Raw genomic sequence first — 288,358 nt, 5'->3', positions numbered from 1 at the left:
TTTATTATTTTCCGTGTGTAATTCTGAAATATAACCCCAAATTTCTTCCAAGCCAAGTTTTTACACAGCTTTTGCAATTAACAGGGTATCTGAGAGATAAAAGTCCTTTCCATTTGACATTATTAGAGTTTGGAGAAGTTTAGCTCAGAAGCTTGAAAGGTGAGAACTAAGACCTGAGATTTGAGACCTAGAGACAAGAGACGGGAGACTTGGGATATGTGGCGAGAGACATGAGACACGAAACCTGAGACATGAGAATTAAGACATGAAATGAAAGACGTGTAACCTGAGACATAAAACCTAAGACGTGAAACCTAAGATGTTTGACGTGAGATGAGATGTGAAACATGAGAAGTGTAATGAGACAAGTCTCATGGCCCACTTTTCGCATCTCCCGTCCCATGTCTCACTTTTCATGTTTTACGTTTAACGTCTCACGCCGAAGTTCATACTTCTTAGGTCTAACTTCTTACGTCTCATTTCTCAGTTCTTACGTCTCCCATCTAAGGTTTAGACTCACTTCTCTTCAACTCACGTCTCATTCTTCACGTTTTACGTTTCACCTACCATTTCTACTTCTCACGTCTCTTTTATCATGACTCATCATGACATCACATTTTTCACGACTCATTCCTCTGGTGTCAGTCCTATGTTTTTTAGGTCTCATGTCTCCGGTCTCAGGTTTAATGTCTCATGTCTGAGTTCTAATGCGGCAGATTTCACGTCTCAGGGCCAGATGTTAGATCTCAGATCTCAGGTGTAATGTTTCATGTCTCAGGTCATGTTTCCTGGTGAGGTTTTATCTACACAATTTTTCAAGATCTATCACAATTTTTTTAACACGCTGCGTATACCCGTTTAAAAGAAAGCTTAGTGTATTTTTTTTCAAATTCCATAGTCATATCTCATATCAGGGCCGTAGGAAGAACGGACTCATTGGGGGGGGGGGGGGGGGTTTGGTGACCTATTTTTTCATAAGACATTTTTGCTCAAACAATGCATGAATAAAAAAAAAATTTAAAAATATTCATTTCTAAGTTTTTTTTACATAAATAGTTTGTCGTGTTAAATAGAAACTTTCAAATGATGATAAAGAATATAGAGAATCCTCGAGGAAAAAATTAGGAAACTTACTTTCATCGATGGATGAAATCTCAAAATTTGCATAAAAATCTGGTGAACTTAGCTTTAGATTGTCAAAAGATCTTCCGCACGTATCCGGGCCGGGCAAATCCGGGTTATTTTATTTAAAACCTGTCGAAACTCGGGCATTCTATTTCCAAATTTTCAAACCAAAACTCGGACAATCTCCGGAAAAATTTGACTAAAATCCACAAACTATTCAACAAAAATGAAGAAGAAAAAATCAATCGAAATATATAATCAGATTTTGAATCGTATTACAGGCTCCCATAAAATCGTTTTTGTTTATTTTAATTAAAAAATTTCATTTTTGGGTGACAAAATCAAAAATTAAAATGATGCAATTTGAATTGATTGATTTTCCAAAAAAAAAGGCCAGGGCCAAACCTTTCCCATTGTATTTTTATTCAACATTCGGGCAAGTACGGGTAAAACCCGGTAACCTGGCCAGCCTAATTTTGCTTATTTGATTTGAACTTACAATATTTCTTAAAAGAAAGGCTTCAATATTAAAAAAAAACTCAAAAAATGAATCCAACTTTTAAAAGTAAAACTCGATCCTAGTTAAAGAATTTAGCTTAAAATTTGCTCCATGAAAAAAACTTAAATATTAATAATGTTGAACAATAAACCAAACCATATGGAATTCCCTGCAATTTTGTAGAGAAGGTTCATCTTTCTTTATCATGAATTACTTTTCATCAAAAATCAATTCCCGCGAATCTGAATCTTAATTTTGAACCTGTATTCAAAATATTAATTTTCAATCTGTTTCGGGATTTCAATACGTTTTCTGAAACGAAAATGAAAACGGTTTCTGAATTTAAACATATGAGCCAAGAACCAAAACCAGTTTCAAAGTCCTCATACATGAATCCATAATTATAATTCGGATATTTCAGATTTCAATGATTATTCTTTATTTAAATTATGTACTTCTAATTCGGCTTGCTAATCTAAATTTTTGAATGATGAACCTATATCGCCATTTTGAAGTTTTGTGTTGTTTAAGTAAAGTTCATGAACTTTGAACCTGAATTTGAAACAAAAACTCAGAAGGTTTCTAAGTTTTTTTTTCATGTTCGGAAAAATATTAACTGAATGTATAAAATGCATATGAGTTCCGAATATCATGAATCAAATTTTAAAGCAAATGTAAAACCAAACTTAAACGACGATTTCAAACACAGCTTTCCATTTAAACTTTTGATGATGATTCGAATTGAAAATCGAGAATCCTTTACTGGATACATAGTCCAAAATATGAAAACACAAATACAATTTCTGAAATGAATCAAATCTTATTTAAAATTGAGTATTCAGAATAGAATAAATACCAATAAGTGAGAAAATTTTTAAAACCTGTAGCTGAATTCTGATCCTGGGATCTGTTTTTAGATTTTGACATCAGTTCTGAGTCAAGATTGTTACTATCGAATAACGTTACCCCATAATCAAAATTATATTAGGAATAACAAATTTTGAGTGTAGAGTAGAATACCTCGCTTGCTCTTGGTGGACTCTCATGAGGGGGGGGGGGGTTTAACACCCAAACCCCCCCCCACCCCCCCCCCCCTTTCCTACGGCCATGTCTCATATCATAGTTTTTACTTTTTAAAATGTGTAAAAAAAATTAAAAAATCTGGGAAATCTATAAAAAGATTGAAAATACGGTTATCTGCGATACAGATTCTGTGACGAAAATATGCTTGAAATTCTGTAAAAAAATATTTTCGACATTGAAATAGAAATTATTGAAAGGGACATTTTTGTATAGCTGTCGTCTTAAAGAAGCGTCATACAATCTGTTACATCAGAGCGTAGTCACTGTTGCGAGAAAATTAAAATACCCATTATGGAAATTTTTTAACTATTGATTTATTTGATCAAAAACTTTAATGTAAATACATTGACAGCGGCTCATCATTCATAATAGCTTGACATCTTCGCGGTATACTTTGCACAATATTTTGCGAGTATTTCTCTGAAGACGACCTCCAAATTTTGTGAATCCGGCGGGCAAGCTGCTGTAAATTTCAAGGATCGATTTTACTCGAGCTTCATTTTCATTTGAGCCCAAACGTTTTCAATTGTATTGGCATCAGGTAACTGAGACGGCCAATCCAAATAATGTCCTTTGAGGTGCGAACATAAAAAAACTGCTTCAAAGTGCGAAGCTCATTTTGGAAAAATGCTGAAAACGTATTGAAAACAGTAGTCAGCAGATTCATTTTCGCGAAGCATCTAGGGCAATGCTGCCCTCTTTGTGAGAAAAAAAAATCACATCATTATACTTCACCGATCGCAAGTTATTGTGTCTACGCCCTTATGTGACAGACTATACGCGCATAATTTGGTTTAAGTCCTTTCCCTTTACAATGAATTCTCGAATCCAATTCTTCCACTTATTTGCGGGAAGCCCTACTGAACCAGCAGACTCCGATAAGCTTCATTTGTATCGATTCCGAAAAAAATGCTCCAAAAAGATCCTCGGGAAACCTATATGAACTGCTCATGGAACTGACCTGGAGATCGTCTGACCACATCTTTTTTCGACCCTCATTTATTATGAAGATACAACAAAGAGTCGATTCTTCGATTTCTGAGATCCATGAAATGCTTTAAACCAACGAATATAATCCTTCTATTCCATCCAATAACATTTATTTCAAACCATCCCAACAGTCAATCGAAGGTCGATCCGACGAGCGACCGTGCGTGTCCAAATCGCACAGCTTCGGAGGCTATGGTGGATCCTCGCAGAACGCATCACTGCTGCGAGGTGACTCGATCACGTCGACCAAAAGCGCCGGCGCCCGGCTTTTCTCCAAGCAGGACTCGAACGCCAGCACCAACACCCCGTGGCGATTATCCCCGTCCAGTAGCGGGTAAGTTCGAACCGTTCCGAATCGGGTCCTCCTACCGGTGGACCATGTCATGACCGCACTCAGTAGATCTTACTTCACCTTCCACAGCTACAAGACACAATCGATCCGATCGGATTCGGTTACCCCGTCGCCGACCGGATACGGCAGCGGTGATCACACGCCGGAACCGTGCATCCAATCGCCCTCGTCTACCTGCGGTGTGGTGTGGGCTGTCACGGATATGGCCAGCGTACCGAAGGGCAGCGTACTCATCGATCCCCAAACTCTGCAGCCGATCGTGAATCAAGATGGGTATGTTGCGTTGTGAGTTTAAATACAAAAAGGAGTTATTGACACTTGGTTTTTTCTTAAACAGATCAATCTATCACTACGATCCATCGAATCTGCCAGCGACGGCCAACCTGCCGGGTACCAATGCCCGGAATCAAAGGAAAAAATTCGAAAAACAAAAGTCCTTCAGCAATCGGAACCCCATGAATAGCAGTAGCTCGCTGGAGAGCTCAATCGATATACCGCTGAACAAGAACGATTGCGGCCAGCAAACCGGCGGCAGCACAACCACCACAATTGCCGAAGAGGTCGGCAGTGAACTCTGCTATGACATGACAACCGGCACCGTTAAGATAAGTACCAAAGATAATCACGAAATGGACGGTGAGTTTAACGTTTGAAGTATCAAGCTAGAATGTGTTCAAGAAAATTTGCCTTCACTTTACAGAAAACTCTAGTCTCTGCGAGGAAATCTCCCAGACAACCAATGAACTCAGTACGTTTAAGCTTCAAAAGCACCAAGCAACTAGTCCCATGCTGCAGGCCAGCGAATTACAGCCTTTAGAGCTAAGTGAGGTAAGTGTTGAACTGTTTCATAGAAAACGCCAGGTATTGTTGACCTGTCTTCTCCTCAACAGATTCAACTCAATGCCAACCACGAGGATCGTGGTTCTCTCGAAGCCATAACGCCCACAGGAATGACCGACTCTGATTCGGTTGCAACGCTAATGGTGGCGGTTCCTAGCTCCTCGGATCTAGGTCTTAAAACCGACTCACATCACCCACCGCAACATCACGTTCAACAAATGCCGCTGGACGAAGGCGGCAACGACGGGGCCAGTGAACATTCCCAGGATACCTTGGACAATGGCGGCAAAAAAGACGATGTTACTATTTCCGGTGGTAAGATCAGCGTGGTGCCAACAGTTCCTATGATGAGCTACTCGAACTCGGTGACGCCCAACAGTGGCTACACGGTAAATTTCGACAATGGCAGCGGTACGCCCGGCGTCTCCGGAACGACGGCAGTCTACACCTCCGGAACACCGGGAATGTCAACTACATATCAGACTGGGGTAAGTTGGAATGATCAATCATCTGTGAAGAACGGTTGTTGTAATAACTTTACTTCTTCCCCAAAATAGCCCGACGGCACAATCTACGCGGTACCTTCACCACTAGTCTACACATATCCTTCGACGATGGACCAGGAAATGTCCGGCTACTTCGTTCCTGTCTACGATCAGCAGCGGGGTGAAACGAGTCTGTGTACTGCGACCGGAGCCCCATTTTACCATCCCTCGGCAGCCGGTGCTACATCGACGACAGTATTACCCATAGCGTACACTCCGGCTACCGCGGCAGCCTACAGTGGTGCACCGATCTACCAGAACCCGACCACGGCGGTCATGTACTCGTCGGACCAGTTCAGCGGTGGCGCACCGGGTGCATCCTCGGCGGCAGCCGCAGCAGCAGCCGCTGCTGCAGCTGGATCACTGCAACAGTACCCCATCGGTTACCCTATCGGCATTGGGTATCCATTCAACAGTAAGTTTCCTCTTTAAAAATTGTTCTTTAACCACGTCCTTTAACTATTTTTATTGTATTAGACACAGCCTACCAAAACTACTGGAACCAGCCAATCACGTATTATGTTCCTCAAACGCCAGTCCCTTCGGCTGGAAGTACACCACTGATAATGCCCCCGCCAGTACCGCAGACTCCTACCAACAGTGGTATGATAGGTGCGGCCCCAAACTCGCTTTCGGGAAAACGGAATTCCACGCCACCCGGCCATGGTTCCCATTCGCAGAACCAAAGTCAAAGTGCATCGGTTACACCGGTCCCAATATCACCCTTTGCGACCAACATACCGGTCCCGATGGCAGACCCTAGCGGTGGAGGTCCTCTCTACGCTATCCCTCAACCTATCTACTCCAATATGCTTCCATTTGCTGCTGCTGGTCCTATGACACCCCATCATCATCCTCACCACCATCCGGCTGGCGGTGGAACAATAATGAACCCAGTACTTCCCACTGCCACTGCAGCTGCCAGCACCGGATACCACACTCATCCGCACTCTGCACAGTCCAATCAGTCGGGCAACCCGGATTCACTGAACTCGAGCAACGGATCGTCCCATAATATCTACTCCAATAGCAACCATACCCACAACAACAACGCCCCAACTCCTCAGTCAACCCCCGGTACGCCACTTTCGTTGCCCCTGTCGCTGCCACCTCATGCCAAAAATCCGCCTCTATTCGCCACTCCCCCGATCCTTTCCAACGGGTACACCCCACAACAGATGGGCGGCGGGCCCTCTTCGAGTGGTAATGCTGGTCATCACCACTATCATTCCAACAATGGTGGCGGAAACAACAATAGCTATGAAGACCGCAAAAGCAGTGGTTCCAGCGGAGGCTACCAAGGCAAACGGTCAAACCAATCCGGTGGCAACTACTTCAACTACAGTAACAACAACAACAGCCGACAGATGACTCCCAACAGCAGCGGCGGAAGTGGCAGCTACCAAGGAACTTCTGGTCCCAAGAACTCCGGCGGCTTCGCCAACACAACCAACAATACAGGGAACAATCACAACGCTAACAACAATGCCGGCGGAACGCTGATGCTAGGAGGTCAACCCCCGAAAACCGGTCAGCCCCGGGCCGAAAGTCAACCGAACATGACCAAACCGCCACTGATACCAACATTACCAAACAGTAACAATAGCACTAATAGCAGTAATACCAACCCTAGCGATAAGTCGTCGTCACGCATCAACCGTTCATCCAAACCACCCAATCTAGACCTAAAGCGGAACTTTAGCAATTTTAACGTCAACAACAACAACAACAGTAGAAACACACCGAGCACAAACTCGACGGAGAGCAACAATTCACCAAACAGTATTACATCGTCATCGGTGCACGAACATTCGCATCATTCGCACCATCCATCGCAGCAGCAGCAGGGGCACCACCATCACCCGGCACATGGCTCCTTTTACGCTGCTCAACAGCAGCAACAAGCAACGGCGGGTGGCCCCCCTCCTTACTACCACCACCAACACCATCACCACCGGGGTGGTAGCGTCGGAAGTAATAGCGGGGCTGCGGCTGCCGCTGTCGCCGGTGGTGCCGCCGCAGCCGGTGCTGGAGCTGCCATTGCTGCCGCTGCCGCCCACACTATGCCCACGTCGAATACCATCCAAACGGCGGTGGCTGCTGCGGCCTGTGCCGCCGCCATCGAACCGTACCATTCGCAGTTGATACCGCTGAATGCTGCCGGCATGTCGTACGTCAAAATAGGCCAGACGTATTTCACCCATGTAAGAGTCGCTAGTACCTTGAATTGCCGTAAATTCTTGATCGATTCATTAATTTTGTTCTGTTCGTCTTCCTTACAGCCATCTCTGGCGCTGCCACCGAGCCGACGGTCACCCCCGAACGATATACGTCCAATTGCTGGGGTCTACCCGACCATGAACATGGTGATGCCTGGTAAGTGGAACTATGAGTTTATGAAGATGCCGTTTGGTTTAGCTTGTGAGCCCGATAGCTTTTAAGGAGTGATTTTTCGTAAAGAACCTGAATAAGATTTATGAAAACTACATAAAGTCAAAGTGAATTTTTTTCCGGGATTTTAAGCCCAATGAGTTTATTCATCCCAAAAAGTGAATTATGATCACCTTATCGAAGTGTAGGAACAGAAGAGGTCTGTTATATTAGCGATACATAACAACGATAGTGAGCTACAACGATGGGCGATGGGCGCGCTCGCAATCCCAGAATACGATTTATCGTGTGTTGAACAGAGAAAGCAATAGTCTTCGCTACAATTTCACTCCGATTAGCTGTCATTCTTATGGAAATCTGTGTGAAGCTTGCTTCAGATAGAATTGGAACGAAAACAATTGCCTTTAAGTCTGTTCAATGAAGTCTGGTCGAAACAAGTAGAAATGGATTGACAGTTTATCACCTGTCTCTTTCCAATTGACTTCGACCGATTTCTACCAGGTCGAAACGAATCCTGCTGCCGAGCTGGATAGGTTTCGACTAATTTCAACGTGCTCCATTGAACAACGACCTGAGTAGTTTCGACCAAAACATTGCTTGGCTTGTTGAACATCTCCCAAAGGTTGCCCTCAGTTTAATCTAGCTAGTTCTGAAGTGCGCGTTTGTCTTCTACAAACACGCTCCAGGTTATGCTGCCAGTTATTCCTTATTTAACTAAATTCGGTGTGGGGTTAATAAAGCTTTTAATTTTCTTTCTTCTATTCTATTCCAGCAACACGTCAGTTCACGCCACGTCCACAGCACAGCAACAGCTACAAGGGTACCAAGGCGCCGAGATAAACTAATGATATCAACAGTCAAAAGATATTCGCTGCTTGTATAGCCCCTTAGGGGCCACGTAAGGAAAATTTCCAAACGCTAGCAAAAAAAAACTAACGCTTCACTGATAAAAACAAGAAACCAAAAAAAAAAACAGACACACTTACTAAAAGCAAGTGTCCAAACGGAAGTGTGATATTGAAACAAGTTGAAAAAAAAAACAATGAAACGCACTATTTAACAACGCTAATCGCTAGGTGATTAGAATCACACCCCGACAAAATGAAAAATTTCTTACATCTAAAACCAACAATGCTGAAAGCAAGCTAAAGAAGAAAAACGATTTAAGCAACTGAAACAACCATATGAAAAGCCATGTGTAGAATATGTTTTAAAAACAACTGAAACTCGTACTTTTAAGCGTACCTACCCATTCTTCATATGTTCAGTCTCTCAGTAGTAGAAAACTGCTTATACCTACCTATATTGTGTAAACAGCAGCTACGCGCGAAAGGTGTAGAATTATACCACGTATATTATCGCATTGAACAAGAGTCCTACATTATAAAAAACAGTAAAGGTCGATACGATCGAATTGATTACCCGTGCATAATTGCCATTCATTTTAAATTGATAAAACTAAAAGAAAAATCATAGCCCAGCAAAACGAAACTACTAAACTTATACCAAATCTACCATGGACCCACGATAAGACAGATTACCATGTTTAAAACAATAGTAAACTGAAGAAAACAATGAACCACTTGTTGAGAATTATCTTTGATTAGCAACCTTTGGTTGCTAAAAGACAAGCAAGTTGTCTAGAAAATAATCGCTCTCCCAGTGATTCAAGCAAAGCTCTATGCTAGCATATTACTTTAAGTAATTAACTAATTTTTAAACGCGGGATATGTTAAAGTTGAAGAGCATGCGTTATCGTATGAGAGCATGGGCCGAAACGAGAAAAAGAAAAGCAAAGCTCGCCGCACAACCTACACTAACAGTGAAACAGTGATCAACAAACAAAAAACAAATCAACGGAAAAGGGAAAAGGGGGAAAGACATTGCGGCTAGTAGACCAAACTAGTTGAAGATGTAATTGTTGATAGGTGGATAAGGAAGGAATAAAATATAGGAAATGAATCCGAACAAACTGCCGCCCACAAAAAAAGGAGAACAAAAACCAAACCATTTAAGAGAAATCCAACCATCAGCAGTAGCGAAAATAGAAACATCCTAGTTTACATCCAATCGAGGAAAAAAATGTCACCTCTCTAGAACTAACTGTTACTCTCGAAAGGGTATATCTAAGCCATATAGGAAGTCGAAGTAAAAAAAATCGGAGCTTACATAGTCAGAGAAACCAAAAAGAAAAAAAAAACAAACAAGTATGATCCACTAGTGAAAATGAATACCAAAATCCTCGATTTATTATACCGGTGTTACCAACATAACAGATTTATATGACAAAGTTTATTTATAAAATCAAGCATTAACAAATCTTAAGGGCAGATAACTAATAAAAAAAACCATACAAAAAAGGTAGAACTATTGATTATTTATTCATGAAACAACTCAAACAACCTATAAAACTATGATGTAAAATCGAAGTTTAAAAAAAGAACACACAAGCAAAACTTAATGATAAAGTACCATTCATATACTTATAGTATATATTACCCCGAAATAAAAACAAAACAAAAACAACTAAAAACCAAGCGGAGGAAAAAGCATAATAAAAAAAACATGGAAAAGTGTTTAAAACCAATTCAAAACTACTGTACTGTGGCCAACTCGAAAGAAACTCGAAAAGAGAAATCCCAAAACAGAAAACTAGAACGTACTTCTTCCCAATTTTCTACTAATAGAGTAGAACCGTACTTACACATCAACCAAATCATAGAAGCTGCTACTGTATTATATTCTTTTTCGGTAACCTATTTAAACTGGATTTTTTACTCTGATTCTCACAATACTAGCTGTCTTGTCATAGTCAAATCGATGCAAAGTGGGAAAATTTGGACCTGAACCCCCCAACTGAAATGTTATTTTCCGTTTATTACCCAGAAAAAATCAATCATAACTTTGTGAAAATGAATTAGTTTTTAGGAAACATCCTAACGTTATGTGAAAGTTTCATGAAAATTTATTAAGTGTTACAGAAGTTACAAAGACAGGAATTGTAAATTCTTCGCCACAAATTGAATGTCTTTTGCATAGATTTTTTGATCGGTCTCAAATTCTGGGCATTGTTGAATGCATTCTTAAAGTTTATTAAAGTTTGGTGTGCATTTTGTTAAAAACGATCAACATCCAAGTGAGATAAAAATAAAATATTTCATAATTTCTGAGAAAATTTCACGTAAGAAAAACATTATTTTGAGGAAGAATGGCCTTAATGGGTAGAATTCCAATAAAAAATTAAAAAAAAAAGCATTATTTCAGGTTCCTCAATATGCGGCTTCGAATTTTTTTGGGTTTTGGGGTCAAATTTTCCCACTGTGCGATGTCGTAGAACTCGAACGCAAAACTTCATATTTTTTATCTGTAAAAGCCATCGCTTGGATACGATTTTTCACATAAACCAAATCCGATCCCACTCATGCATCTATGTCACTCTTGAGAAAAAAATCCTCTTCCTGAACTCAAGATAACGTTTTAATTGAATAAAATTAATCATTTGAGGTGAAAATTGAAAAGTCGAGCGGTAATGAACGAATACTGTCTTCAGATAGTCTAATCCAAATCAAAGTAAGAATCTTACTTGAAGTAAGAATTTTACTTGATTTTTGGGTCAGTACTTTTTATGGAAAATTAATAGAGTAAGTGAAAACACGAGTGGTTTGAACGCAAGATAGGTAGATCAATAGGTATAACATTGCGCTTAACCTCAATCGACAGAACCGTGTAAACGCAGGGTCAAAAATAGTTATGAAATTTCGAACGATATGTATGGGATTTGAAACAAAATTACAATTTATGGATAATTGAGGGGTCTTATTGTTCAAATAAGTAATCAGTCACATTCTTTGAAATAACTTGTGTACCAATTAACAAAATTTATGCTTAAAAGCTTTCAATATTCTGACTGCGAGTTAGTTTTTCTTTGGCGATTCAGAAGTGTTTCAGCAAAATATTCGAATTTCGGAAAGCATTTTTTTCAAATGTAGTAGTAAAAATATGCTAAAAAATGACTTGTTACTACTTGTAAAGAATGCTTCTTTATTTTAGATACTACAAAATTAAAAAAAAAAATCATTTATGAGGAATTAAGCAATAAGCAATTTTTCAACTCAATAAAAAAGCTACGTTAAAAATACGTTTTACATACACTCAAGAGCCTAATGCATTGTAAATACTTTGGTGAACATTTTTATATTTTTTGCAGAATTTTAAAATCAGTAGTTTTTCTAGAAAACTAATATTTTGAAAAAATTTCATACATTTCTGTGGAATTTCTATAACTATTTTTTGGTTGGCCTACTAATACATATTCAAGCAGCGGAGTAGCATACCTAAGGAATCTAGCTATCCTGGTTTGAACGAGATACTTAACAAGAGTGATCTTATTCAAATTCTAAAAGGACTGCTATGATCTATTTTTATTATTTCTCGATCAACCTCTTAATCGAGAATTCTTGAATTCCAAGGAAGGACCTGACTTCCTGTAGTTTCTGTACCGGAATAGCCTTGGTCGAGAGCTTCTGACATTCTATTAGTTGACTCGACTTGGTGTAGTTCGATGGTATTCTTCTTGAGCTGCTACCAATAAGAACGTCAAACTCGGACGTGTTACTTGAAACTGCTTTGTTGACCTCTCCGGATTGGTTTTAAAATCCCAGACAAATAAACAAACAGACCTCTCCGGATAACGGACTACCCGGATTAACGACCCTTGAATCTTGCTTTACCACTTTGTCTGCCCTCCTCATTTCGGACCCTTTTTCAATATTCGAATCTGCCTCGTGGGATTGGAAAACTTCATTGTCGCCTAGCGTGCGAAATTGACATCCTTTAAAAACAACGTTGCAGCACCGTCGACCGTTGATGGCCTTCGAAAATTCCTGCTACTGGCTTAGCTTCCCACGTCCGCGGACGCGACGCTTCACTGTGGGTCTATTCAAGTGTCTCATCTTTCTGTTCTTCTTTTATGTTTAAAGTGCTACACTCACCTAAGACATCTGCTCGGAGTGTTGTGTTTCCCTTAGCCACAACCGAACTTTTCGTTTACGACGATGAATCTATCGTCGTCGTATCTACGACAATAGATTCGTTCACTGGAAGAGCTGCCTGTCCGGTTTCTGTGGACACTCGATAGCGTAATGTCCCTTCTGGTTGCTCCTATAGGCTATAGCACATGATAGCTGATTTTACTTCGATGATTATCATAAAACGCCCCCTCGCAACTTGTCGCATCATCATCCGGCCACTCGACGTCCTGCCAAACCTTTGCTCGTATAGTGTCCGCCGTCATGTTGATTCCTGACGCCTCGAAACCCATCACTATTGGTTCATACTGCTTCGGAAGTCACATCAGAAGAATGTTCGACATCCACCGGCCGATGATTTCGAACCCGATCTCAGCTAGCTTGTGCCTCGTGGTCATCAGCGAATTGGCATATGCCTCGACTGATTCACAATCCACTAGCCGTATCCCGGTCATCTGCCGGAGAAGGCGAGATTCCCGAAGATATTCGGTTTCTTCAAACGCTGCTCTCTGGCCGTTCCACGCTTCTTTAGCTGTCTGCGCGTTCTGTACCAAGATGTAATTGATTGGCTCGATACTGAGACAGATGGTTGCCAGAGCCCGTTCCGACAATTGCTGGGATGGGTCGTAATCGCTGCCCATTTCCCTTCTCGGATGAGCACCATTTTCATCGAAAATGACCAAGAGCTGTAATATTCTTGGCCATGCAATCGCTGCGACAAAGGTAGGCTGCTGCCACCTGCAATCTGCGCCCTTGCAATCGTTCCGCTTCCCGCTTGACTGTTTCCTGAGAAACACTGACATCGGTGTCCTCGAACATGCCCCGCTTCACGCTTGTTTTGTCCAGTCATCCTCTTTCCAAAAGCCGAAAATTTTCACTACGTGTGAATTTTTTTTAAACTTGTTATGCCGTTGCTATGACACTCGCTTCTGGGCTCATAATCTTAGAAAATGAACAGAGTTAGTGAAATCTATTTTTATTATTTCTCGATTACTACGACCAACAACTTTGAATAGAGCTGAACCAAAGATACCGTCACTTCAAGATAAAGAAGTGGGCTTTGCCGCGAACATACATTCTTCTATATGGATATTCGATGTTCGCAACGCCATCTAAAGAGTTGGGGCAACAAAACTCACCCATGTTACTAAGGATACCAAAGTGTGTCTTAGGAAAACAAATCGCATTCAAAGTTATTATGGTTGGCAATCAGTACAATAGCGACATCTACATGGTTTACAAGCTGAAGAATATTTTTGATTATTTTGTTGAGTTAATTGGAAATCTGTTAATCAATTAAATTGAAATAAGATTGTCTGGATTAAAAACTATCATCACAACTTTTTCGAAACTATCGTGGTTTGTAGAAGAAGAAAAGTATTTAATATGCAGAATCAAATAAAACAAACATTTTTTGGTTTTTGTCAAAATTTACAAATTATTTATTCAAATAATGTTAAAACTAATTTACCTAATAAATAAACAATACTTAAACTTGACTTGACTTCTCAGTTATTTTGTTTTTTTCTTTTTTTATCTATTGTAAGTTGATAGTTTAAATATTTATCTACTAATAATGACACACAATCATAACAAAGAATTTCCAAAATAGAATTGGAGATATTTTTCTCTAATGCCATGTGTTCAATTATGTCCTTGAGTTCAGATTTCACACCAAGCGGGCCTATCTGTCGATTTAGTCCTGAAAAATGACATACGTGAGCTATGTCTGAATTGCTTGTTCATGAATTTGATTTTAAACTCAACAAATTTTATTGAGACATGAGTTTAAAATCCAGCCAATACGACGATTCGATTATACAATTGAATTTAATTCAATTGTGAGTTGACTTAAAAATTTTTGAGTTTTTTTCTTTAACCAAAAAGAAGATACAACTTTTTAAATAACTCGAAAAAAATATGATTTTTTTTATTGAATGCGAATGAAAAATGATTTCAAAACGACTTAAAAAAACAAAAAATTAAAAGACAAAAATATGAAGTAGATTGGATTTTGAACCTTGCTACCGACACAAAAATTTACGATATAATCTTGGTTTTGATGAAAGTAAAGAAAATAGATTTTTTGTAACATCCAATTTTAGTTCTTTTTTAAGGAGCAGTCTGCATTGAATTAACAAAAAAGAGTAATAAATTAAAAAAGAAATGTTGTCTCTTAACTCCCTCCTACCCGTTGATTAAAGTTTTTCCTGTTATTCTTGTAGTAATTAGAAAGCCTAAATTTGTTTTTGCGTTGCTTTGAACAGAACATTAATAATTTACCTTAGTGGGCCTTCTGGGGCTCTCAAAATTCAAACTTCAAACTTTTTTAAAAAACATTTATATCAGGGAAAAACATTCAGGTACACACTGTGTATCGTTCTAAGTAAGTGGTTTTCAAGGCAATAAGGATACATTCATAACGTTAAAATTTTCGAAAATATCTTACCATGGTAGCTTTCGACTTCGCGAGGAATATCACTAGCATCCGGTAAAACTGGTGGAAAATCTTTGGTTTCGAATACGTTTTCAAAAATCTTCGGGCATTTAAGTGTTGGTTTCGCATTTTGAATAAGGCTAAAAATCAAAAAATCAAAATGATTGTCCGGTTGTTTCTTCGTACAAAAAAACTACCTACCCTTGGGAATGGTTGGATTTATTAATAAAATCATCCTCTGAGAAATGATTCTCGCAGATTAAGTGGTGAGGCTTCATGTCTGGATTGCCGCTAAACTTTTTCCAGCACTCAAATGATCTGAAATGTTCGAGATCATTCAATTTAACCGAATCTTATCAATTTTGAAAATAGAACACTTACCTGCTTTTACCAGATGCACGGAAGTATGTTTTCTTTGCTATTCCGGATTTGGAAGCAAAACATCCAACAACTGCACAGTTTTTGCGGCCCATTTTGGTTGAATGACTTCTTGAAATTTATGCTACCAAAACGAATTCAAACAACGGCTACTTTGATTTTTTTTTAACCTTTTTTGAAGTTTACGTTATCAAAGACTCGAACTATTAGGTAGTAAATGTGCGGATCGGACCTTAGTCTGCTGCATCCTTACTTACCGCAAAGGATACACGTCTGGTCTGTCCGGCGTCTAGAATGCGAAAGAGGCTGAATCACCTCGGAGCTCATGCTTGTCGGCTGTCATGACATACTTATACTGTAGGGTTGCTGCATGACACGACATCATCTTCCCAGGGGTGTGCTGAGTACACACAGTAAAGAGGGTGTACAAGCTATTTTCGCCGCCTGTTATGATACCCCCACTCAGAAGGGAGCAGCACTGAGCGTATAGAAAGGATTTTCGATAAGTTACATGGGTGTGGCTGAACTGTTGTGTTTGACGTTTTGTTTTACATCCAACCTCATCTCGATTCGCGGTTGGCTACATACATACATCAAGAATGTACCATTAGGATGGTTTCCGGTGAATAATCCATTTTATATCCCCACTCAGATGCGACAAACCACTCCTCGATGACCTTTTTCCGTACTTGTTTAACGCCAAACCCAGCAGATAAACCTTTGTTTTTTTTTAGAAGGTGAAGGTGGTTTTTCAGATAGCTCTGACTACACAGTTTGAGTCCGGGTCCTTTGGAAGGTTGTTCGAGACACTGACATCCAATCTAGCTATTGCCACATCCACATTTGAAAACGGAAAGTATCTTACAACGTATATGTTTTAGCAGCATTTTGGGCAGCGGAAAGGAGAAACTTGGTCTACCTGAGGGTATAACTTGGAATACTTTATTCAACTAACTTATCGTTCCATTTATAAATAAATGATTATAATATTTTAATGGCATTGCTGAATTCTAAGATAGAATTTTTTTTTAGAAATTTGAAATATATAGCTGGATAGCTAGCGTGCTTCGTAGGAGAAGGTAAAGGTGGTGAAGGTGTAAGCTAAGGACAATTTATAAAGAAAGCTCGGAACTGATCGGATAAACTTTTGCTAGACTCACTGACTGACTATGTAGGGGAGGCAAAGCCACCGCAGGTCCTCTTCTAAGTGTTTTCTATTAGTTGATAACCCAGGTGGTAAATCTAGTTTACGGATTGAATTCCAAGGCACGGCTGGCCACCGCGTCCTTCCAGTTTGTTACTCTGGGTCCATGGGTGCAATTGGACGACACTTGATACAATGCTTCAAATAACTTCAAGAATTTGATCCAGGAAGTCCAGAGACACAAAACAAGTTGTCTACGACACTTTCTCTGGTCGCACACGTATATCAGGCGAGGGGACCCCCAAACCACGTGTGAACCAAGATTCCTTCGACACCTCTAGTGTTGACTCAAGTCCCCACTTTGCGGAACTACTCGATTTGCGTACCGGGGGATCAACATCCCGAAGCGCAAATCAAGCTGTCGACCGCACTTAATCTGACCTAACACCTCGAGATCTACACTGTGCATCTTCTGACACCTCTTATGCCTGACATCTCTACAAGTGTTTACTTATAAATAGTCCACACTACTTTGCGCAACTACTCTTTTATTGAGTTGAGTCTCGGAAGTCCCGAAACGCATAACGCTCTCCCTCCGATTGCATCCGCAGTTCAGTGACATATCCCCCTAAACGCGAGTCAAACCCCTCACGTCTGACCCCTGGATGCTGGTACTTGGCACCACTTCTTCCGTGCAGATTTGGCAAGGATCGTTTGACGGCCTCTAGTGGGTTTAGTGGTAGTTTTCTTAACCGTACATCTGCAATCGCCGGAACTTACAGACACGTTTCCATCCTGGACCACGATGGAGTTAAACTACCGACCAGGGCAGTCACCTTTTTTTTCATTAGTTGATCACCAGATGGTAAACCCTTTTTACGGATTGCATTTCGAGGCACGACAAGCCACCGCGTCTCCCCAGTTTGCTACTCTGGGTCCATGGGTGTAATTGGTGACTCATGATACTATGTACCCCTACACCATAAAGTCCACCTGGGGCTTCTGGCCATACTTCCCATCCGGACCTGCAACGAAGGCTTAACCCGTGATAGGCGACCATACTCGCGCAAAGCGTACTACTCCAGCCAAGCTCTCCCCCTCTACTGTCTACGATTCGCGACTCACGGCGGGACAATCGTTCGCCGCTACTCGTGACTCGAAACCCACATTCGGCCTCTTGTCACAATTTGAGACTTTGGTGAGGCGCTCCACACACACCTCACTTAACGTGTCCTCCGTGTCAACTCTTCGAGACTTAATCTGAGGCCCGACTTCTGCTCGTAAGACTTGAGGTCTGGGCACCACATGTTTCCGGCACAAGGTCCTCTTCTCTACCCGCCGTGTGCCAATCATATCCGCTAATCGGGGCCAGGAACTCCCCCAAAAAGCAGACCGATTAACACTAGCTCGACGACCCGTCCACTTGCAACTGAGCACTGGTATCAAGGCACCCAGTCGCATCACGTTTGCGCCACACTCGGTACGCAGGCTGTCATCGAAGCTAGACAGTACCAAATGTAACGTGTAGTTCTCTTGGTCGTACACCTGCAGGTGACAAATCTGCAGACACGTTTCCACTCTGCACCACGGGGAGGTGAAACTACCCCTACGTCTGACACCTGGATACTATTACTTGGTACCCAAATGCACCACTTCTTCCGCGCAAATTTGGCAAGGATCTGTCGACGGCCTCTAGTGGGTTTAGTGGTAGTTTTCTAAGTCGTACATCTGCAATCGCCGGGACTTACAGACACGTTTCCGCCCTGGACCAAGAGGAGGTGAAACTATCGGCTCATGGCAGTCACCCTAGAGTGGCTTAGGTGAATATACACCTAGGCCCTTATGCTGCGCCGCACGTGAGTTGACGATAGTCGAGTCACCTTACCGTCACGGGACTCTAGTCACCATATTACGATAGTCGGTGTAAGTGAAGTGACAGGTTGATTCCCAAAGTTCATCCGAAGTTACGTTCACTACCTAAAGCGACTCCTGGAGTCGAGTGACTCGGCTGACTCGACTATCGTCCCCTCACGCGTGGCGCGGAATGACTAATACTTCTATTTCAAAATTTATATCCCTGGACCTCCAAAACTGGCGTCTTCGAACATTGCGAATTCAAAAAAGGATTCGGGTGTGGAAGTAATAAGCAATCACAGATAAAAGTCGTGACCTTGAGTGGCGGATTTTCCTCTATATGGTTGTCAACCATTCGTACGAAGTTTTCGTTATGATATTACCTATGATCTTCCGTCGTTGAGGAGTTCGGCGAACCGCATTGAACTCACAACAAAAAGTGCCAACCATATTTGGGTGACGGGTCTCTTAGAACGAATACCTCGTCGCCCGTCACCCAAATTGGTATGAAGGAGTGATGAACGGTTAGAATCTTTTGGTTTGGAGAGTTTATCCTAGATTTTTCCATAAACATTACGAAAAACTCATCATGCCGGAGTGAACAAAACACCGGAATCTTTTCAACGTTTGATAGATGTGGGAAGCCAAAGGAGTAAATTGAGGTTGGAAAGAAATCCTAAATTTTGAAGCCTTCGTTCCAACTCTGTTATGAAATGACCTTCTTTTAGTCAAGAAAATTTCCGAATGAGCTAGCGTCTTGTATATTGGGTTACAAAATTCCTACTCTCTGGAGCCACCGCTGAGTTAAAAATACGTAATCATACTCAAATTGAAATCTGAGAGGCTATCCGGAAGGGGCGCTTAGGCCACCCACTTATAAAGTTGTCAGGAAAATTTATTCTTAGAATAAATACAGAAGATTAGCAGCAAGCAAAGTCCTTATATCACATGTTTTGACTATCTGGCAAAAGCGACGTCTTTTCATTTTAAGCAAGAAAAGGGAATTTTCCGTGTTATAGCCTCAAAACACTCAAAAACAAAACATGCAAGGGAAGGGCTAAACAAGGGATCGACATTTCAAAGAAATCGACCATCCGTTGATGGTTCAAAAGTGAATTGTTTACTTCTTCTTCTTCTGTTACTTCTAATTTCAACATGACCAAAACTTGTAAGCATCCTGGAAAATGAATGACTTGCGTCTGTCACTTTTCATTACAACGTTGAATCTGTTACATATTGAATGCATTACAGATAACTCTACGGCCAGACCAACCATGTGATGAAAACCGCAAAAGATACAGCATCAACGTTGAGTTCCCTGCCAAACGTTCATAGGATTTGTTAATATATTTATGAAGAATATAAATAAAAAGAACCAAAACTACTATATATAAAAAGAACCAAAACTACTGGATTGATCTCACCAAAAACTACCGAAGCTTGACGCAGGCAGATACAAATGTTGTTTGATTGATGGCATTTTTTCCAGCTAAGATGTCATTTCTTGTGGACTTCAGCAAACTTCAGAATTTTGTTGACTATAGTTTCTTTAAGGTGATTTAATTTGTCTAGCGAATCCAATCCACAATTTCCTTCACATAATTTCTTTTCCAGGTTTTCTCAATTCCATTTTTTTTTCTTGACTTTCACTGTCTCACGAAATTCTTCAGAAGTTTATTCTGCAATTCCAATTCTCGTAACTTTCACATAAACGGTTTCTTGGGAGAACTCTCAAACAGTTTAATTGAATTTGGTTGTTGAAAATGCGTTCTTTGCCATGAAATTTGTATAAAATTTACGGAGCCGACACAAACGCTTGATGTCAGTTTGGCATACGCCTACTTCTGGTTCAAAAGTGAATTGTTTACACTAAAAATCTCTTAATGACGAATCCATAAACTTAACGATCTCACTTAGAGCAAGTTCACTCGTGTTGGAAAAAAATGGTAGAAATTTTTACACTTGTAGTACATTTTGAAAATTTTACCATGCGAAAAGATTTCAATAATAGCAGCTGTCAAGTATTTTTTTTTTACAAGACTTGTTCTATATTCGCATGCTGTGATGCAAAAAAAAGTTTGATTTCTATCACATATCACAAAAATAGAAACAGTGTTGTAAAAACAAATTTGACGGCCAAAGATCTTGAAAACACTTTTGCATGGTAAAAATTTCAAAATGTGCTACAAGTGTCAAAATTTCTACTACTTTTTCCCAACATGAGTGAACTTGCTTTTAAAAGTTTGTGGAAATTTTAACTTTGGCATACCCGAGGCTCATGAAACTGACGTCCCGTCCAGGTCCTGCCATCTCGGGTTTAAATAATTCATCTCTTTCCAAAAAAGGCTCCGGTCGACGTTCGGGACAAAACTTGGCTGTGATGGCTATGTTTGGGAACTGCAGTGTTTTCTATTTGTCAATTCTCATCGTATTTTGATCTGAAAATATTCAAGAATAATTTTGCAATAATTCATATCTACAAACACTTCCGATCAAAAACAAAACTTCAATAACAGTCAAATACCGAAAAGGGAAAAAAGTAATTGAAAGAAAGTAGAAAGCCGAAAAAATTAAATAGGAAACTTAAAACAAAACTAAATTTAATAAAATATAAAAAAAATCACACCTACGACGGAGGAACAAAATAGAAAGGCATCGATTCGGAGAACGTTTTCTTAAAATTAGAGGCATGCGGCAATGTTTTTGTTTGTTGACTAACTATTTCGAGGGGAAGAGCAAATTAATAGACAAAAAAGGAAAGCTACCGAAAATGATTATCCTTAAATAAGCGACCATACCACAAACTGTTGTATGCAAGTGATGAAGTGCAAACAGACAAAAAAAGCAAACTACATATAAAGAAATACATAAAATAAAACTAAAACGATAGACATGAAAGAAAGAAAACAAAAATATGATTGATACCAAAATAAACAAAATAAAAAACAAGCACTAAGACGAACCAGCAGAAAAAAGAGGAGGGAAACCCAAAAATTAAAGAAAAAGAAAGTTTATTCAATGTGTTAATATATATGAACAAAAAAAAGAATGTATTTATTTTAATTTATATACACTTAAAAAAACGCAAAACGGGGGAGAATATAACCAAAAATAAGAAGCGAGATTAATTGAAGCAGTAATAAAAAAATAACAAAAAAGTAAGGCGAGTTCTTTCTTTCAGAAAAAAAATAAACAAACAACAAATCCGAAGATCCTTTTTTTTTGTTTTTGGTTTTGTTTCTTCTTTCGCTTGCAAACTGTTTTGGTAGCGAGAGTTTATTTAAATTTTTCTGATACATATTATAATTTTTCATCTGTAATCTACTTGTTTTTACTGTGTGTGCCAATATGAGAAAGGGACTTGACCAATTTTCCGGTTTTACATTGTTGTTTTTGCGCTTTTGCTGAAGAGAAATGTGGTTTTTTTTTCTGTCAGATTTTTAAAGTTTCTCTTCTAAATTTAACGTTACAATTTCAATGGTGGATCTTCAGATTGATTTTGTTTTCAAATGAATATATCTTTAAGGGCTTTCAGTTGAAAAAAAAATTTAATCACAATGCGTTGGGAAATAATTTAACTGATTTAAATAGATTGGGCAACACCCTTACTTATCTTTCTAGAAGATTTTTCATGTTGCGCTTAAAAAACGTACTTTTCTTAAAGGATCTTTTAAACTTGTTTTTTTTTTTTAATCTACTCCTTTCAACAGTCCTTCTTTTGTTGGTTTGGTAGTTTTTTTTTTGTTTAGGTGTTTTCGTGATTTCGTCACCATTTCGTGTTGCTTTGTTGTTGTTGTTGTTGTTGTTGTTACTAACACTTTCACACATTCATCTCCGCGTTTAACTACATTTAACTGATTTGTGTTGTTCTGCTGGTTGTTTCTCTTTAATCTATTACTAGTTGTTGATCTTAATACTCTCACAATCTCACATTCTTCGGTTTTCGCTTTTTTCTTTTAGTCTTTAACGATGGAATTTTTGCGTTTCGCTGCGATATATTTGTTTGTTTTTCTTGTTTTCATCTAACAAATGTTATTCGGTGTTGCTCTGGCTGTTTGTCAACATCCACCTATTAATTGATCTCTTGTATTGTTTTTTTTATATTAGTTTAAGGTTTTAGTTCTCTTCTCTCTTCAGTTATAAATGTCTCCTTCGTCAGGGAGTGATTTTTCTTAATTCTTCTCATTCTAAGTGTTGACTGCCTTCACCACTTATTAGCTTAAACGTTTGTTATACAACATTTGTTGGTTTGTATGTAGGTTTTTTTCTTTACTTGACTTAAGTGTTTTTATTCGTTTCGTGGGGTGTTTTGAATATTAGATTTGTTCTTAATGTTGCATATCACAGATGTTCCAATTTGCACAATTTGTTGTTGTTTTTTATTTGTTTGTTGTTCTAGTTGTTGTTACGTTTGTCTTTTGTTGTTTCATTTTTTATTCTGCCACTGTGTTCAGATTTTATAAGACATTTCAATTTTATGACTGGCAAAGTTTTCCTTTTTTGTTGCATTAAGATGATCTTTTTGATTTTCCATTATTAGTTTTTCTCCGTTATTTCAGCACCTTTAGGTTTCGTTTTCCGTTGTTTGCGGGAGCAGATTTTCTCAGATTGTTTTTGGGTGGATACAGATAACATCAAAAAAGACAAACGTGAAAATTTGATAAATTTATCATTTAAGAGATATACTCTCTAGAGCCTATTCTGGCTGCCAAGCTAAAAGTTACCAAGAAATTTATGTGAATTCAAATAAATTTTTAAATTTTGTAACCTTTAGTTCGATTTTATCTCGAAATCTTGGCTTAGCCACAAAAATTTCCAAAATATTGTTGAAACTCAAAGATGGGGCTTCAAAAGTACAAATCTCTGGAGCCACAATTAAACTTAAAGAAAAGGAATTGCATTTCAAATGACAATAAAACTGTCCACCATGGATAAACCGTTTTGAAATTTGTTTGAAGAGCATTTGAAAACCTTTCTCTAAATATGAGTCGATGTAAAGTAAAAGTCCTCAATGGATTTGCCAACTAAATGTTTCTTCATGGAGCCACTATTTATTATTATAGTTTAAAATATTTATACTTCAACAACAACCTATTACACAATGAATGAAATGCCTAACAGGTTCCTAGCTAAATTTTTAAAGTCTGCTTCATTTAATATTGGAACAAATTCTTTTGCTCATTGTGGCGCTCCTAGCGGACGGATTTGGAAACTTTTTTCACCCACGTGTCGGGAAATTCATTACCTTTCACCATGTATTTATGTCATAACACCAAACGATAGCATTTTATAAACAACCGCCATGGAAGCCGAACGGAGAGATCAAATTGTGCACAGTTTTCTTACGAGTACGAGTACGAGAATTTCTTCGAAACAGCAATGAATATTTTTTTTAATTTTTTTTATGAAAGAGTAAAGAAAATGCTACATTTGTATGAAAAACAAATTATGAATTCGTTAATAAATGACTGAACTACACGCAATTGTTTGTGTTCCAATATTAAATGAAGCAGACTTTACATCCGTCGAACTTGGTCAGCACTTGGTCGTACAGCTTTCGAGCACGGATTCTGGCCACATTGTTCTGCTTCAGCGTCCGATTTGGCTGTTTGCTGGCTCGGAATGACCTTATTCCTTCCCGGAGACGAATTCGTCGCACCGTACTGTGCACAGTGGTCCAAAAGGGCCTGAAATGGAACTTTTTTCCTGGTGACTTTGTCTTTCATTTTAGCTATTAGATGTCTTTAGAACATTTACTAGTAAGATTGTTACCCATAACGTGAAAGTATCAAAAATTAGTCACAGCCTACTACGATAAAAATAAAAACACTAACTTTTTTGTTCGAAGAGATAGAGACCAAATTTGTTCTACAAAGTTGTAGATATCATTAAAATATGAAACTTTGCTGAAGTAACAAAAGCTTTATCTCTATTCAATGCAGAGTTATAAAGCTTTTAGTTTAAAACATACTTCAAATTTGTTTTTTGTACTTAACTATTGTAAATTTTGAACTTACATAAATATGATGTTCACAACATTTATTGCGATACTCAATACGCACATTTTGCACTAGATCTTAAGTCTCTACGACTTTGTCTTCCGAAGTTATTGCAATTTCAAGTCTTATTTTTGCTTAATTTCAGGAATTTCTAGGGTAAAATGGGGCAAGTGGTTCCAAAAACTAAATACCACATCTTGAAGTATAATTCAAGTACTACAAACTTAGCTAAAAATTACTTGTCTCCACGCGCCCGTTTTTGAGTACGGTCGGCATAAATTTGTTGAATTCTTAGATTTTAACGAGAAAATAGAGTTTTATTGTCATCGTTGGAATAAAAACATGTTTAAAATGCACATAACTTTATCAGTTTTCAACTGAAATCATCAAATAGCACATCAAAACGCATTGAAATTTTATCACCTTTTCAAATTTAATATTTAAAAAAAAATTAACAAAAAGCATTTACAGTTAAAACCGTAAAAACGCTTTAAAATTTGTTTAAAGGTACAAACGGTATCATCAAAAATTCTCTAAAAATTACCATTCAATAGCTCGTTTGTTGTTGCAACTTTCATTTGAAGACATCAAAACAGATAGTTCATTCCTTGAGAAGATATGACAGAATTATTAACAATCAATCTCTATTTTCTCGTTAAAATCTAAGAATTCAACAAATTTATGCCGACCGTACTCAAAAACGGGCGCGTGGAGACAAGTAATTTTTAGCTAAGTTTGTAGTACTTGAATTATACTTCAAGATGTGGTATTTAGTTTTTGGATCCACTTGCCCCATTTTACCCTAGAAATTCCTGAATTTAAGCAAAAATAAGACTTGAAATTGCGATAACTTCGGAAGATAAGGTCGTAGAGACTTAAGATCTAGTGCAAAATGTGCGTATTGAGTATCGCAATAAATGTTGTGAACATCATATTTGTGTAAGTTCAAAATTTACAATAGTTAAGTACAAAAAACAAATTTTAAGTATGTTTTAAACGAAATGCTTTATAACTCTGCACTGAATAGAGATAAAGCTTTTGTTACTTCAGCAAAGTTTCATATTTTAATGATATCTACAACTTTGTAGAACAAATTTGGTGTCTATCTCTTCAAACAAAAAAGTTAGTGTTTTTATTTTTATCGTAGTAGGCTGTGACTAATTTTTGATACTTTCACGTTATGGGAAACAATCTTACTAGTAAATGTTCTGAAGACATCTAATAGCTTAAATGAAAGACAAAGTTACCAGGAAAAAAGTTCCATTTCAGGCCCTTTTGGACCACTGTGCTGTGAGCGGCCTGGAACTTATTGGCCAAATCGCGGTCTGAAAGATTGGGATTCCTCTTGACGGCCTTGATGACTTTCCCACGCAGTTTCCGGTCGACAGTTCCACTCCGACGCTTCGAATGCGGCTTCCGAGCCGTCGTCAATGTTTCCTTGTACTGCTTGATAACACGCCATACGGTATTTCTGGGCATTTTAAGCTGTTTAGCTAGCTTCGATGCCGACAACAATGGATTTTCAAGAAAACTGTGCACAATTTGATCTCTCCGTTCGGCTTCCATGGCGGTTGTTTACAAATTTTTTTTTTTTTTTGTTTCGATTATAGTCGTTTTACCATCTTTATGGCATTCGCGACTTTATCAACGTTACAGTTGGCGGATCGTTATTGAGAAACTATCCGGTACAACTGTGTTCGATGTTTACTCTTGGGCTCGAACTCGCGGACATCGGCTCAGGAGACAACAGACTTGCCAACTGAGCTATATCACAAGCCCCCCTGTTTACAAAATGCTATCGTTTGGTGTTATGACATAAATAAAGCTTAGTTCTTTTAGAAATGGGACACTTTCTTTTGCTAATAGCTCGTTTACTAGTAATCGTACAATCGAAATTTTGACAGCATTTTGTTGCCTGTAAAAAGTACTAGCCGACCTATTTTTTTCAAAATAAAAAATTTACGCGTTTTTGAGATATTTACGATGCAAGAGAAAAAGGAAAAAATAATTTTGCACAGTTTCATTCAAAATCCATCATTATCAAATTGATGGCCGACAAAACCGTTGATTATTCAAAGAACTACTGTGTGTGAGTGGTGGAAAAGTATGGAAATACTATCAAAAATGTCCACAAAGTTCAAATCAACCATTAGAGTGAAGCATATGATCGGCAACTTCGGCTAAGGGTCATCAGGGAAGTCAAGTCTCATACGAGCATTTTAAATTTTCAGTAAGCGAAAAATTATGGGTAGATCGCTAAAATTTCGAAAAAAATTTAACTCCGATAAGCTGAAAGTGTTGCCTCTTAATGAGTCATTCAAAGCTAACCTAAAAAAAAAAATTTTTGCTAGATCCACAGCTCGTAAGCTGTATATCTGGTTCCGAGGCTATGAGACAGATGATTTCTGATGAACGACAAAACTTATGAAATACCCTATTTTAAACAAATTCCAGCGTTTGAATCCTATACCACGTCTGCTCGTGGCAAGGTCCCGAGTATATTAAAGTATGTATTTGCTGGTTATTTTGTATATAATATAATGATTTGCCAAAATTAGGCTCCTGTGGAAAAAAAACAACTATTTTCAAAACGAAAACTATGATTTTCACTCTTTTCAAAGGCCTAAAAAGAGTAATCTTTTATGTACCCTTCGCAACCTACGATCTATACTAAACGATTATACTTTAATTTTAATCTCCTCATGGTTTTACTTCGTTATTGCCAGATTTTGCCAGCAGAAATTCCATTAAAAACGCTCGAAAAGTGGCTCAAAAATAATCAAATTTGTTAATCTCGAAACAGCTGTATCCGCTCAAGTGGCCTCAGTTTCTTTTAAAAGAAAAGTATTGGTCCGAAAAGTATCAGAAATTGAAGGAGGGGGATGTAGCCACCTAAAATACAGATTAGACGAAGTATTAGTTTGAAAAACTGATCATTATCATGACTGAAAAAAGTGTGCGCTGACCGAAGGGAGGTACCCATAATAAAGTAGAATTTATTCTTACAAAAAATGATAGATAAGTTTTTTCAAATTTTTTCATGAATTATCATAAGATTACCTTCATTTCCTTCATAGAAAGTATTTAAATATAACGAAAGGTTTTTGAGATACACGCATTCGTAACTGTCCCATTTCTAAAAGAACTAAGCTTTACATGGTGAAAGGTAATGAATTTCCCGACACGTGGGTGAAAAAAGTTTCCAAATCCGTCCACTAGGAGCGCCACAATGAGCAAAAGAATTTGTTCCCATGTTAAATGAAGCAGACTTTAAACTTTGAATCGGGATTTTTTTTCCTCTAGTGAAGTCCTGAAAAGTGGCACCAGGAAATCAGTACTGTGTAAAAATCTACCGTCCTCCTGGCATTCTTGTGGATAAACTGCAGCCACAAGTGGAGTTGAAAAAAGCAAAAGGGATTATTAAAATAGCTTCCAGCATTGATTTTTACTACGAATGATGTTGGCGCGCACCGTAGCCGAGCTTTTAATTTCGAAGTGGAGGTCCACCACAATCTGCGGGATCATCATCGATAGTGATCGTGATTGCTGGATATTCCGGATGCGACCGTGCATCAGGATCGGATGTTATTACCGCCATCAGAATGTTTTAGAACGACCAGCTAGATGATGTTGTTGCGGGAAGGCCGATAAAACTTACAGAATGTGTTAGAACAATTTTGGCCAGCAAGTGTTAGTTTTTTTTTTTTCAATACACCGTTGTTATATTTTGAAATTTCCCAAAGTTTTTCGTAAGAAGTTTTGTTTTGAGCAAGTGTCCATCAAGAACATGCTGCAGACCCACAACTTCCCGCTAGGAGCTGGGTAAGGAAAGTATTGTTGGCAAATTCCTCACGGAATTTGGCGCGAAAGCCAACATTTTGCTCTGGACCTTACCATTGAAAAATTTATCTCGAACTCCGGTAACTATAAAACACTCTACTCTCCGGAGCCACTTGATGTGCTGGAAATTATTTTTCTTAGTTTTAAGACGTTTTCGTTCTGTATGTGACACACTACATTTTCTAGTTCAGACGACCACCCGGAGTCACTGTTCGCATCGGCCCACAGAGAACGCTGTGAACCAAATTTAACACCGCTGCCCAATTCCTTTGAGAATCCTTGGGAATCGGTAGCCGTGCAAATTTCCCTTGTAGAAACGTTTCGCACGAGATCTCTGCTTTGCAATTCCGAATCTTGATTCCAGTTGCCAACTTTTTCGACTCAATCTCTCGGACGGCTTGCAAATCTCGATGTTCCAGTTCAAAGGTGCCAAACATGAATGCAATCCTTTTCACGACAGTCAGCTTAAAGGCCTTTCTTCCAAGAGGCTACCGCAGCAATCCGATTTCCGCTCATGACGTAACACCCTTTTGAGTTAAATGTTGCACCGTTGCACCTTTTTAAGCCAGCTTCCCGACTGACACGAAGTTGAAGTTTAAATCCGGAATATTGGGGACATTATTCAAAACGAATGTCTTCGGTGTCACATTTTTGCCATAGCACGAGACCCGGCAACTTCCAATATCTTTAAATTGAGCCTTATTGTTGTATTCTTCGATAATTAAGGGCATCCGCAGCAATCGCGAGCAAAGTGAAAATGCTCACGAGTTTAATCACTTCCATACCGCACCGGGGGTTAGTATGAAGGTGAGCAAAATAGGGCCGATGCCGTCGGGACCGACGAAATCACCAAATTTGCTCACTAGAAAGGGGCGAGAGCAAACATGCACTGAAAAAAATTCTACCGTTTTGAGCAGAATTAAACAAACGATGTCGCAGCGTGTAGATGTTTGTTGATATTTATTTTAAGAAAAAACTGTATCAGATTAAAATTGTGGATGGTTTTTTTTGGAATTACCAGTTAAATTTGCAATTTCGTTACATTTTTTCGGGTTTTTCCAAGAATTGAACGAGAAAGTGTACATGCTGGTTCTGATGGTGAGTTATTTATTTTGTATTTTATACTGTTTTGGAATTTTTTCTATCTATGAATTTTGATAACATTTTTTCCTTTCTCACTCAATTTCAGATAAACAAACTTGAAGCATCGTAATTTGTGACCAAAAATGGTCACTCGGAGTTTCTCGGAGTAATAATAATCGAGACCAGTGCGCTGTGCAGGATTTTTGTATCCAACCGGCCAATATGGGTGGCATTCCAGTACTGTCCCTACCGATTCGGCTTTCGAAACGAGGTCTCTCAATAAGTTTGCAACTAATGGGACCCAGTTTTTCGGAGCAGCAACTATTTCAATCAGCACGTTGGATAGAAAAAGAAGTTGAAGATTTTTTAGAGAAGTATGATTTTAATATAAATATAATAAACAAATAAAGTTGAATTGTTTAGTTTGTTGAATTTTGTTTTTCGGGTGTTAGGGTGTGTTTCGGGGGTGTTAAGAAATAAAAGTGCCCGGCGTTTTGAAAGCAAAATCGAGCTTAATTCGAAAATATATTCTTATCTGAACTTATTCTTATCTGAATTTATTTTATTCAATCAAGTCGTCCTACAATGCAATAAGTTTTTAATCACAATCCAGCAAACGGGTGACACGGAATTGGAAACACCGTAAGGGAAACTCAACGCTTTACCGAAAGGATCAATGTTGAATCGGTCGCCGAAAACAACCACCACCGGTTGAAAGCGGTGTCCTACACACTACCAAAGAAATCTGTAAAATTACATCACATATGATGTAAATAAAAAGAAGCATCATATATGACGGAATTTTCAGTGCAAGTTGGATATTACACGCCTGTAAAATTTGCAGACGTGTAAATTAAAAGTGATGTAATGTTTACACCACTGAATTAAAAGAACGTTCCAATTGGATTTTTTTTTGTTTACTTTCTAGTAATATGATTCAAAGAAGATCTCTCAATAAAAAAAACAATCTTTTTGTACACACCAGATTACATTTATTTTAAACCTATTTTTTTACTATTTTTTCACATCACAACTCAGTACAAATAGTGTTTCTTTCAACAAACTTCTCTTTGGTAAAAGTTTATTGCTGGTCCCAACGTTTTTAACCCTTAGAAATTTGTTTAACCTCCACAATACCTGGCCCGACATTTGAAATTGCCTGCCACTTTTGCCACTTTTTTTTATCTGCCACTTTTGCCAACCATGGCTACGATCGTCACCATTTCCATCTGGCGGAGTCTTTCCCGGAACGGACTTTGCGAATCTGTTAGTATGAAAACAAATTGTTTGAAGCATATTTAGCTTTATCTAACCACTTATTCTAAAAACTTACCATTCCACAATGAACGCACAATCAAACAACACGGCAGCGCAAACATCCGACAGGTCAAAAAACTTACGACTTGCTTTCGTGTTTGTTTTTTTTTTCATTTTCAGTGCTGTCAAGGATTCAATCATTTCTAAATTACAATAGAAAATCGTGTTCCGTGTCATGTAAGATTCAATTCTTCAATCTTCAGAGTTGTTAAGGATTCAGTTTTTGCAATTTTCTGTGACATGTAATTTTCTGTGACATGTAATATTTCGCACTACCAAACAATCTGTAGAATTACATCACATATGATGTAAATAAAAAGAAGCATCATATGTGACGGAAATTACAGTATGAAATCGCGTTCTATGTCATGTAATATTAAGGGTTTTCAATTTCAGTGCTTTTAAGGATTCAGATTTTTTTTCTGTGTATAGATATGATGACGAGGCCAAGCGAAGCAAACATCCTGCTCGGAAGTTCTTGCTGCATCCGTCATCGGACCCGATTACTGGTGTTCAAAGTTGCTTGGCCTTGCTGCTGCTGTACGGCATGTTCAACCAGGATGTAGACTTTGACGTCACGATACGGATAGCAGCTATCCCGTCAAATAACTGCCAACACCCCCAGGCCCTTTTAAGACCAACATTCATTAAAATTTCAGCAAAAAACTGACGACTCCGAAAATTTACTCGGTACGTATTAATTTAAGATTAAGATTTTCTTCAAAAGTTTTCTCAGTGCAATGCCAAATTTAAAAATAATTATGCTACCGCCCGGTGCGCAAAAGAGTGAGTATCCCAAAACCGGTCCGCTGAAATGAGCAAAACCGGGCCGCGTATACTCACTTATTGGTGCGTTTGCTCTAAAACAAGAAAAATAAAGACTGAGATATTTATTACGTCTTGTTTCTTGCGTGGTCAGAATACGAAAAATATAATTTCCATGTTTGTTACTGCATAGCCATGGCAGCAAGTCATGGCTAACTATACTATTTCTTGATATCTCCCTCTTTAAAATAAAACGTATAGTGCATTGTAATCCGATTGGGAAGCCTACGATTTTGTACTGGATGATCAGGAGACTGGAAATGGATAGTGGCAGGAGGCTGGGTGAAACTATCATCATGGCGTTGCTTCGTGCTCACTTCAGTTGGGCTCGGAATCCGCGGATTGGCAAGATCCAGAGTGGTTCGAAGCTGTATTTTAAGGAAAAGTTCAGCAGATGTCTTTCTGGAGCGTTTTGATTCGGTGTTGAACGCTACGTGGACAACAAAATTTGAAGATGCTGGAAAGTTTCTCTGCTTTCCCCCTTGACGAGCTTATTGAGATCACTTTTCAGTGCGTCAACGAACCTATCAGCTTGTCCGTTTGACAGACTCCGTTTGATTCGAAAGAACTGCTTGAACGTTGAGCTCACGAACTGGGAACTGTTGCCTGATACCAGGGTACGTGGATATAAGGATCTCCAGTGTTGCGGTGCTTGTCGCACTGCGGGTACGGAAAACTTCGGGCCACTTGGCATATGCCTCAACAGTAGTGGTAGCCACTCACAGGACCAGAGTAGTCGACATGGATGCGCTCCCAGGGCTTCATTGGAAGCGGCCATGACTCTAGATTAGTTTTCCTCGGGGATTTTGTGGCGCAGAAACTGCAACGTCGAATATTGGATTTCTGCTGCACGAACTGGATCATTGTGTTGAATGGGACCGATCAGAGATTGAACTGATCGATCTTCTCGATGCCGAAGACGTTGAGATCCGGGTTGATTGAAAAGAAAACTCGGCCTTGCTTGGTGGTAGCATGGGCGGTGATGTTTGCAAGGAATCCACCAATGATACCAATCTCGTCTCCTGATGCGCTGACAGCTACAACTTTCGAGTCTTAAATTGCTGGTTGACCAATTGTTTCCCAGACCTCTTCGAAGATGATTGTAATATCCGACACACAGTCTAGTTGTAACTGGACTAGGAAGTTCCAAAGTGCCATTGGATTTGACGGTGTCCTTGGGCTTTGGTTGGTCGGCCGGCTTGAATGGCTCAGCAGAGGAACAATAACCATCTTTGTGTCTCCTCTTCTTGCACTTACTGCAATAACGATGTTGATAAGGGCTATCCTTGGCGTAATGTTGGTCTCCACACAACCAGCAGGGTGTTTTTGGGACCTTCTTGCTAGCAGGCTTCGAATGATGGACATACTTATCGTTTCCCCACGTTTCCCCGCTTCTCGATCATTTTTGTGTCTCGTTTGACGTTGATGATCCGATCGCACTCCTCAACCAGGTTTTCAAGCGTCTGCGGCCAGCGTTCCATAACCGGTGGGTGCAGATTCTTCTGCTTCAAGCTTACCAATCAACCGTGTCCGGATGTCTGCATCGCATGGTGACTGGAATTGATCGTTGGAGAGCTTCGTCAACTGGGACGCTTCACAGTGTTTGTTGATGGAGGCCGCGTAGGTGGAATAATCATCAGGATCGTTCTTCACGTACTGATAACAAGCGTTGAAGAGCGATGTTTGCCTTCCGAAAAGTTTCTTCAATTTCGTGACGGTTTCTTCGAGACGGAAATCTTGGGGGTACTTTGGCGGAATGGAACGTTCGTGGAATTGCGTGTCAATCTTACGAATAAGCAACCTCGCCTTTGGGTTGTCGTCCAACTGCTTGCCGTCTTCCTTGAAAACTTCAGGATCGTACCGAAACTCGTCGATACCAGTTGCAAGGGACTCGATGATTCGCTCACTGCCAGTCAGATTGGTGTTTGTTCGTTGGAGATCTGCAATCTGCCGTTGCTGGTTCGCGATCATAAATCTCGGGTTGTTCAACTGTGATATGAAATTCTTCCGATCAGCACACATGTCCATGTGGGAACTGGCTCCTGAATGCCTGAATCCAGTTTACTTTGGATTCTTCTCACGTACCGAAAACAAGCAGATCTCACTTTCGTTTGATGCCTAGCAACCGACCTCGAACTTGTCTTTGGTTGCCTTAGAAAATTTTCTTCCTTGTCCTCCCGCCATTTTTCACAGTAACGCTTTTTGTGACCAGCATTACCGCAAAAATGTGCTTTGTAACCATGTGAAGTTTACTAGTCAACATTTTTAGGATTCGTCGCGTCAGATTAAATGTCGAAGGATTGCTGTTGGTTTAGTGGAGAGTGAAACGGACCGACCTTTAAACTCCAAAGTAAAGGAAACAACCCGGACGCAGCCAGTCAACATAAGTTAGGATGAATGTTGGCAGAAAACAACAGATGGCAGCACCTGACATGATCCTTGAAGTCAGGGTTGTACACAGCGAATGCCTGAGAAAACTGGGTTGCTGAAGGGAAAGAAGACGAAAGAGATACAGGGGGAGGAAAGGTCAATGGCCGGGTACGAGAATTGAGAAATTGTAAAAAAAACGGCCATTGGATGTTTAGTCGTCAAGCGAGTACTATACGTAGCCACAAAGTCGCCGCGCAATTGGGCTAACATCCGTATTCTTTAATCCTGAGTAGTATTCCGTACGTAGAACCCGTGATATTACGGTGAATTGCGTCTTGTTAGAGGTGCTTGTAGAATAAAGAACAACTGTTCTGTTGAATGGTACAAACTAGAATGATTTATTTTCTTAATTTCTCCCCTTTTTATACCCGCCAACTGACGTGTGTTGTTTATTTAAAAGATTGCTTTGATGTACTCCATCACTCCTCCTCAGCACATGTTGGTTGGAGTCCCATCTTCGCTCGTAGTTGTTCCAAACGGACACGGTTCAACGGTTTCGTCAAGATGTCCGCCAGCATCAGTTCTGTTGGGCAATACTCAAGAGAGATCACCTTTCGTTCCGCCAAGTTCTTTATGAAGTGGTACTTGGTTTCCACGTGCTTGGACCTTTTTCCGCTACTTCCGGTTACCAATTTGATGCAACTCTGATTGTCTTCCTTCATTCGAGTTGGACCTTTTACCGATTCCCCGAAATCTAGAAGCAGCTTCCGCAACCACAGTAGTTCCTGGCAGCCTTGAGCAAGGGATATGTATTCCGCTTCGGTTGAAGAAAGAGCCACGCATGTTTGTTTCTTGGCTCCCCACAGAATGGTACCGCCACCGAGTCGGAACAGGTAACCTGAGTTGGATTTCCGGTCTTGTACCGTGCTTGCCCAGTCTGCGTCGGCATATCCTTCTAATTCACCTGAGCCACCTCCCAGATGAAGCTTGAGTTCCACAGTTTCCTTGAGGTACCGCAGGGCTCGCTTTGCCTCCGTCCAGTCCGCCTTGGTTGGTTTTGACACCTTCCTCCCAAGAATCGATGCGCAAATCCCGAGGTCTGGCCGCGTGTTCACCGCTAGATACAGCAAACTTCCAACGAGGCTCTGATATTGGTCGGAATTGGGAAGATCCTCAGTCTCCTCCTTTTGTTGTATGTAGCCGGGATCCATCGGAATTCTTGACCCTTTCGCATCGCTCATGTTGAACCTTTCCAGCAGCTTCTCGATGTATGCCTTTAGACCCAGATCGAAACCTTTCCTTGATCGGACCACCTGGATACCAAGGAACTGCTTCACATCGTTATCGGGACGTTATCTGGAAATTCATCTCCAAATATCTGAAGACCTGTTGATACTCAGCTTCACTGGATGTTGCGACCAACATATCGTCCACATATACGATGATGTAGGCCAGCTTCCCGTTTTGATTCCGAACATAGAGGCATGGATCCGCTTCCGACGGTTTAAATCCAGCTTTCCGCATAACATCATCCAGCTTGAGATTCCACATTCGTGCCGACTGCTTTAGACCGTAAAGACTTTTAAGCAGATGGCACACTTGTCCCTTTGCAGCAGAGACACCAGGCGGGGGCTTCATGTAGATGGTTTCATCTAAATCACCGTTTAGATAGGCCGTCTTCACGTCCACGTGTTTCACCAGCATTCCACGACGAGCAGCAATTGTCAGTAGTAAGCGTAACGTAGCTTGCTTAACTACCGGAGCAAAAACCTCGTCGTAATCCAAACCTTGGCGTTGATTGAAACCTTGTGCCACCAAACGAGCCTTGTACCGGATCGTCCTTCCGAACTCGTCTTCCTTCCTCTTGAAGATCCATCGACAACCAATGACCTTTTTCCCGGGAGGTAACGCAGCAAGTTCCCAGACGCCGTTCTGATGTAGTGATTTGAGTTCGTCGGATATGGCTGCTTTCCAGAGTTCTCGGTTCGGACCACCCAAGGCTTCCTGATAATTCTTGGGATCAGTCGACGACTCTTGAGCGACCACCACTCGAAACCGCTTCGGTAGGATACCTTTTGTTGAACGTTCGGAACGCCGCTTTCTGCTGTTCACAACCTTTTCAGTGGATTTCGGTTGCTCCTCCTCAAGATCGAGTGGCTCCACCTGAACGTCCAGTTGCTCCTCCTGAATTTGGCCATTCTCGTCTGCAAGCGGACCATCACCATCGCCATTGGTATCACCAAAACCTCGGAAATCGTTGTCTTCATCGATGCGTTGTTCTTCGGTGCCAATCGGATTGAGGACCATCGGTGGCAGCTCTTGGACCTCGGTTTTCTCAGATTCCAGCCTCTTCGAAGAACCAACTTGTGTCGTAAGGAACCGGACATCTCTGCTGAAGACCACCTTTTTAGTTTTCCTGTCGATGAAACGCCACGCTTTGTGTTGCTGAGAATAGCCAACGAATGTCAACTTCTTCGCCTTGGGCTCCAATTTCGATCTGGTTTCTTTCGGGATCAGCACAAGCGCATCTGTACCAAAAACTTGCAGATGCTCCACATCAGGCTTGCTTCCATGCCACAGTTCGTATGGCGTCTCACGGATCGATTTTGTTGGTAACCTGTTCTGGAGATAATTGGCCATGTTGATGGCCTCACCCCAGTAACGGTACTCCATGCCAGCTTCCAGGAGCATACACCTTGCCATCTCGACCAGCGAACGGTTCTTTCGCTCAGCGACACCGTTCTGTTGAGGAGTGTATGCCGTTGTAAACTGCTGCAGGATTCCTTCGCTTCTGAGGAACTTAGCCATCGCATGCCCTCGGTACTCGCCACCTTGATCGGACCTGATCACCTTCGGCGGCCGGCCGAATTGCGTCTTCATCTCACGGACAAAATCTTGGACAGCTTCCAACGTTCCAGACTTCTTACTCAGAAAATACAGCATAGTGTAGCGGCTGTAATCGTCGATAAGAGTAAGGAAGTACCGTCGCCCTGCAGGCGTCGCCGTGTTCATTGGCCCACACAAGTCGCTGTGAACCAGATCCAGAATTTGTTTCGATGACCTCTGCGTCTTCTTGGGAAAAGGTAGCCTCGCCATTTTGCCGCCGAAACAAACCTCGCAAGTAATTTGATTGCCACAATCGTATACTTCCATGCCAGAAACCAGATTTGCCAACCGCTTGATGTCGTCAATGTTTCGATGACCCAACTTGCGATGCCATTCGTGCACGCAATTTTTCTTGCTGCACTGGCCCGAGACTGCATTCACCCGTTCCACCAACTGGATGTGGTACAACCCGTTTCTGTGTTGAGCCGTGGTTGCGATGCGACTATTTCTCGAAATGGAGCAACCATCTTGATTGAACAATACCTCGGCTCCTTTCTGCACAAGCTTGCCAACCGAAACCAGGTTCATATGGAGATCAGGAACGTAGAGGACCTCGCCCAATGTCAAAGTATTTTCGGTACCTTGGCTACCATAGCAAAGGATTTTGCATGAGCCAACTCCTTCGACCACTGCTTGCTTGCCATCAGCAACCGTCACCGTCCTCGGAATGCTTTGGTTCGACTCCATCTCATGGAACAGATTCTTATCGGCACACATGTGTGAGCTTGCACCCGAATCGACGATCCAATTCCGGACACCCCGTACGGAAAACGCAAAATCTTCGTTGCCAATCGAAATATATTTTGCCTTCTCAGTTGCCTTGGAAACCAACTTTGCTCGATTTTTGTGCGTGCCGTCCTTCTTGGTTTTGAGCCACGCCGCACAATCTCGTTTTCGATGACCAGATTCACCGCAGAAGTAGCAAACGATGTCTTGATTGCCACGACTTTTGGTCTGAACCTTCAGGACCGATGGACCAACCGTAACAGCTTCACGACGTTTTTGGACCTCGTTGATAATCCTGTCCTTCACCAAAGCCAGTGTCAACTCTTCAGCTGACCGATTTTCCAACGTCGTTGTCAGGGCATCGAAGGCACTCGGTAGGCTACGGAAAACCAAAATCACCTGCAGGTCGTCAGCCAGAACGGTTCCAGCATTCGCCAGCTTCTCAAAAAGGCCCTCGAACTCGAGTAAGTGCTCCTCGACGTCGTCACCTTCTTCGTATTTCAGGTCGCAAATCTTCTTCAAGATGTGGACCTTGGAACTAAGGGTCTTAGTTTCGTGTTGCCGCTTGAGATTCTCCCATACATCCTTCGCCGTGGTAGTATTCCGGATGTGCCCGTGTTGGCTGCGACTCAGCAGCAACCCAATCGTCGCCCGTGCTCTTTGGTCTCCTTCATCCCAGGCAGCCAGTTCAGCAACGTTTCGATTGTCGGCAGCAGCTTCCGGTTTCACCCCTGGCGAAATGTACCTCCAGAGACCTTCCCTCACCAGCAGGAATTCGACCTCCAACTTCCAGGAGTCGTAGTTCTCGTTAGTGAGCTTCGCTATTCCGTTTCTTTCCATTTCAACTTCTTCCAAAGCGCAGGCCCATAACCTGTTAGAGGTGCTTGTAGAATAAAGAACAACTGTTCTGTTGAATGGTACAAACTAGAATGATTTATTTTCTTAATTTCTCCCCTTTTTATACCCGCCAACTGACGTGTGTTGTTTATTTAAAAGATTGCTTTGATGTACTCCATCAAGTCTCAAACAACCAAGTGTGTGTATAGAAAACTACCAGGTAACAAAACACCCTAAATCAAGGCCGAGTACCCGACTAGATACCATATCGCCATTTTGTTCGCTCTATTGTCACCAGGACCCCGAGATTTGGTTATGAACTGCCGGTGAGAATCCCTGAAGACGGAAGATTCATGTATGTCCGAATTTCCGTATTTTCAATCCCCTGAATACCCGATTCGACCAAAATACCGGAGTAGGCATTCCGCCGATCCGCAGCAGCCACGTGTTTACATCGTGCATCCAGCACAAACGAGGTCAGCAGGTACGCCGAGGACCCGAGTTCAGCATACCGTGCCAACAGCTCAAGGCGAGCTCCGCAGATCCACACATCCACAGGGAAACCGTACCGTACTACGAACCACGCAACCGAACCCACCCACGCAGTGCAAGTACATCTACAATGTACGGTGAGCAGTTGGATGCCGGGGCCGCCAGAGGGCGGATTGTACCAAGGACGAGGGACCCGAAAAGTAGTCGTGTGAGGTAGGAGACATTTTATATTTCAGGGGCAGTTATTTAGTCGACAAGTGCCTAGCCATTTCTGACCCTTTGAGGGGAATGAAGTAAGGCGAGCGTAGCTTGAAATTTAGTCAGCCAGCATTCCTTTGTAGAATTTTCACTCGGAAAGCCGACCCTGAGGCAAGAATTGGGGGAGTCCTAAAAGTGCTGGGCAGTAGCCTTTTCAAAGTTACAGCTTCTGAACTTCGTTGACCAATTTTATCCTTCACGAGTGCCAAAGTAAGTTTCGTCCGATTTTCAAGGGTCGTAGTGAGGGCATCAAATGTACTTGGCAAACTTCGAAAAACTAAAAGTAGCCATTTTCCGACTGAACAACCGTAATTATCGGTTATGGGTATTTGAATGGAGAGGCTTATGAGACGGGAAGGATTGTGGTGCTACGTCAATCCGGGCGTGCCTCCAGCACTTGGTTTCGTAGACTGGATGGACGGGGATTCGAAGGCAAGAGCGACAATTTAGGTGTTGAGCATAACCAGCACAGTCTCATCATGGACAAGACGACTGCAAGATTAACCTGGGAAGAGCTTCGAGCGCATCAACAGAAAGCGACCTTAACAGGAAAAAGGTTGTTTTATTGAAGGAAATTTGCAATTCCAATTGCCACGAGGGCGACAATATGGCGGAATTTTTGTTCGGAATGGAAGAGCTTTATTCTCGGCTAGAGAATTCTGGGGAGAGGCTTTCCGAATACATACAGGTAGCCATGTTTGTCTACGAAGTTTGTCGAAAGCTTTCGATACTACAAAGGCATGGGAAACGTGCTCCGATCAAGATTAGACGATGGAGCTGGTGAGAGCTAAATTAATCGACAAAAGTGAATAGCTTTATGGTGCTGAATGCTAGCAGTGCACCAAAGCAAGTTATCACTTGCTACCGCTGCAACAAGCCCGGCCATAAGAAATAGCAGTGTAAAAAGAATCGGCTGAGCGGCATGGTAGTACATAATCAGAGCAGAGAAAAGAAAACGGAGAGATCCAAGCTGCAGCAGAAAGTGCGGCCCGATAGAGCAGAACACCTCAGAGGGGTGCCGCTATTTCTTGACTTTGATCGATGACCACAGTCGTTATACGGTGGCCTATTTCCTCAAGCCGATGTCAGAATTGGAAAAGTGCATTCGTGAGTACGTGAGATTGGTCGAAAATCAATTTGAGCGCAAGCCGTGCGCTATTTGATCTTGTCAGAGCTGCGATGCGAATACTCGAGCAAATCTCTTCGGCAGTTTTGTGCAAGTGAAGTAATTAGAGCGGAGTACACAGCGGCTTATGTGAAATGGCTCGTTACATGCTATTGGTACCACCTATGCATAAGAAATATTTGGCGGAGGTGATCAACACAGTTTGCTACTTGCAAAATCGCCTGCCGTCAAGTGCTGTAGGATGCCACCAGATTTTCGTCGACTGAAACTGTTTGGGTGCAGCGCGTTCGTTATGGTTCCGGCTGTGAAGAGGAAGAAGCTCGACTCGAAAGCGATCAAAATATCCTTCATCGGCTATTCGGCAGAACACAAAGCGTACCGGATGCTGAAAACTACGACTGGCGAAATCAAAATTAGTCGTGATGTGCGTTTTTTTGGAATTTGATGAGCAGCTTAAGAAGAACCAAACCCACAGCTTCGCTGGTAACAAACATGGTGACGAGCAGGTGCCGGAACTTCAACCGGTGAAAAATACCCGTGAAATCGAATGGGAGATACAAAAAATAGAGACCATCGATTCTGACAACGATGTTGTTGAAGAATTTCTCGGCTGGACTTACGAAGACGAGTTCGAAGGTTGCGACCCTCGGTCAACCGGAAACGAAGAGGTAGCTGAAAAATAAATCCCAGTCAAGCACCGACGCTCGGTGCGAGGTAAAGCCGGTGTGCCACCGGTTAGGTACGAAGAAGCACGTTCGGATCGAGTGAGTTTTGTCGAACCGAAAACGTTCCGAGAAGCCAGTGGACGTCTGCCATGGATGAGGAAATGCGTTCGCACTAGGAAAATGTGAGAACTCACTTCACTAACACTCGGTCGCACTAATCGGGTATTAGTGGGTGTACAAGTGCAAACAGGACGAGAACGGTGAAACAGTGTGATTCAAGGCGCGGCTGGTCGCGCAAGGATTTAGCCAGAAGTACGGCACCAATTATGTTCTCGTGTTCGATCCTGTGGTGAAGCAAATCACCTTCAGGACTTTACTGTCGACCGCAACCGAACGAGGAATGTTGGCGAAGCACGTCGTTATCGAGACCGCCTTCCTGTATGGACAGCTTCAGGAGGAGATCTACATGCGACAGCCCCTACACGCAGCGAAAAGTAGTCCCATTAATATATAAAAGTACATCTTTGATTCAAACACCTTGTGTACATTGAAACAAAATCCTATTTCCTTGATTTAAGTAAATTTTATATTGAACCGAACTATTTTTCCTTAAAACCAATGTTTCAAGTTTTTAAATCAAAGTATTGAATTTGAATTTAAAGAATTTATTTTTTGACGCAGAATCAATGTAAAAATTATTGATTTAGATGAATGTTTTTTTTTTGAATCAAAGTATTTTTTCGTCAAATAGTCGACACATCTTCATTAGCTTCTGTTTGGTTAACGGGTCGGGGAAAAGCTTTTTCGATAACCAGTCAGACTTATTTATATCAGCGGAATCTTCTGCCGTGCAACCCCAGACAGCATCGGATTCAAGAGATCCGGCGTCGGAAAATTCCGACAGCTATGAGAGGGCAAACGATAGTGGACTCCAAGGTAGGTCTTTTAAAATCAATTTAATTTTAAGTAAACTGTCAACATAACAAAATTTTCTAGGGCAACCATTCATCCAACCACTTTGAAGAGGTAACTGTACTGACTGTTCCAATCCTCCGGCTTTAAGCGGTTGCAATCGGTTCCGATCTGGTCCATTTCCAATAGGACGAAAATTAATATGTAGTACTAGATTTTTTAGGAATAAAAAATAAAATTGAAGAACAAATGCTTTAAAATTGAAATCCAAATACCGTTGAATTAAAGGAATATTATATAAAATCTAACGAAAAGGTTTTTGAATCAAAAGCATTTTGTTTTTTGAAACAAAGAAAAAGTTTTGATTCAAAGGAAAGCATTTCTTTGAAATAAAAGAAAATGCATTTGAATCAAAGGAATGTTTATTTGTCCCAAAATCAAAGGAAAAAATCCTTTGTTTTTGCGGCACTTTCATTTTTCTGCGTGTAGGCTAGGAGTGCGATGATCGACAGAAGGTTTGCAGATTGGGACGAAGTTTATACGGGCTTAAGCAACTTTAAAGTGACGGATAAGGAAAATTTGCACTACTTTCTGGAATTGTGGATCGTTTTGTCATGAAGGGTGCAAAAGTCTCCAAGATTCCTATGGATTCCGGTTACTTTCAACAAAAAGAGGAGAGATCATCGAAGTTTGATACTATCGAGCAATACCAAAGTATAGTGGGATCTTTGTTGTATGTCGCCGTCACCACCAGGCTCGATACTGCAATTGCGACTTCCGTACTGGGAAGTCGAGTCAAACAACCGTCTATCGGTGATTTGAACGAAGCCAAGCGAACACTGAGATATCTCAAAGGTACGGCTTGCATGGAACTGCAATTGGGCCATTAGGATTGAAAGGTCGACTGCTTCGTCGACGCAGACCGGGCTGGAGATGTCCGCGATCGAAAATCGCACAACGATTATATCTTCAATTTTGGTCATGGAACGATCGGTTGGGGTATTATGTTGGGCCGAATATATTGCTTTGACAGAGTGCGCCCAGGAAATCCAGTGGCTTCGCAAACTCTTGGCGGATGTTGGCGAGCCGTTGCAGCTACCCATTCTGGTTCAAGAAGATAACCAAAGCTGCATTGCTTTGATCCTAGGTGATCGTACGGAGGAAAGGTCGAAACATATTGACACCAAGTATTGCTACCTGAAAGAGTTGGCATTATCGAGCTGCAGTACTGCCCGACTGAACTCATGGAGGCCGATCTACTAACTAAACCTTTGTCAGCGTCAGAATACAACGTCTTCGGGATGCTATCGGAGTGGGATCATTCAGCGTTGAGGAGGAGTGTTGAAACCCCTGGTCTCGACGAACAATTCTGTTAGCCCATATGGCAACAGTGCTTGAAACTCGATTTACAAGTTTGAAGAATAAATTCAAGCGTTACTAGACGCGTTTTTCCACTTGCGTTTGAGCTATTCCACCTCGAACACTATTTTCAAATCCTACAATATTTTTGTTTAAATATAAGAATGGCCAGAGTTTGAGACTGCGCAGAAATAGGGCAAGTCATGGTATCTACTTTCTGGAGCCACCGTTAAGCGGAATATAGGAATCGAAATATCAAATCTGTAAAAATCTCATTGTCAATTAAAATTTGTCCCAATTTTTTTCGAAACATTTAGTTCTGTCCTGAGAATTCCACTGGAAGAGTTCTATCTGGAAAGCTATTAGTCCATATCCCTTCTGCAGAAAATGTCCCAAAAACCTATAAAAACTTTCGGCCGGTTGCAAGACATCTTTCTATTGGTCCAATCTGACTGAAACTGATGGGAAATTGACTGAAATGTTTTCATGCACATTACAAATGAAAGGAATGCGGTCGGAAGGTTTTTCAAAGTCCACCATGAATTCATTCGACTACATTGCCTCTGACACCTTTCAACGCATGATGGACTCGTCTAGAATAATCTAAAAAAATCTACTCCCGAAAACTTAATCCTTAATCTATCATTTAGTTTCATCTCGTTTTTCCTAGCCAGGTTACACTTGTTGTCGTTCTTTTGTTTTTTCTCTTCTTCCTGTTGCAACACTGATTGACTACCATTTTTCCACACAATTGTTCTAGTTTCTTTTCTTTTTTCGCTTATAACACTTAATTGTCAGCTTTTGTTTCATTGAAAGTTCGGTGCGCTTTTGTTTTTCCTGAAGCACGGAAATGATAACTTCTAACATCGGAATTTTTCTGTTATTTTTTTCTGAGAACGATATGAATGTTTGATCTCCGTTGTTTCTTAAACAAACAAAAATGACGGCACGTTTTTAACCGGGGTGCAAACTGCAAAAGCATGTGTTCAATCGGAGAGGTAAAATATGGTTAGCGATGGCATACATTTTTTTTTGTAGTTCTTCTTTTCGGTTGGTTTTTTTTGTTTTTTAATAATTTCAAACATTAGAAAAGTATCACGCAACATCTAAGGGTTGGGGGGATATATTCATATACTTTTTTTTTGATGATTTTTTCTCGTTTGCTTGTTTCATTTTTGCTGACTTTTTAGCTTTCTAGAAACGTTATTTGCATTAACATCTATTTCAGTAAGAGATTGGATTCCTTTTAGCATTTTATGCCGACAGGAGGGGTGTGAATATTTGTTTTTTTTTCTTCTTTTCGTTTAAATTTAGTTTAGTATTTTGATTACATTCTTGTTTGTAATACATTGACATTGACTACCCACTAGTTTTTATATAATAGCTACTACACGTGTGCATTTAAAAACACTTTTTTTTTAAATTGGATAATCCATAACCAAAAAATTAACAAAATAGAAAAGTTACTTACCTAACAAAATGATTTAGTGGCGATTCGAATTCGGATTCGGTTACTCTCATCCTTTTCTCCCCTTCGATCTAAAATAGAGTAGAAAAGATGAACCGCTTTCTTCCGCACACAATCGTTCTCTTGTGTGGTTTTTTTTGTGTTGTTTTTTTTACGAATTGTCTTACAAATTAATGAGCTGTTAATAATAAACTTTGATTTGAATCTGAACGGAAACGTAACGTTCTTCATACACAGTTCTTTCGGTTCAGGTTTTTTCTTTTCTTTTCGGTATGCGACGGTTTGGATTCCTGGTTTGCTTTCTGATTCTCTTCTCTTAAGACTTTCCGTTCGTTAGTTTTATTCTGAGTGAGTGACTGCGTATCTTCGTCACTTTTCTTCGCTAAAGGGAAACCAAAGGGTCTAGCACTTGCTTGATATTTCCTACGTCTTCTCCTTCTTCTACTGTCCGTTGATTGCGTTCTTCTCGTCGAAGTAGTAGCTGCTTATCTCTTTATTCTTATTCGCGTTCATTCGTTCGTTTCTCTGTGTTTGCCTGTTTGTTTGTATTTTTTTCTTCGTTCTCGTCGGTTAGATACAAGTTATTAGATTTTTTATCTTATCATCTTCATATTTTTTCGTTATTATCACAGATCTGATTTGTTGCGTAAAGGAATTGTTGTTGTTTTGTTTGTTCTTTTTGTTGTTACTGCTGATGTTTGACTGTTGTTTCACATCCTTTTACTAGGTTCTTATTAAAGACATATTGTTGCACTTATTTGTTGATTTTTTTAACAGTTCATCTGCTTGATACTTATCTATGCGATTTGTTTGTTTTGTTTTCCTGTTGGTATGTTTCGAGTTGTTCTCCTCTACGATTTTTTTGATTTTTTTAATTCACTCGAACAACAGTTGGGAGGATTCTTCGGTTATTTCGGTTTTTGTTTCGATTCTCTACAAAAAGTTTACCAGCGACTGTCTGTCTTGAGATGATTGCTCGCACACTTTTAACTGACTATTTGGTTTTCTGGTTTCAGTTTGGTTTTGTTCTTTCTGCGTGGGGGGCTTAGGCACACTGTTTCAAGATCTTTTTTTAAGGTTTTGTTGTTATTCAGTTCTTGTTGTTTTGTTCCCTTCTGCTTGAGTGTTGTTTTTCCTTCTATTTATTTGGTTTTGTTTCACTTAACGGATTCTATCAAAAACGAGTTTTAGCTTTTCTTTAGTTTCGGTTTGTTTGCTTGTGGAAGGGACGGTTTTTGTTTTGCTTTCTGTTCTGCGGAAAAATGGAAAATATTTCTGCACGATTTCATCTTGAGAGTAGTTTAGTTCAGTGTTATCATACCTGCCTTAACAGCCACCGAATGGCTCTGATTTGATTTGCTTTAGGTTTGAAAGTGATTTGCCTCCTTCTTTAAGAAGTATCTACATTATACGAGTTTCTCTATTGATTCGTTTGTTGTTACTGTTTGTTTTGTTGCTGCAGTTGTTACCATTATTATTAAACTTTTTTTTCATTTAAATGTATCACTCTCACAGTTGTTTTGTTTTTGTGTTTCCTTAAACGCTACTAGTTGTTTGAATGTTTTCTCGGCTTTCAAACTCTTTACTTCGATTGTTGTTTGCTGCTACTTAAATGTCATCAATCCGTTTTTTTCGACTAAACCCTTGTTCCTCTATTCCGATTTTTCGTACGTTATTTTTGCTCTCCGTTGACTAGGAATATTAACTGAAAACAGGAGACTATCGTGTCTTTGCTGTTCGATAGCTCGTGGAAAAACAAAATCCATTGTAACGTAATCTGCTCTCTCCCGAGGGATGAGAAAATAAGGCTCGCAGTTTTGCCCGTTTTACTACTTAAAAAGTTTTTTTTTGTCATAAGTTCTACTACAATTTCTATCAGAGTTGATTACGAATTATTAGTATTTTTTTGTCCTTCTGTTTCTTGATTATTTTATTCAAAGGTACATAATAAACACACATAAATGTTTTTTCTTATCTCTTAAACCCTAATGAACATTCAATTTAGCTTTCAACTCTATTAATTTGATGAGATATTCCACTGGCCCTGTGGTTAGTTTTTTTTTTAATCTTGTTTTGGGTTAATGGCTCCGGTTCAGATCGATCTAGCCTAATTTGGAAAGTATATTTCGTTGGATTCGTTTTATTAGTTCTCTCTTTTTTTCCGAGTGAATGGTAAATACTTTTTTTTTGTATTCCTCCCATAGATAGAATTACTTTTTTATAAATTGCATTTGCTCATACGACTTCGACAAATTTCTGATTTTTGACAAATCTATCTTCCGCCTGTCGATTATTACTTGATTTACTCTAGAACAAAATTGGAACATTTTTTAAACAGAACGTGATCAACGAAACAAAAGATAACCGTTTCTTTTTTCTATTAACAAAACATTGTTTAATACGATTTTTGGCCATTCGTTCTACAAACTTTTTTCTGTTCCTTCAATTTTGTTTTTCAATTTCGTAATCTGAGTCTTTCTTTTTTGTTTCAAATTTTAAATAGAATACTGAATTTTGCCCTAATCAATACAATTAATTTCCTATGATTTTTATTGGATTTTAGAATATTCTTTTCATACTTTCAAAAAACCGATTTAAGGTGGCAAAATGATTGGAAATGTTCATGGTGAATTTTGTTTCGTTTGACACACTTTCTCTCTTACCATTTTCGTTTATCTTCCTTGAAAAGTTAGTTAAATTTGGCCGTTTTTATCCCGAATACGACAGGGATGCACAATATATTCAATAAAAGGTTAACAAAAAAAAACGAAAAAAACAAAAACTACAAACCGTCGTATCTTAGTATCATATTCACGCACACACGTTCGATTTTTTCTTCTTCTCCTTTCTCTTATAAATCGTGTCTTGTATAAGCAAAAAACAAACTTAGATAAATTCGGAGATTAACACATATTCGGTAGTAGTACTATATAATGAAATAGAGATAGGGGGGCAATAAATAATTTTATCCACGAAAAATATTTAATAATCACAGATCCGTTGATGTTGTTTTGTCGATTTGTTTTCCTCATTTCGTTTGTTTCTCGCACTCTTCTCAAATCAAATCCGAGCACGCCAGTCTAGGTTTTTGCCAGCTTCCGGTTTTTTTTGCTTGAAGATTCTTACACATCTCGCTTGAGAAATCGTAAATTATTCTAGCATTCTGTAGCATCTAGAATAGAATAGCTTCCTTTCGTGCTCGGCAAAAAATCTCTTTCGCACTTTCGGTATTTTCAGACGTTGGTAATTGCACTGTTGTTTTTTTTTCTTCCTAATCTTAGCTCAGCGATTTCAGAACATGGGAAAGCTTGCTTCTTATAAGGTATTTGTTTGCGTGTTTAAGGGGGAAAATGTTCGCGCACCCATTGCTTTTCTTGGTTTCTTTAGTGATTCTTCATCGTTTGTTCAAATGTTTCTCTAAAATACAATTGATTAAGCAATAAAACTATTTTTTTTTAACTTTTGCTCTGCAACATGCTTCTAGCTGCTACTTGCGGTTTAGATTGAATCTTGATCCTAAATTCGAAAAAAATTATAAGTGGTAGGGATTTGTGGCCGTCTTTCTTTCTTGCATCAGCTTTGAGCTACAGATAAATTATCCTAGCGGTCGGCTTCTCTGTGAGCTGCATCCAGCAGCCGACGCTCGTCGCATCAGGCAAGGATGTTGCCGTTGCGGATGTACTTCAGGATGTACTGATCGCGCACCTCGTCGGAGACGGGATAGAAGCCGAGCGCCGGTGGCAACGTTTTCGGATCTAACGGGGCCCACTTGCGGTCCAACTGGGTGCTGATTTCCTGCAATTAAAAGGAACATGCGTTTCGTTATTCGTATATGAGTTTATAACAATTAACGTGATAAATTTTCTCTGTTTGCTTCTGCCAAGCTAATGTTTTCAGCATTTCTAAACAGCATAATCATATTAAAATTTAAAAAAAAACCTTACCTCAATGAAGGGCGTCATCATGATCGACGGCATCGACAGATCGACCCGCGATACCTCCAGCAGCTTCAGATCCTTGCCGCGCAGCCGTGAAATGCCAACCAGATTGTGCGGATCCAGCACGTACCCATGGATGACGATTTCCTCCAGCTTCTTGCACCGCCAGGCCATCATAACAAGGGGGTCCTGTTCTGTACGCAGCACCAGCTCCATAATGTTCCGGTACTCTTGGATGCGCTAGAATGATGGTCGGGAAAATTTGAGTTTTTTTTCCAGGTTTTTTGGAGACTGTCAACTTACCATGGAATCCACCCATATCATGCTTCTCAAAGTTTCTTTATAATATCGGGAAAGGTACTCCAAAGCATCACAATTAATCTAGAGATTAAGAAACATTAATTTTATTAGCAAAAAGTAAGATTAAACTAGACAGAGACTTAATTACCCTTTCACAGAACAAAACCTTCAGGTGAGTCAATGGCATCGAGGGGCGCAAGATTTGACTGTGCAAAATATCAACCGCTTCATAGGCGCAAACCAGCGTCAGGTGCAGCTCGACGAGTGGATTGGCGGCCTGAAAGCTTGCCCAGGCTGCTTCCGAAACGCCCGGATGATCCCCATCCAGCCCATGCACATGAATGACCAAACGACGCAGGGGCAACAGTTGAAGCGTCTGCAAGAACTCGTCGCACATGATGTCGTAATCTAGCGACAGCCACTGAAGCGAGTTGCATTTCTCAAACAAATTCGGTTCGATGGCCGTCAGCGCGTAGTGACCGGGGTCCTGTTTGACCGAGGCGAATTCTAGTCTGCGCAAGAATTGTGGACGCGAACAGCTCTGAAAGAGTGAGAAAATTTGTAATGAATTTTGCTTAGACCAATCGCAAAAGTTTAGAATAATTATTACATTAAGAAAATCGGCTGCATGCAATGACAAAATTTCCGAGCAGCCCAGGTCCAATCCTCTAAGCGGTGGATTCTGACGAGCCAGCAAAGTTTTTATTGGCTCAACGAACAATCTGAAAAAAAAAATGGAAGTAATATGTACAATTCTCGAAATTTTCCTCGAAGTATGTAATCATACCTGGAAATGTAATTCCATTCTTCTTCGGAGTAGAAACGCCCGGGAGTAACTAAGGTGGCATATTTGGGACACAACGACAAACTTAGAAGACATGTACTTTTACTAAGCCTGAAAAGGAAAAACGGAATGCTATTTTGTTCTTTAAAAAAATAAAATTTCAGCACAAATCCATACTTGTAAAGAATCTCGGTCGCCAATTCCACATCGTAGAGATTGCACGAATCGAATGAGATTTTCGCCTCACTTGCTATGTTTGCCAAACATTGGATTAAGAAAGTATTCTTTCGTTTGTTCTCCCGGCCTACATCGAAGTGGACAGCTTTGAAGAATCTGCAAAAAGAATCTTGTTTAAAATCGGTTCCTGGTAAATATTTAAAAAAAATATCCTTACTTGGCCTGAAAGAGGACCGAACGCCAGTGCCAACAACTGGCTGATGCCTGCAACCGATCGTGAAAGTTCAAATAACGGAAAACATCCGTAATGACCACGGCCGGAAGTTGGCCCCAGTTTGGGCCTGTGCTCATTGCACAATGCTAGAGGCTCCACCCAAAGACCCCCGGAAGGGAAGGGAGCTGACACTCTCTGAATGCACACTATCCCCCACTAACGGAACACTCCACCGGAAGTGGATCGGATCCCGGAAACAGTCACCTTTTCCGATTAGAAAACTTTTACGTCTCTTTGTTGGGAATTAACTTTCTTTTTCCCTAATGGGCTAACGAAAAAAAAACAATCCTAAGTTCAATCAACGTTGACGAATGTATTCCAAACGCGACACACTTTATGTATTTACACACTTCCTATTCGAGGTTGACGATATCGATCGTGGTCAAGGAGAAACGCGAAAACGACACACCGATGAGTTGAATATAATTAGTGAATTTTTGAAAAATATCAATCCAAATTGCGTTTTGCCCGAATCGATGATCTGGTGAAAATTGGATTTGTTTTGTTCCAATTGCTGTCAATTTTTTTTGCGAGCTTGCAGTTTTTTTTATCGCTCGTTCCAGTTTCAGCTCGTTCCAAATAACAATAAATATGCCAGGGGTGAATTCACCAGCTGAAATATATATTTTTCAAAACAAACATTTTAAATTTTTAATATTCAAATATTTTGGATAAAATTTAAATGGTAAACCACATTGAAATGTACATTTTAAAATCACACTTCAAATGATAAACTACAAACTGTTTCAAACTAAAATTTGAAAATCTAAGAAACTGAATAAATCGATCAATTTAATTCAAAACAAAAATGCCAATACCTTAGACAAAAACCAAGAATGTCACCATAAATAAGAAATCCTAAAAACGGTAGAAATAACAAAGAAAACGAGAAAGGCAAAAATACAATAATATGAAAAAAAACATCATAATACCATAAAATGAAAAATATTACAAAATTTCAAAATATTCACACAAGTCATTTTGTCATTTTTTGTCATTTTTGTGATTTTCGTCATTCTTGTCATTTTTGTCATTTTTGTCATTTTTGTCATATTTGTCATTTTTGACGTTTTTGTCATTTTTGTCATTTTTGTCATTTTTGTCATTTTTGTCATTTTTGTCATTTTTGTCATTTTTGTCATTTTTGTCATTTTTGTCATTTTTGTCATTTTTGTCATTTTTGTCATTTTTGTCATTTTTGTCATTTTTGTCATTTTTGTCATTTTTGTCATTTTTGTCATTTTTGTAATTTTTGTATTTTTTGTAATTTTTGTCATTTTTGTAATTTTTGTAATTTTTGTAATTTTTGTAATTTTTGTAATTTTTGTAATTTTTGTAATTTTTGTAATTTTTGTAATTTTTGTAATTTTTGTCATTTTTGTAATTTTTGTAATTTTTGTAATTTTTGTAATTTTTGTAATTTTTGTAATTTTTGAAATTTTTTTTAATTTTTGTAATTTTTGTAATTTTGTAATTTTGTAATTTTTGTCATTTTTGTCATTTTTGTCATTTTTGTCATTTTTGTCATTATTGTCAATTTTTGTCATTTTTGTCATTTTTGTCATTTTTGTCATTTTTGTCATTTTTGTCATTTTTGTCATTTTTGTCATTTTTGTCATTTTTGTCATTTTTGTCATTTTTGTCATTTTTGTCATTTTTGTCATTTTTGTCATTTTTGTCATTTTTGTCATTTTTGTCATTTTTGTCATTTTTGTCATTTTTGTCATTTTTGTCATTTTTGTCATTTTTGTCATTTTTGTCATTTTTGTCATTTTTGTCATTTTTGTCATTTTTGTCATTTTTGTCATTTTTGTCATTTTTGTCATTTTTGTCATTTTTGTCATTTTTGTCATTTTTGTCATTTTTGTCATTTTTGTCATTTTTGTCATTTTTGTCATTTTTGTCATTTTTGTCATTTTTGTCATTTTTGTCATTTTTGTCATTTTTGTCATTTTTGTCATTTTTGTCATTTTTGTCATTTTTGTCATTTTTGTCATTTTTGTCATTATTGTCATTTTTGTCATTTTTGTCATTTTTGTCATTTTTGTCATTTTTGTCATTTTTGTCATTTTTGTCATTTTTGTCATTTTTGTCATTTTTGTCATTTTTGTCATTTTTGTCATTTTTGTCATTTTTGGCATTTTTGTCATTTTTGTCATTTTTGTCATTTTTGTCATTTTTGTCATTTTTGTCATTTTTGTCATTTTTGTCATTTTTGTCATTTTTGTCATTTTTGTTATTTTTGTCATTTTTGTCATTTTTGTCATTTTTGTTATTTTTGTCATTTTTGTCATTTTTGTCATTTTTGTCATTTTTGTCATTTTTGTCATTTTTGTCATTTTTGTCATTTTTGTCATTTTTGTCATTTTTGTCATTTTTGTCATTTTTGTCATTTTTGTCATTTTTGTCATTTTTGTCATTTTTGTCATTTTTGTCATTTTTGTCATTTTTGTCATTTTTGTCATTTTTGTCATTTTTGTCATTTTTGTCATTTTTGTCATTTTTGTCATTTTTGTCATTTTTGTCATTTTTGTCATTTTTGTCATTTTTGTCATTTTTGTCATTTTTGTCATTTTTGTCATTTTTGTCATTTTTGTCATTTTTGTCATTTTTGTCATTTTTGTCATTTTTGTCATTTTTGTCATTTTTGTCATTTTTGTCATTTTTGTCATTTTTGTCATTTTTGTCATTTTTGTCATTTTTGTCATTTTTGTCATTTTTGTCATTTTTGTCATTTTTGTCATTTTTGTCATTTTTGTCATTTTTGTCATTTTTGTCATTTTTGTCATTTTTGTCATTTTTGTCATTTTTGTCATTTTTGTCATTTTTGTCATTTTTGTCATTTTTGTCATTTTTGTCATTTTTGTCATTTTTGTCATTTTTGTCATTTTTGTCATTTTTGTTATTTTTGTAATTTTTGTTATTTTTAATTTTTGTCTTTTTTGCAATTTTTGCAATTTTTGTAATTTTTGTTATTTTTGTAATTTTTGTAATTTTTGTCATTTTTGTCATTTTTGTCATTTTTGTCATTTTTGTCATTTTTGTCATTTTTGTCATTTTTGTCATTTTTGTCATTTTTGTCATTTTTGTCATTTTTGTCATTTTTGTCATTTTTGTCATTTTTGTCATTTTTGTCAATTTTGTCATTTTTGTCATTTTTGTCATTTTTGTCATTTTTGTCATTTTTGTCATTTTTGTCATTTTTGTCATTTTTGTCATTTTTGTCATTTTTGTCATTTTTGTCATTTTTGTCATTTTTGTCATTTTTGTCATTTTTGTCATTTTTGTCATTTTTGTCATTTTTGTCATTTTTGTCATTTTTGTCATTTTTGTCATTTTTGTCATTTTTGTCATTTTTGTCATTTTTGTCATTTTTGTCATTTTTGTCATTTTTGTCATTTTTGTCATTTTTGTCATTTTTGTCATTTTTGTCATTTTTGTTGTTTTTAAATATTCGCATTTTTATCATTTTTGTAGTTGTTCTTGTCATTTTTTGCATTTTTGTCATTTTTTTTAAATAATTGTATCAAGTTTTTTTTGGCAACTCTGGTTCGGAATATCAACATTTGTTATTTTTCATTTAAAATACTTCTCGTTTGCTCATAACGATTAATTTCAGTGTTTCATTACAAAAGAAAATAATCAAACAACATTCGTGCGTTATCAGTAAGTAGTTCCATTTTTCCGTAATTCAAATATTTCGAGTCATTCCTCTTTCTGTCCCTCGTTCGATTGCCTTTCGAAATTGCTGGAACTCGTACAGAGCTAGATCGTGCGTTCGAGCCAAGTGCCAGTAGATAGAACCATGATACAGTTTGTGGTGCTGACGGCTCTGTGCCTGCTGGTGCTGAGCGTCGACCGAGCGGACGCTTCCGGAATGGGCTTTGCCGATACGGTAGCACTAATTCTTGGCCTCGTCATAGGTACGATCGGAATACTGGCCTGTCTGGGACGCTACGCCCGTCGACTGAGGGCCGGGCAATACTAGGTCTACTAGGCCTTGTTCATCGTCGCTTTAGGTTAAGGATTATTCTAAAAACACCAGAATTCTGAACTAAGTCTGATTAATAAACAAAGCAAAAATGAGTTATCTAAAGATGATCGTCAGGCCTCGATTCCTGGAATCAGTCCGTTCGAATGGAATTTTGTTCGCGCAATGTCGAAGGAATTTCTCCTACGAGGCAACCGTCACCGGTATGTGGACAACACTTTCGCAAAGTACCCCAGTGGCCTACGTTCAGCAGGGTTTGGTGGCCATACACGATTATTCCGGGTTGCCCTGGTGGGCCTCGGTGATTGTGTCCACAGTTTTGCTCCGATCAGTGGTGACACTACCACTGACGGTGTATCAGAACAAAATCGTGGCCCGACTGGAGAAAATCACCCTGGAAATGCCAGATATTGTGAAGGAGCTAAAGAAAGAGACTGCAGTGGCAATGCGAAAGTTCCACTGGACCGAGAAAGAAGCCAGAATCATGTACAATACTTCGGTAAGATCACTTGGCTCATCATCATTTGCAAATCCTTACAACCCTGTTCTATTCATTTCAGCTCAAGAAGCAATGGGATAAGTTGGTGGTGCGAGAGAATTGTCATCCAGCAAAAACTATGATCGTCCTCTGGGGGCAGATCCCACTGTGGGTTATTATGTCAGTATCGATTCGTAATCTGGTGCATATGTTGCCGGACCCGAGCTCGATAGAAGCGCAGGTCGCCTTCACCGAACTCACGTTGGGCGGTTTCGGCTGGATTCCCAATCTAACCGAAGTGGACCAATCATTGATCTTGCCCGTTGCAATGGGACTGATCAATTTAGTCATAATTGAAGTGAGTGTGCATAAGTTTATTGAATAGAAACGTTGTCCTAATTGTTTAATATTTGCCTCTAATCCTAGATTCAAAATGCAGCCAGAGCTAAAGAACCATCCAAGCTGCAAAAGATGTTCACCAACGTGTTCAGAGGCGTAAGTGTTTTGATGGTTCCGGTAGCTGCCACAGTCCCTTCGGTAAGTTTTAAATACAATTTCTTATCACAAATGGTTAGAGTTCATGACAAAGTGGTCAGTAGATTGATATTCATTTTTTGTATTTTAACATCGCTTTTGGGTGGTGAGACGCCCAAACAAAATTATATTTGAACTGAACAGTTTTTAAGGACTTTTATTTGAATAAAGCAAGATGATTTATTTCACAGTATGAAAATGTTTAGAAAAAAATCGCTTGTTTCTCATGATTATCATTTGTTAGTCATGAAATTTGGTACACATGCAAGTTTTGGCATGACAAGATAACATTTTATTTCAAATGACCCATTTCTCTTTTAAAACCAGGGGGTTTCGTACAAAGGAAAACATTTTTTAAACAATGTTGGTTAAAGTTTTTACATAAAAATATGGTTTGTCCCAATGAATGAGTCATTTTTTAACTTTTGTAACTGGGGTTCTATTTTTTCCAGGATTTTCATACAAATCTTGTGCGCGTTTATGTGAAAATGGATGCGTTAACATGAAACGAGTGATTAGAATGACGTGAAATTTCGTACCCGATTTGTTTTGGGCCAATGATTGTTTGTATGATAGTTGAAAACGCTTTCAATTTAGCGAAGAGGAGGGGAGGGGGGTTCTTAAGTGATTTTCAGAAAAATTGGTTTACACGCATTTTTTGACACAATGACACAATGATGATTGATTTTATTGCATTACATTTTTTTATAAAATGTGCAAAGAAAAAACGACATAACGAATTTTTCAATTTTGAGAAACAAGAGAGTTAAACGATGATAAAATTGTTTACTGCAGTGAAGAAAAATATTGGAGGTCTCATACAAAATGCTACAATAAAATTCATAATGATTTTTTTTCAATAACAGGTTTAAAAAAAAGTTGAACATTAGATGAAAAATAAAAAGATTAATTTAATAACCACAAAATTTTGGTGTGTGATATAAAATTGCTTTCGTAAAAGCAAAACCAATTCTTTTACTCATATGACCTTTCTGGAGTGTCATTTTCTTTTTAAATGGGCGATCAAAATAACAAACTGACCAAATTGATCTTACAATCACTGAATATTTGGGGTTTTACTTTTATTTTTTCATATTATTTTGTGATGAGTATAAGAAAATTATGTTTTTATCTAAATATTTTTGCATTGGAAGTTGAAAAGCTTGAAACTTTGTATTTGTCAAGAGCTCTTCAAACTGTTTTCTCAAGGTTTTGAAGAGCATAAAAGGTTTCTCTTCGAAGAACTCTTCACAACGAATACTTCCAATATCTTCGAGATGAAATTCGTTCAGAATACATTTCAAATAAGAGGCACTAGCACAAACTGTTAATTTTATTCTGGAAGTTGCATTTTATCCGTCTTGTCCGTTCTGTTGATTTCTAGTGAGGTATTTTGCCTACTAATTTCTAGAATTTACATTATCATTACTGAATTGGATTGGTTATCACATCACTCTCGGTGTTGTGAGATTGAGTCTCGGAAACCTCGTATACGAGGAAGGCTCAAAAAATACTTCAGAAGGTTTATGAAAAATCAATCATCCTGTTAAACACAGTAAACATTTCACCTTCAATCATTCCAGTGCCTCTGCCTGTACTGGGTCACCTCCAGCGCCTGTGGGCTGGCCCAAAATCTGCTCACGATGTCTCCCCGCTTCAAACGACTGGTCGGAGTTCCTCAGGTCCCATCGGAAATTGCCCGACCCTACTCCCATATCCGAACAAACTTTTCCAACCGAATAGACGCGATTCTAGGCAAAGTGGGACTGAGTTCGAAGTAAATCAAAACTGAAGCTAGTTGTAGAGAGTTATTAAAATACTAATAATAAAAAAAATATTTTATTCGCCCTATTACAAAATGGTAACGGCTTGGTTTCGCGCTTTTCACTTTGGTATATCCGATATGTCCCTGTTTGTGTTGATTGGTCCTTTGGTCTCTTCTTTGGTATTATAAAATCTAAACCTACTTTCTATTCGAGTACTTGGGTTCTTGTTCTGTTTTTTAAGGTACAAATGTGATCCGCACGTTTGCGGATCGTTCTACACACCGTACATGTGCAATGATTGTTTCAACTTTTCCTCGATCCAATCGATGTAGTGGGCCACCTTAACGTAGACGCCGGGTTTGTTGGCATGTCCACATTGGGATCCCCAGGAAATGATACCGTACAGTGTGTGTCCACCTGGAAGAGTGATTTTAGATTTGTAATCGGAAATGTTTAGTTGGTATTTTTTAAGTTTTGGCACTTACGGTCAATGCTGCATACCAATGGTCCCCCGGAATCTCCTTCACACGCATCAACACCGCCATCCAAGGTCCCGGCACAGAACATTCCTTCGGTTACATTGTTGCCATAAACTTCAGGTTGGTTACAAACCTCGTCCGAAAGGATAGGAACTTTAGCAGCTCTCAACTCCAAGGAATGAACTGAAATTAAAAAGGAAGAAGGGTTCGTTCAAGATAATCGACTACTGTCAAAATTGTTCTTACTTGAAGATCCCGACTGCGTTGAACCCCAGCCGGAAATGACGCAGTTCATGCCGTCCTGATATCGCTGACTCTTCGGGGGTAAACACACCGGTTGAACGTAGTCGTTGAATCGAATTGGCGTCTTCAGTAGAACCACCGCAATGTCGTTGTTCATGTGATGACCCACCCGGAAGTTTTCGTGGATGTAGTAATCCTCGATGAAAATATCGATTTCAGCCTGCTCCAGTTTTTCCGTATTGTAGTCACCAATGCGGATCATGTAGGCACCCTTCGGGTAGCCGATAAGGCAATGAGCAGCCGTGAGTACGTGATATTTGGAGATCAGAACCGCTCCACACCAGTGGGCCGATTTTTGCTTCTTCACTCTCAGAGCTGCCTGCCATGGATGATGACCATAAACAGTTTCTCCTCCGTGTATAACCCTGGCTCCATAGGTTGGTTTCACAGCCGAGGGGTCCACTTGCAGTTGCCCACAGCTGTCCGGATAAATCTTGCTAGACTTCTCCACAAAGTCGAACTTGAAAGCTTTCCCACCGGCAGCTCTGATCGGGGCCAGGGTTTGCCTAGCAGCCTCCGGAGCTCCACACCGCACTCCAACGTCTTCCCCATGGCCACAGTTGTGTTCGCCCCAGTGCCAATGCATACAATCATCGATAGACGTTTCGTTACCCTGGCACACGACCTGATCCAACCAGATCTGGCCGGTACCCTGCTTGAAGCGGCTCTTCCGTACCTCAGCCGTCCCATTGAAGCCCATCTGACGACAGATCACCCGAGCTTCCCGCACTCCAAAATCGTCGTCGCAAATCGTACCCCAGATACCTCGGTACTTGACTTCGACGCGGCCTTCCCACTGGTTGGCGCCATCCACCAGCCGCATCTCTAGCGGGGCCTACGGAAGGGAAAACCATTTTTTTAAATTCTGCTTATTGCTAATCAACCCATGCTACTCACATTGCAATGCTGAATGCTCTCGTCCGATCCATCGGCACAGTCCATCACATTGTCGCACAAGAACCCTACCGGGACGCACTCCGACGAGGTATCACACAGCCAGTAATCATTGGGGCAGGTCATGACCGGTGTCTTACACACCAATCCCATCACTTCTTCGGCGTTACAGTCGTGCACCCCCCAGCCGGAAAAATCGCAATCCTTCAGCGCACTCTCGTTACCCTGGCACCGAATTTCGTCCATTATGAACACCGGAGTCCCATTATTCATCATCGATGCGTTCGGTGCGTAGAAGGAACTCGGTTTCAGCTCCAGCACGCCACCCTCGTAACCCAGCTCTCGGCACAGAACGTTCCCCGCCTCCTGGCTGAAGTTATCGTCGCAAACGTAGCCCCACTTGTTAAAAGCCTTAACCTCGACACGGCCCTGATGCTTGCCCGATAGCCGAATCTCGTAACCCACGTGGCTACAGTTACGTTCGTCGGCACCGTTCTGACAGTTTTTCTTGCCGTCGCAAACCTTGGTAGGGTCTATACAGGATCCATCACCGCAAAGGAACTTTCCTCGACAAGGATCCTGGGTCGTTGTAGGTGGCTTACTAGTGGTAGCCATCGGTCGCCACTGGGAAGAGCCCTCCCCGAATCGGCTACGTATCGGAGCTGCAGTTGTTGCTCGTGGTCGATACAATGGATATGTCTGTGGAATGCTTGGCTGGAACGGAGCCGGATGAAGACGGTGCGGATTAGGGTTGTGAGGAATCGGTGGCCTTTGCGTTGGCATACCATAGTAGATTGGTTGATATCCACCGAGCTGATTGTTAATGTACTGTGGTGATGCAAGGTAAGCCGAATTGTTCTGAACTGGCGTCTGACGCAAACCTAGTACCGCGAGGTTGGGTTTTGCGGTAGTCGTTGAACTCATCATGGAGTTCACCTTGGTCATATTGAGCTCAACATCGCCTTTATTCATGAAAGGTTTCAGCAGTAGTTTCAATGCGTCGCTAATTGGAAGCTCAGTCGTTGCAGATTGGGCGTCTCGTGGACTTGGAGTTTGACCAGGGCGGTAGTACACCGGGTTGAAGTTGTTAGTAGCCTGACCCATGCGGGGTGTGGTAGTTGACGGCGGAGGAACGTAAACTGGACGTATTTCACTGGATGCCGGCCTAAGGTTTACCGGTTTCGGAACCTGCAGTGGAATACTGGTTCTGGCCCTCGCAGTAGGTTGTGTGCTGTCTTCATAGTCAAATCGAACATCGATATCTAGGCTGACACTTTCAACATCGATATCTTCGGCATCTGGATTGGACGGCTGTGTCGGTCTTGGATGAACGTAGTTGTCGTATCGATTACAATCCACATTGTAGATGTGATCACAGGCCGAAATTCGAGGATTAAACGCCGTTCCTGGTCCGCAGTCCATAATAAAAGTCGCTCCATTATTGCAATTTAGAAACTTTCTACAGTCAGTAGGATGTTCACGTAATCCAGCCACATCGAGTGGACAGAGAGGTTTCCTTGACTCAGCTGCGGTTTCCTGGGTGTAAGCCGAACTTTGATCCCTTGGTTTGCGCTGCCTCACAAGCGTATGGTATTCTTGAATCGTGTTGGACGTCAAACATTCGACCTTGGTAGGATGGTCGCATTCCCTGGTGTCTGGGTTAAACAGAGTCCCTGGAGCGCAGCTTTGAATATAACCTCGACCTTTCCAACAGCTCAAAAATTGCCTACAATCCATGATGTACACGAAAGAGCCGGACTCCAGGGGTGGACATTGCAAACCATTGAATCCCGGCACTTCGGACGCTCCTTTACCTCCACTGGTTTTAGGATTGCTCGAATCCGAAATAGAATTCTCCTGGAGTGAAACGTAGCGCAACTTTTGCAGAGGAGGGTCCGTCCGAACCGGTACAGCCGCCGTCGAGCTCACCGGTACCGTTCTGTGATAAATTGGTTGCGGCAGTTGCGTCTGTTGCGATTGTTGATACGGTGACGCATGGTAGTGCAGATTGTGATCACTGCGGGCGTAGTTCGGCTCATAGGCACGGGCCTTGTGGGTGTGAACTTTGCTGTAGTCTCCGTGAACCTGCGGCATCATCATGTTTGCACTGGGGCCATGGTTCGCCCGTGGATCGTAGATCTGTGGAGAAAAAAAAACTTAAAATAACACTGATAATATTATTTCTTCCAATAGTTTTTGGTAGTCATTCATAGTCCTCCCAAGTAATTAAAAATTTATTGTGAATATGTGTTTTACGCCAATGTATGTAAAAAGGTCAAATTATTGTTCGATATTTGAGAAAGTTTGAAAACTCACGATGGGTGAACCCACGATCGTTCGTTAGCCAAATCACAACGCTACGAAACTGCAACAAATTATCGAAATCCAGGAACTCTTTTTTCTTCTGGTGTTCATTGATCTTGAAAAAGTATCTTGGCTTCACTTAGATGGAGAGTTATCCTTAAGAAACCAGTCCGTCAAATAGAAGCACAGTGCGAGATATTTCCATGCAATGTTTTGTACGGTGGTGTCTAATGCCAGCCCATTTCGTTAGACAAGGATGTTACATTGTAGCATAACGGATGAGATTTTAAATGGATCCATTAACTGTGGACCAAAACGTGGATTGTATTCCACGTAGTTAATAAATCAAGCAGTTAAAAGACCCTGATATAAATGGTGTCCACGATGAAGCCACACACAAAATTTCGCAAAATTCGAGTTTTCACCCGATTGCCATCAAATTTTCAGGGGTTGAGAAATAACTATTAAACTTCATTTTACTTTGTTACTCGTATTTTATTTACAGTCCATACGCAAATTCTCGCACCTTGGCCTTAATTCCGATTCTGCAAAACCTGTGAATCAACCGTTTTTTTTTGCATGTAAACCCATACTTTCTTCAGTTCCTCGACTGTCTTCACTACCTTAGGTCGCTTCATAATCGCCCATTGCCAAAACTAAGGTTGGGCTTCGAACGTTCAAGGTACAAAAGGCCCCTAAACGCGACATGCCGACGAAAGTTGAATGCTGCTTCATGGACGACGAAACATATGTGAAGGCCGACTTCAAACAAATTCCCGGCAACCGCTTTTTCACGGCCAAAGATAAGTTCAGCGTTCCGGAACATGTCCGCACTCAGAAAATGTCCAGATTTACGAAGAAATTCCTGGTTTGGCGGACTTGTTCTGTTTATCGTCGCGATTAGGGGCCTTTTGTACCTTGAACGTTCGAAGCCCAGCCTTAGTTTTGGTCTGGAGCTGGGCGATTATGTAGCAGCACCTTCTTAAACGACCAAAGGTAGTGAAGACAGTGAGGAACTGAAGAAAGTATGGGTTTACATGCAAAAAAAAACGGTTAAATCACAGGTTGTGCAGAATCTTATGATCGGGGTTAAGGCCTAGGTGCGGGCATTTGCGTATGGACTGTAAATAAAATACGAGTAAAAAAGTAAAATGAAGTTTAATATTTCAATCAATTTCAATTCAATTTTATTTTTCAATCCCTGAAAATTGGCAATCGGATGAAAACTCGAATTTTGCGAATCAATTTTGTGTGTGGCAATTTCATCGTGGACACCCTTTAGCTGAAGACTATGACCGTAAATGCTTGACGATCTCACTGAAAGTTCCAAGGCAGAAGGGCTCAAAGACAATATAGATTAAGTCGATGGATATCAACACCAAAAAATCCTTCTTGTGTCACGGCAGCAGGTTGAGGAAGTAGGAGGCTTGCGTCTTTTTTTCAGTCAAATTGTTGCTCTGTATATTTCGTTTTTTTTAGTAGTAACCATTTTTTTCGTTATAATGTTTTTTAAAAAACACAAGTGGAAAACTCTTGAACTAAAATTTGTTAATTTTTTTTAAAAACATATAAATGGATACAATGTGGTTTGGAGCCAGTTGTGATTCGTTTTACAAGTCGATTCCTAAACATCTATATGTATAAAAACGAATTCCTGTCTGGCTGATCCCTTACGACTCGGACACTACTGAACCGATTCACGTGAATTTTAGTAGGAGGGGATTATGGGGATCGTGAAAGGTTTCATTCATGTTTGCATTTGCTCGAGTACTGATTATGCAAATGGGACCAAATTTGGCATGGCATGGGTACAAGGCATGTTTAAATAATAGTTTGGTGTACATCCCTCTTATAATTTTGTGCATAGCTCGAGAATTGATCAAGCAAATGGAACCAAATTTAGCATGGAAGTGTAGGGCTAGGTGGGGTAATTATGAACAAAATTTCTTCATTTGGCACACTTACAGCCACCATATGTTAATTTCTTATCACAAACTTTGAAAATCTACCATCAATGAATGTTTCCGTGCTCGTAATCATTCTGTAGAACAACTTTTGTTTTTTGGTCGCAACCTCTGTCCTTGAGACGTCTGTTCATAATTACCCCGTCTGTTCATATTTACCCCACTCTCTAGGGGGTAATTATGAACACGGATTACGAACTTGGTATAAAATTTTTGAGAAGTAACAGTAGTTATACGTTACATTTATCCATAGTAAGCAGTGTATGGTGATTTTTTACTTAAAAAATTATGTTCATAATTACCCCAAACTCTGTTTATAATTACCCCGAACTATGTTCATATTTACCCCGAGACTTGTCCAATATGAGTTATATGCTGTCAGAAAATCTCAACTCAACACCAAATAATGAAAATAATTAGCAGTAACAAGAGAATGGGTTGTTTTATAAAAACTCAATCCAATTCATGTATAAACCTTGCAAAATAAACAAATGTAATCATAATTAAGATGTAAAACAATAGAAAAATAGCTATTTTGTGTTCTTTTTAATTGATATTTTTCTATCTATTGTTTCGAGAGTTTAATTTCTTTGTTACATCTTTAACGTTTTGGTTGGTTTCTTTTTTCCCGTTTCTTTAAGTCTTTACAGAACATTTTATTTGATAGGACCTCTCCATACGTGTGAAATTTTAGACGAGTTAGGCTACTCGATAGTTTTTACATCCGTTTAAACTGTCTTGCGCAGCAAATCAAATCTTCACCAAAATGTTGTGGGATAGGCTTTTCACGTACGTGCGAGGTATCATGAAATTGAAACCTATACATATACAGGAAATTCGAAATGTTTTATCAGATGGCGGCAACGTTACACGATTTGTCTATTTATCGTGTGACCAACATCTTTTAAATAAGTGGTCGTGAATCTCGTTTTTAAGCTTTTTTTTCCTCAGATTTAAGCTTTTTTTTTGCCTTGAGAGCATAGGGGACGAAAGCTTAAATCTGAGGAAAAAGCTTAAATCTGTCAAAAAAGGGGAAATCTGAGAGATGTGTTCCATACGGTTTGAATAGCGTTGCCGCCGCCTGTGTTTTATAAGGGTTGTTTCACAAAAAACACTCATTAAAATCTTCTTGGATCAGTTAACAGTCATCTTTACAATTCTTGTCAGTTCTATATGATCGACAGTTTTGAAAAATATTTACACTTATAAATTTTTTTATCACCTGTCTGAAAGTTCACATAAGTAGTTCTATTCTTTTAATAAAAAAAAAATTGAAGTACTACCGAAGTTTTCCTCAACAAACTTAAAGAGAAAATCTTCATCCAAAAGATGTTTATTTTGCACCAAATTAAAAAAAAATATTCGAACAAATTAACATTGAAAAAAGTATCTATCAGGTATCAGAATTTTAGACTGGAAATTAGACTGCAAGAAAATATTTTTTTCCGGATTTAACACATAAACAATTATTATTTGCTGTAATTCTAATGTTCTGAATAGCAGCACGTTGTCCAAACATTCAGGAAAATTTATCTTTGCTTTGTGGACTTATTCAACAATTGAATTTATCCAAGTTTTTCATATATTTTACTGTTTCCACAGAGATTTAAGGTTCATAATAATGTTAAATTTCACACAGTTATGAATAAAAGCTCGATCAGCAAACCTTTTGTAAACCAAGGGGAATTAATTTTTAGTTAAATTAAACATTTCTGGATTATAACCTTATTGTTAATCAATTACTAAAAAACCTGGTTTTGGAAGCACGTAAAACCTGTACTCGGTATTAGAGAACTATTCCTGGGATACAGGTTTTCGGTTTTGGTATTACCGGTATAACTTTTGACTGCCTTTTTTATCAACGAAAATCGAGTTTATATCACTATTTATTTAAACAAAATTAAGACTTGTTTAAATTTGGTTACAGATTGGGCTGTTTTCAAAACTTCTGTTTTATTACATTTTTTCCACTTTTGAAATTTTATTTTCAGTTTAAAAAAAATGGGGTTCAAAAGTTTTTTGCAAAGACTGAAAAGAACTGGTAGAGTTTTTTTTTTTTAAATCCGAATCTCAATTTTGGAAAAAAAAATCAATTTCTCAAAAATTCAAAACTTAACACATTGTAGACCTAATTTAATTATGAAATTTATTGAATTTGGTCCAGTGGATTCTGGGGTATAAATGCCGGGTGTTGATGTTTCCCGGCTAAGATTTCTTCACGGTCGTTAATATGTTAAGATGTTATAGAAAGGGGGGGGGGAGTAGTTTTTTAAAAAATTTCTTACAAGGGGAGGAGGGGGAAAAGGGTCTGGAAATGCTTGGGTAATTAGTTAATGGCCCCATAAGTTGAGGAATAAAACTTTTGACCATCAAAAAGCCAAAGAAATGTCATTAAATGTGTGTTCATAATTACCCCATAGGACGGAAGCTATGGGGTAAATATGAACACTCATCTGTGAATCAGTGCGAATAAAATTTTTCAAAATTTCTTCAAAATCTAGACAAAGCATCATAAACTGCATGTAAAACAGTTGATAACAATATTCTAGCAGGATTTCCTATGATCTGATATTCAAAACATTGAACACTGTTCGAAACGATTTCCGTTTCACGAGGTAATGGTTTTTTAAAACATCTAAAATGATATCATCATGATTTGAAAACAGATCGGAAACACCTTACAGCTATCAATCGGATGTTAAACTACCACTTTTGGAACTTTTGGTGTTCATTCATCCCCCACAGCAGCGCGTATGGCACTTGTTCGGAATTACCCCGTGTTCATAATTACCCCACTTGACCCTACTTGGATACGGAAAATGTTTCTATGCTAGTTTGAGATCCTTCTCTGTTACCATTGCGGAGATAGAAAGAGGAGAGGGGTGTTTTAAAACATTTTTTTGCTTAAGGTGCATTTACAGTTCTTTCGAACGTGAAAATGAAAAAACTTATATTCTTCAAAAACTCGACTATGCTGCATTTCATGGCTGAGAAATTAGGTGGAATAGATGCGGAATGGTTGAACGATTATTTTTGAACTGATTTCTTTGTTCAAAGCCCTTTAACATTAATTTTATTTCAATCCCCCCGATTTTCACTGCGGAATATTTTTTCCGCGTTCACTGACATTCCGCTCGAAGTGTAAACGCACTGAGCGAACACGCTAGAAACTATTGAACCATTTAAGATTCACAAATAACCATTTTAGACCTTTTCCCGGGAAATGCTATTTTATGAGTTCTCCATGAGAACTCATAAAATGACTTTTCGGGGAGAAGTTGAAATATGGTTATTTTTTAACCGTATTTTATTTGGCGAAGAAGTTGGAAAATGGTTATTTTTTAATTGAAATTTAAGAAGCATTTTTCCTCTGATGAAAATTGCAGCTATGATAGTCAGAAAAAAAAAATTAGATTTTGAAATGTTTTGTTTATTGTCAAAAGTATGTTTATCAATGGTATTTTTATATTTATCTCGATGTTTCGAATCACCCGTGTTAAGAGCAGGACTTGAGACGAAGAATTCACTTTCCGGCGTAGAAGCCCGGGACGAAAGTTGCCGTCACTCATCGGCGCCAATTTAAACATACAGACTCTTGCCGTGCAGTCCGGCCAGTATTTTCGCGAACTCGTTGAACCCGTGGCAATCTTCCAAATCAAGCAGGGTAATTCGTTTCAACCATGCTGGATTCTTCGGAGCCCTCGGACTAGGCTGTAAACGTGAACATGTCCTTGCCTTGACCGCTCTTATCGAATCCGGAGCTAAAGCCAAGCGGCAAATCTTTGCCCAACGATTTACGACCCGCTCCGATGCCTACGTGCTCCAAGCTAAGTCGGGGGAGATTTTGGCCATCTGGGATCATCCAAGTTTTTGGGGCTGCTAAGCTATTGACATTCGATGGCCATCAGTTCTGGTTCCGGGGAGGATTCCTTCGATTAGGACTGATTTTCATGAATAAAGGATGTGTTCAGTTCGGAGAGCGGATATGTGAACGACATCTATGTGTTGAGGTCTGTCGTTCGATTCCAATCCGGCAGATCGCTGTCTCGCCAATATTCGTGCCGGATTCCAAATCCGACACTTGATTTTCCGGGCAGCCATGGGGTGAAAATTATCGAGGAAATATTCCAGCAGGAGGTTCAAAATTTCTTGCTTTCGCTATTTGGTTGCCATAGCGGTGGAGTTCGTTACAGAGCTGGAACTTCTTCCGTTTATCCACGGGTAAGAAAAATTTGGTATGATTGTCCGGTCCCTGCAAAAATAAAAAAATCACTAATATTAAATAAAATTAATGTTAGAAAATGATAACTTACCGTACGTCAATAATTGCACCAGTTTACGCTTGGAATTAACTGTTAAGAAATTCTACAGCAAATAATTATTCTCTTCAAGAACGATCCCTCGAACGATTACGAAAATGCACCATGTTTTTTTCTCTTTTACGATTGAGGTTAAATTTTCATCCTTTTTTTGATTAATACCCGAAAACTAGGAATATGGTTAAAATTGTGCCTTAAAATATTGATGAAAAATAACCATATTGGCAGTTCTGCAGGAAAACCCAGAAAATGGTTATTTTTCATTCGAAAATGGTTAAATGAAAACGAGCGTGAACGTGAAAACGGAAAACAAACAAGAGTGGTGAATATAAATTCCGCGTTCATTTTCACGTCCGAATGGCAATGTGCATTCTGAAAAAAATTTCACCGATGACGGAAAAATTTTTGCTTCATAAAAAAAAAAATTTTTTAATTTGTAAGCACATTTGAAGGCAATAAAAGGCTTAAAATACTACGAGTTTTAAATGAAACGCATACGATATATTTTTTTTTAACTTTAAAACCCGCTTGGGCATCATTTAATTGCACCTGTTGGAAGAGTTTCTCGCCGAATAAATGTACCTGTTGGAAGAGCCTCTCAACGAATAAATGTAAATGAAGATCATCGAATGGCCAGATTCCATTGAAATAAAAAAAAATAGATTCCGCTTTCTTCAAATGTGTTTTTCAGAAAAGGTATGGAAATAATTATAAAAATTTATGAAATCATTCAAAAATAATGTGTTTTAAGGAGAACTGATGCATTTTAATTAAATAAAAACCTTTTAAATTGTTTCACTAATTAAAAGTAATTTTAAAGTTTTTGTTTGTCAATTTTTAATCAAGAACAAAAAATGGCTATCTTGTAGAAGTTATATTCATAACGTCCTTTCAATAAGTTTTTCAAAAGAAACGAATCGCTAAAGCTCGTTGCTCCTTGATCGATAAATACTTTTTGGAAGAACTTTAAATTCATAAAATTTAATTTAAATTCATTGTATTCAAAGATAAGAACTTTGGGATTATTTGATTAAATCAATCGTTTTCAAAGCTGAATATGTTTTGAAGAAGAGCAATATGTTTTTTTTGAGAAATTTGAATTTAAATTTGAGCATTGGTTCGACAAGTATCGATCAAAACATTGGTTGAATGATCTGTCATTTTCCGATCGAAACCAATTTCTACCCGCAGTTGAACAAACCTCTTACTAATTTTGAAGATTTGACCGATTTGACATTTCACTGCGGAATATTTTTTCACTGTGGTGAGTTCACGTTCACGTTCGAGTTCGAGTTCACAAGAACTGTAAACCGGGCTTTAACTGGAGAACTGATCAAGCAAAGAATCCAAGTTTGGCATGGAAGAGTGTTTGGATACGAGGATTGTTTTTGTAATTGCTTGGTACCATTTCTGCCTTCCCCGTGAAAAAAAAGAAAGGGAGGAAGAGGCCTTTCATAATTTTTTTTTTGCTTTTCTCGAAAAATAATAGAGCAAATGGAATCAAATTTGGCTTGGGAGTGTATTTCTAGCGTAACATTTCAAAAGGGCGAAACTGCCAAATGTAAACAAATCGAGTTAACGGTCATTCCGGATGCACGCGGCTGCACTTTACCTATCAAACGCGGTTTCATCTTAAAATTACTTAAAACTTTCAAAAAATTGATAAAATTCAATTGGGCGAAACTTCCTGTTGATGCATTTTCGTTGGAACGTGAAGTTACGCCTATTCAAAATGGAGTGAATTTTTCTATTCGTGTAGAGCCAAAAGGCGTAACTGAGTTGACCGTGTGTGACAAAACGGCCCAATTAGTTTTTGCGTGTAGGATGAATGGGCGTAACTTCAAAACCAAAACAAAAACGGCCGATCAATTGGGCGAAACTTGCAGGCGTAACTGAAATCGAAAACAATAATAGGACGAAACTCGAAAATCTCTGAAATTACGCGAAAAAAGTTAAAGTTCTTGATAAACATTGAACAATAAGTGGATATAATGCACATTTTTTGATTTTGTTGAACAAAAAGTGGTCGATTTTATAAATAGGATTTGAATAGGTGTTCCGAATTTTCAAACGGGTTTTTTCTCGTTTCGAGCTAACTGCTAGTTTCACCCTTTTTAAATGTTACGCTAGATTTGTGTAGGAGGAATGTTTTTATAATGGTTTGATATCCCCCTTTTTTTCAACATACAATAGTACAGGACATCCATCTAGCGGAACTGAATTAATAGTGCTCAAGGATGGCAAGATAGACTTTTAGTTAACCTTTTTGTTAAGCGTTTTCGGGCTTTAAATTCTTCCGCAAAGTTGTTTGTCTTTCCAAAATACACATCTAAAAAGTCAAAGTTCTTGCATTTTCTCCCTAAGGAGATATGATTAAATTGAAAAATGACCTTTGAAAAAAGAGTATTAGGGATCTGAAACGTTATAGGTAAGTTCATTATGATGAGTTTTGAAATAGCTGAAGCACTGTAGAAAGCAAAAGTAGAATTGCTTTACAATTTTTAACAAATTGTTCATCAAGAAGCGCCAATGGCCAGGCCTACTGGGTTCGATTCCCGGTATCGGCAAGAAAATTTTTGGGTTCGAATCCCATAAATGGCCGACAGGTAAGATGTGTTTCATTCTAAAACTGACTATAGATCATTTTCCCTGCATAGTACTTAAGTAAATCTAACAAAGTCAAATATGCTGTTTTTTTGCCGAGGGAGGAAAATCGGCAAAATTTATCATAACGTCAACCATATAAAAAAATTTGATTTTATTTTGAAGCTAGACCTGCTTTACTTAGCATAAAACGTAATCAAAAATAGCCTTATTTGAAACAAGGTGGTTCGTAGTATAGGGCTAAGTGGGGTCAGCTTTAACAAATATGTCTTCAATATTTTAATTCTGGAAAGTAACCAGAAATTAACGACTGATTTCCTTCTTAATTTCAAGATTTTTTTCACGATTTTGAAATGCCGCTTGTGGGCGTTAAATGCCTGTTCATATTAATCGCCTTGCCTATGGGATTACAGGGTTGCTAGCGAACCGGGAAAACCGGGAAAACCGGGAAAAACTTTGGAATTTCATCGCGTCACCGGGAAACCGGGAAAAAAACCGGGAATTTCGGCACCTCACCGGGAAAATTGTCAAACTTGAATTTGTTTCACGGAATTTCAAAACTATTTTTAAAATAATTTCTAAATTTAAGAGAAGTTCTTGACAGTCTCAATATAGATTTAAATCAGAAACGAAGTTTTAATCGTATTTTTAACTAATTAAGGAGCAATATGTGATTCTCTGCGTGTGCTACACTTACAAGCAAAACTCAAATGTTATGAATTTAATAATGAAACTATTATCAACAAACTAGCTGTAGTCGAAAGTCGATAAATGAGAGTCCAAAGGACTAACCTTTTTTTTCTCGTTTAAAGAGGTTTCTAACTAAACCAGATTCTTTTTTATAGAGGATCAGCAACATATAAAAGCATTAAAATGATCTAGAAATGCAACTATTCAATGTGTATATGATAAAAATCCACTGATTTATAAGAAACCAGTTGATGCATCAGTTCGAAGTTTTCTCGAGTGAGTTTCAATATGAAACTATGGATATTTGCTCTTTGGTAACCCAATATTCTTTTGGTTCCAAAACTTCAATACAATCCTGGTATTTTATCTTATTTCCTTGGTCTAGTCAGGAAAAGGACTCTAGCTTATAATGGTTTTTCACTGTCACTTGATTAGGTTTTGTGCTTTAAAAACGTTGGAAGTTGGTGTTTTCTCTCACTTATAGAGGTTTCTCCTTTATCCAGGTTCGACTGTACCAGTTTAGTTTTAATAAATTTATGCAAAGAGCAAATAATTTGACAGCGTAAGACGTTTTCCAGCAGAGTTACACCGTTTTAACCAGAAAAAAATGATTTTCCAATGTTGTTGTTGTTGTGCATTTCGTTTGAATTAGCCAGAGGAACGAAGCATTTTATCGCAAGTGGTTAGTGTTTAATTCTTCCTACGTTAAACTTTTGCTTAAAGTTTCCTATGTCTTATGTAAAAATTGTATCAAAAAAAGCTCCTGTCGAAATCCAAGTTCATCTTTGATTCAAGGTCTTTAACCTTATACAAAAGGATAGCTTACATTCAAACAATTAAATTTCTGACCTGTCTTATACACGATTTTCTATATTTTCACGAATCTTTAGTTCAAATGACTAGAACACTACTAAAGTTATTCTTTGTTTTGTATTGGAAACAAAAACAATTTTTTCTAAAACATGTCTTAGGATTTGTACAAAAAAACTGCATTCAGAAAATAGCTAAATATTTTCCTGCAATCTGATGATTCTAAGTTCTGTTAGACTAATCCTCATTCAAGTTGACAAGCTGATTTAATAATATGTTTCGATGTATTTTTTTAACATATTTCTATGCAAACTATACATTTTTTTCTATAACTCTATTAAAATTCAAGAAAATTTCACACTTGCTGAAAAGTACATACCTACTACATTATAGTTTCAAGATCAATTTAACCGGACTTATTTTTGCAAAATTGTTGAAATTGTGGAGCAAAACAACGAATAGATGCATTTTCGTTAGATTCGTTTAAAAAAATCATGAACTCTGTCAATTTGATACGAAAAGCCTACGTGTTAAAAGATTTGTATTTGTCATGATTTCTAACCGGTTAACAAGTTTTAGGATATAATTTGTACATTGTATTTTTTTATTCACCGTAATTTTTATATTTAGAACCGAGTATAATAAATGGGCAAATCATCATTTACATGCGGGAAAATACCGGGGGAAAACCGGGAAAAGCTTTGGAATTTCAAAACGAAAAATCGCTAGCAACCCTGGGATTATTATAAACACAATTACGATTCTTGTTATGTAATGACTTTGGCTTTATTCATAGTTTGAATGAAACCACATTTAAACATTGCATTTTAGTAAAATTTGTTTAATTTTAAAATTTACTGTTGAAAAGTTCTGGGTTATTTTCAGTTTTGTATAGGTGGGGTGGAAGGCATCTTCACATATTATCACAGATCCACAATACTAAGAAACTTAGGTAATGTATATAAGCTTATTTTCGAGATTTGATGAGTATCAATTTTCATTCATTCATTCATAAGTTATTCACAAAACAAAGTGTTGCATTTTTTCGAATACTCCTGACTGTAAATCTTAGAGCTCGAATGAGCTGTTCTAATAAGATTATTTATCTAATGTTATTTGCCTTTCCTAAAGCGTTTTCCGAAGTTGGGACGACGAAGAATAATTAAAGAATTATTGAATGTTTCTGTCTTAATTGGATTTTAAATTTTTATTCTTAAGTCTGAATATTGATTCGTAATGCTGGTTCTGAATTATGTGTCTGAGTTTGGAAACTTAATTCGAAGTGTAATGATGTTTCAGAGTTCTAATCCTTTTTAAATCCAACACCCACTCAATTGAACTTGATCTTTTGGAGAGATTTTTGTTTTCTGAACCTTCATGAAAAAATTGACATTCAACTAATCATTTTGATTTTGAATACTGGTTCTCTTATTTCGATCATGGATGCAGGTTCAAATTTTGATATGATTGTGAAATTTTAACTGCAATTCAGACTCTACTTTTTAAGGTTTTAATTTCTCATTCTGAATTTTAAACTCGGAAGAATTCTTATTTCGATTCTTTGTTCCGGCTTATATCCTGATTTTTGAATCCATATTCTACTAATTTTCACTTAACTCTGATTCGGATTCTAAATCTATAGTTTTTAAAGTGGAATTCGGAAATGAGTTCCACCGTTATATTATTCAGAATTTTGATTGTGAGCTCAAAATTAATTGAAATTATTAATTTGATCAAAATTCCAAAGTTTGGTTTCCTGTTCCTTTTATGTTTCAAAACAGTGGTCTCAAGGTCCAAAGATCAAAGAATTTCCTTGAATGTTTCGCCGTCGATGCGTATTTGTTTAGTTAGGTAGTTCCACGAATAACGGACGCGATCGAAACCAACAACAACATTCGTGTAACCCATTATCAGCTTGCTGCTTCCGAGTTCTGCTGACCGCTTGCCACAGTTACAAATTGATACCGCGGGGATAGATGGAATGGAATGGACTGGAACGCACCAATTGATTCTTTCCTCATCATCGACAGCAGCGCCATTAAGCTTCAAGCAAAAACGGACGAACGAAAGAAAGTTTACTAACAACGGCCTCTAGAACGTAACTTCACTGAGGGTTCACTGATAATAAATAAGACACTTCCGATCGCTTCCAACGTTTGGATCCATCTAGTGTACTGAGAGCAAATCATCTTTTAAAATTTTAAGATGTTTTCCCTTTTTAACAGACTCGTCATCCTTAAGGATGTTTACTGGACAATTCTTTCGGAAAACATGTGTGTCAGCAAGAAAAATATTTGAACTTTTCGCTTTGCGTGTTGTATCATTCACTCATCCGAAACGATCCCATTCCTCTTTGTTTGTCTAGCAAAAATGTTGAAACTGATAACGGCCACGGCAGAAATCTGCTAGAAAATGTTTCCACCCAGCGTAGCTCCTGAAATACGTCCTTCGACTTACACTTTTCACTTGACCGACGATCATGGCTACCGTAATCCAGGTGAGCCATCGCTCCTGGGGCCACATGCTTGTTCCGAAAACACTCCCGAAAAGTGACTTCCGATAGTTGATAGTTCAAAATTACAAAAAAAATACTTAAAGAATCGCGCCCGAAAGTTGAAACACGCTGCCCAACGGAAAGAAGCACACGTCCAGTCGAATCGAATTCGCAATCCGAAATGATAAGAAGTCTCACCCTCAGATGGACGTATGGTCGGTTGAATCTTCAATGGATGCAGGCAGAATACAGAAGCTAGAAGACACAAACAAACTCATCTCTCTCGCCCTTCGGATGGCGGCATGCAGAGAGTGAAAGATGCTGAAGTACCCGTTCCTCGCAACGATGACGATATGTTTCTCGCTGGTCAGGGCAGATGAGCTACACAGTTGATGAACTGACTAAATGCTGGGAGATTCCCCGGCGGCAGCAATCGTTCGTTATCAGCATCTGATGTCCCAAGCATCTTCATTCGAGAAAAATTCACAACAGCTGTTAGGGCTGTCGACTTTGGCTTTTCGGGTTACACAATTTGGCGTTCTAAAGAGAAGAGATAAACTGGGGCATTCCTTCAAAATAACCTTCAATTCGAAAAGCAAAGAGAGTTTAGTTTTGAACTACTAAATTATTATTTTTAGATGTTCACTTAGGTAAAAAATTCTTTTTGCGAATTGTTTTTTCAAGGCAGAGCGAGCTCCCCTGGTTTGCTGCTCTGAGGCCAAGGGTTCAATGAGTTAACTCGTGGTGTACCCACACCCAGTCGCGCGTGTCCAGCGGCGAGAGGAGAAACTCGGATGTCGGTACAACGTCCGCAGATTTTAGAATCCAGAGGTGAAAAAGGGCATACGTTGAACAGCTTGAATCCCGAGCCTCGGAACTGCCGACAGACGGACCAGTCAAAGAACAGTGGTGTAGAATTGAGAATGCCTTTATCACGAGCCATGGTACTCTCGGTAAAGCCTTTTTTTAGTTTGTAACCACAGGTGGTAAATCCCGGTTTACGGATTGTATTCCAAGGCATGGCGGCCCCCTCAGTTTGCTACTCTGGGTCCATGGGTACAATGGGCAGACTCATGATATACTCCGTGTATACCCCCTACTCCCTAAATTCCACCTGGGGCCGCAGACCTGGTTCCCACCTCGAACAGTTTAGTACACTATGCTTCAATAGTGGGAGGTCTATTCGCGCTAATGCAATACTCATTAACGAGACCACTTTCAGCAAAACCTCTCATCCTTACGACTCGACGCCTGAACTCTCCTCTAACGACTTGAGAAACGACATCTCCTCGCAATGACTCGAGATTCCCACACAAAACTCTCCTCTTCGCGACTTGAGGCCTGATCTCTCCTCTAACGACTCGAGATCCGACCCCTCCTTGCATCGACTTGAGGCTACCTCTCCTCTGCACGATTCAAGGCCCGATCTCTCCTCTAACGACTTGAAATCCGACCTCTCCTCGTAATGACTCGAGGTGACCAATTGTACCCCTCCTCTTGTTGATAATGGGGCCTGATCCCTCCTCTTACGACTCTAGACCCGACCCCTTATCATAAAGACTCGGGATTGACCACACAAACCTCTCCACCTGAAGGTTTGAGGCCTGACCTCTCCTCTAACGACTCGAGGCCCGACCTCTTTTCTTCAGGGTTCGAGGTTTGCCACCTTGCCCATCGTGTGCCTGATCGAGAGCAGCTTATCCTAGAATCGCGCCTGTCACGGCACACGCGCGGGACTTAACGCAACGACTCGGATGATTCCCGACGAAGACGTCATTCTACTCCGACTCGAATGGCTCACCCGACGTCGAGAGCCACTCTACCCGTGGGTATTCCTCGAAAGTAGAATAACCCTTTCCCAACGATTTCCACTGCGAAGAAGGTCAAGTCTTATCCCCGCAGCTTCTGCCGTTGAGAACCGCCCTACTCGGACTCTCCCCCAAGGCGGAGCATCCTACACACAACCGCGGCGCACCCACGGCATCCGCTACGCAGAAGGTGTTGCCTTATCTTTGTAGCTTCAAACCGTGGAGTCAGACGCACTCTAATCGACAGCTCCCCGTCTCGATGGGGTCAGTCTACTCCGACCGTTGTTCGGTCTTCTTTATCCCCCTTGGCTGGCAACCCTAGGATTTTTGGCCCGCGGATTTTCCTGCCCGTTGTGTGCCAGATCGAGAGAAGCTTGTCCTGGACTCGCGCCTAACACGGCACACGTTCGGGACTTGGAACGCTACGACTCGGATGTTTCTCGACGGTGACGACATCCTCGAGAAGCTCGTCCGGCATCGAGAGCCTCTCTACCCGTGGGTATCCCCCGACAGTGGTTGGGTATCCTTGTACAGGTCCCGAAGAAAGAAGAACTGACCGAGTGTGGTAACTGGCGTGGCATAACTTTGATCTGTACAACTCTAAAAGTACTCTGCAAAGTGATCTTGAACAGAATCCAGTAGAAAATCAACGCTACACTCCGACGGCAACAAGCTGGATTCCGATCCAGACGATCATGTGTGGACCGCATCACAACGCTGCGAATAATATTGGAACAAATTAACGAATTCCAGGTATCCCTTTTGCTGTTGTTCGTTGATTTTGAAAAAGCATTTGACCGACTGAACCACGAAAACATTTGTGCGGCTCTAAACTGACGAAGTGTCCCAGAGAAACTAGTTCATTTCATCGAAGCACAGTACGAGGCATTTCCGTGCAACGTCTTGCACGACGGTGTCTTGTCAGATCCAATACCGGTAACTTCTGGAGTGAGACAAGGATGTATCTTATCACCGCTATTCTTTCTCATCGTAATGGATGAGATCTTGACTGTAGACCGAACCGAGAATTGCCGTGAAATCCTTCGACAATGGAGGAACTGAACGACCTTGACCTGACTGACGATTTTGTTTTGCTTGCCCAAAGACAACAAGACATGCAGAGCAAACTCGACGACCCCACCGAAAGGCCCAAGACAGCAGGTCTCAAAGTCAATGTCGGAAAGGCCAAGTCGATGGAAATCAATACAGAAAATCGTTCCAATGTCGTGGTAGCTGGACAACAGGTTGAGAAAGTGAAGTGCTTCCAGTATCTTGATAGCCAGATTACGGATGGTGGTACCGGTATGTACCAAGAAAAATATTGAAACCCGGGTCGGAAAAGCCCGATCATCCGCACTTGGTGGCCTTGCAACTGGATCTCAAACTGGGATCCAGATGGACATCGAAGCAGAGGCAGGCCCAGAAGCTCGTGGCGGCGTAGTCTAGTCGCTGAAATCCGCACAGTTGACGAGAACCTTGGCTGGCAACAAGTGAAGACACTGTCTGCGGATCGCCAGCAGTGGAGATCTTTTATCTCAACCCTATGCGTCTGTCAATCGGCGTCGGACCCTTATGTAGGTAGGTAGGTACCCACACCCATGAAGTTGGTGCTATAACCGAAACTAGAAAAAACCTCCAGGGCATCCAGTCTTGTACGGACCAACTTGTCGAGTAGATACCCTCGTTAAACTTCTAGAAAAGGATAATATTTAACAGACTATGTTACCTTCACAAGCACTTTACTTAAAGCATTGATGAACTGCAGAATGTGTGACAATTACGGGTATGTACAGCGATCATCAGGCGACACACTATCTATACGGACCGACAGTTTGGTTTTCGAAACAAGAAACAAGAACGCCATCCGAATTGCGACAGAGTACGCAAAACGAGCATTACATGAAAAGAAGTTGACAGGTGTTGCCTGCTGCCAGCTGTGAAGCTATTGCAAAGCGCTTGCGTGTTCCCACTACCCTCTGCAGGATAATAGGAAGCTTCTTCGAAAATTGAGCCTTGACGTATGGAACCGACCATGGGCAACGATTTACTGCCCAACAGCGGGTTTTCCACAGGGTTCCATACTCAGGCCTATGCTTTATAATGCGGTCAATATGATGATCGGCGAAACAATCGAGGAAGTTAGCATTGTACCGAATATACATCTTCGAAGCATCAGCTGAAATACCTCGGAGTAATGCTTGACAACTCCTTAAGTTCTGATGCGCATGTCAAATACTGTTGTGAGAGTACATCGAGAGCCATCGACTCATTGCAATTGGCTTGCATCTTGCCGAACTACCATGGTCCAAAGAGTAGCAAGGAACGTCTTCTTTCAAGACCTGTCGAAACTACAATACGGAGAAGCGGCCATGCAAGATACCTGTGCATACATCACTTTCGTAGGGGATAATGAGAGTTACGAAGCAAGAGCCACTAGATGAGTACGTAAAGCTCAACGAGCAGCGCCAATATTCATGTGACAGGTTAAATGGGACGCATCGGTAAACGCAAGATGCACACTTAGCTTATCCCGCGACTTCTAGACGGGTTAAATCAGAAGTATGGAACGATCAACTTCTAGCTGACGCCGTTGCCGAAAAAATGTCTGTGTTACAACTAAAAAGCAATGGAAATTACCAATCCTTTTCAAAACAAAGTAAGAAATCCAAATTGAATCGGAAGAACATGCTATCTTTGTCTGGTGCCAGTTCATTTCAATGCGTAGACAACTCCCAACTTTGAACGCTGAGAATGTTATAAATAATATGTGTCGCGACGTGCCTTTCAGGTAGCGCACTTGAGTTCTTCTGGAGGCGTTACCTGATCGGTACACGTCTCGGGGTCTTTTGTATCAGACTTAAGTTGACCATATGAAGGTATCATAGGGTGAAACCAAGAGACAAATCAGGCATGAAGCTCAAGGTGGTTTAAGTGGGACAAACCTACAAATGGCATCAGAAACACCCGGCTGTTTTGGTTTGAAGTGAATTGTCCATCTTGAAAATCTACACACACGTACATATACCCGGTACGGCCTTAAGTCTCACAGGGGCCTATGATTTTCCGCTTATACCATTTACAAAATACTCCCTACGTTCTGCTAAACCGGTTCAACTGACAGCCCTAAGGTCGAGAACAACTCCCCGAGCAAATTTTGGTTGCCGCAAAATACCCCTTTACCTACGATCCCTTGACTTTCACTCGCAAGAATACTATTGTTATATTCTTGTTGAACACGCACGTCCCAGAAATTCACTATGTAATTTATTGCAAGGTAACCGTAATCCGGCAAACTCGTCTCTGAACAAATGCTAAATGTTGGCGTCATCGCGCATCCACTGTACTAATTTGTTGGCATGTTCCTTTACGAACCCAATGGCGAAGCCACATGCTCGAATCTGTGGTGATAACGTTAGAAGTACTTAGAAGTTCACTTCACCCTGATTTTCGTCCATCCATTTCCCGACGTAGAGGCTCAGTTGCGTGTTGACCATCGGGGCCTGCTCGGCGTTTGTCCGCAAGATGGACATATCTTGCCGAGGGCACGTGATACGATTTTACTCCGTTGAAGGTTGGATTCAGATTGATTTTTTATTGTTCGATAAGTTCTTGACAAGGTTCCTACTGGAGACGCCTGAAGCACCGTTCTATGTAAAAGCCATGTACACGATCACCAATCCGTGATCGATGTACATGCGAAAGAGACAAAGACAGAAACCTCGAAAAGCTATGACTGCACACATGGTAACAGCGAGGTTCAGTAAATTTGAAATGCGACACTTTCGTTCGTCGCAGTAAATGCTGATGCTGAATTTTGTGCAGGCATTGAACTGAAGGTTCAATGCCGGTTAGTAATAAATTTCTCAGCATGTTCTCACTGGTGTGGTCTGCTGAGGATGTAAGAATTGGAAGGCATGAAAATGACATGTGAAATCCACATGTCACACCATCCCCCTACGGGCCAAAATTGAAAGGTAAATTATTCGGATTTGCTTCAAGTGCCTCTCACAATTTTTAATGATTCTATATAATATGTTGATTTCGGTTCATGATTGCAAAATAGGTATTATTTAATTATAATGTTATATTTCTGTATCACGTTTAATTTTAATTGTATGTTTCTGTATCCTGCACCCCTTCCCCCTTAATGGAAAAGGAGGCGGTTTAGCTGCCTATTTGATTAGTCTTGATATGTGTACTTCCTGCTCTCTATTATCTGCATTTATTATTGTTACGTTTGGCGTATTTATTTTTGTAATCAAGAAAGGTCCGTTGTAAACGGGGTCTAACTTGTGTCTATTTTCTCTTTTTAAATACACTGTATCGCCTATTTTTATATCTGTTATATTAATGTTATTATTGACTGCATTTGTTCTTTTGATTTTTTCTTTGTTGAGAGTTTGCATGACATTGTTGTGAGTAACTTGTAATCTATATTTTAGTTCTTTTTGATACGAGTCGAAGTTATATAAGGGATCAACGTTATTGTTACAAAATTCAAAAGTATTACATGTTTTTCCAAAAATTAATTCGAATGGCGTGAAATCGTGTTGTATGTTAGGCGTTGTATTGTAAACAAAGCAATAAAAGGGAAGCCACTCATCCCAATCATTCGTGCGTTGGTTTGAAAATATCCTTAAGTATTCGTTCAAGCATTTATGGTTGCGTTCTAACGCACCGATTGTTTGAGGGTGGTAAGCTGTTGAGCAAGTGTGGTTTAATTGTAGCAAATTGCATATTTCGTCAAACACTCCTTTGTATTCGGTTCCTTGATCTGTTTTGATACATCTCATGGGACCGTATATAAGGATGCATTTTTCTACAACTGCTTTAGCTATTGTAACAGCTGATTTGTCCGGAATGGGTATTGCAATTACATACTTGGAAAGATCGCATTGCAATGTCACTGCATAGCGGTTTCCTTTTTCAGTGAGAGCAAACGGACCGATGGTGTCAATGGACACTACATCGAAGGTTTTGTTAGGTGTGGTAGTAACGATTGCTGGCGTTTTTGCTGTAATCGCATGTTTATTTATTTTACAAAGTTCACATACCTTGACGTAGTCTGAAACAGTTTGTTTCATATTTGGCCAAGAGTATAGGGACTTTAATTTTTTGTATAATCTATTTATACCTGGATGACCTCCCGTCGGAGAGTCATGGTATTGTTTTAATATGTTTTTAATTTCTTCCGATGTTTTTATTTCAACAGGTTTCTCGTAAATTAATATGGTAGCGTTCCTAAGAACTGCATTACCGAAACTTTTAAATGAATTTAAATCAACATGTGTGAATATAATGTCGTTTGTTTGTATTGCTAGCTTTCTTGGATATGTTGCTTTCGTATTTGAATTATCGGCAGGCCTGCCATCGATTATTTTTAAAACTTTTTCTAATTCTATTCTAAAGTTTTCGGGATTTTCTATTGCTAGAGCTAACGTTGGAGTTAGTCTCTTCCGGAATTTTTTATCGTATATTATCATATTTATCGATGTTTTATCATTATTATATGAAAATGTTAATTTTGGCAAGTCGAATGCTTCTAAACTACTGACAGCTTCGTACACGTGAAGTTGATCAGGCTTCTGTGTCTGGCTGGTAGTTGTTGTAGCAGCATTTTTCTTTGCCATAGATCTAGTTACTAAATACATGTTTTTTAGTGTGTCTGACGTTATTTGAATTCTAGATAACGCATCAGATAACACATTTGAACTACCTTTAATGTATTCTACCTTAAAATCGTATTCCTCCAAATCCCATCTCATACGTGTGAGTTTGGATGAGGGGTTTTTAAGTGAAAATAAATATATTAGTGGTCTATGGTCAGTACGTATAACGAATTTCCGGCCATAGATATATGGTCTAAAATACTCGATGGCCCAATGTATGGCGGTCAGTTCCTGTTCGATTGTTGATTTGTGTGATTCACCTTTTGTAAAAGCCTTGCTGGCAAATGCAATTGGTAATTCAAAATCTCCAAAACGTTGAGCCAGTACTGCTCCGCAAGCTACTTTGGACGCATCTGTAGTGATAATAAAATCTTTTGTGTAATCGGGGAACTGTAAAATATTTGGTGATAATAATTTCATCTTAAGAGTGTCGAATGATTTCTGACACTCCTCGTTCCATTTGAATATTGAATCCTTGCGTAATAATTTGTTTAGAGGGTTGGCTATATCTGAAAAATTTTTGATGAAGCGACGATAGTAATTACAAAAAGCAACAAATCGCCGAACTTCATCTGAATTCTTCGGTACTGGGTAGTTTCGAATAGTATCATATTTACTTTTGTCGGGTTGTATGCCATCTCTCGAAATATGGTGTCCTAAATAAGTCACTTCATTCTTGAAGAAATGGCATTTAAATGGATTTAATTTAAGTTTGAATTTTCTTAAGTGCTGAAACACTTCGCGTAAATTTGCTATATGGTGATTAATTGAGCATCCTACTACGATAATATCATCTATGTAGAGGAATGCACAGTTTGGAGGTAGACCGCTTAACGCGATGGACATCATGCGTTGAAAGGAGTTAGGGCTTATGTTTAGACCGAATGGAAGCCTATTAAATTCAAAATGGCCTTTATCAGAGGAGAAGGCTGTGTATTTTTTGGAATTTTTGTCTAATGGGATTTGATGAAATCCAGACATTAGGTCGAGTGTAGAAAAGTATCTTGCACGACCCAATTGATCCAAAATTTCATCTATCCGCGGGAGTGGAAATTTATCTGGGGTTATTTTTTTGTTCAGTTGACGGTAATCAATTACAAGACGCCATTTTTTACTTCCATTTGAATTTGATTTCTTTGGAACAAGTAAAATAGGCGAGTTGTAAGGTGAGGTTGAATTTTGAATTATCCCTTCATTAAGCATGGTCTGTATTTGTTCATTAATTTCATTTTTTTGAGATTCTGGCAATCTATAGTTTTTAATATATGTCGGTTTTTGGTCATTGAGAGCTATACTTTGTTCGTAAAAATTGTTTTCCGTAAGCAAATCACCTTGAAGCGAAAATATGTCATTAAATTCAATGCAAAGGTTTTCAAGTTTATCTCTGATATGAGGATCACTGTTTTCAAGTTTCAGTTCATTTTTCAGTTTCTGAGCTCGTTCGCTAATATTTTCTTTGTTTGTGTTGTTTGAAATAGCACAAAAGTAAAAATTTGATAGGGGTTCATGTTTGGGATAGAAGTTTGCCGGTAATAAAACTTCCTTAGTTGTAGTATTAATAATTTTAACATTACAATTGCCTTTATTTACCAGAGTATTAGCGCAAAATACTCCTGGGAATATTTCTTCTGAAAAAATTACACTGTCTTCCTGAATGTTAATGTTTTCAAGTTGTTTGATTATCTCACACCTAGCTGGTATAAGATTTGAGTTGACTTGCTTGTTTACTATTGGAATTGTAAATGTTTCAAAATTGTTTGTCAGTTTGAGAAGCCAAGAATCATAATCTATATTGCATTTATGGTTTACTAGAAAATCTCTCCCTAAGATTCCATCAGTAGGAATCGGGAAATCGTTTCTTACTATGTGAAACATCTGAGGTATTTTAATATCATTTAATATGATATTTGTTTGCGTAGTACCCATTGTACTTACGTTTCCATGGCCAATTCCAGCTATGTCACATTTTTGGCTTGGATAATAAATCTGAGTTTTTCTTAATAATCCACATTTGACAACTGATATATCAGATCCGCAATCAACAATAAATGATAATTGCACATCGGACATATCAACCATCAGTTGGACGTAATAGGTGGCAGACACATTTATTGTATATGCTGCCCCAGCTGTACCCCTAAAGGGTGGATATTTCCATTTGTTGACTGTAGAATATGTTGTTGCTGTGGCATTTGAATGTGTGGATGCAACGGCATTTGAATTGCCTGGTGCGCTGGCGGCTGATATTGTGCACCGCCTTGGTGTGCTAAAAACATATTCGGTGGATACCGTCCACGCTGAGTCCAATTGCCTCTTTGATTCGAGAAATTACCTCGATGAGACCAATGACCCCTCTGGTTTGAAAAATTTCCACGATTATGGGGCGAGTTTTGGTACCTAACGTGTCGATCATGTTGGTAAAAGTTTGAATAATTACCACGTCCTCTGTGGTTTGTTCCACGCCCTCTTGGGTGGCTTACTCGACCTGTTAAAATTTGAGCATTTGTAGCAGGTGAATTGTTGTTACTGGTGATTTCATTATTTTCCATCACCTTTTGAATTGCGTCATTAATTTTGTTGAAGGTCCCAGCCTTCAAAATAAGTTTTGTGTCGGTATTCTTGCTACCGCTTATTAGAGCCTCGACTCCTTTTTTGGTTGCCATCGTGTTGGCTCTGTTTGCTGGGATTTCTTCCCTTACATAGCATGATTTAAGTTGTGTTGTTAAAGTTTCAACTTCGTTACAAAAAGTTTGAATTGAATCTTTTTGTCTGGTTGCTTTTAGCTTGGCCAGAACATTGTCCGAAGTAATTTTTGACTCGCAGTGTTGTTTTACTGCGTCTATGATGCCTTGTAAATCATCGGCTCCTGCAATTACTTGCCGGGCTACGCCTGTTAGCCGTGATTTTATGAGCTTCACTACGGTAACTTGAGCTGTTTGTATTTGTGCGGCCGTGGCTGCAGCAAAATCACTTTGTACCGTGTCATTGAATAAATTTACGGAGTCAATGAAAGCATCCAAATGCTGTGGTGCGCCATCATACATTTGAATCAGCGTCGTACCCAATTTTACGTCTACCTTTGGGTTTGCCATGTTTCTTTTATGTAACTGTAAAAATGATAACGACACTTTTGCTAAGGTCTTAAATGAAATCAGATGATTTCGATCAAGCTTTGAATCTATTAAAGTTTTTATTTCGCCGTACAGTAACCTTGCCGACTTTATAAAAAAAATCTGTTTGGTTCCCCCAAAGAGATCTATTAAATCTAATATTTCGTTGTAATAGATTCTACTTTGGTTTAGTTTGTTCAATAACGTTGCTCTCCTGTATCTTCGATTAGGATTTTTTTAAGGTTAACTAAGATTTTCGACGAATCTGCCAGTAGTGAATCTACTTGGTCCATAAATTAATATTATTATTTAATTCTGTTTTCTGCTGTCATTTTTGTTACACTATTATGATTTTTTCTTACTTACAGTTTTCTATAACATTGTCCTACCTCACGTTTGTCGGTTTTGTTGTTGGTTTTGTTGTTAGCCGCTGGCATACTAACTGCGCTTTTGCTCTACTCAGGTTTCCGGTTACTGTGGTGGCTGTCGGTGGGGACGCTCCATGTTGCCGATTATCCCTTTGTTGGGGCCGCTCCGAGTTGCCGGTTGACCCTTCGGTGGGGACGCTCCTAGTTGCCGGTTATCCCTTTGTTGGGGCCGCTCCAAGTTGCCGGTTGACCCTTCGGTGGGGACGCTCCTAGTTGCCGGTTATCCCTTTGGTGGAGCGTTACTAGCTCTGTCACTCGTGTACACTTTACTCTTTTGATATTTCAGCTACTGCCACACTGTTCATTTTAGCACTGTTTTTTTTTTTTTTTTTTTTTTTTTTTTTTGTTTGTCCCTTTTTTTTTCTCTGGACTTTGCCTTTCTTGTTAGACTTTGTCTAGATCTGCCATTGCTTTTACACTTAGGATCGTTTTTTTCTGCACTCTTTTGTGCCAAATTTTGTAAATTACAAACACTAGCTGGATTGTAACTAGCACTAAGATGATGTTCAGTTTGAGCGCATGATCTTCGTGAAAATCGCTATGGGTTTCCTGATTGTTTATAATGGTGAGATCTTTATCTCCCGACACTGATGCACTAGGTTTTGATGCACCTGTTCCCATTATTAGTCGCTGTTCGCACACTGATGCACACTTTACACTAGATCACAAATTTCTAACACCTGGACTTGGTTTTTTTTTTTTTGACACTTGGCTCTTGTCACGGTATTGCCATGATACGATTTTACTCCGTTGAAGGTTGGATTCAGATTGATTTTTTATTGTTCGATAAGTTCTTGACAAGGTTCCTACTGGAGACGCCTGAAGCACCGTTCTATGTAAAAGCCATGTACACGATCACCAATCCGTGATCGATGTACATGCGAAAGAGACAAAGACAGAAACCTCGAAAAGCTATGACTGCACACATGGTAACAGCGAGGTTCAGTAAATTTGAAATGCGACACTTTCGTTCGTCGCAGTAAATGCTGATGCTGAATTTTGTGCAGGCATTGAACTGAAGGTTCAATGCCGGTTAGTAATAAATTTCTCAGCATGTTCTCACTGGTGTGGTCTGCTGAGGATGTAAGAATTGGAAGGCATGAAAATGACATGTGAAATCCACATGTCACACACGCACCAGTGCCTCCTAATCAAGGATGTTTCCCACCATAGCCCTGTAGGTATCTTAATCTTACTAACCAAGCTGCCTCTCAGAGTCTGACGGTTTCTCCCCATGCCTTCCCTTTTTACCGCACGCGGTTAGATCGTGGTTTGGCATTTTCTTGCCCAGATCCTGCAGGTCGCGTTTCATTGGGATGCCAGGCTTAGAGTCGCCTCAGAGTTCTTAGGGGTTATAAAATCACCCTTCACCGTCTGAACGACAGCTTAGGACGATTTTCTTGGGACGAATGGCTTTTGTTTGCTCTATGGGTTGTACAGTACGCCTATAAGGCTAACTATAGCTTGTCCTTAACCTCCTTATGGATGCTCGACTTACTATTCACTAGTACTATCAGTTCTTTAATCTCGACCATGGCTTCAACAAGTCGGAAACACCAGATCTCCTCGATCTTCTCTCGGACTCCGTCGATGACCCCATCAAGTATCTATGTGGTTTATCTATAGGTGGAGACATGACTACCCTTGCACGAGTGTGAGAATCAGTTAGTTTCAATGTTTTGATTGCTACGTCACAAAGCTTTTCGACGCTGAAATCACCATTCATCGACGACATGCAACGTTCCATATTATTTAAAAATCACAATCAAAGCACCCTTTTATTTACGATTTTTCTTCCTGACGCCCAGTACGGAGACGCTATGAATTCTAAATAATAAACAACTTTCTTTGCGTCCCAAACATTTCTACTAATAAGTTTCTAAGGCTACATTTGGACGCCTAGTATTTGACTCCGTGATGGCTTTGCGTTACGTCACAATCGTTCATACTAATACTAAAGTTTTAGGTTGCCCCCACCTATAGATAAACCACATAGATCAAGTATCACTAGTGATTGGGCGAGTTGGTTATTCGGGCATCGCCTCCACCAGACGAAATCAGGAATACTCTTTCTCTCTCTCCTGCCCTCGCATCCCTGCATTCATTCCTGCATATGCTTGTACTAATACAATTCCTTCAGGAAGGAGAATTACTGGTTTTTGTCACCTTTTACAACTTGGATCATAATTTTCAAGATAATGTTTTGAAACTCTCTACCCCACAACAACCTTGATTAGGTAACTCATGGCCGTTAGTTTCTCCACTGTCTTGACAACACTAGAAAGTTTTGGAAGCAGAGCAATTCAGCACCAACATGAGAAAAGGGTATAAAAGACAAAATAAACAAAACCCGTTTTCAGTGGATTCAAATAGCCCAATAGGAGCTCTACTTAACACAAAAACCGTTTTTAGCTTTTCAGTTTTCGTAAGATTTATAATGCAGTTTGAGCAAAGGATCTAAAAAATTTAGAGCCATAAAATGACATTATCCTCACACAGATTGTCTTTTACACCCTTTACTCCACAACAAAGCAAACGGTCTAGATGCAAAACATTAAAAGGGGAAATATGCGGAAAGCTATTCACTCACTCCTGTAGCGAGAACCATAAGCCTTTGTAAAAAAAAGGGGAAATTTTATCTCCATCCCACTCACACATATGAGACATACAGTACAAAGTAAAGGGTGTAAAAAACAATTAGACGAATTTCATACTCCAGCTAGGGTCTATAAACAATTGCGAGCTATTTTTCCATGATAATACCGTCGTATCGATAAAAACATATTTAGAATGATCCTACGCATCGTTTTGACTATATAGACTTGAAAGATTCCTCGTGAATTTTAATTAGCGATTAAAAAAAGATTGAAAAATTTTCAAACGCGTTTTTCTCGAAACGTCATAAATGAACATAGACCCTTTTCTCGTGTTGGTGCTGAATTGTTAATTTGATAGTGAGAGAAAAACATTGCTTTCGGTTATTTTGGCTTGACTGCGAACTAAATTCTACGCCTCTTAAAATGGATGTCCGTGATCTAAAAAAACCCATAGGAATCTGAAATAGGACAAAGAGAGACTAGAAAGAGTTTCTCCCCTATTTACGAGACAATCAAATAGGCTTGATGATACCTTAAAAATGATGTTTGAATGAAAATGTAAAATTCGTTTGAAAATTTCAGTTTGAACTTCTATAGTCTTGACTTTTTTCTACGAATATACAGAAGACGTGCTTTACGTAAACGATGGTAACCCTAGAGATGGCAGTAGAACGCATAATTCACGCTCTTCACTAATCGCGCTGAACCATTGCCCAGCCCATCCTGTAAAAATGTACGTAGCATAGTTATAGATATTGAAATGCTTGGGGAACACCAGAACATAATTGGTCAATTACCTACATTGCATTGACAGGGCTAGTCCCATTTTGGGTTTTTGGTAGGAGATGCTCGGAGATGACATCACAGCAAAGCTGTGACGTCACTTGCTTTAAAGTGAACTGACTGTCCAGTAGTCCGTTCGGTTTTCCATGCGGGCGAGATTAATCTTAATATTCCGTGGAAGACTTCGGGCGAGACTCTCTATAATAATAATTGTCTCCCCCTCAGATTCGTCAGTCAGCCAGTCAGTTGTGATGAGTTTGGTGACGATGGGCGGTTAACGACCCGTTAGAGCTGGAGAGATGCTGATGCTCTGAGGCTGGATAATTCAATTACAATTAATTGGTACAGTTAGATCGTTCGTTTAAGACCGCGTATTTCCGATACACATATTTAAAAGCATGAGCCAATTGAGAGAAAACATCTTTGCGGCACAACAGTTTCATTGTGCCTATTACGGGCAAGAGTTGAGTTGACAGTGGTTTATTGATGGATGGTTTTCTGATTCTGTTACGATTTCGCTGGAAATGTCGGCAGTTTGAGCAGTCTGCAGTTTGAATCATTGTTTTGAGGAAGTTCAAATTTTGTATTCTAAATTCAACTTTTACATCTAGAGGTTACATTTGTTGATTCCTGAAATAATGAAACCATAACCTCTACCAATGAAATACCGAATTTGGAATCGAATGTTCAAAGTTGAAATCCGGAATCAAAATACAAATCGACCATCAAATTTAGAAATCAGTACATGAATAAAGAATCATAACCACAATTCAACATTTTTTATCAATTTGAAATTCAGGTTAGGAATTTAACATGATGAGTCCACAGATTCAGAATTTCAAGATTCAGAATTTCAGATTCAGAAAATAGAATACAATTCTCAAAATTAAGAATTTTGAATTAAAATTCTAACTTTCTAAATTCAGAATCTGGTTAAGTATTTTGAATCAGAATTCTGAATTTAGGGTACTTATTTTAAATTCCAAATTCTGAAGTTCTGTAACTGTATTCTGAATTCTTAATCTGAATTCCAAATCTTAATTCCGAATCTAAATTCTGAATTCTTAGCCTGAATCTGAATTCTTAGAGTCAGAATTATGATTTGTTTTGCTAAGATTCACTGCCAAGAATAAATGAACATTGGCATTTGAAGAAGTTTCTATCTTTAAAACACTAAAAATCAAAATTAAAGGTAATTTTGAAAATCCACAGAATCCAATTACAAGACGTTACATTCAAATCACAAGTCATCTGAAATTGAACATTTGAAAAAAAAACAACCACCATGCTTCCCCATCATATACGCACGGCTTCCATATTCAACACAATGCAAACTTTTGAACTTTCCATCAGTGGTGAAATTTCGAAGAAAAATGCAAGTCGGAGCTTCATGGGGGCAAAACAAAAATATAGGTGTAGTTTACCTGAGCGTTCTCATTTTCTCGCAAAACGGAGAAAAATGTTGTACTACTCTTCTCAATATTGAGAGCTTTGGGTGGGTGGCAGTTGATTATTCTATGAAGTGGTTGAAAAAATACTAGAACGGTCGGTGTATTGAACACCGATGCTAAATAAACATTTCATAATTATGGAATGCTTCTATTAACAGCACCAACTCGTTTTAGAGGTTGTATGGATTAACCCCAAGCAACCAAAAGTTCGAATATCACTTAAGGAACGTACGTCTTTATTCATCTCAATAAATTATCGAAAATCGTACACAGTTAATATAATTCATCTGGACTTCTCGGAGTCTTGTTTGACATTTATTTGAATCCGGAATAAAGAACATGCGCCAGTAGCTAACATGGCTCGGCCAGACCATACAGAATCAATCACTCGTTTATTCATTCCTGAATAACAATGTCGGTAGGTGCATCATTGCTCATTCGACATTAAGCACGTTTCTGCCTTCTAAGTGAGTGAGTCACACGGATAACATTTGCTCAAGAAAGAGAGCCGGGATACCCGTGAGCGATTAAATATGTTAGTCCGTGTCAACGATATTTCCAAAAGCATTTTATTTACTTTATTTTCATAGTATTCCGTCTCACGACATAACTTGACGAATATAATTCCTAAAAGTCACTCGGTCCATGGCAACCGTTCTCCAATTTCTCGGACATCCCACATTCACCAGATCACGCTTCGCTTGGTCTAACTACCTCGCTCGTTGCGCCCCTGTTTGTGTCGTTCCTACCGGATTCGTAGCGAACACCTGTTTTGCAGGACATGTCCTGCCCAGCGTATCCGGCCAGCCTTCATCACCTTCTGGATACTGGGTTCGTCTCCTGCACGCCTCCAAAGATGGTGCCCGTAGAGAACAACCGGTCTAATGAGCGTCATATACAGGTTACACTTCGTGCAAGGGCTAAGTCTTCTCGACCGCAGTTGCTTGTAGAGCCAATAGCAGGCATGATTTCCGCTGATAAGTCGCCGCTGAATATCACGGCTGGTGAGCCGGCATAGACAAAATCTTCTTCAGCTCGGCGCCGTCGAACGTGACCTTGTTATTACTGAACAAGGCGGTCGGTCGTTCTCGGATCCGCAGGCCAGCATTCTTCGTCTTGGACGTATTTATCATCAACCCTCCCACCGCAGGTGATCATGAATATCGTCGGGAAAGCAGATAAGTTAACTGGATCGTCCACCGCTCGTTGAATAACACCTTCTAGTGCCACGTTGAAAATTATGCAGGATAGACCATCGCCTTGTCGAGTTTCCTGCGCGATTTGTGTGAAATTGACAATTCATTCGAAATTCGCATACAGCACTACGTTCTGGTCAGCTTTCCGGAGAAGCCGTTTGTAACAGGTACATGAAGTTGGCATGCATTCAAAGCAAAACTTGCACTCTCTCGCATACTTTCAGGATGTACGAATAAGGTGTCGAATATCGTCAAATTAGTATAAATCTTATCGATTAAGCCAGAAGTTTAAAGTATATATGTATACTTTGGTAGGTAAATGGTGTTTTTTCAAGTTTTGTGCGATGATTCTATAATGTATATGAATATGAAACATATAACAAAGTTTTTAAAGAAATATACCTACAAAAATGTTTGCTGAGGCGTTCATCGAAGTGCTGCTTCCACCTTTTGATTACCTCACGATTGTCCGTCAGGATGCCCCCGTCCTCATCCCGGCACATTTCGGCTTGCGGCACGAAGGCACTACTGCCGCCCGCGCGGCGTTTTCTTCGTCCATCACCCTCCTAAACTTCTCGTCAAACCAGTCGTTCCGTCGAGTTCGTTCCACATGCCCGATGACGTTCTCCGCAACGCTGTTGATGGCTGTCTTGATAGTATCCCAACAGTTCCTCGTCAAGCTCGCCCTCTGCCGGCAGCTATGCTTCGAGTGATTGTACGTAGTCTGCCACGACCTCGGTTTGCTTCAGTTGTAACATTTTGAATATCTAAGTTCAGTTTCGATTATACACCCTATTAGAAACCGATTGATACAATGCGAAACACACTCGAAAACGCACAAGCAAAACACCCGAGCGAAAAACCTTGAGCGTCGACCAAAACTGTAGCAGCATCAACACCAAACTGCACTAGATCGGAATCGATAAAAGGGCAATGATTGCATTCTGTTCTTGGGCCTTCTCCCGTGTGGTCGGTGAGTGCGACCGAAAGTTTTGTGCGCTGCTGTTTGTGGAGTCGCTGGTTCGCTGTCGCCACGACCAATCTTGTTGTGCCATTGCTGTTGTGTTGGACGCTTGGAAGCTGTTCGCTACCGCAGGTGCGATGTTCTGCACGTGGCGTGGGAGGAGAGCGCGGGAGCGATCTGGGTGTCAACCCGTCATCCGTTTATTGACCGCTTTACGCGGAATCGGCAATTTTCATTGCCTAAAATTGGATTATGAAAGAGGTCCAATCTTCGTTCGATCGCTCTCGCCAGGCGGAGCAAGGAAACCCGAAAGGGCCACGTAAGTTGTGAAACAACAAAGAATAATAGTGCAATGCTAAGTTAGCCGTGGCTTTCCTTAGGAAACCAGTGGCCCTTTTTTTGGTGTTATCTTTTACTTTTGCGGAACGAAACGCTGGAATCCGGTTGAGCCGACGGAAGCTGAGGCTGACCGTGAGATCTCACGCGAGTGTTTGTTTTTTTTTTTGGTCAATAAGCAATAATTGTAAAACTTATGTAATATTGTGAAAAATTAAAGGGTGTAAAATTCAAGCGGAACTTGTGTCATTAACAAGCTGCGGATCCACGACTTCCCGCTAGCCGCCGGGCATCCTTTTTTTTTTTTTTTTTTTTTTTAATTTTTTTTATTGGCTTTACCTCTATAACATAACCGGCCAAGTGTTAATTACTCTTCTACTTACATGTCTATTTTACATTCAATTACAAAATTAGCTATCGTTTTATATAATTCAATGTCTTTCTTTTTTAGTATCAAATGAATATCGGGTGGAATTCCTTTTTTCATTAAAATTCGCCAAATAGGTCTACGAAGATTTTCAAATCTGCTGCATGCGAAGATAATGTGATCAGGATCTGCGATGGATTCGCCACAACTGCACGTCGCGTCCAATAGGATACCATTTCTAGTCAGATGAGCAGGGAGCCGTGAATGATTTGATATTAATTTGGAAAGGATTACAATTTGTCTGCGGTTGAGATCCAAGCTACTAAACCATGGTTGGAGCGAAACGTTAGAGATGATGCTGTGACAGAAACGTCCTTTAGTTCCTGCATTCCACTTTGCTTGCCATTTGTGCACTGTTGTACGCCGAATCGGAAACTGGATGTCGAATGATGTTAAAATATAATCTGCTGTACCACCATTGATGCACGCACTTTTCGCCTCTTGATCTGCCAACTCGTTCATTGGAATACCTCTGTGAGACGGAACCCATATCAGATGGATCTCGTGCCCCATTCTTTGTCCTTCAAGAATGGAAGCTTTTATATCGTACCAAGCAACGGGATATTTTTGATTGATGTTGATTTTTTGAAGGCTCGTGAGACAACTCAAACTATCGGTTAGAATAATATACTGAGCAACAGGAAGGCTTACGATCATTTTCGCAGCATGCCTGATTGCTAGAAGCTCTGCCATATAAACTGATGCTTTACTGTCGAGTTTGATCCCTTCTGCAGGCGCTCCAAAACTATTTACCACAGCATAACCTGTGCCGTGTATATCTTTCGACCCGTCAGTTGCCAAGATTTTCGCGTTGGCATACACTTCCAAGAGATAGTTTGAAACCAAATCAGCTGCCGATGAGTTCTGGTGTTCTGAACATAACCGTTTAACAGTGAGATCAATGGATATTATTGTTCTTACAACTTCACGGTTGACCATGTAGCATGGGAGATTATTTAGAGGCTGTTCAAGTGGAATAAATTCGTTAAGCATTCTTATGGCGCGGTGTATTCCCGTAGCCACTAAGCCACCTTCCAAGATCGGTCTGGAGTATTGACCATGCCAAGAAGAAAGTGACGCTCTTTTATTTACAAAACGCATGACAGCAAGTTCTCTTCTTTGTTGCAGCGGAATAATACCAGCCATCACTTCGAGTGAACCTGTGTGGGTGGTTTTTGTGGAGCCCAAACAGATTCGAATTCCTGCCCATTGTAGTCTATCCAAAACGATGGCTTCTTTTTGTGTTAACTCCGTCATAAATATGGAACCGTATTCCAATATTGATCTCACACATGACTTGAAAATAGCTAACATTGCTGCTGGATGTGCTCCCCATGACTGGCCCGATATGCTTCGTAGAAAGTTAAGATACGGAGCCGTACGTTTTTGTACCTCTCTAATATGACACGACCACGACAGATTTCGTGTGAGGTACATGCCGAGTAACCTCAGGGATCTGACGTATTCCAAAGTGCAACCGCCGATATTTATTTCTGGGGGATTATCGCATTGTTGTGTCGAGATCAGAAGGCACTTACATTTCGTGGGCGAAAGTTCTAACCCAAGGTCGAAAATATTTTCCACAACTATATCCACTGCCCTTTGGAGAGATTCGCAACTATGCTCCAGCGAGGTTCCTCTTACAGCAATTGTTGTGTCATCGGCGTAATTTACGGTTATCACATCAGGAGGGACACTGTTGATCAATCCACTGATCACAACATTAAAGCATAACGGACTTAGTGGAGATCCCTGAGGAAGGCCTTTCCACGTTGTCCTAGATATTGAATCTAATCCATTTGAAATGCACAAATTCCTTTCTTCAAAAAGATGGAAGATACTTCTTACTAGGCATTCAGGGACTGTTAATGAGCGTAATTCGCGGACCAGAACATTAATTTCCACGTTGTCGTAGGCGGCTTTGATATCGAGGCTACATATCACCACATGCTCTCTTCTTTTCAAAGCTAAAGAAGCTTCATTAATCAGGGGAAACAACGCATCCATTGTTCCTCGTCCTTTCCTAAAACCGTTGATAGCTGAAGGGAATAAGTTGTTGTTTTCGATGAAATGTTCTAGTCGATCTTTGATTATGAGTTCATACACTTTGCGAAAACATGAAGCTAACGCGATTGGGCGAACAGCAGAAGGAGAAATCGGATCATGACCACTTTTAGGAATCGGTACAATTTTAAAGGTTTTCCAGCTTTCCGGAATTCTTCCTGAAGCAAAAATTTGGCAATAGATTTTTCGCAACTGACTAAGCGCCGCCCATGGGAGATGATTTATGACGGAATATGGAACACCATCCAAACCAGGAGCCGAATCTTTACCGATTTTTAAAACTGCTTGAATATCCGATACTGAGAATGGTAAACCAGTTTGAGGGCAACACGAACATTGTAGAAAAGCCGGGGGTGGATTTTTGGCAGATGAGGGAGCCAACTTGTCCAAAACATCGTTGACCAAATTGTCCGAAATTCTAAGGTTTTTTGATGGCTCTCCGCGCCCTTTGAATCTTCTAGCCATCCTCCATAAGGTTGTGAGGGACGTAGAACTATCACAACTATCACAAAAATGTTGCCAACTTTTCCTCTTCTTCTCGCGTACCAAATTTCTGAACCTTCGTTCTGTATTAGCGTACCCTTCGTAAGCTTCGGTTGACATCTCTCGTTTCCAAGCGCGGAAAGCAACTCTGGTGGCTTTCTTCGCTTCTGTTAGCTCTTCGTCCCAATAGGGTTGCGGTATTCGGCGAGTGTGGTTCGAGTTTACTGATGGACAGGATCTGCGCAGTGCTTGCCAAATCAGCTCAAAGAAGACATCAAAGCTATCCGGTTCTCCATTTTCGACGAATGATTCCTCGAGGCTTCCGGTAAAACGTTCCCAGTCGATTTTCCGAACATTGATTCCAGAGTAGAATTTCATCGCGCATGTAGTACTCGAATGAAAAACTATCGGAAAATGATCGCTTCCATTTGGTGAATCCAAAACCTCCCAGTCGAAGCACAAACTAAGGCTCGAAGAAACCAGCGTGATATCAATTGCGCCCCACGACCGGTTTACATCAAACCTAGTTGGCTGACCATTGTTGAGAATGACGAGATGAGATGTTTCGATGGCTTGATGAAGACGGTCTCCACGTGTGTTTCCATGATCGCTTCCCCATAGGTGATGTTTTGCGTTAAAGTCTCCTCCAATGATGCACGGTTTCGGAACGGTTGATAAAAAATTATCAAACTGAGTCTGCGATATGTTGGCTTGCGGGTGTATGTACACAGATACAATAGTGATCAACCCGGAGATGTATTTGATCTGGCAGGCAACGGCTTGAATATCCGCTGACAGTGCAATAGGAAATGCTACGGGATTCAGTTCTGAACGAATCGCGATGGCTACGCCCATCGAGTTTCGTCTGTGATCTTTACGAAAAATGGTGTGCTGCGGTAGACTAAAGTTTGTGTGATTGTCGAGATGTGTTTCACTCAAAAGCGAAATATTGATATTGTGTGTATTTATGAGCTGGATTAAAGATGAGCGTTTACTATTTATCCCTCTACAATTCCATTGTAGACATTGCAGAGGAACGGTGGCTGTTAAAGTGCTCGGTGTGGTGTTTTTCATAATCTGAGATTAGCAAAATATCCTTTCATTTTATCACTTACAACATCCGAAATTCTCTCCAAAACCATTTGTTGAATTTTTTGTCGAGTTTCAACATCTTCCTCAGGAACTTCCAGAGCCTCTGCAACGATATCGATGACCTCAGTAGATTCAATCGTCGATCGGATCGAATCGCAAACCCCGTCAGAAATGTTAACTTCAAGTTGGGGAAGCTCATCGTCCGAATCGACATTATGACGACGTTTGCTGGAAGGATTAGACCCATTCTTGTCAACATTACTTGTTTGGCAAGCAACTGCCACGGTGGATTTTGTTGTTGGTTGGGAGATGATAGTTAGTGAGTTTGATGATTCATTTGAAGTTGTTCCACAAAACCAATCGACACGTCCTTGTGAAAAAGTGTCGCGCCGCTCTTTATCGGTTTTCTTTTTTTGAATTATTTTCGGACAAAGCTTGTGATCATTGGCCCGATGGGAGCCCAAACAGTTAATGCACTGGGGCTCACTATTTTCACATGCATGATCTTCGCCGCCCACTTGCTCCAAGCATTGGTTACAGCGTTTAGCACTCTTGCATCCTTTTTTATCATGTCCCAAGCGCCAGCAGTTACCACACTGGCGGACAGGATAAATGTACTGCTTAACATAATAAAGCACTCTATTCAACTCGATGTGAGTAGGTAAACTCTGCCCAGCGAAAGTAAAAATCACCGTAAACAGGGCTTCCTCTTTATCATCAGCTAATTTTCTAAGCACACGACGAGCATGAACTATCTCCGGGTTATCAACTTGATTCGACTTGCGTTTATCGTACGCATTAGCAAACTTCAATTCTTCATCACAAATATCCGGCTCAATATAGGCTACCCCAAGGCACTCCACCAGCCGTTGGGGGATAAAAAAACGCACTTCATTTGAGGTACCGATGCCTGCTATTTCATTAGCAGCATCCCTCGATCGCATCAAAATTTTCATTTTGGTTTTAGAAACCGGCATAGCACGTATAAAATCGTCACCAAATTTCTTCACCAGACTTTTAGCAATCTTCGCAGCAGATATATTTCCGACATTTGTTTCAGCCATAACGAGATATGGCCCAGCATAATTTTCGTGATATTTCCGCACTCGAACTTCATTTTTCGATGACCTTGGTGTATCGTTGTGGGTCATTGCACCGCTCGACAATAGCGTGTGGAAGGAGAGAAGAAAAATAAATTAGATTTCGATTCAGCTCACACACACGATGTGCAACGTACCGTAGTTCAAACGAGACTGCGCCGGGCATCCTTAACGAAGTGTTGGCAAATCTTTAAAAGGTTTGGCGCTTAAGCCAATAAGTTTTTAAAGCCTTGTTTAGCCGAATTGAACCTTTTTTTTTGCAACCTTAAAACGTTACACAGTTGTGCCATATTTAACCGAGATGGGCATCGGTTTCGTATGTTGTTCACTACGGAGAGTTTTAGGCGCATCTTCACCATCATCAGATTGTGGTCTGACTCGACGTTGGCGCCTTGACAGGATCTGACGTCGTTGATGTCCGAAAAGTGCCGACTGGTCGATCTGTGATAGCGTTTGCAAGATACATGTACTAGAAACACCTATACTAGAAAAAGGTACTACGTACGGTCGTTCGCGGAACCGGTAAAATCGATTAGTCTAAGGCCGTTTTCGTTGGTCAGCTGGTGCGGTCGGTTTGTCGTTTTGAATTCCTTCTCCTGGTCGATCCGAGTGTTAAAATCTCCGATGACGATCCTTATTATGTTTTGGGTAGCGGTCGTATTAACGTTACAGCTGCGTGTAGTATTGTCATTACCGATATTTCCGAGGGACGACTGTGCACGTTGACGTCCCTTTTCGTCGCGTGGGGGTTGCCGACTTCATCCGAAATTTGTTTTTCATTGTTCGTTGCTTGTTTTTTTTTGTAGTTACGGGCTCGCAAGGCCCGCAGCTATCCCCAATGACTCGCAGAAAAACCGTGTCGTGATGTTGCTGTTCTGGGTCCCGATCACCAACATGACGATGTTGCACTCCGCATGAAGAACAGACGAGTACAGAGCCCCCTAACTCAGTTAGCATGTGACCAATGCATTTACAGGGGTTGGGAACCCGATCTTCGCTAAGGGTCCTCGCACACCAGCTAGCACCACGGGAAAGTTCAGAATTGAAAATGTAGAATAAGAGGTGATATGACCACTACCCGAAGTTTGGGTGTATGGGAGTCTCGAGTTGCATATTATGTATCATTTTGGATAATTCTACTGAATCCCAAGATTCCCTTTTATTCAACCACGGTATATGAAAAGTTCAGATACCGGTTATTCGATAGCAACTTACTATCTTCTTCAGTGAGCGTTTTCGATATCAATCGAAGTAAGTTGCTATCGAAATACCGGTGTCTAAACTTTGACTGGTAAATGGTGGATAATGTGCATCACGAGACCCCATAGTGGTCATATCACCTCTTATTCACAACTCCTATCTCTACCTCCCCGTGATACCGGCTGGGATACGAGTAACCTAAGCGGAGATCGGGTACCCAACCCCGGTGGATGCTTTGGTCGCATGTAGACTGAGAAGGTGGCCGTACGCCTACTGCTCCCGATTCATAAAATTGTTACGGAACCCGAAAAAAATGACCGACCTGGAACTTTGGCGACGACTTTTAGCATGAAAACACGGACACGAATTGGAACTTGGAACGTTTTAACCCTTGCCCAACAAGGCAAGCTGGCTCAACTTGCTAGAGAAACTAGCCGCCTCAAGCTTAAAATTCTGGGACTGAGCGAAGTCCGTTGGCCTAACACTGGAGAACACAAGACACAGTCCGGGCAAGTCCTGCTTTACTCTGGCATACGAGGAGAACATGCTACTCGGGAACGAGGAGTTGGTTTCCTGTTAAGCCCAGTTTAGAACACGGGTTGGAAACCTTACAATGGTCCAGTGTTATGCGCCAACTGACGTTGCCGATTTGCAGGAGAAAGAGCAGTTCTACAGTCAACTGAACAGCGTGGTAGAGAAAATTCCGAAGGGTGACATTCAAATCCATTTGGGCGACTTCAACGCAAAGATTGGCTCCGACAATCCGGACATTGAGCGCATCATGGTGCGCCATGGTCTAGGACAGATGAGCGAAAACGGAGAGCTGTTGGTAGAATTTTGTGGCAACAACAACATGGTTATCGGTGGATCGCTCTTCCCCTCATCGACCAGCACATAAGGTCACTTGGGTATCCCGAGACGGCCGAACAGAAAATCAAATTGACCACATCCGCATCAGCCGAAAATGGAAAAGAAGCCTTCTTGATGTCCGCAACAAACGAAGCGCAGACATTGCATCTGACCATCACCTCGTCCTTGGCGAGATACGACTGAGAGTTGTGCGTGTCAAACGGTGCGAGGAGAAAGTCTGGTGTCGATACGACGTCCGCCGGTTGGAAAATCCAGAGGTGAAAAGGGCATTCCTTGAACAGCTAGAATCCCGAGCCTCGGAGTTGCCGACAGACGGAACAGTCGAAGAACAGTGGTGTGGAATCAAGAATACCTTTATCACGACGAGCCATGGTACCCTTGGTAAAGTTTGTGGAAGAAGAAGTGAATGGATGTCGGATGAAACTTGGAGGATGGTCGATGATCAGAGAAAGGCGAAAGTCGGAATTGAGCAGGTATGGTCAGCCAAAGCAGCCGCCCGCTTACGTCATGCGGAGCTGGAAAAGGCAGTTAAACGAGCTTGTAGACGAGACAATAGAGCCTGGACAAACTCCCTAGCCAAAGAGTGAGAAAGAGACGCCGCCAATGGAGATATCCGATTAAAGGGTGATCGGTCAAAATTTGGTCAAGGGAAAACGCGTGTAAATCCGTGAAATCGTTTATTTAAAAATCAAATTAAATTTCTTTTTCAAGTTTAATTAGTATAAAATTCAGGAAAATTTTCAGTTAGGCTTCCGCTTTTCCAAATCCGAATTGCCGGGCCTTACGCTTAACCCCTGCCATCAGATTTTGTACAGCCACCTTGTCCACCTTCTTCGCTGCAGAAAGCCAGTTTGCCTAGAACTGCTGCTCGTCCTTAGCAGTATTTTTGGTCTTCTTTAGGTTCCGCTTGACAATAGCCCAGTATTTCTTAATTGGGCGGAGCTCTGGCGTGTTGGGAAGGTTCTTGTCCTTGAGTGGTCCTGCACGTTGTTGGCGGCGTACCACTCCATTGCCTTTTTACCGTAATGGCAAGATGCCAAATCCGGCCAAAACAGTACGGAACAACCGTGTTTCTTCAGGAAAGGCAGCAGACGTTTATTCAAACACTCTTTCACGTAAATTTCTTGGTTGACTATGAAGCTATGAAAATGCTGCTTTTCAAGCCACAGGTACAGATGGCTTGCCAAACCAGATATTTCTTCGCGAACTTTGACAGTTTCATGTGCTTGAAAATATCTGCTACCTTTCCCCTTCCTTTTGCCGTATAAAACTCCTGTCCCGGAAGCTGCTTGTAGTCGGCTTTGACGTAGGTTTCGTCGTCCATTACCACGCAGTCAAATTTCGTCAGCATCGTCGTGTACAGCCTCCGGGATCGCGCTTTGGCCGTCGTATTTTGTTCATCATCGCGATTTGCAGTCACTACCTTCTTGTAAGTCGATAGTGCGGCTCGTTTTTTGGCTCGATGCATGGTTGTAGACGATACACCCAGCTTATTTGCGGCATCTCGGAGAGAGAGGTTAGGGTTCACTTGAAACTACCGGCAACTCTCTTTGTCGTCTCAGCGGCTTCCGGTTTTCGATTTCCCCCCGATCCAGACTTCACGGCTGTCGACAAACGTTCCCCAAACACTTTAATTACATTTGAAACGGTTGATTTGGCAACTTTTAGCGATTTTGCCAGCTTTGCGTGCGAGTAGCTCGGATTTTCGCGATGCGCGAGCAAAATTTTGATACGCTGCTCTTCTTCCTTGGACGGCATTTTGACAACTGAAGAGTGAATTCCAAAATCAAAATAGGAGCAACATTCTACACACACACACCTTAAAAATGAGGGGTGTTCAGGTTTTTTAAATGCAAAATTGAAAGAAATACGTCAAGTTGATATTGACCAAATTTTGACCGTATCACCCTTTACCATTTGATAGCCAGAGATTTCAAACCTAGATTCCCATGCATGGTTCCCCAGGAAGGTCCCAGTCGGACGTGAGCCGTAAGTAGAATTTGAATGAAACTACACTCTAACAAAAATGACCGGAATTTGGGAGACCGGGAGATTGGGTGGGTAAAATAAAATGTGGCCAATAGAAAAATTTTAACTAATGTTTCGATCTTTTCATTTTGTGGCGACGACCATAATCAACCTTCCGTTACAACTATCTTGCAGGATGATCGTCGTGATGTTGCTATGTTAGGTCCAAAACTCCATCAGTTGCACATTATGTACCATTCGCCAGCCATTTTTGAGATAATGGTGGAATTACCATGAAAATTATTCTGATTCTGATGAATATTGATAACAACCCCAAGTAAATTTGTCCCATCGAACAAACTATCACATGTCGGTGCCAAAGCCAATTATTAAATATATATTAGACCATATGGTGTGATTGAAGTACTACGTGGCTTAAATTTTCAGTTTTTTACCAATTCTAGACCAGCAATTTTTAACCGTTCTTATCGGTTGTTTTTTCATCATCGCCTACACAGTTGGCTATGAAATGGGACTGATATGCTATCATTCTTGCTAGACACCTACTGCCGTAATCTGGTAAACTGACGTATGCGCCAACATTACCGATTTGTGCTTTTTCCAGTAGAGCGAGAGAAGACACCAAACTCGACGTAATAACATGAAAATATGTTCAGAAATCTTAAAAAATACCAACATAACATTATGAAAACAAAATGACGTATGCGCCATACCTACTCAATGTGACGTAAGTTTAATAAAAAATATGTTTGCAACGTTTTGATTACGTCTCAAAGTAACAGTGAGTGTGAGGACCATAATAAAAGACTGTCTTTGTCTAATTCTTTATTTCTTTTCAGTTTCAGAACGAATAGAAATGAGGGACAAAACCTGTATACCTTTATACATGTAAAATGATTATTAATTTCAAAAGGTGTCAATCAGCCATTGGCTGATATGAATAAAGCTCTAGTAATTGCTTTTGCTATTTTCGAGCAGTTTTGTGAGTCAAATACTTCGAATGGACTGCATAGTTTTAAATCCGGAGCTGATTGAAAGTAAATGTTCAACTCTGTTTTTTCATATCTAGTTGAGCAAATGCTTTCAAATTTTGCCATTCTAAAGTTCGAGCAAAGTAAAAGCTATCGAAGCAATTGTTATTTTCTTATTCATACCACTTTGCCTATTCACGAGGAGGTTGGGAAGTGCTGAAGGAGGTGGGTTTGGGTCTTAATTAAGTCCTTGTGTTTCATATTTTTTGCATAATGGATGACGCGTTTTAGTGCAGACTTTCTATCTAACCAGATGATAAGATAATATGTGAAAATATTGATAAGCTGGTTGGATTTTTAGATTTTTATTTAAATTCATAAGGTATTAATTAATTATAGAGGAAGAATAATATAATCGATTTATTTCTGATTTCTAATTTTTTTTTTCGTGAAAACACTCGCCAAATCCATTGCTTTCCTGCCGCTTATGGTTTTATTCCACAGAACAGTGGGTGGTATGAAAAAAACTTAGTAATTGCTTTTGCTAAACTGAATCGAGCAGTCGAGCAGTCGCTTAAAGCAATTGCTTCGGTTGTTATGAATAAAGTTTTTCTTGACAGCTGTTTTCTCAGTCAGGAGCTTTTACTTTTAGAACAAACTAGTTTGGTATGAATAAAGCTCAAATCTGAAGCAATTGCTCGACAAATCTCATAGCAATTGCTTTATTTTCTAAGCATGCTCGGTAGCAGACTTTTCCAATAAAAAATTCTTTAATAACGTCATGAACTTTTCAAATTAGCAATATTTCACTTCAAAACAATTCAAAAAGGTATTTTCAACATGGATAAAGAAAAGTCGAAGTGATAAACCAACTTTTTTCATATTCCTGTCGTTGTATAAAATCATTCGTCTAAGATGACAATAAACAAATCAATTAGTAAATATTTCAAATAAAAAAAAACGGCTATAGTGGAAGAAGTCCCAATTGGTTCAAAGTAAGAAATAAATTGTAATAATTTAAAACATAATACAGATCTCTCATTTTTATATAATTTTTTATAATCCTAAGATTAAAAAAAAATCTGAATTAAAATGCGCGCTTATTGCCAATTTTTTTATACATCAGATTATACCGATCCGAATACATGTGGGAGAGCTTATGATAAATATTAAAGTTAGGCCATTTTTTGTTTGACAATATTCGAATATGTATTCATTTTTCTTTAAACATCAACATACGAACACGCATTAACAAAAAAATCCGGTCGTTCTTACACGCACCACCCGCTTCGTCGACTTCAAGGCTACTTTAGCCGTACTTTCAATTTTCTGATCGTTTTCTTTCATTTTACTTTAGAAAACTTCAGATTCTGCTGGTTGGATAGCTCTATTTTTCGAAGCAAAAGCTATGTTCTAAGACTTTAGTACACATCCGCTAAGCAAATGTTTATTCATACCAAACTAAGCAAATGCTTTGGACTTTTGCTTCGATTGATTTCGAGCTAAGTAAAAGCTACCGAAGCAATTGCTAAACCTTATTCATACCACTAAGTGTTCTTTCCCCCTCCAAGAGGCGCAAAAGTCTCATTAAAGCAACGATTCGCTTGGAAAATATTACGTCCTTGAAACGTTCCATTCGCGGAAGTTGAATAACCTATAGAAGAATACAAATTAAATGTATAGAAAAATGTTTAAAAAGTTTGAAATATACCGAACTATCTGCAAATCGACGGAAACAGCAACAACTCCTCCCCTTAATACTCCTGACGTGATGCGATAGCGGCGTCGCGGTGTTCTAACCATTCGGCGCACTCTGAACAGCTCTTTTCATCATTTTAGTTCTGCTCACTGTGGAAATGTGATTCGAGCAATTGAATTCACATTTACATGTTGTGAGGATCACATTATGCTTCCGTTTCCTGTTTTCCACAGATTCCAAATGCTTCGTTTCACGCTTCGTTGGTCCATGCATTTGTTCTATTACCGGATTATCCTCAGGCTCACTCTCGCTCATGCTACCGTATAACTGATTCTGAAAGAAAATTATGGTGAAAAAATGGTTCGTCGCATGCTATAATGGATGTACGTCATTTGGTCTTGGAAAAGTGAAAAATAATAGCTGTTTCCACAACAAAATGACGTTGGTAACATAACTTCCATTAATAAACCTTTTTCCACAAATAATGTATTTGGCCATGATTTGTCATCGTTTAAACTCACAGTGTACAGATTTGATTATTGAAATTTGTTCGGAGGCTCAATAAAAAAACGTTTTTGCAAAAAGCTCCGTACTGAAAATTTTACTCGCTGGCGCATACGCCAGATTGCCAGATTACAGCAGCCTAGCTTCCGTGAAAATAATCGGAAGTGCGTCCCAGAGTGTGATTTCCAAAACAAGCAACAATTTTTTGGTATTTTAGCACGAACAATGGTGCCGAAGTATTTGTTTGTCGCAGAAGTTATAAATGCTGTTGATTGTCTCGATTAAAACCGCGTGGAAATACGAAATTTTGCAAAACAAGTTACGAATTGTTTAGCTGCTCTTTCTCAACTTAACTAACCGCAAATGGGAAGTTGAACAAAAGTGGACTCAACATGCACCCCTGTGGTACTACAGTTCTTATTTCGGAGATGCCTTGGATCTTTGAAATGGATTAAAATTTGGAATATCCAATAACCGCTTCGAGAATTTCTTTTTTTTTTGGGGAAACATTAGATTTCTCAACAAAAGTGAAAATATTGAAAATATAAAAATCAACACACCCTCGGATGACTGGTGGCGAGTAGGCCTGTCATATCTACTCAGTAATAATAATCATACACCGTATGGGGTGGTTATAGGGTGGCGTTCCGTTTTATCGTAGAGCGAAATTTTTTTCTTGCTTCTCGAAAGAGAAAAAAATTCAACACAAACTACCTATTTCGTGAGAGCGACCTCCCTTCTCCCCCAAGAGCGCGTTGTGTGTTGTTGAACCACCCATCAACATCATCCACTCGTAGTGTTCCTTCTCCTGAGGTGAGGTTTGACTTTCGGTGCTAGTGTGTTGGTGTTCCGTAGCTGGATGTTGTGAGTCGGTCTAAATTGGCAGCCTGAATTGGAACGTTCGATTTTCCGAGTGGCAAATAGTTGGGTGTCAACACGTGAAAAACTACCGTGAAGCTTGCTGCTTAAGGATCAGGATACGGTTCAATTTGTGCTTATTTCTGATAGAAATTCGGGTTCGCGGTCGTAACGGAGTGATAACATTTTTGAATATCTTTCTAACTAGTTAGTGACTAAGGGGAGAAGAGATTACAAAAATTTTCTCGAAATCTATGTGAGTATCCTGACGGCGATACGGTGTATGGTTGAGAAACATTAATCATATCGGGAGAGAATGTTAAACCCATTTTTTCCGGAAAAGTGTCGTCAAATTCTTGGAAGGTTATCGCAATTTTGGACAAAGGTGATGATATCATGGATCTCTTTTCTGGTCGTTCTCTTCTCCGGTGCTGCGATGGGGTCGTGATTACATCACAGGTTCTGTGAGGTGGTTTTGCAGACGCTGCCGCCGCCGTTTTGGCGCAAGGGAAGAAACAAGTGCATCGAAAATAGATATTGGTCACCGGCGGCCGACCCAAAGAGATACGAAAAAATATGACCCATATAGCATTTTCACATGTTTCTTTTCGTTTAGTTGCGAAGAAACATGTGACCGAAAGACGACGACTTTTCGCTGACTCTTGAGATAGCAGCGTCGCAAAATCATTTTTTGGCAATGGGTTTCCTCGAGATTTTTCCTTCCTTCTAATAACGCGCTGAGAGAGAAATGAAGAAAAAAAAAGCCCAAAACAATCACTCAAATCCTAACGAGTCGTGTTCTTTCGCACGTAGACACGTAGAAAAGGAGTACACCTTTCGGTATCAGCGAAACAGTTTCGAAATTAATTCATCACGTTGAGATGATTAGCGTTGAGATGCCTTGACTGACTGGAACTGGAAATGACTGGAATGAATTCCAGAAAGCCAATCTTCCAAGCATGACGAACCCGCCGCTGCGATTTACTGCAACAGAGGTTTAGCATTTTTATCATTCTGTTTCTGCGGTTGCGGTTCCAGCAGCTGATACTGATTCTCGTATTTTCGGTGTACCTTTTCAAGAACATTTGACCTTTAAGGGAACGGTGTATCATTGGGGATTTTCTTTTAAAAAAAACTATTTCCAATTTAAATATTTCAATTATTAAAAATTGTTCAAAATTAGTATTCAAAAAATAGAAACAATATTATTCAACTGTGATGAAAGTTTATTGATTCCTGCTACCTACTCATTTGAACAGGTGGAAGTCATGGGAAGTTTAACCCCAGAAATCACTTACGTAACACCTTTAAATAACCATATTATAAACTTGAAAACGATGCGTTAAGAAAATTGAAGGCTCATCAGTTCATGGGCATATTGAAGGTACTTAGTTGACTCGCTTGGCAAGAAACAGTCGTGCTTATTCCTTTTATGGCCGGATCCAGTTTCGATTTCGAGGTGCCTGCTCGAAACTTGAATCTTCCTGTAGTGTTCACTGTCTGTTTGTTCGCTTGATTATTTTGTGGACCTAATTAAAGTTTAAGTTTTTAAATTGATTTTGTTCAACATTTTATATTGGAAGCAACTTTAAATTCCATTCTTTCAAATCATGAAACGAAAAATAAATCAAAGTCAGTGGACATGATTCTCTTCCAAACAATAAAATATAATTTTTGACTTTTAGTTTTATGTAACCAAGCTTTGTATAGAAATTTCAAATTTATAGATTTTTATACCCCCATAACTTTTTTGGTTGTTTTTAATCCAAGAAAAAGCTATACAAATTTTGGAAAATTCAAAAACTAAATATATTCTAACATTAACACCCTGTTTGATTTTGGCAACAGGCCCGTATATTTTTTGGTGCCAAAATCGATCGGTTTTTTTTTTGTCATTTTATTTTTTATTTTTATTAAAAATCAGTCAAAATTAATGTTAAACATAATAGATATTTTAAGCTATCATTTTCTTAGATTGGCTAAATTATATAAGTTTTAAGCAGCAATAAAAATAGTAAAAAATAGCAAAAAGCTGCTTTGCATAGCCAATAAATTTGTTTCTTCATAGAATCTTGATAATAATTCTTTCAAAGTATTTCATTTTTCAATGCTTTTCATTGGATGTTTAATTTTGATTTTCAAATGATTATATCTTTTAATCTTTTTATCTTATAACTTATTTTGTGTTAGAAAAAAATGAAGTTCCAGAATGGACAAAAATAATAATTTAAAGAGAAACTTTATTTCAAGATTATTTCATTTTTTTATGAAATAATATGCAAAAATGTCTTCTTCCATACAAAATCGAAATTCGGAATCCAGAAGAAAGCTGATAAGTTGACTGGATCTATCTGTCTGTCTATTCCCTATTGACTCGGAAACTACTGAACAGGTTTGGCGTGTAACCTGCAGGTGGGGGTATTAGAGGCCGGGGAAGGTGCTTATAATAGTTTTGGACCCCTTCCTCTCACAGAAAGTGTGGAGGGGGCCTCCCAAACAAAAGACAAATGTTCGCATAACTCAACAACCGATCAAACAAATGGTAGCAAATTTGGCATGGGAGGGTTATTGAGTACGAGAAATAGTTCAATAAATATTTGATACACATCCCTCCTTCAATTGGGTGATAGAAGAGGGGATGGGGACTCCCTCACAATTTATGGCGTTATTTGAGAACTAGTCGAGCAAATGGAATAAAATTTGGCATGAGAGAATATTTGGTTTCGATGACTGTTTTTATGATTATGTGAAACCACTCCCTCCTTTCAATCGAGCGGTAGGTATTTAAGCAAATGGAATACGAGGAATATTTCTATGAATAGTTGAGACCTATCCCTTCTTCTCGGAAATATAGGAAGGGAAAAGGATAGAATTATCTAACAAATGGAGGGTTTTTAGTACACGAAAAATGGGTATGATTATTAAAAACGCCTACCTTCTTCAAGTAGTGGAGGAAGGGAAGGAGAAAGTATGAAGGGGAGTTCCCATACAGCTTTTTTTAGCATAAATCGAGCATTTATCAATCAAAAGGAACCATCGTTTATAAAAGAAGATGTTTACGGAGGAGAGACCATAGGGAAACGAGGACAACCATTCATATCTCGGATGTGTGTTGAGATGAAAATTTCAATCGAACTGTCATCGCCTTTGCTCTTCGTTAGCATAACGACAGAAGTAGTGTCAATAGTCGTCTTAAAGGGGGGTGGTGGAGTTCTTATAGCGGTGTTAAACAAGCTCAGCGCATCATTGGTTACTTTGACTAATACCAATTGCATAGAGGCTTTGTGGGTGAAAGCTTCTCATGCTCATAGCTCGTTTTTAATTGGTACAGCATATATTCCACCGGAAAAAAGTCAGGATGGATCAATTATCGATCTGCATGTTGATAGCTTATCTGAAGTTAGATTGCAACATCCTTCGTGCAGCGTTATTCTTCTCGGTGACTTCGGCCAACCGCAATTGATGTGGATTCGTGGTGACAGTAACAATATGGTGATAGACTCTACTGGATGGAATGCAACTGAATGGAATGAATCAAAGAAACTCTCTACGCAATTCTCAAAACCGAACGCTGGATTTGGTTTTTACGGACGAATCTATCTAAATTAGCTCGGACACTGAGGCCATCGATGTCGTTGTTCCGATTGGCATGTACCATCCTCCGTTCAATTTTGATATCTCTTTTCCAAACCCTATCGTTTTTGATGAAGCGTTCGATACTTCAGCTCGCAACTTCAATCGAGCAGATTTTGGCACAATGAATCGAGTTTTTTCTGAAATCGATTCGACGGATTTCCTCAATTGTACGGACGTTGATATTGCCGTGAGCGTTTTTTGCTCAATTTTGGACGATGTTTTTAACAACTCGGTACCCTTGGTGCGACCTCCTCTTCGACCTCCCTGGAGTAATGGACGCCTAAAGCGGTTAAAACAGTTACGTTCTATATTACTTAGAAAGTTCACTAGCTCCAGGTGCCCTTTCACTAAAATGAAATTGAACGCTGCTACAAGAAAATATCGCAGTTACAACCGTTTTTGCTATAAACGTTATGTTGCTCGTACGCAAAGAGAGCTTCGCCGGAATCCGAAAAAGTTCTGGAAATTCGTCAACTCACGCGGAAGGAATCCGATCTGCCTGCGGTACTCCAACCAAATGGCAGAATTGCCACGTCTCCTGCCGAAAAATGTAACCTCTTCGCGATGCACTTCTCCAGTGTTTTCTCTGATCTATCGCCAACTGCTGATCAAATTTTCGCAGCCGTCACACGGTTGCCCATAGATGTGCTGGATCTGGATGTTTTTTTCTATAAGCGAGGAAATGGTTCTTGAAGCCATCGGTAAACTGAAGTATACTACATCAGCCGGACAGGATGGAATTCCGGCGTGCGTTCTTAAGAAGTGTCGTACTCTTTTAGTGAAACCACTTACTCACATCTTTATCCGGTCCCTAGAACAGCAAAAATTCCCCGACCTCTGGAAAAGATCGTTTATGAGCCCAGTTTATAAAAAAGGTGATAAGCTAAATATTCTCAACTACCGTGGTGTCACATCACTAGCTGCCTGTTCGAAGGTATTAGAGAGGATCGTAAACGATGTTGTTTTCTCAGCTTGTCGGAACTGGATCTCCGAAAATCAGCACGGATTTTTCCCTAAACGTTCGGTTACCACGAATTTGACAGTTTCTTCATCATATTGCATATCACAAATGGATGGTGGAAAGCAATTGATGCAATTTATACTGATATTTCGGCTGCATTCGATTCAGTGAATCACGATATTCTCCTGAAGAAATTGCAACGTTTGGGATGTTTCGAACGACTATGTGCTTGGATAAAAAGTTATCTTACGAATCGCCGTTTAGCTGTGAGAATAGGTTCTGCAGAATCTCCTGATTTTATTCCAAAGTCTGGGGTTCCACAAGGCAGCAACTTGGGCCCTCTGTTGTTTACAATGTTCTGTAATGACATTAATTTGCTTCTTATTGGCTGTGGAGTTCTCCTGTTTTTTTTGTTCATAAACAGTTTAGCTGATTGTTACGAGTTACAAGGCTTCCTGGACATGGTTGTGAACTGTTGTGCTGATAATTTACTGGTTTTAAGCGTTGCTAAGTGTTGTGTTATTACATTCGGTCGGAGAAAACATCCATATATGAATACAGCATACTGGGTGAGTCGCTGCAACGTGTGGTTTCAGATAAAGGATCTTGGAGTTTTATTTGACCGTCATATAACTTTCAAGCCCCATTACTCTGTGGTACTCGAGAAGGCCAACAGGATGCTGGGATTTATTATACGCCTTAGTACAGAATTCACTGATCCCGTCTGCCTGCGAGCTTTATATTGCTGACTGGTGCGTTCAATATTGAAATCTGCGAATCTGGTGTGGTGGCCGTTTGAGGCTATGTGGATTGCGCGTTTCGAAGGAATTCAACGGCGATTTGTGCGGTATGCTCTCCGTGAACTACCTTGGGAAAACCCGTTAAATCTACCGCCTTATCCACAACGATGTGCTTCCATTGGTCGATCACTGTTCGTGGCAAATATCTTGAGAAATGAAATTGACTGCTGTTGGCTGCTTTCCCGTTGTAACAGAACGAACCCTTCGTAGTCGAAACTGGCTCTCATTGGAACCAAGAAGTATGCGCTATGGCAGTCCCGCAAAAATATGCTTCCTCCGTTATTATACCCTATTCGATTTTAATGTGTCCATTGCAACTTTCAAACAACGGATTGAGCATAACATGAGTGAACGATTAAGAAACTAGCAAACGATTTATGTAAACCTAGATTTCAGTTTTATTCATTCAGACCCCGATAGGAAATACACCCTACTATTCACCATACTTAGTCGGGTCGCGAAGGGTACGTCGGCCGATTTTCGATCATACTAATCGGCCTATTGTTGCAACGTTGCTTATGGGAGTTTTTGCTGGGCATCAGCCGATTAATAAGCCGATTTCGTAGGCCTATCAAATAGGGTGATGAGTAGCATGATTGTGTAGGAACCGACTTAATCGCCTGATTAGTAGGGCGATAAAGTTGATGAGATTTTCGACGTTCAGCTATTTAATAGGGGTATCAAACGAGCTATTTAGTATTAATCACCCGACTCAATCCGGATAAATAGCAGAATTGATTGGCCTCAAAAATCGATTGTTTTTCCTACCACCCTACCCAATCGTACTAAATAGCCGGATTGATTGACAGCAAAAATAGATTTTTCTTTGTACCACCCAACTCAATCCGACTAAATAGCAGAATTGATTGACCACAAAAATCGATTGTTTTTCTACCACCCTACCAATTCGTACTAAATAGCCGGATTGATTGACCGTTAAAATTGATTTTTCTCTCTACCACCCTACGCAATCCGACTAAATAGCTGAATTGATTGACCGCCAGCATCGATTTTTTTCCTACCACCCTACCCAATCGTACTAAATAGCCGGATTGATTGACCTCAAAAATTGATTTTTTTTCCTACCACCCAACTCAATCCGACTAAATAGCCGGATTGATTGACCGCAAAAGTACCATTCGACTAAACAGGGCGATTTATGTAAATGGTTCATTTTAGTATCTCGGAGCATGTCCAGTAGAGGTATTTTTATTTTTCTGTAGTAAAACTGTCTCCAGGTGGTTAGCGAAGTAAATTTTTGGCAGGAAGCCTGATGGTGGAGGCACGAACCTGCAAACTAGCTCATTCAGCAATGAGAATGCCGGAATCTTTGAACCTAGCATCCTACAGTAGTCGGTCGGGAAACGACCTGTCCTGTGGAGAAGCTTGCCATCCAAACACTGCAAAACTCCAACGATCTACCAAGGCTTCCGTAAACTTCTGACTCAACAGCAGCTCGCACCTGAAGGTGGAAATCCGTTTAAGCTCCTCCACCCAACCGGTACAAACGGATTTCGAGAGCTGAATGTTTTTCTATTGAAATAAGAGAAACTAATTTCCAAAATAAATTTTTTATTCCATCAACTCACCTCCGGCACCTCATCCAGAAACTGGCCCACGGAGAGGGCGTCGTCAGCGATGCCTCCATCGGAATCATGAACACCTTCGATTACGGCTTAAGGGATGCCCAGCAAACGTCCGGAAACTTGGTCAGATTGACGTCGTCACGACGGAACCGATAGAAACCCGCTCGCCACTCGAACAAACTGCTGATGAGTATTGACGAAGTCTTCTGTGCTATCGTAGGCCAAGCTTTTCCTTCGATGAACTCCATCACACAACACAACTAATTCAGTTATGACCATTCCATACTAAATAGGCCTAAAGTTTGCCAACTAAATAGAGTCCTACGAAAACCTACTAAATTGACCGATCCCCCCCGATTACGTCGATCAACTTATTGTGCTACCAAATCATGCGTAATTGTGTGAGCCTACTCATCAGCCGATTTAGTATGGCACCTATTTCATATTCAAGCGTAGCCCGATTAATCGGCATGCCAAATAGGGTCATTGATTTAGTAGGGTGATTCGTAGCCAGACTAAATCGGCACCCAACTAAATATGTGAACGGCGAAACTTTTCAACTGTCAAATTTCCTATCGGGACACCCACCTTTGTCAGATGATATCAAGATAATAAACAAATAAATGAAAAGGGTCTATGTTCATTTATGACGTTTCGAGAAAAACGCGTTTAAAAATTTAGCAATCTTTTTTAAACCGCTAATCAAAATCCAATTGAAATTTTTCAATTCTATAGTGCGGTGCGTAGGATCATTCTTTATATTTTTTTTATCAATAAAAGGGTGTTTTCATAAAAAAAAATAGCTCGCAATTGTTTATAAAACCTGTTGGAGTACGAATTTCGTCTAAATCGTTTGTACACTAGACTGCCCCAAATTTGTATAGGAAATTTAAAACCTGTGAAATGTTATGCGCTGCAGGCTAAAATTGATCCTAGGCCTAGTACAAAAACGCATGCCAAATTTGGGCCAGATTCCGATTTCACGGGAAGGGGTCGCTCAACGAGCCTGAAGTTTGTATGGGATTTTGAGACATTTTGTTCGGGAGAAACATGAAAAACCAGTCTTTTATCAATAACTTTGGTTCCCGTCGGCCGATTTCTTTCAAAAACGGGTTTTCTTAAAGCCTGAATTATGAAAAATATTCCATCCGAAGACTGCATTTCGATTAGAGTTAAGATAAAAAAGTTATTAGGCTTCAAAAATCGGCTAACTTTTTTAAAGAAGGTATTTATCACTGTAAATGAGTCGAGGCGGTCGAACATATTGACGTCTCATTAATAGTGATGAAAACCACCGTTAAAAAAGTTAGCCCATTTTTCAAGCCTTATAACTTTTTTATCTTAACTCTTATCGAAATGCAGTCTTCGGATGAAATATTTTTCATAGTTAGGCTTTAAGAAAACCCATTTTTGAAAGAAATCGGCGGACGTGAACCAAAGTTATTGATGAAAAACTGGTTTTTCTCGTTTCTTCCGAATAAAATGTCTCAAAATACCATACAAACTTCAGGCTCGTTGAGCGACCCCTTCCCGTGATCCGATCTCGCCCAAATTTGGCATGAGATTTTGTACTAGGCCTAGGATCAATTTCAGCCTGCAGCGCATAACATTTCACGTGTTTTGAATTTCCCATACAAATTTGGGCAGTCTAATACACACAGTAGACTTTTTTTTAATCGAGCAAATTTTATCCAACATAGATATGCCAGAAGGTGACACAATGTTCGATAATATAAGGTATCGTTGAGCCTAAATCGTTTTCTACTTGTAACCAACCATGAAATATGTTTTTTTTTTCTATGGTTGGATCCACTTGTTTGGTACCATCGATTATCAGTTGCTCCTTTAGTCTTCCCTACTCCTTCCAGGAAAAGTCCGGCCCAGCTAGACTGAACGACGCCACCCAAGTACCACTCCTTTTTTTCTTTTAATTTTAGTCGTCTGCAACCCACATTCTTACTTTACTAGAGGGATTCGAGGTTGATTTATTAGCTGCCATATCGTGTTTCTACCTCCCATGCATTATTGATTGGTTAAAGGTTTTAGTTGAAATATTGACGGCACAGAAATATGTTTAGAAAAAATCTGTTTTAAAACTCCTGATAACAGTTTTGCTTATCGCTTACCTACTATTGATTCATTTTTTCTTTTTCCTTTGCAGTGAATTTATACTCAAATATATTCTCGTCCCTTCTACCGCCATAATGTTCGCTCTGTGGTATTTTTCACTGGCCGTTGACGAAGTCAGGTAAGTGTTTAATTTTTTTTTCTAATGGTGACTGATACTGGATGTTGTTGAAAACTGACTAACAACAGTTCATTTTAAGCGATTCATTATTCTTAAACTGTATCTTAAACATCGCCTTCATGGTTAATGTTTATGGATTATGCACTAACAACATTTTCAATATCCATATTGCTGCATTTCCATCATGACCAGAGAAAAAGTATCATCCATGAGCTTAAAATTATAGCAGCAGCGCTGCAAAGCAGTACCCTAGATGTAGTCTTCACATCATAGAATCGAAAAGCTTTCTTTTTATCGCGCAAAGCGTCCTCCTCAGATTAAACCAATCATGCGCAGTTCAGACAACATACTTAGCTATCTCTTCGAGTGTTAGAATAGTTCACGATTTTAAAATCGGAGAACAATACGTTCACGTGATAATTATGTGAGCATTAATTAAAGTTTTTTTTTCTCAATTGATTGGAATGAAAATGTGCATAAAATATGATTTGAAAAAATCAAAAATCGAAAAATTCCAAATTTGCGAAATTTACATAAAATGGAAGACAAAAATGGCTTAACAACATGAATGCATTTTTTTTTAACATTAACGAAAATTTAAAGTTTTGTAATTACAGAAATGTAAAAAAATGAAAAAATTAGAAAAAAAAAACGACAAAATAACAAGTTTGACAAAAATAACTAATACGAAAAAAAAATAAACATTGAAAAAAATGACGAAATTATGAAAATTTACAAAATTGACAAAATTATACATATTCCAACAGTAACAGCAAACACAAAAATAACACAACATGACAAGAATGACAAAAATGACAAAAACAACAATAAAAGGAAATAATGAAAAAAACTACACAAATTACAAAAAAGCACAAACTAACAAAAATAATAAAAAAACACAAATGAAAAAATGACAAAAATTATAAAAAAAGACATAAAAGACACGAATCACAAACATGACAAGAAAAGCAAAAATAAAAAATAAAAGAAAAAAAATTACACAAGTAAGAAAAAACATCGAAATGACAAAAAAGACACAAATAAAAAAAAAAAAACAAATAGAAAAAATGACACAAAAATGACTAGGATAACAAAAAACAAAATTTTACTAAATTAAGAAAACTGTAAACAAACAAAAAAAGACACAAATAACAAAAAAGAAAAAAAAAATTATAAATTAACAAAAATGAAAAAAATAACACAAAAATGTATATAAATTACAAAAATCATAAAAATTACACAAGTTACAAAATTCACAAAAAAAAACAAATTATTAAAATGGAAAAAATGACAAAATAATAAATGTAACAAAAATTACACAAATGGAAAAATCACAATAATTATAAAAATGAAAATAAAAAACAAGATTGAAGGAACGAATCACAAACATGACAAAAATAGCAAAAATTGAAAATAGAAGGAAAAAATTTACACAATTAAGAAAAACATCAGAATGACAAAAAAACACAAATAAAAAATGACAAAAGTACCCAAAATGACAAAAAAGACGAAAATCACAATAAAATGACAAAAATGACTAGAAAAACAAAAAAGAAAAAAAAATAAATTAACAAAAATGTAAAAAAAAACCAACAAAAAGACACAAATAAAAAAATTACAAAAATGAAAAAAAATTACTAATTTAACAAAAATGAAAAATTAACATAAAAATGTCATAAATGACAAAAATTATAAATATTACAAAAGTTATAAAACTGACAAAATAAATCCAGATATTTTAGTAAAAAATGACAAAATAATAAATGTAACAAAAATTTAAAAAAAGGAAAATTCACAATAATTATAAAAATGAAAAAAAAAACAAGATAAAAAACTCACAAAAATGTGTAAATAACAAGAAAAGAAAAAAAATCACTAAATAATCAAAAAAGTAATAAATGAAAAAAATTACGAAAGTTACAAAACTGACAAAATGACAAAAAAACACAAGTTATGAAAATGAAAAAAATATCACAAAAATGACAAAGATGAAAAATGCCATAATTGATAAAAATGACAAAAATAGCAAAAATGACAAAAATGAAAAAAGTGACAAAAATGACAAAAATGACAAAAATGACAAAAATGACAAAAATGACAAAAATGACAAAAATGACAAAAATGACAAAAATGACAAAAATTACAAAAATGACAAAAATGACAAAAATGACAAAAATGACAAAAATGACAAAAATGACAAAAATGACAAAAATGACAAAAATGACAAAAATGACAAAAATGACAAAAATGACAAAAATGACAAAAATGACAAAAATGACAAAAATGACAAAAATGACAAAAATGACAAAAATGACAAAAATGACAAAAATGAAAAAAGTGACAAAAATGACAAAAATGACAAAAATGACAAAAATGACAAAAATGACAAAAATGACAAAAATGACAAAAATGACAAAAATGACAAAAATGACAAAAATGACAAAAATGACAAAAATGACAAAAATGACAAAAATGACAAAAATGACAAAAATCACAAAAATGACAAAAATGACAAAAATGACAAAAATGACAAAAATGACAAAAATGACAAAAATGACAAAAATGACAAAAATGACAAAAATGACAAAAATGACAAAAATGACAAAAATGACAAAAATGACAAAAATGACAAAAATGACAAAAATGACAAAAATGACAAAAATGACAAAAATGACAAAAATAACAAAAATGACAAAAATGACAAAAATGACAAAAATGACAAAAATGACAAAAATGACAAAAATGACAAAAATGACAAAAATGACAAAATGACAAAAATGACAAAAATGACAAAAATGACAAAAATGACAAAAATGACAAAAATGACAAAATTTACAAAAATGACGAAAATGACAAAAATGACAAAAATGACAAAAATGACGAATATGACAAAAATGACGAAAATAACAAAAATGACAAAAATGACGAAAATAACAAAAATGACAATAATGGCAAAAAGACAAAATTGGCAAAAATGACAAAAACGACAAAGTGACAAAATGGCAAAAATGACAAAAATGACAAAAATGACAAAAATGACAAAAATGACAAAAAAGGCAAAAATGACAAAAATGGCAAAAATGACAAATATGACAAAAATGACAAAAATGACAAAAATGACAAAAATGACAAAAATGACAAAAATGACAAAAATGACAAAAATGACAAAAATGACAAAAATGACAAAAATGACAAAAATGACAAAAATGACAAAAATGACAAAAATGACAAAAATGACAAAAATGACAAAAATGACAAAAATGACAAAAATGACAAAAATGACAAAAATGACAAAAATGACAAAAATGACAAAAATGACAAAAATGACAAAAATGACAAAAATGACAAAAATGACAAAAATGACAAAAATGATAAAAATGACAAAAATGACAAAAATGACAAAAATGACAAAAATGACAAAAATGACAAAAATGACAAAAATGACAAAAATGACAAAAATGACTAAAATGACTAAAATGACTAAAATGACAAAAATGACAAAAATGACAAAAATGACAAAAATGACAAAAATGACAAAAATGACAAAAATGACAAAAATGACAAAAATGACAAAAATGACAAAAATGACAAAAATGACAAAAATGACAAAAATGACAAAAGTGACAAAAATGACAAAACTGACAAAAATGACAAAAATGACAAAAATGACAAAAATGACAAAAATGACAAAAATGACAAAAATGACAAAAATGACAAAAATGACAAAAATGACAAAAATGACAAAAATGACAAAAATGACAAAAATGACAAAACTGACAAAAATGACAAAAATGACAAAAATGACAAAAATGACAAAAATGACAAAAATAAAAAAAAATGACAAAAATGACAAGAATGACAAAAATGACAAAAATGACAAAAATGACAAATATGACAAAAATGACAAAAATGACATAACTTACAAAAATTACAAAAATTACAAAAATTACAAAAATTACAAAAATTACAAAAATTACAAAAATTACAAAAATTACAAAAATTACAAAAATTACAAAAATTACAAAAATTACAAAAATTACAAAAATTACAAAAATTACAAAAATTACAAAAATTACAAAAATTACAAAAATTACAAAAATTACAAAAATTACAAAAATTACAAAAATTACAAAAATTACAAAAATTACAAAAATTACAAAAATGACAACAATGACAAAAATGACAAAAATGACGAAAATAACAAAAATGATAAAAATGACCAAAATGACAAAAATGACCAAGATGACTAGAATGACAAAAATGACAAAAACGAAAAAAAAATGACAAAAACGAAAAAAATGACAAATATGACAAAAATGACAAAAAGGAAAAAATGACAAAAATTACAAAAATGACAAAAAGGAAAAAATGACAAAAATGACCATAATGACGAAAATGACAAAAATGTCCAAAATGTCCAAAATGCCCAAATTGACCAAAATGACCAAAATGACAAAAATGACAGTAATGACAAAAATGACCAAAATGACAAATATGACTTAAAATAAAAATGACAAAAATGACAAATATGACAAAAATGACAAAAACGACAAATATCAAAAAATAATTTAAGTAGAAAAATTGACAACAATGTCCTACATGATAAAAATTACAAAAATTAAAAAAAAATCATAAATGGCAACAATTCACAATAGTTTCAAAACTGATAAAACACAAATGACAAAAATAAAAAATGACTATATAAAAAATATAACAAAAATGACTAAGCTGATATAAATGACAAAAAAAAATGAAAAAAATAACAAAAATGACAAAAAAAAAATAAAAAAATGAAAAAATTGACAAAAATGCCAAAAGTGCCCATAAATATAAAAATGACAAAATAAAAAAAAAATAAAAAAAAAGCAATAATGACAAAAATCACAAAAATAACGAAAAAGGCACCAAGTCACAAAAATGACAAAAATTGAATAAATGACACAAATGACAAAAATCACAAGAAAAGATACAAATCACATACATGAGAAAAATAACAAATATGACAAATATGACCAAAAAAACAAATATGGCAGCAAAAAAAATACCACACAAATGACAAAAATAACAACATTTTAAAATAAAAAAATGGCAGAAATGATGCAAAAAATAAAGAAAGTAATGACACAAATGGCCAAAACGATAAAAATGATAAAAATAACTGAAAATGACACAATTTAAAAAAGAGAGAAAAAAAAGAAAAAAAGAAAAGATAAGAAAAAAAAGGCACAAATGACAAAAATGCTCAAAATAACAATTAAGACAAGAATGACAAAAATACAAAAAATGTTGTTAATACCAAAATATAATTGCAAAATATAAAAATGACAAAAATTACAAAAAAAATCAAAATTTACCAATTTGAAAAAAAATGAAAAAATAACAAAAATTTCCAAAACGACAAAATTTACAAAAATGATAAAAAAAAGAAGTGAGAGAAACTGACAAACTGAAAAAAATAATGATAAAATTTTCAAAATGATAAAGAATGGCAAAAAGAATGCCAAATTGACCGAACAGAATTGTAAAAATGAATTGAATTTAAACAAAAACCGAATGACGAAAATGATGATGACATATGACAATGATTTCGAAAATTACAAAGATGATAAAAGCAACCGAATCGACATAAATTTAATAGAATTAAAATTTGAATAGATCACAAAAAGAACCATTCAAAAATTATATCAACTCAACTATTAATGAAATACCCATGAAAAAAAAATCATTTAAAAAAGCTACAAAAATTAAATATATTCAAATTCAGTGATTTCAAACTGTATTTTAAAATATTTAAAAAAAATCATAGTGCTATAATAATGTACTTCTGATTTCAGAGTTAAAGTTGAAAAAAACAAAAATTTTGAATATTTTGGAAGTACAATTCAGTTTAAAGTGCATGAAAACGACGCCCAAATTGTAGTAACAATCCTCCACAAGATAATTTTGCAAGCTTCAACTGCCGCATTGACTAATCCTAATGAATTACCAAATAATAATCTTGTTTATGCTTGTCAAAATGCTGCCCACAGTCGTAAATCTCGGTACTATTTACTTAACACAGAGAAGAAAAAATCTCAATTTTGTAAACAAAGACGAAAAAAATAGGAATGTGATCATATATCTATCGGTTTTTTTTTTCGGGATAAGAAATGTTTTGGCGAATGTGAAACTCTTTCACGGAAACTCGAATTGTGCGGTTCAATAACTTTGTAAAGATTTTCAAGGAAATGTTTAAAGATCAACATTTTACCCTTTCAAATGCAGAACGCATTTAGTTTTTTTTTTGGTTTCAAGAGACAAAAAAAAATCGGACGCTAAATTGTTCTAGAGAGATTTATTCAAATTTTCGTCCTAAACTACATGGCAATAAAAACAAAAATGAGCAGATGGACACTGAGAAGTAGGAAAAAAAACCTCGCATTACCAAATGGTTGGCTCTAATAATAAAACTTGATAATTTGAACTTTCCCGTTTTGCGCGCACCCCGAGTGAGTGGAGCGAGACGCGCTGAGTTGAGCCGGCCGGGAAAATGGATGACGGAAAATGAAAAATTTAACCATTTCACAGAGGCGTTTTTGTTGTCTGGTGTATGTGTGACCAAAACCAAATGTAAATTCACTAAATAGATAGGTCGTACCACATATGTTTGCTGGGAAGTAGAAATGGATTTGATCATCTTTCACAGCCCCGCAGAAAAAAATGAGAAAAACATCTTTCAGCGCAAAACATTCGAAACGATCGCGGTTATATAACAGAAACTTCCTCAGCGTTCGGTCAATGTTAAGGTCAAAGCGGATGTATTGGTGTGATTCAATATTTTGTGTTGACAGGCAGGATAATGGATTAAGAAAATAAAGCCAAATTGAATTTGAAAGCCATAACGTATTTTTTCTGAATCTCTCATCAGACAACACTAAATTTCCAGCACGCCGATTTTTACCGCCGCACTTCATAGAATTTAACCCCATCAATTCGATGGTATTTTCAGGCATTGACGATCTGGTCAAAAGTTTTCGCCATGTGGCGGTAAAATTTGTACCAATTACTATTCAAAAATAGATTAAGAAAAAAAATATGTCAAAACATTACAGAATAACTTAATATCCAGAAAGCAAGTTCAAATCATAAGCTTCTAAACCAGCTTCCAGATAATCAATACATTGTTTGATAACAGAGATACGAAAGAAATAATATCGCTAATTTAGAAGATTGAGCCCTTACTTTTGACAAAAACATCATACTGAGGAGTGTCCAATTTTTCGGTCGAAAAGTTACTACGCTCATGGGCAATATACTCAAATGTTGGTTGAATCTTGTATGTGTATAAAATTATCCGAGTTTCACACAAAAAACCATAAAAGCATAGTAGAATTTATTGTATCTATAGTTCAATGTCAAGAATCAGTCATACAATTGTAGTTGAACGAATCATATTTACAGTTGAAACAATCAGAAATTTATAGTTGAATCTATCATATTTATAGATCAATGTGAGAGGTTAATCAGAAATGTATAATTGAATCTATTTTATTTATATTCGAATGCCAGAAATAAATCATACGATTGTAGTTGAATCTATCATATTTACAATTGAATCAATTATTCCATTACAACTTACTATAGGACCGTAGGAAGAACTGACCCAGAGAAGGAGAGGGCGTTCGGTGGCCTATTTTTTTTTCTATGACATTTTTGCTCAAACAATGTATGAATTTAGAAAAAAATTGAAAATACTTATTATTTTTAAATACTATTTGATTATTCATTTTTCAGTTCGTTTTTCTCGTTAAACTAGTTTTAAGTGTTAAATAGACGTTTTTGAAAATACATACTAATATCATTCAAATGATGATTAGGATTTCTATGAAAAATCTATCACGTCAGTGACCTTCAGTATTGCCACACTTGCTACGGGGTCAATCACCCTAGAGCTGGGAGTGATATTCGGACGTCTCAGGTCAGAGGAGCCAAGAAAGACACAACCTGTTGCTTGGACTTCAAAAGTATATCTGTCTTTATTTTGACTTCAGCGATAAGCTTAACAACTATTGACTACAAAGGTAGACATGGAATTCTCTCCTCTCAGAATCCTTTAGCACCAAAATAGGAAACATACTTTTATCGATGGTTGAAATCTTAAGTTTGCATCAAAATCTGGTGAACTTAGCTTAAGATTGCCAGAAGTTCTACCGCACTTATCTGTGTCGATTTGGTCAATATTCGGGAAAATTTGACAAAAATCCAGGACTAATTAAAAAATATCAAGGAAAAAAAATTGAATATCACAACCAGATTTTGAATCGTATTTCAGAAATTAATTTCGGTGCTGTTAAGGATTTAATGTAAAATTCTAAATTTGAGAACCGTATAGAAATATGAAAATTCAAGTTTCAAAACACAAATTCCAAAAATAACAAAAATGACACAAATTACAAAAAAAAAAAAAAATGACAAAACTGACAAAAATGACCAAATGACAACAATTACAAAAATTACAAAAACAACGATAATGACAAATTTAAGAAAATTCACCAAAATGACAAAATTATACATATTGCAACAGTAACAGCAAACACAAAAATAACACAACACGACACGAATGACAAAACAGACAAAAACAAAAATAAAAGGAAATAATGAAAAAAATTACACAAATTACAAAAAAACCACAAACGAACAAAAATAATAAAAATTACACAAATGAAAAAATGACAAAAATTTTAAAAATTAAAAAAAAACATTACATAAAAGACACGAATCACAAACTTGACAAAAAAGCAAAAATTAAAAATATAAGAAAAAAAATACACAAATAAAAAAACACATCGAAATGACAAAAAAAGACACACATTTTTTAAAATAATAATAGCAAAAAAAAAACAACTAACAAAAATGACTAGAAAAACAAAAAAGAAAAAAAAATTAACAAAACTGTAAAAAACAAAAAAAAGACACAAATAAAAAAAATAAAAAAAATTACTAAATTAACAAAAATTAAAAATTAACATAAAAATGTCATAAATGACAAAAATTACAAAAGTTATAAAACTGACAAAAAACACAGATTACTAAAATGAAAAAAATGACAAAATAATAAATGTAACAAAAATTACACAAATGGAAAAATCACAATAATTATAAAAAAGAAAAAAAAACAAGATTAGAGGAACGAATCACAAACATGACAAAAAAAGCAAAAATTAAAAATAAAAGGAAAACATTTACACAATTAAGAAAAAACTTCAGAATGATAAAAAAACACAAATAAAAAATGACAAAAGCACCCAAAATGACAAAAGTACCCAAAATGACAAAAAAGACAAAAATCACAAAAATGTCATAAATCACAAAAATTACGAAAGTTACAAACTGACAAAATAACAAAAAATCACAAATTACAAAAATGAAAAAGATGAAAATTGACATAATTTACAAAAATGACAAAAATGACACAAATTCCAAAAATAACAAAAATGACACTAATTACAAAAAAAAAAAAACAAAAATGACAAAAAAGACAAAAATGACCAAATGACAAAAATGACAAAAATTACAAAAATGACAAAAATGACAAAAATGACAAAAATGACAAAAATGACAAAAATGACAAAAATGACAAAAATGAAAAAAATGACAAAAATGACAAAAATGACAAAAATGACAAAAATGACAAAAATGACAAAAATGACAAAAATGACAAAAATGACAAAAATGACAAAAATGACAAAAATAACAAAAATGACAAAAATGACAAAAACGACAAAAATGACCAAAATGACATAAGCGAAAAAAATGACATAAGCGAAAAAAAATACAAAAATGACAAATAAAAACAAAAATTACAAAAATGGCAAAAGAAAAAAATAACAACAATGTCATAAATGACAAAAACTACAAAAATGACAAAAATGGCATAAATGGCAAAAATTACAATAGTTTTTTAACTAAACTAAACTAAACTAAACTAAAAAAAATGCCAAAAAAAAACAAATGTCAGAAATAAAAAATTGACTAAATAAAAAATATAACAAAAATGACAAAGATGAAATAAATGACAAAAACAAAAAAAAAAAAAATTATTACAAAAATGACGTCAATTTTAGGCTCCTGACTAAAACCAACATCTACATCTTTTTCGTTTCTCAAGTGACTTTTACTAAATTTATAGTTTTGAAAACCTCGTAATGTAACTCAAATATGTTTCTCCGACATTATTCACATACAGTAAGGTTTTTTTTACATTGATATATGTACGTACCGCGTAAAAAAACGTGTAAAAAAACCGTGTTAATTCCCGAAAACCGTGTAAAAAACCGTGCTAATTGCGAAAAGAGACCTAAGACATGAGACATTAGACCTGAGAGTAGAGACTTGAGACATAAAACGATAGACCGAAGTTGAAATCGAAGCTAAACTTATTTCTCGCGTCACTAACACTAGTAGCATGTCTCAGCTCTAAAGTCTCATGTCTCAGGTCTCATGTTTCATTGCTTTTGTCTCATGTCTCAGGTCTCATGTCTTATGTCTCATGTCTCAGGTCTCAGTTCTCAAGTCTCATGTCTCAGGTCTAAAGTCTCATGTCTGATGTTTTATGGCTCTTGTCTCATGCCTCAGGTCTCATGTCTTATGTGTCATATCTCATGTCTCACATCTCAAGTCTCATATCTCTTGTCTAAGGTCTCAGGTCTCAGGTATTATTTCTCAGGTCTCAAGTCTAATGTCTCAGTTCTAATGTCTCAGGTCTTATGTGTCAGGTATCAGGTCCTTGGTTTTATGTATCACGTTTTTAGTCTCAGAGCTAAGATTTTCCCAACTTCAATAAGATGCTAAGTGTTTTCCATTGAAAAGGAATATTTTCTCTCAAAAACCGTGTTAATTCGCGAAATCCGTGTAAAAAATTTGTGTTAATTCCCGAAACCCGTGTAAAAAAAACCGCGTAAAAAAAACCGCGTAAAAAATCCTTGGTGTATAACACTTCAGTTTGCCGTTATTCAAAGTCTAAGATAATAAATCCGAAAAAAAACACTTGGGAAAAAGACTGTAGATTTAATTCGATTTCCAAGAAAGCTAAAATTATAAGCTGTACGTTGCACATTAGGTGCGTTTTTTTTTAAATTGTTTAAAATCGTGGCACCAAAAATGTAAAAAAAGTGGTGTAAAAACCGTTCTTTTCAATCAATGAACCATTTAAATCGTTTAAGTCATGCCAGATAAGTTTTGAAAAAAGGATTGAAAATTTGACCTAATTTGACACATTTTTTTGCATTTTTAGATTGTCAAAATACGAAACACAGAATTTTTTGACTGGGCGGCAAAAACGACCAAATCATTAGGTGGTTCGTTCCATTTGAGTATTTTGGCGTTCCACGTTGCCTACACTCCTTTCTATCTGCGTCAGAAACGCTGAACCTACTTAACTTTTTCTAATTTCTACCGACGATATAGAGGAAACAGACAAAAACGCCAGCGTCCGCCAAAAATTTTCTGGATTTAATTTTAATTTTACTTTTATCATATGTGTGTAAAGAAGGGATTAGCGAGCCTTTTTTCCTGGGCTTTCAGGTGCGTCCAAAAAAAAAGTAATGATGCAAAATTCAAAAAATCTAGAATTTATTGATGATCCTCGAAGGAATTGTTTTGTAAGGATGCACCCGAATAGAGTTACAAGCCGCCAAACTTCCAATAGTGTCATATTGACACTAAAGAGCGAATGAGGGTTAAGTTTTGCAATAAAAACTAAAATGAAAAATTAGGTGCTCGCACTTCAAGAAAACTCATATAAAGGGTGATACGGTCTAAATTTGGCCAATATCAACCTGACGTATTTCTTTCAGTTTTGCATTTAAAAAACCTGAACACCCCTCATTTTGAAAGTGTGTGCAGAATGTTGCTCCTATTTTGATTTTGGAATTCACTCTTCAGTTGTCAAAATGCCGTCCAAGGAAGAAAAGCAGCGTATCAAAATTTTGCTCACGCATCGCGAAAATCCGAGCTACTCGCACGCAAAGCTGACAAAATAGCTAAAAGTTGCGAAATCATCCGTTACAAATGTAATTAAAGTGTTTGGGGAACGTTTGTCGACAGCCAGGAAGTCTGGATCGGGGGGAAATCGAAAACCGGAAGCCGCTGAGACGACAAAGAGAGTTGCCGGTTGTTTCAAGCGAAACCCTAACCTCTCTCTCCGAGATGCCGCAAATAAGCTGGGTGTATCGTCTACAACCGTGCATCGAGCCAAAAAACGAGCCGGACTATCGACTCACAAGAAGGTAGTGACTCCAAATCGCGATGATAAACAAAATACGACGGCCAAAACGCGGCTGGACACGACGAGGCTGACAAAATTTGACTGCATGGTAATGGACGACGAAACCTACGTCAAAGCCGACGACAAGCAGCATCCGGGACAGGAGTTTTACACGGCAAAAGGAAGAGGAAAGGTAGCAGATATTTTCAAGCACATGTAACTGTCAAAGTTCGCGAAGAAATATCTGGTTTGGCAAGCCATTTGACCTGTCACACCAAAAATTTTTGAAATTTATACGAGACAGAAACGCTTAAATACCTAAAATTATTTGATCTAAATCGAACAAGCTCTAATTTTCCATCATTTTACATCTATATTTTATGCGTCTAGGGCTAAATTATGTCAAAAGAGCGAAAATTACATCTCGATCCTAAATTTATCACTTTTATGATCTAAAATTATGCGTAATAAAACGCAATTTTCGAGTAGAACGTCTAAGTGTGTTTTTGTTTTGATTTTTTTTTGTTGTTATGTTTTGTTTGTTAAATTATGGATACGTTCGATTCGTATGAAGTGGATTGGAAGACTACGGAATTGGCGGACGAGGTCAAAGATCAGTTAATTACTGCGCCGCGACCGATATACTGAGCAACAATAAAATGTCGCCGGAACCGCAGTTCATTAAAAAGTTGTCTGCGGCTCAACAAGCTTCCCGAAAGAAATACATGGTTTGTATCTTTATCGATTTTTAATATTTTTTTTTTCAGAAACGCCTTCCCCCCAACCTCCGTGAAACACTGCTACCGAACACCGAGCAGGCAAGACATCCAGCAATTTGGCAAGCTTCGCTACAGGATGGTGCAAATGAGCGGCCAAGGATTTAACACGGTGCGTTGCAAGCGGACAGCAGCCGCTTCTGTTGGTGTTCTGACGTGCAGTTGTGATCAGTGGTGCAGTTTTCTGGGCGGACAACAATATTGCGCAGTGAGAAAATCACAGTAAGTTTTTCAAAAGATTATGCTTTTGATTTTCAGAAGATAGTAGTTAGAATTTTAATGTTAAATTTTTGAATATTGAGGTTGTGCTTGAATCATATGTTAAGGCGATTTTCGTTATGAGTTAGTTGTTTAGAATTTTTTCGAATAAATCTAAATAACGAGTGATCTCAATTTTGTTAACTTGTATATGCATTTAACTCGACAAGGCAAAGGAAACAAATCTACTCTTTTTTTTAAAGTTGTAATAGTTGAAAGCCATAAAATACCTACTCTATCAGAACTGGTTTTATTCCTATTTATTAACTGACTCCGCATTTACATTCTCGCTACCATAGAACTGAGAGGTTAGGTTAATTTTAAAATTACAACGACCATATGTTAGCATTCGATTTTTGAATGAATGATAGCATGAATATGATATAGAGTAATCACGAAAATCATATTATAATGTTGTAGCTAGGTGGAGATCAATTATAGATTTTATAATTATGAAATAAACTGAAATAAGTGCAAACATTTAATAAAAAATCTTATTATTTTCTGAAAAATCCCTTAATTGATGTACTTATTGTACACTATTGTATTCTATGTCAAAGAAAATGTAATTTTATGTGAAATGCGATTATTTATTTATGTGCATCCAGTTTGACATAATATTACATTCTTTCGTATGCAATTTTATGTCCTCGAGAATTTATGACTTCAAGCGTTTCTGTCTTCTCTAGTGTAATTTTAAGTCAAAAGTGATGCTTCAGTTTTGTGCATCCAATTTGACATAAATTTACACCAAAAAAATTAATAGTGTGTGTGGCTTGAAAAGCCGCATTTTCATAGCTTCCGGACTGTCAACCAAGAAATTTACGTGAAAGAGTGTTTGAATAAACGTCTGCTGCCTTTCCTGAAGAAACACGGTTGTTCCGTACTGTTTTGGCCGGATTTGGCATCTTTTCATTACGGTAAAAAGGCCATGGAGTGGTACGCCGCCAACAACGTGCAGGTGGTTCCCAAGGACAAGAACCCTCCCAACACGCCAGAGCTTCGCCCAATTGAGAAATACTGAGCTATTGTCAAACGGAACCTAAAGAAGACCAAAAAAACTGCTAAGGACGAGCAGCAGTTCAAGGCAAACTGGCTTTCTGCTGCGAAGAAGGTGGACAAGGTGGCTGTACAAAATCTGATGGCAGGTTAGGCGTAAGGCCCGGCAATTCGGATTTGGAAAAGCGGAAGCCTAACTGAATATTTTTCCTGAATTTTATACTAATTAAACTTGAAAAAGAAATTTAATTTGATTTTTTAAATAAACGATTTCACCGATTTACACCAATTTCCCTTGACCAAATTTATACGGTCAAACCCTTTAGAACCTCATATAGAAACATAAAGGTCCATGCTGAATTTGGAAATGCATTTATGACAAAATTATTACAAATATGACAAAAAAATAAATTTTTCAAAATGCATTCGAGAATAGTTCAAGGTTTCTGAAAAAGCAAAAATCTCCCCTGGGAACAAAAAGGCCGACCAGATGTTGGTCGTTATTGGCAAAGACAGTCATCTCTGTTGGTAGTTTTTTTTTTTCGTTCAATTTTCAGAAATAAAAATCAAAAGATGTCGAGTGTCACCATGTCACATATTCACTGTGTGTAGAGCTTGAGACAACTCGTCACTTTTTCGTTTGGTTTTTTTTCGTTTTTTTTTGTAGCGACAACGACGGCTTGTTCAAAGACGATAATCCAATGTTGTCTTTTCGGAAATACCTGCCTAGCTTAGCTCGGTTTTTGAAACAGAACATTTCCCGAGCAAACTGACCGCAAAAAGGAAACAGCTGACTCGGCCATTAATTGCCCCTCTGGGAGGAAATTTTCTCAAGGCGGCTTAGAACCGTCGTTGTTGTTGGGCACTCCCCAAAACACTCTCTATATGGTAACACACGTCTAGATTTTATAATAGTTTTACTGAATACCAGTTCCAGGTTGCAATTAATATAAAATTTCAAACTTTCAAAGCTTTTTGGTGAGAAAATAAGAAAAAAAAAGTAGTCTAAGTTTAGAACAAAATGGCTTAAAAAGAATTGTCAGATATTTTTTATTCATGCAAATCAGGACTAAGTAATTATAAACAGGCTGTCAAAAATCTTCCCAACAACCATTTTGGAGATTTCATAAACGCACGCTAGCTTCAAAGAAATACGTATTGGAGGTCAGAAAACCTTTATATTAGCTTAATAAAGAAAGAAGGCTTCAAAGGAACTCGTTAGTGTCAATAAAATTCTACCTGGTTGCCCACAAACCTTCTTGTAGTGCTCTTTAAGGTTTTGAAAACACTCGTTTGCATTTAATACAGATTGGCTGTTAAAAAAAACCTTAAAATAATCGTTTTGAAGAAAGCTGGTTCTAAAGACTCTCATTATTTCCAACAAAGTATAACTTGGCTCTCCCAAAAACCATTGTTCTAAAATTGTGATTACATAATGGTTAACTGTTGAGCATTTTATAAGGAATTTCGAGGCGGTTTTAAACCTTGAACTGATTTCTAGCAGAGATTTGTAGCGCACTTCTAAAATTTTATGTCTTAAGTTTATCATATAGAATGCGTTTGCTTAAAACATATCAAAGTATTCATGCTTCGGCGGATGCGCAGTCTAAAGCTAAACAAGCCTTTTTTTTAATTTAGCATTAATTTGGCTCTAAGAGCCTTCTCATTGTTTATGTCGTGCTTCCCTTATTATTTTTTCTGTTCTTGGTCATTTGTTTTTATCTATTTTCATTCTTTTTGCTTTGTAAATAACATATCCTAAGAGTTATGCGTTCGATATTTTGAATATTATTTTTTATTTTGAGTTTTCCTTTTATTTGTTTTACAGAAGACGTTTTGGTTTTGTGAATCGAATTATCTTATTTTTCACTGGCAACGATTGCTCGAACGCTCAACAGCCTGCAATTGAACCCGAGAAGACGAGTGAAATTCCTGCTACAATCAGTAAACCAAGCCCAAGCGCTGATGAAGAATTAAAAACTAGTGATAAAAAGCCCAGTATTAAACCGGATGACGTTAAGCCTCCGGTTCAGTCACCAGCGCAAAAACCAACGAAGTTACCGGAATCGAAAACAGAGGAAGCAAAACCCGCACCAAAGATAGAAAAACTTCAACCCATCAAACCGAACCTTCCTGAACCGGTTCAGTCACTTCCCAAAGCAGAACCGGTACCGGTACCGAAACAACAAACGAAGAAGGTAGAAGATCTTCCGAAAGTAACTCCGGAAACGGTTCTTCCAAAACCCGAACCGGTTACTGTGCCGATTCAACCAAAGAAGCGGGAAGATCTTCCTAAACCATCGCAAATTCCGGTTGCTCCGAAAGCAGCCGAGAATCTAACAGTTAACGGTGGTACCACAGTACCCAAACCACCCCAATCCACCCAAGTCAAACCGGCTCCCGCCGCGCCCAAAGCTGAACAACCAAAATCTTTCGAAGACGATAAACTAACGCAGGCTGCTAGTGCAATTGATCTTCCGACGAGAACCGAAGGCAGCTTTATCATCGTTGATAAGCAAAAGCCAAAGCCCACAGCAGCGGTTGCCAATGTTAAAAACTCAACGCTGGACTTTTTGAAGGCGGAAGGCGGAAGCCAAACCCCCAGACAATCGCCACCAAAACCGGTTCAACCGGCTCAGCAGCGAGGAGAGGCTGCGGCATCGGTTCAAAGGTAGGTTCTATTGTTTTAATTTTTGACACACATACTATGTACGTATCTGCGATTCTTAGTTTTACGAGTACATTTTGTTCTCTTTCAACCTTCCGACCGATGGCTTGATGTAGCATTTTCAAATTAACGTGAACCAATACACTGTCATCAGAAATTAGTCAGTTGTAGCAAATATTTATCCAATTATAAAGTTTACACATTTACACGGCTGTTGCTGCAGTACCCTGTTAAAAAGATGAGTTTGGCTGAATTTCGTAGCTGTATTTTTTTTTTTAAGGAAACGTGATTTTGCACCTGGAAATAAAACCCCCCAAGTTACATTTCTCGATAAGTGATTCCAGTTTATTGCATATTGCTAAGTTCCATTTAGTTCCGTTTCACGTTGAATCTTCGCAGCGGTTTGTTTAGGAAATCGAATGGACTGCTACGCTTCCATCCACCGTAGTACAGACCGGGATAGTACTGGTCATCATTCTGGCTATGGTTGTCGTTGTAGTGGCCATCGTGCCCCGACGGACGACCGGCGTTCGCCGCAGGTTGTGAGTAATAGTGATGGTTACCATGGTGATGGTTGCCGTGGTTATGATTGTGGTGGTTGTTCCAGTGATTACTCGGTCGATGGTGATTTGCCCCATACTCGGGTAAACCGTACGTTTCGTCGCTGGATTGCAGCACCTCATTACCGAGGTACTGGTTCAGGTTGCCCAACGACGAGTAGATACCCTGCAAAGAATCTAGCAACCCGTTGATCGAATTGCTCGTTGTCGTCTCTGTTGTTGTGGTGTCTGTGCTTGTTGCAAAAGAGAGTGTTGTGTCAGACGACGTTGTGGCGGAAGAAGTTGTGTCAGATGCTGTTGTATCTGAAGCGGTAGTGTCGGAGTTCGTTGTATCCGATGATGTTGTATCAGAGCTTGTTGTATCTGATGACGTTGTGTCAGAGCTCGTTGTGTCAGAGATCGATGTATCAGATATTGTTGTATCTGTGCTGGTTGGTTCACTGATCGTTGTAGCAACGGTAGTCGTGGTATCAGTAGTTGTACAAGTATTCGGCCCAACAAATGTTGACCCATCGGTGAGAACCGTAATACAAATTTGCTGAGTACATACTACGGATTGTGGTGTACTTCTCGATACTCGAGAATTATATCGCAATTTGTTGCTGTTATCAATTGAAATCTCCGATCCGTCAACATTTTTAATCGTACAATGCCCCGAGAAACAAACGTGTGCATCACCGGAGCGCGCTAAGACCAGCGCAGACTTTCCGGGAGCCGAGGGCAGTGTGGTTGCGGTTCCGTCGCTATTGATTATGACCAATTCCACCGTTGTTATAACGTTTGTTTGAGTTGTAACTACTCCATTGTTGTTCGTTGTAACTGTTTCAGTGTTGGTGACAGTCTTCGTTACCACGACAGTTCCTCCCTGTACGACGACAGTACACTGTTCCGTAGCACATGTGATAATTTGAGTTTCTGTTGGTGGTACACAGCTAACCGCTGTCGTAGTAGAAACTGGAAATGTTTAAAAAATTACAAAATTTTAAAATGGAAAATTATTTATCTCAATGTCATTAGACATTGTCACAAAGAAACATCTGCTGTTTTTTTTTTCAAATGTTAAAAATATCCCTAGTCTTACATATTGCTATTCATACATATTTAAATTCGGGGAATCAGTTCTTTTGAGGAAATTGAAAACAATGTTTTTTTGTTATGACTTTCAAGTCAATATCGAGTTTTTGGTTAGGAAATTAAGTGTAGTTTTCTCTGGATATTGAAATTTTTATATTAAATCATTCTGCTAATAATTACTTAGGAACATAGCAACATTAAAAGTTATTTAAAAAAATTTAAATTCTCACCTGAGGTAGTCGTATCTGATAGAGTTGTGTCTGAGTTTGTTGTATCTGAAGTAGTTGTATCTGATGACGTTGTATCAGAGATTGTTGTATCAGACGATGTTGTGTCAGAGCTTGTCGTATCTGAGCTCGTTGAATCAGAGCTTGTTGTGTCTGATGAAGTTGTATCCGATGCCGTTGTATCAGAGCTCGTTGTATCAGATGATGTTGTATCTGATGAAGTTGTATCAGAACTCGTTGTGTCAGAGCTTGTTGTATCTGATGAAGTTGTATCAGAACTTGTTGTATCAGAAGATGATGTGTCAGAGCTTGTTGTGTCAGATACTGTTGTATCCGAGCTTGTTGTGTCTGATGATGTTGTATCCGATGAAGTCGAGTCAGAGCTTGTTGTATCCGATGATGTTGTGTCAGAGCTTGTCGTATCTGAGCTCGTTGAATCAGAGCTTGTTGTGTCTGATGAAGTTGTATCTGATGCTGTTGTATCAGAGCTCGTTGTATCAGATGATGTTGTATCTGATGAAGTTGTGTCAGAGCTTGTTGTATCTGATGAAGTTGTATCAGAACTTGTTGTATCAGAAGATGATGTGTCAGAGCTTGTTGTATCAGATACTGTTGTATCCGAGCTTGTTGTGTCTGATGATGTTGTATCCGATGAAGTCGAGTCAGAGCTTGTTGTATCCGATGATGTTGTGTCAGATGATGTAGTATCAGAGCTCGTTGAATCTGATGAAGTTGTGTCCGAAGAAGTTGTATCAGAGCTTGTTGTATCTGATGATGTTGTGTCCGAAGAAGTTGTATCAGAGCTTGTTGTATCTGATGATGTTGTGTCAGATGAAGTAGTATCAGAGCTTGTTGTGTCCGATGATGTTGTATCAGAGCTCGTCGTATCAGATGATGTCGTATCAGAACTCGTAGTGTCAGATGATGTTGTATCCGATGAAGTGGTATCAGAGCTCGTTGTATCTGAAGATGTAGTGTCAGAACTTGTTGTATCCGATGAAGTTGTATCGGAGTTTGTTGTATCCGATGATGTTGTATCCGACGATGTTGTGTCAGAGCTAGTTGTATCTGATGATGTTGTGTCCGAGCTTGTCGTATCCGATGAAGTTGTATCGGAGTTTGTTGTATCAGATGATGTTGTGTCAGAGCTCGTCGTATCGGATGAAGTTGAGTCTGATGATGTTGTATCAGAGCTCGTGGTGTCAGAAGAAGTTGTATCTGATGATGTTGTGTCAGAGCTTGTTGTATCTGATGATGTTGTGTCAGAGTTTGTTGTATCAGAAGAAGTTGTATCAGATGATGTTGTATCAGAGCTTGTTGTGTCAGTAGAAGCTGTGTCAGAGCTTGTTGTATCAGAGTTCGTTGTATCTGATGTAGTTGTATCTGAAGAAGTTGTATCAGAGCTTGTGGTATCTGATGATGTTGTGTCAGATGATGTAGTGTCAGAGCTAGTTGAATCTGTTATTGCACCTGAAACAGTAGTTCCGTAATCCACGCAGCAGCATTCAGTTCTAAATGGCACACCACCACTTGTTCCAGTCGTCACTGTACAGGAAGTTTCACTACAAGGGCTTGGTGAAGACGTACTAGTTACTGTTACTATCCCATTACTGTCGGTTGTACACGTTGTTACAGAGCCAGAAACTGGAACGGCAGTTGAAGAATCTGATGAGGTTGTGTCAGAGCTTGTTGTATCTGAAGATGTTGTGTCCGATGAAGTTGTATCCGATGATGTTGTATCAGAGCTTGTTGTATCAGATGACGTTGTATCAGAGCTCGTAGTATCTGATGAAGTTGTATCTGAAGATGTTGTATCCGATGAAGTCGTGTCTGAGCTCGTTGTATCAGATGATGTTGTGTCAGAGCTTGTTGTATCAGAGCTCGTGGAATCAGAAGAAGTTGTATCGGATGATGTTGTATCAGAGCTTGTTGTATCAGATGATGTTGTATCAGAACTCGTAGTATCTGCTGAAGTTGTATCTGATGATGTTGTATCCGATGAGGTCGTGTCAGAGCTTGTTGTGTCCGATGATGTTGTGTCCGATGATGTTGTGTCCGATGATGTTGTGTCCGATGATGTTGTGTCAGAGCTCGTCGTATCAGATGATGTCGTATCAGAGCTCGTAGTATCAGATGATGTTGTATCCGATGAAGTAGTATCAGAGCTCGTTGTATCTGAAGATGTTGTGTCAGAGCTTGTTGTATCAGATGAAGTTGTATCAGATGATGTTGTGTCAGAGTTTGTTGTATCAGAAGAAGTTGTATCAGATGATGTTGTATCAGAGCTTGTTGTGTCAGTAGAAGCTGTGTCAGAGCTTGTTGTATCAGAGTTCGTTATATCTGATGTAGTTGTATCTGAAGAAGTTGTATCAGAGCTTGTGGTATCTGATGATGTTGTGTCAGATGATGTAGTGTCAGAGCTCGTTGTATCAGATGATGTTGTATCCGACGAAGTCGTATCAGAGCTCGTTGTATCAGAGCTTGTTGAATCTGTTATTGCACCTGAAACAGTAGTTCCGTAATCCACGCAGCAGCATTCAGTTCTAAATGGCACACCACCACTTGTTCCAGTCGTCACTGTACAGGAAGTTTCACTACAAGGGCTTGGTGAAGACGTACTAGTTACTGTTACTATCCCATTACTTTCGGTTGTACACGTTGTTACAGAGCCAGAAACTGGTACGGCAGTTGAAGAATCTGATGAGGTTGTGTCAGAGCTTGTTGTATCTGAAGATGTTGTGTCCGATGAAGTTGTATCCGAAGATGTTGTATCAGAGCTTGTTGTATCAGATGATGTTGTGTCAGAGCTTGTGGTATCAGACGAAGTTGTATCAGATGATGTGTCAGAGCTTGTTGTATCCGAAGAAGTTGTATCAGAGCTTGTGGTATCTGATAATGTTGTGTCAGATGATGTTGTGTCAGATGATGTTGTGTCAGAGCTCGTTGTATCAGATGATGTTGTATCCGATGAAGTGGTATCAGAGCTCGTTGTATCTGAAGATGTTGTATCAGAGCTTGTTGAATCTGTTATTGCACCCGAAACAGTAGTTCCGTAATCCACGCAGCAACACTCAGTTCTAAATGGCACACCATTATTTGTGCCAGTCGTCACTGTACATGAAGTTTGACTACAAGGGCTTGGTGAAGACGTAGTAGTTACTGTTACTATCCCATTACTTTCGGTTGTACATGTTGTTACAGAGCCAGAAACTGGCACGGCAGTTGTAGAATCTGATGAGGTTGTGTCAGAGCTTGTTGTATCTGAAGATGTTGTGTCCGATGAAGTTGTATCTGAAGATGTTGTATCAAAGCTTGTTGTATCTGATGATGTTGTATCAGAACTCGTAGTATCTGATGAAGATGTATCTGATGATGTTGTATCCGATGAAGTCGTGTCTGAGCTTGTTGTATCAGATGATGTTGTGTCCGAGCTCGTGGAATCAGAAGAAGTGGTATCAGATGATGTTGTGTCAGAGCTTGTTGTATCAGATGATGTTGTGTCAGAGCTTGTGGTGTCAGACGAAGTTGTATCAGATGATGTGTCAGAGCTTGTTGTATCAGAAGAAGTCGTATCAGAGCTTGTAGTATCAGAGCTCGTTGTATCTGATGTAGTTGTATCCGAAGAAGTTGTATCAGAGCTTGTGGTATCTGATGATGTTGTATCAGATGATGTGGTGTCAGAGCTCGTTGTATCTGATGATGTTGTATCTGAGCTTGTTGAATCTGTTATTGCACCTGAAACAGTAGTTCCGTAATCCACGCAGCAGCATTCAGTTCTAAATGGCACACCACCACTTATTCCAGTCGTCACTGTACAGGTAGTTTCACTACAAGGGCTTGGTGAAGACGTACTAGTTACTGTTACTATCCCATTACTTTCGGTTGTACACGTTGTTACAGAGCCAGAAACTGGTACGGCAGTTGAAGAATCTGATGAGGTTGTGTCAGAGCTTGTTGTATCAGATGAAGTTGTATCAGAGCTCGTAGTATCTGATGAAGTTGTATCTGATGATGTTGTATCCGATGAAGTTGTGTCAGAGCTTGTTGTGTCTGATGATGTTGTGTCCGATGATGTTGTGTCCGATAATGTTGTGTCAGAGCTCGTCGTATCAGATGATGTCGTATCAGAGCTCGTAGTATCAGATGATGTTGTATCCGATGAAGTAGTATCAGAGCTCGTTGTATCTGAAGATGTTGTGTCAGAGCTTGTTGTATCAGAAGAAGTTGCATCAGATGATGTTGTATCAGAGTTTGTTGTGTCAGTAGAAGTCGTATCAGAGCTTGTAGTATCAGAGCTCGTTGTATCTGATGTAGTTGTATCCGATGAAGTTGTATCAGAGCTTGTGGAATCTGATGATGTTGTGTCAGATGATGTAGTGTCAGAGCTCGTTGTATCAGATGATGTTGTATCCGATGAAGTCGTATCAGAGCTCGTTGTATCTGAGCTAGTTGAATCTGTTATTGCACCTGAAACAGTAGTTCCGTAATCCACGCAGCAGCATTCAGTTCTAAATGGCACACCACCACTTGTTCCAGTCGTCACTGTACAGGAAGTTTCACTACAAGGGCTTGGTGAAGACGTACTAGTTACTGTTACTATCCCATTACTGTCGGTTGTACACGTTGTTACAGAGCCAGAAACTGGTACGGCAGTTGAAGAATCTGATGAGGTTGTGTCAGAGCTTGTTGTATCTGAGCTCGTGGTATCAGAAGAAGTTGTATCTGATGATGTTGTGTCAGAGCTTGTTGTATCTGATGATGTTGTGTCAGAGTTTGTTGTATCCGATGATGTTGTATCAGAGCTCGTCGTATCGGATGAAGTTGAGTCTGATGATGTTGTATCAGAGCTCGTGGTATCAGAAGAAGTTGTGTCAGAGCTTGTTGTATCAGAGCTAGTTGTATCAGATGATGTTGTGTCAGAGCTTGTTGTATCTGATGATGTTGTATCTGATGATGTGGTGTCAGAGCTTGTTGTATCCGATGATGTTGTATCAGAGCTCGTGGTATCAGAAGAAGTTGTATCTGATGATGTTGTGTCAGAGCTTGTTGTATCAGATGATGTTGTATCAGATGATGTTGTATCAGATGATGTTGTATCAGATGATGTTGTATCCGATGAAGTTGTGTCTGATGATGTTGTATCTGATGATGTTGTATCAGAAGATGTCGTATCAGAGCTTGTTGTGTCAGATGCAGTTGTATCAGATGAAGTTGTATCAGAAGATGTAGTGTCTGAGCTTGTTGTATCAGAACTTGTTGTATCAGAGCTCGTCGTATCAGATGATGTTGAGTCTGATGATGTTGTGTCAGAGCTTGTTGTATCAGAAGAAGTTGTATCTGATGATGTTGTGTCAGAGCTTGTTGTATCTGATGATGTTGAATCTGAGCTTGTTGTATCTGATGATGTAGTGTCTGAGCTTGTTGTATCAGAGCTTGTTGTATCTGATGATGTTGTGTCAGAGCTTGTTGTATCAGATGGTGTTGTATCTGTGATGGTTGAGTCAGTGATTATCGAACCTGTTGTAGTCGTGGTATCAGTAGTTGAGCAAGTATTCGGTCCCACAAAGGTTGACCCATCCGTCATAACAGTTACACAAATTTGTGGAGTACACACTATGGATTGTGGTGTACTCCTCGACACCAGGGATGTTTGCCTCGATGGGGTATTGTTATCAATCGTCGTCTCAGATCCATCAACGTGTTTGACCGTACAATGTCCCGAGGAACAAACGTGAGCCTCGGCAGTCTCCGCTAATGCCAGCGCAGATTTTCCTGGCGGTAAGGGGTGTACGGTGGCGGTTCCATCGCTATTGATGATAACCACCTCTGTCGTTGTTATTACATTCGTTTGAGTTGTTATTACTCCATTGTCGTCTGTTGTAATTGTTTCAGTGTTGGTGACAGTCCTCGTTACCACGACAGTTCCTCCTTGAACGATGACAGTACACTGTGTAGTTTCACATGTGATAATTTGAGTTTCAGTAGGAGGTAAGCAATTACCAGATGGTGTAGTTATCACTGAAAATTAAAGAAAAAAACAATTTGTAAAACGGAAGAAATATTTTCTCAGTAGAATTGGTTTAGAATCAATGTCAAACATACACCCGAAATTCAAACTTCACTCCAATCATGAGTTGACAAAAAACACCAGCCAAATACCAAAAAGCCAACACTTTGCGTTTTTTGGTGATTGACTTGTGGCAGAAGGACTATGATAATCATCATGTTTAGGATGTTTAGGATGTCGGATTTGCAAGACGATACAAAAATAGTGTTGTAAATTCGATTCTAACTCTCTGAGGGCTCTTTTTTCTTGTTTCTGGGATGAATTATCCAATAGGATGAAAATCCCAGAATAGAATGTTTTCCTTGTTTCGCTTGAATGTAGTGATCATTAAATCGCTGCAAGATTTGTATGAAAATTTTAAATTTATTAAATTTTGCACCTCCCATGACATTTTTTGGTTGTTTTGACTGCTAATTTTAACGATTATGTCTGTTTATTTTAAAGCTATTTTACTGTAAGATGAAAAATAAAAAAGAACTGCCTAATATAACCAATGAGTTTGTGATTTATATACTACCGTTCTACGCAAGAATGTCCCATGTGACTTTTGGGTCATTTTCACTTTTTTGCTGGAAACGGTCTCTTTTAGTGTTAACTTTCGAATAAAAACACAAACAAGTATACTTTGTTCTGAACTTATACGAAATTTTTATCAAGGTGGTTGTCTCTATGTTGATAGTGCTACGCAAGAATGTCACACTAGAGAAAATTCTATGAAAAATGCAAATTTTATCAAAAAATTGTCTTAAGATGAGTTCAAACTGTTGAATTTAATGTTATTCACTGAAAAGAACACTAAAATAGAGGGCAGAGGAGGAGCGAGAAGCCTTGAGTGTTTTATTCAGAGAAATTTTCACTAAACACTTTTCGGTAGGCACTACTTACAAGATCCATACTCAACTATACATTTTTATAAACAAAGAGGAACGTATTTCTCAAATTACGGTTTAGCATGAGTTTTTGGCAAAAAAATAAACTACGCAAGCTTTTAAAATGATAGAAAAATTGTAGCCGTGTGACAGTTTTTCGTAGAACTAGCATCGGCATGCGTTCTGATTCTACGCAAAAGTGTCACACGGAGCATTTTTGGCTCTAATTTGCTGTTTTTTTTTTGTAGGAAATGTAATTTTTTGGCAGAAAACATTGTATAATGATTAACTTGAACTGTTCACTACGAAAAAACTGTCGGTGAATTTTTAGTTTGAGAGAAAAATTGGAAATATAGCTGATATTTCAATCGCGTTTTTCTCGTTTGCACGTTTTTCCACATGGGACAATCTTGCTTAGAACGGCAGTATAACCATAGCAAAAATATTTCATGATATTATTGAAAGCCCTAGCCAGCAAAGCCTATCATTTTTGAAGACTTTTCAATGGATTCATTTATTATTTTGAAATGGGTATAACTTTTTTCATGAATTACTTCTTCTCATGTTAACAAAAAAATGAAGCTTAGAATAGGCATTACCAATAATTAAATACAAACTTCATTTCAAGCTTCTTTGTTTTTTTTATGGATGAGTTTGTATGCATACATTTTTTGTCCCATACAAATTTCCATACAAAATTGAAACGCGTTGCGCTAATTCAGGAATCAACCAAATCATCTCAAATTTTACACTAACGCTTGGTGATCCAAAAGGCATCGAAAAAACATATGGGAGCAAAAAGTCAATTTTTGCAGCGGTCTAGTGATCATGCATCATTTTGCATGGGACCTCGAGTCTTTATGCTCGAGTGCTTTTCCAACCATATCATCTTTGGTTCAATGCATGTCTCAGCTCATTTTGGCATAGCGTTAGGGCCGAGCGGTATTGAAATTTTGCAACCTCTTTTTTGAGTGGAGCTGTAGAAAATTAAGGATATGTTCATTTATACCGGAGCGTTCATAATAGAATGAAGTGGCCTATAGTCACCCTCGGTAAATAGTTGTTCGTGATTTTTTTTCACACAACTGCGTATGTAAACCAAAAAGATCGGTAGATAAAGCTATTCCCGTAAAGGTAGACTAAAAAATAGATTCGCCATAATGTGTAGTTTTATTTTCATACCCCAAAAAAATCGGACCTCAGGTTGAAATAAATATATCGAAACGGGGATTCTTACCTGTTATTGTTGTGTCTGATGTTGTTGTGTCAGAAATGGTTGTATCAGATGAAGTTGTGTCAGAAGACGTCGTATCAGAGCTTGTTGTATCCGATGATGTTGCATCAGATGATGTTGTATCTGATGATGTTGTGTCCGAGCTCGTTGTATCTGATGATGTTGTATCCGAGCTTGTTGTATCAGATGAAGTTGTGTCAGAACTTGTTGTATCCGATGAAGTTGTATCAGATGATGTTGTGTCCGATGATGTTGTATCTGATGATGTTGTGTCCGAGCTTGTTGTATCAGAGCTTGTAGTATCCGATAAAGTTGTATCAGATGAAGTTGTGTCTGAGCTCGTTGTATCTGATGATGTTGTATCAGATGAAGTTGTATCAGATGATGTTGTGTCAGAGCTTGTTGTATCTGATGAAGTTGTGTCCGAGCTAGTTGTATCAGAGCTTGTAGTATCCGATAAAGTTGTATCAGATGAAGTTGTATCTGATGACGTTGTATCAGATGAAGTTGTGTCCGAGCTAGTTGTATCAGAGCCTGTAGTATCCGATAAAGTTGTATCAGATGAAGTTGTATCTGATGACGTTGTATCAGATGAAGTTGTGTCCGAGCTTGTTGTGTCAGATGATGTTGTATCAGATGAAGTTGTATCAGATGATGTTGTGTCAGAGCTTGTTGTATCAGAGCTTGTTGTGTCCGAGCCCGTTGTGTCAGATGATGTTGTGTCAGAGCTTGTTGTATCCGATGAAGTTGTATCAGATGATGTTGTATCAGAGCTTGTTGTATCCGATGAAGTTGTATCAGACGATGTTGTATCAGAGCTTGTTGTATCCGATGAAGTTGTATCAGATGAAGTTGTGTCTGATGATGTTGTATCTGATGACGTTGTATCCGATGAAGTTGTGTCTGAACTCGTTGTATCTGATGATGTTGTATCTGAGCTTGTTGTGTCAGACGAAGTTGTGTCAGAGCTTGTCGTATCTGAAGATGTTGTATCAGAGCTTGTAGTATCAGATGAAGTTGTATCCGATGAAGTTGTATCAGATGATGTTGTATCAGATGAAGTTGTGTCCGAGCTCGTTGTATCTGATGATGTTGTATCCGATGAAGTTGTATCAGATGATGTTGTATCAGAGCTTGTTGTATCCGATGAAGTTGTATCAGACGATGTTGTATCAGAGCTTGTTGTATCCGATGAAGTTGTATCTGATGATGTTGAATCTGAGCTCGTTGTATCTGATGATGTTGTATCCGATGAAGTTGTATCAGATGAAGTTGTGTCTGATGATGTTGTATCTGATGATGTTGTATCTGAGCTTGTTGTATCTGATGATGTTGTATCAGATGAAGTTGTATCCGATGAAGTTGTGTCAGAGCTTGTTGTATCAGATGATGTTGTGTCAGAGCTTGTTGTATCCGATGAAGTTGTATCAGATGATGTTGTATCAGATGAAGTTGTGTCCGAGCTCGTTGTATCTGATGATGTTGTATCCGATGAAGTTGTATCAGATGATGTTGTATCAGAGCTTATTGTATCCGATGAAGTTGTATCAGATGATGTTGTATCAGATGAAGTTGTGTCCGAGCTCGTTGTATCTGATGATGTTGTATCCGATGAAGTTGTATCAGATGATGTTGTATCAGAGCTTGTTGTATCCGATGAAGTTGTATCAGACGATGTTGTATCTGATGATGTTGAATCTGAGCTCGTTGTATCTGATGATGTTGTATCAGATGAAGTTGTATCCGATGAAGTTGTGTCAGAGCTTGTTGTATCAGATGATGTTGTGTCAGAGCTTGTAGTATCCGATGAAGTTGTATCAGACGATGTTGTATCAGAGCTTGTTGTATCCGATGAAGTTGTATCAGATGATGTTGTATCAGATGAAGTTGTGTCCGAGCTCGTTGTATCTGATGATGTTGTATCCGATGAAGTTGTATCAGATGATGTTGTATCAGAGCTTGTTGTATCCGATGAAGTTGTATCAGACGATGTTGTATCTGATGATGTTGAATCTGAGCTCGTTGTATCTGATGATGTTGTATCAGATGAAGTTGTATCCGATGAAGTTGTGTCAGAGCTTGTTGTATCAGATGATGTTGTGTCAGAGCTTGTAGTATCCGATGAAGTTGTATCAGACGATGTTGTATCAGAGCTTGTTGTATCCGATGAAGTTGTATCAGAGCTCGTTGTATCCGATGAAGTTGTATCAGACGATGTTGTATCAGAGCTTGTTGTATCCGAGCTCGTTGTATCAGATGATGTTGTATCAGATGAAGTTGTGTCCGAGCTCGTTGTATCTGATGATGTTGTATCCGATGAAGTTGTATCAGATGATGTTGTATCAGAGCTTGTTGTATCCGATGAAGTTGTATCAGACGATGTTGTATCTGATGATGTTGAATCTGAGCTCGTTGTATCTGATGATGTTGTATCAGATGAAGTTGTATCAGATGATGTTGTGTCAGAGCTTGTTGTATCCGATGAAGTTGTATCAGTCGATGTTGTATCAGAGCTTGTTGTATCCGATGATGTTGTATCAGACGATGTTGTATCTGATGATGTTGAATCTGAGCTCGTTGTATCTGATGATGTTGTATCAGATGAAGTTGTATCAGAGCTTGTAGTATCCGATGAAGTTGTATCAGATGAAGTTGTGTCTGATGATGTTGTATCTGATGATGTTGTATCTGAGCTTGTTGTGTCAGACGAAGTTGTGTCAGAGCTCGTCGTATCTGAAGATGTTGTATCAGAGCTTGTAGTATCAGATGATGTTGTATCCGATGAAGTTGTGTCTGATGATGTTGTGTCTGATGATGTTGTATCAGAGCTTGTTGTGTCAGATGATGTTGTATCAGAGCTTGTTGTGTCCGAGCCCGTTGTGTCAGATGATGTTGTGTCAGAGTTTGTAGTATCCGATGAAGTTGTATCAGATGAAGTTGTGTCTGATGATGTTGTATCTGATGATGTTGTATCAGAAGATGTCGTATCAGAGCTTGTTGTGTCAGATGTAGTTGTATCAGATGCAGTTGTATCAGATGAAGTTGTATCTGAGCTTGTTGTATCAGAAGTTGTTGTGTCTGAGCTTGTTGTATCTGATGATGTTGAATCTGAGCTGGTTGTATCTGATGATGTAGTGTCTGAGCTTGTTGTATCAGTGCTTGTTGTATCAGATGATGTTGTGTCAGAGCTTGTTGTATCAGATAATGTTGTTTCTGTGGTGGTTGAGTCAGTGATTGTCGAACCTGTTGTAGTCGTGGTATCAGTAGTTGAGCAAGTATTCGGTCCCACAAAGGTTGACCCATCTGTCATCACAGTTACACAAATTTGTGGAGTACACACTATGGATTGTGGTGTGCTCCTCGAAACCAGGGATGTTTGTCTCGATGGGGTATTGTTATCAATCGTCGTCTCAGATCCATCAACGTGTTTGACCGTACAATGTCCCGAGGAACAAACGTGAGCCTCGGCAGTCTCCGCTAATGCCAGCGCAGATTTTCCTGGCGGTAAGGGGTGTACTGTGGCGGTTCCATCGCTATTGATGATAACCACCTCTGTCGTTGTTATTACATTCGTTTGAGTTGTTATTACTCCATTGTCGTCTGTTGTAATTGTTTCAGTGTTGGTGACAGTCCTTGTGACTATAACGGTTCCTCCTTGAACGATGACAGTACACTGTGTAGTTTCACATGTGATAATTTGAGTTTCGGTAGGAGGTAAGCAATTACCCGATGGTGTAGTTATCACTGTAAATGAAAAAAAAAATGTAAAATTAAATGATTTCGAATCAATGTCAAACATACACCCGAAATTCAAACTTCACTTCTCCACTCATGATTTCTTGATACTCTATGGTTTTTATTTTTTGCTTAAGATGTGAACGCCGTTGGCGCTGAAACGATTTGTTATCGCTGGAGTTTTCCACGTCCGTCCTTATCCCATCACGATTCAAAGGAGGATGAAAAAAACGGCTACTCGAATGAATTGATCCGGTCAGTCAATGCTGTGTGTGTATGAAAAGTGTCATACACAGCAAAAATTATTCCCTGTAAAATTACGCAAATGTCTTGTAACAAAAAGGAGCAGGACATTTACCGAAATTTTACAGGTCGAAAACATGATTACGTGGCATTTAATTTTTAGTGTACAACTTTTTTACAGGACATTTGCTGTAATAATAAATGAATCGTTAACTTTCAAGGAAAACAATTTAAAATCACAGGTTTCGTTAATTACATGTGATTTATTTTAAAGGTTGCAGTTTTCAGTGACACGTAATAGTCAAAAAATTTTTCTGTGTAGAAAAAAAATCTTGTTCCAAACAACCGGCAGACTGTAAGCAGCTGTACGTATCTATGTGAACAGGCATTTCAAATACCCATTCAATGGGAATTCATTCCCTTTCGCATTGCCCCCTTCACAAGCCAAAGGACTTCTTTGAAAGGATGATGGCAAAAAAACACCAGCCAAATATCAATAGCCAACACTTTGCATTTTTGATGAGTGACTGGTGGAAGAAAGACTATGACAATATTCTCTCGTCCTCTATCTGGTTCAGATAGTACTCTGTTTAGGATGTCGGACTTGGAAGAAGATACAAAAATTGCGTTGTAAGTTCAATTCTCACTTCCCGAGGGCACTTTTTTTCTTGTTTCTGGGATGAATTATCCAATAGGATGAAAATCCCAGAAAAAAATGTGTTTCTTGTTTCGCTTGAATGTTGTGATCATGCAACGTTTTGCACGGGAGCTCGAGTCTTTATGCCAGTTGTGCTTTTCCAACCATATCATCTTTGATTCAATGCATGTTTCAGCGTATTTTTGGCATAGAGTTAGGGCCGAGCGGCATTGAAATTTTTTGAAAGACTACTTTCTTCGAATAAACCCAACGAAAAGTTACCACCAATTAAAGTATTTCTTAAAGACACTTTTGTTAAAGAAGAGATATTCAATAAAAAACGAAGCTTTGGGAAACTCGCTTCCTCTTTAGTTGACCCGACATTTGTGTTAAACGGAAAACCATTCAATATCACAATTAGGGACGAGCTTACACCTTTATCAATGGAAATTCTGAACGAGTTACGTGAATATCAGGACTTACTAGGAGTAAAATACGTCTGGCCTGGTAGAGGCGGTGCTATCCTTGTAAAACAAACAGATACTTCTAAACCAGATGTTATTAAAACAAAACTTGAAATTAACCATTTTATGAGCAAGCACATCACTCAAGGAAAAAGCGTTTCATCAATTCCCAAGGAAACCCCATCTCCTAAACGCAAAAGGAATAATGATTCAGAATTAAAATAAATTTTATTTGTAAAAGGTCTTGTGATTACCTTTTATATAAATAATTTAATGGATAATCTAATTAATGTATACCATGACAATGTCAATGATTTTAATTTAAGAACTTGTGATAACAATTTAGGAAATTTAAGAGTTTTGCAATGGAATATATGTAGTATGAATAGTTTAAATAAGTTTGACTGTGTGTTGCAGACTATTGAACATTTAAATGTCTGTATTGATGTAATTGTTATTTGTGAAACTTGGGTTGCGAAGCATAATTGTAATATTTATAACATTCCAGGATACACCTCGATCTTTTCTTGCCGTGACCAGTCCTATGGAGGTCTAGCTATGTATATTAAAACAAATTTAAAGTTCAAAATTACTGAAAATAAGGTCATTGAAGGTTTCCATAGGATAAGCATTCAAATATCTTTGAGTGGTCAAGTTTTTAGTGTTCATGGCATCTATAGACCACCCGCATTTCCATTTAACTCATTTTGCGATCAAATTGAATCCTTGTTAGCGTCTGTTGCCGATAACCATTCTTGTCTTATTGTAGGTGATTTTAATGTCCCCATAAATTTAACCAAACCAAATACAGTTACGAAATATAAGTCGATTTTGGAATCCTTTGGTTATGTTTGCACAAACTCCTTCCCCACTAAACCAAAAACTAATAATATTTTAGACCACGTCATTTCTAAGCAGATTGATCTAGGCCGACTGAAAAATGACACTATTTTTACTGATGTGAGCGACCATTTACAGGTTATTACATCCTTTAAATTATCAAGTAATAAACAAATGGCAACTTTAACGAAAGAAATTACTGATCATTGTAAACTGAACAATTTATTTTTGAATTATTTGAATAATGTTCAACTACCAGATAACGTGAATGTTGGTTTGCAAGATATCACAACATCTTACAGCCATTTTCGATCAATGTCTACTAGGACAATAAAAAAAAATGTAAAATTGAAAGGCAACTACTGTCCATGGATGTCACTAGATCTTTGGACACTCATAAAAATTAAAAACAACTATTTAAAACGTTCTAAAAGGCACCCCGATGATGTCCAACTAAAACAAATGTTGAGTCATATAAATAAAAAATTGTATTTAAAAAAACAGGAATGCAAAAAGTTATATTATGAACGTTTACTGAACAACACACCACATTCGAAGCTTTGGAGAAATATAAACACCCTCATGGGTAAAAACAAACCAACCACATCAATCAACCTGTCTGATGAAGAAGGCAGCACTACCAACAATTTAGAAGTTTGTGAAAAATTAAACAGGCACTTTTCCACAATTGGCAAAAGGTTAGCTGAGGAAATTCCAATTGACCCTGGCTCTGACCATTTATCCCGTATTGAACATGTACAAAATACAATATTTCTACATCCAGCTACTGTGAATGAGGTAAGGGTAGTCATTCTATCCCTTAAAAATAAGAAGGGCTGTGGACCTGATAATTTCCCAGTAAGTGTCTTAAAAAATTACCATGACAAATTCTCTATCATACTTAAGGAATATTTTAATTACATTTTAGAGACTGGAATTTATCCTGAATGCCTCAAAATCGCAAAAGTTATTCCTGTTTTTAAGGCTGGCGATTCCCATGATATAAACAACTACCGTCCAATATCTACCTTAAGTGTTTTTAGTAAAGTGTTTGAAAAACTTCTTGTGACCAGAATTGTAAATTTCCTGAACCAGCATGACATACTTTATAAGCTGCAATATGGTTTCAGATCCGGCTCGAGCACACTAATTGCCATCTCAGAACTAGTCGACTCCATTATTTCTAAAATTGATTCCAATAATATTGTGGGAGCATTGTTTTTGGACCTTAAAAAAGCTTTCGATACATTGAATCACGAAATATTACTATCCAAACTAGACAAATATGGAATAAGAGGAACAGCTAATAATATCCTTCGCAGTTACTTAGAGGGGCGGAAGCAATTTGTAGTGATTGAAAATACCAAAAGCGTGGTAAGAAATATTGATATAGGTGTACCACAAGGTAGCAATATAGGTCCGTTACTTTTTTTGTTGTATGTTAATGATCTCTGTAACTTACCATTAAAAGGCACAGCACGCCTATTCGCTGATGATACAGCAATTTTCTACTCAGCAGCATCTACTGATATTATCATTCAACAAATTGAAAATGACTTGAAATTGTTATCTAAATATTTTAATACCAACTTGCTCTCACTCAACTATACGAAAACCAAATACATGTTATTTCATTCTTCACATAAAAGATTACCTCCGAATATTGACCCAACGATAAATGGAAATGTTATTGAGAGGGTAAAATGCTTTAAATATTTAGGAATCTACCTAGATGAAACTCTTTGTTGGAGTCGTCACACAGAATATCTAGAGAAAAAAGTTTCTCCTCTTTGTGGTATCCTATGGAAATTGAGAAATTTTGTGCCTCAACATGTTTTATTGAAATTTTACTTTGCGTTTATTCACTCTCATATTAACTATCTTATTATGATATGGGGAAGAGCTTCCTTGTCAAATTTACAAAAACTTCAATCTCTCCAGAATAGATGCTTAAAAAATATTTATAGACTACCGTTGCTCTTTCCTACCCAACAGCTCTACACCTTAAGAGCCCATAACATTCTTCCATTAAAAGATCTTTGCGATTTACAAACTGTAATATATGTCTACGACAATTTACACACAAGTTTCAGTAATCAAAACATCCATTTTACAACGGGATTGCGTACTCATAACACTCGCCAGTCAGATTTTTTACAACGAAGCCGATCCGTGACATCCTTAGGTCAAAAAAGAATATCATTTATTGGTCCAACTAAGTACAATGCCTTGCCTAATGAAATAAAAACCATCAACAACCGTTCTACGTTCAAAATCAAAGTAATACAGCTATTAAAAGAAAAATTGAGTCGTTAAAAACCGATCGATCAGTGACCAGTTTTCTTCTTTTATAATTAATTTTTGTAGCAATTTAGTTTCTTTGTGTGTTCTTCTTTTTTTTTTATTAATTATTTAAATTATAATGTCTTATTTGATTAAATGTTTGCTTAGTAGTATTAATATCAAATAGTGGATCTCTTTAAAGGAAATCTGTTTTCCATTGAGATCCATGTAGTATTTAATTTAGTATTATCATTACATTTCCTCGCACTAAATTTAAACATTTCAGTTCTCAGCATGAGTAAAATTTTGCCCGCGTTTTTTATTAATTTTTGTTGCTGCCAGACATGCTGAGAACAGTAGCGTCCATTACCAGGGGGCTCTAATGAGCTTTTTGGTGTGGGGGAGTGTGGTGGGCCGCTACAAAAAAAAAAAAAAGAAAAAGAAAAATTTTGCAACCTCTTTTGTAGGTGTAGCTTTGTTAAACTTTAATGTTAATTATTCTTTTACCTGAAATCGTGCTTTCCATAGTTGTCGATTCTGTAAGACATCAAAATTTTCCACACAACTGCGTGCAAAAACAAAAAGATCTGGTTGATGGTTGGTCCGCACTCCTCAAATCCGACAGTGCGCTGTGTAAATCGCACCGTTATCTTCTACGATTTGTAGAGGACCACACTTCATTCTGAAATGCTCTACACTCGTTTCCGAGTACCGCCGAAGCCAAGTGCCGAGCAAAATCGGTGCCCCAATAGCAACACTACTGTGTGAGCAGGAGGAATCCCGAAACACACAACTGAAGTGCATTTTTTCTTCTCTTCCTACAACAGTAGGCAAACAAACAGCACGAAACGATATTTCTTCTTCTTCTTCCTTTTTTTGTTGGGAAAGAACCAAGCCTACTGAGTTGCTTTAGCGCTGCTCCCCTACACTTAACACGTTCGTCGCCACGTCACCCATATTCGGCAGACGGGTGTATTTCCTGGGGGGCCCCGTCACATCAAAAAGCAGGTGACGCTCTCTTACTTGAGTTTACCGCTCAGCTTCGCCACACGTTTCAAATATGGGAGTTCTCCCTCTTTGCTTTCTCTCTCTGAAAATTTCTTTGGGCCCGGCTAGCAAAACTACCAAAATGAGCGTGGCGACGAACGTGTTAATGTGATGATTTGTTTCTCTTGCTCTCACTTTGGCGAAGCGTTCTCTGCTCTTTGATTGGGTGTAGGCCCGGCGTCTTAACAAAGCAGGGCAAGTGTTTCAGCACGAAAAGTTCACTGAGTTGAATTTTTCTAGCTGCTCGGGGAAAAATGGACAACCATGGATCTATAAAACTGTTCCCGTAAGAATAGTCAAAAAAGAATGGATTTGCCTTTATGAACGCTGAAATAGTCAGGTTGGATCATCTGTTCGAATTTGTTTTCGCCAAAACAATGTTTATGTAGGAAGAACATCGATACTCCCAAGAAAATCAGACCTCAGTGTTAGGGCGTGAAACACCCTACAATAGTACCGCTGGGCTCACTGCTGGCAACCTTTCTGTCAGCTGATCGACGCACCAACCGGCAGGTAGAATACAACAACAACAACGTAAACGTTTAGTCACGACGTATTTCATCTCGTCAATAAATCGTCCTTTTTAATATGTAGTGTTTAGTAACTACGTGTTATTCATTCTCTTTGTATCCGTGCTACCCCAGTTTACAACAGTGGCAACGAGTCGGTCGTTTAATTTTCGCGAAATCCACCGAATTATCGCAAAATTAATTCCCCCACGCGGAAACGACAACGGTGTAAAATGGATTCGGAAGAACATAACCGTACTTCGGATCTAACCGCTGGATGGGATGGGACCATCAACGGGCTCCCCAGTGGACAGCAGTTCCTCCAGCTGGCATGGCAAGCTTTGTTCGCCCCACACAGTTCGGTCAGCAGCCACCGACGGGACTTTCTCAACAGTTCCCCGGGCAGCAGCAGCAGCAACAACAGTCGTATTAATCAACACACCACCTCTCATCATCCGACGCACTCCTTTCCCAGCTCATCCAACAGCAGCAAGCATATGCGACACAAATGCTCAATCAGCAGCAGGAATTTTTGCGACAACAGCAGGAGATGTTCCTCCGTACGATGTCATCGTTGAGCTTGCAGGTACCATCTAACCCTAAAGTGATTTTAGACTCACTTTCGTATCACGTCAAGGAGTTCCGGTACGATCCGGAAAACAACATAACGTTTGCGGCTTGGTACGCGCGATACAAGGACCTGTTCGAACAAGACGCTTCCCGGCTCGACAGCGATGCAAAAGTCCGTTTGCTCCTCCGGAAGATGGGTTCTGCCGAACATGAACGGTATGTTAATTTCATCCTTCCGAAACTACCGAAAGAGTACCAATTTGACGAAACTGTTCGGAAATTGGGTATCCTGTTTGGTGCTGCTGAATCGCTCATCAGCAAGCGGTATCGTTGCCTAAAAGACAACGAAAAAGTCCACTGAAGATTACGTTTCGTTTTCATGTCGTGTAAACAAGAACGCGGTCGATTTTGAGCTGAGTAAATTGACGGAGGAGCAGTTCAAATGTTTATTATTTGTTTGCGGCATGAAAGCGGAGTGTGATGCAGAAGTGCGTACTAGACTGTTGGCAAAAATCGAGGACCGGAACGACGTGACCCTGGAGCAGCTTTCTGAAGACTGCCAGCGGCTGATGTGTCTGAAGAGAGACACAGCTATGATCGAGGGAACATCCGGATCACTATCAGTGCAGTTCGTGAAGCGGAATCGGAAACAAATTTCCAAAAGTTCTCCGAAAAAAGTGAACAGTGAAAACAAAAACATTCCCCCAACCCCTTGTTGGAAATACGGCGCAATGCACTACACTCGTGAGTGCCCATACATGGACCACTTGTGTAGTGATTGTGGCAATAGCGGACACCGTGAAGGTTATTGTTTAACCAAAAACAAAAGTGGAAAGCCCTATCACAATAACAAAAACAGTAATTTTCGGGCAAAATCTGTTCAAGTGAATACAGTGCAACCAAAAAGAAGATTTGTGCAAGCTAGGCTGAACAGTACAGAGGTGCAACTCCAGTTGGACACCGGATCCGATATCAGTGTTGTATCTAAGCGTGTGTAGGAGAAAATCGGGAAGTCTTCCACCACCTCTGCCCGAGAAAAAGCATTTACTGCTTCTGGTGCCCCTCTTCATCTGCTCTTCAAGTTTGACTGTGCCGTCAACGTCAATGGTCAGCAGCGCCGTGGCACATTTTACGTGGTCGACAAACCCTTTAACGTGCTCGGTATCGATTTGGTCGACGCGTTTGGTCTATGCCTTTTTCTTCTTTTTCGGCACCCAGCACTTCACCACAGCGCTTTTCCACCCGCAATCGGATGATTTGTGGACACTTGAGCGAGCCATACGGAAAATTTGAGGAGGGAAAAAGCTCGGCTCCTATAAGCGAGCCCAAGTTCTGCAGGCCAATCTGAACTTCGTTGGACTAACCGCGCCCATTGGTTGAAGTCTCAATTTCATCAACCGAGCGCAACCGGGCCATCCAATGCCAAGACTCGGTGACTCAGCCAGTTCCAACGCTTCCGTTGACCGTTATGCTGCACGCTTGGAACTGATAAAAAAATGTGCGCACTCCAGCCTGTTTCATCAGCGCATGTTACTTGAGACCCAAGTCTGTCTCTAGTTCTCTCACCGATGTCACCGTTACTCTCCACGTCTCCATCTTCCTCATCATCAAGCTCTGAGTTCATATCAACCAGCGAAAAGCTGTGCAGGTGCCTCGTCGTTCTTCGCAGACCAGAAGACCGCCGATTCGGTTCAACCAGCACCGGCTGTATTAAGGGAGGAGATGTTAGGGCGTGAAACACTCTACAATAATACCGCTGGGCTCACTGCTGGCAACCTTTCTGTCAGCTGATCGACGCGCCAACCGGCGGGTAGAATACAACAACAACAACCAATCACTTTATGCTTTGTTTTGTAAACGTTTAGTCGCGACGTATTTTATCTCGTCAATAAATCTTCCTTTTTAATATGTTGTATTTAGTAACTACGTGTTATTCATTCTCTTTGTATCCGTGCTACCCCAGTTTACAACACTCAGGTTGTAATAAATATATCGAAACGGGGATTCTTACCTGTGATTGTTGTGTCTGATGTTGTTGTGTCAGAAATGGTTGTATCAGATGAAGTTGTGTCAGAAGACGTCGTATCAGAACTTGTTGTATCAGATGATGTTGTGTCCGAGCTTGTTGTATCTGATGATGTTGTATCCGAGCTTGTTGTATCAGATGATGTTGTGTCAGAGCTTGTTGTATCCGATGAAGTTGTATCAGATGAAGTTGTATCAGATGAAGTTGTGTCCGAGCTCGTTGTATCAGATGATGTAGTATCAGAGCTTGTAGTATCAGATGAAGTTGTATCAGAACTTGTTGTATCTGATGATGTTGTATCCGATGAAGTCGTGTCTGAGCTTGTTGCATCAGATGACGTGCTATCCGAGCTGGTTGTATCGGCGGCAGTTGTGGAATCTATCGTCGTTGAAGACATTGGAGCTACTATGTCTGTACAACAGCATTTAGTAATTACTTCTATGCCTCCAGTTATTTCGATTGATATTTTACAAGTTGTATCGATGCACAGTTTGGGAGATTTTGTTATTACCGTTGATATAATAACTCCATCTCTTGTAGTCGTGCAGGTTGTTTCAGAACCGATAGGTACAAGTATAGAAGTAAGCATGGTATCTAAAAAAAATGTGCCAGAAAGGAAGAAATAGATAGATACTTGTTTTAAAATAATCTCTTTTTTAAGTTTGACGATTTTGCTTTGCAGCTAGAAATGACGCTTCTTGTAATACGACAGTATTTTAAATATCTCGTTTATTTTTATCTACACCTACCTAGATTGCAAGTATTAAATTTCTTATTATTTTTTTTTTTACAAATTTTAATCTATGTAGGCAACTGAGGTTTTCTTACTTTACCACAAAAAGCCGTATTTACATACCAACGACTAAAAACATTTGTTTCAGTTAGTCTCTTTTAAACTTTATTTGAAATTATGAGGAGCATGGTCGAAGAAGCTAAAAATTGGAAGTTTCCACCAACTGAAAGTTGATCGACGTGTTTTCGAGGAAAAACAGAAAGTTGATTTTTTTTGCTCTATTAAAATTTTGACAGGGAAAATAGATAGGTAGGTCCGTAGTAATATAGTATTTTATATACGGTGAAAGAAATTGGACCACTTTCAGTAAAAGAATGTTCCCGATTCGGCACTTTCTGATTTTGACATGATTTGCCGAAATGGATCGTTTTTATGTGTACTTTTTAAATGAATAAACCGTTCAGGTAATAACATTCAAAGCAGAAGAAGTCGAGAATCCAAAACCTGTTTGCCATAGTAGCATTCTCACCTGAAGTGGTAGTATCGGAGTTTGTGGTATCAGAAGAAGTTGTAGCGTCAGAGCTCGTCGCATCGGATGAGGTTGTGGAGTCCGAGCTGGTCGTATCTGAAGAATTATAGAATTGTGAAAACTGAATATGTAGTGCCGTCATGTCATAAGCGAAACAACTAAGACTGTTCTAACATGTTTTAATTTAGCCTCTTTTAAGCTTTTAAGCTTAAGTTAGTTTGAATTAAAAGATAGGATATCCTATAAGACAAAATCATAAAAAATAAGCTTGAATTTTTAAAGATTTATTTTTGATTACATCTACACAAGTACAGGTTTGATAATTTTTTTTAAGTTGTCTTTAATTTGCACCTGTAGTGCCTGAGCTTGTAGAATCCGATGTTGTAGTTGAATCTGTTTGGATTAAATCGGTAGAGAAAGGTTGATTTCAATCGAAAGTCTTAATCTTTTATGATTTTGTTCGAAAACTTTTGATCATTACCTGAACTTGTCGTATCGGAACTGGTTGTATCTGAGGAAGTGGTGGACTCTGTAGGACGAAAATGGAATTAACGATAAGTAACTGAGTATTATGTGATGAGCTATTTCGATATAAGGTAGTGAAAGTTCACGTAGCGGAATATTTATAGATATATATTAGGCTCACATGCGAAAAACTCACATGCAAAAGATGCATTCAATTGTAAATTAACAATTTGAAGAAATCATACGTTAGAAAAATCGATTACCAGATGTTGTATCTGAACTCGTCGTATCAGACGCTGTTGTATCTGATGACGTGGGATCAGAACTTGTTGTATCCGATGATGTAGTATCAGATGAAGTTGTATCTGAGCTTGTTGTATCTGATGATGTTGTATCCGAACTCGTTGTATCCGATGATGTTGTGTCTGAGCTAGTTGTATCTGATGATGTTGCATCAGAGCTCGTTGTATCTGAAGATGTTGTATCCGAGCTTGTTGTATCCGATGAAGTCGTGTCAGAGCTTGTCGTATCTGATGATGTCGTGTCAGAGCTTGTTGTATCCGATGATGTTGTGTCAGAGTTCGTTGTATCAGACGATGTTGTATCAGAGCCAGTTGTATCCGATGATGTTGTGTCAGATGAGGTTGTATCAGAGCTTGTTGTATCCGATGATGTCATGTCAGAGCTTGTCGTATCAGATGATGTCGTGTCAGAGCTGGTTGTATCGGAGCTTGTTGTATCTGATGATGTAGTATCAGAGCTCGTTGTATCAGATGATGTTGTATCAGAGCTCGTCGTATCTGAAGATGTTGTATCAGAGTTAGTTGTGTCAGAAGAGGTTGTATCAGATGAAGTTGTGTCTGAGCTTGTTGTGTCAGAGTTTGTTGTATCCGATGATGTAGTATCAGAGCTAGTTGTATCTGACGATGTTGTGTCTGATGAAGTTGTGTCTGAGCTCGTTGTATCCGATGATGTTGTATCTGATGAAGTTGTATCTGAGCTCGTTGTATCCGATGCTGTTGTATCTGATGAAGTTGTATCAGATGTTGTTGTATCCGATGATGTTGTATCTGATGAAGTTGTGTCTGAGCTTGTTGTATCAGAACTTGTTGTGTCAGAGCTTGTTGTGTCAGAGCTGGTTGTATCTGATGATGTTGTGTCAGATGATGTTGTGTCAGATGATGTTGTGTCCGAGCTTGTCGTATCCGATGAAGTTGTATCTGATGATGTTGTGTCCGAGCTTGTTGTGTCTGATGATGTTGTGTCCGAGCTTGTCGTATCCGATGAAGTTGTATCTGATGATGTTGTGTCCGAGCTTGTCGTATCAGATGAAGTTGTATCTGATGATGTTGTGTCCGAGCTTGTCGTATCCGATGAAGTTGTATCTGACGAAGTTGTGTCGGAGCTTGTTGTGTCTGATGATGTTGTGTCCGAGCTTGTTGTGTCTGATGATGTTGTGTCCGAGCTTGTCGTATCCGATGAAGTTGTATCTGATGATGTTGTGTCCGAGTTTGTTGTGTCTGATGATGTTGTGTCCGAGCTTGTCGTATCAGATGAAGTTGTATCTGATGATGTTGTGTCGGAGCTTGTTGTGTCTGATGATGTTGTATCCGAGCTTGTCGTATCCGATGAAGTTGTATCTGATGATGTTGTGTCCGAGCTTGTCGTATCAGATGAAGTTGTATCTGATGATGTTGTGTCGGAGCTTGTGGTGTCTGATGATGTTGTGTCCGAGCTTGTCGTATCCGATGAAGTTGTATCTGATGATGTTGTGTCGGAGCTTGTTGTGTCTGATGACGTTGTGTCCGAGCTTGTCGTATCCGATGAAGTTGTATCTGATGATGTTGTGTCGGAGCTTGTTGTGTCTGATGATGTTGTGTCCGAGCTTGTCGTATCCGATGAAGTTGTATCTGATGATGTTGTGTCCGAGCTTGTTGTGTCTGATGATGTTGTGTCCGAGCTTGTCGTATCCGATGAAGTTGTATCTGATGATGTTGTGTCCGAGCTTGTCGTATCAGATGAAGTTGTATCTGATGATGTTGTGTCGGAGCTTGTTGTGTCTGATGATGTTGTATCCGAGCTTGTCGTATCCGATGAAGTTGTATCTGATGATGTTGTGTCGGAGCTTGTTGTGTCTGATGACGTTGTGTCCGAGCTTGTCGTATCCGATGAAGTTGTATCTGATGATGTTGTGTCGGAGCTTGTTGTGTCTGATGATGTTGTGTCCGAGCTTGTCGTATCCGATGAAGTTGTATCTGATGATGTTGTGTCCGAGCTTGTTGTGTCTGATGATGTTGTGTCCGAGCTTGTCGTATCCGATGAAGTTGTATCTGATGATGTTGTGTCCGAGCTTGTCGTATCAGATGAAGTTGTATCTGATGATGTTGTGTCGGAGCTTGTTGTGTCTGATGATGTTGTATCCGAGCTTGTCGTATCCGATGAAGTTGTATCTGATGATGTTGTGTCCGAGCTTGTCGTATCAGATGAAGTTGTATCTGATGATGTTGTGTCGGAGCTTGTGGTGTCTGATGATGTTGTGTCCGAGCTTGTCGTATCCGATGAAGTTGTATCTGATGATGTTGTGTCGGAGCTTGTTGTGTCTGATGACGTTGTGTCCGAGCTTGTCGTATCCGATGAAGTTGTATCTGATGATGTTGTGTCGGAGCTTGTTGTGTCTGATGATGTTGTGTCCGAGCTTGTCGTATCCGATGAAGTTGTATCTGATGATGTTGTGTCTGATGATGTTGTGTCCGAGCTTGTCGTATCTGATGAAGTTGTATCTGACGAAGTTGTGTCAGAGCTTGTTGTATCAGATGAAGTTGTATCAGACGATGTTGTGTCAGAGCTAGTTGTATCTGATGACGTTGTATCTGATGACGTTGTGTCGGATGATGTTGTATCTGATGATGTTGTGTCGGAGCTTGTGGTGTCTGATGATGTTGTGTCCGAGCTTGTCGTATCCGATGAAGTTGTATCTGATGATGTTGTATCTGATGATGTTGTGTCCGAGCTTGTTGTATCCGATGAAGTTGTATCTGAGCTTGTTGTGTCGGAGCTTGTTGTATCTGATGATGTTGTGTCCGAGCTTGTCGTATCTGATGAAGTTGTATCTGACGAAGTTGTGTCAGAGCTTGTTGTATCAGATGATGTTGTGTCAGAGCTTGTTGTATCAGATGACGTTGTATCTGATGACGTTGTGTCTGATGATGTTGTATCTGAAGATGTTGTATCCGAGCTTGTCGTATCCGATGAAGTTGTATCAGATGATGTTGTGTCTGATGATGTTGTGTCTGATGATGTTGTGTCCGAACTTGTCGTATCCGATGAAGTTGTATCTGATGAAGTTGTGTCGGAGCTTGTTGTGTCGGAGCTTGTTGTGTCTGATGATGTTGTGTCCGAGCTTGTCGTATCCGATGAAGTTGTATCTGATGATGTTGTATCTGATGATGTTGTGTCCGAGCTTGTTGTATCCGATGAAGTTGTATCTGATGAAGTTGTGTCGGAGCTTGTTGTGTCTGATGATGTTGTGTCCGAGCTTGTCGTATCTGATGAAGTTGTATCTGACGAAGTTGTGTCAGAGCTTGTTGTATCAGATGATGTTGTGTCAGAGCTAGTTGTATCTGATGACGTTGTATCTGATGACGTTGTGTCTGATGATGTTGTATCAGACGATGTTGTGTCAGAGCTTGTTGTATCAGATGATGTTGTGTCCGAGCTTGTCGTATCCGAAGAAGTTGTATCTGATGATGTTGTGTCGGAGCTTGTCGTATCCGATGAAGTTGTATCTGATGATGTTGTGTCGGAGCTTGTGGTGTCTGATGATGTTGTGTCCGAGCTTGTCGTATCCGAAGAAGTTGTATCTGATGATGTTGTGTCCGAGCTCGTCGTATCCGATGAAGTTGTATCTGATGATGTTGTGTCCGAGCTTGTCGTATCCGATGAAGTTGTATCTGATGATGTTGTGTCGGAGCTTGTTGTGTCTGATGATGTTGTGTCCGAGCTTGTCGTATCCGATGAAGTTGTATCTGATGATGTTGTATCTGATGATGTTGTGTCCGAGCTTGTTGTATCCGATGAAGTTGTATCTGATGATGTTGTGTCGGAGCTTGTTGTGTCTGATGATGTTGTGTCCGAGCTTGTCGTATCCGATGAAGTTGTATCTGACGAAGTTGTGTCAGAGCTTGTTGTATCAGATGATGTTGTATCCGACGATGTTGTGTCAGAGCTAGTTGTATCTGATGACGTTGTATCTGATGACGTTGTGTCTGATGATGTTGTATCTGAAGATGTTGTATCCGAGCTTGTCGTACCCGATGAAGTTGTATCTGATGAAGTTGTGTCCGAGCTAGTTGTATCTGATGATGTTGTGTCTGATGATGTCGTATCTGAAGATGTTGTGTCAGAGCTTGTTGTGTCGGATGAAGTTGTATCTGACGTGGTTGTCGTTTCAACTGTAGTTGTTGTGGTGTCTGTTGTCGTTCCTTCCGTTGTCGTTGTAGTATCTGTCGTTGTCGTCGTATCAGTGGTAGTTGTATCTGTAGTTGCAGCAGTAGTTGTGGTATCTGTAATGATAAATAATAAAAGGTTTTTTTTCAATGAATTGATTGGATTTTTCGGTTTCTTACTGCTATTTAAATAATTATGTAGCATAAAAACTTAACTACACCTAGGTTTTTTTTTACACGGTTTTTTTTTACGCGGTTTTTTTTTACACGGCTTTTTTTACACGGTTTTCGGGAATTAACACGGTTTTTTTTACACGGTTTTCGCGAATTAACACGGTTTTTGAGAGAAAATATTCTAAGTCCTTTTCAAAGGAAAACACTTAGAATCTTTTTGAAGTTGGGAAAATCTTATCTCTTAGACTAAGAACATGATACATGAGACCTAAGACCTGGGACCTGAGACCTGAGACCTGAGACTTGAGACCTGAGACCTGAGACCTGAGACATGAGACATGAGACATGAGACATGAGACATGAGACCTGAGACATGAACCATTAGAAATTAGACATGAGACCTGAGACCTGGAAGCTGAGACAAGGGATTTTAGACTTGAGACATGAGACTTGAGACATGAGACCTGAGACCTGAGACCTGAGGCATGAGACAAGAGCCATGAAACATGAGACTTTAGACCTGAGACATGGGACATGAGACATGAGGCATGAGACATGAGACATGAGACCTGAGGCAAGAGACAAGAGCCATGAAACATGAGACCTGAGACATGAGACTTTGGACCTGAGACCGGAGACAAGCTACTAGAATTAGTACCGCGAGAAACAAGTTTAGCTCCGATTTCTACATGCGACCCCTCTAATGAAAGGTTTTGACTTGTAGATGACGAAAAATAGTGTCGCGACTTCGCTAGTACAATTACTAGTGTTAGTTTCGCGAGAAATTAGTTAAGCTCTGATTTCAACTTGCGACCCCTGTAGTAGAAGGGTTTGACTTGTAGGTGATGAAAAATAGTGTCGCGAGTTCGCTAGTACAAGCTACTAGGATTAGTACCGCGAAAAATTAGTTTAGCTCCGATTTCAACTTTCGACCCTTCTAGTGAAAGGGTTTGACTTGTAGATGACGGAAAATAGTGTCGCGACTTCGCTAGTACAAGCTACTAGTGTTAGTACCGCGAAAACTAGTTAAACTCCGATTTATACTTGCGACCCCTCTAATGAAAGGGTTTGACTTGCAGATGACGAAAAACAATGTCACGACTTCGCTAGTACAAGCTACTAGGATTAGTACCGCGAGAAATTAGTTAAGCTCTGATTTCAACCTGCGACCCCTCTAGTAAAAGGGTTTGACTTGTAGATGACGAAAAATAGTGTCGCGACTTCGCTAGTACAAGCAACTAGTGTTAGTACCACGAGAAATTAGTTTAGCTCCGATTTCAACTTTCGATCGGTCAAATGAAAGGGTTTGACTTGTAGTTGACGAAAAATAGTGTCGTGACTTCGCTAGTACAAGCTACTAGGATTAGTACCGCGAGAAATTAGTTAAGCTCCGATTTCAACCTGCGACCCCTCTAGTGAAAGGGTTTGACTTGTAGATGACGAAAAATAGTGTCGCGACTTCGCTAGTACAAGCTACTAGTGTTAGTACCACGAGAAATTAGTCTAGCTCCGATTTCAACTTTCGATCGGTCAAATGAAAGGGTTTGACTTGTAGGTGATGAAAAATAGTGTCGCGAGTTCGCTAGTACAAGCTACTAGTGTTATTACCGGTAGAAAGAAGTTTCATTTCCGATTTCAATCTGCGATCAATTAAGTTAAAGTGTTTGAAGCAAACAGAACTCAAGGTTAGTTGTGAGATACGTCTCGCTGGTCGAGTGGTTAGCGTGGTAAGACGGTAATCGCTGGTCCACTGATGGCATGGGTTCGATTCCCATCTCGGTATTGGAGTTAAATGTTAATCTTTAATTTTCAACGTAATTAATTCAGTCTACAAAGCCTAAATCGGCATAGACAACGTATGTCTTTTAAACAGAGATACCGTCTGGTGCATCTGGTGCATCATGTAACAGTTTTCAACTTCAATGGCCTTTAAAAACATTATTTCCGCAGATAATCATACCGTTTGTACAAAAAAGTTTTAAAGTTGATTGCACATAAAATTGAGGTAGTCAGAAAAAATATTGGTTCCACCAGTTGTGATGTATTTGTAATGTCGTAATGCATGAAGCACCAATTGCAGTAGTTTTTGGCTTTGTTCGAATTAAATTTTATATTTTTTGAACCATAAATGTTTTTATGGAAAAAGGCATGAGGGTTCAACAAACATTTAGGGGTGAAAAATGCTGTACCAAATTCTACTAGCTGAAATCATAAAAATTCATGATTGGATGGATAAAAATTTTGAAGTTATATTTTCATTAACCACAAATTTTTCAAAGAATGCGATGTTTGATAAAAATTTTCGATAATTTGTAGCATCTTGTTCAAGTTTTCAAGCAATCAAAAAACGCACGGGCTCACAGCTCTCAGAGCTCTCTAGAATGACGATTTTACTCAATTTTCAGCTGGGTGCTGCAGCTTCTGCTTGCGTTTTTTGATTTATTTTGCCAGTTATTAAAACAAAACGTGATACCAAATATAAAAAATACACTTTAAAAACTATTCAATTCCCCGGATTCTCAAGATTACCCCCTGTAACCAACATCACCAAGAAGTCAATCCCTTTCACTTGACGGGTCGAAAGTTGAAATCGGAGCTTAACTAATTTCTCGCGGTACTAACACTAGTAGCTTGTACTAGCGAAATCGCAACTCTATTTTTCATCATCTACAAGTCAAACCCTTTCACTAGAGGGGTCGCAAGTCTAAATCGGAGCTTAACTAATTTCTCGCGGTACTAATCCTAGTAGCTTGTACTAGCGAACTCGCGACACTATTTTTCGTTACCTACAAGTCAAACCCTTTCACTTGACCGGTCGAAAGTTGAAATCGGAGCTAAACTAATATTTCGCGGTACTAACACTAGTAGTTTGCACTAGCGATTTCGTGACAGTGTTTTTCGTCACCTACAAGTCAAACCCTTTAACTAGAGGGGTCGCTAGTCTTAATCGGAGCTTAACTAATTTCTCGCGGTACTAACGGTAGTAGCTTGTACTAACGAAGTCGCGACACTATTTTTCGTCATCTACAAGTCAAACCCTTTCACTTGACTGGTCGAAAGTTGAAATTGAAGCTAAACTAATTTTTCGCGGTACTAACACTAGTAGCTTGGACTAGCAATTTCGCGACACTGTTTTTCGTCACCTACAAGTCAAACCCTTTCACAAGAGGGGTCGCAAGTTGTAATCGAAGCTTATATAATTTTTCGCGGTAATAACACTAGTAGCTTGTCTCAGGTCTAAAGTCTCATGTCTCAGGTCTAATCTTTCATGGCTCTTGTCTCATACCTCAGGTCTCATGTCTTATGTCTCATGTCTCATGTCTCAGGTCTCAGGTCTCATATCTCATGTCTCATGCCTCTTGTCTCATGTCTCAGGTCTCAGGTCTCAGGTGTCATGTCTTAAGTCTCAAGTCTCATGTCTCATGTCTCATGTCTCAGGTCTAATCTTTCATGGCTCTTGTCTCATACCTCAGGTCTCATGTCTTATGTCTCATGTCTCATGTCTCAGGTCTCAGGTCTCATATCTCATGTCTTATGCCTCTTGTCTCATGTCTCAGGTCTCAGGTCTCAGGTGTCATGTCTTAAGTCTCAAGTCTCATGTCTCAGGTCTCATGTCCCTTGTCTCAGGTATCAGGTCTCGTGTTTTATGTCTTAGGTTTCTAGTCTCAGGTCTCAGGTCTATGTCCCATGTCTTTGGTCTCATTCTTCAAGTCTCAGGTTTCATGTCTCAGATCTCAGGTCCCTGGACTTAGGTCTCAGGTGTCATGTCTAAAGTCTCAGGTCTCATGTCTCTAGTCTACGTTTTCAAGTCCAGGTCTTATGTCTCAAGTCTCAGGTCTCAGGTCTTAAGTGTCAGAACTTCAAAGCTGCAGAATTCGAATGGTCTTTTTTTACACGGTTTTCGGGAATTAACACGGTTTTTTTTTACACGGTTTTCGGGAATTAACACGGTTTTTTTTACACGGTTTTTTTTTTACGCGGTACGTATATCAGTGTAAAAAAAAACCTTACTGTATTTATTTTTTAAAACGTATAAGGATCATGTGACATAACGTGGATTGGTAAATATCTTGATTGAACAATATTGGCTTCGAAGTGTTTTGTAAACCTGATTCAAAATTGTGCTATGAATACTCTCTGAAATCCCTACATAAATTTTACTAAACAAATTAATATTCGTTCATAGTCCACTTGAAATAAGGAAAAAATTTATGAAAATAAATATTATTTATTTTCAAATGATCTGCCTCTTTCGGAGAAACGGCTCTTCCGAGTCTCATTTTTGTTGTGTATCGATGAGCTATTGTAATTTTAGAATTTAAATGGCACCTGTTTAAGCTAAATTTTTGCAATGTTCTGCAGTTACCAGTGCGACACAAATTTCGCTCAATTCTATGTTCCATCTATACGTTTCATGCGAAACTCGAAACTCATCCTTATGAAAAGTTTCGCTAGATGTGCAAAATTTAAGCTCAATCGAACTTGATTTAGGGGTACCTCACAGCGCTCAAAGTTTTGGTTTCAAAAAACACCAATTGGGGGACCAAAGGAAAATTAAGAATCGAAATACTAGTTTTCAAGCCAAATTCCATAAAATGTCGAAATCTGGTGTAAAAAAAAAAATTTGGTCAGACATAAAACTTATAACTTTAATAAGCTGTTATCAACTTCATAACTAAATGAAAATATAACTTCACTAAAATTAGAACTCAGGTTAAGTGTTCAACACTTCAGAAATGATTTCTTTGTTAATAATAACAGTTTGTATAAAAAATAAAAAATAATAATAAAAAATTTAAATTCAAGAAATGCGCATTTCAAAAACTTCAGACATGATAGCTTCACATTTCAACAATCACTCTGCAAAATTTAAAAAAAAATGTAGCGTGGTTTCTGAGATATTACAGTTTGTATGAGAAAATTCCAAAAAGTCCGATTTTCGTAAAATGACTGTATCTCAGGCCACACAAACTCCAGAAAGCTCAAATTTTGTGGTATAACAGTGTGATAGTTGATCTATCTAACTCAGAAAATTTGATCAAAAAATATCATCAGAGTCAAAAGTTTTGGAAGTTCAAAGTCGAAGTGGCAGTGCGCGTGCTTCCAATTTCTATACAATTATGAACGGTACTGTAACTTGAAGAAAAAAATTGTTCAAAGATAATATATACTCTTAAACTCAAATCAAATCCTTCGTTTTAACTTTAAATTTAAGTTCTAAGCCTCATGAATTACTTCTGATGTGTCTTTCTCATACTCTTTTTCAAGAGCATCCATTCAAGATTCAGATTCAAAATTCAGGATGAGAAACCTGATTCAGATTATGCGTTTAAAATTCGGAATTATTAGAATGAACACTGAATTCGAGATTTTACATCTGATTCTGAATTCTGAATCCGAATTCTCAGTTCTGAGTTCTGAATCTGAATTCTGAATCTGAATTCTGAATCTGAATTCTGAATCTGAATTCTGAATCTGAATTCTGAATCTGAATTCTGAATCTGAATTCTGAATCTGAATTCTGAATCTGAATTCTGAATCTGAATTCTGAATCTGAATTCTGAATCTGAATTCTGAATCTGAATTCTGAATCTGAATTCTGAATCTGAATTCTGAATCTGAATTCTGAATCTGAGTTCTGAATCTGAATTCTGAATCTGAATTCTGAATCTGAATTCTGAATCTGAATTCTGAATCTGAATTCTGAATCTGAATTCTGAATCTGAATTCTGAATCTGAATTCTGAATCTGAATTCTGAATCTGAATTCTGAATCTGAATTCTGAATCTGAATTCTGAATCTGAATTCTGAATCTGAATTCTGAATTCTGAATTCTGAATTCTGAATCTGAATTCTGAATCTGAATTCTGAATCTGAATTTTGAATCTGAATTCTGAATCTGAATTCTGAATCTGAATTCTGAATCTGAATTCTGAATTCTGAATCTGAATTCTGAATCGGAATTCTGAATCTGAATTCTGAATCTGAACTCTGAATCTGAACTCTGAATCTGAATTCTGAATCTGAATTCTGAATCTGAATTCTGAATCTGAATTCTGAATCTGAATTCTGAATCGGAATTCTAAAACTGAATTCTGAATCTGAATTCTGAAACTGAATTCTGAATCTGAATTCTGAATCTGAATTCTGAATCTGAATTCTGAATCTGAATTCTGAATCTGAATTCTGAATCTGAATTCTGAATCTGAATTCTGAATCTGAATTCTGAATCTGAATTCTGAATCTGAATTCTGAATCTGAATTCTGAATCTGAATTCTGAATCTGAATTCTGAATCTGAATTCTGAATCTGAATTCTGAATCTGAATTCTGAATCTGAATTCTGAATCTGAATTCTGAATCTGAATTCTGAATCTGAATTCTGAATCTGAATTCTGAATCTGAATTCTGAATCTGAATTCTGAATCTGAATTCTGAATCTGAATTCTGAATCTGAATTCTGAATTTGAATTCTGAATTTGAATTCTGAATCTGAATTCTGAATCTGATTTCTGAATCTGAATTCTGAATCTGAATTCTGAATCTGAATTCTGAATCTGAATTCTGAATCTGAATTCTGAATCTGAATTCTGAATCTGAATTCTGAATCTGAATTCTGAATCTGAATTCTGAATCTGAATTCTGAATCTGAATTCTGAATCTGAATTCTGAATCTGAATTCTGAATCTGAATTCTGAATCTGAATTCTGAATCTGAATTCTGAATCTGAATTCTGAATCTGAATTCTGAATCTGAATTCTGAATCTGAATTCTGAATCTGAATTCTGAATCTGAATTCTGAATCTGAATTCTGAATCTGAATTCTGAATCTGAATTCTGAATCTGAATTCTGAATCTGAATTCTGAATCTGAATTCTGAATCTGAATTCTGAATCTGAATTCTGAATCTGAATTCTGAATCTGAATTCTGAATCTGAATTCTGAATCTGAATTCTGAATCTGAATTCTGAATCTGAATTCTGAATCTGAATTCTGAATCTGAATTCTGAATCTGAATTCTGAATCTGAATTCTGAATCTGAATTCTGAATCTGAATCTGAATTCTGAATCTGAATTCTGAATCTGAATTCTGAATCTGAATTCTGAATCTGAATTCTGAATCTGAATTCTGAATCTGAATTCTGAATCTGAATTCTGAATCTGAATTCTGAATCTGAATTCTGAATCTGAATTCTGAATCTGAATTCTGAATCTGAATTCTGAATCTGAATTCTGAATCTGAATTCTGAATCTGAATTCTGAATCTGAATTCTGAATCTGAATTCTGAATCTGAATTCTGAATCTGAATTCTGAATCTGAATTCTGAATCTGAATTCTGAATCTGAATTCTGAATCTGAATTCTGAATCTGAATTCTGAATCTGAATTCTGAATCTGAATTCTGAATCTGAATTCTGAATCTGAATTCTGAATCTGAATTCTGAATCTGAATTCTGAATCTGAATTCTGAATCTGAATTCTGAATCTGAATTCTGAATCTGAATTCTGAATCTGAATTCTGAATCTGAATTCTGTATCTGAATTCTGAATCTGAATTCGGAATCTGAATTCTGAATCTGAATTCTGAATCTGAATTCTGAATCTGAATTCTGAATTCTGAATCTGAATTCTGAATCTGAATTCTGAATCTGAATTCTGAATCTGAATTCGGAATCTGAATTCTGAATCTGAATTCTGAATCTGAATTCTGAATCTGAATTCTGAATCTGAATTCTGAATCTGAATTCTGAATTCTGAATCTGAATTCTGAATCTAAATTCTGAATCTGAATTCTGAATCTGAATTCTGAATCTGAATTCTGAATCTGAATTCTGAATCTGAATTCTGAATCTGAATTCTGAATTCTGAATTCTGAATCTGAATTCTGAATTCTGAATTCTGAATTCTGAATTCTGAATTCTGAATCTGAATTCTGAATCTGAATCTGAATTCTGATTTTCAATTCTGAATCTGAATTGTGAATCTGAATTCTTAATCTGAATTCTTAATCTGAATTTTGAATCTGAATTCTGATTTTGAATTCTGATTGAGAATTCCGAATCTTAATTTTGATTCTGAATTTCTTAGCCATATTCCGAAATCTGATTCTGAAATCTGGTTTGATATCTCAAACTCGATGCAGAATGTGAGTTCTGAATCTTTTTTTTCTGGATCTGAACTTAATTTCTGATTTTAAGTTGAGGATTATTTTTTAATTGATTCGATCTACGATAATCCGGAAGTGAATTCACCTGTTGTCGTTGTATCCGTCACAGTTGTTGCTGGAGTAGTTGTTGATGTTGATAGGGTTGTTGTCGTTGCTGGAGTCGTCGTTGTTGTTGTTGTTACAGTAGTTGTTGTTGCTGGAGTCGTTGTAGTCGTTGAAGTAGTTGTTGTAGTTGTTCTTCTTCCTGGCGGTATAAAATGATCTACTTCTGATTTTTTCGGCGGAGGTTGATATGTGAACACATTATGCACTCCCGGGCCATATCGGGCATATCCGATTGATGATTTCCTAAATCGATCCACAACACGGCACTGCACTGCCGCCAGGCACACTAATAGTAACAAACAGGTTGCATATTTTGGATTCATTTTGAACCGGAAGCCCCCCAAATCACTTATCACAAAAATTTAGTTATCACTATAGGAATCACTTATCCAATAATCAGTATCCTCTTTGCGGGGGGACAAAAATCACTGCTCAACCCCGAGTATTGAGTTGATTCTGCTCGATCAACTACCCCCCATAGATCTTTTGTATCGGGATCTACCGATCAGATTCTAAGTCCTTTTGGTTCATGAAATAATCCAACTGATTGGAGATTCGCGACCCGGACTTTTCCGCTGGATGGAACGCACCTTCCCGCGCGACGATTCGCTTCGGAATAACAGGAAGGATCCTCGAATCGATAGTTTTAGGGTATCTCGGAGTACATTCACTTACTTTCACGTCCCGAACCCCAAAAAAAAATGTGTTCTACATTTTGCAGTTGTTAAGGTAGTCCCAAATTTTGGGAGCCCAAATGGAACCCTGTTTGTTGGGCAGGAACTTTCTTTTACATTCACAAGAATTTCGTTCCTATCACTTCGCGTCGGGGTTCGAAGCAGTTTTTTTTTATTGCGCCACGCGCCTGGAGACCTGAAGGCTGTCGATCGCCCAGCGCAAGACTCCTGGACCCGCGGCACCTGATCCACTACCGGAGGATTTCGTAGAATAAGACGAATCGCGACAAAAAAAACCGTATTCGCATCTCCGGATTGAAGGTACATTCTCTTTTCTCCAGTTAGTTGCAAATGCAGCGCACATTTTGGGGATAGTAGGTAATTAAGTTCGCTGACCCAAATAGACGGGGGGACTGGGACTGCAGTTTATGCGATAGCTTCAAGAAGACCGATTTTCGATTTTCAACCAAAGCCAGTTGCGTAAATCAACGTTTGATATCTCAATTTACGTACTGTAATCTGAGAATTCCTTAGAAGTGAGTTGAAGATCCTTACTAAACCTATGAAAGGGTGAATTCCTCGGAATAGTTAATTTGTAACTAACTGAACCAGTGCGCTTTGCTACCCCATTCAAAAAAAAACTAAATTTGTTAAAATTGTTTTGCTTGGTAAAACATTATTTTCAATTGAATAACATTTCAACATAATTCGTAAGCCTTATACTTTCATTATTTTCAATGAATGCTGAGTTCTAACTTGAAGGTTGAAGAAGCCATCTTTTACGCCAAAATAGGAGGAATCTTCAATACAATCAATAATTGCTCGGACGGGATGAAATCCCAAATTAATGAATAATTGCATAAAATTAAAAAAAAAATCAACCCTTTTTGAAAATGGGAGGATTATTTCAATACAGGGAATTTTCGAGTAGGTCAAAATGTGAGCATAACTTTATGAAAAAACAATTGTTGTTGTTGATAATATGTATTTATCGAATTCTAGCTTTAGAAGGTGTACGGAAGCACACCGCCCTACACCTTCTAAAAATCAATGAAATGTGTGGGAAAATTTGATTTTGTGAAATGATTTTTTTTTATAACTATTCTGAAATTTGCTTTTCAATCATTGTTTCAAATCTGAAACTAAGAACTGGTTGTTGTTGTTTTGTTTTGGACTTAAAGTTGGCCTGAGGGACGGGACCTCAAATCGCCAGTGCAAAAAACTGGGTTTTATTTGCCATCTTTCCCTCCAAATGTGGGGTTGGTCCACGAACTGGCATAGTTACGGCATAGGCATAGGTTTACGGATTGTATTCCAAGGAACGGAACCACCGCAACCTTCCAGTTTGCTACTCTGAGTCCATGGGTACAATGGGTATACTCATGATATACTCCGTGTATACCTCCTACTCCCTGAACTCCACCTGGGACCGCAGACCTAGTTCCCACCTCGAACTGTTTAACACACTATATTTCAATAGTGGGAGGTCTATTCGCGCTAGTACGCTTAAAGGAAATACTCATAGACGAGACCACTTTCAGCAAAACCTCGCATAGTTACGACTCAAAGTATGAACTCTCCTCTAACGACTTGAGAACCAATATCTCCTCGCAATGACTCGTAATTCCCACATAAACCTCTCCTCTTCGCGACTCGAGCCTGATCTCTCCTCTTACGACTCGAAATCCGACCCCTCCGATCTGGCTTCTCCTCGTAATGACTTGAGGTAACAACTTGTACCCCTTCTCTGTTGATTAAAGGCATTATCTCTCCTCTTCTCGAGTCGAGCCGCGATCTCTTGTTGACCACACAAACTTCTCCTTCTGGAGACTCGAGGCCAGACCTCTCCTCTAACGGCTCGAAGCCCGACCTCTTATCTCCAGGATTTGAGGCTTGTCACCTTTATGCTTTATGTCACCTTTTTACTCGAATGGCTCACCCGGCGTCGAGAGCCGCTCTACCCGCAGGTATTTCCCGATCGTCGGATAATCCTTTCCCAACGATTTCCACAGCGAAGAAGGTCAAGTCTTATGCCCGCAACTTCGGTTGTTGTTAACCCCAATACTCGGATACTCCCCCAAGGTACCCTCGACATACGCTACGCAGAAGATGTGGCCTTATCTTTATAGCTTCAAACCGTGGGGTCGGACGTACTCTACTCGAAAGGCCCGCGTCGATGAGGTCCGTCTACTCCGACCGTTGTCCGGTCACAGCGGTGACATTCTTTGAATCGCAGTCGTCGCTTTCATATCGACGACCATCTTTCGGTTCCGCTCAAAAAGAACCTTGGCTAGGCTGCAACCTTCCAGCGGTCCGACGACCTTTCATCTGGGTGACGACTCGACGATCTTCAAGTGGCTCTTGCTGTCGACCTTCCATGAGTCTCGGCAACTTTGCCGCCGACCGTGGCCTAGAGGATAGCGATTAAGTCTTCTAAGCCAGAGGTCATGAAATCGAGTCTCGGTCACGACATACATAGTACTCTTTCTGTAGGCTGGTGGTGTAAGCATTAGTAAGGCGCTAGCCAGCTTAGTCTTAAGTAGAATTTAGATCTCTTCAAAGAAACATGAAGTTTCATTGAGATCCTATCCCAAGTAACACAGATCAAGCTAACTAGCATTTCTATGTTTTATTATGGCTTTTTTGTGCAGCTCGTTTTATGATGGTTTTATTATGGTCATGCAAAATGCTTATATTCCTGAATCGACCATCTGTTTTCAGATAGTTTCGAAAACGCTCATAAATCTTCCATTAAACATACTGTTTTGGTTATTTAGAAAGAGTTAGGAATGCTATGTTTAAACTATAATAAAACACAAACTTAGAAGTTAGCTCCAAGCTTTCTGTTGCATGTTCTATAATAGCAATCAGTGCCTGATTATTAAACCGCCATAAAACTTAGTGACAGTTCTCGATCAAGATGTCAAAACAGGACACGCTCAGATTAGATAGCACATATTTGAATTGGAATTCCCATTTTTACACATTTTTGATAAGTTCTGTTTGTTGATTTTGAGTTAAAATAATAAAAAATTATAAAAATCTATGAAAACTTCGAATTACCGAAAGTGGAAAGAATAACTCTACAATATGAGTATTGATTGAAAGGGTTCAAATTGGAGGAACAAAATTTGTAGCTTGACGCCATCATTAATACAAGATGGCGGCTTCCGCTTTTATTTTCAAAGTTGTAAATAACTGAAAATATCATGAAACCTTATTAATATTGTTATTAGGTGAAAGTAATAAACAAGTAGAAGTCGAATTTCGTTGTCCGTCGCCATCTTAAATTCCAAGATGGCGGCTACCACTCAACTTGAAAATACTGTAAATGACTGAAAATCGCCTCAAACCCTTACAATATGGGTATTAGCTGAAAGAGATGAACCAGTAAAAGTCGAAGTTTGATATTTGATGCCATCCAAATTCAAGATGGCGGTTTCCGATGAACTTTAAAATGTTGTATATGACTTATAATCGTATGAAACCCCAACAATATTGGTATTGGGTAAAAGGGCTGAACGAGTAGTAGTCAATTTTCTCTTTTCGTTTTACTTTGAAATGCTGTAAGTGACCCAAAATCGCACAAAGCAACCACAATACAGACCCCGATCGTTTTTGGCAAGATTCGATTTTGGAAACATCAGATTTTGGCACATGTCCTTAAATCAAACAAATAATAGAAACAACATAACCTTATAGTTTTCGCTTTAATAGTACCAATACAATTTAGACATATTAGCATGATAGACATAATACAATGACATAAATAGCAACCATGGCCAAAAACAAAAACTATCGACAAAACACGAAAAGTGCTAAATGCACCAAGAACGTGATGAAAAATGTAGTACTAGGTAAAAACAAAGTTGGGAAAAAATCGCTCGGTTTTGACAACACAAAATGTTCGAGCGGGTTGCCAAAAACAATCAGGGTCTGGTTCTTCTAGTTTATCCCTTTCAACGAATACCAATATTGTAATGCTTTCGTGCGGATTTTAGTCATTTGCAAAATTTTAAAGCTCAGTGGAAGCCACCATCTTGGATTTCCAGATGTCGTTTGATAGAAAACTTCGACTTCTACTCGTTTGGCCCTTCCCGATCAGGAGAGCATATCAAAATAATAACTCAAACATATCTCACCAAGATATTGACATCTGATTCAGTTATAATTAAGTACTCCAAATTTTCGATTTTAAGTTTCTCCAATCTGAATTATATCTTATTCTGATTGACAAACTTGAATGGGGTTGAGCTCATATTCAATGATCAAATTTTTTTTTCGGATTGTCCTAAAATAAAATGATTATATCTTATTTTGATATACGTACAACTTTTTCTGAAACACGGACATCGAAGTCAACGGCTCAAACCTTACATTAACGAGTTTCGCTCCACAGATTCATAAAATTGAATCAAACTTTTGGGAAACCAAAAATGGGGCATGGTTTTATCAAATAATGTGGTTTATTGATCTTCCACTAGAAAATTTTCTCGAAGCACTCATATCTTGATAAGTTATAATTTTGATATAATTTGTTCCGTCCAATATCAAACTATGCTATCTGAACGAGATATAATCTTGATAGGAGCATATCAAAAACTGATATAATTTAGCTATGATCGTATAGATTTTTTGATATAATTTGAGATATTTTAACATCCTACAAGTACTGAATTATAACTCATTCAGATAGAAAAAAATAGGTATCAAAATATCTCATTTTGATATAATTTTGTTTTTCCCTTATGATCGGGTTTCACACAATGCCTATATTGTGGAAGTTTCATACGATTTTCAGTGTTTGACAGCATTTTAAAGTTCAGTGAAAGCCGCCATCTTGGATTTCGAGAGGCACCTGATAGAGAAATTCGACTTCTTCTAGGTTAGCCCTTTTAGCCAATACCCATATTGTGGGGGTTTCATGCGATTTTTAGTTATTTACAGCATTTTAAGGTTCAGCGAAAGTCGCCATCTTGGATTTCAGGATGGCGTCGAAAAGAAAAAAATCGGCTACTTCTCGTTTAGCCCTTTCAACCAATACCCATATAGTGGTTGTTTAATGCGACTTTTTGTTATTTACAGCATTAAAAGTTCAGCGGATGCCGCCATCTTGGATTTCAAGATGGCGTCTGATAGCGAAATTCGACTTCTACTCGTTTAGCCCTTTCTCTCAATACCAATATTGATGGGGTTTCATGCGATTTTAAGTCACTTACAACATTTGAAAGATCAGTGGAAGCCGCCATCTTGGATTTCAAGATGGCGTCAGACAAAGAAATTTGACTTCAACTCATGATTTATTCCACGGGTGATTAACAACCAATCCGTTTTTATTCAAAATGTCTGTCCTCATTTACTGTAATAAGGATTAACAACTCAGAAATGAGGAACTCATCCTAAGCGTGTAATTGGTTGGCTTGCGAGAGAAACGTCAAATCGAATTGACTAACGCCATGTTGGTTTCAAAATCGAAGGGCACAAAATGACGTCATGTTGATGGATTCCAGTGGTTGTATTTGGTTGAGAATGAATTGATCAACCTTCTCTCGCTCAACGCTTTACTCGGAAGCAAAGGTTGCTTTGAGGCAGCGAAAACTAAAGCCCTACAGTAAAAGTGCGGCAGACTGAATTTCTCACCGATTCGGCAGCACTGAAAAAGCTTCTGTAATCCTTCAACACTGCCAATAACGAAAACATTCGCATGACTTCTTGTTGATGTGCAACTGTGTCGCAGATTGTGAAGTTGATTTTCGTTTTGTGAATATTATTTGATTTGTTCTCCGTTGTGTCAATTGTTAAAATAAAAATTAAGTGCTTCTTTCCGTTTTGCTCCAATGAATTTTCTCAGCATTCTTGATTAATTTCAATTAAAAAATTGAAAGTCACAGTCACAAGGATTGCAATACCTGCCACGAATTGGAAATGGTAAAAATGATTATGCTCGATTGGAACGACTTTTGACAGTTCGATTGGAACTCCGCGATGACAGTCTGCCGCACTTTTATTTTAGGGCTTTAGGGAAAACGACAAAACCGATGATGCATCGCTCTCAACATGGCCCGCCTTCACGAAGCAATATACATTCGAGGCAGCGAATCCAAAAAACCAAACGAATGTCTCTCACTCATCTCCTGTTACATTCTTGAGGGAACCGAATTCAAAAGGCACAGCAAACCCGAGTCTCCTCGTTTGTGCCTGGATCGAATACCCGAGGTTTTTCTGCTGTTGCTATTATTATACAGCAACCGCACGCAGGCAGCTAGTGTTTTCGTTTCTTTTTCCTCCCCCCTCCTTGCTCCATACGTTGCGGGCCTATGTAATGCAATAAGTTCGGTTGTTGTCGTTGTTGCCTCAACCTTTGCGGCGAGGTTGAAGATGTTCTCCTCAACAACAGCTATCGGCTTGAGTCCATCAAATTCAATAACGTTAATGAGTATGTGTGCCTCGTCTTCTTCATGCATCATGTAGCAACCGAACGTTGAGAGAGTTCGTTCGGGGCAGCAAACGAATAGTGTCTCTCAGAGCAGATCCTCCTCATGGGGGGAGGTTTGAATGAATGTATTGCGGTTACTGGGAAAATTTCTAATCGCGCGACGGTAGCCTTCCGTGCGGTAGGCTAGCCGGAGCAGTAAACACAGTTAAAAAATCACTCTCACTCACTAATTTCATTGAAAAGTTAAGAAGTAAATTCTTGAATCAATCTTCAAATCATTATTTTGCAAGAGAGGACAAAACATGAAGTCATCGGAATGAAATATTATTATTCTTAGTATTCATTGAGATTGAATTAATTACGAGCGTTAAAATCCCAGACAAAACAAAAAAAAAACAATCTACATTATTGAAAACACATTTTTCCATAGCCTGAGAATTAACGAATTTGGCATGACGAAGATTTTTGATGCGATAAATGCGTCTTTGATACTTTATATGCTGGTCGAATTCAATTATGTTGTCGTTAAAATGTAACAAATCGTACATATATGAGAAGTTAAAAAAAAGGAGTTGTGTACGGTGAATAATTTATTATAGGAAATAATACCATTCGCATCGCAAAAAATTGGACTGCGCACTCATAACTGCGAAATTTGTGCGATCTGTCAAATTAGTATAAAATCTGACGGTTTTCTACACGCTAACCGCTTTTCAGTTAAACTTCATACGGATAACTCCGACTGCAAAACATAGCACGATATCCAACATTCAATGAATGATCGCTACCGTGTCGTCGAACTCTAAACTTATTTAAACAACTACAGGTTTTAAATTTTTTTGGTGAATTTGTCCGCTGATTGAACCCATCGCAAACAGGTTTTTTTAATATTCATTTTTCCGTGATTTTAACCGCTGATTGACCAAGCTCAAGACAAACACAATTTTTTGTTTAATAAATATTTGGTATACATGTTTGTTTGACAACTTTTTATTAAATCATCTTTCAATGTTTTCCGCTTGTTCATCCGATTTAATTTCAGTCGATAAATAATCCTTATGTAGAACAATGCAAATTTTTTTCTTGAATACTGTAATTTTTTTTACAGTGGTACCCTACGGGAGCCCAAATCAGCTATCGCAGAAATAGAAAAAAAGAGTGGATCAGCAATATATGTATCGTCTCCTGTATTACTATGCGAGGCCTCAAAGCGTGTATTTTGAGAGCCTCTGATGAGAAAATTGGTGAGGATTTCAATCACTGATGGATTCACAATGCAAGCATTGGAAAATATTTTTTTAGGCCCATTTTCCATCAACTCCTTCATGATTGACCATCAGATTTGACGAGACGCATTTATTTTAAGATACTATTTCATACACATTTCATTTCCTAAAATCTTAACTGGCAGTACAAATGAGGCTCATAATATGGTTAAAACATTGGTATTTTGGCTATTAATTTTACCAGATCATAAATATCTCAATAATGCAATCATCATTCATCAATCATTGTGGTTGCTGGAAAAAATAAAAATAAAACTCCGAGAACTCACAGAATCGAAAAAAACAGAAATTCCACATGTTTAATAATAGCTTTTTAAAAGCTTTGGTGACCAACATTGATGACCAACAATGATATGTCATGATGACGTTTCTAGGGTAGGGCCAAATAGCCTTATTTTGGCTTCATTAGAGTCCAGGTGCGCTTTAGCTTTTTATGAAAATTAATGCAATAGTCCAAACGAAATTTTGCTGACCATAATAAAGCTAAAATTTTTACTTGGGATATGTGTGTGTTCGTTTTTAACCTATCGTTGGCTTCCAAATCCAACGGCCTCGAATTTGGCTTCTGGTCCCGATACCCATTCTGCAGCTCCTATTACGCCTAAAAAGTTTTCGTGAAACCCGTCGCCTTCAGTGCATGCGCCTCGAAGACCTTCCAGATCTCTCAGTGGCTCCGATCCGACGATTTCGTTTAGCTTCGGCTCGACGCTCTGGCTCGACATCTCGTCAATAACACGACGACCTTCCATCTGGCTCCCGCCTCGCCGACCTTTCAATGGCTCCCCCACAACGACCTTCCATCCAATTGCTTCGGCTCAACGACCACCCAATCGTCTCCGGCCCGTCGCCCTTCCTGTTATTTTAGTTCCTAGCTCTTCGTCCTTCCTGGCTTTGAGTCATTGTCCTTCCTTCGGCGCTAGGTCTTCCAATATTTGTCTCATGGTAGCAATCGGTGATATGAATTACAACAGTAATCGTAGTCGTCGTCTACAAGGCTGTATGGTGTTTCCGAATAGCTTCGAAGCCAGGCGCGAGTGTACTAAAAAAATGGACAGATAATGCCTATTTAAGTATGGTCACTCCCAATGAGATGAGAATAATTCCATCGTCTGAGGACTTTAGAGTAGCGTGCGTCGGATGATGACCCACTACACAGATAAGACGTAGTGGGTCTAAGTCGCGTGGAGTAACCCGCGTGCGTAGGATAACTCCGTCGATAAAAGTATTCGACTATGGCCGTTCTCTATGAGTAACACTATGGAGATACGACGTGGCCTTCTTCATAATGGATATCGTGAGAAAAGGGTATTCGAAAAATGCATACAGGCATGGCATGCCATGACATGACGAGACGTCATCATATCTTACCCAAGTAACACAAATCAAGCCAATTGGCTTTTTTGAGTTTTAATATTGTTTTATGAAGACTTTTCGATGGCATCCCATTTTTAAAACGGTTTTATTGTAACATAGGAAATGCTTCATTTATCGTGTGTTTTAAAAGAGCCCTGAAAGTTTTGCTAAAACAAGAATAAAACACTATCTTAAGAGTGTTGTGAAAAAGTTGCAAAAGTATTGCTAAAGATTCAATAAAACACATACTTTCCTGTTTTTATTAGAGCTTTGTTAAAGGTTTTAATAATGCGCTCAATGCGCTTTTAAAACTAGCGTTCAAGCCAAGTTGAAAAACTGATTTATTGGAACATTGGATGTAGGCATGATAAAACTAAGTGACAGATGATTTGACAATCGAGAAGAACGTATACACGCTTAAACTTTTTTACCTCTTTTTGAGATAGCATAACCTGTTTTGAAAGGATTATCACTCAAAATTGAGAAAAACGTAATATCAAAATGATATAAATTAACACAGCTAAATTCATCTTAAAAATAAAAACAACTTTGTTGTATCCGCATTCAAATTTCAAAACAACCGCAAATCAGTCCACATCATTATTCGCTCAATTCTCAGGGTTCGAATAAAAGCCCACTGTGAATAAACGGTTTTTGTGATTCGATAAGAATAAATGTATTATAAAATTCATTTACAAGTAGGCCTATTAAACTACTTGTTTTATTTATCCATCTCTGTCTCTCAATGCGAAGTTGATCTTTATTTACGTCATCCAATCCAGAACTAACAAAATTATTTTTAGGTGAACCGTCCTTCAAAATTTCTGGAAGACTGCAGAAACCGGCTTCAACTCAGCAAAGACGGAGAAATTGAGTTTCATCACAAGCGAAAATGCTCATTCTAAATCAGCCTCAACAAGTTTCAGATGATGTATTCAGAATGAAGACCACTAGCATTGGCCGATCATTGAAAATAACGATTTATTTAAAGCGTAAGGCAGTTCTGGTAATAGTAAGCGAAACATCCGAAGGACGTTTTAAAGAATCGTTTTATCGCTTCCAATTCTCACAGTTCAAGTTGAGCCGCTAAGGTGAACAGACGTATTAAGGAACGTGTTCGTTATCGTATTTTGTAGCTTGGCTACTGTGACCTTCAGTGAAACAATAGCCAGCTGCAAGAATCGGAATTGGAGAAAATATTCAAAGATGGAGGAACCGCGAACCAATACTTTGCGTATTCTTTTTGGGCCAGGGAAGCAAGAGCCAACGGAGCAGGAAATGTTTCAGTTCATGCAGAGGAAACTGCATTTGAAACCGGAAATATTATTGGCTATGTATAAGGAGCCAAAAGAGTACAGTGTTTTTGTAAAATTTAAGTCTTCTGAACAGCTAAAAGATGTTCTTCTACGATTGCCAGCATCAATGGATTTTATTTATAATAATAATGTCAGCACCCAGGTGACGTTTTCAGCGGATACAACAGTTTTTAAATACATACGAATCTTCAATCTTCCACCAGAAGTTGAAGATAAAGAGATTGCACAAGTTTTGGTTAAGTTCGGAGTAATCCAACGTATGATACGGGAGCGATACGCTGCAGAAACCGGATTCCCTATCTGGACAACAGTGCGTGGTGTACATATGGCTATAACAACGGAAATTCCCTCAACGATACACGTTCGTAACTTTCCAGCCCGAATATACTACGAAGGTCAAGTAAATAAGTGTTTCATTTGTGCCAGTACCGAACATATGAAGATTAATTGTCCGGAACGTACTAACTTGAGTAAGCGACTTAAGCAACGTGGTGACAAGCTTTCGTACAGCATGGTGGCAGAACAAGGTCATATTAGAGAGAATCAACAGTCGATGGCACGTGGTACGGAGAAATCCAAAGATGGCGGAGCAAGCAAATTATCGACACTGGAAAAGACGGCTATTGTTTCGATGGATACTGATGGTCGTGAGGTTACAGTAAAAGCTCTGATTCCAACGAAAGTCGGGTGTACCAACCACTCAAAGCCTTTGACAGCCGAACATTCAAATTCTAAGCAGGACGATGCTATAGCTAAGATAGACGCAGATGGACGTTGTGAAAGTGACATGTGCTCAGATGATGACGAGGGTTTCCATACAGTGAAGGATAGACGTAAACGAAGTAGAAAAGGTGCTTGTGACGCCGCAGCGCCGGTGAATTCAACGACGGACTCAGATCAAAGTGCCAAGGCTGATGCGTTAAAGGGACTAGTAGCGTCTCAAAGTGTCGTAACAAGGGCGAGGACCAAGCAAATGAAGCTGGATGCAAACAGAATAAGATCTAAATCATGCTCAAAATCAACATCACAAATGGAACGTTCGAGGATTAGAAAGTAAAGTGTGTGAGTGTTTTTTTTTTTTTAATCTGATAATGATTGGGAATAGAAGTAATAACATGTGTTGAACTGGATTTAATAAGGGACATAGTAAAACGTTTTAGAAAAGTTGAAACACAATTTGTAAATTAATAATGAGGAAATATGGTGGAAAAATTGTAAAACTGTAATTAAAATTGCTATATTTTAATAAATAATAATAAAAAAAAAAAAAAAAAAAAAAAAAAAAAAAAAAAAAAAAAAAAATTGTTTTCCCATACAACTGTTTTAACAGTTTTAACTGTTTTACAAAACCTAACTACAAATTCAAAATTCAATCATTTTGGAATTCACGATTCAGGCAATGTTTTTAACAAATTCAATAATCGTTTGCTAAACGTTTTATTACGCTTCAAAAATCATTTGGTTATAATCCTCATTTATGCGGGTTATTATTTAGCTTTGAGGTCAGGGTTTTGATGACAGAAAATGTTCTTTTCCAAAATAGTTTGAGATTATTTGATAGCAATACCTATTTGTTATTTAAAGATGATTGACCATCCTCATAGTCAAAAGGAAACAAAACAAAAAGTTGCATGAATGCCTTTTGCCAAGCAACAAATCGAAATGTTTTCATTTATTGCGAAAAACTTCTCTTTCTCAAAAATGGATAAATCCATCATGAGCGTGTATTCCATTTAGAGAAACGTCAAACGAAGCTGTGATTCAAGGTCTCTTAAAACCATTTAAAAACTGTTTATTGAAAATGTTTTATTACCACATTTTTCTAACCGTCATAAAACCATCTTAACACTGTTTTACAACTGCCTTAAGATTTTCAATATTAATTTACTGAGCGCCATGTTGATTGTGAAATTGAATCGAAATTACTGACGCCATGTTGCTGTAAATAATACTTTAATACTAAAAACTAGACATTTTCATCAATTTGACAATGTTGACGGTACTATTTGTTGTATAGGTGATGAATTTCAATGTAAAACAAAAATTGCATCATTTAAGCCAATTTATATTTTCCTTTAATTATATTTTTTTTATTTAAAAAAAGCTTAAAATATGGTCAACCTTGATTTTCTTTGAGGCGCGCTTAAATTTTGATGCTATTTCGTATATACTTCACCAGAAATCTGAGGTTGCAGGAAGTTTCTTGCTTAGATATATTGAAAATGAGAATGAGAATATTTTTAAAATATTTTAAATGGAATCTTTACCTATCATCAAATGCTTGGGAGAGTAAGTGATAAAACGAGAAAAAACGGAACAGAAAGCTCCCACAGTTAATTTTCTATTAGATTTCACAGCTGCCACAGTCAAATTCCTATCAGATTTCACAGATCCCACAGTAAAATTCCTATCAGATTCCACGACGTAGTTTTAAAAGAGCTGTGGATAGTCTGAAGAGGGCTCTGAAAGGTTTCTTAGAGCTATGTTTATAAGGCCGAATAAAACTATTCTGTTGGATGTTTTATTATAGCGTATAGAATTAGGTTTAAAAACGTTAACAAAATGGTCCCTTTTGGCCATATGTTAACTTTAAAGTAGTTGTGCTAGTAGCGTAGAATGCGCTTTGGCTTATAAAGTAGCTTTAGGAAATAGTCTTAAGCGAACTGTTAAGGTTGGAATAAAACTTAAATTGTTACTTGGGTTAGTACACGCTCCTTTTTTAAACTCAAAATTAAGTTGTTTTGGTTAAAAACAGCACTTCAGTGGCTGCCCTCAACTTTGAGTTCCACTGGGCAATCGCAAAACTAAGTTCTGATAGGCATACTCAAAACTAAGTTCGGCAGCCGAACTCAAATTTATCCTTCTTATTCAAGTGATGTTTATATTCAGGTAATTAAAGGATGGTTAAAATATTTTAACCGGATGTTGCTGTTTCAGTACATTGCATTACAATTACAGAGCGGTGGAAAGTTTTGACACTCCCGCTCAAAATAACTAAGGAAACTTCCGGATGTTACTTCCCACGGGAAGTAAATAACATCCGGAAGTTTTCTGATATTCCAAGCCGCGCACCATATGATGACAATGACGGACACAATTTTACGCTGACAACGGCGGACATTAGTTAGACTGAGTCGATTTGGGTCATTTTTAAATTTCTCAAACCCTGGGGTATAAAAAGCTTCGTTTTGATTCAATACTCATCCATGATTTTTTGCAGTATTTTGAAATAACATTTACATGAGTAAATTTGAACTTCTAGGTTTGTAGGGAAAAATTGAATATTTTGTACTGAAAAATCATCATCAATTTTGTTTCTTCGATGCAAACGAGCCAGCGAATGGTTTTTGTGCCAATTTATGGATTCATTAACCCATTCGAGACGGAGGCCTTTTCACGACATTCGAACTCATAGTACTTCACTCTTAGATAACTTGTATATCGTTTGTTTTTCATCAAAACCATTTCCCAATACATTTTGCCTAACATTTGCGGATTCCATTGGTATAAGAATATTATTTTTCCGAGCAATAGTAAACTCACAATGAAAGATTGTTCTGACAAAGGTACAAAAATTCCATTGCACACACGGTGTGCAATCGGTCTTGAATGGGTTAAAGTAAATTTTCCTCTGAACAATTTTGTCGAAGACCGTAACTTCGTATCTTATAAGTTATAACACAAAAAAGTTATTAGCTGTTGAACTGGGGTATGTCTTTTTGCATTGATAAACAATAAATTGAATTGACATCACTGCTAATTGCCTCGCGAAGTATTGCATGAAAAGTAATCACCCAGCTAACACCCAGCAGTGGTGTCAATTGAATTTGTTGTTTATCAATGCCAAAAGACATATATCCCTATTCTACAGCCAATAACTTTTTTGTCTGATAAGATACAAAGTCAGAGTCTTCAAGAAAGTTGTTAAGCGCAAATTTACTTTAGAGAATTTCTTAATTGACACAAAAACCATTAGCTGGCTCGGTTGCACAAAAGAAACAAAATTAGTGTTGCTTTTTCAGTACAAAATATTCAATTTTCCCATACAAACCTAAAAGTTCAAATTTACTCATGTAAATGTTACTTACTAATTTTGTAAAAAATCATGGATGAGTTTTGAATTACAACAAAGCTTTAAGACCCCAGGGTTTGAAAAATTCAAAAATGATTCGAAATTGACTCAGTCTAGGCGGACATTCCAATATGATGTTCCTTCATAGTTTTCCGGTATTACCCCGGAACGACAAAATTTCTATAGAAACGATGAGAACTTAGTAGACCCATAAAAATAAGCTACATTTTACCATCAACTTACCAATAATATGAAGATAGAAATGACAGTGAACTTGTGCCTCCGGGCCAAACTAGTTGGAAGTTGTCAAATTGTTTTCGGTAAACATACGATCGGTTCCGGTAACACGAGCAGATATGTCTTCGACGACTGTAAATCTTTTGCTACATACAACGGCAATATTCGGTTCCTTAGAGATGCCACCAGGTGGACTTCGCAGTTGTTTCGCCCAGCTGATGGCTTCAGGAAACGATCTGGAACAAGAAAATGGTACCACTGTTGTAAAAATAGGTAAGCCTTAGTTTAGCTTTTGAAGTTTATTGCCAAGAAAAACCAAGCAATTCTTTAACATAATTTTTATGTAGAATGTACATATGTGTAGTACAAATATTTTCCTACGAGTCAGAGAATAAATTAAAAATTTGAAGAGCTTTAAAAAGGAAAACAATAATGAAAGGTTGTAATGGTGCAAGGTGCAACATACAGAAATATGTTTATGTAAAGACGTTGCCATCAACCACTTTGGTTTCACTGAATTCATCTAAATGGATGTTTTCTTCGATATTGGTGAATCTCAGATAATATTCATTTCGAATATTACCACCAGGAAAAAGTGAAACCGTCGTTCGTATGCACAATTTCTAATTATAAATCTTGGCAGGGAGTGAGCAAGCGACCGGCCGGTGAAAAGTATCTATCCCCAAATCATAAACAAACAAAACGACAAGCCAGCCCAACGGAACGAACTCTTTGGTTTTTGGTTTATGTCTCTCTCTATGATATTTTTAGTCCTATAAATTGCATCGAGATGGCAACAGAATGAAACTGAAAGCCGACGATTTTTGGGTTTCGAAAAATTTTGTGAGGATGCATCTTCGGTATCGAGGCAGTTCCAGATGGATTCCTTTTCACATAGCTCGGAACTGTGCATGGTAAATAGAAGGGGGGCGGGGGCTTAGGTGACAGAGTTAGTTTGTTTCGAATGGTGTTGTTTTTATAGTTTTGACAGTTTGTGACAGCCATTCAGTTTAATTGTAGTAATAAACCATTCGTTTTTCAAGCCCATATGCCTAACAATATGACGAATGTGTCAATTCTCAATTTCATTTTTCTGTTTTAAAATAATGATGTCTAAAATTAGAAGGATGTTTTGAAAAAAATGACAATACCCCGAACATATAATAGGGCCGAATTGATGCTAGGTTCTATGGACTATGGACATTAGACTGCATGGACGTAAGGGCGAATGGAAAATACTTAATACGAAAGGATATCGATAGGACATCGAAGAAAAGAAAGAAAAATCTATGATGCCCAAAATTAGGGATGATCCCTTAGTCATATTCACGGTGGCTCGAACGCGTAGCGTGAGGGAACCACATTTGTGTTTCATTCATTCAATCGAATCTTTCATTTGACCTATTTATCATTCATCTGACCTACCTGTTCGGCATTATGATTTTAACTCAATAACCTGTGATCTTATGACCCATCCGGCCTATAGTATCGAAATATGTTTCGACGAGTAGTTTCAATTTCGAATTAAACGCATAATACTGAAAGACCAGAGTTCTTAAATTTCAAAGAAAAAACTACAGCTCATTATTCGGAAAAAAAATCACCAAATGGCCACTGCAACTCATTTAGCGTTCAATTATTCCGGCAACTTTATGGCATCGTTTCATGCTGGGCGCGGAGCATGAGCATTGAACGTTCTTTTTTTCCTGGATTTTGAACTCGATTCGTGATTTCGCGGATGACTTTCTAAGCGATTGCCTTTCGCACGGCTCGAACTGATTGGACTCTGGCTGAGGTGTCACTCGACGGAGATTCGTGAAAAGAAATGGAATATCCTCAGGATGGCCTACAGCATCTGCGCTTGATGATTTGACTTTTTGCTGCTTCCCATGTTTACTTACTTACTCCTTTCAAGTCGCATCCAACGAGCAAGAAATGATTTTGGTCAATCTTCCCATACGTAAATCGCTGGTGGGTTGAAGCCAAAGCTATAAATAAATGGTGTCATGTTTGCGTTACAGATAAGTGCATATCACAATGCAAAATTATTTAAAAGAAAAAAGAAAAAAATAGTAGAAAATTTACTTAAATACAACCTTGATGGAAATTTAAACTCTAATTTGAAAACTTCAATACACAGTTTGTGAAAATTTCACGTGTCAATATTGGCTTTGCATTTTCTTCATTATCCTTCCGAATGGACATTTATTGCATGAGAGCTCGAGGGCTCACCGAAATTTGTCTGATGGTGGCACTCTGAATCAGCACTTTTTACTCATTTCGATTGTATTTGCATTGCAAGAACTGATGACAGCTTAAGCTGTGAACATCAACAGAACTTGAAAATTAGGACATTTTGGAAAGGTGGTAGAGATCACATCCCTTATGAAACGAATAGTCATTGTCTCTGTTTCTGCAGATTTATTTTTCAGTATCTAATTTAGTTTTGATTATCACTTTTCTGGTTTAGTTTAATGGATCAAATAAAAAATCTCGCGCTAGCCTTGCTACAATTGGAACCAAATTTCGCAATGTTGGAATATTTCGTTGTATTTCACAATGTGAAGCAAGTACCCCCAAAAAATGAAACTAGTCTATACGACACAACCTTCTCTTCTCCGTTGATATGGTGATAAAGAAAGATCGATTTTCATGGCTAGCCTGAGTTAATGCTTTCGATTTCCCGATCGCGTGATCGTAAAAAAACATCGGTAGCATGGAAACATGGAAGCTTGAAGTTAATATTATTTTCGTTTTGAGTTTTTTTTTAAATCACTGTAAATCTTTTGAAGTATCACTTTCACTAAGAATCTGTATGCTTGAAACGCGAAAATTGTCGCTACAGTACAACAATAACGCGATCGGGTCATCCCAGGGCATGCATCACGGATTTCCCTTTTTTAAATATTGTACAATGTGGTCACTTTGAACAAATGAGACGGTTTTCTGATCGATAAGCTTCTATAACTGGAGTAGTAAATCATCCGATTTTTATTTTTAACTTTTATCGGTTTGAGATCAGTGTAATTTGCCATGCAACAACGCAATTGGTAAACGGTAATTGGACAGCGGACAGGTCTGGCTTAGCCTCTGTCTACGCCACGGAACGTTTTCCTATTCACGAGATAGTGGTAGATTCTCGGGACGGATTCGTGATTGCCAAAATTAACGGCATCTTTTTCTGCAGCTGCTATGCTCCACCAAGATGGACGATCGAGGAGTTCAACACAATGTTGGATGAACTCACTCACGAACTGACAGGAAAGGCCCCTGTTGTAATAGGAGGAGACTTCAACGCCTGGGCGGTAGGGGCCACAGTCTACTAGAGTCCTTCGCAAGACTGGAAGTTGAGCTGTGCAACACTGGATTCATCAGCACCTATCGCAAGGTGACAGAACGTCAGTGATCGATATCACCTTTGCGAGTCCATCATTAAAAACTTATATGAATTGGAGAGTGTGTGACGATTATACACACAGCGATCACCAGGCGATACGCTATAGCGTAGGAAACCGAAATCCGGTGACAGTAAGGCAATTGCCAGTGCATGAGCGAAGATGGAAGACTAAAGTTTTCGATAAGGAAGTGTGCATGTATATAGATGCAGGAAGCATCGCAGGTCCATAATGCTGAGCAGCTGACGAAAATTATGGTAGCGGTGTGCGACATGACCATGCCCAGAAGGAATACACCGAAGTGGTGGCGACGACCAGCTTACTGGTGGAGCTCAGAGATAGCTGAGCTTCGTACTAGCTGTCTAAAAGCTAGACGACGAGCTCAACGGGCGAGAAATGAAGCCGATAGAGAAACGAGAGGTGCTACTACCGAAACCTGGAAAACCTCCAGGGCATCCATCATCATACAGACCCATTTGTCTGCTGGACACCCTTGGTAAGCTACTGGAGAGGATAACATTTAACAGACTTATTATCAACACAGAAGGCGAAAGTGGACTGTCGGACAGACAGTTTGGTTTTCGGAAAGGGAGATCTACGGTGGACGCCATCCGAATGGTGACAGAGTACGCGAAGTGCGCATATGAAAAGAAGCGGACAGGTGTTCGTCACTGCGCCATTGTGACAATCGACGTTAAGAATGCCTTCAACAATGCCAGCTGGGAAGCGATTGCCAAAGCACTTCACAGGATGCATGTTCCTAATACCCTCTGGATAAAAGGAAGCTTCTTCGAAAATCGAGTCCTGACGTACGAAGCCGAAACTGGGTTACGATCTACTGCCCTAACAGCGGGTGTTCCACAGGGTTCCATACTCGGACCTGTGCTTTGGAGTGCCATGTCCAATGAGGTGTTAACGCTGAAACTACCAGCAGGCGTGCAAATAGTCGGATTTGCTGACGATATCGTGCTCATGATCACCGGCGAAACAATCGAGGAGGTAGAAGACCTTGCAACGGTGTCCGTAGAAAGGGTTGCCATCTGGATGGAGGGAGTTAAGCTTCATATAGCTCACCATAAAACAGAAGTTTTGCTCGTGACCAACAAAAGAGTTGTCTTCGAAACAGCAGCTGAAATACTTTGAAGTAATGGTCGACAATCGCTTAAGTTTTGGTGCACATGTCAAATACTGTTGTGAAAGTGCATCGAAAGTCATCGCCAATGGGCCTGGATTATGCCGAACTGCCATGGTCCGAAGAGTAGCAAGAGACGTCTCCTTGCGAGCGTAGCACTGTCCAAACTACGATACGGTGGAGCGACCTTGAGCTCCGCGATAGAAGTAGAGCGCAACAGATCCAAATTACGCAGCACAGATCGGCTGATAGCCATGCGAGTTTCCTGTGCATACAGGACCATATCAGCAGATGCAGCTTTTGTCATCGCGGGAATGATTCCTATCGATATAACTCTGGCGGAGGATATGGAGTGTTAGAGCAAGTTCACTGGTGTTGGGAGAAAGTGGTAGAAATTTTGACATTTTGAAAATTTTACCATGCAAAAATGTTTTCAAGATCGTGGGGCGTTGTATTTTTTTACAACACTGTTTCTATTTCAGCCGTATGTGATAGAAATATTGCTATTTTTGCATCACAGTATGCGAAAATACAAAACGTGTTGTAAAAAAACTAGAAGGCCACAGATCTTGAAAATGTTTTTGCATGGCAAAATTTTCAAAGTGTGCCGTAAGTGTCAAAATTTCTACCACTTTTTCCCAACACCAGTGAACTTGCTCTTACAATGCAAGAGCTGTTATAGAAGTGCGTAAAATTCAACGAGCAGCGTCAATGCTCAAGTGGCAGGAGCAATGGGGCGCATCGAACAACGCAAGATGGACGCATAGGCTAATCCCGCAACTTTCAGACTGGGTAAATCGGAAGTATGGAGAGGTCAACTTCTACCTGACGCAGTTCCTTTCGGGTCATGGGTGCTTTAAGCAATACCTTCATCGGTATAAGCTTATCAGCTCGCCTTATTGCCCGGAATGCGTAGATACGAAGGAATCGGCAGAACATGCTATCTTTGTCTGCCCCAGGTTCATTTCAAGGCGTCAACAACTTCAAAATTTGAACGCTGAAACTATTGTGAGTTAAATGTGTCGCGACAAACAGTCGTGGCGTGCTATTGTCGACGAAATCTCGCAAATCATGCGCAATTTAATAAGAATCAGGAAAGATGATGAACGGAGAGAGCGAGATAGTCAACCAAATTTGACAAGTTAATGGAATGTCTTGGCCTCGTATGACACTTCAATTCAAAAGCAACGCGACCTTAGGGCGCGGTATAACCCTTATCTGGACTCATACGTGTGGTGGGACTTAAAAGGTCTCACGTACTCAGCTACAATCTTTCCTGCAGCAAAAGGAAGCGAAGATACCATTCGGGGTGGTCGTGACGGGATTCTAGCTTGGTAGTTTCTCAATCGACCATGACTTGGTGGTTAGAAATCCTGCGGGAGTGGATGCTGTGACGGGCGTGAGTTACTATGAAAGCGTTAGCTAACCGGCACACGTCTCAGGGTCTCCCGTACCAGTCTGAAGTTGGCGTTAGAGAAAAGGAGAAAGATGAATTGAGAAAGAGGAAAAGGGTGAGATGTATAAGTGCTTGAGCACAACCTACCCCTTGATGTAGTATCACAGGGTGAAACCAAGGGGCACATCTGGCACACGAAGCCCAAGGTGGTTTTAGTGGGATGAACCCACACACGGCAGCAAACACCCGGCTGTTATGGTTTGAAGTCAAATTTCTATCTTGTAAAAAAAACGCAATTTTCATCCTAAAAATTGTGTTCAGAATACCTACTGCATCACTTTTTCGGGTTGAAAGGTTTAAAAGCAAATAATCTTTATTTCTACTTATACTCACATTAGCTGTAGGCTCAAATTAGTCCTAGGCTTTGGGAAGGGGTTCCTCAACGAGCCTGAAGTTTGTATGGGAATTTGAGACATTTTGTTCGGGATGAACGTGAAAAACAAACTTTTCTTCAATAACTTTAGTTCCCTTTGGTCGATTTATTTTGAATACGATTTTTTTGAAGCCTAAGCTATGACTAATATTTCGTCCGAAAACTGCATTTCGATTAAAGTTAAAATAAAGAAGGTATTAGGCTCCAAAAATGAGCTAACTTTTTTAAGGGTGGTAAAGCTTAGTTCTTTTAGAAATGGGACAGTTACAAATACGTGTATCTCAAAAACCATTCGATCGATCTAAATACTTTCTATGAAGGAAATGAAGGTAACCTTATGATAATTCATGAACCAATTTTAAAAAGAATGTTTATCGTTTTTTGAAAGAAATTTTTTCTATATTATTCTACCTCCCATTGGCCGGCGCACATTTTTTTCAGCCATGATCTTGATCAGTTTTTCAAACTTATACTTCGTCTTATCTGTATTTTAGATGGATCCTTCTCCTTTAATTTCTGCTACTTCGGATCTACTAGGATCTACTACTGCCTGTTTCGAAATTGTCAAAACTTGATTAGTTTTTAACTACTTTGAAGTGTTTTAATAGAATTTCTACTGGCAAAGTCTCACAATAACGAACTAAAACCATCATGAGATTGAAATTCAAGTATAATCGGTTAGTATAGATCGTAGTTTGCGAGGGGTATATACAAAATTACTCTTTTTAGGCTTTTAAAAACAGCGTCAATTTGTCAATTTCCAACGTTCATGGGAAGCAGTATTACGGTAAAAACAGCCATACGATTGACTAAAAATTCTTATTGATTTTTGGAAGCTGATGCGGTCGCTAAATCACCCATTTATCTTTTTGTGGCATCGTAAAATCTGATAGTTGGCTTAATCGTATTTTTGGGTCTGAACCAAACAATCATATTTGTGATCCTGTTGACGCGTAATTTAGCTGATAAATCTATATATTTTTCTCCGTGTATATGTATGGCAGGAAGTTTTCCGAGGTTCATCACAGATTTTTACAAATTTTTCTTTATTTGATCAAAACAAAAATTTAAAAGTGTTTATAATATATTTTACGAGCTAACAGACAAAACTTCATTTTAGACATTTCAATTCAGAATAAATACATTGGTAATAAATTTAATTTAACTTCCTCAACATTACTTAAAACAAATAGCGTTTTTTCCATGGAGATTTTATACTTTCTGGGCTTGTTCATCCCATAAACGTCAAAAAGTTTGTTTACTACAATGAAAATTAGGTAAATTTCATAGTTTTTACATTAAAAAAAATGTAATTAACAATTTTTATATAACTTTAACTGAGAAAACCACTGTGCAGAACCGGGTTGTTCAAAACAAAATACCTTTCATTCTTCGAATTTCAGAATAACTTTTAACGAGCTTTTTAAGTATAAGAATAAAAAATATTAATAAAAGCATGAAAAATCTCAAGATTTGCTCGTACATACGAAAAAAGTTGGGGATTTTAATGAATATTCTTTTAAATTTTCCTATAACATCAAATTTTGACTTTATAAGTGGGAAAGCCGTCCATAATAAAAATATTTTGTTTTTTTAAGCAATGGTACTTGTACCTTTTTTAATAAAAAAAAAACAAGAAAAAGCAAATTACTTTGAAAAACAAATAGAAATACGTAAAAACCGAATAAGTTCAAGTTAAAATTTAGATAAAAGTAACCTAACTGTATGTTTTGATTGCAGAGTCTGGCTTGAAAATCTAATCGCTCATTAGTCCGCTAATTGATTGTTTGCAACACTATTTTCTCTCTTAATTTTTTGTGAAGTTACGAAGCTCCACCTTCTGGTGGAAGCTTTATATCATCGCTTGCCGAATTGCCTTTGGTGGAGTTTGCTTATCCATTGTGTTCTCTGTAAATTTGAAGAGAAAATCAATTTTCTAACAAAACAAAACAAAGCACAATTATTAGCGATCAGCATTTTAATGCCTAACACGATCTATTAGTTTGTATATTGTTGTACGCAAATTCAACATACTGTTTCAAAACGCTGTCAAATAAATAAGAATTTGTTTTAAAACTTCTTTGCTTTAAGAATAATGAGCGAAAGGATTATGATGGTTTCGCTTTCAGGAGAAATTTATTTAAATAAAGTATTTTTACGACTGGAAGTTATGAGTTGATTAACCAAGATCAATCGTTTCTTCGCAAAGGATATTTACACAGCTAATTTGTAGTTAGTGTTGTAGCACCTAAACTCGAGTGGTCGTAAAAATGTCGTCTTGTCGAACTTCAAATTTATTTTATTGGTCCAAAAAATAAATTGTGCAAATATTCAGCCAAAAAAGTGCAAGTGCAAAAATAGTTTTCGTTCAAACGAATGAAAAATTAAATCTACAAATCTGAAAAATATAGTTTAAAATATGCAGACCTGTTAGGCATTAGCTTTACTCAAAATTAATCATTTTTGCACTTATACCCCTTTGGCTCTAAGGCTTTTGTTTATTTTTTATAGTTGATTTTTTTCCACCAAACGAAGTTGAAAATTATTAATAGGCATTTCAGCCTTTTAGGGTAACTTAGGTCGTGATTGTCATTTGTGTCATATTCGTAGTATTTTTCTATTTTACCATTTTTTTTTTTCATTTCTGCATTTTGGTCCTATGGGGTCATTTTTGTTATTTTTATCTAATCGTCATTTTCATCATTTTTAACATTTTTTTTGTCACTTTTGTCATTTTTTGCCATTTTTGTCGATTTTGAAATTTTTGTCAATTTTGTCGTTTTTCTCGGTATGCCAAAAACAAAACAAAAACGTGACAATTTCACTTGGCAACAAGGTGTTGATTGTTTTGGGCTTCAAATGGTGGGTTGACAACCTGGAAGGAATGACAAACATAATTCTGGTCCTCACTCGTTCCTACCTCACGCCTCCACGAGTCATATGATCACAAATGACAGCCAGCTAAAAGTATACACGCAGCTGGCGGCGAAGCCCGGGCAATGTTGTCAACTCGACAATAGCAAAGTGAGGAGGTGCCCCAATCCTAAGGCACCGTGACGATAGGATGTATGGCTGGAGGGAATCTCAGTCGCTAACGGAACCTGTGGGGCACCAGGGCGCACCCCACAGTATACAGCCCTTACTGTGTTACAGCAGGGCACTGACACAGCTGACCTTTACTTCCCTAGCTACTCGTGGGATCAAAATATGTACACAAACAAACAAACACAAAACAATACGAGTGCCGACTGCTCGTCTCAGCCGGATAATATGGAAGTCACAGAAGGTGAACTCGAAAGACAGCTCTCTAACGAGTCATTCACAGGAGTGCCATCCATCTCATCTTCCGCATTAGATTCACCTGCGGAAATGAACGACGAGAGCGACGATGATGGGGTTAATGTCACCATCAAAACAGCAGAAATGCCGAAAAAAGAGAAAAATCTCGACACACGGCAGCTAAGTGGTGCGGCCAAGAGAAGGCTGAGAAAGCTTATGGCCAAAAACGTACCATATGAAGAGGCAATGCGCCTAATTTCCACTGAAAAAAATACGCCCCCTGCAAAAAATGTAAAACGGGCGCGCAGTGGAGATAACGATGGTTCAAACAGTGTGGAAAAATCGAGAGCCAAGAAGGCCAGAGGGCCACAAGCCCCTGCGAGACAGCCATACGAATCAAAGCAAGCTCGACCACAGACCAATGAGGGTCGTGAAGGTCTACATAGGGCCAAACGCCCAATGAGACCAATAGAGAAAATTAAAGGCAAGTCCAAGCAAAGACCCTCCTATAGTGAGGTTGCTGGTTCTGTGAGGGTAGGCATATTAGCCAAAGATTACCCCAGCACACAGCTGAAAACAGAACAACTGAAAATGGTACAGCAAGCGATTAAACGGGCTGTTCTCGGTCAAAGACAGGAGAAACTTAAACCGAAGTTCGCTCAATGTTCGTACAAATCAGGTTTCATGGTTGTGACGTGTCTTGACCAGGCTACATCGGACTGGCTAAAGCAAGTTACACCATCAATCAAGCCATGGGTAGGAGCTGAGCTAGTCGCCGTTGGAGATAATCAAATCCCAAGATCGGAGATCCTGAAGGCTCACCTACCTGGAGCTGCCGAGGACGATATCGGTACGATTCAGGCTACAATTGAAAGCCAAAATGATGAGCTTAGTACTGAAAGCTGGAGATTCTACGATATCCACAAAAAGAACGAAGCTCTCGAAGTGGTTTTCACCGTAGACGAAACCTCAATGAAAGAGCTGGAGAAGAGGAACTTCGTCATATACTATGGATTTGGTTCCAGTAAAATCTGGAAAATAACCAAGAGAAATCCAGAAAGCAGAGCTGTTGAAGGGAACACCACCGATAAAGCTGTTCAAGGACCCGGGCAGCCTAAACAGGGCCTTGTAAAGGACCAGTCGGCGACAGACCAGGTCCAACCCACAGAAGGAGAGTCGATTAGCAAAGGAAATACTTCGGCAACACTCGATCTCAAAGAACCAGAGTCTAAGGACCAGGGCCAATCTATGGACCAGGGACAAGACTCAGGGACAAACGAGAAAAATGAGTATAGCCCCAGTAAATTCAATGCAGATTGCTCACCGGAAGGGACTAGGTTGTTGAACATGGGCCCATGCTTGGAACAAGATCAACTTAAACCAGGCCCGAGTGGAATGACCAGTTTTAAAGGTAAAGTAACCATCAACAAACCTGCAAACAAAAAACTGTCAAGAAACCCTAGCACATGGAGCAAACCAAAAGGAGAAAAGCAAACATGTGCAAATGGCAAAAAGCCGGTGCTTTGCCCCACCACCACGGGCAAAAAACCCCAAAAATGAGCACCCTAAAATGTGTTCAGGCGAATCTTCATCATGCTGTAGGAGCCTCAAGTACACTACTGAGAAGATTCGTCTCCGAAAACCTGGACCTTGCCTTTATCCAGGAACCTTGGGTTAACAAGGGTAAGGTACAAGGGCTTTACACGCCGAATGGTAAGATTCTTTACGACGAAAGAAGCGCTCGCCCAAGGGCTGCTCTACTAGTTAATAAAAGAATTAAATTTACTCCCTTTACAGAATTTATCGACGGAGACATCACGGCTATACGAATGGAAATACCGACACCGAAAGGTAAGCACACGGTAAGTGTAGCCTCAGCGTATTTCCCGGGAGATAGCACCGAAATACCCCCACCGATGGTAGTAGAATTCATGAGAAAATGCCGGGCACAAAACCAGCAGTTTCTCATCTGCTGCGATGCTAACGCTCATCACACGCTGTGGGGAAGTACAGACATCAACAATAGAGGTGAGTCTTTATTAGAGTTTCTTTCGCAAAACCATATTGAAATATGTAACGAGGGAAACAAACCAACGTTCACAACGACGAACAGACAAGAAGTCCTCGATTTAACTATATGCACACCACTGCTTCTAGGGAAAATAAATAACTGGGAGGTGTCGGATGAAGAATCACTGTCTGATCACAGACATATTACTTTCGACATAGTGGGAGGAGAAATAATCAGGGACGTTTATAGAGACCCTAGGAACACCAACTGGGATCTCTACAAACACACACTTGAAGTTTGTAAACCTTTGTTGGATGTGAAAATACGAACAACAAAGCAATTAGACTAATTAGAGGAAGCTTCAAACAGTTTTACCAATAAGATCATATACGCTTTCGAAGCAAGCTGTCCACTGATGGAACGTGTTTCAAACAGAAGAGTTCCTTGGTGGAACAGACAACTAGAAAAGTTAAGGAAAAAAACAAGGAGACTTTTCAACAAAGCAAAAGCTGACTCAAACTGGGATGACTATCGTAAGTCTCTAACTGAGTACAATAAAAATATTCGTAAAGCTAAGAGAAGTAGTTGGAGGCACATGTGTGAAACCGTTCAATCTACGCCAGAAGCTGCCAGGCTCCAGAAAGTTCTATCTAAAGAACACTCAAATGGACTGGGTCAATTGAAGAAAAATAATGGGGAGTTCACTACAGACCCAGAAGAAACACTTCAATTACTACTAAGTACGCATTTCCCAGGATCCATTGAAGGGACAGAGATTATAGACACTCCGGCTGGAAGATCCAGACGAAATGTCAGACGCGAGGAAGCTCTCCGCAAATCGCGCGCAATCTTTAAACCGTCAATGGTTGACTGGGCGATAAGTACATTCGAGCCATTTAAAGCTGCTGGCGAAGATGGAATTATACCAATCCAAATACAGCAAGCAAAACAAATGGTAATACCTGCCTTGGTAGAGATGTTCGTCGCCAGTATGACCCTCTGTCATGTTCCCACTCAGTGGAAAAAGGTGCGTGTTATCTTCATCCCGAAACCAGGGAAAAAAGATAAAACTCAACCAAAGGCATTCAGACCTATAAGTCTGACATCCATTATCTTGAAAATAATGGAGAAGATACTTGACGAGCACATTAAATCGCAGTATCTTAGCTCAAGTAAGCTAAATAATTTTTAGTTCGCTTACAAAAAAGGTATGTCAACGGTTACGGCCTTGCACACTTTAACACAAAAACTAGAAAAGACCCTAGAGGCAAAAGAAATAGCACTCGCTTCTTTTCTAGACATTGAAGGGGCATTCGACAACGCATCACACAGTTCAATCGAAACAGCTATGAAAAGACGAGGATGCCACTCGGCAATTGTTGACTGGACTAGTACCATGCTTATAAATAGAACCATCTATGCAAGCTTGGGAGGACTTACAATCAAAGCCACTTCAACAAAGGGATGTCCCCAAGGTGGGGTTCTATCACCGTTGTTGTGGTCATTGATCGTGGACGACCTCCTAAACAAACTTGTATCTATGGGTTTCGAAGTTATTGGCTTTGCAGACGACGTAGTAATAATAGTTCGGGGAAAATATGAGAATGTGTTGTCAAACAGAATGCAATCTGCACTTAACTACGCACTATTCTGGTGCAGGGAAGAGGGACTGAACATTAACCCTTCCAAAACTACTGTGATAGCATTCACTACGAGACGAAAAACTGCACTAAAACCACTAACATTAGACGGGGAAGTGCTAAACTTCGAATCACAAGTGAAATATTTAGGCATCATACTAGATTCAAAGCTATCATGGAATCCGCAGATAGAGCATGTAATAGCCAAGGCTAGAACAGCTCTATGGGTTTGCCTCAAGGGAGTAGGGAAAAAATGGGGACTAAGGCCTAAAATTATCCATTGGATATTTACAGCTATAATAAGACCCAAAATCTCGTATGCTTCTTTAGTATGGTGGACCAAAACTGTGCAAGCTACGGCCCGGAAGAAACTAGCGAAGCTTCAAAGAATAGCAACGCTAGCTATAACTGGCGCTATGCGAAGCACATCAAACGAGGCTCTGAATGCACTACTAAATATCCTGCCACTACATCAATTTATTGAGTTAGAGGCAGAACGTAGTGCCTTGAGACTCTCCAAAAACAAAACTCTCTATGAGGGGGATCTTACAGGACACCTAAAAATCCTTAAGATATTTAAAATAAACTCACTTATTGTAAAGAACGATGACTGGATGGAACCCGTTTTCAATCTAGACATACCATACAATGTAACTATCAATGAAAGGGACGTGTGGGAGTCAGGTGGACCTGCGGTTCCTTCCGGATCAATAAAATTCTTTACTGATGGGTCAAAAATGGATAATAGAACTGGGGCAGGGGTGTTCGGACCTAGACTCAGGATCTCAATTCCTATGGGAAACTGGCCAACAGTGTTCCAAGCAGAAGTTCAAGCAATTTTAGAATGCACTTTAGCCTGTTTGAAAAGAGGATACAGGTACACAAGTATCTATATATTCTCTGATAGTCAGGCCGCTCTTCGAGCACTAAGTACTTTCACATGTTACTCCAAGCTAGTATGGGAGTGTATTGTTGCACTAAGAAACCTGGCCATACGGAACAGAGTATTGTTATTCTGGGTTCCAGGCCACTGCGGTATCCTAGGGAACGAAGAAGCAGACCAGCTAGCTAGGGAAGGATCTCAGGGCCTGTTAATTGGACCTGAACCTTTCTGCGGAGTATCTAGGAGTGCCTTGAATATGGAACTCAAGAACTGGGAAAGCACCACTATTGTCTCCAACTGGAGAACAGCAGAGGGAGCAACTCAGGCAAAAAGATTCATTGAACCAAGCGCACGACTCTCCAAAAACATGTTGAACTTAAGTAAGCACGAATTAAGTACTTACACTGGTCTATTGACAGGACACTGTCCAACAAAACAGCATCTCAAAAGGATAAACATTATTCAAAACGACGACTGTCGGTTCTGCGGGTTCGAAAAAGAAACTGCAGAGCATCTTCTATGCAACTGCTGCGCCCTCCTAAATAGGAGAGAGCGTGTTCTTGGGGCAAAGTTAATAAGCGCACAAGATATATGGTTGAATATCAGCCCTAAGAAGGTTATATCATACATCTTTGATATCATACCCGATTGGGATAAAATGCCTAGTCAGCAATCAACTGTCACTTCAACCCATAGTGCAGGTGAGCCTGATAGCATACAGTAACGCGGGGTAATTACCACAATAGATCAACTACTGGTCGCAGTGGGCTCTCCCCTACAAGGAAAAAAAAAAGGTGTTGATACCCAATCCAATTTGAAATTTGAACAAAAATTGTTTGAGACAAATTGTCATCAGGACTCCACAATGAATTCAAGTTCTGCTTAAATTGTTCCTTTGGTATAAAGTCACTCCACAGGACTCTGCCACGGTGACTTTCTGTGAAGTTTTTATTTGCTTTAATTTCCAATCAACCCTGATTGCTGTTTTCGGCAAATATATACGAATTATCACAAGAGAAAAATTGCGATCTTTGAGGGAAGGTATACTTTTTGTTTTATTCCTGTTGCCCGTATTCCCGCATTTATGTTTTAATAATATTTGAAAACTTGTGAAAGTACTATCTCGTCCCGCAAGACAGGTTCACTCCCGTGCTGTTCGTTCCTGATCTCTGGAACGTTCTCTCGGCTGCTGGTCCGAAACTTTCACATTTCACCAGCCAACAGAGCGGCCTAGAATAGGGGCACGTGTTTGGCCTCCTGGCTTTTGTGGAGGGCAAGCAACTCATCCCGATCCAGAGACCCTTCACCGAAAAGGAGATAATTCGGCTCGGCTCGATGGACGATTTTCGAAGGTGATATTTTTCAACAAAACAACGGAAACAGCCGTTGAAGCTCACTCCAAATTTTCTCCTGGTTTTTTAGTGGGCCGACTTGAATGAGGATCTTTCTTGCATACCTGAAAAATTTTCTATTTCTAAAACTCTTGAACTAATAATTTTTGGAAAATTGTATGAATCAATAGTGTCAGTTAAAAGAAATTTTGGAATTGTATCCTCTGAAGTCGTGAAGATTTCTTGATAATTGATTTATTTCACTTTTTCTTCAGAGTATTTTTGGATGACTTAGATTTCTTAGAAGTTTCTCATATCAACTCGATTCATGGAAAGTTTGAATTCGAGCCGGTCTATCGATGCTGGTTAATGCATTTGCGCATTTTCGACCGATCACGTTGATTATTCAATGTTTTAATAATGGAACGATTCTTTATTGACATATATATCTGAATAAATTAGCCTAGTTTATTAAAAGCCAGAAAACCTGAACAATAAATTTAGCATAATTTTTTTAGGCTTGTAGAATGTTGCATTTCGATTTTTTCAGATGATTCCGCAATCACAAAATATTTCCCGAACTTTTATGTCCGAAGAATTGTGTTTGTTATTAAGCTCGATATTCTAACTCAAAATACATTCGAAAAAGCTTTTAGGAATTATTTTATGTGTATCCTTCAACTCCAATTCTCAACAGTTCATACCCCATGCAGAAGACTTTCTCCTTTTACCAACACGTGTTTGAACTTTTGAAAGCTCCTTCTTGAGCATTTCTCATGCTCTGGAATGGAAATCTTGGCCTAGGGATTGAGCTATCCACTGTTCTTATTCCGGAAACCAGTTACTTCATTCGTATGTTTTCGAGATTTTAAATTGAAGATTCTTCATATTGATTACCAGTACATAATTCACTATTTCGAGTGCCTCTATCATTCAACCTTTCTTTTTTTTATATTTTCAGGTAAACACTCTGAATACCGATTAAACAGTAAGTAAAAGATTTTTATAAAATAGAGAGCAAAACCAAAAGGCCCAATAAAAAACGAAAAAATAAAATGATGCACAAATCACAGAAACAACAAAATTGAACAAAAAAAAACAACAAACATTATAAAAATGAAAAAAATTACAGAAGAGATAAACTTACTTTTAGTTAAGAGTCTCTATAATTCAACAACAAACAAAACAAAAAAAAATGACAAAAATGACAAAAATGACAAAAATGACAAAAATGACAAAAATGACAAAAATGACAAAAATGACAAAAATGACAAAAATGACAAAAATTACAAAACATGACCAAAATGACAAAAATGACAAAAATGACAAAAATGACAAAAATGACAAAAATGACAAAAATGACAAAAATGACAAAAACGACAAAAATGACAAAAATGACAAAAATGACAAAAATGACAAAAATGACAAAAATGACAAAAATGACAAAAATGACAAAAATCACAAAAATCACAAAAATCACAAAAATCACAAAAATGACAAAAATGACAAAAATGACAAAAATGATAAAAATGACAAAAATGACAAAAATGACGAAAATGACAAAAATCACACAATTTTCAAAAATAACCTAAATTTAAAATAAAATCCACCTTGGGGACAACGGGTATTTCAATCAGCTGATTTGTGCAAAAAAGTATATTTTTGAACCCGGCATGACATATCTTTGCTTACCTTCCTCCCAAGACTGAGATAATACTATCGGATGCGGTTCATTTGCGCTCATTAGTACGTCAGCAAAATCACGTACGTACACCGCCGTTTTTTGAGACTAGCGAAACACATTGTCCTGACACATACTCGCGAAATCATTCATCTAGCGAAATGTGTGTTATTTCGATTTACAGTTTTGCGCTATCCAAAAAAAAAAGCGAAGTCGATGTATGAACAAAACTTAGGAGTATGTACTATCTGAATCAGAATTAAAAATTAAGAATCAGATTTCTAAAATCACGAATTAAACATAAATTCAAAATGCTACTTATCTTCTAGAATAAGGCAATCTGGCAAATTGGCCGGTTTTATTCGGGTTTGCCCGGATATCTATATATATAAAAATGAATTTCTGTCTGTCTGTCTGTCTGTCTGTCTGTCTGTCTGTCTGTCTGTCTGTCTGTCTGTCTGTCTGTTCCCTATAGACTCGAAAACTACTGAACCGATTTACGTGAAACTTGGCAGGTGGGAGTATTGGAGGCCGGGGAAGGTTCCTATTATGATTTGAGACCCCTCCCTCTAATATGAAGGGGGGAGGGGGCCTTTCATATAAAAGTAATAAGTCTTCATAACTCGAGAACTGGTCGAGCAAATCAAGTAAAACTTTGCATGGGAGGGTATTTGGGTACGAGGAATGTTTCTAAGAATATTTGGTACCCCTCCCTCCTTCCAGTGAGGAGATATGAAGGAAGGAGGGGGTCTACCTTACAATTTTTAACATAACTGGAGAACTAATCAAGCTAATGGAACCAAATTTGGCATGGGAGGGTAGGGGAATACGAGGAATGGTTCTATGATTATTTCAGACCCCTCCCTCTTTTCAGTAAAGATACAGGAAGGAAGAAGGGGGTTTTCATACCTTTTTAATTGCATAACTAGGAAACTATTCGATCAAATGAAACCAAATTTGGCTTGGAAGTTTATTTGGGTACGATAAATAGTTCTTTGAATACCCTTCCCTCCTTCCAGTGAGGAGATAAAAAGTGGGGGGGGGGGGGGCTCCATTACAATTTTCAGCAAAATTGAAGAGCTAATCAAGCAAATGGAACCAAATTTGGTGTGGGAAGGTATTTGATTACGAGAAATGTTTCTATGATATTTTGAGAACCTTCCGTTTTTCAAGTTTTAAAATCTTAAGGGAGGAGGGTGCTTTCATACACTTTTTACATCACTCGAGAACTTACCCAGCAAATCAAAACGAAATTTGGTTTGTAAGGGTATTTGAGCACATGGAAAGCTTCTGTGAATATTTGGTACTACTGCCTTCTTCCAGTTGCGTGAAAGGAAGGAGAGAGGGGGCTCCTTTACAGTTTTTCGCATAACTTGAGCAAATGAAAACAACTTTGGCATGGGAAAGCATTTGGATACGTAAAAAGGTAATTACCTTATTTGAGACTTCTTTCTCCTTCAATTGGGGATACAGTTAGAGAAGACGGGAGCTCATATACGATTATGTTGCATAAACCAAGCACTTATCTAACAAATGGAACCAAATATGACATGGGAACAATCTAAAAATCGAGCAAATGGATCAGAATTAGGCATGAGAATGTATTTCAACACACGAAATGTTTGATCTTGATCCCCTCCTTCCAGGTAGGGAAGGTAGGCAGCAAGAGGGGCTCCGATACAAATTTTATGGCACAACTTGACAACTAATAAAGCAAACGAAACAAAATTTTGCATGGGAGGGTAGTCGAGTACAAGAAATGTTTTTTCGGTGATTTAGCACCCCTCTCTCCGTTCAGTGGAACGATATAACGGAAAGAGGGTCACTCATACATTTTTTTTTTTAAATATTTGGATAACTAATCGAGTAAATGGAACCAAATTTTCATGGAAACATATTTGTGAACGGGTAATGTTGTTTCGATGGTTTGAGACTCCCTTCTCCTGCCAGAGGGGAGATATAAAGTGGGGAGAGGTTCACCCATTTTTTTAGAAGCTCGAGAGCTTATCGAGAATGACGCCATATATGACATGAAATCGTATTTGTATACAAGAAGTGTTTTTCTGATGTTATGAGACCCCATTCCTTCCATTAGGGTTAAAGAAATAATGGAGAAGGTCACTATCACAATTTGTATAATAGTTCGAGAACGAATAGGTAAAATAAGTGTCTCCTAGAAAAAAACTTTTCTAGGATAGTTTGAGACCCGCTCTACAAATAAAGAAACAGCGAAGATTCCATACATAAAAAAAATTGGCATAAGCTAAAAATTTATGAGGCAAAGAAATCCAGAGTCATAAAAAGGATTGAAACACGGATTCAAAAATAAACGAATTAAGATTTAAAAAAAACGTTGTAATTTTATTTTGAAAAAACATTTTTATGATATTGAAATTGAATTTAGAATTTTGTGCAAATAAATGAAAAGTTAAATAACTAGGGACCACAAATTTCAATAACTTTTGGAAGGTGTAGCAAAGCACACCGGGTCAGCTAGTTTAACATAAAATTTGGGGAAACTCTGATTTATTCTCATTCCCATTCTCAAATCAAAATTTAAAAAAAAATGCTGTAATTTTTTGATCATGGTTTATCTGAAATACCATAAAATTATGCTTTAAAAGTCGACATCAGTCTTAGTACGTGAATTGATAAAATAAGTCTAAAAAATTTATTTTGTCAGAATTAAACCATTTAATTTGGAAAATTTCGTAGGAAATATATCAACTGTGCTGTGTAGCATTTGAAACCGCAATCTCTGTACAGGAGTCCCAAATACTCAGGAGTCTGTAGTGTATCAATTCAGAATTCAGAGCAGAGCGTCAATCTTGCCCAGGCAGCAGGAATTTTTTCACCATCGTCCACATTTTTCGTTTTTATACTCTTTTCAGCTGTCGATCATTTTTTTTTTTCAACAATTTTAAATTTTTTAACATTACTGTAAATTTTCTGAGCATCTCCAACACTTTTGGCATTTTCTGTTTCAAGTCTGAAGTATGCATTTATAAGCTGTGGAATAAAAGTTTAAAATCATGCTCAACATGCATCAACATCAACTTTGAATTTTGCTGTCCGGTCATTGACAATTTTTTCTGGTTTTTTTTTTCGAAACGAATGCTTCATTCTTGTCATCCACAATAAGAAATTTTGTTTTGTTAATTTCAGATTTGTAGCTTGAGATATTCTCATTTTTAAATAGAACTTTTCGTTTTGTTTTGATCATCTTTTGAAGCAAAATGCCAAAATGCCATTCTGTTGTTAGTATCGATGAAACCTTGAACTCTGTTACAATTATTAACCGGCAAAATCGTGAATATGACGATTGTAGAACTATCTTTATTGACTCAAAAATACTTAAACCGTTTCAAATACACTTATTTAAAATTATGCCCGAAACTGGAATTTCAGTAAGGCTAAGAAACTTGCGTTCTTGTTTTGATTTCTGTGATTCATTTCTCAGATTTTTTTTAACTAAATCATTTAAAACTATTTTTAACAAAACGAGATTGAATACGATTTTTTTGAATATGCCTGAAATTCTGATATTTTGTTGTACAGAGCAAATTGTCATAATCGAATCTTATTTTCAATCTATACGGTCGCAAATTTAAAATATCAAAAAACTGCTTTTTATAAATTTTTTCCTCATTGTAGTGATGAATCTATATATATAAAAAGCAATTTCTGTATGTTTGTTTGTTTGTTTGTTTGTTTGTCCTCTATAGACTCAGCCGTCTTAAGAGCTAGAGAGATGAAATTTGGCATGGAAGCTCATTAGGACCAGGAAAGACGAAAAATGTTTTTAGATTTTCGGATGACCCCTTTTGAAGGGGGGCGTCCATAGAAGACAAATATTGTTTTCGCGATATTGACGTTAATTTTCATCGGATCGTGTTGAAAATTTGCACATGAGTGTTTTGAAAGACGAGAAATCGATTTCTGGTGTTAAATTTTGTGTAAGAGGTCAGCCAAAGTGGTCGTCCATATAAACTGTTCACTGTTTTTGCGATATTGACGTTATTAAACATCGTATTCAGATGAAAATTGGTACACGATAGTTTTGAGTGACGTGCAATCGATTTGAGGTATCAAATTTAGTGTAAGGGGCTGGCAAAAGGGGTCGTCCATGTTAAATTTTCAGTAACATAGTGATATTGACGTTTTTATACATAGGATTGGGATGAAAATTTGCACATAGGAGTTATTAGGGACAAACAACTGATTTAACTTATCTGTTAGTTCCGGCAACCCTTCCCGATAGAGAGAAATTTATACCAAGTTTTTTTTGCTTTCCATACCAATACCATTGTATTTTTCTCCCAATAAATCACTTGTTCTTTGACTGTTAAACGTAACAGACGCGTTTTTATTTTGAACGATAATACAGTCCATTTGATCCGAACAGAATATACATATTTTTGGTCCGTTTCGACCCGGATGTTTGTTTCGGAATACTTGACCAAGTTATCGAGCGGAAAACTTGGAACGCGAAGTGATTCGGGCTTGGTGATCGGTTGAACCTCCGGAAGTGAAAAAACGATCGACTGATTGCTATCCGAAAAGCGTGAATTGAGAATAGTGACGCCATTTGCCGGCTACGAAAAGTCGATTGGTGTACGACGAAAAGTGACGCAACAATTGTAAAATTGGCGTTAAGCTGCGAGTCAGCTAGATTTGATGAATCGAAAATTGGTCAAATATTGATCGATTACTATTGAAAAGTGAAGACATAGTGAGACGACCGAGTGTTGACTGGGTTTTTATTGGCGCTTGTCAGCGAGGTTGTGAATCAGCCGAAGTTTGTTAATTTCCGTGGGAAAGGGACGCTATTTTAGGCGACAGGCGATCAGTGCGAAAAAGACCGCCATTTTGTGATTCGATACGGCCAAGCCGTAATTCAGTGTTTGAGTGTTGCTCACTATACCAGTGGTGGTAGTGTGGTTATTTGTCGGAGAGGGGAACTTAGTTGATGTGTGTGCAAGTATTGCCGAAAAGTGAGTTACCTCGGATTTGAGTGTTGAGTGTGTTCGGCTTCAAAATGATACACACACCGACAAAAAACCCCACTGGTGTGGGAGAGCAAACGAACGGAAGTGCTGCTGAAAATGCCTTGGGCACAGTGAGTGAACAAAAAGAAAAACAAAAGAAGAAAGTGCAAAGTAAGAGAACTGGCGAAGAACTAAAAGTGATGTGGATTAAATTGAATGCAGTGAAGAATAAATTGAATCGTGTGTACGAGAGTTTGCTGCATAGTGCCGAGAATCCGAATCCCAATTTGAAATCGAAGCAGTTCCTTCAGTTGCAGTTACGAGCGGTGGAAAATGTGTACACGGAGTACAACGCACACCATCAGCGGATTTACGAAGCAGACGTCGACGATGAGACCCGAGAGCAAGCGGAGGTAGCGTATGTCCAATTTGAGCAGCAACACGGTGAGTCGTTCATTTTGATTTCTAAACTGATTGACGATTTAACAAGGAACGAAGAGCACGTCGCTCGCTCTGCGATGGCATTAACGACTCCCGTCACCAGCACACACTTACCACCACTGAAAGTACCATTGCCCACCTTTGACGGTACTTACGAGAATTGGTATGCGTTTCGCTCAATGTTTGAAACTGTCATGAGCCGATACAGTTTTGAGTCCCCTGCTATAAAACTGTACCATCTACGGAACTCACTTGTTGGCAAGGCTGCCGGTATTATTGACCAGGAAATTATAAACAACAACGACTATACAGCAGCTTGGCGTTTGTTGATAGACAGATTTGAGGACAAACGATTGATAATAGACAAACATATTGATGCACTTTTTAATCTCCCGACTCTGCTCAACGAAAATGCAATTGAGTTGCGAAGACTGATAGATACCTGTACAAAAAACGTTGACGCTCTTAGGAATCTCGGACTACCTATGGGTGACTTAGGCGAATGCATGCTCATCAATCGCATTGCTTTAAAACTTGACCCAGAAACCAGAAAGGCGTAGGAATTAGCTCAAACTGCTGGAGAGTTGCCAGATTATGACGACACCATTGAATTCCTTCGTGAACGATGCCGAGTATTAGAAAAGATTCGACTTCCAATGAAACCCGTTATCAAGAATTCAAGACCTACAAGAGATTTCCAAGAAACGAAAGTAAAGGCAAGTGTGCTGGTTGCAACTCACAACAAATGTCCTCAATGTCCGAAAAGTCACAAACTTTGGGAGTGTGATGATTTTAAAAGTGCTAGTTTGTCTGATAAATACGCTACCCTCCGCCGCAGTGGCCTTTGTTTTAATTGTTTGCTGCAAGGTCACAGATCGCCAGATTGCTCCTCCCATAGTACGTGCAAGAAATGCAAGAAACGTCATCATACTTTCCTGCATCCTGATGATGGTTCCAAGAAGCCCAGCAGGCCTGTTGGTGAAACATCGTCTACGAAATTGGAAGAATCGAAACCCGAACAACCGTCGAGGGATGACAACGATGAAATGAACCGCTCCAATTTTTGCGTCCAACCGAGAGATTTTGACAGGCAGATTCTCCTTTCGACAGCAATGGTTCTTGTTCATGGCAAAGGCGATCAACTCTACCCCTGTCGTGTTCTCCTTGACTCGGGTTCTCATACTAGCTTCGTGACTGAACAATTTGCGACGTTATTGGCTTTGAAAAGAATTCCGGCTAAGTACAGCATTAGTGGTTTGAATGACATCCAAACGAAGGTCCGTTCCAAAGTCCATACGAAGGTGGAATCTCGTATCGCCAACTATTCTGTTTGTCTTGAGCTGCTTGTGGTACCCAAAATTACTGGCAATCTTCCGTTGACGAAAATTGAAACTGCTGCTTTGAGTTTGCCAAACGACCTCCAACTTGCGGATCCTGAGTTTGATGTACCTGGTAAAATCAACATGTTATTAGGAGCGGAGGTATTTTTCGACATGCTGAAGTCTGGTCGGATGCATATTCCACGTTGTTCCGCTGTACTCCAAGAGACTCAATTTGGCTGGGTTTTAAGCGGTTCCGTTCCCATTGAAGCAAAATCTGTCGTCCACTCGTTTTGTACCACCGTTACCGAAGAAAATCTAGACCGATTGGTAAACCGTTTTTGGGAAATTGAGTCATTTGAAAACGATAATTTCCCTCCTTCGACCACAGAACAAGATTGCTTGCGACATTTTGAGGAAACACACCGACGTGACTCTGAGGGACGATTTATTGTTCGGCTCCCTTTCAATGACGACCAAAATAGACTGGGCAACTCAAAACGCATGGCTGAGAGAAGATTCTTGGCTCTAGAGAAACGTCTCGATCAAGCACCAGAATTGAAGAAGCAATACAGCGACTTTTTGAAGGAGTATGAAGCACTTGGGCATATGAGGGAGAATCGAACAGCCGACGAAGATCAGACTCCAAGTTTCTACTTACCGCACCACTACGTTTTGAAGCCATCCAGCACGACCACTAAGCTTCGCGTAGTGTTCGATGGATCTGCTTCTTCGGACTCTGGGGTCTCGATTAACCAAACGCAGATGATAGGACCGATTGTGCAAAATGACTTGATCGCTATCCTGTTGAACTTTCGATCGCACAGATTTGCATTCACCGCTGATATTCCTAAAATGTATCGGCAAGTTGCCTTGCATAAAGATGACGTTTCCTATCAGAGAATCCTCTGGCGAGAGGATAAGAGCCAACCTTTGAAGACCTTCGATCTACTGACAGTAACATATGGTCTAGCATCATCCCCATTTCTTGCTACCATGTCACTGCGTCAACTAGCCATTGATGAACAAGAAAGCTATCCATTAGCTGCAAAGATTGTGCAGAGAGCATGCTATATGGACGATATTCTAACGGGAGCAAACACGTTGGAAGAAACTATCCAGTTGAAGAACCAAGTCGTCAAACTACTCAAGAGAGGTTGTTTCAGTGTGCACAAATTTGCTTCAAATTGTATCGAACTTCTGGCGGATGTTCCTGAGGAGCAACGTGAAAGTGGCATCGAAATTGAAGATCCAAGCATCAACGTCATTATGAAAACGCTTGGTGTAGCTTGGAACCCCGTTGAAGACCATTTCACGTTCGTCCTGTCCAAGTTAACCGAACCTGCAACAACGAAAAGAGAAATCCTGAGCCAAATAGCAAAAATCTTCGACCCGTTGGGCTTCGTGGGCCCGGCGGTTACTGCAGCTAAACTGATCCTGAGGGAGCTCTGGAATCTGAATCTTGACTGGGACCAACAGGTTCCGGAACAAATTGGGCAATTGTGGCGCGACTACTACAACCAACTGAATTGTTTGAATGGTGTTAGAATCCCCAGATGGATTCTCGGTGAACAAACAGCGGTTATCAAGCTCCACGGATTTGCGGACGCATCGGATTTGGCGTATGGCGCCTGTCTCTACTCTCGTTTGATACGTCACGATGGAGTCGCCGAAATGAAGCTGATATGTAGCAAAGCACGAATTCTACCCCGCAAGACTGGCAATCAGAAGCAAATTACGACACCACGTGCCGAACTGATGGCAGCTCAACTGCTAACTCGACTGACGGCTAAACTATTGACCTCGATCGAAATTCAAGTCCGACGTATTATATTGTGGAGTGACTCCCAAATAGTTCTGTGTTGGATCCGAAAACCACCTGAAACTCTTGCTCTTTTTGTTAGTAACCGAGTACGAGACATTCAGATTATTGGCGATCAATTCGTCTGGAAATACATACCCTCAATTTCGAACCCTGCAGATTGCCTGTCTCGTGGTGTTCAACCGAAAGATCTTGCTGCCCACACACTCTGGTGGAACGGGCCACCGAGTCTTCAATCAACTGAACCAGACATTGAACAACCGCTTATGATAAAAGACGAAGATTTGCCTGAATTAAAAGGTAACATTTTCCTGACGACGCTACCAAACACTCGGTTGCCATTATTTAATAAAATCAGCCGTTTCACAGTTATTCATCGGGCTATGGCTTACGTCGTGCGATTTTGTGATTACATCCGCAATGGAAAGAAAACGCTAACCAAGGGTCTATTGCAAGCTGACGAAATGAAACGAGCGTCAACCCTTATTTTGAGACTTGTCCAAGCTGAAATGTTTGAAACAGAAATCAAGTTAATAACAACCGACAGATTAGTAAAATCCCCGCTCCTCAATCTTAGTCCGTTCATTGATTCACATGATGGTATTCTTCGCGTTGGTGGTCGTCTGAAGAACGCACAAGTACCCTACGAATATAAACACCAAGCACTACTGCCAGATAAGCACCCACTGACAATAACACTGATACGACATCTGCATCTTACGAACCTCCACGTTGGACAACGAAGTCTCTTAGCCATCGTCAGGCAGCGCTACTGGCCCCTCAAGGCAAAGAATCTTATACGCAAGATCGTACATGATTGTGTACCATGTTACCGCTTGAAACCGAAAAGATCCACACAGTTTATGGGAGACTTACCAGATTACCGTGTCCAACCAGCTCCAGTATTTACGAATACTGGCCTCGATTTCGCTGGACCGTTCAAGGTTCGTGCTACTACCAAGTTGAGAAGCCCTCAGACAACGAAAGGCCTACATCTGTACGTATGTATGGCTACCCGATGCATCCACCTTGAATTAGTGTCCGACCTGACCTCTGAAGCGTTCCTTGGTTCTTTGCAACGATTTGTCAGTCGCCGAGGCTTAGTAGAAAGAATTTACTCTGACAATGCTACAAATTTCGAGGGTGCGAACAACGAACTACGACGTTTGGCTGCGTTGTTCCTAGAGGAGCAACATCAACGTACAATCAACGATTTCACCACACAACGAGGGATTCAATGGAGCTTCATACCGCCGCACAGTCCCCATTTTGGTGGTATATGGGAGGCTGGCGTGAAGTCAGTTAAAACGCATCTCAAGTTGATACTCGCCGAACATTGCCTGTCGTACGAACAATTCTCAACGGTACTCGCCCAGATAGAGTCAATTTTGAATTCTCGTCCTTTATGCCCTCTGTCTGACGACCCAAATGATATCCGTGCGATAACGCCAGCGCACTTCCTGATAGGAAGGGAATTCCAAGCAATCGCCGAACCGTCGTATCAAGATATCCCAGCGAACAGGCTCTCTCGCTGGCAATTCTTGCAAGATCTCAAACAGAAATTCTGGAAAATCTGGATGACCCACTATCTACATGAGCTCCAACAGCGTCAAAAAGACTTCAAACATACAACGTTTAAAGAAGGATCTCTGGTGCTGCTGGTCGACGAAAATCTTCCACCTCTGCAGTGGGTTATGGCCCGCATCAAAGAGTTGATTCCTGGTAAGGATGGCCACACTCGTGTGGTTAGCCTTCAGCTGCCCAATGGAAAAACTACAACGAGAGCTGTTAAGAAGATCTGTCTACTGCCGCTGGACACCTAGGAGGAATGGTGTCATCCTGCATTTTGAAATCGTCCATTTCAACGCCGGGGAGGATGTTAGTTCCGGCAACCCTTCCCGATAGAGAGAAATTTATACCAAGTTTTTTTTTGCTTTCCATACCAATACCATTGTATTTTTCTCCCAATAAATCACTTGTTCTTTGACTGTTGAACGTAACAGACGCGTTTTTATTTTGAACGATAATACAGTCCATTTGATCCGAACAGAATATACATTATCCAAACTAAACTCAGGGGTCGGCCAAAGGGGTCGTCCATATTAACTATTCACTGTGTATGCGATATTGTCGTTATTATACATCGGATTCAGACGAAAATTGATACACGAAAGTTTTGAGAGATGAGCAATGGATTTCAGGTATTAAATTCACGTACGGGGCCGGGTCCATGTAAACCTTTCAATATTTTTGCAATATCGTCGTTATTATACATCAGATTGGGATGAAAATTTTCACACGGTAGTTTTCAGGACGATTTCAGATGTCAAATGTTTTGCCAGGGGTCGACGAAAGGGGTCGTCCATATAAGTTAATTTTTCACTGTTTTTAGCAATGTTGACGTTGTTGTACAATGAATTGCTTTGAAAATTTGCACACGGGAGTTTTGAGGGAGCCCCCGAAAGGGGTTTAGCTTTTTGGCAATAATTGCGTTGTCATGCAATGATTTAGTCCAAATTTAAATACGTGGTTTTTTGGCACGGTCAATTGATTCCTGATTTCAAATTTAGTAGCAGACGACAGAAAAAGTTATCGTCCAATAATTTTGCAATTATTACTTAACAATGAATTCAGAAGTGCATCTGGAGAATGCTTAGCAATAAACTTTCATACAAACTGTTCATGACATATTCCAAGTTGAAAGCGAAACGGATTTCGTATCTATGGGATCAGCTAGTTTTATATAAAATATAAAAAAACTTCTGGGAAAAAATGAATATTCTGGGAAAAAATTGAAATTAAATTTTCAATTATTAATATGTATTATTATTGCTCTTTTTTTTGAAAATTCATAAATACAATTTGGTTTTAAATTATATTCCACTATCATTCCAATTTTGATGGCGGAAAATTCTTCTCAAAAGCTCACTAGTTCAAAGTTCGAAATTCATTGCTTGTTGTCAATATTTTTCCAATGTTTTCATTGCTTATCACTTGAACTCTCAGAACATTGAGGATCTGATTTTTAAATAAATGTTCTGTAAATTTTGAATTGTTTTAAATTCTTGATTCCACTTCTTTTGTTTATCTCTGTTTTTTTTTACATTTTCCTTCTAATTAATTTTTATTTCATTATGAATTAAAATGTTTGACTTGAAATTTTTATGATCTGCCCATGAGTGAGTTTCTCGATTTTGATATTGAATTCTCTTTCTGCGCTCTTTTTTACAATTTTTCTTGTGCTTAGTAAATCTAATATTAGGCTTCTACTGCTTCTGAATCCTACTTTTTCAATTCCATTTTTCTTTTGAACAAAATTGGACAAAAATTAACAAGAACAATAAAAATGACAAAAATTACAGAAGAGATGAATTAACTTTTAGTTGAGATTCTTTAAAATTCAACAACAAACAAAACAAACAATTACAAAAATGACAAAAACGACAAAAAAGACAAATGACAAAAAAAAAACAAAAAAATATATAACAAGCAAAATGACAAATATGATAAAAGTGACAAAAATGACAAAAATGACATAAATGACAAAAATGACAAAAATTACAAAAATGACAAAAATGACAAAAATTGCGAAAATGACAAAAATGACAAAAATGATAAAAATGACAAAAAAGACAAAAATGACAAAAATGACAAAAATGACAAAAATGACAAAAATGACAAAAATGACAAAAATGACAAAAATGACAAAAATGACAAAAATGACAAAAATGACAAAAATGACAAAAATGACAAAAATGACAAAAATGACAAAAATGACAAAAATGACAAAAATGACAAAAATGACAAAAATGACAAAAATGACAAAAATGACAAAAATGACAAAAATGACAAAAATGACAAAAATGACAAAAATGACAAAAATGACAAAAATGACAAAAATGACAAAAATGACAAAAATGACAAAAATGACAAAAATGACAAAAATGGCAAAAATGACAAATATGACAAAAATTACAAAAATGACAAATATGACAAAAATGACAAAAATGACAAATGCGCTCTTTTTTACATTTTTTCTTGTGCTTAGTAAATCTGATATTAGGCTTCTACTGCTTTTGAATCATACTTTTTTGAACTCCATTTTTCTTTGGCACCTGACACCATAGTTTTAACAATTTCACGCCCGAAATGGATCAGATCCTCGAGAAAAAAAAACCTCAATGGCAATCAATCTGGAACAAATATCGATTTCTTTTTTTTGTAAACACCACCCCCCCCCCCCCCCTCCTCCCCCTTCGAAATTTCCAAAATACCGGAAGAGGAGAAAAAATAAAGTTTGATGTATTTAATGTAAATTTCGTAAAACATTTCAAATATCGGAAACCCATTTCCCCAACAGAAATTTGTTTTCCCCCCTAGCAGCGTGGTTGAAATCCATTCGTCCCAACTTTTTGTCACATCCGTTGCGCAAATGTTGCACAACACCCACCCACTTTGGTGCGACGCGATTTGCGAAATGCGACAGCGAGTGACAACTTTTTCGTTCTTTTTTCTCCCGTTCTCTGTTGTTGGTGGGCTCGTCTTATTCAAGGTATACGTGAGGTATACGTATAGCGTATGCATCTACTCGCCGCCTACCGCGCACCGGTTTCCTTGCTGAATGCATCCATCCCATGTATCTGCTGTTGATGATGATGTTGATGCTATCCGGCATATTTTTGCCTTCATCGTGTGAGTCGAGTCGTCGCACGCGTTCGTTGCACAGAAGGAGCTCGAATTCGTATCCGTATACGACATATGTACACGAATTCGAGCAGTTCACACTGTTTGCTAGTGTGAGACGCGGCGCGGCACTTCTGCTGGATACACAAAACGCCGCGCGCGCCACACATGTGTATCCAACGAAATTGCGCGCTGGTAGTGGGGATGATGGTATCGCAAATGCTTGCCGGGCTGAAACCTATGAAAAAGCTGCTGGCATCAACGGAATCACTATACAGTTGAATTTCGAGTTCAGCGGTTGATAGAAGGTTAGTGGTCCCCAGCAGCAAAGAAATTGAATTGCTCTCCCAGCCGGACCTTTGCCTGTTCAGTGCGTTAGATAAGATGTTGCTAAATTCTCGATGGAAGGACCTTGAGTCCTTCTATAGTTCAGTGATTTTTTGTGTCGTTTGTGGTTAAGTGCAAGTGCTTCCGGTACCGTAAGTAGACCATCTGCGATTACTATTGAAAATTAACAAACCAAAAAAAAACTGATGAAAAGGATTATTAGAAAGCATGAATTGGTGCAAACATACCGTTGAAAAAGTCAGTCTTCGGGCTTCCAAAAGCCGGCCGGTAAAACCGGTACCCGGTGACCAAGTTTTGAGTCATAAACCTGTTTTTAATTTCTCGAGCGCAAATCTTTAGGTTCCCATCGTCGTCTAAGCGGGGGGCTGCGAAGTGTAAGTTCAATTGTATTTGCAAGTTGCTTCGTTTGGAAGTTGCAACTCCCTATATCTGGTATACGAAGTGTTGTAGAGTGTGTGAAAGGTTTTGCTGGTCGTGCCTCTGAATCGAACTGATCAAACTGTATGGACAATCTCGGCAAGGGAGTTTCTTGACCTTTCGAAGTGAATCTTCTTTCTCTTGTGGTGGGACCTTAAACTGAAACCCAATTATTGAAACGATCCCACGCCAGGAGTAACACGCGAATTTGAAGTGACTTGTTGTGTAGTGGTGAAAACTTTGTGGAGGATTTCTTGTCCAGCTCAGCTAGCCATGGTAGCGATTCCGCTGCTCAGAAGCTGCCAACGATTATTTGCATACAATGGGGTCGGACGTCACGCTCCGCAGATTTTGTTTGGTGATTCCAGATTTTCTGCAATGATTAGGTAACAATTTTTCAGAAACACACACAATCTCATAATTCAGAAACAACCTAGCTAGAAAAAAAAGTCTCACGCTGGAAACTATCCTTGCTGAATCGGGCCCTGAAGAGTTGCCATTGCGCACACTTCTTTCCGGATGCTGACGCGCTACTTGTGGGTGGATGGGTGGCGAATGCATCTCCTAACAACTTCATCCCGGTGCAGCTGCTTGGAATGACCTAGATTCAGACCTCGAACGACCAACCAATGATGCAATGATGGGAGGGATCAACAATTCAAGGACCTTCTTTTTTTTTACTTCCGAACCGAAAGCTGTTACGTGATTACTTTTGTCCGTTTTCCGGGTTTTCCGTGACCTTGCCGAGAAAAAGTCACGTGGTTGATTGTATCATTCTCAGTTCAACTTTTTTTCTTCTTGAGAGAAAAGTCATAAATTAAAATGTTTCAGCTCAGTGAAATTGATTATGACGCATTTTTGTTCGGTTTTGAAAAAGTTGAAAAAAATCTGACTTTAAAAAATTATTCTTGATGAAAAAAAATCAATTTTTCAGTGTTGTTGACAAATCGCAGCTAAAAACCTGAGTTTTCAATTATTGAAATAAAAATATAACTGCTTTTTAGTGCCTTGAAAACAGCAGAAAAGGTTAACTTTAGTTAACAAATTTTTTCTCCAGCATGCTACAAGGAAAAATCAGCTTCCTTTTTCTAGTTCTGCCAGTTAACACCAGTTAGCGCTGCATGTCAACTATTTCACGAGGCTTTATAAATTTGTTTAGATCACCTTTTTCATTTTACAAAATTATTTTTAATCAATAAAAAAAATCATATACTTAGATACTAATTTCAATAAATCAAATTAAATCTTCAAATCCGAAATTTTTCGAGATAAACATTTACCGTACTTAGTTGATGAAATTTTATGTTTACTGAATTTTTAAGATCTTTCCATATACTTATTGGCGCCTTACAGTATGCAATGCATATGATTTTTTTTGAGAAATTTCTAGCAAAATTTCAAATAAGGTGATAGCATATCAAAGACTTTCGTAAAAAACTTAACTCAATTTTTAAAAAAATCTTAAAATTAGATTGGAAATTTTTTGTTGCTTGCAATGTTAGTCAGACGAAGCTTCTTACTAAGATACACATATCTGAAGCCATTTTCTAAAATGACTATCGTTCCATATGGCTCCGTATTTTCTCAAAGATAGGAATGTTCTTCTAGATAAATTCTATCGATTTCAACCATCTACTTTTTATTTTTAATTCCCAATTTGGATTTCTCATTTTCTGTAATTTCAACCGTAACGGGACATTGACATTAGAGCGCACATATCAGTCGCCACACATTGTATTTAGCTACTCTCGGTGCATTCTGATGTGCATGCACAAATTCAAATTCAACCGTAAAACACCGGCACCGGCACGAACAGTTTTGATTAGTTGTCGCCGCGGTTCCACGACGCTCCGTGGTTCTATTTTAATTTGATCAAAAATAAATCCTCATCTCGAGTAGGTAGAGCTACCGCTCAAAGACAGACTCCCGCTTGGATGAAAAACTCCTCGAGCACCATCATCGTCATCCCGTGGGGCACCGTGCTACCGCGTTAATAAATCTCCCGGCCAATTTCATGATGGTTGACATTTTCAACACACGAAGGCATCCAATTGCCAAACAGCCAGCGGTATCACAATTGTGCCGGGAAGTCTTTTCAAGAAAATCAAATAAATTTACGGTTTCACTTAGGACGCTGAACACGCTAAATAAAAAGTCGAACCATTCTTCTTCGGTACTGGTGCTACTGCTCCCCGAAGATAGCGACGCATGAGATCCATCCTACAGAGAAACTTAAAGTTGCTTCCCTGGATTAGCGGTGTCCCGGTCCCGGCAGTCTGTTCAAAACCTATTTTTAACTGGGAGCTCGCTCGCTCGTTCGCCAAAGTTATCCCATAGCTCCGTTGGTAAATATTCAACTTCAGAACCGCCATTCCTAGTATGAAGGGAAGAAGTCGTCGTCTTCTATTGATTTCTGGTTTACGTAACGTGGTTCCCCGGCCCGAGGTACACAATTCCCTATCTTACACACCCAGCTCCAATGTTGTATAACGCTCGTTCGCTAGAGCGTCCTCTGTGGAAAATGAAAAACTGCTTCGCTGATACTATTCGAAATAGTCGAGGACAATTAGAGTAGAGGCCTTTGCCAATAAATAGAAAAAAGCGGGAAGGGGACACTCGTTATAAGTTTTATAGGTTAGGTCGGATGCAACCAACCTCATTGAGCTATGACAGTTTTTTTGTATTCCCAATCGACCCTTAATGGGATGTTCTGTGAAGAAGAAACAACAACTTTCGAAAAAAGGAAACGAAAATAGCACCATCATTGGGTGTTATTTGTTCGATTCGATAGCAGCTTGATTATGCAACCTGAAATAAGCTTTTCAATCCACACCAGTCCAACAGCACATGGAGGTTGTCGGCTGATCCTTGCAACGATGCATGTTCTCGTAATTGGAATTAGCGCCGGCAGCTGTTCGCTGTATCGATGTGGTCTTGTTCATTCGGTGAAAAGAATTAAAGAGGCTCAATAAACAGAAAAAAACATAGCCAATCAACTTAGGACGAGGTGCAAACTAATAGTCCTAGTTCGTCTCAAATGGCCACTAAAAATACATGTACGAAACTGACAGGACAGCACCCGACCCACCAAGGCCAAAGAAAATAAATTGAACCTAGGCTGGTACTACGCAAAACTTCCGTGCAGGAGGACTACCTAATAACTTATTTAAGAAACACACGAAACCGGTCGGGAAAAGGGGAGAGGGGATGTCGTTTAGAAAAGAGTTAGTTTATTAAAGCTCCATGGCTCCAGTACACATATATAGCCCTCGCTATTGCTTTGTGAATAATAGAACCAATTCCAGTCGTTTGGAAAACACGTGATATTAGGCGGGTTGTTGGTTCAATGATGGCTGTTTTTTCATGGTCCTGTGATTGCGTCCATCCGCAGCTGATCTGATTGCCCATGGGTTATAGGTAGCTGTTGTCAATTAACGATATAGAGTGCCTCCTATAAAAATTGACAGTCCAAAATGGCAGGATCAATTTTCCAACCAACCAAGAATCACAAGTATTAATTATGTCAACACTGAAGGGTTGCAGATTGAAATTCCTGGACGAATTTTGTGATACGAAACTCACTTTTTAGACATCTCATATGAAAGATATGTATTACAGTATAAAAAAGCCAAAATCAATTGCCTCAATGGGCAATTTTATCCCGTGATTTGATGTAGGACACCTTTTAACTTTAACCTGATCCTCGGAAAAGTGGTGGCTCAACAGCGGCACGTTATTCAAAATATCGGGAAAATTTTGCCTGATTGCCTGAAATTCCACCTTCTTCGCCGCAGAAAGCTAGTTTGCCTTGAACTGCTGCTCGTACTTAGCAGTTTTTTTGGTATTCTTTAGGTTCCGCTTGACAATAGCCCAGTATTTCTCAATTGGGCGGAGCTCTGGCGTGTTGGGAGGGTTCTTGTCCTTGGGAACCATCTGCACGTTGTTGGCGGCGTACCACTCCATGACCTTTTTACCGTAATGGCAAGATGCCAAATCCGGCCAAAACAGCACGGAACAACCGTGTTTCTTCAGGAAAGGCAGCAGACGTTTATTCAAACACTCTTTCACATAAATTTCTTGATTGACAGTCCCGGAAGCTATGAAAATGCTGCTTTTCAAGCCACAGGTACAGATGGCTTGCCAAACCAGATTTTTCTTCGTGAACTTTGACAGTTTCATGTGCTTGAAAATATCTGCTACCTTTCCCCTTCCTTTTGCCGTATAAAACTCCTGTCCCGGAAGCTGCTTGTAGTCGGCTTTGACGTAGGTTTCGTCGTCCATTCCCACGCAGTCAAACTTCGTCAGCATCGTCGTGTACAGCCTCCGGGATTGCGCTTTGGCCGTCGTATTTTGTTTATCATCGCGATTTGGAGTCACTACCTTCTTGTAAGTCGATAGTCCGGCTCGTTTTTTGGCTCGATGCACGGTTGTAGACGATACACCCAGCTTATTTGCGGCATCTCGGAGAGAGAGGCATTTTGACAACTGAAGAGTGAATTCCAAAATCAAAATAGGAGCAACATTCTACACACACACACTTTCAAAATGAGGGGTGTTCAGTTTTTTTTAAATGCAAAATTGAAAGAAATACGTCAAGTTGATATTGACCAAATTTTGACCGTATCACCCTTTATATCTCTCTTGTTTATCAACCGATGTTCACAAAGTTTATAGTTTTGGGAATATCGTAATGTAACACAGGAATGATTCACCTGCAAGACTTCAGTTTTCCGTAATTCAAAGTCTAAGAAAAGTTTCCGAAAAAAGACTGTAGATCAGCTACGTGTTTTCACTTAGTTTGCAATAAAACTGAAGTTAGAAGCTACAGAGAGATATATTGGTCAGTCAGGAGTGTCAAATTGACACTCCAAGGATTGTAACGGGTAAAATTTTCTGGGACGGATGAGGGTTATCGGATAGCTTTTAAGCTGAATTCACAATTTGAATTCCAAATCCTTAAACACTGCTTTCTCGTGCTTTGAACACGAGTTTAAAATAATCTGGATTTGGATTCTAAAAATAAAATAGAATAATTATTATGTTATGGTAATTCTTGATTTTGAATCTGAGTCAAAAGTTTTCGAATGTAAATTTTCGAAAACTACGAATTTTCAATTCTTTATAAAATTTATTTTATTACTGAATCTTGTATAAAATTCCAAATCCTGAATTCAGAATCTGAATTTTGATGAAAATCTAAATTGCGAATATAACTCTGTCTGATTTTAGATTCTTAGTCTGATTTTAGATTCAGTTTCAAAATAAAAATAATAGAATTCATATTTAGAATTCCGGTTACAAAATCAGGTTATGAAAACCAATTCAAAATTCCGACTTATGTAGAATTCGGAATTCAGTCTCATTGTTGAATCTGTTTTCTTAATTCTGATTTGAATAAGAATACTAATTTTCAATCTGGAAATAGAGAATTGTATTCTGAACTTAAATTCTGATTCCGAAATCCGAATCCTAATCTCAACATTCGGCATTCGATTTCCAAATCTGAATTCAAATTCTTAATCCTGAATTTCCTATTTCCTTTTTATTTTTTATTCAGAATTTGAGTTTTGAAATTTCTATTTGAATTCTGAGTTTTAAAATTGATCCATGTTCTTAATTCCATGTTCTCAATCGGAATTCTAGTTTTTATTTCTCAATTCTTATTCTGAATTTAAATTGTGGATTTGAATCCAGAATCGGTTTTCTGAATTTTAATTCTGAGTCTTAATTATGAATCTGAATCAAAAGTTTGCAATCAGTTTCAGAGCTTGAATTCTGATTCCAAATCTCAAACTCTGTCTCTAAATCTGATTTCCGAATCTGAGTTTTTAGGTGTGACTATTAATTGTGAATTTAATCTAGTCCAGCTTCGTAATACTGAATCCTCATTCTGAATTATGAATCTATATTCCGAACTTTGACAGTTGAATCTGAGTTTTTATATCTGGATCTGATTTCTTATATCATAATCTAAATTCTGGATTTAATATCTGAATCCTGATATCTAAATGTGTAAAATGTTTTAAGGCTCCTTTTGAGATTTAAAATCTGGATATCAGTACCGTTTTAGTTCTGCTAGTTAAAATCAGTTGGCGCTGCATGTCAACCAATTCACACGGCAACAAAATTTACATTTTTCCGAGTTGCAAAGACTTTAAGAGCTGATTTAGACTAATTTGGGGACGCTGATTTCTAATATGCAATTAGTTTTTTTAACATCTCTTGTTTTTTTAGATAAGTTTTGAAAAAAGGTAAAAAATTGTTTACTTAATTTGTGCTCTTTTTTGGTTACTGTAAAACATTACAAAAATTCGAAAATTAAAAGTTTTGATGTCATAATCATTTTTTCCGAAGACCGCGAATAAAGAAAAAAGTGATAAAAGTTTTCTTATTGTTTATGTTTTTCCAATTCTGCGAAAAACGGGAATTTTGACGACATTTTTAGGAAATTTGAACTTGAATTGAATCTTAGATAACTATTTCTTAAACCATAAGTTCAATCGTTTTGAGGAGTTCAATAAAGTTCTAAAACGAGTTGAAATCTTTAATATCAAATACTCAAATACTTTTTTCAGCAGTGTCCAAAATAATTGAAATGTTATCTTTTTGAAATTATAGAAGTAGAAGAATTTAATATTTTTAATCTAAACTATCTAGACCAAATCTGAATCCTTGAATGGAAGAATAAAAAATAGATTCAAAATCAGTTTTTGTTTTTCATGTAAGTTTGTTGGTTCATCAGTCAATAATCAATTTTACTCAAAATTGGTCAATTTCAAAATTTCCTTACGCCATATCACTAAACAAGAGCTGATAGACAAATTCGGACAAACTATTCAAATTCATCTTCCAAAAACAATGCTGTCACCCAGTGTTATCTGATCGTATTGAAGCAATTTAAATTTGATTTTGGGAAACTCGATCTTTTCGCCCTAGATTTTCAGAAAGTTGGATAAGTTATCGCTTCGGAAATTCACTCGAATTCGAGATACGATTTTATTTGGAAACTAAAAAATGTTCTGAAACTACCAGGCTAACAAACATAAGCGCAATGGTACTACTAAATGAGATTTTTCTGAACTCGACAAACGGTTGCCACAGCCTAGTAAGCAATAACCCAAATAAGAAGATTTAATATGAGCATATAGTGTGTGATTTTTTCATTTCAATTTTGTGTGATTAACTTCATTAAATCAGACACACCCAACTAACTCTAAACAATATGAACCGGAGAAACAGATGAGTGCCATTCGTCGATTTCCCAGAAGCGATGGCCCTTTAAAAACTCTCCCAAAGCAAAGCGGCTTTATTATGCTTAGCGTTAGCGAGATCCGAGTCTGCTCAATATTTCGCTAATATACTAAGGTAAAGCACAAAGCCCGTTATTCCATCGAAAGTGGAAGACGTGCCTTAGATCAATCGATACAGATTGGTGGCACTCGATGGAAAAAATCCCCCCCATTTTTGGGTGGTAACAACATGTTTGGTTTCGATTCGCTAATACTTACCCCACGTGAGAGTGTAACTACCGTACCTACTTTAGTCATACTTAGACACAAGATAACGACGAGAACATCTCAAGGAGGTTAATCCTCCAGCACTTAAGCCTACCCATGAAGAGGTAGGGCTGCTGACATGATAATACCTGTATCATTAGCAAGCAATCATTATGAACACCACCCCAGAGTGTTTCGAATACTAACAAAATTGCATCCTCTGAACGAAGAGTGAGAGTGACTAACAATGAGACCTAACCTAGAAAAAAACTGTATAAATTTTTTTCCTGAAACACGTGTTGCATAACCAATTCCAAGAATGATCGTTTGAGATATTTGGATTGAAAAGCTAACCGGATGCAGTAGGTAGCATAGGAGCTGTCGGATAGGGGACATTCAGAAATGATGCTGAATTTCTTATATAAATACGCTCCGAGAGTAAACGTCAAGAAACTTTGCCTGATCACACGTTAGTGCACCGCGAGTTTGGTAGAAGTTGTTTTTATCAAACATGCATGATGCACTAATTGCTTGTGCAAAGTACAGTCTGCTCTGCATGAGATGATTTGATACTAACACACAACACAAGGAAAAAAAACGTAAAACTTAACACATTTGCTATCGTGTGAGCATCATGTGACTTAACTGGCACCGTGGAATGAAGTCATCGTGCATCGAATCGCATTACGGGAGTGCAAAAACCGTATCCGAGTCCCTGTCTGTCTGTCTGATTTTTTTCAGCCTGCTGTGGGACAAAACATACCACGATCAAGGGACCACGTTTCACTTTCGCATATCTGAAAGGGCCAATTCCCCCTTTTTAGAATCTCGATCGTCGTCCGTCCCCAGTGAATCATCCCAGTTATAAAAGTGCAATGACGCGCTATTTGTTTCAATTTTATTTATCCGACTGGAGGCAATCAACTACAAACAAATTGATGAAAAACAAAAACACAACCAGAGGAATGTGATGAGTTTGCTGGCTTGCTTGCTTGTAGTATGACCAAAACCCTTTGGCATTACTTTAGTCTAAAGATTGGAAGTATCGGGAAAACTAAAATTTTGCCCACTCGAAGCGCGTTTGCCGGGCCCGGGTGTCACATTTCGCCTCCAACAGTGGCCCGGAGTTAACCAATTTTTTTATGACTGTTTCGACGAACTGGCACAGTTTAAAAAAAAATTGTGTGGGGTGTGGTCGATTCGAGTTGTGTTGGTGCTGCGCATCGTTTTCCGACAACGATCATGATCATCACGTTGCAGCGCGTCGCGTCGCCTCGTGGTGCCTCATTTAGAGAGATATCCGGTCTCCGGTCCGGCCCCCCGGTACCCTGCCTAGCGTTCAGAATTGCTTTGGGACACACGAGGCAGCACCAGTAGGGGTCATTGACTTTCGTTTGCTCGCTGTTTTTTGTTTTGGGTGGCGATCTTTTTTGCTGATGCAACTTTGTTGTAGGTATATGGATGTACCTATCACGTGATCGATAGTTTTTGCTGCTGTTGGAGAGTTCTCTGAGTGTCCTGAGTCATTTATCTTCATTTGGATTTAAGAAGTAACAAAAAGAAGAAAACATTCTTGGCGGATTTTTGTGGTTGGAAACTTGCCGTCATCTATGTCGCCGTCGATCATGTTTTTTTATCTTTCAAATAGTCTCCCGTGCCTTTGATAACATTTACGCAAATTGTTGCGTAAAATGTCCCACACCCAAAATGCAGCCTCTACACCAATCTTAAGTAATCAATATCATACCGTAATTGGCATAAGAAAAGAACGCGACCAGGGATGATTCGATTTGCAATCTGTTTTAAAGGTGTAGTTTTTGAATTCTCAGTATTGTCGGACTAATAAAAGTGTGCTAAACTGTTTTCAGAATTGTCCTGCCGAGCCACCAAAAGTCACATATTCACTTGAATGAAGGCTTTGAAAGTTACGTATTGGCTGACAATAAGAACCAACGTGAATCAACTGCCCAATTCCCTTGAGTGAACTTTATGTACTCACTGATGAACTTGAATGTTGCAAAAGTGATTAATACTAACGTTTTATGTGACTTATTTCCATTAGTTAACTAAACGTACTCATTAATGAACTTGAAAGTTTCATAAGTGATTTATATGTACTTTGTAAGGGACTTAAGTCACATAAAGGGCACAAAAGTGCTCAAAACGGGCCTTATTTTGCCCAATTTCCATGAGTGAACTATATGTTCTCATTAATTAACTTGAAAGTTGCAAAAGTGATCTATATGTACGTTGTGAGGAACTGAAGTCACATAAAGATCACAAAAGTGCTCAAAACGGTAATTACTACGTCACAAAAAGTTCATTGAGGGGCTTTCAAAATCACCACTTCGAGTTTAGTTTCAGTTAGAACAACATCTAGGCGTGGTCTTGTGGTAGTGTGTTCGATTTTCACCACAAAGGACGTGGTTCGATCCCCAGGCCGGGCAAGTTATTTTTTCAATAATTAATTTGGTACTTGAGTGCCATTCTGATGCGATATACATATGTAGGAAATGAAGGAAAAAAGCAATTGAGCCATTTGTCGAGTTTGGAATCCGGCGCGTCATCATGGCACCATGTACTGAACATAGTAAAAAATCAAGAAAAAGGTTATATGAACCGATGCCAAGGGTGCAATTGAGATAGAGAGAGAAATTTGTGCTCATTTTACAATTTTTGGAAGCTGAATTAAAAGGCCGCTGGAGGCTGAATAGAAGATCGTTAGACTGGTTTTGAACTTGGAAGTATCAATAAGAACTTATATTTTGAGCTGCATAGAACGTACTTCATATAAATGATGGGGCTTAGTAAGCTTTTTTGTACCTATTTTATAGAACTTTTTTTTCTTGGGCTATAATAGTGTTGTAGTTTTCCTAAGAAATTTGTTTCAATTTTTTCGGGAAAAGGAATCCAAATTGCTTCGTAATTTTTCATAAATTGTCTTTATTTTATTTTTATTTTTTTAATTTTATTTTATTTATTAAATTTAAATATTTATTTTATTAACTAAAACTTATAAAATTCTGTCAAAATACTTCAACATTCTCTAAATAATCCTCAACATTGTAAACACATCACCTCACGATTGTTTTCCGGCAACAATGAAAGAATTCAGAAAAAATTGTGACCCAGGTAATATGGAAATTTGTGAACATTTGGAAATACTTTTGGACAAAAATATGCAAATTATCATAATTTTAAGACAAACTAAAAATGATCTTTTGATAATATTGAATGATTTTGAAATCATTTTCACACCATTGTTAAGATTTAAGGAAAACTTAGAAGTACTTGAAACATTTAGTCTATTTAGAAATAATTACGAATTCAGTAGTTTTGACGTTATTATCAAATTCTCTTAATGGCGGGTTTAATTGTTAAATTAAACAGATTCAAATGTTACCAAAAAGATATTATTTTTTTTATAAATTCATCTTTTTTAATATTGCAAGTTGTAACTTTTCATTGTTTTAAAATTGCTAAAATGAGGCCCTCAGAGGCAAAGGGGTATAAGTGACAAAATGGTCGTTTTTGAGTTAATGATGACAAACGATTCTTCACATTTCAAACTATATTTGATGATTTTTTCGGATTTTTATAGTTTTATTTACATACTTTTACATTCGATAGAAAAATAGAAATTCTCGTGTTTTCTCGAATTAATAAAAGCTTAATTCGAGAAAACACGAGACTTATATCCCTTTGGCTAAAAATACCACAAATAATCAAAATAGTTTCATAATATTTTAGCTTTCCTTATTTGTCCTTAAATTGCCTTCAACTTGTTCTAAAAAATTTCATCAGTTTTCACCAAACGTTTTTCCAAAGACTTAGACATTTTTTGAAGAAAGGTTTCGAAATAATTTTTGTAAAATTATTGTCGAAAACTCGTGCCAAAATTGTCTCAATCATTTCAAAATTTTCTTTCAATAAAGTCTAAAAATGGTCATGAACTATTTCATTATTAACGTTAACGTTTGAATTAGGAACTGCTTCAAAATTGTATGTAGATCGGGTCAAAATGTCTCAAATATAAATAATTTTAAGAAAATTGTTTTGGAAAACTTGAGAAAAATTTTCTAAAACACCGCAAAATTTCCCGAAAACTTTTTCCAATTTTTATTGAAAACGTTTTAAATTATGCAATATTTCAAACATGCTCCTAATTTTTTCAAAATTGTCGAGGATGTTTTAAATTGCCTAGAAGTTGATTTGTAAATCAATAAAAATCAAAATTTCGAAACTATTCCAGAACTGTTCTAAGATAATGTTTAAAATTACTTTAACAAAAACTAAAACAAACATCGAGACAACTTAAGGGCTAAAATTCATCATGGCATAATCTCACTAAAGACTTAAAATGATTTCAAAATCGATTACAAATTGTCTCAAAAAGCTAAAAAAAAAACCATAAATGATGTTTTCCCGGGAATCGGAAATTTGTCATTCTGAAAATATTTGTCAAACCTTCATAATAACAGAAATTGTTTTCAAATTTACAAAAAAAATGATTCGGGAACTGACCGTACATTTCTCAAAATGATCTTGACTTTGTCAAAAAAAAAACAGTCAAAAATTCAAAGCGGCTGTTTTTATCTAAAATTTAGTAAAAAGAATGAAAGATTAATTGTAAAACAAATGTTTCGAAAAATGTGAACAAATTAGTATTCATTTAAAAGCGATATTTTTGGTGTTTTTTTTTTTAATTCTCACAAAATAATTACGAAAATGTTTAAACATTGTATTTGAAAATATATTCAAAAAAAACTTTAAAATTGTCTCAAAATGCTCAATAAATTGTTTCCAAATTGTTTGAAAAGTGTTCTTAACCCATTCGAGACGAAGGCCTTTTCGCGATATTCGAACTCATAGTAGTTTACATTAACATAACTTTTATGTCGTTTAATTTTCATCAAAACCAATTTTCAATACATTTTGCCTAATCTTTGCGGATTCATTTGGTGTAAGAATATTATTTTTTCGAGCTTTATTAAACTCACAATGAATTGTGCACACCGTGTGTGCAATTGGTCTCGAGCGGGTTAAAATGTTTCAAATTCGTTTCGAAATCATTATTGTCTCAAGATCGGAAAAATAATAAAATTATTCCAACTTTTGTGTCTTGAAATCGTCTCGACATAATTCAATGTTAAAACGATTTCCAGGAATAAGTTTATCTTATCATTGCCTCGAAATTGTTTTAAGCAACTCACAATTTTCTCGAAATTCTATAAAAATAGTTTTTTAATTTTTTTTCGAAACTTTTTAAAAACTTTGTCTAATTGAAATATAAAAATAATATCTCGAGTAGTCTCAAAACAGTCAACATTATTTTTATTCTCCTTTTTTTTTCGATAGAGCCGAAATTATCTTGCGAATACCTCAAAATTGTAAGTTAATTGTAAGAATAAATTACAAAATGTACAAGAAGAAAACTTCAGAATTGTTTCGGAATTTTTATTGCATAATCTATACTGCCGTTCTACGCAAGAATGTCCCATGTGACTTTTGGGTCATTTTCACTTTTTTGCTGGAAACGGTCTCTTTTAGTGTTAACTTTCGAATAAAAACACAAACAAGTATACTTTGTTCTGAACTTATACGAAATTTTCATCAAGGTGGTTGTTTCTATGTTGATAGTTCTACGCAAGAATGTCACACTAGAAAAAATTCTATGAAAAATGCAAATTTTATCAAAAAATTGTCTTAAGATGAGTTCAAACTGTTGAATTTAATGTTATTCACTGAAAAGAACACTAAAATAGAGGGCAGAGGAGGAGCGAGAAGCCTTGAGTGTTTTATTCAGAGAAATTTTCACTAAACACATTTCGGTAGGCACTACTTACAAGATCCATACTCAACTATACATTTTTATAAACAAAGAGGAACGTATTTCTCAAATTACGGTTTAGCATGAGTTTTTGGCAAAAAATAAACTACGCAAGCTTTTAAAATGATAGAAAAATTGTAGCCGTGTGACAGTTTTTCGTAGAACTAGCATCGGCATGCGTTCTGATTCTACGCAAAAGTGTCACACGGAGCATTTTTGGCTCTAATTTGCTGTTTTTTTTTTGTAGGAAATGTAATTTTTTTGGCAGAAAACATTGTAAAATGATTAACTTGAACTGCCCAAGCAACCAAAAGTTCGAATATCACTTAAGGAACGAACTAATAAGTTCATATATAGCTGTACAAAAGTTCTGTGGAACTTTTTTGCTGTTCAAAATGCTTTTTCGAGGTCCATGGAACTTCATTCTTTATCAAGTTCAGCCAATACTCAAAAAAAGCTTTAAAGTACTGTTTTGGTTTCTGTTTCTACTTTTTGGGAACTTTAATGTTTGTATGAAGAAAAACAATCTACTTGTTACGTACTTCTCATTTTTTTCAAAATCAAGTAGCTATCAAAGGGTTGCAAGTCTTTTTGTACAGCTCAATAGTTCGTAAAAAGTCTCTGTTGTACTATTTTGTAAACTTGAAAGTTTTTAATTAGTTCCAACGGGCGTTCAAAAGCAACTTCGTATTATAGAAACTTTGAAGTAGATTTAAAGACTAAAATCTACTTTTTTCGAACTTCAACACGTGTTTGCATAAATAAACACATCGTTACTTGGGAAACAACTATATGAAGTACACATTAAGTTCCGGAAGAACTTTTTAACAGCTTGAAAGTGGGAATTAAGTAGAAATAAAGAACCTGAAAGTCGTTTTAAAGAAAATCATCACATCGAGTAAAATCGTTGCCTACTCATGATGTTCATATAGGGCAACAAGTATGGATCTCAAATTTCAAGCGGTGAGCTCGGGTTCGAGGCTTGGTAAGAACATGTTGTTTAAAATGCAATGTGAGTTAGTAACAAATATGGTTGATTAATACGAATCAAAATAGCAGACTTGAGAAGGCAATTGAAGGAGCGGTAGAGTAATTTTTTCGATTTTTTATGCTGCTTATAAAGTGGATTTTGAAGCTGGTTTGAAGTTGTTTGACGATTTATGCGAACTTTTTGTCAACTTTAAAGTTTGTTTAACTACTTAAAAATTGAGCTGAAAAGAAGTTGTATTAGCATACTCGATTAAGCTGATTAAACCTGATAGAAGAATGTTATCCGAACTTTTGGTTGCTTGGGTGTTCACTACGAAAAAACTGTCGGTGAATTTTTAGTTTGAGAGAAAAGTTGGAAATATAGCTGATATTTCAATCGCGTTTTTCTCGTTTGCCCGTTTTTCCACATGGGACAATCTTGCTTAGAACGGCAGTATACATCGTTCAAAAAATTTCAAAACTGTCCCATGATTGCCTCATAACTAAGTCATAAATTGTCTTCAAAATGGTTTGAAGGTAAATAAAATTGTTCATTGTTATTATGAAATTCTTTTATTTTTTATGTTAATTTGCTCCTAAGTTTTCTCAAAAGGTTGAAATATCTATTGGATCCACAGCAGAAAATTCTAAACGACTTCAAGACCTACCAGAACAGAGAAAGAGAACTATCCGGTTCCTGAATTCTTCCTAAATTCCTTTGGAACATTACGACTTTAGATTATGTATGTCACAAACTCCTAACGATCTTCTGAACTTTTTAGTTCTAAACCCATTTTAAACACTAGAAAATTTGAGAAACCATCTAACCTTTATTCTTTTCGAATTCCAAACAGAGGCGACTCCAATGCTCTAGTTCGAATTATTGTCCACTAGATTTGGCTCGATAGGTACATTTCGAGATTTTCGAGAAATCACCGGATGTACAAAGTTTTTGTTGAGGTTCATGTAAAATACAAGATTAAACGTTGAATTTAACTTCAATCATTCCAACTTGTAACCGTTTAACGATCCATAAAACCTGGCTCATCAATAAAAATGCCATCAATTTCCAATCGTACGTAACTAGGTAGGTACGTTTGCAAATGGATTGTTCCATTGTAAATGACGATTTCAAGCCCAAGTTGGTATAGGAAAATGTCGTAAAATATGAATGGGTTTCAATATTTCAAACCAATTTCATTCAGTGTTGTGTAGGTATTATGCAACTCGACAACGAGTACGACTCGTTGAGTTTGATATCATCATTGGATCTGAACCTCTAACAACAATTGACGTACTAACACCGTACGTACCCCACCAAGTTGTTTGCGGCTTTGCGCGAAACGCGTCCATCCCTTCGGATTGAGTCCAACAGAGACTACTGTAATGAATATTTCCTGCTGACGGGGTTTTTGCACATCTGGCTAGTCCCGTGATGATTCCCCCACCGCACCGTAACGGCAAACGGAAAATTTAGCAGACAAAATCTACCGCACGATTTCTAAGATGGATCATTTTCATCAATCATTCGTTCTCCCCGGTTGATAAACCTCTCTCATCATCCATCCGATCACCGGGTTTCTGTGCCTCTGTCCCAGTGAAAGACTCACTCAAATTTTCATTTGTATTTCTTGGCCCGGGATCAAACGGAAAATTGCGCTAGCGTCTCCGCCGCCCCGTGTGGGAGGACGTCTCGGCACCAGGTGGACATAGAACGACGAATCGGGAACGAGCGCCGGGATCTGTACCCACAGTAGGTAAATGTTGCCAAGAAAGATGGTATCTCTGCCGGTAAATTTATGACCGTCGTTGGCAAGTTATGATCGCGGATCTTACTTGTTACCGCCACAGCTCGGAACGATCTCGCCATTTTTACGTGCCACCACCAGCATCTTTCGGTGTTGTGTGTCGAGTCGAGGGAGAAAAAAAACATAAGAATCGAGCTAGGCCCCGGGAATGAAGCGAAGACTCGCCACAACTAATTGAACGATCAATTGAGTTTCATTAGCAGCGGCCGGACGAAGTTTCTAGACTCATTCGAGCACTTGAGACGAAGAATATTATTCCTCTCGGCTCGCTACGGCTTATTTGAATAATGACCGTTGAGCTTTAAACGGAGAAAATCACGTTCAGCTCACCAGAAAACACATAAAATTAAACCGTTCTGCCTTTTTGAAAGTTGGACATTTTAAGCGGTCAAATTGGATGCAACGAATGTTGCGGTTCGATATCGCAACTGCATTTCGTACAATGTCGAAACATTGCAATTGTTTGCTATCAGTGTACATCGAAAATATCGATTATCTTATCAGCAGACGAGTAAGTGGCAGACGAAATTGATTCCAATTAATTTACACGTAAGTGTTAGATGAATTGAATCCACAGCTAAATGGATCTATTTGATAAAACATGTCTTATTCAAGTACAAGTTTATAATTCCAACATCAATTGGGACAGCTGTGTAAAATTTGTTTTTTTTTTAATTAAATTCGGCTAAATAGAATCTTAAGATCATCACACACTAGTCGATTGAGTGTTTCTTCTCATTCATGTGTTCATGTCAATGCATGTGTTGCATACTAAAAGGCGTAAAAAAAATGCCTGGTTCTTATACGTTAATGATTGTCGACAGTTTCGATAGTATAACTGAAGGCGCTTCTAGTAGTACACATGGAACTTGAATAACAAGCAACTGATAAATCAATGCATAATTGGATATTTTCATTTACTTTTGACTGACAAAGAACGTAATAATCGTAGAAATTTCACTCAAATTTTACAAAAACACCCCAGATTGATTCAAAAAAAAAAACTCTCAATTCTAACAATAACTTAACGAAAAACAAGCTACTAATTCTGCAGGGCCAATGAATAACTCTAATCAGGATGCACATTTTTACTTTGCAAATGTTAAGTTAATGGAATGGTAACTTAACATTTGCAAAGTAAGAAAGTCAAATTAAACTACTCACAAAGATGTCGCTAGAAGTTTTTCTTTTGTGTGTGATCAAATAATAACATTTTTTGAACTAAATGCCCGAAAACTACAAGAAAACAAAAAATGGAGATCGTAGCTCAGGAAGAATTCGTCCCATGATATCGATTCTTCCGCGATTTTCCCCTCCTAGAACAACTCCCCTCCAGCGGGGAGCAATTGAGGCGCTCAAGTGAACGGAAACCCTCCGAAGTCGTTCACCTTGTCCTCGATGACAGTCGCTTAACTTTTGTTTTTTTAAACAGAGTTAAGATCCATTTGACTAACTTAAAATGTGTGAGTTTTTTTCATGAATTACAAAACCTAACAAAATGTTGTAGAAATGGAAGCGGAATGAAAATCAAATTAAAAGCGAATCATTCCTATAGTTTTAATATGCATGTGTGTGACAACCCTCAACACCTCAATAGCGAGCCACAAATTTGACGAAACATTAAAAAGGCTACTGTTAGATGGGAGATCATAGCGTCTGGTGATCCGGCGAACGATTCGCGGGATCGGATTTCCGGTACTGATTTCTCCCAGAGCAAACCACCACCAATTAGGAAGTGCCGGAGTGGACGATCAAACCCTCCAGATCGTACACCTTGTCCTAGGTGACAGCCTCTGATCTCACGAGATCATTTTTGGCAACTGGTACAGATTTGTGGTTTGGAAATGACCGACCTTGAAGCATGTTTTATCAATCCAAACAGCCTTGAAATGCATGTGTTTGAGTTTTTCACTAACTTTTAAGAACATTTATATTGAAAATTCACACCTTTTTATGGGAGATCATAATGCAACAAACATTTCTTTCGTCAGTTCAATAGAAAGTCGTTTGTACTCATAGTCTCCCAGAGCAAACGCTAAAAACCTGGAGTAGAATCAGATGAAACCCCTTTGTGATTTCATCACTTAACATCCAGGTACACCTTTTTGTAAAAAAAAACCTTCTCCGGTGTGTGTGTTCCTAAGCTTGATCACCCTTGACCATTTCATGAAAACCTTGTGAATGAACATTACATTCGGAGATGTTGAATGCTTCCATTACATATCTACAATTTACCCGTTGGAAGTCGACCAACAGTCTCCCAGATCAAGCCGGGCCCGGGATCAATCTCTGGTGAGGATCGAAGACCTTCGGTCGTCGACTGATCTCATCAGTTACAACCCGAGGTACAGGAATGTGTAGATAGTAACAAACCCAAATGTCATCCCAATCTCATCTCACCTAACACCGACCATGTCTAGAATTTTTGGCTCTTCGCCTAGAAATAGATTTCTAAAGCCACGAACAGGAAACCTTCCCGGGACTGTGTATCTGTACATATAAGTATACCTTTTTTCATTCTCGGAAAAGTAATTTATCTCGCTGCTGGCCGTTGTTGATTTTGCTCAGTTTAGGTGTGAATAATTTGCAATTTGCGGCGGGTGGGACACCACAACAATTGTAGAATATTCGGGATGAGCACAGCCATTCAGTTGATCAAATAATTTGTTGCAATTGGACTGGGTATGATAATCTACTGGCCATGTCATAAACAAACAACTGCATTTGAATAAAAAAAGTCTTTGAATCGGATGAGGAAAATTTTTAATGCAAAACAGTTCTGTAGAGGCTGCCAATTTCTCCTAAAGAATTTTACGTCTCGAAAATCGTTATCAATAGAAACAAATTCATCTAAACTAAACTACACTTCCTACTTCTTAATTCCAAATTCCAAATTATGATCATATGCTGGGTTAATCTTTTCAACTGACTTGGACTTGGATAGTTAGAAATAAAAAACAAAATCTTCTAAGAGTTTTTGGATTTTCAAAATTATTTCAAATTCACGAACTTAACTCGATAGAAAGTAAGATTTTTACTAAGAGCCCAGGTTTTGGATTTTTACTCTGTACCTTGCTTTTGAATTCTTATTTTTGGACCATGCTATTGTGACTTTTAGTCTTCTCATAAACATCTGTGCATTACTCTATAAGTTAGCAAACTTTATTACGCATATTTATGTGATAATCTAGAATGGACTTCTTTTCGGGTTTTGGGTTTTTTTTTCTGCAGTTGTTCCACACAAAATGCAACTGTGTGAAGTCGATCGAATTTTAATTTATCTTTTAACTTTTATCTTGCGAATTGTTTCAAATTTGTCTTTCAAAAACTTCGATCTTCAAACGAAGCGAATAACAAACAGATTTAACTTAATCTTGTTATCGTTTTTATAGTCCCATATCACGCTATGCTGGGACGTTACTAGTAGCTTCCAGCAGTGATTATGTAAGCGAATTTAAAACTGTCAACTCGCACCAGCAGCCTATCGAAACAGGGACAGGGACGCGGAAGTTCTCGAAGCTGAGGAGCAACGTTTTCCTCTGCTCGAATAGCACCCGAGAAAGCACATAAAGTCGAAAAAAACTAACCCCCCAAACGTAGATCGTGGTGGTGTGGTTTGTGACCTTCAACTTGAAACCCGGGAGCGTTGCAGCAGAAATCAGTGTCACGCAACGGTGCAACATTCGGAAAGATGTTGCATCGCCATCACTAATCACTACTAGCACACCTAGCGGCGGCTAGTGTAAACTATCGCGATGCAACCTGAGTATGCAACCACGTGGTGATTGAGCTTGAATCGCGCCAAAATTTGAACGATTCAAAGCGCGCTTATCGAGAGTCACGAACCTTCTCGATGGAAAGAAAAGGTACCGGACTGGAATCTTTCCCCATTACCTATCTAGCATCTGACAAACTGTAATTGTGATAACTTTTTATCGCACAATGACATCGCCACGACCCATCCTAGTCATCGTCGTTACGGATGCACTTTTTCGCCTGTTGCAAAAAAACACACATTTTGAAAGTGAAACATTGCTGATTTCTTTGCACCGAAGACTGTTTCCAACCGACTTTTTAACTTTTGCTGCAAACGGGGCTCAAATCTTATCTATAGGTCTCTCGATTTGGGGGTATAAATAGAGCCGGTATTGTTCTTCCCCCGAAATCAAATGACAACATCTACTCCGGCACGAATTGCATATGACTTTCCCGTAAGCTTCTTCCCTTTATATCAGCAAACAGCTAGCTAGCGATCGCATCGGGGAGATTTTCGTTCGTTCGATTGTTTTATTCGCCATTGACAGACAAGTCGTTAATCTCGGGGGCTGGATCACGTGGATGACGGTGGACGACAATCGATACACATCACAACTGATGTCACCTTGTTTTATTGGAAGGTCGCGTGTTTCATTATTTGATTCCAGTTGGCCTGGCCCATTAATTTGTGCAGCTGTTGGCTTTGGGCATTGGGATTCACATCGATTGGAACTTAGCTGGTTGCCGACTTTCGGGGGCAATGAAATTGATATCGATTTGTCGAATGTCACAACTGTTTTGGGGAACAGATTAAAATTAAAAGTTGATTAGAAGTTTAGGATGTTTGCAATCTGATAAAAATTTCTTAAACAAATTTTCTTTTTAGATATTTTACAAATATTGCCGGTTTTTCTCGGTGTTCATTTATTTGAATCAAGCAACGACACTGGATGTTTGAATTAGTTTATCATACCCGTTTCGATCAGCACCTGTCATCGTGTGATGTACATTCACACCAACCACACGAAACTCGTTTTCTAGTTCACCGGTTTGAAATAATTGGGCAATGAATAAGAACGGACTAGGTCAGGTACTTCACAGAGCCCTAGCTAGAGTGTGTGACACACGGAATGTAAAAATTAATAGTAGGTGTATTAAACCGATTGTTATCATCAGACTCGGACGGAGACAAACACCAACGTTCTGTTCTGTTCTGCATAGTTTGTGATGGATCGGCGACCTTTCTTCGCCACAGAGCAGCTCTGCATTGTCCCAATTTCCACAGCCAAATTTATTTTGATAATCCAGTCCAACCGCGAATGTCGTTACAGTCACTCGGTCGTAACTCGTGGAACCCAAATCCGGGGCCTATCATTGCCAGAGTCGGAGACCGTCAATCGGAGTGAATCATCGGGGAATCATCATCGCTGCCGCTGACAGACCAGGTCGTCGGATATTGTATAGCCGGAGCTCAATCTCAAACTCAAACAGCAACGGCAAAAACAAAAAAGGCCGACAACCAACCAACTGACGACGAATGACTGACTGATAGTGCTGTAATCACCCATCATCCAAGCAGCGGCTCCAAGCTGCGATTACACTGACTGTGGAAGTACCCAACCGACGGCCGGTCGAACCCATAACAGCAGCCTCAGTGCTCTTTCCGCAATCAGCGAGTTAAGTGCGTGTCCGCGTGTGTAAAACGCCTTTTGTTTTTTCGTTTTGATCTCTGTGCGATTTGTTTCTAAACTTCCCAAAATCGAGGATCTACCTGATTTTTCCAGGAATTTGTTTTTTATTAAATTCGCTGTTTTGTGATGTGTGGGTCGTTGGATTGTGCTTAAGGATCACCAGATCATCATGGGATTACGGATGAAAGTTTTTAAAACTCAACACTTTTGATAGGTGCAGATTCTTGCAGCGATCTTCCACAACCAACAGCCTCGGGAGAAAGTGAATTAAAAGAGATCACCGTTGGATGACCCGCTACGATCATAAATATGTATCGCACAAAACACAACCTATGCAGCAGCAACATTACATCGCGCGTTCCAATCGAGAAACATACAAACAACTGTCCAAAAATCAAGCAGAAGCAGCAGCAAAAGCATCAACAGGACACCACGATCACTCTGTATATAACACTCATACAAATGTGTGCTCTCCAGCGAAATGATGCCCCACAACAACAACACGACTCGATCCCCGACTCCATACTCAGCTCAGGTGTGGTGCAGCCCCATTATCGGTCTGTGTTGGGTGTTATGGTCAGCGATGTGCAGAAAGTGAAATCCAGTCAGCTACTGAACCGAACCGAGCCAAACGGCTTAAGAGTTAGTTACCTCTGGAGTATTGATGGTGATTGTTGTTCGCGCAGTTTTTTGCTGCAATTTTCAGATCATGTATTCGATCGTATTAGCTAGTCGGTGACGTCGTTGGAGAGTAAATTACTTAGTTTTCTCCACCACCACCCACAATCCTATAGTCCATTCAAAAAAGTCGGTGAAATTGAAGCCTTATCACTCACAGTTGTGTGTGTCATTAGCTAGTTAAGAATGTCCACCGCGCGCCGGTACCTGCGCGTATTCTACGGTGCATTCGGAGCTTATCTGGTGCTGCTGGCGGTGCTCTTTCTGAATGGATTCTTCTCGGTCGATGACGAGGAACCAGAAGCCGGACGGTAAAAAGTGCATTTCTCATTAGATTTACCAGAATGTAGCTACACCTCCCTACTACTGACTGAAAAGCTGAACCGATAACAAACCACCGTGATGGAAGCAAAGAGTCTTTTGCGATAATTGAATGTGCGCGGGTATCCATTCTTATTTGTATTTGTCGGTCGGAGTTGCGGGAATGATAAAACCGACTATTTGCTTGACACCTACCTGCATGAAATGAACTGTTGATTTTGCAATTTGTGCTTCCATGAGTCATTTAGAGATTTTTTTCTGGGAATCATCAGGAACAATTAACGCAAATTCTTTGAGCATTGGTACGACACTTGTTCAAGCAAATTTTGTATCCAATGCATTACCAAGGAATCATTGGCATGTCTTTATCTTGTAAGTAGGTACTACTATCGCAAAGCAAATGTAGCCGTATCTAGGTGTACACAGAAAAGTCACAATAAGAAAAAGATAAAGCTTTCAAATCGTTAAAGCTTTATTTATTTGTCTTACAGTACAATGGTTCGATTACTTTTTTCTATAATTTCAACTAAGAACACTTTCCCTAGACTAATTGCTGAAAACCCGGCATGATTGAAATTAGAAAATTGTCATCACCTTGTTTTAAAAGGTACCAATTGAATATCTTATCACTGCGAAGCGATAAGAACACGTCGCGCTCGGAATCGAAAGTGCACGATTAATAGGTGCTCAAGAACTGATAGCCAGATTTAGTCAGACTGAGCTTGTCTCATCGATTAGGTCATAATGGGTAATACCACACTTGAAGCAGTTTATACCTCAAGTGCTTTATGACATCTTTGCGATACTTTTAATCACAACAAATTTATCTATCGAATGTAACCAATAAAAGGGGAAGAAATTTGATTTACAGCGATCATTTAGTTCTTGTTTGCAGTTCAAAGAAATTGCAAGGCAACGAACGGCAGTATGATATTATCGAAGTGACACCTAGCGGCGAGTAGTAAAAAAAAACAAATTCAAATGATTCCGCGACAAACATGCTTCTGCATAATTCCGCACATGCGCTTTGTTGTAATAACCGTTTGGTTCCTTGGATTTCCTCGTTTTCCGCAGCTCAAAAGACATGATTGTTGAAAAACAACACAAATCTAGCAAAAATTCGTCTTTGTTGATCCATCTTAGGGTAAGAGCGAAGGTTCCTCCAATATTATCAAGACTGAATACTATTGTTGTTTTAGATTTGAAGAAGACTTAAGAGATGTTTACCCGAGTTTGCTGGCCACTTTACGATGGACAACATTTGATTTGAAGGAATGATTTTTTTTCCATTTAATTCCTACCGGGCTTCCTAACCTCGAAAAAGTGGCGGAGAAAATCCGGTTGTCCCACTTTGATTAATGACAGCAATCTGTCTCGTCTGGATTGATGATTCCGGGTGCGCTCTTTTCGGAAGAAGATTTTTCCCTTTTTCAACTCGTCACAGTTGGCACGAGTGGGCGATGCCACTGATTCAATCCGATAGGGTGCGTCCTTCCTTTCCTGCGAGACGAGCAAGCATTCTAGGATTCTAGCTAGTTGGATTTTTGTTGGTTTTTTTTGGTATTGTATCTGGTGAACCGAAACCACCACCCAATATTCCTTACCAATACAACGACGAAGACTTGTGGAAAGGATCCCTGTCAAGCTTCAATCCTAAAAACATGCAGGAAAACGTCTGTGCAGTTCCCCCTTCCAATAAAGACCCGGGACCACTTCTCTAGTCACAGGCGTGGAAAATTGTATTATCGAGGCAAAAAAATAATAGCAGCAGTTGGTTCGGTCACAGATCTATGGATGTGACAATCGTTTTCACAATAGCTTCTTTAAAGTAAATTATCAAAAATCTGCTACAGGTTTTTCAAACGGCAAAATAATCGAATTTAATTCAATCATTTCAAAACTTCTATGAAACCCAAACGTGAGACGTCCGCTAGTCTGTTCCCTCATTTTTTTTCACCCAAATGGTGCCGTTGCCGACACTGTTTCAAACGGCAAGGACTTATCGATGGAAGGCACACGCACGACGCCACAAGGAGACATTGTTTGATTTTAGTTTTCGGTCGCCGGAAGGGTGCAAATTTTCCACCCCATTTTGTATGAGGCGACGACGAACAACCACCCCTAGACAGGGGATGATAAAATTAAACAACTGAAAGAAGACGGACAAGAAAGGCGAAGGGCACCGCACATCGGGACGTTTTCGATCCGGACGTTGTCGTCGTCGTCGTCGTCATCGATGACGAGGCGACCGACGACGAGGGTGAATGAGCTTTTCCATCAGGCACCGTTATTGTTGGATGGTAGAATAACATCAACGGAGACTCAAGAAAAAGAGAGCAGCCGAGAGAGAATATTTCGGAAAAACTACCCTTCTGTTCCACAAAGGACACACAAACAACACCGAGGGGTGGTGTTGATCCTGCTTGGACCGGCTGCCGATTATACCGGGTAGGGAAGGATGATAAACTGCAAATTTTCTGGGAGAGAATATCAGAACATTACAAAGCCGTCAATGAGAGAGAGGGCGCGCGAATGCGGGACCGGTTTTTCCTCGCAACGCAAACGCACCGATAGTTAGTGCCCGTAGAATAGTGCAACGGCAAGGATCCGCGAAGTCGCCGGAACGCCGAGAACGGACGGATATCCGACACCCGCGCGCCCCCGTTTGAGTCCGATCCTGGTCCAAACTAATAACCAATTGTCGCCACAAGGATTACCTAGTAGGATTTTGTGTCCTTTATTGGGGAAAGAACCAGCCCCCGACTAGCCAAAGAGAGTGGATCCACCTTTTGGGAAATCATTCCCCAGAATGCTTTAAGGGAACAGTAGTCGGTAGTGAAAAAGGACATCATTTTCGTCGAATAGTGTGAAAAAGGGTGTGGAAGATCAGTTTTAGTCAACCACTGCCTTTTTGCCAAACCCCCTGCTGCTGTTGCTGCGTGTTTAACGCGCAAAACGAAGCTTGGAACCAAGGAATTGTACTGTACTAGTGATTAGAAACGTAAAAGTTGCCAAATCTACCGGAAATCGGCGTATCCTGTTTTATCGGATACAAAGAGAATCAACCCAGAAGGATTTCGGGACGCCAAATAGTGTGTGGAGAACGCGTTGCATTTTTCGGTACTCTATTGCATACATAAAGGCGTTTATAGCGCTGCTTGCTGCATAAATACATTCGAAGAAGGGCGTGTTTGCTGCCGGAGATTCAACGACCGGACGAAGACCGGGAGAACAAGCGCTACCAACTGTTGGATGTGAAAAAGATTTTTCCTCCTCAAAACGGAGCAGCTCTAACAAAATCAGTGAGTGAGCGAGAGAGTACATCAAAAGCTCCCGACTACTATCCGGTTAACCGGCAGCACCCTTTGAATCTGTCAAAAGGAAAAAAAAACGCAAAGATATCTACAAATTTATTGAACGGAACAAAAAAAAGTCCCCCCTAGATATAGGCTAACAATTGGTGACAGTGATTTCCACCACAACCAAATAAAATCAGCCCCACACCAAGCGCACAAAAACGTCGCACAACTTGGAAACCATAGTTTTACATAGTTATTAAAACTATTTGGAAACTATTAAACAAACAACAAATCTACAACGACAAGCCACGTAACGACCCATTTACACACACAGAAACTTATTGATAAAAAAACCCCTCCAAAGGAGGAAATTAGAAACAAGCGCATAGACTAAGGAAAAAACAAAAGTCCAAAGAACATTAGAAAAGAAAATCAAGAGTGATTAGCTTAAATCAAACAACTTTTTCCTTTCTAACAAAAAAAAATCAGCAGCAGTTGTTAGTTGGAAGAGGTGGATACAAAATCAGAACCAAACTCCACTAACCACCAACAGACTAACTAGTAACTAGACACCAGACACAACAACAACACAAACGATGGGTGGTTGCGCTTCCAAGGACAAGAAGGACAAGGTGGTCGAAAATGAGGCGGCGGCCACTGGCGAGGCAGCCGGAGACGGTGCTGCCAACGGGGAGAACGGCGGTGGCGAAGGGTGTGTATCAAACTCGATGGTATTCCTGTCGAGGTAAGTTGGTGGGGGAGCGCATTTGTGCGGCATAATTCTTCCTCACTTCTGCGCCTCCCAAATGAAAACCGACCGATTGGTTGTGCGTGAGGTAGCGGGGTAATAGTAAAGGTTTATCAAGTTTTTTGTTTCTGTTTATTTATTCTGTTTTTTGTTTATTCATTTGTTGGAAAACAATATTTTAAAGTTGAATTATGGATTTCTGGAGTTAAAATCAGCCTTTGGTTATGCAACAAAAGTGCACAGTTTCAGATAAAAACACGCGACATTGATCGCGCCTGCATTGCTGCAATCAATACAATGCGTTCTACGCATTCGATCAATCAAGCATGTTCAAATGCGTTGAAATTTGAACGATTATTTTTCTAACCGAAAGCAAAAATGTCTCTCAATATTCCTGTAAAATGTACTTAAGCTAACTATGGAATTATTCCATTGGAATACAGAAACAAATTTTGTAATCCGACTTGGGAAAACATGGGAAGGATACAATAACTGGAATCAACATAATCTATTCAAATTATGCCGCACAAATGGGGTTGTTCTAACACGCTACCAAAAAAAAAATCGTTTTCAGTTTGGACCACCAAAGTTTGCACCTACAAAGTTCATGCTCAAATATTTCACAGTTTTTTTGGTTTGTTTTATTTTAGTAATCGCAGAAATCTACTTACCGTACGACGACAATAACCTGAAGCATTTGTTCCTAGCAACCAGCTATTTGGACAATTTTGCGAGGCCGTTTTTCTTCTACAGGATGAAACTATTCGGTCAGAGTTTCTAACTTTTTTTTCGTCTATCATTCTTTTCTCTACCATTCTAGAAACAAATCAGACACCATGGTTGACGCTGCCGTTCTGGAAAAGATGGAAGCTGGCTTCGCCAAGCTGGCCGCTTCGGACTCCAAGTCCCTGCTGAAGAAGTATCTGACCAAGGAGGTGTTCGACGCCCTGAAGAACAAGAAGACCTCGTTCGGATCCACCCTGCTGGATTGCGTCCAATCTGGTAAGTTTCGGAATTCAAGACAAGAAAATATAAAAGAAACATGAATAACTAACAATTGTCTTCTTCGCTTCCAGGTTTCGAGAACCACGACTCCGGAGTCGGTATCTATGCCCCTGATGCCGAATCCTACTCCGTGTTCGCTGATTTGTTCGACCCAATCATCGAGGACTACCACAAGGGATTCAAGAAGACCGACAAGCACCCGGCCTCCAACTTCGGCGATGTCAACTCGTTCGCCAACGTTGACCCGACCGGCGAGTTCGTCGTGTCCACCCGCGTCCGTTGCGGTCGCTCGATGGAGGGCTATCCATTCAACCCCTGCCTGACCGAGGCCCAGTACAAGGAGATGGAGGCCAAGGTGTCGTCCACCCTGTCCGGACTGGAGGGAGAGCTGAAGGGCAAGTTCTACCCGCTGACCGGTATGGAGAAGTCTGTCCAGCAGCAGCTGATTGATGACCACTTCCTGTTCAAGGAGGGCGATCGTTTCCTGCAGGCCGCCAACGCTTGCCGTTACTGGCCATCCGGACGTGGTATCTACCACAACGACAACAAGACCTTCCTGGTCTGGTGCAATGAGGAAGATCACCTCCGTATCATCTCCATGCAGATGGGTGGCGATCTTGGCCAGGTCTACCGTCGTCTGGTCACCGCCGTCAACGAGATTGAGAAGCGCGTTCCATTCTCCCACCACGACCGTCTCGGTTTCCTGACCTTCTGCCCGACCAACCTGGGAACCACCATCCGTGCTTCGGTCCACATCAAGGTCCCGAAACTGGCCAAGGACTACGCGAAGCTCGAATCGATCGCCGACAAGTACAACCTGCAGGTCCGTGGTACCCGCGGTGAGCACTCCGAGGCCGAGGGCGGTATCTACGATATCTCCAACAAGCGTCGCATGGGTCTGACCGAATTCGATGCCGTCAAGGAGATGTACGATGGCATTGCTGAACTCATCAAGATCGAGAAGTCGCTGTAAATCAAAACACACACACAAACACAACCAACAACACCCCCAACAAGTCTAAGCATGAAAAAAACATTAAAAGCAAAATTGAAGAAAAAACGTTAAACTGAAGCCAAAAAAACTAATAAAAAAGAATAAAAGTTAAAATTTTGAATTATTTTTGAAATACAACACCACCACTCAAACAGCTATCTACTATAAACTTGAAACCAAGCGACACTTTCTTACCACCAACTAAAGAAAAACAAATCAAAAGAAAACAATGTGCTCAGAAGGACAGAAGTGCGGAAAAAACGTTCTTTCCCACGTGACGTAGCGTGGTGCGTTCCACCAAGATGCGGTTAGTGGCCCTCCCTTCAGACCACCACGCGAATAATATTGATCTCCAACGCGCGCGCGGGTTGAAAAATCTGTAGATCACATTTTTCTCCTGTGGGGAATCAACACCATCAGCTGAGCTGCCAGGCAGACAACAAATCCCAACTCTTGTGTAAAAATTCCACGCGTGGTTAGGGTGCGTGCTAGACCTTTTGCTGTGGGTGGAAAACGCCCGCGCAACACAGGAACGATTGTTTTTTTTTACCGTTGGCGTTTTTCGAACTGCGCATTGTAACGTCTCTTTCAATTTGTCTGAAATTGATTGCAGACCCAACTAACCCCCGTGTTAAGCTTTTCTATTGTGCTGTTGTAGGTTCAAGTGTACTGCTGAACATCACACCACTATTAGGTTACGGATAGCTTTGACTTTATATGTTTTCTTTGAATAAAACAACAATCTGTATGACCTAACACTCGTTTTCGTGTCTCATCAATGCTCTGAGTAAATTTTGTCCTATTGTATTATTATCTAAGATAACCCACACACTCTTATTTATTGAATATATCTCTCGATCGCTGTGAGTTATGTTGTAAGTTGTGCATTATTTTTCGTAAAATAGTCACTAACCAAAAGAAAAAAAAAGATTAGCAAGAACATGTGGATTCTCTATTAGTAGGAAACTAAATAGAAAAAACTATAGGTACCAGACATTGAGGAACGATCTTCACCGGAATACCGCGCGAAAACGATTCGTGTTCGTGCGTCGAAGCGAGTTCGTTTTCTGTGCAAAGCTCGAAGCGTGGGAGCGCCTATGTCTTGGACCGGGTGATCAGCTTTTGAAAACTAACAACCTTCGTCCGGTTCAACATATCGCGACGATGTTCGAAGCGGTTCCACCCAAACTGGACACTATTGTAGAGCAATGTGATCGCAGTTGTTGGTTACTGCCGAGTATCAAGCGATCGAAAATTTGACGGAGGTTTGTTGTCTCTAATGTTGTGTCAGCCCCCCGAATAGGGCTACCGGTTGAAGGATAAGACAAAAAAACAACATCACTCGAGATGTGCGCAGTGAAAAGCTAGTAAAGACGCCTGGAATTTCAAATTTATTCATTATTTTAAAAATAAAAATACTAAAAAATTACCTTGACTAGTTCATTTTTTCAATATCCGAACAGTTGTTAGCCATTTTTCTAAAAATTGTAACAGTTTCCGAACAAATGCAAATGATTAAGTTGGATTGCCCCAATCTTGTAGATTCAAGTCGTGTAGCTTTTGGACAGATCTCGTTCACACTTCAGAGTATGAGTCCGGAGAAGTGTGTTGCCTAAAATTGCGCTCTTTTAAAGTGTTTGTTGATAACCATTAAGCATATATAGGTTTTGTAATGAGCTATATTTGGATTACTCATTACTTCTAGATCATTTCCTCAGTCACCTTCGCTAGGTCTTCTACATCCTAAATCCTATCGCTATCGCACTATATATCTCCTGCAAGCATGTACGCCTGCTGGTTAGTTATGGTCAACATCTCACTTTACATAGCATTCCAGAAACACCCTGCGAATACCCACTTTTAGGGCAAAAAATCATAAACTGGTTTAAACTGCTCTCGGTGGTCGAGTGGTTTGCGTGGTAAGACGGTAATCCCTGGTCCACTGATGGCATGGGTTCGATTTCCATCACGATACTGGGTGATAATAAGTCTTAATTCTGAGTTCTCCGCGTAATTTATTCAGTCTGCAAAGCCTAAATCGGCTAAGACGGTGTATGAGAACTTTTCAAAAAACTTTCAGTTTATCCTTCACAAGGAAACTCGCACCATATGCATCGCTATGGTTATAGAAGAATTTGTAAGATTTTCCTATTCTTTCCGCTTTGATAGTCCCATATCAAACTTTGGCTGTGATGAGAAGCTCATATATGTTAAACTTCATTATTTGTTTAGCTTCCAAGTTATTATTGGCCCTTATTTCGATAGTCGTTCTTTTCCGAAACTGATATTTTTTTTCCGCCAGACCAGCTCGAATAATCAGATGACAGAAGCCTTTGCAACTTTCGTCTCAACTCTAAGATTACTTTTGTTTTCTAGGTGCCCAATCTGAAATTTATAATCGGTTAATGTACAAATGACTATCTGCTAAAAACGTTAATAGAAAAAGAACTGTTGAATGCGTGCCTTGTGTCTAATCTTTTCTTCATATGTTCCCGATTGACCAATATCAAAAAAACTTAGCTTAGCGATCTTGGGTTTCGGAATTGGGTCGACTGTCATCCCCTCCTGTGAAGACCTCATCCATTAAGAAGGTAAATCTACTACCCCGAATTTTCGTAACTATTTGTGATATCGAATGTTGGGTTCAACTTATCTAAACTTTAAACTCTCACCGGAAGTGTTCTCATATTTTCCATTGCATTGAAACCTCATCCGGTAACTTTGGCATGCTTTAATAGTTCCACTCTAGGATAACACTGTATAAAAATTATTCAAAATTTACAATCTACTACTAAAATATGTATACCTGTATATAAAACTACCAGTATGCAAAATGTTTCTATAGGATTTCGGCGAACAGCAAAAAGAATATACGCGGCGAAGAACGAAAAAAAACAGTACATTGCATTTTGAGTTTACTGAGGAAAGCGCAATCGACAGCACCAGTACGCTGCTGTTTCAAATATGAAAAAAAATCAGAGCTGAACGATAGAATTCTGGACTGTTTTGAACGACATCATGTTAGTTGAGAGTATCCTCAATTTTTGAAAAGAAAAAGTACTCACTAAAATCTACTTAAATGTCTAGCGCTTCGAATCACCTGGTTACGGTTTTTGTTTTTTTCTAGATTTAACGAGGAATGAAATAATGATCACATTTATGCTGAACAGCAAAACTAAGTCCAAATGATCGCGAATGGTGTTTCCGTAGGTTTTCGTTTTTTCTGTCCTATGTTTAAGGAATTGGATGGAATTTTGGCAGCATGATGGGATTACATACTTAATTAGGATGCTAATTAAAACTTTGCCTTCTACAAAGCAGCTTACCACATATATGTATCTAACTGTAAATGCGTGCTTATATTCTAGCTGTTGATTTTTGATCTTACTCGATGTAGTATTTAACATGAACTCCACAATGTGATGCGTGACGTGAATACGGCTGTGAAAAACTTTACGTTGAGGTAACACCTTTTCGCGCAACTAGCAAATTGAGGACCGGGTTTTTGCGGATATAGCTGACGGCTTTCTTGTGGGTTACCATGGTGAAATCATACCCGTTGCACTGGAGGATTTTGTCGTGCATCCTTAGACCGGATTTGGCCGCCGGACTTCCTTCGTGAACTTCCGTTACGTAGATACCCTGAAGATGGGAAAAGATAGTTTAATGGAAATACATGTAGAAAAACCAAAGGCAACAACTCACGTAGTCGGTGTACCCTTGAGGACTTTTCTTGAAATCTTGATCGATGCCCCCACCAATTTTAAACCCACATTTTAGCACTTCTCGTCCTTCTTCATCTATATCCTTTTCTTTGTGCAGGGTTATTGGAATCTAAAAAATAGGGAAAAATTTATTGTTTTGGTATCAATGTTGTTCTCGTTTGTTTTATAATCGTTTTGCAATTTTATCGCAAATAAATGTCTTCACCCCAGAATTAAGCTTTTTCTTTTAACCACGAAGGATTGCCGACAAGTCTCGTTTTAAAATGTATATGAGTCATAGCCTTTCTAAACCTCCGACAATCGAGCCTATCAGCAAGTTAAAAAAACTGTTTTGAGGGAGAGCCAACGAAACGCACAAGCGAATAAATTATCGCTTCGCTGAAGATCAACAAGGAAGGCTTTTTTGTTTTCATTCCTTCAATGTACACCTTCATATAGCTGATGCATGATGACGATACTTACGCTTAAGCACTCCATTGCGGTACCCGCCTGGTGCTGGAACGCCATTTTTGCCATGATGGAACGGTTTCAAATTTTTCGCTTCCGGCTATGAAGTAAATCGGGACCTGTTGCTTGAGGTATTCGAGTGACCGAGGATTGATGCGTTGCCTTTGGGCGGAAGTTAACTTTAACAATCGATTCTGTTGGCTGAGGACCGAGGAAAAGTTTTACAAAATTGGAAAACTATACACAACCGATTGCTGCAGAGTCGAGAACAGTCACTGAAAATCTCTTTTGAGGAACGATATGAAAATGGAACGCATGCATCACAAACGTCATTTTTTTAAAGTAAAAAAAGCAGTGAGTTTTGTTATGTTTATTTCACGTACCTACAGGGTGACAATAAAGTTTAAGTACATTTTAAAATTAAATTTCAACACTTTAAATCGTCCATTCGAGAATAAGTTTTTTCGAATACCTCGGTGAGAATCGAAGCGTTTGTTGCGACACTCGTGAAAAAAACTGAATTTTCAAAGATTTGCTGGTTTTTATAAAAATCAATAATAAATTGTGATTTTTTGTAATCTATAGAATGGACCACGGTGGTCCATGAGGTGGTTGAGTTCCAATGAGTTCGGCGTCCAAGCATGCTTACCTCCAAAAACCCATCACGATACAGTTTCTTGTGGTTGAAGAACGTCAATTAGAGCACAATTTTTGATGGTCCTACATCGATCAGTGAAACCGATGACAAAGAGCGAATTGGCGAACGCGACCAATGCTCACTCGAGCAGAACAAAGCGATTCACATACATTTTCAACAAATGTGGTATGCCGCATTGAATTGCATTCGCTGGTTTGCATCGTTTCGCGTGCACTTTGTCATCTTTGTCATCTAGCTTTGTTCAGCTTTATGCTGTGAAATCTTTTTATTCGAAATAAGTTTTCATTAAAATTTATGCCGTGAAAAATTAAGGTAATATTTCTTCTGGCATCACTGCAAAAACTGTTAACATCATACCCCCTTTTCGCAAAGTCGGAGCAAAACAAACTGAAATTTTGTCGTTCTTCGTCGGAGGTGCTGGCGCTGGTAAAAAAATTGGTTTTTAATAGAAAATATTAATACCTAACGCTATTTCATTCTTATTTTAAAGGGTCTTATCAGCTTTTGAAAAAACAAACATGTCGGTTATCAAAAAGGTGAGTTCTAATGGAGATCAACATAAAGATAAATCCCGTTTATATTTAAACTAACCATACAATGTGGAGTGATTATGTCATAATGTTCTGATTTGTTTTCGATCGACCAGGCGACCGGATTAACCGGACTTGCGGTTGCCAAAAATCCGCACCACACCCTGACGGCTCTGTACAACAAAATCCTCCGAGCGGTGGCAAAAATGCCTCAGGAAGCGGCTTACCGGCGTTACACCGAACAGATCGTCTCCGAGCGTGCGAAGATTGTTGCTGCGGTAAAAAAAATTAATGTTGTTGATCACTATTAGGCAGTGGTTTTCAAACTTTTTCCACTCACAGTTGTAGAGTTAACAGCCCCTTAGAAGGGTTTAAAGGCAGTTTTGTTCTAGGGCAGAAAGAAAATTAGTAAACACCTCCTATTTATAAACCCTCAACGCCAATAGGGGCGTACAGATGTTCAAAAGAAATAGCTCGTTTTAAAGATTTTAACATTAAAAATAGTACGAAACGTTACATTGCTAATTTTCTTCCATTTTTCATGATTTCAGAACCCATCGGTGCGCGACATCGAGTCCAAGATCAACTGTGGCCAGGTGGAGGAGTTGATCCTGCAGGCCGAGAACGAACTGATCTTGGCGCGCAAAATGCTCGGCTGGAAACCGTGGGAGCCGCTAGTGAAACAGGCCCCCGCCACTCAGTGGGCCTGGCCACCGGCTCAGATTCATGAGCTAAAGTGAGCATCGAAAAATAACCAAAAATTAGCAAAAACTAAACATTTAACTTTATTGTTGTGTCAAACATATTCAATAATTTTGTTTCTTTTGGTACTATTAAATCGCGCGCAACAGTAATATATTGATGAAATAGATTTTACTCTTTAGAAAAGTTGGGAAAGCTACTAAAGAAAAACTACTTTCAATTTCAACCGGTAGTCATTACCTGTGGGAAAAAAATGGAGGAAAAAAAGTTGATTTGTAAATTGAATATTTAAAAAACAATTTTAAAAATATCAATACAAAGCTCCGCAGCATTAGATTGCATCCAATGGCAAACCAACACACACCCACTCAGTTCACTTCAGTAGTTATGCGTCAGTGTGAGCATTCCACTGATCTTGGGTTTACCGTCGCCCTGGAAGCCGCCAAAGTGTTGACTGTAGCTGGCCGATCCCTGCACCTCGGTGTTGCCGCTTTGACTGCGCCAGAACCGTGCAATGGCTTCCGCTGTGAAATCGGTCCCCTCGTTGTCCTGATGGGTGGCTCCCAGATTCAGCGAAAACTGGCGCTTGGCTCGCACTAAGGACAACAGGTCGTCGTTGTCGTAGTCCTTGAGAAGCATTCATGGAATGAGTGATTTACTTCCTTTCGCGATGAAATGCTGATTAAATGTTTACCTTTTTCTCGATGACACGACAAGTTGCGGTATGCAAATTTACCATTAGAATGGCAAGTAAAAATATTCCAAATTTGAACATTTTGCTTGTATGAAAAGAATAACCTCAGGAAAACGTGAATAGAAAAAAAAACGAAAGCAGAGAGCCGTGCACAGACTGAATTATTTCTAAAGGTTTCAGTTCACTGTATTATCATCAGTGCGATAAGAACCACCAGAGATGAATGTTTATGACGAAAGCTTGTTTTATTCAGTGCAACTAGCGTGTGGTATTACTATTTGTTTTTTTTTGTTTTCAATGGCGTTATAAATCGGTACGCATTTTAAGAACGTTAGATTCGTTAATAAATAAAGTTTTTATGAACAGAACGAGAAGTTTTAAATTCGGTATGTTCTAAACAGATAAGTACAGACAGGATTTCGAAGAAAGGAAACAACTCGTGGTACATTTTTCAATCCATTTTTCTGTTTGTTTCAAAAGGACAGTTTTTTGTTATCAGCGAATATCGTCGTTACTAATGTTTAGGTTGTATCGTAAAAAATAAACAATTACTTAATCCCAATAATTGTTTTGCTGGGTGTTGTTAAGACTTATTAAACGAAGCTAGTTTACACTTCGCCGGATACTACTTCTTAACATAACTTTTTTTTCGCCTTTCGTTAGTCGTCATCAGTAGTGTATCATTCGATCCAAAAGTCCGTTCCTATTTTATTTTTCTTGAGAACCATTTGAGCAACCTAGTAGCATATAGTTAAAATTAGACCTAAACTAACTATTCACACTTTTTTTTTCTTTTGTTTTCTGTTGTCTTGAGTTTCGCCGAACAAACCGTTGTTCAGAGCAAAACAACAAACGGTCGTCACAACACGTTTCCTTACACGAAAGAAGAGCGCTTCGAAAATTCCGTCTCACAAATACAAATTTTCCACATTTGAAAATTTCACGCTTATTTCCGGGTTAGAATTTTGTTTCATATCACGCCAAAAATGTTTTTTTTTTTGTTCAGTTATCAAATCTTACAAATCGAGATTTTTGTTGTTTGTTAATATTACAGCCCTAAAATACTTTAAATTTTTTCTCGCTCTCTCTAAAGTTTCTCTTTAATGAAACGGAACTAAAATAATAAAAAGTTGGATCTACCGAAATGGACCTACTCATACTTTTAATGCATTGCTATTTCTTTATTATGAGGACGACTCACCTTTTAGAAAAGTTACGAAGTTTGGCTTTCAACATTTTTGTTGTTGTTTTGTTTTGCTGTGTACGTATTTAACTTTAATTTTTTATTGATAGTTTTGATTAGCTATGCTTTTGAGTTGTTATCGAGTTTTCTGTGAGCATCATGGTAAACGAAATGAAAATTTAAGATGTTTTCAGGATAGGTTCCATACAAAGGAGGTTCTATTTGATTCAAATTTCAAATCGATCATTTGCTTTTCAGCGTTTCAATATTTCAAAACTAAAGTCAGTGATTTTAGATCAGTTCACTGAAAGGTGTATTAACAATTAGCTAATGCAGTTCAAATGTTTCATAAATTATTTCCAATGTTAAGTTAGACATATTAATTAGACAATCTTCTCGACAAAATATGAAATTTGACAAAGAACTTCAAGGTCAGGTTATTCTTTTATTCGAATCATGTATTTGGTTTATGCTTTACAACATTATTCGATGGATGAGTGGTTACAATTGAACAAATTAGAGCTCCTTTGGAATCTTTAAAATGTCCATAACTTGTGGAGTCATTATAATTTTTTCTCGTGTTGAGAATTTCTTTTTCAGTCACAGTGTTCTGTTTGACGGTAGCTTTAAAACCATCCGTTCAGAAAAAGATTTAGAAGAAATTAAAATCGTTTTTAACCTCGATTTCCCGAAGAAGTTAAGTGCAGAAATAAACAATTTTCTTCAAAGTACAACTTTAGAATAAAACGAGCTCTGACGCAATGTTTGTCAATTGTCTAGTTTGTAATCCATCAAAGGAAAATTAAGGAAAAAAAGTTGAAGTAACAAAAAACAAAACATTATTGCTTGCATTAATAGTTAAGTATTGTCTAATTTTAACATAATGAATCCAAAAATATCATGAGGACATGAATTAAATTTCATAAATTTATCAAATTTTTTCTTTCGTTATGGTCTCTTCAGAAAGACCACCATTTACTCTATTCTGTGGAAAAACTTAAAACTGAGTGTGGTATCATAGTAAACTAATTAAGGTACACTTCGAAGGCGTAAAAACTACACAAATTCAACGTAAAAAGGGTGTGGAAACAAAATTACCTGCTATTATTGATTCTCACTCATTTCATAAACTAGTGTTTTAGTTATCGTTTCTAACTGCAGCTATGTTCCCTCATATCGGCTTTCATAATGGGAGGTTGGGAACAAAAACTATATGTAGTAAAAATTCGTTCGATAGATTCGTTCCGATGTCTTAATTCAAATTAATAAACGTTGCCCGCCATCTCGCGGTTCGGTTTTGAAAGTTACGAATAGTCATAAAAACGCAGTACCTTTCTCAATAGTACAACTGAATCCATCCACTTAAGTCAGCACCAAAGTTCTTGTGTGTAGTAGTCTCATGAGAAACAACGGAAATCAAAGATAAAGTGCCAATCTTACGATTTCCAGTTTTGCTGCCGATTACCGCTCGGACCCGGTCCACTTTGGGGCATCATTTCCAGATACTGGCGCTGCAGTTCCATCGCTTGCTGCATTTCGGCCAGGGAGGCTGCGGCCGCTGCCGCCGCTGCATTAGCTCGGCTCGAGCTGCTGCTGCTACTTCCACCGCCACCCCCGCCGGATCCACTGCCACCCGTCTTACCGGCTCCGGCCGCCGAGAGTGAAGCTGGGAGAATATACAACAGTTAAATGATTTGCACTCATTTGAAATTTGATTAATAATATCAACATACCTGCAGCCTGTGCCATGGCCAATTGATACGAGTAGAGCAAAGGGGAGAATTGCATCATGTGCGCCTGTAGATTGTTGAGATTACCGGAGGCTAGACCTTGTTGAAGACCTGTGAACAAAACACGATAAAGTTACCTAAATACCAGTTTGATTTTTTAAAAATTTATTTGAGAAAACATCGAAATATCGAAATTTTTACCAACCGAAACAAGAAAAATAAAACAGCATTTCTTTCGATGTACAGATACATGTGTTCAATGAATATTTAGACCTATTGTTCCGGATTCCGTTAGTTTTCAATCCGTCTCTGGTTGTGATACGGAGTAAAAAAAAGCAACTGGTTGTTCCAATTATTTCAGTTAGTGAACAAATTGAGCTATAAATGTAGATTCAATTATAATTTTAGCGTTCAGCTATAAATCTTCGTATCTGTAATGAAATGTATGAAATAACCAGAGAAATATGGTTGATTCTACTATCTTTATAGTAGCCCCTCATACCGCTATGGTTGAATCTACTAACGTTATAGTTGAATGGACGAATTCAATAAATCGTATTAATTATTGAATACATGAAATCAATCATACAATTATAGGAACTAGATGAGATGTGCAAATTCAAAATAAATTTGCGCCTGGAGTTCTGCACAAACTTGTTTTCGTGATGTCTAGTCTGTTGAGTAGAAAACAAAACTATCAACTTACCTCTGAAAAGCTGCTGCTGGAAGGCTTGCATAGCTGCAGCCGCTGCCGTGGGATTGAGGTTGCCCAGGCTACCCAGATTACCGAGAGCCCCAAGCCCGCCGAGACCGCCCAAACCGGCCAGCGCCGTGAGCTGGGCTGCTGCAGCTTCCGCCGCCGCATTGGCCGTACTACTGTGTCTGCCTGAACGGGAGCTGGACGAAGGTGGGGGCGTCTGTTGATTCGGAGGCGTCGGAGTGGGTCTATTAGAGTTGGGAGTCGGAGTTTTCGATTTCGACGGCTGCGACTGCAGATGAGCGTGTTGCTGCTGAAGCTGATGGTGACGTTGTTGTTGCTCCTGTTGCTGCTGTAGTTGCTGGAGTTGTTGCTGTTGCAGCTGCTGCTGCAATTGCTGTTGCTGTAACTGCTGCAACTGCTGTTGGCGTAGCTGTTCTTGCTGTTCCTTTTGGCGTTGCTGGAATTTGAGGAAATCATTAGAAATATTCGAACAGTTTTTAAAGGTTGATTCAGCTTACTCGTAAAGCAGCTTCCCTTTCTTGTTGAGCTTGACGTTCCTGTTGCCGCTGACGCTCTTCCGCTTGTTGTTTAAGCTGTTCCTGTTGCTGCTGCTGTTGCTGCTCCAATAGCTGAAGTTCTCGCTCACGAGCATTGGGCGTTGACGTTGGCGTAGGACGGATGTCAACCGGCGACGGACTGTTTTGTGTGGCCAAACGAGCTTCAATTTCCTGTTCTTGCTGTAGTGCTTTCACGAACGCCGTCTTCAGACGATTCGTGTGTTCTGCTTTGAGGGCTTTCTTGACATTACTCGTGACACACTGTTCACAAAGGACCTTGGGATCTTTGCCAGCTGCAATTTGGGAGGAAAGCAAGGGAAAATATTAGATGTTTTCGATCATGAACATACACTGTGCGCAAATGTGTATGTGTGATTTGTCGTTAAAATAAAATAACATAAAACCTGGTGTGTTCTGAAAAGTGGGATTTCCTCGTTTACCCTGTTTTTCCCATTTCCAAACGGGGGTAAAATCGATCTTGCACTGGGCGCAACGATACGGCTGTTGCGGTGGGACTGGTTTCTTCTCCGTCAGATAATCGATCACGTGTTCCAGACCTAGCAAATACACAAATTCGGTATTGCTTGGATTCGGCACGAAGTGCAATTCTGGAGGTGGGGGCTTTGGCGGTGGGATCTGTAAAAATATAAAAAAGCTCATAAAAGAAGATTAAAAATAAAATTGTAAAACATACCTGGAGTAACGTCTTTTCCAGCTGCTTCCTGAGAGCCAGTTTTGCTGCTGCCTGCCTTTGAGCTTGAGTTTGAGCATCATCTCGCATCGAGTCACGATCACGCTACATGACAAACAGAATTATTGGAGTATATTGCCAATCACAATTGAAGGGTTTACAAATTTAAATACCTTTAGTGATACCGGTTCCACTGTGGTGCAACTAATCTGTGCAGGAATCTGCGGAGGTGCTGGGGTGATGGATACCGAATTGCTTATCTGTCCGGACTGTAACTTCAAAGCGGTAGTATCCATAAGATTATTGCCACCGAGTGAGGAGATATTGTTTGAATACTACGTTTTAAAAGCGACAGTATTTAGAGTGATCAGTGCGATTGAGGGAAAAAAGGGTCAGATTGAAAGATAAAAAGAAATCAAAGACATAAGATTGGATTAGCTTCACCATGTTCAGAAGGGGTATTCTGCAAGTGGGGTTAGTAAAATTTGGAGAAACTTTACAGTTTTAAACTCACATTACGCTGCTTCATACTACTGGATGGTGCACTGGTGGGCGTTATCGTTACCGATGGCGTTATGGTCAAATTCGAACCGGTCCGCGTCAATCCAAGCGGTAGTCGCTGACCGGGTCCACTAGGAGTGAGTGTGGCACCTCCCGGAAGCGAAGGTTGTCGTTGAGGGGGTTTCGTCACCGGCGTTATGTTGATTGGAGATCCTCGACTGCAATAGAAATAATTAAATTAATTAATTTGATCTCTTTTATCAAATTAAAAATAAACTTACTTTACTGGTGTAGCCGTAATGGCTTTGGAAGATTTCGAATGTGCAGGCAGTGGAACCGCATTCGTTGGGGTAACGCTTAGCGAACCCTTGGTCAACGCCGCCGGAATCGACGCCAGCGGATTGTTACTGTTCATGTTCATGTTGTTTGAATTGCTAGGCGTAACGATGAGATTCTCTTTCATCATCACCTGTTGTGATTGTTTCAGTTTTTTCAACAGCACTAGTTTGGTTTCTTCGTTGTGTAGTTCTTCGCGTAGTTTGCGTAGCCCTCGTTCCCTTTCCCAAATTTCGGCCGCCGTGAGTTCTTTAATGGGGAACACTGGCGGCATTTCGTCATCTTCCGATTCCGACAACGCTGCGGCTGCAGCACCGTTGTACGAACGTCCGTTCACCTTGGCCGGCAGAAGAACTATGTCTGGTACCTCGGCGTACGATTTCGGTTCCGTACGGGGCCGGAGAACTCGCCGGCCGGGAATGGGTGATGTGCTGCCCGAAGCCGACGGGGAAGCAACTGCCGGTGGAGGTGGTGGTGGCGCAGGAGTTATAGTTAATCCAGAGTTTTGCGTTAGTGCCCTCAGATCTCGAGCTGTGGTGGCTGTTATGGTCAGTGAATCACGTCCGGAACCAATACTCAAATCCACAACCGAATCATCTACCTCCATCTGTTCCATTGCTAAAGCTTTCGATGATTAACCTGGGATGAGGGAAATACAAAATTTGATTTAATGTTTTTATGTTTTAAGACATTTAGAACTAAGCTGAGAAACTCTGGTGGGACTGCTCAATAGTGAAGTATTACGATAAAAGTGCTAGAATGAATTTATAAAGTCTGTAGGGGAGATAAGGGCATAATAAGCACTCCTTTTTTCTACAAAAGTACGTATTTTCTTAAATAAATTTTCATGAGGATTTGTTTTGTATCTATATGGTATAAATTTTTCACCAAAAAAAGAAATATCCTTTTCATATTTACAGAAATATTAAATGATAACCAGCTAGGTTCTCAAGTGATGAAAATATTAGAATTTTTGAGCATCACCAAATAAGCTTTTATGACTTCAAATCATCTTGATCTGAAATGTACGCAATGCAACATGATTAACACATTTTTCTAAATTTTCACCATGATAAAATTTTTGATTTTTCACTTTAATCAATTTTAAAACGCGTTTTTACTTAAATTTATTGACCTGGGGCGAACAGAGCACTATCAATCAGGGCGAGATGAGCGTTTTCTGCCGTATAATCTAGATTATTTTATTATTGCTTATTTTGTTATTGCTTTGTTTGATGAATCTATGCCTCACCGTTTAGTGCAAAATGCATCGATCATGAATGATAAATGAAAAAAAAAACACCTTGGCCAGGAATCGAACTCGAGTCTACTGATTACCTCTCCGACACCTTACCAATAGGCCAAATCGTCAGATGAAACAAGTCAAGCTGTAGCCCTATTATTCAGTTGACTTCATCGAGTCGAATTCGCTGCTAGATTTCCCGGCAGAAAACGCTTATCGTGCCTCGATTAATGGCGCTTATAAGTGCTTATACTGCCCCAGGGGGGTTCTCATTATGCCTCTACATCAGTGACTGGTTTTCTGCTTTCGGCACAAAATTTTGAAATGCATTTTGAAACGTTTTTATCTACTTTTTCAAGTTTCATCCAATTAAGCAATAGACTACTTGAGTGTCTGAACACGAAACAATGATGTAATTCACATATCATAGCTGTTCTCTATGATTAAATAAGCGTTTTCCTTAAGGTGGCCATTATGCCCTTATCTCCTCTAATATGCATATGCTCTCAACTTATTCGAGGCGGAGCCCATAGGTGATATGAATAAGTTTTAGCAATTGCTACGGTAGCTTTTGCTGAGCTCAAAATCGAGCAAAGCAAAAGTCGAAAGCATTTGCCTAGTTTGATATGAATAAAAATTTGCTAGCGAAGATGTACTAAAACTTTAGAACATAGCTTTTGCTTAGTAGCCTTTGGCGGTATTTTGAAATTTAATTTTGTTTGGAAATTACCTCTACCGCGTTCGTTAAGGTTTAACTCAAAGGTTTCCGTACGAAATGGATTTTACTAGAGAAATCGTAGATGACGCCGTCGAATCGCCTCTTATCGCCGTGTCAGAAGGAAGTGTCCACGATTCAGGTAGGTTTTTCGGTTATTTTGTATGGTAAATTTGTTTGTTTTTTCGTTGACCGTTTTTTATGTAAAATGAATGCATGCAGTGAATGAAACATGTTTCATTATTTTCAGCATCCGGAGAGGAAATTGCAGCATCAGCAGGACCGTCCCGAAAGCGCGAAATGAAAAAGCAAACCGAATTTGATCAGCGTTTTGTCGATCTTTTAAAAGAGTTGGCACCTTCATTGCTGGAAAAATCCCAATCACCTGCTATGAAGGCGAGGAAGATCCGTGACATGGAACGGTTCAGACTGGAGTTGCTTGTCCGCTATGGTCAAGAGATGACTGATAAACAGGTTTCCAAAAAAATAGCAAACATGAAAGGCAAAGTTAAACAAAAAACAGATTTGAAACAAACTGGAAACCTGCCAATTGTGCTAACCGGAGCCGAAAAAACGATGTTTGAGCTTATGGGAGGAGAGGAGAACCCGTCAATAGCTGAAAGATCATGTAAAATATGTTTGTTTATTCTATTTTTCATATTAACTGTATTCTTCTTTTTCGACTAGTTGGTCTTGCAGTTGGAGCCACCACACACTTGGACATCGAAGAAGATGAATTCCACGAAAATTTGGGTGCAGGACCAAGCATTAGTCCGCCTCCAAAAAGACCAAAGGTGAAACAGAAAATATCAAAATATAATCAGATTTATTATTTATATATTTTTAATTACAGAGAACAACACAAAAATCTGAAATAGCGGAGCTGCAACAGATTGTGCTTCAAGAGCAGCTTAATCTAATAGGAACCCAAGACCTACTTATCAGGCAGTCCCACGAATTGGCTATAGCACAGCAAACGGAGAAGCATCAAAAGGAGATGGAGTTGCTCAAAACAAAGCAAGAAATTAAAGATTTAAAACTTTTGTTATTGAAAAAAAAAAACGATTTATAAAATAGATAAATTTTTCTTTCCGAAATAAATTCATACAACCTCCAATTACTTGAATTTGTATATTCATCGAAAAAACGGAACAATTAACAAATTTCCTATACTCTCGCTCGATATAGTTGGCATTTAAAATGTTCTGGCAGAACTTTTTTATGGCGCACCAGCTGACCCGGTGGAGTAACATGGGCCACTCTAAATCGTGGGATAAAAATCTCAACCCAACTGTCGTCGTCGTCACTCTTACAAACAAAATTTCGCATTGATCGGTGTCGTAACTTCCGAGTCTATAGGAAACAGACAACAAACATTCATTTTTATATAGGTATATAACACTAGCTGACCCGGTAAACTTCGTTTTACCTTTGAATAAATATATCGAAATCAATGTTTTATTTCATATACACGTCCTTATCTTCTTCGTGCTCGCGAATCGATTTTTAAGAACATCGCAACAAAATTGTATGGCTTGTATCCCATTTAAAGTTGATTGAAACCCTCGAATGCCTTCGTTCAGACCGACCGTTTATACGTGATGGTTTTACAAAGAAAACGCTTTCATTTTAAAATATAAGATTACATTGATGAATTAATTGGTAGAGGTTAGTGTATAATCTATGTAAGGGTTAGCTTAAATAGGATGATATAACGTCTCGTCGACGTTTACCCCGCTCTATAATATTTAAATTTTCAGTGTCTTGTCCCGTGTTAGTTAAAATATCAGGAATATTATCAAGATCCTCAGCGAAGTCATCATCGTTCAGAAATTTTGCTACGTTGTGTAAGACGAAGCATGCTATTATCACAGTAGGTATCTTATCCGTGGACAAACGTATTTTTGATTGAAGGATTGGAAACCTTTGTTTAACCTGCCCGAAAAGTCTTTCAATAATCACACGTTCCTGCGAGTGCAACTTATTATATGCTTTTTGTCTAACTGTTTCTGCTTTTTTGAAGGGTGTCATTAGCCATGGTGTTAAAGGATAAGCTTCGTCCCCTAGGAGAATTGCACCTGAAAGATTTTCTGCAACAAGGTTTCGAATTCCCGAATTGCGCCAAATCCTCGCATCGTGAACTGAGCCAACCCACCGGCAATCAACGCTGGTGAACAATTCAGCTCCGTTGCACGTTGCTTGTACGTTAAAAGTTGTAACACCTTTTCTGTTCACATATTCTTCGTGAAAAATGTGTGGTCTTTTTATGGCAACGTGCGTGCAGTCAATAGCTCCTATTGCGGATGGAAATTTGTACTTTTGATGCCAAATTTTCTTTTCTTGTTCGAAATCTTCATAATTCTGAGGAAATTTAATCCAATCGGAAGCCTTAGATGCTACTTTCTTAGCAACACTCCAAATAGTTTTGCAAACAGTAGATTGGTGAATGCCTAAATCCTCACCAACGCCAACCTTAAAAATTATGAAATCATTATTAATTAATTAATTATATTATTCAATTACCTGGAATCCGGGATCTCCTAAATAACGAAGTAAACATTTCATTTTATGTATATTATCCAGCGCACCACCTCGCTTTTCATTGTATTCGTTCAAAAAAGTATTTGCCAAAAAATTAACGTTTCTACGTGAGAACCGGTACAAGCTTTTGAAGTTCTTATCGTGGCCAGTACGTCTTGGATGGTACACTTTACTCTCGCGATAATCCAAATCTTCAAAATCAGCAGTTAAGGGAAGGGGAAAGAAAATCATGCGATTCATGATTACGCTTTAACTATTAGCACACAGGCACGAAACCGAAGAAAAAAAAATGTACAGAAACTAGCATAAAAACTACTCTAAATCTTTCAACTATTAAAAATCATCGCAGCAATCCAACATTTTTTTCCATAGCTAAGCCCTGATGATCAGTTGTAGCAAAAACATAAACAAGGCTATTGGGATTGGGCCTGCTAAAAAGAATAAAGCCTGCTCTTTACTCTTACACAGATTTCCATAAGAATGACAGCTAATCGGAGTGAAGGCTATTTCTCTCTCTGTTTAACACACGAGAAATCGTATACCGGGACTGCGAGCGCGCCCATCGCCCATGGGGATCTTCCATGAATGTCTACATAATCGAAATTTACATAAACTTATAATCAGCTGCAAAATGTATAAAATATAGACTTCAATAATTAAAATGATAAAAAAAGTTTATCAGGTTCTATTTCTCCAGCAGAGAATATTTATGTGATAACAAATTAAAATTATATTTCATGTAATGAAAAATAGTTTTTTCTCTTAAAAAACAAACTGATTGTTTTAATTTTACATCCAACAACAAAATATACTATAACAATAAATGAAGAATCATTTTTAATATAATTCCTTGTTTATGGACTCAAATTTTTATTTCAAAAGTCTACTACAGAGCATGCTTAAGAAATAAAGCAAATACTAGGCTATCTGCCAAGTAATTGCTTCATATTTGTGTTTTATTCATGCCAACTATCTTGTTCTAAAAGTAAAAGCTGGTGTCCAAGAAAACAACTGTCAAATAAAAACTTTATTCATACCAATCAAAGCATTTGCTTCAAGCGACTGCTCGACTGCTCGATTTGCTTAGCAAAAGCGATTGCTAGGTTCTTATTCATATCACCACATGTCTCGAGTAATAGTAATCACAATGAATCATTGTTCTGATAACGGCACAAAAATTTCCCGTCAATTTTTTCTCGTAGACTTGATTAAGGTTTTTCAGCCAAAAAGATTGAGTTCGAATTAGCTCCGAAAACCAATGGAAGCTAAAATGAACTATGCATTTCTTGCATGGAGCGCTTACAGAAGTCAGGGAATATTTATTTATTTACTTTAGTAGGTATAGCAAAGTACATTGACCCGGTGTCTAATTTCAAAATCATTCAGATTTAGCTCCTTCAAATGGAAGTTGTGACTTTAGATTTGAAGTGCAATAAAATGATGATTAATTCCAAGGAGTTCCTTAAACTTAAACCAAAGGGGTAGGAGGTGCATAAAAGCTTATTCCGGAAAACAAAAATACGCTTTTATATTGTTGTGGTTGGACATTTTCCATATATTTTTTTCAAATTGGAAATCTTTGGAATGTAAAAGTACACAAAAAAATTCTACAAATATGAAAAGAATCTTTTGGCATTATATACCCCGCTCATGCTTATATGTACTTGGTTTAATTTTTATGATTTATTCTCGAGTTATCATAAAAACTGTATGGGTCTGGGTAAGCTAAGAAGCTCCTTCCTATCTCTTTACTGTTTTCTTCCAAATCTGCCTTTAAAAACGAACACAAACACATACAGGATATCTCAATGAAACTGTTTCCTCCAAGAGATTTCTTTTTTTTTAACTCTAAGCGTACATCTTTCGAGGATATGATGGCTAGCATCTTACAAATGCTAAAACCACCAACCCACAGAAACTGTACTTTGTATGCCGTGACCGGGATTCGATCTCATACCCGCTGGCTTAGAAAAAACGAAGGCTATCCTCTACGCCACGGGCTGTGGCTTTGCGCTACGATATTGGAGATGTAATTTCAAAAACCGCCCAAAAAAAGCCCCGTCTGAAGTCTGGAATAGCCGGCCCTGAAAAAGTTAGAGCCAAGTTGAAGAAACACGAAGTGATTTTCCCGCGAGCGGATCTTTTCCTTTTGAAAAGAAAACAAAACAAAAATGACGTTAGGCCCCTGCAAAAATACATCCCGACTTTTGCGGGCTTGTGATATAGCTCAGTTGGCAAGTCTGTTGTATCCGGAGCCGATGTCCGCGAGTTCGAGCTCAAGAGTAAACATCGAACACAGTTGTACCGGATAATTTTTTTTTAAAGCGATCCGCCAACTGTAAAGCCTAGTCCACACTAGGCAACATGAACTGCGATTTTTGTTATGAGACGAACTTTGTTGTCTGTTGTTGTTGTTGGAAACCTGAGACGGTTTCAGTGTCTTCCGAAGAAAATGGGATACGCAGAAACGGTCTCCTAGTGTGGACTAGGCTTAATTTTGATAAAGTCGCGAATGCCATAAAGATGGTAAAACGGCTATAATCGAAACAAAAACATAAAAAATCCCGACTTTTGGAAACTATTCTTACATTTAGAAATAAATTTATAAATATTTTAAAAAATCCGTGAAAAATTTTCAAACCTGAAAATTTTAAAGTTCTTTCAGGTATTCCCGGTTCCCTAGCAATCCTGTACAATCCATAACTTTTTTCTCCCACGGTAGATTTATTTCATTAACATTTCAGTAACTTTTTCTTGTCTCGTCAAGATATTTCGAACCATATCCTCATCCGTTTACATCAGAAAACTTCGGGTTGACGTTCTGAAGAGAAAGTTCAAACAAATTAGGCGATGCACCCTTTTTTAATGGTTTGAATCATTCTTCGGGTTGAAAGTATGATAGTTTTTATGAATTGTTTTTTTTTTATAAATTTGAGCAAAACGAAAGTTTGCAAAAAAAATCACTTTTGAGCGCAGAATAGCAATTGCAAAATACGGAACTATGAGCATATCCAATTAACTAATGCCTTTTCAATATGATTTTACATCTCATCACTTTAAAAACCACCGTAGCTTGCTCGTTCGATAAATATATCTTAATAGTCTTCCAAGCTAAACAGAAACATATAGCTGACATTATGGTAGACTGATGGATCAAATGAGTATCATCAACGGTCAACATTTTAACATTAGCCCAGGTATTATGTTCCACGATAAAGTCTTCAAAATAATTTCTTCATTGTAATTTGCTTAATCACAAACAATTTCACTTTGATAGCCTTTGTTCTGGCATTAGCTTTAAATTAAAAAAAAAATAAACAGGTGAAAAACCGCGCATCCGAGTTTTGCCAAACACGCACAGAGTGTTCAATCTTAACTTGAAGCTAACACCGCAAATCTCATTAAACATAATCAACACCTCATTCGTTGCGGAAGGGCGACTTCGCAGTGTAACATTCTCGTACCGTTTCAACCTTCAACACTTGTACCTGAGTTCACTTGGATGGTTGCATCGAAATCAAGCCGACCGACCATACATTAATGAATTGAATTTTCACACAACATTAAAAAGTAAAATATAATAAACAAATTAATCAAACGAACATTTTCGAAACGAATCGTGCGTGGTTGAAACGAAGATTTTCTTTTTATATTTGTCCGAATGAGTATACTTCCATTGGAAGAAAGTATGACACCGATTGATATCGAACTTTTCCGCTTAGAACTGTCATAATTACATTTTTAGTAACATGTAACTAAAGACTAAAAATCAATTTTTCTTAAATATTTTGATGAATACACTTTGTGGTTCCAATTAGACAACTTCCGAAATTGCAGAGGTCAGTTCCGCGATAATGCTCACAACTCGACACAATAAATTGGTATTTTTCTATTTCGAGCTCGCATAAAACCACTATAGTATGTATATCACCAAAAGTCTTCAAGAAAGCACACGGAAAAAACCTCACTCACCATGCTGCTGACCAATTACACATTATGATAAATTAATCCTTAAAAGCTGCACAAAAACGCATTGCTGCCGAAATGCACCGCCGACATCTTGCCTTCTGGTACAAACGAAAATGAATGAATAATTATCACGGTGCCCGATGAAATTATTCAACGCACAAACCTCAGCGGAGCAACAACGATAAGCAGGAAAGAAAGCATCCCCCGCGAAAATCAATCTCACTATGCAAATATAAAGAGAACCTATATCAAACTGTGTTGTACATTCTCATGCATAGAAAGAGGAGGAATAGCGGCGGCCCCAACTATCTACATATAATACAGCATCCGAAAATCGAAATACGTATACACATACCTTCTACCTTCCCTAGCAGCCTAACCGAGCCAATAGAACCCCCAGAACTTTTCCCATACTGCACCGTGGCGTGTGTCGTGTCGTGTGTAGGTATACCTACATCTATCTATGCTGCTTCTGAACCATGCTGCTCTATAGAAGCATCGCTTCTCCCGAAAATTGCAATGCGTAAACCACGAGTACGCATCAAGAGCACATCTTCTTGCCCCGTTTCCCACGGAGTGCCCCTCCCTCCCTCCAGTCGACCCTCCCGCGCTCCCAACAACATTTTCATAGCTAACAACACATCACCGTATCGACGACGACGACGACGACGACGAACAACCAACGATGCTGCTGATACTGATGCTGGATGGCCGGCGCGCGGCAGTTCGTCTGAGCTGAGTAGTACCGAAAACGGCTCCACCAGCAAACAAGTGAGCCTCCCTTCGAACGCCCCATCCCCAACTACTTTGTACTTGCTGCTGTGCCTCCTTATTCTCACTGCTGCTCATTGTATACACCATACTATACGTTGGCTGGGTGGCTGACTGGCTAGCTGGCTGACTGGGGCTACCAAAAGTACCCCCAAACCCCACCCAGCCTTAACCCAACGCAACTACTCGTAAGTACGCATTCGAATGTATCATGCTCGACGCTGTAACCGCGTAACTGGCGTAAGGCATTGATTTAAAAAAAATAAACAAAATAAGAAAATGAAAAAAAATCAAAATGAAAATTAGTCTTGATATGTTACAAAAATGTAATTTTTACCTTAAGCTTAACTAATTTGAAGGTAAAGTTCACCTTAGACAAGCTGAATGAAAAGATACACCCAAAAAAGAGGTTTGAAAATTTCAATGCCAATCGGAGCTAAACTGTATGCCTAAAATGTGCTGAAAAGTGTACTGCACCAATCATTGCTTTCCCGACTAATGGCAACACTACGTACCTACAAACATTCAAGCTAAACAAGAAATTTATTTAAAGGGATTTGCATCGAAATTGGAAAATTCATCCCAGAAATAAGAAAATTTTAAAAAAATTCGAAGGACATCGAGCATCGAACTCGAAGCAAATATATCTACTGCGTCTTGCTAATCCGAGCTCTTCACCAGTGTACTTAAGAGCGTATGCGAAAAAAATTCAGCACTTTGTTTTGTGAATAACTTTTGAATGCAGGAATGGACATTAATAAAACTTTCAGTGAAGGTACCCAGTAACGTTATGTTTACAATGTGTAAAATTTGGTCTGTCAAGTGGTTTTTGAGATAGCGTCTAATACTGAAGCTCATTGTCCTAGAAATAGCTAGGCCAATTTAAGTAGGAGACCCAAAAACAGCTGTAAATCAACTACACCAAGGTCTTTTTTTACACTAATATACGTACCGCGTAAAAAAACCGTGCTAAAAATCCCGAAAACCGTGCTAATTGCGGAAAACCGTGTAAAAAAGACCTTTAACTTTATGCAGCTCTGAAACTTTAAACAATAAGACATGTACTTGACGTTTTAGACCTGAGACTTGACACCTAGGACCTGACACATGAGACCTGAGATCTGAGACTTGCGAATTGGTACATGAGACTTGAGACCTGACAATTGAGACATGAGATCTGAGACCTGAGACTTGAGACTTAATACATGACACCTGAGACCTGAGATCTGGGACCTGAGACATGAGACATGAGTAATGAGACATGAGACCTGAGACATGAGACATGAGACATGAGACCTGAGACCTGAGACATGAGACATGAGACTTGAGACATGAGATCTGAGACCTGAGACCTGAGACCTGAGACATGTCTCAGGTCTCATGTCTCAGGTCTCAGGACTCATGTCTCATGTCTCAGGTCTCAGGTCTAATGTCTCATGTCTCAGGTCTAATGTCTCATGTCTCAGGTCTCATGTCTCAGGTCTCAGGTCTTAGGTATCAGGTCTAATGTTTCATGTCTAATGTCTCATGTCTAATGTCTCATGTCTCAGTTCTCAGGTCTAACGTCTAATGTCTTATGACTCAGGTCTCAGGTCTCAGGACTCAGGACTCAGGTCTCATGTCTCATGTCTTAGGTCTCATGTCTCATTACTCATGTCTCATGTCTCAGGTCTCAGGTCACAGGTCTAATATCTCAGGTCTCATGTCTCAGGTCCCAGATCTCAGGTCTCGTGTCTCATATCTCATGCCTCATGTCTCATGTATCATGTCTCTGGTCTAATATCTCAGGTCTCAAGTCTCAGGTCTGATGTCTCATGTCTCAGGTCTAATGTCTCAGGTCTAATGTCTCATGTCTCGTGTCTGAGATTTCAGGTTTCATATTTCAGGTCTAATGTCTCAGGTCTCAGGTCTCAGGTTTCAAGTCTCAAGTCTCATGTCTCAGGTCTCATGTTTCACGTTCTTAGTCTCAGAGCTAAGATTTTCCCAATTTCAAAAAGATTCTGAGTGTTTTCCTTTGAAAAGGACTCAAAAACCGTGTTAATTCGCGAAAACCGTGTAAAAAAAACCTTGTTTATTCCCGAAAACCGTGTAAAAAAAGCCGTGTAAAAAAACCGTGTAAAAAAAACCGCGTAAAAAAACCTAGGTGTATTTGACAAAAGTTCATATGATGAATCTTTCAAGAAGTCCTAGAGTATCTAACAGTGAGCTAAAAGTTGAATAAAACTGAAGATGATTGAAGGTATAGCATTTATTGAGCGTAAGTAGAGATTTAATCAAGTGCTGTCCGAAAATTGCGATTAAGGCAGTGATAGAAAATAAAAATTCTGTCAAAAGTCTAGCTGTATAATAAACAGGCCTGACCTCATTTCTAAAAGGTAAAATAGCTGTCTACCAGTGAAATAAACAAAATACGGTGGTCAAATCGTGTGCAGAATATTTAAACCGCTAGCGAGAAGAGATTTTGAAATTTTTTGATGTGGACTTTTTTCTTACACAAGTCTCGCCTAAAATAATTTTTTAATGTCTAGCATTTGAGGTGGCTGACGATCCGTAGAAGCTGCAAATCAGTCAGTTTTTCATAACGATTGACACAATGAATGGAAAAATATAAAAAGAAGACTGCTTCCAAATGCGAACATTTTCCCTGCATAGCGCTCCGTAGGTCCCACAAAGTTGGTGGGATTTAGAATCGTACCATTGCGCGAAAACTGTGATGGAGTGGTAGAAAGTCAAAATTTGTTGTTTTTTGTGCCGAAGGAGGACAATCTGCTAAATTTGCCGTTACTTCGACCAAACTAAAAAATATTGAATAATTTGGAAGGTCTAACTTCAGGAAACAGAAAAAATAATCAAAAATAACCTTGATTTGGAAAAAGGGTGGTTCACAGTATGCTATATATAGATGACACACGTGGCACCCAAAAATTAAAGTCTTCATTGGACGCTATCTCAGAAACCACTTGACAGAACGTCACAAAAATTTGCACACTGTAAACATTACATTACCTACTAGCAAACTCGGATTAAGCCCGAGGCAATTTTCGATTTTTTTTTTCAAATGTATCCCAGAAAATACAGAACCTTCAAACGTGTAAAAAAAACTGGAGATGAGTTCAGTATACTGCCTGTCTGTGTAGAAGATAATTTCTGGTATCTTCAAATAAAAATGGCTAATTAATCACGTGCGAACATTGCGAAAAAGTTTAGAAATTTTTCAAAAAAAGAAAGCTCTGATGTGAGCTTCAAAATGCAAAATTTAATACTCACTTCTTTAATACCCTTATCAGAAACTAAAATTCTCTGATTTAGAAAAATAACCGGATGGATATTAAAATAATTTTCATGACATCATTGATCGTCTGGTTTGTGCTTCATCGAGAAATAATTATCTAATGACAATTAGGAAGTATCATGAAGATTTGAAACATATTATACAAAATTCAAAAAAGAAAACAAGATATATAAATTCAAATTCCTTAAAGCTATAATAGTTTAAGAATTCAAAACATTAATTAAGATTATATTCAGAACCACCATTCAGTGTGCAAATCTTAATCATAATTTCAAATCAAGTTAAAATATGAATTAAATAAAAAAAGAGATTCAAAGTAACAATCAGAGCCAAAGTAGAAATTGCACCAAATATGAATTTCAATTTTATATCTTTGAAACACAATGAAAAAAATTCATGACAAATTTATGAATATGTTTCTCTTCATTAAAAAAAAGTTATCACATTGTTATTCTAAAAATGACAAAAGTTTCATTAGATGCCCTCAAAGACAAAGCGGAATAAGTAAGAGAGAGTGGGGTATCATGGGCCACTTTTTTTTTCTTTGTTTCATGACTTTTTTATTATAAAGGATAAATAAATGAAACGGTTTTCTACATTCTAAAGGCATTTTTTTTTATTTAAAAAAAAAATTAATTTCCCAAGTTCTGACTGTTTAAAACAAAGTATTTTTTATTTTATTTTGAAAACTGTGGGAAATCGTGAGCCACCAAATCCCAATTGATTATATAACGTGCAAAGGTTATGAGTTGACCCAAAACTGAAATTTCATAATTCATTTAGTTATTTTAAAACAATTTCAGATGAGGAAATTGAAAAAGAGAGTTGTGTATGATGGAATAGTTCCTAATTCCTGGCTCGCGAAAGTTTCGGCAAAATTTCTTATATAGGATTTACGTTGTTTACGAACTATGTACATAGATAACTGCATTTTAAGCGATTCCTAGTATTCCAAATGGTTTTATTGAGTTTTGAAGAGATTTTCCTTAAGCATTCACGATTTGACATTTGAACTATAATACTTTATCAAACTGCTTAATTTCATCACTAACATTACATGAAATAAAGAAACACAGACTCTGGGCTGAATTTGAATCCAAAAAACAACGGGTTGCGGGTTTAAGTCTCGTAGGTGAGCCATTGTATCTTTTTCGAAAAATTCATGATATTTACGGCTTATGTTCTTCCTTCGGTACCTCATGTTTCTCTAATAATTTCCATCATCTTCGAAAAATTTGATAATTTGCAAGTACGAAGCTGTACCAACCGAACTCAGAACATTAGACGGGACGAACCAGCCCGAGGCTGAAAGTCTCTATAATAAAGAAAAAAAAAGAACATTAGATTTGACATTAGTGTTACTATGTTTATTTCGCACCTCTTTTAGAAATTGAAGAACAGGCTTAGGAAAGAAACAGTAGCGTCGTTTATGTTGGTGGCATTTCAACTTTTTAATAAGAAGACTCTCACTGCAACTATAATTTTTATTCAGTTCAAGAAATATCGAGAGTTTAATTGTTTGAAAAATATCGTATTTTTTATTTGCAAAGTTGCTAACGAAACGAAATTCGTACGGGATCAGCTAGTTATAGATAATCTCCACACTTATTTCGGAAACCAATTACTTAGTAATGCAGTCGACAACGAATCATGTCAACGAAAAATGCAATTCGTTTGCGACATAAAACATTCAAAGAATAGAATTTCGACATAAGACAACAATGCCAAGTTCCGCGAGCAGTCCGTGAGCCGCTGATATGCTAAAATGGATGTTGTGCCCTTGTTCCGCGAAACGAGATGAAAACGGCCTCGCACCATCAAATTCACCACGCCGAAACCCGCCAGCAGAGAGCGGAATATACGACGTGTAGGTATTTATATTTGTGTGTGAGAAAACAGAAACACATCATCTTGCTTGCACGAGAATCCCGTTGCGTTCCGTGGCTCTTGCATTCATCCAAATGGACCGGAGCGAGCAATCGGAAAAGGTTGGCTGGTTGGGTGGGTGGCCGTGCAACTTTTGGTGGTGGACAAACCAATGGACGACTCCCACCCCACCCAGTTTCCCTATCAATTTCTTCTCAACAACCAAATCAGCTAGCCAACCCTTCTTCTTCTTCTTCTTCTTCTTCTAACCATTTGGAGGGTGCGACCACCCAACCCAATCTATGTGCTTTCTCTACCATTATGGAGTTCAATTGGGATCGAAAGCGCAAGAACTTTACCGCCCTTCCTACTCCACCCCCACAAACCGGAACTGAAAAACGGAACGAAAAAAAAAAATGAAAACTAATGAAATTTACAAAGATTGTTCAACAGCGTACAGCTTTCGGAACGAGCAAGTTCGTTAGGATGATTTGAATTTATACTAAATCATTCTGTTTAGAAAAGGTACAGAAATGTGCGTGAGTACGTTTGCATAAAAAAATCAGGTACCTTGTGACTGAATAACAAGCGCAAAAACAAGCTTAATTTTGATCCGAATTCGGGGATTTAAAAAATCAATTACTCGGAATCATTTCGTTGCTATTAGATGTTTAAAAGGCATCTGAACATATTTTTCACTAGGGTGATACTAAAAATATTTTGACCCTCATCCGCACTAGATTTCGTTACCCTTATCAGACTTAGTAGTGTCAATTTGACACTCCAAGCTATAATCGTTATAACTTTTTTCATTTTGAAAAACTCTGATTTTTTTTTATCATTTCATTTTTATCGAAACATGATAAAAAAAATCACAGGGCATTTAGTACGAACGAATAAATTTTGTTTACTTTGTTTTTACTGGCGGCTGAATCTCTGCAGGGAGGTTGGCAAAGGATGGCGAATTGTCAAAATGCACTGCTATGATCGACAACGTTGTGTTGCAGGACTGAGTGTGCAAAACACTCAATGTACTTGACGAGCTACCGATTGGAAAAGCTGGAAAAGTGCATACTATTGCTGAAAACTTAATCAAACCTTGAATTCAAGAAGTCGTCCGTATCATGGTTAATAATAAAACAGTGGAATTGGTAAATTCTATTCCCATGTCTGACAACACGGTTTCTCGCGAATTTGTGACATGGCTGAAGATGTTAAAAGCGATTAAGAACTTCGACGAATCCACGGATGTAGCAGGACTAGCAATTCTGATGATATTTGTTCGCTATCAAGGTTCTGAATGTTTCGAAGAAGATTTGTTCCTTTGCAAACTTTTGCAACTTAAACGTCATAATCATCAATTTTCAAGCTAAATAATTGACGATTATGTCACGGACAACAATATTCCATGGGGAAATTGCATTGATGTATTTATGGACGGTGCGAAAGCTATAGTTGAAATACTGCTGGAGTCGTTGCCAAGATCAAAGAAGAGACCAAAAGTTGCGGTAGTAGTTATACAACCTTCATCGACATGTACTCGCTATTAAGAAACTATCATCATCTTTGAAGGAAGTCTTGGACGAAAGCATAAAAGTAATCAACTTTATAAAGGCTCGACCGAAAAAATCAGGGTTATTCAAGGCGTTGTGCAAAGAGATGGTTAGCCAACATTCCACGCTACTACTTCAAACCGAAGATCGCTGGTTATCTCGTAGAAAAACGTTGTCTCGTTGGTATTAAAAATGACTACAGTCTATCAATGCAAGGTAAAGGAATAACAATCTTCGATTAAAACGGCAAAATCATGACTATCAAGAGAAAAATCAAATTTTTGACAGAATCAATCAAAAACCGCAACCCGGACAGCTTTCAGAATTTAAGAAGCATTCAATCAGAAATAACCTTGAAGTTATCATCCGAAAATTTCCAAGAATTATGACAATCACAACACTTTTCGTTGATAAATTTATTTTTGTATTCCTTGGTGTGAACTTAAACTAACAGGCCCACGTGTCTAATGAAGTCATTTACAATTATAATTACAATGTTTTGTCGCAGGATTTGTTGAACAGCTTCCAGCAAAATTCCCCGAAGAATATCATAAAATAATAAAAAGATCGCAGACTTTAAATGCGTGGAACAGCCTATTTTTATGTCAAAGAAACCAGAATCATTGACATGGCAAGAATATGAATGCTTGATAGATATGACATCGGATTCAAAGCTTCAGGAAAGATTCGTATCCAAAAAGTCGTTGGAAGAGTATTGGTGTCAACTGAAAAATAATTTTTTTTTGTTTCGATTATAGTCGTTTTAACATCTTTATGTCATTCACGAATTATATCAACGATGAAGTTGGCGGACAAGTCATTGAAAAACTTATCCGGTACAACTGTTATCGATGTTTACTCTTGGGCTCGAACTCACGGACATCGGCTCAGAAAGCAACTGACTTGCCAACTGAGCTATATCACAAGCCCTTGAAAAATAAATTTGAAATTTCGTTCGTTAAAGCAAAACTTACTCTTCTGCCGTTTTCCACAACTTATCTATGTTAGTCTGGATTTTCCACATATATCGCAAAGAAGACAAAATACCGATCCCGACTAAACGCTGAACCAGACGTCAGGCTACAACTGACACATATTTAACCAAACTTGTTACAGGTTGAAAAATCAAAGAAAGCGTATTTGTTCTATTAAAATTATTAATTTTTGATGATACATATTTTGTTAGTAAAAACAAGACTATTCAAAGAGTAGCCATTCATCACTGATTTTATTGACTACGATGACAAGACACATCTTTTTTAAACGATAAATACTATCAAGCTTTCAAAACTCGGGTTTTTCATTCTTTCAAAAATGTAGGTGCTCCGCCAAAATTTTTGGTTTTAAAAAGTGCTCCGCCGAGCAAATGATCTGAAAACTGAAAATTTAGATTTTTGATACAACGAAAAATGAATTTACTGCAATTTTTCAAAGTTGACTACTTTACGTGTTTTTTTTTAATATTTTGAAAGTTTATCTCTTTTTTTAGTTCAGCGTTAGGTTGCACCCGGATTTTCAGTGCTTTCTCGCCGTTTGAAGCAATTAAAACTATATCCGTTGAAAAGAGAATTTAATTTACATTCTAATGAGGTGCAACAATTTACTCTGTAAGAGTTCACAAAAACATGAAAATTATAAACGTAAAATCATTCCTGAATTTCTAGAACCACAAGCAGAACGCGTCCAGCAGAACGTGTTTGTTTGCTCTCCGAATCCAACGGTGGGAGGTGATTTAAGCAGAGAGAGAGAGAGAGAAATGATGATGCGTGTCGTGACTAGCAAACGCGAACTACAATCAATAGAATATTTCCAACCAAAAAACGCACGACACGTATCATTATTTCGTGCATTTTGCTCTACTCTCTGCCTACACTCAGCCGAAAAGAAAACGTTAACTTCACTTGGATTTTCACGTAGGCGCTCGTTATGTGAATTTTTGCTTGACTTACATGAATCACTTAGAAACTATTACAAATTCACTTGATCCGTACGTGAAATTCACATAGCCGTTTCCTGTCAAAACAAAGACACATTCGATTTACGTGAAAATCCATTGATCCGCTAAGTACAAAAGGATTTGATTAATTCTATGTGATGTTCACGTAGCTCTGAATAACTTATTCACGTAAAATCTATGTGAAAGAATTCAGTATCCAATATGGCGTAGATCCAACAGTTGGTGCTAACAAAAAAAGAAATTCTACGTGATGGAGATGCTGATTTTATGTGAGTATTAAAAATTTGTTTGTGTATTCGCCATTTAAATAGTCTGCTATTTTTTACAGAATTTGGAATTGGTAGGACGGCCAGTCAACCACTGTGGAGCAACCCAAATACAAAGTCTCAACTAAGTTTTTATATAGGTAAGTGAAGTTCAATAATAAGTGAAGTGCAAGTATTGTTAAAAATAGTAAGTGAAAAGCAAATTCTTAAGTGAACATGAATAGTGTATCTTGTATTTGAAATAATAAAATGTCCTGCAACATCAACAGATTTTTTATTTCTAACATCTGAAAAGAACTCATAACGTCCATATTTTAATGAAATCTACGTGAATCGCATGTAGCAGTACGAATCCCTTTCACATTCTATCTACGTTCTTTTCACATACAACCCATATGAAAATTACGTGAATTCTGCTCGCTACGCGGGCTCTGTTTGCTACTTGAAATTTCCGTAGTTTTCACATGATTTTCAGGGTGGCAAAAATCTATGTACATTTTCACGTAGCGGTCATGTGAATAGTTTTTTCGGTGTAGATCACCTCCCACCGTGGGACTCGTACACACAAAAAAAAGCATAGTAAAATTACTAAATCCGTGGTTTAAATGAACAACACGCAACCATATTTTTGAGTCAATAATGTTTTCTTCTTGATATTACCATGCGCATAGTAGTTTTACTTTGTGTTTATTTTGGCTGCGCATAGTAATTTCGACTACGTTCATAGTAAAATTGTCAATGGAATCATGGTTTTGTTTTTCATTGTGTATAGTAAAATTGATATATTTCATGATAAAACTATGATATGTTATGATATAATACATATTGCTTTATTTGACAACCAAACTACCATGCACCATGGTATAACTATATTGAAGTACGATAGAATAAACACTCTTCGTGATTTCTTCGAGATTTAGAAATAATTTATTTTTAAATTAATTACATTTTTTTTTAATAACAACTATTACGAAACTTCACTTTACACAACACACAACTCTACACAAAACAATGGTCTGCTTAGAACTGTCGTTAGTCTCTGAAAAAAAAAAATAAAAAAACAAAAATTAGTTAATGAGCAGATCAAATTTGGTAAATGCTTTACTTACGCTGGAATCGATTTGGATGTATTGGCAGTCATCTTGAGGCCTACGATCCTGAAAGGGGGCAAGGTTAATCTTCTGGAAACTGCGATTCTCCCATCAATTTTCCGTGGCTGGTTAGAAGGAAGGTACCCACGACCGGGGAATTCAGGATGCATCGATGGAACAGCTTAAAATAAAATAAAAAAAAAGATCGGAAAAACGGATCTGAGTAATGTGCACTCGACGAAAAAACACAATATTACTTACCTGAGAGGTTGCGTTTCCCGACCCGACGAAGCTGATGATTTTATTTGACTCACCCAGTGCGGCGGTCACCTGGTTGGTTGGAACAGCAATCACCACATTTACGTAGCCGCGAAACATTTTTGTCCGCATTCCGACAATCGTGACCGGTTGAAACAAACACTCAAACTAAGCACATAGGTAAAATTACTATAAATTTTAATGAGCATAGTATTTTCAACAACACAAATGACGATGTTTCAACATTACCATGGGCATAGTTATTTCAAGAACACGAATTGTGTAATATCAAAATATCATGCGCATGGTAATTTAGACACGAGGAAATTACTATGAGCTGTCAAAGATCGCATAGTAAAAATACGATGTCGTAGTAGTATCGCCCAGATTTTTGGTAGAAAATACTAAATCATGGTCGAAAATACTAAATGATGGATATAGTAAAATTATCATGACTCTGTATTTGAAAAACCCATGTAATTTTTTTCCGTGTAGAGCAAACAAACACGTTCTGCTTGTGGTTCTAGACATTCAGGAATGATTTTACGTTTATAATTTTCATATTTTTTTTTTGAAGTCTCACAGCGTAAATTTATGCACCTTATTAGAAAGTAGATTAAATTTCCTTTCCAATGGATATACTTTTGATTGGTTCAAACAAAGTGAAAGTTGTGGTGAAAGCACTGAAAATCCGGGTACAACCTGACGGTGGACCACAAAAACAGATGAAATTTCAATTTGTAAAAAAAACGAGGAAAGTAGTCAACTTTGAAAAATTCCAGTAAATACAATATTTGTGGATGGAAAATGTATTGTTCCCATCAATCGTCCAAAATTCTATAGAAATCGCATTTCTAGGTTCATGCCTGAAATATTGCACCTCGCGTAACTTTTGATCTCATCGATAGAACTTTCCGAAAACTTCAGACATGCTAGCTTTATATTTCAACAATCACTGTGCAAAATTTTAATGATAAATATAGCGTAGTTTCAGAGATATTGCAGTTTGAATGAGAGAAGTCCGAAAAGTCCGATTATCGTAGAATTACTGTTTCTCAGGCCACACAAATTCCAGAAAGCTTTTGTAATATAATAGTGTGATAGTTGGTCCCCGAGCAGACTTTGATGCCTTAATCGATAGCAAAATGAAACCAAAATAGGCTATCAATGCCAAAATGATAGCAAACTTTAGTATCGCGTTTTTCCCGATTGCAAAATTAGGTTTCATTTAAGCATCGTAATATGGAAAGATGATGCCAAACCAATACCTAAATAAGACATTGAGACCAAAATGAAAGCACTTTTTGGTTCTGTTTTCCCTACGATAGCAAAACAAGGCATCATTAAGGTTTCATTTATTACGATAGAGCTGAAAAGTGATATCAAAATGATAGCTTGATTGGTATTCTATTTTGTGTGATGAAAATTCAGATTTAATAAAATGTTAAAAATTTAATCTAACTGAAAACAAACAGTAAATTTGTTCGTAACTGGCACAGTTCACGCATTTTCGGGTGTTAATTTTTCAGTCATTGCAAATTTAGGCATCATTAAGGTATCATTATTTTGAAATCTGAAGTCACGCATGCATATATAAACCTCGCGAGAAAAAGAAGGCAGATCGTCGTAGACACAACCTGCAATATCAAACTAATAGACAGATACGAACAACCAGCACCTAGGTCAGGCAAATAGAAATTCGCCGCAGTATTTTTTTACTTTTCGACAGAAAAATGAGCACTTTTTGAAAAGATTTGTAATCGTTTATGAAAAAAAATCGTGCTGGAAGCAAACAAAATCTCAAAACTGTTGTTTTATAGATAAGGCATGCTAAGTTTGGTGAAACTTGTAAACTTATCCTATGCTAAACTCTCTCAAAGACTTGATACCTGCTCACTAGTCGGTGATTCAACCAGATCAATTTAACATTCGAACGCTTTTTTTCGGTTTTTCTTCTTCTGTTTTCCACCCTGGACCATCACTTACTGTTTTAGTACCTAATATCAATTTTATCGATTTTAGTTTGTATTTGTTGTTTTTTCAATTTCTATGATTTTTTCTATTTTTGAGTACTTTGTATAAATTTCATTAACTTAAATCAATTTTTAAATATAAATGTTGTCATAATTTAGCAAGATTAATGGGCAAATTTTTATTTTGTTTGATAAAAAATAATATTAAACCAGTAAATACGGCCCATTTTATTAATAAATTATTGATAAAAACCGTACTAAATTATTACAGTACTTGAATCGAACCGAGTTAAAATCAAAGTAACACATTTGTATTCAGAAATCGATAGGTACAAAAGTTTATAAGTGACAGACCTTGAAAAAATCCTTTTCAATAAGACACTTAAGCGATTAAGATGCTAAACTGTCTGAAATAAAAACATATTTTCTTAATAATTATTCATAAAATGACTTATCGATAATTCTTGATTTTGTTTGAATGGTTACTTAGATAAATCAAAAATCTTCTATCACAAACAAAAAATAATTTGTCAATGTGAATTAGCCAGATTTTATTAAATTTAACAGATTTTAGAAGATGCTTCGACATTGTGCAAATTTTGTGATGCTGAAGGATGTGGTGAAAAAATTTATTAACATTGCATCGGATTTTTCTTCTTCACTGATTATAAATCAAATAGTTCAAACAATGCGTCAATTGTGGATTAAAGAAACAGATGTATATTCTACCATTTAACGATAAATTTATAAGGTACAACGGGGTAAGTGGGGATGGTTTTTCGTATAGTTCAACTTTAAAAAATCATTGAAAAATCAGCAGTGGATCAATTTTGATAAAATCGCTTTCAATGTGATGCTAAACATGTTGTTTACAAATGCTGGAGAGATGAGCTTGATAAACGAAAAGCGAAAAAAGTTATCACGTGAATTGTTATGGACTGCTGGTGTCTTCACTTACCCCGCTTTATGGGGTAAGTGGGGACGGTGGATTTTCCCTCTGATTTCTCAGGAAATTTTCAACAAATTTGTGTTTTCTTGGTTGAATACGTTACTTTATTGCTCGAACCGTCCAAAATTTTGAAAAAAGTTCATAGTAGTGATAATTGTGTGTAATTTATGTTGCAACACACGAGATCCGATTTCATCGAAAATATATGCTTATTCCAGAAAACACAAGTACTTTTCCCAACTTTTCATGATCCGAACGCTAAATAAAGCTAAAATGTATTGAATGAAGGAGAGAAAATTGAAAAATTATCTAAACATCAAGTATGTATAAAGCCGTCCCCACTTACCCCAGGTAGGGTTTGGAGACAACATTTTTGATTTTTTAAAATAAACTCTTTTTTCTTAATTTTAAATCGTCGTTTCTTTTCCTAACTGGTTGTTTCTAATGTAAGGATTGTTGCAATGTAGAGTTTTTCGTCAAGAGCCAGCTAGTTTACGAGAAATTTGCGATTGAAAAAGATGCACATCACCTTCACATCGTAGTTAAAATTAGAAAATTTACGAAAAGTCACCGTAAACATCCGTTATTGTCGGAACCGTATCTCTTTTACAGTTATTGGATAGATTACAAGTAAATTTAACATTCTGCATTAAAAGTTTGAAAAAAATAGTTGACGGTATTGTTGTAATAGCCACCGTCCCCACTTACCCCGCGTCCCCACTTACCCCGGTGTACCTTAAATACTTTTGTTTTTCAAAAAGCATTATTAAACTCTTCCTGATTTTTTGGTTTGATAACAACATTATGACAAAAATACTATTCACCTATTTTTAAACAAAAGAAAACCAACAGACATATATTTGATGTTACTGGTCCAACCCTGGTTTCAATAACATACAACAATAATAAACTTTTTTGTTTACGAGTCAGTGGCCTCCTACACTCCAGACTCCAGAGGCAGTGCGTAGTGAAAAATCGGAAATATCCCGATAGTTACCTGTTATTGTTGGTGAATTACTGCGGTAAGTATGATCGAGACTTAGTCAGAAAGTCAGCATGGGTCTAACAGTTGTTTCTTTTATCTCCATAGTCAGTCTGCGCCGATGAAATCTAATAAAGCTTCAATCAGATTATCGAAAACTTTTATTCTGTTTGCACCCAACGGAAGTGGTTTGGAACCATAGACACAGCGTGATTCTCGACTTCATATAGTGGCGATTACCCAAAGGTTTTGGTACGGCTGATCCGTTTTTAAGCGGTTCCGGAAGTAGAAATAACCAAACATTCAAAGAACCATCTGCTCTTTTCCAGCTCAAAACCAACGAAGACGTGTTAGAAAAGCATCTCACCGAAGACTTTCTGACCACTTATTTCCTGACGATCGGTTAGGACGGAAATATCGACTTGAAGGTGAACGAACCGGGAGCCCCGTTTATTGAATAATGTTCTCACTCAGTCTCAATCCTTTTCTACGAAAAAGAAGCACAAGATTCAGACACAGTGTCGTAAGAGAGCATAGGAAGCGGTGCAAAAAAAAAAAGTAGCGGTGAAGTACAACGAAAGTGAAGTTGAGTGAAAAGTACAACGAAAACATTGAAGGCGATCATTTGCGAAAAAAACGTTAACACTCAGAAGATGATTATTCTACCGGGAGTGAAGCTAGGGAAATTGAGGATTTTCAACAATGTTCAGAAGAGTTGGCAAAATCAGCCGTACAAGTGATTCAACAGGAAACAGAATAGGTTGAGAAATGTCACAAAAAGTATCAATTTTCTGTGGGTAATTCATGAATCATGGTCGAATGTCTCAAGTCTCCCAAACAATATAGTGTCAGGGAAAATGTTCAGAAATACTTAAATAGTTTTTAGTTCATTTGCTCAAATGCGTTAATAAACTATCGTTAAAAGTATATTTACTTATTTAATAACTACGCGTTAATAAATAACTTAACATAACACTTTCTCATGAACCATACTTTGTTTAGTGACCATTTTGAAAAGCCTACATCGAATGTTTTTTATTGCAAAGTCATGGAAATCGAAAGTAGTTATAAATTCAGGTTTTTATTTTAAATGGCTCAATATTCTATTAAATGAAAATGACTAAACTTTCAGTAAAAAGTTGCCAAATACCGTACAGGTACTAATATTTAAAACTTTAATATTGAGATACTTAAAAAAAGTATTTTTTGTTTTCTGTTGAACTTTTGGAAAAGTCCTAATGTGGATAGGTACTTTTAATGATGGGTTTGACAGAGAGTAGCCTTTATAGACTGGAATATTAATATTTATGTTTAAGGGTTTGTGAAAATGGTTTATTTTCGAACGAAAAGTTTTTGGTGGTAATCTCTCTGCGAAAGTCCTAATTTGTAACAGATGAAAACCAGTCGAGCTATTAAAAATTAATAGAGACTATAAAAAATTGATTTATTAATTAAGTCAAGATGTTTAAATCTAAGGATAAATCATCTTATTTAAAAAATCCAAAGAAAAAAAATTTAAAACATTTTCTAAATTATATAATTAAAATTTCACAATGATATTGAGGAGGAAAACAAAGAGTTTTTATAATTTTAGATGTTGAAATCCAAAAGGTTATTCAAAACTCATAATCAAAACCACACTCCAGGAGATTCAATAAATAAAAGCTAAGAAAATCGAGAAATCAGATTATGTAGGGTAACATTATTTTGAAACAGGTGATAATTTGAACCACCATGCTTATTTCTTTTTTTTATTTGTCTGCGTTTACACGACTTTGCCTAGGGTCAATTATGGCCCAATTTGGCATGCTTATTTCTCTTATACAGTCATTAATCATGAAAAATACAGATAAATATATTTTTAACCCGGACTTCAGCCATGTTTTTGCTCATGCTCATGTTTTTCATGAGTAGTTGATTTTTAAGGAAGTGTATAAGGAAGATGGTCTAAATTAATCAACCGGTCCAAAATAAGTCCGTTACCCTACTGCCACACTGAGGAAAGTTTATCACAAATGTTATATTCGTTGCATAACCTAAGGCGATTTTATAAACCACGAATTTTATCTCGTATTAGTGTAACGATGAATGATTGCATAATTACAGGCGATTTTAGTACAGACCCCGTTCGTTTTTGGCAACACGCCAGCAAATTTTATGTTGCCAAAATCTAACGGTTTTTTATCACTTATTTATTTAAAATTTTTATTTCAAATTAGTCAAATTAGTCAAAGATAATATAAAACCTTATATTATCATAATTTGACTAATTTGAAATAGACTTATAGGGCTCGATAGTAGAATTTGATATAATTTTGCCATAAAAATGACTCGGGATATACCTAAGTTTGGGTATCGTTTTCAATTGAAAGATAGCACAATGATGCCAAATTCTTGTTTTAAATGGAAGCTTATTGATGCCTCGTTTGGCAGCGTTTTTAAAAAGGGATTTGATATCACAACGATGCCAAATTTTGGATGTTAATTATACCTCAAAGTGGTATCATTATGCCTTCAAAACTCATTTCGAAACGTTGGCTAAACAAGGTATCATTTAGGTTTCAGTGAAACCTACACTTGACATGATTGAGGTATCCATATATGGAAAGTGAGACCCAAATTTTGGCATTGTACCACCTTTATTCGGGCAAAATGATACCTCAATTTACTTTCAAGGCATGATAGCAAAATAAGGTATAATTTTGCCATAAAAGTCTACTCGGGTCTAGCTAACGCAAAAAAATTTGATCAAAAAATATCATCAGAGTAAAAAGTTATGGAAGTTCAAAGTCGAAGTGACAGTGCCCGTGCTTCCAATTTCTATACAATTATGAACGGTACTGTATGTATATTTAAGTATTTAAAGAAAATCATCAAAATTCAACGTAAAGGAACTTTTTCGCTGAGCCGAGTCCCGTGTCATTTAAGATTCAACGATTCAAGAAATTGGCGTATCATCGTACAATTTGTCATATTTAAAAGTCATTAGGTATCATTTTGGTATTAAAATGAATACAAATAAGCTAAACTTTTACAATTTTCCCTAAAGTAACAAAAAAGCTCTGACTTGACTCCATATGCAGATATCAACCCGTAATCAGAGTTTTAGTTTTAAATGCTATTTTAACTACAAATGTGTAACTTGTAATTTTAATCACATATGCGTTAATAACACTACATGTTTGCAGCATTTTTGAACTAAGTGTACTGAACATTACTTTCAATGTGAAATCGAGACCTGAATCTAAAAACGAAATTTAAAAAATAAATCTCAGTAGAACAGTTTTTGAGTTACGCCCCAAATATGAAATTTTGAAAATAAAAAAAGTACTTGTGTTCAGATTCAAATATCTCGAAATGCATAACATCAATTCGAAATATCTTTTCTGCATATAAAAAATGATTAACGGCGTGTTCGTAAATTGATTTTTTCTATCGAAGTGATTTTTTTATCGATGCTGGCGTTCGAAATTCCAAACAAACGTATGCAAAAGCATATGGAAAGTGATTTGACATCTACCAAACAAATCAATCGACTGATGCATCACCCAAAAAAATCAATTTACGAACGCGCCGTAAATTTTCTATCTATCATTTGAACTTCATTTTTGCGTACGATCAACAATATTGTTGATATCAGTGACTTTATGATAGAAAATATTACGGTTTTTCCAAAATTCCATATTTGGGGCTTAACTCAAAAACTGTTCACCGAAGTTTTTTTTTTATTTCATTTTCGGATTCAGCGTCCGATTTCACATTAAAAATATAGGTCAGCCAATAAAGTTCACGATTTTATTTGGATTTTATAAACTAATTGAAGATCGGAATTTTTGCTAAGATATTTCCTCACTTTCCCCACAACAAAAAGAAGATTCAAGCTCAACAGGAGTGGTTGTAAACTGAACGTGGTACAGGGAATAACAAAATTATCGGCCTTTACACTTTGTTAAAAATCTGAATGTGCGCTAACCTTTTACAGATACCGACAACGTTGCAATCTCGAAGAAGTTACCAAATGAGATCATCAAAAATGCTCAACTTTTAAGGCCGGAACAAATTTCAAATCCTTCTTTTGTCACTTGGAGTTGACGCATCATGAGGAGTAATAATAAAAAATTAATCAAAATTTTCAAAACATTGTAACAAGTTGGAAAAGCTTGCATGTAATATATTTGTATACAAGAATTGATTATTTTTTTTCAATAAGAGACCTTGAACTTGATAAATCCTTCCCTTCGGGATTTTTAGAAAAAATCGAGGGGGGGGGGGGGGGGTTTGGTAGTAGTGACAAAAGAAGAATTTGATATTTGTTCCGGCCTAATTGTTTATTAATAATTGTGTCTGCCTTAGATCGAGGTAGAAATAACTGAGTATCCTACGAAAACCAAAACAGGCTTTGCGGATAAAAACGTGGGATGGATGAGGTCATAGGAAAACATCCGAAATCAGAGCTTCAATAAATTGACATACTTTCTGTCCACAATTAGACCGGAACAAATTTCAAATCCTTCTTTTGTCACTAGAAATTGGAATATTGCGAGAAGGGGATAATAAAAAATAATGCGAAAAACAAATGAACTGGAATAAATTGCACGAAAGCTTGTAAGCAACAAAATTGCATACTATATAATTGCACAAAACCGATAAATCAAGAAATTATTTATCGAAAAATTCAATAAAATCAAAAATACAAAAAGTGAAATAACTCCCATCTTTCATAATTTGTTGTTTGGTCTTGTAATCTTTCGGATATTTAATTTTTTTTTTTCGAAATTTACATAAAATAATTCAAACTTTATTTATTGCCCCCCCCCAGGTTTTTTGGAAATTTCGAAGGGGAGTTGACAAAAGAAGCATTTGATATTTGTTCCAGCCTTATGACAAATGATCGAAATTACTCTGATACTGTTTTTTTTAATCAATTTAATTTATTTGAGGCCAATTTACTTATTACAAGTTTTTCTGAGCCGAGGGTCATATTTTTTTACTTATACTAGGAAGGGGTATTTGAGGGGATCACTTTCCTAGATAGGGTGTTGAGATTATAATCTAAATGAATCTAAATGATAATTATCATTTGTCTTATCCGACGATCCTGAAACTGTTAACATATAAAAAAAACTGTAATCATCGCCACGACGTTTAAAAATAAAAAGAATGTCTTATAAACGGTGGTGGCCGGTTGATGGAGTAGAACCAATTGTGTGCAGTTACCATCTCACCAATGTTTTGGAATTGGAATTGGATTTATTATTTTTTTCAAGAAAGGGAGATGTGATAGTTTTGCATTTCAACTTGAAGTTGAAATCAAAGCAATCACTGTGAACTAATACAAAACTATAATTTTCAATTAACATAGGAAAAAGCTATTAACAATTGTTTAATCCGAAGATTCCCAGATTACCGCAAATGTCATTGGTTTACCTTTACAGATTGAATAACCATATTTCAAACATCATATTAGGCTGCTATTTATCCTTTTTTTTGTGGTGTCAATATATTATTAGGGCAATGCGTTTTCTTAAAATCAATGTTGTACTGCCATCGACAATTTCCCCCACTCCATTTCGTGAAATAAATACGCAATTTATAAGGAGAAAAATTGAACACTAATACATTAAAATCACTAGAGATATACTAGAATTCTAGACTAGAAAAATCTAGTAACAGATTCTAAAACTTTCTCGATTGAAGTACTGCAGTTTTTCTAAATATACCGTAGTGAAATGTGTTAACCGAGCAATACTATTTTTTCGATTTGTTTTTAAAAAAATAGGAACATAATTAGGGGAAAAAGAGAACATAATATGTTTTGTTAATATTATTTCTATTAATTTACTTTCGAGAATTTTGTCATTAACATACATCTAACAAGAATTTGAGAGTTCCGGAAATAAATTCTACAAATTCGTTGGAAGGTATGCAGCAGTTTCACAGATCTCGCTCGTTTCAAACGAACGAACGGAAGAAAAAAAAACATTGGATGTTACAAGCAGCAGTCCAAACCAGGATCGGTTTCGCTGGGGGATGAGGAAGTTTCGATACCTACCTTGGCTTATACTGTGTATCGTTAAACTTGCGCTTCTGCCTTCCCTCCTGGTGCTTCTCTTCTTCTTCTGGTTTCCGCGTATCGACCCTTCCACCCGCAAGCCGATAACATAAAAAAAAAAGTTTTCAACTAATAGCACCACACCAACCAGAGCCCTCTCTGTCTCTCTCTCTTCGATGTGTTACACTTTCCTGGGGCAGATTCTTTGCCGATTTCAATTACACATTTACGGAACTTTTCACAATCCAAACGCGTGAAAAATATCGTCACCTTGTACCGGAAGCGGTGCCCCAGACATTGGCAATAGTGTCACTAGTTAAAACAACCGATTCATGGGCATATTTTCACTTAAAAAAATATCACTCGTTATCGCGCACTGTTCAAAGGAAAAAAGTTTTAATTTGCTTCACAACGCGACGACTGAACGACGACGACGACGATGATGATGATGATGATGATGGGAATAAGCTGCTGCGCTTGTTTTCCTTTCTCTTCGCGACGGCGACGGCGGCATTTATAGATCTTTCCTCTTGAAGTTGTGTGGTGCTCGCATACTTCTGTGCGAACATTTTGTTTTGCCGTATTCGTAGGCAGTCCACCTCCAAATGGAGATCAGTTGTAGTGTGACGAATGCATGCGAGTAAAGTGCTATTCTGTTTTATTTGACATTTTCTTTTCGAGACGAGAAACCGCACGCACTGACGACGGCGCTGATTCAATGATCAAACTTGATGATGGCAACGGCAGACGATCCCGTTAAAGACGGTTGAAGACAAAGTTAGGAATTATAAATAGCAATCTAAACAGTTTGTGAAACGAGTAAACTCGATAGTTGATGTTTCGTATTATGTCGAACAGGCAGATCCTTCTCCATCTTCTTCTCTGTATGATGTCCATCACATGCGGGTCTCCCCCAAGAAAGGTAAAACAGTTCGCTTAACCTCAATCCCTCAATCGACTGAACCGTGTAAACGCATTGTCTAGAATATAGTTATGAAATTTAGAACGATATGTTTGGGATTTGAAAGAAAATTGTGATTTATGAAAATTGAGGGATCCTATTGTTCAAATAATCAGTCACATTATTCGAAATAACTTGTATGGAAACTCGTCAAATTTATGTTCGATTCTTTTGGAAATCGAGCAATATTTTAGGCTAAAATTCGATTTTGGAAAGCGTTTTTTTTTTTTCAAATAATGCGTATAAATATGACATGTTACAACTAGTAATGAATGCTACTTTTTTCTATTCCAATTAAAATTAAAAATGTATCAGTTATGAGGAATTTGAATCTGAGAGATCAGAGATGTTTCTGTTGCCACCCTACATAAATATTCGCATATGAGTCCCTTGTGTAAAAACTGCAAACCGAGAAAAACGCTTGTAAAGTTTGAAGCTTGTTTTCATGAAAACAATCGTATGCATCGTTTGTTGCCAACAAATTGTTGGTAATACCTATCAGTTCGGATAGAAAAAAAACTTCAAAGAATACATTTGTTTACTTTTGAAGTACTTACATAATTCTAAACTAGTATTTACGAAGAATTTACAATAAAATACTCATGTGACTCATATGCGAATATTCTTAACTCTTTTGTGCTAAAGTAAGTTTTCGAAATATTCTGAATCAAAACTTATTTAAATCGATATTGTTGTGGATACAGAAAAAGCAATTAAAAAAAGTTTTTTATTTGTATTCGGAACAACACTTTAAGTACCACTTATCGATCAAACATTAGATCATCAAAATTACCCACGGAAGGTCCATCCTGGCCGAAGGCTGTATAATCTATTGAGCGTTGTTCATCGATTGATTTTTGTCGAAAAACCTATTTTGGGAGAGTTTACCTGTTACTTATTAATGTTTTTTGATTAAGAAACAGATTTCTTCGGAATCACGTTCAATTTATATGGCCGGGCTTCGACCAGACCGAACTGAACGCCATGAGAAAAATTTTAAAGTGCCGATTTTGAAACTCATGTCATTTTTATGCGACACCGAAAAAACTAAAATAACTCACTGGGTCGTGTTTCTTGGATTATAAGATATTGGTTTTGGTCGTTAAAATTTACGGAAATCGTATATAATTGAAATTATTCGTACATCAAACTTAAGTGACTCGAAAAAATGCTGATGGCGTTCAGTTCGGTCTGGTCGAATCCCGACCATATGTAAATTCATGTTTTAGTATTAAATTATTGATTTACTTAATTTTCTATCTACAGTTTCCTTCAATTGTAATGCTCTAGAGCTGAATTTTGTTCATGGCGACTCATATGCAAATTTTTTTCACACACCAGGGGTCAAATTTTTTTCCAAAATTTGGAAACAAACTTCGAACAAAAACTTGTTTTATATGTTAATTGGACCACAAGGAAGCGTTTGCCATCGATAACTCTAAAATTATAAAATTCACATGGGACTCAAATGCGAATAAGGGCAGTGGTAGGTAAGTGATTCTGATAAATCAACCCATTTTCAATTTTATTTGTATTTCTCAGATTTTGTAACAAATCAGATTGTGAAAAAAAAACAGATTGTGAAGCAA

General features: G+C 38.3%; 14 protein-coding genes and 1 long non-coding RNA gene across 27 annotated transcripts in view; 7 read left to right on the top strand and 8 right to left on the bottom strand.

Annotated features, from left to right (window-relative positions):
* The window catches only part of LOC129751565 (protein encore), a 219,403-nt gene extending 197,728 nt beyond the window's left edge, over positions 1–21,675 (top strand). For 3 of the 4 annotated variants that reach the window (XM_055747150.1, XM_055747152.1, XM_055747148.1), the window contains 9 exons: positions 3,829–4,031; positions 4,098–4,322; positions 4,387–4,685; positions 4,750–4,877; positions 4,940–5,377; positions 5,447–5,849; positions 5,912–7,638; positions 7,717–7,810; positions 8,598–21,675. In XM_055747150.1, coding sequence (XP_055603125.1) covers positions 3,829–4,031; positions 4,098–4,322; positions 4,387–4,685; positions 4,750–4,877; positions 4,940–5,377; positions 5,447–5,849; positions 5,912–7,638; positions 7,717–7,810; positions 8,598–8,665 — 3,585 coding nt within the window. In that variant the 3' untranslated portion in view covers positions 8,666–21,675. The remainder of the gene's footprint in view (positions 1–3,828; positions 4,032–4,097; positions 4,323–4,386; positions 4,686–4,749; positions 4,878–4,939; positions 5,378–5,446; positions 5,850–5,911; positions 7,639–7,716; positions 7,811–8,597) is intronic. The other variant, XM_055747149.1, reaches the window with a different exon arrangement.
* Positions 21,676–29,229: 7,554 nt separating this feature from the next.
* On the top strand, positions 29,230–30,019 carry LOC129751566 (uncharacterized). The gene is made up of 2 exons (XR_008738745.1): positions 29,230–29,602; positions 29,694–30,019. It is a non-coding gene; the product is annotated as an uncharacterized LOC129751566 (long non-coding RNA).
* Positions 30,020–34,578: 4,559 nt separating this feature from the next.
* LOC129752181 (uncharacterized) lies at positions 34,579–35,340 on the bottom strand. Its single transcript, XM_055747971.1, has one exon. The coding sequence runs from the start codon at positions 35,338–35,340 to the stop codon at positions 34,579–34,581; it is 762 nt and encodes a 253-aa protein (XP_055603946.1).
* An 8,713-nt stretch (positions 35,341–44,053) lies between these two features.
* LOC129756031 (F-box only protein 33) lies at positions 44,054–50,807 on the bottom strand. The gene is made up of 8 exons (XM_055752785.1): positions 50,245–50,807; positions 50,028–50,183; positions 49,854–49,961; positions 49,677–49,788; positions 49,215–49,607; positions 49,070–49,147; positions 48,773–49,006; positions 44,054–48,623 (listed from the first exon to the last, which is right to left on the bottom strand). Exons 1-8 carry the CDS (start codon positions 50,376–50,378, stop codon positions 48,480–48,482), a joined length of 1,359 nt encoding a protein of 452 aa, XP_055608760.1. The 5' UTR covers positions 50,379–50,807; the 3' UTR covers positions 44,054–48,479.
* A 3,040-nt stretch (positions 50,808–53,847) lies between these two features.
* On the top strand, positions 53,848–57,169 carry LOC129754695 (cytochrome c oxidase assembly protein COX18, mitochondrial). 2 transcript variants are annotated; one of them, XM_055750900.1, is made up of 5 exons: positions 53,848–53,967; positions 54,065–54,791; positions 54,853–55,128; positions 55,197–55,307; positions 56,888–57,169. In XM_055750900.1, exons 2-5 carry the CDS (start codon positions 54,384–54,386, stop codon positions 57,083–57,085), a joined length of 993 nt encoding a protein of 330 aa, XP_055606875.1. In that variant the 5' UTR covers positions 53,848–53,967; positions 54,065–54,383; the 3' UTR covers positions 57,086–57,169. The 2 variants fall into 2 exon arrangements, with proteins under 2 accessions (XP_055606875.1, XP_055606874.1); XM_055750899.1 differs by lacking the exon at positions 53,848–53,967 and having other exon boundaries at positions 53,974–54,791.
* Positions 57,103–74,095, bottom strand: LOC129754694 (neurotrypsin). The gene is made up of 5 exons (XM_055750898.1): positions 73,895–74,095; positions 58,750–60,885; positions 57,796–58,687; positions 57,556–57,732; positions 57,103–57,487 (listed from the first exon to the last, which is right to left on the bottom strand). Exons 1-5 carry the CDS (start codon positions 73,958–73,960, stop codon positions 57,345–57,347), a joined length of 3,414 nt encoding a protein of 1,137 aa, XP_055606873.1. The 5' UTR covers positions 73,961–74,095; the 3' UTR covers positions 57,103–57,344.
* A 31,496-nt stretch (positions 74,096–105,591) lies between these two features.
* On the top strand, positions 105,592–245,305 carry LOC129754518 (arginine kinase 1). Of its 4 annotated transcripts, XM_055750642.1 has the most exons (4): positions 105,592–105,786; positions 114,675–114,761; positions 242,698–242,879; positions 242,954–245,305. In XM_055750642.1, the coding sequence occupies exons 2-4, from the start codon at positions 114,718–114,720 to the stop codon at positions 243,853–243,855; spliced, it is 1,128 nt and encodes a 375-aa protein (XP_055606617.1). In that variant the 5' UTR covers positions 105,592–105,786; positions 114,675–114,717; the 3' UTR covers positions 243,856–245,305. The 4 variants fall into 4 exon arrangements, with proteins under 4 accessions (XP_055606617.1, XP_055606618.1, XP_055606615.1 ...); XM_055750643.1 differs by lacking the exons at positions 105,592–105,786; positions 114,675–114,761 and adding an exon at positions 214,675–214,824; XM_055750640.1 differs by lacking the exons at positions 105,592–105,786; positions 114,675–114,761 and adding an exon at positions 240,507–241,874.
* On the top strand, positions 109,849–112,669 carry LOC129752180 (uncharacterized). Its single transcript, XM_055747970.1, has 2 exons — positions 109,849–110,100; positions 112,535–112,669. The coding sequence occupies exons 1-2, from the start codon at positions 109,849–109,851 to the stop codon at positions 112,667–112,669; spliced, it is 387 nt and encodes a 128-aa protein (XP_055603945.1).
* On the bottom strand, positions 132,025–169,311 carry LOC129755564 (serine-rich adhesin for platelets-like). The gene is made up of 10 exons (XM_055752118.1): positions 168,689–169,311; positions 159,700–160,380; positions 157,209–159,653; positions 156,082–157,158; positions 155,835–155,882; positions 155,354–155,449; positions 154,077–154,685; positions 141,741–145,481; positions 133,571–139,585; positions 132,025–133,220 (listed from the first exon to the last, which is right to left on the bottom strand). Exons 1-10 carry the CDS (start codon positions 169,029–169,031, stop codon positions 132,076–132,078), a joined length of 16,200 nt encoding a protein of 5,399 aa, XP_055608093.1. The 5' UTR covers positions 169,032–169,311; the 3' UTR covers positions 132,025–132,075.
* Positions 245,306–246,605: 1,300 nt separating the features above from the next.
* Positions 246,606–248,326, bottom strand: LOC129755855 (tax1-binding protein 3 homolog). Its single transcript, XM_055752545.1, has 3 exons — positions 248,064–248,326; positions 247,582–247,710; positions 246,606–247,518 (listed from the first exon to the last, which is right to left on the bottom strand). Exons 1-3 carry the CDS (start codon positions 248,115–248,117, stop codon positions 247,330–247,332), a joined length of 372 nt encoding a protein of 123 aa, XP_055608520.1. The 5' UTR covers positions 248,118–248,326; the 3' UTR covers positions 246,606–247,329.
* A 734-nt stretch (positions 248,327–249,060) lies between these two features.
* LOC129754594 (NADH dehydrogenase [ubiquinone] 1 alpha subcomplex subunit 5) lies at positions 249,061–250,090 on the top strand. The gene is made up of 4 exons (XM_055750740.1): positions 249,061–249,132; positions 249,197–249,242; positions 249,353–249,514; positions 249,788–250,090. The coding sequence occupies exons 2-4, from the start codon at positions 249,225–249,227 to the stop codon at positions 249,974–249,976; spliced, it is 369 nt and encodes a 122-aa protein (XP_055606715.1). The 5' UTR covers positions 249,061–249,132; positions 249,197–249,224; the 3' UTR covers positions 249,977–250,090.
* LOC129754595 (uncharacterized) lies at positions 250,037–250,850 on the bottom strand. Its single transcript, XM_055750742.1, has 3 exons — positions 250,633–250,850; positions 250,364–250,565; positions 250,037–250,178 (listed from the first exon to the last, which is right to left on the bottom strand). Exons 1-3 carry the CDS (start codon positions 250,711–250,713, stop codon positions 250,138–250,140), a joined length of 324 nt encoding a protein of 107 aa, XP_055606717.1. The 5' UTR covers positions 250,714–250,850; the 3' UTR covers positions 250,037–250,137.
* Positions 250,851–251,075: 225 nt separating this feature from the next.
* On the bottom strand, positions 251,076–286,229 carry LOC129754592 (transcriptional repressor p66-alpha). Of its 6 annotated transcripts, XM_055750734.1 has the most exons (11): positions 264,962–265,003; positions 264,802–264,896; positions 256,276–256,969; positions 256,008–256,212; positions 255,667–255,828; positions 255,497–255,598; positions 255,207–255,438; positions 254,764–255,095; positions 254,252–254,702; positions 253,549–253,656; positions 251,076–253,481 (listed from the first exon to the last, which is right to left on the bottom strand). In XM_055750734.1, exons 3-11 carry the CDS (start codon positions 256,944–256,946, stop codon positions 253,252–253,254), a joined length of 2,493 nt encoding a protein of 830 aa, XP_055606709.1. In that variant the 5' UTR covers positions 256,947–256,969; positions 264,802–264,896; positions 264,962–265,003; the 3' UTR covers positions 251,076–253,251. The 6 variants fall into 6 exon arrangements, with proteins under 6 accessions (XP_055606709.1, XP_055606711.1, XP_055606712.1 ...); XM_055750736.1 differs by lacking the exons at positions 264,802–264,896; positions 264,962–265,003 and adding an exon at positions 285,809–286,229 and having other exon boundaries at positions 255,667–255,768; XM_055750737.1 differs by lacking the exons at positions 264,802–264,896; positions 264,962–265,003 and adding an exon at positions 285,809–286,229 and having other exon boundaries at positions 255,667–255,762.
* Positions 258,249–259,369, top strand: LOC129752178 (uncharacterized). The gene is made up of 4 exons (XM_055747969.1): positions 258,249–258,916; positions 258,976–259,082; positions 259,142–259,305; positions 259,366–259,369. The coding sequence occupies exons 1-4, from the start codon at positions 258,514–258,516 to the stop codon at positions 259,367–259,369; spliced, it is 678 nt and encodes a 225-aa protein (XP_055603944.1). The 5' UTR covers positions 258,249–258,513.
* Positions 259,520–261,254, bottom strand: LOC129754593 (putative nuclease HARBI1). The gene is made up of 2 exons (XM_055750739.1): positions 260,812–261,254; positions 259,520–260,760 (listed from the first exon to the last, which is right to left on the bottom strand). Exons 1-2 carry the CDS (start codon positions 261,067–261,069, stop codon positions 259,981–259,983), a joined length of 1,038 nt encoding a protein of 345 aa, XP_055606714.1. The 5' UTR covers positions 261,070–261,254; the 3' UTR covers positions 259,520–259,980.
* Positions 286,230–288,358: the final 2,129 nt, after the last annotated feature.

The sequence above is a fragment of the Uranotaenia lowii genome, chromosome 3, assembly GCF_029784155.1.
Source record: "Uranotaenia lowii strain MFRU-FL chromosome 3, ASM2978415v1, whole genome shotgun sequence".
Taxonomy (NCBI): domain Eukaryota; kingdom Metazoa; phylum Arthropoda; class Insecta; order Diptera; family Culicidae; genus Uranotaenia; species Uranotaenia lowii.
Note: the sequence above shows the minus strand (reverse complement) of the source record. Positions and strands in the feature narration are given on the sequence as shown.

Excerpts from the sequence above, each read along its gene's own strand:
- LOC129752181 (XM_055747971.1), bottom strand. The coding sequence starts at position 35,340 with ATGAGCGATGCGAAAGGGTCAAGAATTCCGATGGATCCCGGCTACATA.
- LOC129756031 (XM_055752785.1), bottom strand. The coding sequence starts at position 50,378 with ATGAGCACAGGCCCAAACTGGGGCCAACTTCCGGCCGTGGTCATTACG. Across the intron at positions 49,962-50,027 it reads GCGACCGAGATTCTTTACAA|GCTTAGTAAAAGTACATGTC; the intron begins GTATGGATTTGT and ends TTTCCTTTTCAG. Across the intron at positions 49,148-49,214 it reads AGGTTTTGTTCTGTGAAAGG|ATTAATTGTGATGCTTTGGA; the intron begins GTAATTAAGTCT and ends CTTAATCTCTAG.
- LOC129754695 (XM_055750900.1), top strand. The coding sequence starts at position 54,384 with ATGAGTTATCTAAAGATGATCGTCAGGCCTCGATTCCTGGAATCAGTC. Across the intron at positions 54,792-54,852 it reads GAATCATGTACAATACTTCG|CTCAAGAAGCAATGGGATAA; the intron begins GTAAGATCACTT and ends TATTCATTTCAG. Across the intron at positions 55,308-56,887 it reads TAGCTGCCACAGTCCCTTCG|TGCCTCTGCCTGTACTGGGT; the intron begins GTAAGTTTTAAA and ends CAATCATTCCAG.
- LOC129754694 (XM_055750898.1), bottom strand. The coding sequence starts at position 73,960 with ATGTGGCCCCAGGAGCGATGGCTCACCTGGATTACGGTAGCCATGATC. Across the intron at positions 58,688-58,749 it reads AGAGCATTCAGCATTGCAAT|GCCCCGCTAGAGATGCGGCT; the intron begins GTGAGTAGCATG and ends TCCCTTCCGTAG. Across the intron at positions 57,488-57,555 it reads ATTGGTATGCAGCATTGACC|GTGGACACACACTGTACGGT; the intron begins GTAAGTGCCAAA and ends TCACTCTTCCAG.
- LOC129752180 (XM_055747970.1), top strand. The coding sequence starts at position 109,849 with ATGGTTCTTGAAGCCATCGGTAAACTGAAGTATACTACATCAGCCGGA. Across the intron at positions 110,101-112,534 it reads CACTAGCTGCCTGTTCGAAG|AAACTGGCCCACGGAGAGGG; the intron begins GTATTAGAGAGG and ends CACCTCATCCAG.
- LOC129755564 (XM_055752118.1), bottom strand. The coding sequence starts at position 169,031 with ATGAATCCAAAATATGCAACCTGTTTGTTACTATTAGTGTGCCTGGCG. Across the intron at positions 157,159-157,208 it reads ACAAGCTCCGACACAACTTC|ATACAACTTCATCTGATACG; the intron begins GTCAGATACAAC and ends CAACATCATCAG. Across the intron at positions 145,482-154,076 it reads ATCAGACACAACAATCACAG|TGATAACTACACCATCGGGT; the intron begins GTAAGAATCCCC and ends TTTCATTTACAG.
- LOC129754518 (XM_055750640.1), top strand. The coding sequence starts at position 241,726 with ATGGGTGGTTGCGCTTCCAAGGACAAGAAGGACAAGGTGGTCGAAAAT. Across the intron at positions 241,875-242,697 it reads TCGATGGTATTCCTGTCGAG|AAACAAATCAGACACCATGG; the intron begins GTAAGTTGGTGG and ends CTACCATTCTAG. Across the intron at positions 242,880-242,953 it reads GCTGGATTGCGTCCAATCTG|GTTTCGAGAACCACGACTCC; the intron begins GTAAGTTTCGGA and ends CTTCGCTTCCAG.
- LOC129755855 (XM_055752545.1), bottom strand. The coding sequence starts at position 248,117 with ATGGCAAAAATGGCGTTCCAGCACCAGGCGGGTACCGCAATGGAGTGC. Across the intron at positions 247,711-248,063 it reads CCGCAATGGAGTGCTTAAGC|ATTCCAATAACCCTGCACAA; the intron begins GTAAGTATCGTC and ends CCTATTTTTTAG. Across the intron at positions 247,519-247,581 it reads CTCAAGGGTACACCGACTAC|GGTATCTACGTAACGGAAGT; the intron begins GTGAGTTGTTGC and ends TCCCATCTTCAG.
- LOC129754594 (XM_055750740.1), top strand. Across the intron at positions 249,515-249,787 it reads GTGCGAAGATTGTTGCTGCG|AACCCATCGGTGCGCGACAT; the intron begins GTAAAAAAAATT and ends TCATGATTTCAG.
- LOC129754595 (XM_055750742.1), bottom strand. The coding sequence starts at position 250,713 with ATGTTCAAATTTGGAATATTTTTACTTGCCATTCTAATGGTAAATTTG. Across the intron at positions 250,566-250,632 it reads GTCGTGTCATCGAGAAAAAG|GACTACGACAACGACGACCT; the intron begins GTAAACATTTAA and ends ATGCTTCTCAAG. Across the intron at positions 250,179-250,363 it reads TGGCGGCTTCCAGGGCGACG|GTAATGACTACCGGTTGAAA; the intron begins GTAAACCCAAGA and ends TTTTTCCCACAG.
- LOC129754592 (XM_055750733.1), bottom strand. The coding sequence starts at position 256,946 with ATGGAACAGATGGAGGTAGATGATTCGGTTGTGGATTTGAGTATTGGT. Across the intron at positions 256,213-256,275 it reads ATTACGGCTACACCAGTAAA|TCGAGGATCTCCAATCAACA; the intron begins GTAAGTTTATTT and ends TTTCTATTGCAG. Across the intron at positions 253,482-253,548 it reads GGCCATGGCACAGGCTGCAG|CTTCACTCTCGGCGGCCGGA; the intron begins GTATGTTGATAT and ends ATATTCTCCCAG.
- LOC129752178 (XM_055747969.1), top strand. The coding sequence starts at position 258,514 with ATGAAACATGTTTCATTATTTTCAGCATCCGGAGAGGAAATTGCAGCA. Across the intron at positions 258,917-258,975 it reads GTCAATAGCTGAAAGATCAT|TTGGTCTTGCAGTTGGAGCC; the intron begins GTAAAATATGTT and ends TTTTTCGACTAG. Across the intron at positions 259,083-259,141 it reads CGCCTCCAAAAAGACCAAAG|AGAACAACACAAAAATCTGA; the intron begins GTGAAACAGAAA and ends TTTTAATTACAG.
- LOC129754593 (XM_055750739.1), bottom strand. The coding sequence starts at position 261,069 with ATGAATCGCATGATTTTCTTTCCCCTTCCCTTAACTGCTGATTTTGAA. Across the intron at positions 260,761-260,811 it reads TAGGAGATCCCGGATTCCAG|GTTGGCGTTGGTGAGGATTT; the intron begins GTAATTGAATAA and ends ATAATTTTTAAG.